The sequence below is a fragment of the Pelobates fuscus genome, chromosome 1 (genome assembly GCF_036172605.1).
Source record: "Pelobates fuscus isolate aPelFus1 chromosome 1, aPelFus1.pri, whole genome shotgun sequence".
Taxonomy (NCBI): Eukaryota; Metazoa; Chordata; class Amphibia; order Anura; family Pelobatidae; genus Pelobates; species Pelobates fuscus.
In genome coordinates, this window is record NC_086317.1 from 410,546,932 (window position 1) to 410,835,289 (window position 288,358).

General features: G+C 39.5%; 1 protein-coding gene and 1 non-coding gene across 5 annotated transcripts; one reads left to right on the plus strand and one right to left on the minus strand.

Annotated features, from left to right (window-relative positions):
- Positions 1-4,240: 4,240 nt before the first annotated feature.
- On the minus strand, positions 4,241-240,934 carry PDE1B (phosphodiesterase 1B). Of its 4 annotated transcripts, none has more exons than XM_063428329.1 (17): positions 240,650-240,934; positions 228,248-228,356; positions 47,015-47,128; positions 45,701-45,883; positions 43,388-43,454; positions 36,572-36,688; positions 34,845-34,985; positions 32,121-32,221; positions 29,724-29,849; positions 21,231-21,332; positions 20,579-20,699; positions 14,407-14,488; positions 13,744-13,867; positions 12,451-12,587; positions 11,667-11,772; positions 6,220-8,173; positions 4,241-6,187 (listed from the first exon to the last, which is right to left on the minus strand). In XM_063428329.1, the coding sequence occupies exons 1-15, from the start codon at positions 240,705-240,707 to the stop codon at positions 11,690-11,692; spliced, it is 1,665 nt and encodes a 554-aa protein (XP_063284399.1). In that variant the 5' UTR covers positions 240,708-240,934; the 3' UTR covers positions 4,241-6,187; positions 6,220-8,173; positions 11,667-11,689. The 4 variants fall into 4 exon arrangements, with proteins under 4 accessions (XP_063284399.1, XP_063284425.1, XP_063284416.1 ...); XM_063428355.1 differs by lacking the exon at positions 240,650-240,934 and adding an exon at positions 228,807-228,934; XM_063428346.1 differs by lacking the exon at positions 240,650-240,934 and adding an exon at positions 228,720-228,934.
- Positions 128,772-128,916, plus strand: LOC134577028 (small Cajal body-specific RNA 11). Its single transcript, XR_010085912.1, has one exon. It is a non-coding gene; the product is annotated as a small Cajal body-specific RNA 11 (non-coding RNA).
- Positions 240,935-288,358: the final 47,424 nt, after the last annotated feature.

Below are 288,358 nucleotides of genomic sequence, written 5' to 3' on the forward strand. Positions count from 1 at the left end.
TCTGCTTACAATCTGTGTATTTTGTCTCCTGTCATAAGCTGTTGGGGCGTGACAAGTTGTATGTAATTATCTGCACTTCAAAAATAAAGAATTAAAAAAAAAAAAAAATAATATCAGGAAGTATTACTTTACTGAGAGGGTAGTGGATGCATGGAATAGCCTTCCAGTTGAAGTGGTAGAGGTTAATACAGTAAAGGAGTTTAAGCATGCGTGGGATAGGCATAAGGCTATCCTAACTATAAGATAAGGCCAGGGACTTATGAAAGTATTTAAAAAAATTGGGCAGAGTAGATGGGCCGAATGGTTCTTATCTGCCTTCACATTCACATTCAATGTGTATTGTTCTTATTTACTTTCCTCAATTTCTGAGCTCATTCTAAGCTTAATATAGTTAATATAGTTAAATAGCTCATTCAAAAAAATAAAATAAAAAATAAATATATATATATTGATCAGCCAGAACAATAAAACAATCTGTCTAATATTGTGTGGGCCCCCCTTGTGCTGTCAAAACAGTCCTGCAAATTGGATCAGATTTGTTGTTCCAGCACGTCACAGGTGCTCAACTGGATTGATATCTGGGGAATATGGAGCCGAGGAAACACCTTGAACTCTTTATCATGTTCCTCAAAACATTCCTGAACATTTTTTGCAGTGTGGCAAGGTGCATAATCCTGCTGAAAGATGCCACTGTCATCAAGGAACACCATTGACATTAAAGGGTGTACATGGTCTCTAGGTAGGTGGTATGTGTCGAAGTAACATGTTAATGCCAGGACCCAATGTTTCCCAGCAGAACATTGCCTAGAACATCTTCCTATAGTGCATCCTGCTTCCATCTCTTCCTCAGGTAAACAACTCCCATGCACCCACCCATCCACATGATCTAAAAGAAAACATGATTCATCAGACCAGGCAACCTTCTTCAATTATTCCATGGTCCGGTTCTGAAGCTCATGTCTCAAGTCTCAAAATTTTCGGCTACTGCTACACAGCCCATACACAGCAAACTTTGATGTGTACTGACGCCTTTCTATCATGGCCAGCGTTAATTTTTTTTGAGCTGAAATAGGTCTTCTGTGTGGTTGGACCTCCAGACGGACTAGCCTTCGCTCCCCACGTGCATCAATGAGTCTTGGGCATCCGTGACCCTGACAGCAGTTCACCGGTTGTCCTTCCTTGCACCACTTTTGGTAGGTACTAACTACTGCATACAGGGAACACCCCACAAGACTTTACATTTTGGAAATGCTCTGACCCAGTCGTCTAGCCATCACTATTTGGCCCTTGTCAAAGTCACTCAGATCTTTTTGCTTGCCCATTTTTCCTGGTGTCAACATTTGAAATTCAAGTGTCTCCCCCCATCCTTCCCCTTCTCTAACATCAGTTGTTTTAAGTGTTAAACTCTATCATATTGATCAGCATTGCTTCAGACCTGAGAAAGAGAGGAAACTCTTAAAAGGTTGTCTGAAATATTATGTTAGTCCAATAAAAAAGGTATCATTGCATACTGCAATACTCTGGTATTTTGGCATCTTGTCTACTGGACTAATATGACTAATACGATCTACACTATATATATATATAAACACACATATATCAGTCCTGCACTCCAACCTTACTGTATGGTAGATTAAGTATGCTCAGCAAGACTTGTATATACTAATCTTGTCTTTAGCCGTGTTTCCTTCTTTGCCCTTAATACATTATATGCATGAGCAACATTTGCAAAACATTGCAAAATAAATCTACCCTATAAAGCCATACTTACCTCTACGTTTCCTCCTGTGCTGGTCTTTGACAGAGAAATAGTCTCTGCAGGATTCCTCTCTCCTCCAATGCATTTCTGCAGATGGATTGTAAATGGCTATAGCCATCTCTCTCCTATACTGTACAGAATGCAGGGCTTTATTTCTTTATTCCTTTAGCCAGTGATTGCTGTGAGCTCACTGAGCACATTGCATGGCTTTCATTCAGATTGCAATAATGGCCTGCAATGCCCTGTAATAGTAGAAATACTGGATGTAAGTGTGTTTATTGTATATAGGAATTAGGCACACATACAGACATTTTAACATTCTGGTGCAAATTCTTTGAACCAATATTTATGAATTATTTGTTAAAGAACAACAAATGTTGGTGTTAAACACTTTGGGGTGTATTTTAATAAATAGAAAATAACTGCAACTTGAAAACTCAATTTCATCTGAAATTAAGATTATCGTCAACATAATTATTTAGCCAAAATTTAGCAATCTGGCAAATCACTGTAACATGCCATATTATGTAGTGAATCAAAACTTATATAAATAAAGGTATTAACTACTAAAAAAAAAATGGTGGCGTCTTGCAATGAAGCCAATATGGTAGGCAGTACAGATGCCATCGTTATAAAACCACATGCTTTTATTAATCCTATGTTATTCCCCAGATCAAGACAAGTAAACACAAGTCAGTAGGTTCCGAGCCCTATTTCAAAGTTAAAACAACAGTACTTTACACAATGCATGCATTAATTCTGGCGAAGAACATAGGATTTTTAGAGGGTTCTCCAGTTGAACTGAACCCAACCCTTCTACCATCTGTCACTTTCGTATTTGTTTATCTTTTTTTTGGACCGTTCAGGGGTTATGTCAGATTATTGAACTTCTTTCTTGATGAAAATGTTTGCACCGCCAATAAGCATAGCATATGGAGCATTACAAAATAAGATCAGAAATAAAAACAGGTACGTACCACTCACTGGTACACCAGAAGCAACATATTGACAAACCTCTTCGGGGATTTTAACCCTTTCATCACCTGGCAGCTTGAGAAGCCTTGTTGTTCCCAAGGAAGCCAAGTTATTAAATCACCCACTCCAAGAGGAGCAGATATTGAAATATGTTACTTGACCATTTGCAGTTAAAGTGTTAAAACATCACGGACATAAAAAGAAAGAACAATAAAATAGTGTTGTAAATTATTTTGCATTTAGATCGAGCATTTAAAATCTATATAGCTTAAAAATACAAGATACATACATAAGATTCCATAAAATGTTATTACTTAAAGTACATCCTGGTTTCTTTTCTTTATATTTTTATGAAATAAATAGTTTAGATTTGATCTGGGCAGCGAGTGTTCATATGATTCTTGTTTTATCTGTACAGTAGAATGTTTCATTTGTGTCCTATTCATTCTTACACTCTCATGCCCAAATTTTTGGACTTCATTTTGCTATCAGTACAAACCAAATCGGAGGGAAGACTTCATAAATAAATGCCCATTTTATGAACAATAACAATACATTTACATTTTTTTTCTTGTCAATAAATAAATGTACAATTTTCCCACGTTTGTTTTCTTACAGTAAAGTAACGTATGTCTCTATTTCCACCCTTCCATTGATATAAGTCGAACCTTTGGTGTCTATTCACTAAACAGCAGTGACGCGTGAACTGTCTTGCAAAATTTATGGCAAAATCATTTCAGTGAAATCTATTTTGTTTTCCGATCTTTGCTATTGTGGTCTAAAATTTACAACTGGTCCTGCCACCACAACCCACTGTTTAGTGAGTAGACTACATATAGGTCTGTGAAGGCTAACTGAAGGTTATGAGGACTACAATTCGTGAGTGCCTAGGAAAACACAGACATTACTAACATGAATCTCTCAGTCAGTTTGTTCCATATCTGTCAGCCATAGCAAAAACTCTTTAATCAAATCATGAACATATTTTAGGCCAACACTGAGTCATCAGGAGAATCATATGAATACAAAGTTAAACGTGGACTTTGACCGGTCCGCTTTCATGTACGTTAGAATAATTTGAATGGACAGAAAGACAGGAATATAAGTGGCGAAATACAGGACGTTTTGAAGACAATAAAACAATATCAAGTGGCAAAAGGAAAAACAAGAAAATGATACAAAAGATGACACATTTTTAAAACTGTACGAAAAATAAGGAAGACTTTACAATATAAAAAAAACGGTTCTGTTCCTTTCTAACTCTTAGTTATGGTATGTGTTTCTCCTGAAAATTACATGGAATTGTTGTATTCTTCACCAATGAGGAGAGCTGAGAAATTAAGTTTTATGAAATACATCCTTTTATGAAAGCCTTATTTAATGCGTAATGAACCCGTTAGTTTGTCTACTACTCATGGGATAACTGGACAATTCAAAGGTCTGGCATGCAAATCAGAAAGGAAAAGTCTATATACTCATATATTTGCATGGGATTATCATTTAAAAAAATGAGACTGGGAGACTGATAAATAGACTAAAGGTGAAACAGGAATAAATTATCTTATTTATTGACTTTAAATCTCTGAAATAGTTCTCTGTTTAACCAAATGCATATACTTACTGTTAACTTACAAACATCAAACCAAAAATAACAGGGAGACTGTCTACACACGTAATATACATTTAGTGCTTTTCTCGGGTGGATACAAAGTTGATGTCAGGAAGAAGGGAGCTTTGGACTTTTTGTTGCCATAGAAATATCAGCTAATGGTAACTCAAGTCATATTGCATCAAATATTCAGTGTTTCTACAGAAGTGGCAATGTTAAGCCCTTTCACAAGAAATAATGAAGCATATAATGTAAAGAAGGTTACCGTTAAAGGGAAACTGTCATTTCTCAGGATTTTTATTATTTTTTTATAATGTACTTATATTTTTTGAAAAATGTGTTTATAAAGTATAAAAAAATTTTTTTAATGGAGAATCCTCTTTATCACACCTCTTTATCCTGCAACTGGATGCCTCCATCTTAGCCCCCTGTCAATCATTATGAACTCTGTCCTTTGCACCTGGCAGTCAGCATAATGAGAAGAGGAGAAATTAAAGCATGTTTCTATGTTCTCTCTATGTTCAATCACAATGTAAACCTTAGCTGTGCCTGGAACAAACTGGGCTGAGATGTCCTTTGCTAAATCTGTACTATAATTTAAAAAGAAATTGGAACATTTAAAAAAAAGTTAGCTTAAGTGATAACTGATTTTCAATACTTTATTCAATGGTGTAATTTCGAGAGAAGTGACGGTTCCCCTTTAACACTCAGACCATGACTACAACTTCCACTCCACTGTAAGAAAATGCAATGTTAAAGTGTTGATGTGGTAGAATGAGCTTTTGTTCTATTTAAATAGGGTGTTAAAACATTTGTATCTTTCCTCCAACTGTGGAAGGGCTCAATATGCTCCTTGCTCCTGCAGAATGATCACACCATAGAGGTTGAAGGAATACCTTGTGGTCATAATAAATGTGCCATATTGTCTGGGATTATCAGGAAATTTAAAGGGGGGGGGGGGGATTAATGCTTCAGACCATTAAATTATGTCATCACTGTTGTTTCATCTTGATATTAATTTACTTACATTATTCTCACCATTCAATATCTTATCCTATCCACTTCACCTTGACTGATCTACATCAACCTTTTTCGCACTCCACCCACATTGTTCTACAAAGAACTGAATGCTCACATATCACTTTGCATACTGCCAATGCTTACAGCAAAGATATAGAAAAAGTTTGACATATTTTTGCACAATGGTCCAATGTAAAGTCCACTTCACTGTAAGGACCACTTCACTGAGTGTCCACTTTGTTATTGTTGGATAGATGCTTCAATGCATAGAATATCTTCCACTGGTTCAGTTAGTTTTCATGAAGCACTTGATTAGAATGTATATTATGTTTTTAGAACTAATGATTATGGGGCTAGAATTGGGGATAAATCTTGTTTGTGTAAGTGCCGTATTTATATAGTTTGGTTTTATTTTTGTATAGTATCCCTCATAGTTTACTTCCATCATCAATTTGTATCTGAGATCTTTGCCACTGCTCCCAACGCATCAGCTAACAGGAGCCTACTGGCAGCTTTTAAAATTGGGGACACGGCCGACCAAATATTCTAAAAATGTTGCAGCTTAAAAATAATTGATACACTCACTCAACATACGGTGGAAGCCTATTTGCATACACTCCAGTCCTAACTCACTAGCACTTATGGAAATGATAGCTGCATAGTAAACCCATACAAGGAGCAAATAAATACTCAATATACAGGGAAAATAATGCCTTATTCCTGATCCTTTCTGCTGTCATAGTTGGAATTTTAATTTACAAACATAATAAAATAATAACTATCCATTCATGTCTTTAAAATGGAACCTGTCAAGAGAGAAATTGCTCCCATACTATGCTTTTCTTTACCAATTAACTGGTGAGAAAATGCATAATTATTCATGACGTTTATTTGATATTGACATCTGCAGTTATTGGATTATTTATTTCCGTTGATGCAGATAGAGCATCGAGAGGGGAAACGCTGTATTTGTCTATTAATTGTTCATTCCATTATTTAGAGTAGAAAGGTTGAATGAACCTGCTTCCATAATTCATTATTAAACATTCATTGGATTATTCCTCCTGTTTACATTTAAAGTGACTGCATAATTACACAAGAAACCCTCCAAAGTTAATGTGGTTGGGATTCCATCAAATGACTTATTACATCCAGCCAGCAGTGTTACTGTTCTATCGTTGTATGCATTGTGACACATGGTCCAGAGCTCCCTGAAAGTCATTAACCAGAACTGGCATAAACTAGCACTAACTTAAAATGTTAACACTTTTTTTTTTTTCTCAGAAATTCGGACAGTGAAAGTTATGGGACATCAAAAATGGGACAACCTGTGTATAATGCAGAATCCACTTCTCGATGTTTGAAAGAAGAGAACAGGTTGCTAGTTTAAAAAACAAACAAACAAACAAACAAACAAACAATGAATCACAACCGTCTCTGCAACTGAAAACATAACTTAAATATTTCTATGTCTGAATTGTATATCAAAAAAATGTAATGAGTGAGTGTAGACAACAGGTATACAACACACTTCAAAACAAGGCACCAAACACAACATCAAACCCCATGTCACAGACAAGACAGAAAGACAAGAAGATTTTCCTTTCTTTAATCCACCGCAGGGAATTGATCATGCAATGCTCTGAAGGTCTGTGCAATGGACAATATTCTGTCTACATTTTTTTCTTGTTGATGTCTGCAGTAAGGAATGTATTGTGCAATGGGAATGAATGGAATGCTACTCTGTACACTGTGTGACAGAAACATGTGCAGAGCTGTGTATGCTTTCACTTAAGAAAAGGTTTCGTTTGTCACGCTCGAGAAGTCTCTGTAGAAAGAAACAATGTCCTACACATCGTATATCATAGAGATGAATGCTTGTCTAGCGGGGAAAAATGCTACCATAATAACGTCCTGGCAGGAAGCAATGCATAAAAAAACAACAGTCAAATTAATCTTTAAATGCAATGCAGCTAGCATTCGAATTCTGGTATTTAAGTGTGAATGTAGCCTTGTTCCATTGTCTCTGTAACAAATAGTACAGCAAAGAGGCTGATTAAAGTGTCCATTTATCTGTACCACGCTGTTGTTTTCATATATATATATAGACATGCCTAATCATTATATGAACTTTTAAATCGAGTACCTACCTCCCAGGTTTTTTGCGTTTGTATGTGTTGTGTTTATTCTTAAGTTAAGGTATGTCTGATTTTTCTGTTCTTAGTTGTAAATTTTATCATCTAAATATAAGATTATGTTTCATAACCCCAAGGTGTGTTTATAAAAAAACAAATTAATAAATAAATATATATATGTTGTTTTTTTTGCATTGCAGTTTAATCTATTGATACCCTTTCACTATTTAAAACGCATGCATAGTGGCAGAACGATTGTGCAAAAAATAATCTAAAATGTAATGATTGCAGAGTGTCAAATGTGTGCACAGTAAAAAATAGAATAAAATAACTGCATCCTACTCTAAGAGACTCGCACAAAAAAAACAAGACAGATGGCATTACAGCAATTAAGTGATCCACAAAAAGGAAACAGACCCACAGAGCAGAGACAGTCACTGGAGATGGACAGAGGGAGAGTTATACAATGTTCGATGAGTTAGCCCATACAGTGTCACAGACGGAGGAATTTTGAGGATAGGCATGTTCCCTGAATGTCCCACTTTCTGTGCGTGCTAAATGACCTGCGGCTTTACTCAGATCCTTTCTTTTCACTCCCTGTGTTCTGGTCCTTCTGTACTGCAGGGAAGGGATCTGATGTGGTATCAAAGACCTCATTCTGAACCAGAAGAGTGCCTGTTACATAGAAAAAGGAAAAATATTATCAGAGACAGAAAGGTTTCAATAGCAGAGAAGGATCTTCTCCACGTCTACAGATGTGTACATATCAACCACAAAATCAATTAAATAAAGAATATAGTACATTGTATAAAATATATATAAGATCACTACTGTAGCGGAGAGGTAGTATAATCCACAGTATCTCCGCTGGGTAACAGGAACAGCATAAAATAATCCAGGCAAATAAATACAGCCTACAATAATCCCGGTAGAATCCTTCCTTCCCAAGAACTAGACGACACATAGGCTGGGAGTCAACTGAGCTTTTAATCACAGGTCACAGTATTTATGGGATTCCCCATGCAAGGGGTTTCCCTACTGACATTACAGGGGTTAACTTAACAACCTGGACATTTCTCCCATTATGCACTGCTGTACGAGAGGGATACTCCCACTAGAATATACAGTTAAGAGGATTATTCCTCCGTACAGCAGAACCAATATTTCACATGAAAATGCATAACTTTTACATTATTCATTATATTTAAACGAATGGACGTTCGGTAGATAGCTGGGGTCTGAGCGCACATTTCGTGAAAGTACCACTCAGATCCCAGCATAAATAACCGAACGCCGCACGAAACAAACATTACATTCAAGTTACATGCAAACTACCGATTGACCTTAGGGAAACACATTACCGAAGGACCGGGGCTCCCGAATGGCTTGGAAGTCCAGCGGTATTCGTGCTGCCGAGTAGCCGATTTTAGTTCCAGGCGCTCGACGACCAAATAACGCTGGGCTAACAAAGGATCCAAGATGGCCGACCGCCGCGTGGTCGGTAGCCGAATGGCGGCCACCCTGAATCCCTCTAATTACCGATTGCAACAATGTTGCAATCCTTAATGGGAGCCACACGGCCTCCTGTGTGTGGTCTCCCTTCGGTAGTTTGTTCGTTTCACGAACAGTATTGAAATTCACTGTTCGTGAAACTATTGTATGAATGCTGGTGGCTTTCATGCCGTCAGCATACGAACGCTATTGTTCACATGTAATACACTATGCAGAAATACACTTGGTTCTAAAGCTATAGGCACACATTTAAGAAAATACAGTTTTAAGTGGCTAGTTTTGCCACAACTACAAAACTGGACCTTAAATTGTGAGCAACCCAGGAAATAGGAAGGTTCCAAACATGAGATCATCTCTCATATAGTTGGAGATAGGACGTTACTTGGGATATTCCTTAGTACTGGTTTCATCCAGGCTGCTGTATCATCCAAAGTGCATTCAGAATGATGAAATTATCATTTATGATCTTTGTGTTGTTACTCATATTACTGATAATGTACCAATAACAAAGATCTTTTCTATTATGTCACTGTCCATATACCATAATGTTTAAACATTACTGACTGTTAAAAATGTACACTTATTATTTTTATTATTATTGTTTAAAACAATAAAAAAATAAAATTTGAAAAGAATGATGAAATGAAACTGACCATATGCATAATGGAACAGGTAATTATACTTAGATAGATAAGTTAGCCATATGTGTGTTACATCCTCTAGTAATATTCTCATTCCACCTTGTATACCTTGAATCCCAACTTTTTCCACTGAAATGATCCCTGGTGAGTTTGATCTCTTTCTAGTGGCTTAGAGTCAAGTAGTGATGTTAGTGCGTTAGTGCGGTTATGGCCAAGGTTACTTCAACCAGCTAGTCCAGCATAATCTGTTATGGAACCTTGAGTTTAGGCATTAAACATATGATTGTCAAGATTCCTCGGGGTGGGTTAGGTGTTGCATTTGTATTTCAGACTTAGGATCCTCTATACTTTGGAAACTTCCTGAGTTACGGGACTGTTTAAATCAAAAGTTTTTATGAATCTGTTGAAGTGAAAATGGACATGTTTGCAGGTAGACCCTATTAACTGATAATGTAATATCATAAATTCCAGAGACATGTAAGGTAGTCTTGGAGTCTTAGAAATGACATAATGAGTCACATCAAACACAATGACCTGCACCAAAGAGCCATTTTTCTTAATTTGTATTTTTGACTGTTTCTCATTTCCTGTTTACGTAATCTATACAAATTGGATTGTTTATATCTCTTTTGTCAGATTAGAGACTAAGGAACCACACTGTTCTCTGAAAGAGAAATAATCTTCTACTGACAGTTTTTGTATTGGTTTCCCATTTCTCCTGATGGCAAGCACTTAAAAGTTTTCTAAAAAGAAACTCACATTTTTGTGTCTACTCGTCCTTCACTATTTCTATTCATATACATATTTATTTCACTGTATAAAAATTGTAAGGCAGTGTAAACAGAGGACACAGTATAACCATGAGAATGAATACATCATGTGGTCGGATATGCCAAGATAATCTAGGAAGAAAATTGGAAATCAATAAATGGGCAGCTTCACAAAGCTCTGTGTGTGTAGAGTAATTGATGAAGGTAGACAGTGTAGAATTCTTAGAATTGAATTGATAAGACTACTGGTAATTCTAATGTGGTCATTTAACTCTTTTCTTATAGATTGCATAATTCTAATAAATTGCATAAATTTCTCCAGATCTTTTATTAATTTTAGATTTTCATTCTCATCTGCTCATAATTAGTATTTCTTAAATGTTAATTACACTATTTTTATGCTTTTTAATGTATTATGTATCAACTGTTTGGTATTATTGAGGGAGTAATAACATATACGTTGAATAATTCACTCCTAGTTTCTGTAAGAATGGAGGGAAGGATGAAGAGTGTTTAAGAAGAGGCAGCAATCAGAGCATTATGTCTCAAATTGTCAACTGTATAAAAACAGTCCACAATAAACATGAAGACATGACTAACTTTGTTGTTATGGCATCCATGTCCTGGGTTGGGCTAGGTTTTTTTTTTTTTTTTTTAGGGAAAGGTTTTTGAAGTTCTCTTAGGAGATATCAAAGAGTGAAAATGTTACGGTTTTAAAATTTGTGAAATGTGTGAAATTAAAGGGTTGTCATATATAATTTTCACAAATCAAGTAATTCCTTGGTTAATTTTTCTTAGAAGTGCCTACAAAACCAGCGAGGAAGTTTGTTTTTGAAAAGGATTAGCATTCAGGGATGGAGAGCCATAGGTAAATTCTTCTTCTTTGGCACTGCTTATAAAATGATAATGAGGTTGTGAGATATTGGTGTATTAAGAAAAAGTCCAAAAGTAGTTAGTTCAGGAATTGCTTAAATTGAATCAATGCAAAATTATTTTATTTGGGACAGAAAGGCTTGAATTACTTCACGCCCAAAGACAATTATGCAAATACTTAATAAAAGTCCGTGCTGGTGACTATATTGAAGACTATTAGATTACAGGTTAAAGGATTCAGGACTTTTATAAACATAAGTGTTAAACAGAAAATATCTTTACAGAATGTATGACTTTACACATGCCCCTTTCTTAGTAAGTGATATGGTATCTTGATTGGACAGAAGTCTTTCCATACAGCCATAGACATACCTGGTGTCGAATGAAAATGTGCACTAGTCCAGATTGCCATTTTCCTCTGTGCTATGTTCCTCCTCACAGGGGGAAAGTTCATCAACAGATGTTTGGTTAGTGATTCCTAGAAAAGGAGCCATGGATATGACATAATATAAGAAGAAATTAATCTAATGTACACAAATACACTTTTATCTTCAAGAAAACCCTATATTGCAAATACCCTGCCAAAGATAAATTATTTTTAAAATCATCGATAGATTGTTCGGCACTTTTTGAAAAACATAGCTCCATAAAAGCTAAAATATAGTGAGCAGCATCACGCAGAATATAGTTAACTACAAATCAAGTCTTTTATTTCTTGCCACAAATATTTAATTGTGATGCTGCACATTGGAAAGGATAGGAATAGGTTACACTACACGTTTTTCTTTTGTATTATATGTTGGGCTTACCAACTTTTTAAGAACTTGTTCTAAGATTATTTAATTCTTCATTCCATGTGGAAAGATTGAGCAGTCACCTAAAAGCTGATGCAGTACTTAAACATAAAGTACTTCATATGAACTTTATGTTCACATATCTATGTCTCCAATCCTCAATTCTCATATACACTAGAAAATCTGCTGCTTACTTCAATGTTGTTACATTTACATATTTAAATATTTACATTTGAATATTTGCTAGTAGCATTTCTTTTAAATAGCTGTCGTCTTGAGGGAAATAAAATTCATAAAACTTTCCATGAGATCAACAAAAAAAGAACAATGTTTAAAGTGTGTCTCGTTATGGAATTCCTTACCGCTTGCTGCCCTCTCCTTCCATTTCTGCTTGTTTTCCTGGATATACTTGGTCCATGTTGTTCGGAAGCTGTTCAGGTCAGCATTGATGTCTCCTAGTTCAGCTTGCTCGTCGAGGGACGGTTGCCTCCACTGTGAGCTATGAGGCAAGAAATGAGGCCCCGTTAACAAATGTGAGAAATGTATGACATCACACTCTGGGGGTAAGCTTTTAATCGAAGCTCCCCACATGTTGGAAAATGTCAGCATGAAGAACATCTAACGGAAGATTAATCTTTACTGCCACATCTATGAACACTGAAAATGTTGGGTAAACTATAAACTCTATGAACCCTGTAAATTCAATATTTTGGTTGCATAAGCATTTAGGTTATATATTATCTGCTATGAATTATTGAAATGCATATGTTGCTACGTATCACTAGTATCACTGTAACATTTCTTTAAAAGACCGGGAAGGGTAGGTTTATTTTGGTGATGTAAATGCATTTCTGGAAACTCATTTATCTGATGTACAACACCATATTTACATGAACATGTTATGTTAATTTCTCTGGGCTGAAAGTGAGGATTCTGGAGTTTTGTTTAAAAGTATATGATAATGTAAGTATGAATATAATTTGCTTTGCAGATAAGGTTGTTAACTACTCTCTAACTTGAATAGTGTTTATGTGATGACTATACAGGTATGACGTAAATCATTAAAATTTATTTCTTTCTAGATTTATTGTCCACACCAAAGCATGTATCATATTTTTTTATCTTTCTTTTGCAATTGAATATACTTTTGCTATCTAGTGACTGATTATGTTTTTGTTTATTGAAAAATAGAAAAATTCTATCTATACCCAATAAATACGTTATTAAAGGGCCAATTTAAGCACCATGACCATTACAGTCCAGTGTAGTGGTTAATGTGCTAGCAGGTCATTCCAGTGTTCCGTCATCATCTGACTCTCAGCCAATCAATTCTGCTCAATTTAGATGAACATGTGGTGATTGAAAGGCTTGCTTTGGGTATTTGGGTGACCCACAATTTGTGTCAAACCACTCACAGCAATCTGACCTATGAAACAGTTACACAGAAAAGTAATAGGGGAAAATAAAGGTTCTGGTAGCTGATCCATCATTTTTTTCCAATATTTGTTTACATCAATGTCTGCTATTTTTCTGATGTCAACCGAAACAAGGAAGGAGCAACGTTTAATCCTGATCCCACAATATCTATATCAATATAAATTATAAATGATAAAAAGTACTGCAAATAGCTATTGTAAAAGTAAAGCATGTCAGACCTTGACTGATTTACAGGAGCACTTGGCTTGGCCTTACTGCCCTCTTCAACTAATGGAAGAACAATCTTTTCTGCAACATCTGTCAGCACCGAAAATGTTGGGTCCACTATAAACTCTATGAATCCTGTGAAGGAGAAGGGGTCAATTCAATAACATGGTTGGTATAGTCCTTGTCATATGCATACAGGTTATCTGCTATCAGTATAGTCTCTTGTCTAAAAAATGTACAATAGCATTATTCTGTTCAATAAACCCCATCACTGAGCCATCACTCAACTGTAATTATGGTTCAACAATGTCATGAGATTGGTCAAATTCTGCATTTCCGTTTGCTAATTTTCCTAACAAAACATATTTTACACATTTTAGTCTGTCCTGCTGCTTGCATACATTCTCCTAAACTGTAAGATTCATGACATACACAATAGAGACATGATACATGGTCAGCTGTCTACTACATACTACATCTAGTTCACCAATACGCTGTGCCATGTTCCATCCATTTTGTGATCAGAAAATGGGCAGATTATGAGATGGAGCATACGGTCATCAAAACAGCAGACATTTATAAAAGAACATGGACATAAATGCCCAAAAAATTATTTGATATTGAATATTCCTCTGCAAGGGTTCTCCAAAAATATTTGCCACCGAGTAACTTACCTATCTGAGACTGAGCCACCAAAGTGGCTTTGCGGTCACATAGTGGTGAGAAAGGCAGTCCCATTTCAGCTTCTTTGTCTCCCTGGCAGATAAAATCAACAGTATATAGAGTTATATTTGGTGATCAAAGGTATGGGCAGGGGGTAAAGGGTTAGTAAATAAATAAATATGAAGTAAATATTTGGTGGCTTATTGTATCTCTTTATAGTGTGTTTTACAAGTTAACATGAGCATACAATGAATTGCTCCTTTGCTAAAAATGTCTCATTACACAGAAGGCATTACGGCTAAACCTCTGGTAATTTTTTTCCACAGACATATAGAATGTGATGCTCCCATCAACAACAATTCTGTCAGCAAAAGTGTTTTCACCAAATTGCACTGTGTTTGCCTAATGATTTGCTTATTTTCTTTATTTCCTTTCTGTAACTGTGACATTTTGAAAAGAAACTTAAATATAGAAAATTAAATATATACATGTTTTTTTATTTATTTAAAATTGTATTTTCACCATTAGTAAGGTAAAATGGTGCATATAGGAGTCAGTATTTATAAATCAATTGATACAACAATTAAATGAAAATGTGTCTATCATGGTTGATAAAGTAATATATTAGATACAAGCTAATAAATGATTCCTAATGGACTTTCCCGTGAGATATCTGCTACTCATATGCATTCAGTGAATAAGTGCAATTACATTGCTGGTGTAGTGGTTCTATAAGAGCCTCTTAGTTCCCTAATTTTAGTAAAGTTATCCTTGTCAAGTTTGGATGTAAATTAACATAAAGTACCACACAACAAATTATTATATGCTTAGTTTAATAAAGTGACAATTTAACGTTAATGAGTACACATAAATCATTTGTAGTCTCCCATGATATTTATCAGGCAGTGAAAAGCAAATTAACTTCTAATGTCTGACAATAAATACATATTCATGCCTTTGACTATGTTTAAAATATGTTCCCCCCGACCATCCAAAGTACTCAATGGTTTAATTGTGAGGTAAGGCATCACAATTAGCATGTATGTTGCTTGCTGTTGGAATATTGGAATAGAGTGATTTATGTTGCTGAGTTCTCATGCCAATGTGCTTGCAGTTAAACCAGCCAATCACATCAGAAAGTGGTGGTGATATTACAATAACACAGTACATATATCTATAATAATGAAAATTATGTCACAACTACAAACCCTGAGCAAAGGCTGTGTTGGTACGCTATAAAGAAGGTAAGTAAAGTCACAATTCCTATCTTTATGATATATATTTACTGCATGACATGACAGGTTCACATTAAACTTATTTTCTGAGTAGAAACTCAGATCATGTACCTTGTATTAGCTTGGAGACATTTTATTTATCTTTAATATAGTGAATACAAACATAGGTCTCTCTCTCTTGCCCTTCCTCTCACTAAAATTTTCAATCTCTCCCTTTCCTCCGGCACATTTCCCTCACCCTTCAAGCATGTAACCATAACGCCGATTCTGAAAAAGCCCAATCTTGACCCCAACTCCCCATCCAACTACTGCCCTATATCACTACTGCCATTTGTGGCAGTATATTCGAGTTGTGTACGCGAGATTGACAGACTTCCTCGAATCCAACTCTCTGCTTGACCTGCTCTGGATTCCGCGCTCGTCACTCTGTTGAAACAGCTGTGACCAAAGTATCCAACGATTTAACCGCTGCTAAATCTCGCGGCCATTACTCTATCTTAATTTTCCTTGATCTTTCTGCTGCCTTTGACACTGTTGATCATCAACAGCTTCTTCTCATTCTCTGTAATCTCGGTCTACGGATACTGCTCTCTCCCGGTGCTCCTCCTACCTCTCCCAATGCTTTTTTAGTGTTTCTTTCTCTGGCTCTGCCTCTTCTCCCCAACCCCTCTATGTTGGCATTCCCCAAGGTTCTGTGCTTGGTCCCCTACTGTTCTCAATCTATACTGCCTCCCTTGGTAATCTCATCAGCTCCTTTGGCTTCCATTATCATTTTATATGCAGATGATACACAAATCTACCTGTCCTCTCCCAATCTCTCTCCACCCATCTTAACCTGTGTCTCTGACTGCCTCTCCCCGATTTCCAACTGGATGGTTGCTCACTTCCTTAAACTCAACCTGTCCAAAGCAAAACGTCTGGTCTTTCCTCCCTCAAGTGTTGTCACTCCCGTGTCTCCCTCCCTCCAAGTCAACGGCACCACCATCACCTCTACCTCACAGGCTCGCTGCCTAGGTGTTCTTTTTGACTCTAACCTCTCCTTCACCCTCATGTCCAGTTGATCGCCAAATCCGGCTGCTTCCATCTCAAAAACATAGCTCACATCCGCCCTTATTTAACACCAGACGCAGCTAAGGTGCTGGTCCATGCCGTTCTTTCACGCCTTGACTACTGCAATCCCCTACTCAGTGGTCTTACGTGTTCCCAGATTGCACCACTGTAATCTATTATGAATGCGGTGGCGAGGTTCATTTTCCTGTCGGCCCGCACCTCCCACGCCTCCCCCTTCTGTCAGTCCCTACATTGGCTTCCAGTTAGATATAGGACTCAATTCTGGTGCTTGCTTACAAGTCCCTACATAATGCTGCTTCAACCTACCTATCCTACCTAATACACAAATATGTCCCGTCGAGGCCCCTGCGCTCTGACGAAGACCTACATCTATTCTCTGTTCGTACTTCCAAATCTGATGCTCGCCTCCAAGACTTCTCCAGGGCTGCACCTTTTCTGTGGAACTCCCTTCCCTTCTCCGTGACTTTCACCCAGTCTCCACTCCTTCAAAAAATCTTTGAAAACACACTTCTTCAGGAAAGCATATCATCTAAACTATTAGCGGGTTTTCATCATCCCCATGACTTCTCTCCTACAACTGTCAAAAATAACCTACTAAGTTCTCAGTGATTACTTTTCTAGCAACCTATTTCATTACCCCTACTTATTCCCTTTGTATTACTATACCCGACACCCTCTAGCATGTAAGCTCATTGAGCAGGGCCCTCAACCCCTCTGTTCCTGTGCGTCCATTTGTCTGGTTACAATTACGTGTCTGTTAGTCCACCCATTGTACAGTGCTACGAAATTTGCTGGTGCTAAATAAATAATAAAATAATAATAATAATAATAATAATAAGATGACACCTTTACTAGACTCTTCCACTTGTGAAAACAGTCTTCTTTGCACTGGGAAAAGCTTTGTTGTTTCAATAAAAAAAATTACTTATTGTGAGTCTCTGCCTGGGGCCTGAATGAATGTGAAATATATCTCTCAACCCCTGGGGCCTACTAAAATAGCCTCTAGACATAAATTTGCCTAGTGACCTAAGGGTTAAAGGCTCTACACGGCACACTGACTTGGCCATCAGAGGTGGAAAAATCTACAACATTCTGGGGGATATACAGCTGTGCAGATCTCTCACTCCATAAAACAATGTCTGGCCTACTTTGTGCACTGTATAGAACTAAGCTTTTTCACAAGAATCTTGCCATTTTATTGAGATGTCCAGAGCTAAATCCCCAATTACGTCAACGGGATTACGATCATGAGCTGAACAAGATTTTAAGACCTTTGTAAATAGCGAGAGAGGTCTTTAGTGTCCATATTGCTTAGGCTCATAGTTTTCTTGTGGGATTTACTTACTGAATGTCCAATACATATACACTATTTTTACTGAATCTCCTATTAATATTAATGCATAAACATAACATTTCACGTCTTGGATTTTAATAAATGCCAGTTCGACATACTCCTAAGTAACCCAGCTTTCGTATTAATCAGATAGATAACATGTCTGTTTGGAAGTATTATTTAAACTAAAATAAAACCCTCATCTAGACATTAAATGAGAAAAGAGAATTGTCTTCAAAGCATGACACATCAATTGGGTAGCGTAGCTGGGTTGATAATGTGTCATATAATTCATATTTGGAATCTGAAGGCTGTCACATGTTTTTTCTATGTTCTGTTTTTTTTTTAATTCTATTTATGTAGAGAGATAAACTGTTCAGAAACTTTTTACGTTTTTGTTTTGTCTGTGTTTTTGCTTTTTTACAGAAGCAGGTTTGATTTAACAATCTCTATTTTTACATTAACGACATTTCATTGTGTTGCTTTTCGTAATTTATTGTTTTAATTCAAAAGCCAAATGGCTGAGTAATCATTTAATAAACAATAATAATCACAGTAAGCCTGCCAGCAGGGCCTTTTATTAAATTGAAACATAATTGATATATTGTAATTATTTCGATTGCTATTATAATATAATACAAAAATCATGTGAACAGACTATTGCCGTAAACAATGATTTACATGCAATATTACATAAACACATGATTACAGACAGTTTCAGACAAAACAAGAAAACTACAACACATAAAATGGAAACATATTGTTTTGCTGATATTTAAATAAGCATTTGTCATACCTTAAAGGAACACTATAGTGTTAGGAATACAAATGTGTATTCCTAACGCTATAGTTCTCTGTTAACGGTTTAGGTTACTTGCCCTCACTTGTAAGCTGTAAAACAGATGTTCTACTTATCTTTTCTCCCTCACTGGAGTCCCACCTCCTTGGCTGAGATCATCAATATTGATGATCTTAGCCAAATCAACGCATTCCCATGGGAGAGCAATGGGAGGCTAGTGCGCACCTACGGCAAAACATCACGCTGTGCCAATCAGATGGTCTCATGGAAATAGCTGAATTTTACTTGGCTATTTCTGTGGAAGCACCTCTAGTGGCTGTCAGTGTGAAAGCCACTAGAAGCATATAAAGCCTGCAATGTAAACATAACCGTACCTGCATAATGGCAATGACTGCGGCTGCAGGCTTAAAACTACAGGGACATGGCATCCAGACCACGTCATTGAGATGAAGTGGTCTGGGTGGCTATAGTGTTCAGGTAACTGCAGTAATTGGGGGAGTCACATTTGTATATTGCTTGGGACTCAAGCTTTTATGAGAGACTGCTCATTTTAGTCCTCAAAATTTAGTCTCATTAATGGTTATGGATGAAAACTGACCCAACTGAATAATGGTCTCAAGAACAGTTACCCTGTCAGAACTAGATACTATCACAGAGTGTTTGCATTTTCTGTTTACTGTGTCTTTACAATGGATGTCATTATACTTCATCTTCCAAACTGCAGTAGCTTTTGTAGCTGCAGAGGCCGTGCTAAGTATCAATACTTTGGCGTGTGAGAAAAAAACGAATGTGAAATTGAGAGACTGAGATAATGTGATAAAATAATGAAAGATGCAGAGCAAGATATAGACAGAATGGAAATAGACTAAAAGATAAATTAGACAGGGAAAAAGACCACAATATATAGAGAGACAGAGGTAATATGGTGAAATCCCAAGACAGATACGCTAAAAAAGAGAGAGACAAAGAAAGAGAGAGACATTGATAATGTCTGAAGAAAGTCTGAGAGACAGCCTCAGAGAGTGACAGAGATTGTTTATATTATAGTAATGTAGACAGTGGTCATGTGAAAGAAAGAATGGATTCATGCAAGGTGGTTTTATGAAATAAAGATGCACTTTGCATGATGACAATAATTTTTTTTATATATATATCGTTAACTATGGTAATGCATATGATGTGTACAGAGTAATCTCAAAATTATAATGTAAATTATATAATATAAAATGTTTGGTATTATCAAAATATAAAAAGACAAAGTGTATTTCTCAACAGATATTGAACATCCACAAGTGATTTTGATTATTTTAACTTTCTTGATCCTACTATATATTTAGTTCTGCTACAAGGTTTCCATGAAGGGACATTGTGTATACCTATTTCTTATAATTCCTTGCCAAAATCATCTCATAAACCACCCAAACCATTCTTGCAAAACTAACTCTCTGCAGCCTAACCAAAAAGTTTTCTTTCATTCTACTGATGTCTGATATGTCATTTCAAGGATGCTCACAGCTCGTCAATTACTTGAAACGTATTAAATAGGTTTATTATCTGTTTTGATATTATTATTGCTAAAGAAACAACACATTTAATTTTACTTAGTACACCAACGTTTATGATACACTTGGTTTCTCACTGAGATATGCTCAACCTTTTATATAGAATCTAGTTATTTAAAAAACGCCACACTATATATAAAAATAAATCAATCTAAATTTCAGTTTGTGAGTTTGCATTCTTACTTGTCTGAAGAACTCTTCCATCAAAGCTTTGGTCCAACGTCCATGTACTTTCCACTGTTTTGTTGGGTGACTGATGTCTGCAGCATGAAGCAGTAGAGAAAGGGCCTTTGATTTGTCAATTCTAAAATATAAAAGAGCAAGAAATACATCATATGTTACATTAACCCCTTAAGGACATAGTACATGTGTGACATGTCATGATTCCCTTTTTATTCCAGAAGTTTGGTCCTTAAGGGGTTAAACACATTATATATTAAAATTATATATTACTCCTAAAATGCTTAGGTCAACATTGTGGTCTTCCATAGAAGAAAAAAGGTCTTAAAGAATTTCGAAACTTTGACCAGTGCTGTGGTCAGATGTTTATGCTTTTCCGCTGTCTGTTTGTCTGTATGTCTCTATCTATTTTTCCATCTTTTCTCCATCTCACAAGACAGATCATTCAGGCAGACACTGTCTTTCTACAACTTTATGTCTCTGATTCTTCTCTGTTATGTTATTTTTCTATCCAGTTCCTGATAATCTCATCTTATCTGAATTTATTTCTGTAGTTTGTTGTTCTATTCTATTGTTTTGATTCACTGGTTCTAAGGTATAACAGATGCTTCTAGTTGGAATGCAAATATGTTGAAGAACATCATCCTTTACTCACATTTCCAGCTGCTGCAGAGATGTTTTCATGGTTTTGACTTGCTGAAAGTGACAAGACATGTCAGTGGCCAGGACCATTTCTATGACAAGAGACCTTAGTTCCCTGAAGAAATAAAATTTACAGCAGTATGTATCAGCAAGCCTATGCACACACATACACAATGCAAACCAATATGGTGGCTAACAGCAAAAATCTTATAACGGTGTATATGTTGGTATTAGTAGTTGCTTCCAATGGGCTCACTGAACGTGTACATGCGCACTCTTCTCCTTTCCAGCTAGTGTCATGCAGTACTAGATATTCAGAAACTTCTCTAATATGTACAATGTAGTTGTATAAAAACACATGCATTGACATATATGCTAAATGTATTTCTCTGTTTGCTAAAATTGGATACAGAGTAGGCTTTAGCCCCGTGACATCTGGCATATGTTTCCTCAGTGGGTAGCTGTCATGTGATAGCCACCTAGCTGTTCTACAGAACGGTAGTTCTCTATGACAGTACTGGTTCCCTGTAGAGAATATCTTGTTGAGTTGAGACTGCTAAATATCGGCAGGAGTTTACAGTCACGGAGAGAACGGGATCTCTTACTGCTGCAGCTCAGATATTATATGACAACCACCCACTGAGAGCTGAATACGGAGGAGGACGATCACAGGGATGCACGAGATAGATCACAATATTTAGAAATGTTTTTATACGGAGTTTAATCACACTGGGCAATAGAAAGGTCCAGGGAGATGGTGAAGGCGGTAACTCAGGGTGGGATTGATTGGAAGGGACAGGACAATACGGTAAGAGTTAACATAATAACAGAATAGCGATTTTTTTACAATGTAATGAGATTAGGAAGAATGATGAGAATGGGTCAGAACACAATGTATTTGTCATGGTGGTGGTGGTGGTAGGGGGGGGTTAAATAATAATTACATGGGCTAAAAGGAAATGTTTTGAAATGGTGGAAGGGATAAATACATGAAAGTGATGGCTAAAATTACACCATTGTTGATGATTGTTTCAATCAGTTTACGCTGGTGGATGGGGGAATGATGATGATATCAGGCTAGAGTACCATTAAACTGGGTGATAGTAACATCCCCTGGATGTTGGGCAAAAGTAACATCCCCAGGACGTACTTCAAAACCACAGTAATCTGAACGTACCTTTCCTGGTTAAATACTTTGTTATTGTTGTTATTATTAAAGTGCAGGACAAGGAATTCAAGAAAACCCACATTGTTTATTAGATAACCAAATAACATTAAAGCACCAAGACCACTTCAGTGATTTGGAGTCTGTATGCACAGTATTTTGCTTTGAAACACTGCAAATGCAGATATTAACCCCTTAGCTGACCAAGGCTGACAAATCTCAGGTATGAAGCCAAACTGTTCAATTATGGTTTGTCTCCTTGGGATAGGGGGTGCCAGGGCACTCCTGGAGCCATAACCACTACAGTGAGCTGTAGTGATTATGGTGTCTGGAGTTTTTCTTCAAATTTAATGTAGGTTCCTATTTGGGACACATTGTAACACACAACTGGTGCTGTCTTGTTAGTCACAAATATTGGGGTTTTTGGAACAAGCTTACCCATTAAGTAGTTTCAATTGAATAGTGTGTCTACTCAAGAAGAGAAACAGACCTACAACCATTGGCAGGTACAGGGCAGCAGAAGAGAATATGCTCCTTGAGAAGTCAATAGCATTTATGTCTGGTCAGCAGCAGGGGCTGAATACATGACTGCCTGGAGCCATGTTACATATATTAATTTGAAATGTCTATCTATGTATGGTTGTCTGTATTTGGGCGTAGATATTTTTATTTGGGTGCCTGTTTATGAATCTGTGGTGTGGATGTAGGTATTTATCACTGAGTCTATTAAACTTGACCAGGGCAAAGTATTTTGGTTCCTCCGAGCCTTCCTACGCTGTGCAAATCAGTCAGAGCTTTCTGACAAGCCAACCAATCAGTGTGCTCTGACTGGAGTGTGAAAAAACGATTAACTATATGAATATTATTATTTAATAGGTGGACCTCCGTAGAGACATTATATCTCTGCAACTTCATACTTTTATTTAAAGCCTCACTGTGGTGGTACAGGGGATGGATAGTGACCTGTTCACCCCTCCCCCGTTCTTTAAATTGAAGAATGCCCCAAATGGTATTTTGCAGTGTTTCATTATATTCAGCAGTCAACAGCTGCTCGCTGTTTAGCAGAAATGCCCCAACTCACAGCATGGTGAATAGGGGCATGGAAAAGGTATAATACATCCTTTGTACTAATTTGGGGGTCATTGTGACCTCCACATGCTGTTTTAACTATGTGCCTGCTGGCTTCTAGTGCCTCCATTGGGCAAATAATTAACACCTAATACCGAAGCAACCGGCCATTGGGAGTTTCTATTGCTTTGAGATTAGTTCACAGTTCTGATCTAAGTCTAAGAGCCCTAGTTGGCCAAATTTGTCAAAATCGTGATTCCTCCATTACCAAAGTCTAGTATCTCTATTTACAAGTATGTGACCATAACCATTTGAAACTTGCCTGTGGGGACTCTGGTACTGAAAACAGCTTTAATAATAATCGTCTATAAAATGTGCAGGTTTATTCTCTTACTCTCTTCCTTCTTAACCATTTTTTTTTTCTGCTGAAAGCTTCTTGATCTTCACGGATGAATGGCATGTAAACCCCATCTTGAGAGTCTTAGCATAATTAGAGAAATTATCTACAAATTACATCAGTTGAATTACCTATAAACTGAAATGATTTATCTAATTTAGCACTGAAGTAACAAAAGTTAATTGCACAAGCAAGATCCGTTTGTTTTTCTCATTAAATCGTATTCATTTTTTTCATGACACAAACAGAACATTGCATATGGGTGGTCCTTACGCAGGTTCCTGGAAAAGCTGACGTATGCATGTTGTATAAGATATGTCCTATCTATGCACACGGCTTAAACAAGGTTATCAAATAAAAGTGTAGTCTTTTTAATATTTCAGCGTTAAATCCCATTTAGGCGTTAAATCCCTTTTGTATCTGTTTATGCAGCCCGAGCCACACCGCCCCTGGCTGTGATTCACACAGACTGCATGAAATAAAATGGTTTCCTTTTAAATCAGATGTTAACTTGCTTTAGAAGTTTGTATCTCTTGCTATGTAAATTGAACTTTAACCCCTTAAGACCGCAGCCAAATGTACAAGTTGTGATCCAAAAAAAACGTAAACAAAACCTGGCATTTGCGCTACATGTCTGTCCAACCGTAATTCACCTCTTTCATATTAAATGCACCCACACTTATTATATATAATTTTATTCAGGGGAAACAGGGCTTTCGTTTAACATCAAATATTTAGGTATGGAACATAATTTAATATGAAAAAAATATTACAAAAATGAGAGAAAATAAGATTTTTTTAAATTTTTTTAGTTCTACGTGACATTCTAACTGTGAATGTCATAATACTGTTTGCTTTTACTGCAATACAATACACATATTTGTATTCAGCGATGTCTCACGTGTAAAACAGTACCCCCTATGTACAGGTTTTATGGTGTTTTGGGAAGTTACAGGGTCAAATATAGCATGTTACATATTTCAGTTTTTTCACATTGAAATTCGCCAGATTGGTTACGTTGCCTTTGAGACCATATGGTAGCCCAGAAATAAGAATTACCCCCATGATGGCATACCATTTGCAAAAGTAGACAACCTAAGGTATTGCAAATGGAGTATGTCCAGTCTTTTTTAGTAGCCACTTGGTCACAAACACTGGCCAAAGTTAGTGTTAATATTTGAAAATGCAAAAAACTAATTTGAACGCAAATTTTGGCCAGTGTTTGTGACTAAGTGGCTACTAAAAAAAAAAACCATACCCTATTTGCAATACCCTGGGTTGTCTACTATTGCAAATGGTATGCCATCATGGAGATAATTTTCATTCCTGGGCTACCATACGGTCTCAATGGCAACCTGGCGAATTTTAATGTGAAAAAACTGAAACGCAAACCTTATATTTGACTCTGTAACTTTTGAAAACACCATAAAACCTGTACATGAGGGGTACTGTTATACTCAGGAGACTTCGCTGAACACAAATATTAGTGTTTCAAAACAGTAAAACGTATCACAACAATTATATCGTCAGTGTAAGTGCCATTTGTGTGTGAAAAATGCAAAAAATGTCACTGTCACTGACGATATCGTCGTTGTAATATATTTTACTGTTTTGAAACACTAATTTTTGTGGTCAGCGAAGTCTTCCGAGTAAAACAGTACCCCCCATGTACAGGTTTTATGGTGTCTTGGAAAGTTACAGGGTTAAATATAGTGCTAGCAAATTAAATTCCCTATAGTTTCAGCATGGGTTGTCAGGCAGGTCCCGCTAATTGTAATTAATAAAATGACCTAATTATGTAAAATTATTACATAAATATATGCGTAGAATTATTATATATATATAGGTGTGTATATATATATATATGTGTGCATATATATGTATATAATTTTTTTTATTATTTTTATTTATATATAGGTATATATTTAGTGATATATATGTATATACTTATGTATATAGATATATATATTATTTCGTTCTACATGTATTTTGATATCAATATATATATATTAATTTTAAAATACAGTTAGAACGAAATTTCGCATGTTTATATATTTTTTATCTATTTATTTTGTATTATTTTTTTATTTTATTTTTTAACGTATTTATATATTTATTTATTTTTTATTATATATAAATATATATATAAAAAAAATTATATATATATATTTAATCAATATCATTGTACGTGTATTTTGATATTAATATATATATATAATTATGTATATATTAATATTAAAATACATGTAGACAGTGTATGTATATTTATGTGTATATGTGTATATGTGTATAAATATACTTAGATCATATATATAATAAATATATATATGATCTAAGTATATATAATCTTATTTTTACACTGTTTTAACGGATTTTATTTGAATTTCAGACAGCAGGGGGAGTACCTGTCATTACAGGCACTCCCCCTGCTGGCACTGCCTTGGACGGCTATGCCGTCCATGTGATCGCGGGGTCCTCGCAAGGACATACATTCCTTTCACCTAATGTATTAGTAGTAGTAATTTGCATAAATTCATGCTTTATGTATGCATATTACTCATGAGATTGGGTGTTAATTCTGCCAACTACTTAGGTCACTCCTTCCGAATCGGAGCAGCCACTAAGGCCTCCAGTAAAAATATACTAAAAATTTAAATGTTAGGAAGATGGAAGTCCTCTGCTTACTCCAGATACATATCCTAACCTGTTCTGAAAATTCGCCAAGCTTTCCATACTATGAATGTGTGATCTATTGTAATATGCTTATCCTTTGTAGATTGCAATAAATCTTGCATGGTATAATTACTTTTTGCCCTCTTTATTACAGGCCTACCGCATCGTCGGTTCCAGCACACCACAACCGACCTTTCCATGTTACTATATTTTACATGTTGTTCTGCCTAAAACACTGCACATCCAGAGTGCCGTCTCTCTCTCTCCAGCCTCCTCCCTTTCACATACATTACATTTCTGGGACAGAAGTTCTCTCCCTCTGTGCAGCTTCCCTCCCCTACACTAGTGTCAGACCTCTCTTCATGCATCCTCCCTCTCCTACACTTAAATTGCTCTCCAGAGCCCTGTCCTCATGCAGCCCTCCCTGCATGTGATTGGAGCAGGGACCATGAAGAATGACCTCTGGTGAAGACAGAGTAGAAGTGGAACTTGTCCCGGTGCTGGATTCAAGGTAAGTTTTCAGCTATTTCTACAGGTTTTAATTTGATAAAATTCAGGAAGACCAAGTGACAAATGCCCAATAGAGCATTATATAGCCAAAAATCTAATAATGAACAAGGGTTGTAGTAATATTTTCTATTAAGACTAACAGTAAATTTTTAAAGGAACACTATAGGGTCAGAAATACAAACTCCCCCAATCCGCCTCCTTGGCTGACATCATCAGAATTCATAACTCAGCCAATCCAATGCTTTCCTATGGGCTGAGATTGTCAACTCTGATTATCCCAGCCAAGGAGGTGGGCTAGGGCTAAGCCAAACGCCTCTCTGGCCAATCAGCATCTACTTATAGAAAGGCATTGAATTAATGCATATCTATGAGGAATGTTCAGTGTCTCCATGCAGAGCGTTGTGCAGCACTGCCCCAGGAAGCACCTATATTAGTCGTTTGAGTGACTGCCACTGGAGGTAGCCCTAGGGAGCAATGTAAACACTTCTTTTTCTAAGAAAAGGCAGTGTTTACAGCAAAAAGCCTGCAGGAGCTGTTCTGGCGACTATAGTGTCCCTTTAAAGTAGTTCTGTCACTTTTTCAGTTAGTATCCAGTGGTCAATGGGTGCAGTGAAAGGTAGGTGTACTTACCTGGAGCTGAAAGGATCCTGCAAGAGTTCCATTAATCACATTTTGTGATGAGCGAGACAATGCCTGAATCCCACAGTCATCACGTGATGGCTGCCGGGATTTGACAAAAGTTGATAGCCGAGCTCTGCTTTTTGTCAACTTTTGTCAACCACAGGTAGTAGCCCTTACTTTTACTTATGGTATCTTTGAATACATAAATAATACATACTTATGAAATACTTAGAAGTGACAGAGCTACTTTAATATCTGTAAAGATCTTGATACACTTGAAATATACAAAACAGTGGTTCACAAATCTTTCTGGAAATACCAATAACAGCCATATTTTAGGATATCATTGCTTGAGCCACTTCCATATGTCTGTCATTCACTTGCATGCGCTCAAGAAAGATATCCACTTGACTGGTTAGTACGACTTCAAGATATGTTTATTAATACTGAAATATAGGGGGAAGAAAATTACTTGGAACTCATCATCAAGAAGAGATGGTGACACCACTTGAAAGGTCACGTATTGCAGATGAATAACTAAGCTATATTTTCTGTAAATCTTTATTTTATTGAAGCAATAGATTTTCGTTACAGAAGATAAGGCAAGAATGAATAATATATCAGCAAGTATGCATACATTTGCGATAGCTTTCAACATCGATATTCACATGAATGTCTGCTTAATTTTATAGTATAATTGCTATGTCTTGTTTTAGCTCGGCTTGTGTGATGTTGGCAAGTTGGTACAAATACTGTGTGTTTACTCTAATGTATTGCCTGTCTGGGTAAGTGTTCTAAAAGATAATGCAAGACTATAGAGGGTCGCAGGCCCGCGTCAGGCACATGGTTGGTAAGTCAGGCAGCGGTCAGCGCTTCAGCAATATTGAATTGAATCCCATCACCAGGATCGTGGGCCCAGGGTTCCGCCGGATCTTGAACTTCTCCCTGGGGGTATGGCAGGCTGTGGAGGAGTTCCTCCTTGTGAGCGTCCAGCTCAGATGAAGAATGAGCCTCTCGGTATGAGCCTCTCGGTAGTGGTATCCACATGCATGGTGATTGATGAGAGCCATGCGCCCGGGGAGTCTCCGGGTTTGTGGACCGTTGCCTGGTAATGGTCCGTTGTCGCATAGTGCCCCGTGTGCCAGGCCAGGCGGTGGCTGCGATCCGCCTTGTGCTCTGTGTTGCAGGTCCTGCGCATGTGGTCTCCACCATCTTAAACGCGGGTCTTGGGTCTGCACGATGGCGCGTCAGTGCATCCAAGTGTAGCTTCATGGCTTGGACCGGGATCACCCCCCCCGGTCCAGAGGGGGGGGAAAGAGGGCCAGGTCCGCGTGTAGTCCGCTTGTGTCGGGCTCCGTCGGGCAGGATAGTGTCGCGGCGGCCGTCCGCTCCACTCACCGCTAGCATAGGTCCCGCCTGATGCAGCGGGCCCCATCCTCCGAGGGACTAGAACTCCGGGAGCAAGCCTCTCCTCAGCTCAGGTAGCCTGGTTACTTCGAGGGTCGCAGCTGTTGGCAGGTAATTTCTCTCAGAATCTCGATTTACAGGCTATATGTGCCTCTGTTTGCAGGAGCTGAGCTGTCCTGCGACCGCTCAGCTCGGCGGCCCGGCCCCGCCCCCTCAACTAAGCTATATTTTCAATCGATCACTAAACAACTCCCAATAGTAACACAGATCGCCATATTTAAGGGGCAACCTGTAGCATAAACTGAAGTGTGATAGATATGATTATTATTATTTTTGACAATTCTATAGCGCAAATTTATTCAGTAGCGCTTTACAATATTATAAAAGGGGGAAAATTCAACAATAGATGAGACAATTACAAAATGTTACAGGAACAATAGATTGATGAGGACCCTCTCACACAAACTTACAATAAGATCTCTCAGAGTAATATGTAATCACATTGACATCATATATTAAATACTATTATTATTATCTCCTTTTAGAACATATGCTTGGTAAAATAAAACAGAAATTGCCATGTTTCTCTTACGCCCATCCACCTCTTGTCACTAGTTGGAACAAAGTCAAGGATTAACCAGAAGTTGTAATTACACTGAACTCACGTGAACTCATCCTTGGTGAGGTTGACAAAGATGTTCATTTCATCATCTTGCATGATTCGATAAACCGCACTCACATGGTGGTTCTCCAGCACTGACCGGTCATTATATAGAATGGCGCAGTCTGATCTACAAAGGCAATGTAACAAATGTATTGTTTTAGACCTTTTTTGTCCTGCACAATGCTATACATTGCACAGCATATAAACAAAAGTACATAGTAGGTTGAAATTCTTCATCATTCTGTTGGAGCAGTTTCCAAGGGCAGCCTGATCATATGCATTGCCATCAATGTACTACATTCCTATATAGCCATGTAGAATGTGATGGAAAAATGAGATATTGTCTGCACTCACAATACAAAAAAAATAAACTCATCTGAGAATTTCTGGTCTATTGTCACTGACATGAAATAAAATATCTCAGTAAATGTTGGCGTTGGCGAGATTAATGAAACTTGTAATTTATTTTCTAATACTGATTATAACCAGCTTGCTAAAAAAGGGGATTTTTATTTTGTAACTATAAATAAACGTGGTGATAACCATCTGAAATATGCTCTTGCCTCGTCTTATCAGAGTAGATCTGTAAACATAAAAGCAAAATAAATTACATTTGATTTAGGGCCACAAAAAAAGTTTTATTTTTAAAAGGATACGTTCTTTAAAGGCATATATTAAAAAGAAACCTAAATCAAAAAGAAAAGAGTAATAACATCTACAAATTAATGTTTGAAAAAAAAGTGTTCAAATGAATACAGTTGTCTAGATCAGTGTTTTGCATCTGGTATTTACTCATGTCTTGTTCTCTGACCATAAAAAAATGACAAATCACATAAGTCTTGTTGTACTAATTTAATAGGGTTCTCTACTTAAAAGATCAGACAGGACAAGAATCCAGCTTTTGCAATTTTTGCCGGCTGTTAAAACTATTGGATCATGAAAGGTCAACCCCAGGACTGCTTAAGGAGGTGGGAACATGACTGCTGGCCGCAGAGGTTGGCATGGTAACAAAATTGTTACAATGTTTTTGACAAGAGCTAGGTGCCGGGTATTCTGGGAGAACTCACCAGTCCACTGGAGAGTAGCCGAGGAATCCTGGTGGTGCTTTTTCCCCACCCACCCTCCCCTTTAGGTGAGATGGTAGGATATAACTATTGGATTGTTTTGTTTGTATGTTTGTTTGTTTATTTATTTTCTTCTTTTGTCACAGCTGCCGGGTTTCTTGCGCCAACAAGTTATCAAAGGACACTGCCCAGACAGGCTTGGGGAGTCGCAGCCTGATTTGGTGGATCACGAATGACAGGCTGAAGAGGCTCTGGTTATAAAGTTTATATTATCTGTCATCTGTCTGCTCAGTCAAACCAGCAGCTGACAGTGGTTGCTTGCTGGTTGTCGGAAAATAAAGCTGTGGCCGTTGCCATTACCCACTAATATGGTGTTGTGTTATTTATTGGTGGGAGGGGACAACGGGGATGTTACGGAGGAATCAGCAGTCATTTGCATTAAGATCTACAAAGGAAGTATTTACTCCCTTCCACAAATATGAGTATGACTATGTTTTATATGTGATTATTATAACATATAGAATAGCACATAGATAATTGAAAGGTGCTGATTAATAATGCAAAGTTGTTTCAATTAATGTTTCCAACTCTAAAATGGGAATAATATATGTTTTTCAAAAAACATTTTATTTAAATCAAATAAAAAGACATGATGGTGTCAAGTTTACAGTGCCAAACTCCCTAATAAATATATGCGGCTCCATTAACTTCTAAGAAATAAAGAGATTACAATTAAATAACTACCGAATGAGACAAGAATATGGCACGGTCAGTTCCATATAACCATCGTCCCTTTAAATACCGAGCAAATACTAATTATTTCACATCCCCCGAATGACATTTGTAACAAGGAGTTCGAAATATAACTTCTATTATTCAAAATATAATTTTCTATTGTGAGAGATGTGGAAATAACCTTTTTTCAATCTACTACTATCAAAGGTTGCATATGTTCTCAGCCCCCACATATTTACTATTACCACAATGCAAGACACCACATTTCTCTGATAAGAATCTCAGGGCATTTCGCATCAGGGCATTGGGCACACTATAAAATATTGGTCCTTTCAGAAATTCCAGATGCAGATCATAACAAGGAAGGTTTTTGGATCTGGATACAACATTGAAGAAGCCTTAGAAGAGACATGAATACATTTAACCCCTTAAGGACACATGACATGTGTGACATGTCATGATTCCCTTTTATTCCAGAAGTTTGGTCCTGAAGGGGTTAAAGCAATTGTCTACAGCTCTCAAAGAGTCTTCAAGGTCACAATCATTTCACACCGGAAACATTGAAATGTGCCAGTAGAGCTGCGTATCTCTTAACTCACTTGGTCTGGATGTGGAAGCTGTTTGTTGTTCCTGTATGTTCAAAGTCGTGAATGGCAGCGGCAAAAAGAATAGCCAGTATCTCAATCTCATTTAAGCAGTGCTGTGCGGAAAAGAAAAAGACAAGAGAAACACGCAGTGAGGGAGAGGAGGCAGCAGAGGGAGGTAGACTCAAGCATACCACAATAGTACTATTTCTTCCTAACCATCTTAAAATGTATTCTAAGCTCTGACTATAAGCATTGTTAAAATGTTGAAATATAATGAGACTACAGTGCCTATAAAGTATATATATATATTATTTCATTATCTCTTCAAAGCCAGTCTTCAGTAATTCAATGCAATGCATGAAGCACGTGAGGGAGCTCTAGAGAGTTAGTGAACACTTTAAATATTTACAGTTTCAATATCAAGTCTTCCTTCTTTATTGGTGCTATGAAAGGTATTTAATTAGAGTACCATTTCAGAGTTATTTTCACGCTAAGCAGCTTCTGCATGACAAAGGGAGAATTTGTCTTCAGCGATAGCGGCGTGTTTGCTTCCTGATTCTATGTATCAGGCATGTGTCATCTTATGATCAGGCAAGAGATATTTTCATGTGATACTCCAGTCTCTGTAGGGTATTGTTTGAGAAGAATAATCTGAATGACATGCTACGAAAGCTGCAATATTTATCGCATATTATATTGTAACCCAAAGTGCTGGGGAATTAAAAGATAACGTTGCTTGTTGATAAGAGAGAAAGAAATATTTGCCACAAATCCTATCAGAACTCTTCCCTAAAAGACACGTTCGCGGTCATTTAAATTATTTATAAGTAGAAACTTCATTACATGGAGTGCTATTTATTACGGAAAATAAAGTAACACAGCTGCTAGCGTAACACGAATTAAGCCATTTTACCCAGCTTCTAATTAAGCAATAAACTAAAAGTCAGATTAAGTGTTGCAATTTCCCGATCTCTTAGAAAAGTTTCAGTTTTTTTAGAATAGCTTTTAATGACTTTACCCAGCAGCTGAAATTTGTAGCACTTTTTATTTATTAATATATGGATGTATAGATAGAGAAAGAAAAAGAGAACATTAGACTTGTGCATTTAGGTTTCACACAGATTTTGAGGCGATTGGCGATTCCTCCAAAATCCCGAATCCCCATATGGATGAATCATGAATCACGCGAAAAAGACATTGAACAATCTGTTTTATTTATTTTGTGATTCGGAATTCTGTCCGTAAAAAAAAAAAAAAGACGATTGCTGGTTAGAAGACAGCCACTAAATGTTGATTTTATACACAGATTTAGTGAGAAGGGACCAACAAAGGGAAAAAAGGGGGAGGCGTAACAAAAACCTATATTTTTATATAATATATTCAATAAAATATAATACAGAAATATAGTTCTTTTACTTCTTTTGGTTACTTATTCTCACCTGATCTGTGAATTAAATGGTGAGAAAATGCACCAGTGTAATGCAAAATATATACATATTATTCATACTTTGCTGTACAGTAAACAGCCAATATCAACTCCATCTTGGTTAATCCGAATACGTTTTAAAGAAACTATCGCATGGACAAATTTGTTCCAACTGAAATGCCACATACATAAAACTCAATAGCTCTAAACAATGTTATTTTTTCCAGAAGAATCGATTCTGACAATTCAAATGTTTCTGGAGCCCAAAGTCTAAAGATGATGAGAGAGAGAGAGAGAGAGAGAGAGAGAGAGAGAGAGAGAGAGAGAGAGAGAGAGAGAGAGAGAGAGAGAGAGAGAGAGAGAGAGAGAGAGAGAGAGAGAGAGAGATAGGGACCATATTGTATGGGCTTAGTATGATTCCTGCCACATGAACTTGCATTCATAGCAAGCGGCCAAAATGAAACAGGGCTGCTTTTATTTAATAGAATTTGAATGGGTTACTCCGAGTACCACTTCAGTGATTTGAAATGGCTATAATGCATGGAGTTTGTGTGTGCAGCGTTTCAGTTTAAAACACTGCTCACACAGAGTTAGCAACATTTGCTGCCAGAGGTGTAACTTTACCTCTGGCAGCGACATTAGCCAGCCTGAAATGAGAGCGTGTGTGAGCCACATCAGAGAAGGAGGATTGGGATGTAGAAAGAAATTGGCCTCTGTGCTCGATCAAACAAGACTTATTCTGTAACCTTTTTTTTTTTTTTGTAACCTTATCCCCAGTAAGACTTACTTTGACCAAAAACAGTGTTTTATTGATTGCAGTAACCCTTTAATGATTTCCATGAATGAGAGTGATGCCAATGACATAACGTTAAGAAAAGTACATAATATAGTAAGTGTAAGATGTTCTTAAAACTGCCCACATGATGGTCTTTGATGAGCTTACTTATAAGGAATAAGTGACACTTCACTGTTGAGAAGGTTCCGTGCCATCTGGACACAGGCAGTTCTCCTGGGGAGTTCTTAGAGACTCTGTGTTGATATCTTCATGCCCGATTTATTATTTGCCTACATAACATCAATGCACCACCTTCACATATGCTCTGTTCTAGGTCTCAATAGAGATGTGAAGATTTTAATATTAACAAAATAGTTTGAGCTTTATTCAGATTTGTTTGAGTTTTAATATAAACACATTATGAGCTTTGGTGTGAGTGTCACTTTAAATATACATTTCACATGAAAATGTAGCAAAGCTTTGAAAGCAGGAATGTTAACACAAGTAAACAATATATTAATATAACAACAATTACCACCATTCCCGTCCGCAACAGGAAGCAATGGACTGTCTGCGTCACATCAGCAGCATGAATCTGGTTATGATAGGGATTTTTGTACTTTCCATAACCAGTTTCCAGAGAGTCCAGAAAGTTCATCAGAAATGCCACTGGGATCTAGAAAAACACATACACAAAGCATGAGAACATACAGTACATCTGGGAGAAGAAACCACACAGTGCTGGTATTGTTAATGGTCTTAAATATACACTTGGAACATTGCCAGCTACATCGATGCCCAGTGAGTAAATAATGGCAGTACTTGGGATATACCTACTGGGGAAATTATACAGAGCAATTTTAGGGCAAAGTTCTAAAAGTAGAGCAATCAGCATGGAAATAAACTAAAAGCCAGATTTATTAGGTAGAAAATAGGTTGTATTTTGAGGAATAGCACTAAATAAGGAGCATTCACCATAGACCCCGATAGAACATTTCAACCAAGTCTTGACTAACCATTAGAAAAACCAAGCAAATGCTGGTGGACTGCAGTGACCACGGGCCATGGGCCTAGGGCCAACTAAAGCGATCAGGGGATCTACCAAACCGGCAGGTGAATCAAATAAACAATTTTAGGTAACTTACATATTGCAATTCATGCAACTAAAATTTATTTAAAAACAAGAACAATGTATCTGATTTCAAAACACATTTATTGTAGTTTAAATACACATTGATGTGAGCTGTGAATCTCTGTCGAACACTCAGGTACATTAGCAATATATATGGAGCTCATAAAAAAGGGACTTTTAAGGATAGAAAAGAGGAACTGAGGGATATGAGCCCAAAAGAAGTACTGCCCCTTCTAAATAGAGACACATGGGAGAGATGGCTTCTTCTTGCACTCACCTTTGATAATTCATTACAGGCCAATGGAATAGGCCAGGTTGGACAGGTTTGCTCTGATGACTTTCTGCTGCACCCTGGTTTTAACACTTAGTTATATGCCAGGGGCAAATGGGCCTATTCCATGGACATGCGTTTCAGTTTAAAACACCCCTTTATTAATCAGGTCCTGGCTAAGAACAGCTCCTGTTATGCCTTGATTTACATGTTCATGATGATAGCTCTACTTCTAGAACATAACCCAGAGTGGAACTTTATATATATAAAACTCTAATTTAGTCCTAATTCTGTTTCTATGTCTTAGCAAGATCTCCATTGTTGTGGTGGTGGTGGCATGCTGAACACAAGATGATCAATTTGCACCAGCTACTGTGGTCATACTGTGCAAGTGTCATTATTGCTTACGACATATTATATATAGAGTAATACTTTGTATCTTTTTACTTCTTCAAATAAGTGTTTTATGAATAAATGAAGAATTTTGGTCCATATGTCTTCCTCACTTATCATTCTGCCAGAATTTAACTCCAATAAATTATTAAAGAACCCTTAGTTGACAATTTGCTAATGAGAGTACAGTAGGTAGTGAACAAATTTTTTAGGTCAAAGATCATTCATTGCTTCAGTAGGTATTTGTTTACCCACGAGTCATTGCAATACAGGCAGGAGCTCACAGCGTAAGTTAAAGAAGGTGACAACGATGTAAAATTAATTTAAAAAATTTTGAGCGTTTTTTTTTTTTTTTTGCTGGCAAATTGGAAAACTACAATAAAAGTATTTCTTTTTTTTTTAAATCTTATGGGTTTGAATTTCTGAAAACAATTATGCAGTGTCTCGGGTTTGCTTACATACAAACCTTGAAACGGCTGTTCAGATTGTGTCTGGTCAGGAGTTCAAAAACAATTGTTTTCAAAGCGTGATCCTCACTCACTCTGTTCAAAACAAACACATCAAAGTCCCACAGGTCCAAATGCTGTTGAAAACAAGGAAGAAAATGAGAAGTCAGTCTTGCAGGGGATTGTTCATTTAAAACCAAGTTTGTTGAACCATATAATGAAACCTACGATGTGTTTTGTGCATATGTGTGCATGTGCGTGTACTGAAAAAATATTGAAATTATTATAGAACAAAGGGACCTCTTGTTATCCCATTAATTTAGGACACATATCTTTATGTAAACACATTTTTGTTGTTTTTTTTCATCTATTTTCTCAGCACACTGCAGTCTATTGAAAGACGTTAGAAATGGATTAATGTAACGTTAACACAGTCACATCTTCATTTTGTGGGTATTTTTGTGCCCTGTGAACATATTCATTGTAATCAGGGGTATTAAAATACATAGCTCTACAGAAATGTCTTTAAAATGTTATAGAATTATCATTATTAAAAGAGAACATAGCTGTTTATTTAAATCAGAGTATAGCAAGATGGAGGAAACTAATGTAGACAACTTTTTTGAGTTTGTCTAATTGCTAATTAATCAAGCAAGTAACACTGACAGAGTTATTCACTAAAGCAATGGAGCCCAAACAGTAGATCCCAAGATGTTTTAAAACTACAGTTCCCGTGATGCTTTGTCAACATTTTGGGATCTACCTTTTGGGCACCCCTGCACTAAAGGAAGAATTGCAGGGAATTCAAAGTGAATTTCAAAATTTAGTCCAAAATAATTGAATTCAGAAAAAAATCTCCAAATCAATTATAATTTCATTTCGGCCTCAAATTTAAGGTACTTTTTAATAATGAACAGATAAATCTAATGTAGAAGTTCCCATGAAATCTAATTGTAAATCCTGTGGAATAGAATTCTTTGATCCGTGTCAGAGAGATATATGCAGCACCGTAACTAAAAATGATAGAGCAGGCTACATTCATAGTTCATTTATATTAATATTGTGATTACTGAAGGTAGACGTAACTCTATTAAAACATGAATCTGCAGTGCTCTTATTTCTTTACTATTTTTACTGATTAAATCAAGCAGTCTCTTGGTGCAGGACCCAGGCTGTGTTACTTCTACCTTCTACCAGTTTGATTAAATTATGTTGCGGGGAGTTTGTTCAATTAAGAAAACAACTCTATGGTGTTTATTCCATAAAAAGTAAATTGTGGTGAATTGAAAATCAGATTGCAAAACACAGACCACAATTAGACAAGTTGTAAAAACGGAGTTGGGATCATGTTTGCCACTTAGATATTTTGGTCTTCATTTTGCAATTTATTTAACACACTGCATCCTTACATTGGTTTAATCACTCATTGATATTTGTGTGTTTGTATATATGATCTACATATCTATATAATACACATTTTTTTCTAATGTTCTCCCTTCTATTTTTCACTTTAACACTAACTTCTCTCATCACTAAAATATCCCTATCCTTTCACTCACCTGTCCCTAGCAACACCATAATTATTACTTCCACCTTACTCCCCTCCCCTCTCTATTCATCCCATGCACTCTACACATACCTTTCCAGCCTATCTCCACCAACTCCTCCCAAATCCTCTACATACATACCCTCCTAAAAAACTTTCAAATCCTACTCCCTTCACTTCCTTTCTATCCTTCTGCTCCTAGCTGCTGGTGATGTCTCTCCTAACCCCGGCCCCCTCGTAACAAACTCAGCACATACTAACCCAAGGATCCACACTAATCTCATACCCATCTCATGTTCCTCTAAATCCTCCTTCAATACTGCCCTCTGGAACGCACGCTCTGTTTGCAATATAACTAAATCCACTGCTGTCCATGACTTCTTCATCTCTCATTCTATAGATTTACTAGCCATAACAGAAACCTGGCTCTCCCCCTCTGACACTGCCACCACTGCATCTTTGTCCTTCGGTGGTTTCCAACTTACCCACAACCCAAGAAACTCTGAATGTAAAGGTGGTGGTGTTGGGTTTCTCCTCTCCCCTCACTGCTCTTTTAAACCTCTTCCCACCCCCCCTTCTCTCTCTTTCCCATCATTTGAAATACACTCAATTCGCCTTTTCAAACCCTTCTCTGCTAACATTGCTGTTATTTACCGTCCCCCTGGTTCCCCTCTTCTCTTCCTTGACCACTTTGCTGCCTGGCTACCCTATTTCCTCTCTTCTAACATTCCATCCCTAATTCTCGGGGACTTCAATATTCCTATAAACCCACCTTTGACCTCTGCAGCCACTAAACTACTTTCAATTACTTCCTCCCTCGGGCTATCGCAGTGGGCAAATTCTCCCACCCATGTAGCTGGCAATACCCTTGACCTAATCTTCACTTATGCATGCACAGTAACTAATATCTGCAACACTCCATATCCACTCTCTGATCACCACCTCTTATCATTTGCTCTCACATACCCCCTCACCCAAAAACCTCAGCCTAACCTCCCTCAACTCAGGAGGGACCTTAATTCTCTTGATCTCCAACAGTTGTCAGCTGACATTGATTCACAACTGCTGTCCATCCCTTCCCTCTCCTGTCCTTCACAGGCCATCTCCATATATAACTCTACTCTTACATCTGCCTTGAACACTGCAGCGCCACTCCAAACAAGCACCTCGAGGAGGACCCGCCCCCAACCATGGCATACTAAATCAACGCGCTACCTGCAAAGATGCTCCCGTTGTGCTGAACGCTCCTGGAGGAAGTCTCGCACCCAATCAGACTTTCTCCATTATAGATTCATATTGTGTTCATACAGTGCAGCCCTTGCCCTTGCCAAACAGTCCTATTTTTCCACTCTCATTAGTTCATGTTCCCGCAACCCCAGGCGTCTCTTTCACACCTTTAATTCTCTTCTTCGCCCTGCTGTGGCCACCCCCAAAACTAACCTTACTGCTGATAACTTTGCATGTTACTTCACTGACAAGATTGAACAGCTAAGGAAAGAATTCTCCCCTCCTTGCCTTTCTGTTAATCAATCACACATAGATCATGCCTTTCCTACCCTTCAGACATTCTCCCCAGCTACTGACCAAGAGGTGGCTGCTCTTCTTTGCTCCTCTCGCCCCACCACTTGCCCGCTCGATCCTGTCCCATCTCACCTTATTAGATCTCTCTCCACTTGTCTTGTGCCTTCTCTAACACACATCTTCAACTGCTCGCTCTCTTCTGGCATCGTCCCTGCTGACCTTAAACATGCCACTGTAGTACCTATACTAAAAAAAACCATCCCTCGACCCATCCACCCCCTCTAACTACCGTCCCATATCCCTGCTCCCTTTTTCCTCAAAGCTTCTGGAAAGACTTGTCTTTACCCGTGTGTCTCATTTCCTCAATTCCAACTCTCTCCTTGACCCCCTTCAATCTGGCTTCCGCCCTCTCCACTCTACAGAGACTGCCCTTATCAAAGTTACTAACGACCTAATCGCAGCTAAATCCAAAGGCCACTACTCCATACTAATTCTTCTTGACCTCTCAGCGGCCTTTGACACCGTTGATCATGCTCTCCTTCTTCAAACTCTTCAATCACTTGGTCTCTGTGACTCTGTCCTCTCATGGTTTTCCTCTTATCTCTCCCAACGCTCATTCAGTGTCTCCTTTTCTAATGATACCTCCTCCCCTTGCCCTGTCTCAGTTGGCGTTCCCCAAGGCTCCGTCCTTGGTCCCCTTCTATTTTCTCTTTATACTGCCTCTCTTGGCAAACTTATTACCTCTTTTGGATTTCACTACCACCTGTACGCTGATGACACCCAGCTATATCTCTCCTCCCCGGACCTCTCCCCTGCCGTCCTGCAACGTGTCACTGCTTGCCTTTCTTCCATCTCTGACTGGATGTCCTCCCGCTTTCTGAAACTCAATCTCTCAAAAACTGAGCTCCTTGTCTTTCCTCCTCCTAATACTGATCCTCATCTTTCGCTCTCCCTCCAAGTTTGTGGTACCAACATTAGTCCATCCTTGCAAGCGCGCTGTCTTGGCGTCATACTTGACTCTGGTCTCACCTTTGAGCCTCACATCCAGCATGTTGCCAAATCCTGTAGATTCCATCTTAAAAACATAGCCCGCATCCGCCCCTTTCTTGCACCAGATACTACCAAGGAGCTTGTCCATGCTCTAGTAATTTCCCGCATGGATTATTGTAACCCTCTCCTGATTGGTCTTCCCAATAGCCGTACTGCACCCTTACAGTCCGTAATGAATGCTGCTGCTAGATTGATTTTCCTCTCTAGTCGTTTCTCTCACACCTCACCCCTCTGCCAGTCCTTACATTGGCTTCCTGTATGCTATAGGAGTCAATTCAAGGTGCTAACTCACACCTATAAAGCACTGAACAACTCTAGCCCCTCTTATATCTCCTCACAGATCCATAGGTATGTCCCTTCTCGGTCTCTCCGTTCTGCCCGTGACCACCTCCTGTCCGTTGTCCGCACTCGTACGGCCAACTCGCGCTTGCAGGACTTCTCACGGGCGGCTCCCTTCCTATGGAATAGCCTGCCTACCGCCATCAGACTCTTCCCTAGTCTTGCATCTTTTAAGAAGTGCCTTAAAACCCATCTCTTTAGGAAAGCTTATGGCCTCCAAGACTAACCCTTACCTCACATACCTGTCTCTTGCCCTCTCCTAAAGGGCAGCCCACCTTATTTGATTGTAAATTCCTGTCCTAATGTGTTTTACACCCCACCTCCTATAGAATGTAAGCTCGTTTGAGCAGGGTCCTCTTCAACCTATTGTTCCTGTAAGTTTATTTGTAATTGTCCTATTTATAGTTAAATCCCCCTCTCATAATATTGTAAAGCGCTACGGAATCTGTTGGCGCTATATAAATGGCAATAATAAATAAAAAATAAATAAATTTAGATTTCAATTCACTTTTTCCTGAATAAATTCCTTTGTGGTACTACCTAAGACTATCTTAAAGGAACACTCAAAGCACCACAACCACTGCAACTCGCTGTAGTAGTTATGGTGCGAGGAGTGGACTGGCATCCCCCATTGTAAGCAGTCAAGCTGGTTTTTATTACCTTGTGTCGACTGGGTGCCGCTCTCTGTCTCTACTATTAATCCCAAAGAGCTGAAAGATACTAAGCAGGAAATTCGATTTGCTCTCCTGAGCTCAAACTTGCAGTGCAGGGCTAGCTCCTTGGCTAACTTTGATAAGCTGACACCTGGGATTTTAAGTAACAAACTTTAGGTTTCAATAGCCAACTTCAACAATATGGCATATATTTTGCATCTTTGTTGATACCTAACCAATGTGTTCTCTGACAAATGGAAGGATTGTCACTTGGTTCAGCACATTTAGTTTCCTTTATGTCCGTTTATTTGTTTGTACCCACCTGGTTTGGTTCCCGAACGAGGACCACCCTAGCACCTCATTAGAACATGTAATACTAAGTATCCAGTACGAAAACCACAACAGAAACAATTAATAGAATGCTCCCCTGTGTGGCCGCCATTTTGTGAAACCGAATGCACATGGTCGACAGAATGGATGGCGGCCATTTTGTCTCCCGAACGCTGGCAGCGGTACTTGGTTGTCGAGTGCCTGGAACTGATTTCGGCTAGGCACTTTCACAAACACTGGTGAAGGTGGAACTGCTGCCCGTTTAAGATCCCGACCACCTATACAAACTGCGTTCGGGATATAAGAACTACCGACTGGGGGAGCATTCGACACTTGAAAGCTTTCATATGTTGTGTGTGGTTTTCGTATAAAATCCCACAAGCTGAGACCGCCCCTTGCCACGATTCCTCTGGAACTATTTTGGGCTTACACCTCGTGGCCGGCCTGTCAAAACTTTCCCTCGATGGAAATTCCAAACTCCCAAACCAATCTGAGTGATTTTTGGATATTATAGTCACTCAGATCAGGATTATCCGAGGATGTGACTCTATTTCCATGGATTTTGGGGGCACTTTTGGGGTGTTGTAAAATTGTAGTATTTTTCTGTACCTGGAGATAATTGAGTTTGTACAGTTCCTGACTCAATTATCTCTAAGGGGAGGAGTTTACTGTATGTATAAATTCTGAAGCTTTGCCTGCATTAAACAGATCTACTCCTAGCATTCAGTCTCGACTAATGTGTGGGGGGAAAGGCGATACCAGCGATATTTATTTTCAGGAGTATTGGAGCTACAAAACTGGGAGAAAAGGAATCCGTGATGGTGATATGTTGGCGGTCTGACACAATATGCACCAAAAACACTTTATGTTAATTGGGACACTTTAAGAGATTTTCACAAATCTCTTTCTGACAGGTATTAAGAAATGAATATATGCTTAACCTTGAGCCCATACCCACGATCTTGGCTTAATGTTGAATATGGACTAGATACAGGGCTAGACAACCATCTACAATTCAGATGTTGTGGACTACATCTACCATAATGCTCTAACAGACATAATGCTGGCAAAGCATCAAGGGAGATATAGTCCTTAACACCTGGAGTGCCGAAGGTTGCCAACCTCTGTTGGAAGTTGCTCTAATTTGTGTAGATGGAAAAAAACACGTAAACATAGCTCTGAACAAACAATATAGATAGTACATAGTAAAACTGCAGGCAACAAAGAGTCAATGCATATTCTTAGGGTTACATGGGAAACATTGATGTAGTATTCTATTTAAAGCAATTATCCAAATAATCCAAATGCATGTTGTTTGTAAGCTGTTAATAGACCTCCGACCTCCGTTTGGCTCCGTTTAGATATATCTGTAACATGGCAAACATCGGATACTGCACCTTTAAACTATTCACAACAGCTGCCGAGTAGTTTGGTCCCACTGCTGTATATGTTCTTCGAAACATTCTGTAAAGGGATACATAAAACATTCTTAAAGTGATTTGATCTGTTTCTTTGTAATAAAACAAATCAACTATACAAAATGAAACTGAAGCGCATCTAAGAGCACACAAGGTTTGAACAGAGCAGGAGCCTTGGGCAGATTAAAGAGCGCTACATACCCATGCAGCTGTGTGCAGAAAATTGAAAGAGAATGGTGTGCTTAAAGGTTTTATTTTATATTCTATTATATAAAACAATATCTCCTGCGCAGTGCTAGAGAAAGCAATAATGAAAATGTGAGAAAAGAGGAGGCAGGGCTGTTCCCAGATCAGGGTACAGTTAGGGCCTTTTCTGGATTTGCTAATTGTTTCTGTTAAACAGGGGTATTCATGAAAATAATTATTGGGGAATTCAAGTGAATTTCAAATTTTTAATCAAACTGAAAACAGAATTGATTTGGAGAATGTTTCTAATTTGGCTACTTTGGCCTACATTTTCAAACACCCTCTGAGTTCAGTTTTTTCCCCGGCAATTCTCACTTCAGTGAATAACCCTGTAATTAATACCTGGCAGTCACTAATATTCTGACAACATTTAGATCATATTTTATTTGATTGTATGATATCATGATTTTGTGATAAGGTACTTGTGTGAACATTTTGGTTAGGCTTCAGAGCAGGGGTACCTAAAAGGTAGATTCCCAGATGTTTTCAAACTACAGCTTCCATGATGCTTTGGCATGCCAAAGGCATTCTTAAGGCATGCAAATAATCTGGGCAGTTGTAGTTTAAAAACATCAGTTGATCTACCTTCTGGGCACCCATGCTAAACAGTGTTCAGTTTGACTGCAAACATTTTACTTAGAGCCAATCTTTTTCAATTTTACAGTAATCTTTCCTGCGAACTTCATCAAATTTGGTTGCTCAATTGTTGCTCACTTCTTAAGAAAGGTTATTTTGATATGATCTGTCTGTCATAAAAGCATGTTTGCCTCTAATAATGATGGTGTTATAAACGTATTCTTGAATATTATCCATAAACAGCCTCTAGAAAGCATTCTTCAAAACAGTTGTCAAGATCACAGGTACGTTAATGATGAGCTGAGATCTGGCTCCAGTTTTAAATAGAGTACTATAGCTGCTTTATTGATTGAAAACTGATTCGACATATGTTGCGACTGTCTGACCGTGGGAATTTATCCACCTGCAATGTTTTTACTGTCTTTTGCACTGTGTTCAGCATTCACATATTTTCTGTTAAGTTTTTCTAAAATGAATTTGCAGATCTTTAGGGATTTAATCCTATCTGGAATACTCAAACATCTTCCTTCAATGGATTCTCACTAACCAATTTACTGAGGTGTCTTCTTTAAATGGTGACCATTAATGGACATGAAAAAGGGAGTTGTCTTGATCTTTACAGTTGTTGATTTTGAAAGAAACAAATTATATGATTGGAAAAAACCAACATCATGTAATATACTAAGTCATGGACTGAAAAATCCAGAACATTTTGTGATTCTCCTTCTCATTCACACTGCTGCACATTGCTTTTATATATGAGAAGGTGATTGATGTTAATGAAGAAACCGGCTCTCAATGCATTAGCATCAACAGCTTTTAGATTTCCCCTTGTACCTCTGCATGGCATTCCTACCGATAGCACTGAGAGCATGTGATAGGACAGCTTTCCTGTGAATTGCCGAAATTCATTGTTTGAGAGTGTCAGGGGAATGGAGAAAGTTGTCTCTGCTATTGCATCACGCAGAGGTAGCACACCTCACCAGTAGCAGGGGCAAAGCTGCTGATTTGTGTGTGTGTGTGTGTGTGTATCTCGCCGTGTATGAATCTATTTATGTTTGTATGAATGGATGTACAGGCAAGTAACTAGTGAGCTGTGTATTTGTATATCATTTTGAACAATACTAGTCATTACTAATAGGAATGCCAAAAGGTTTAATAATAAAATAATACATTAATTTAATGCGGGGTTTTGTGTTCTTTTGCATCATAAGCATAAATAGTGCTGTGTGAATAGGTGACCTTGATTTATTTTAGCAGCCTAATTAGTTATGTATATAGGTAAACATATGCATTCTATATGTACGCTGAAATTAGCAAATCATTCATGTAAACACTGCAGGGTCTTTCATTTGTTGGTATCTACCATAGATTTCCTTACTAGTTAGCGTGACTATCTCAGGTATCATCCAACTGCTTTGTAAATAACCTCCTCTGTTATTCAGTACAGTTTTAGTTATATCTACTCACCTTTCCACAAAGATCCCAGCCTGCACAGCATGCACAATGCTGCGGAACCTTGGCTTCTCCTCTGATCGCCGGCCACTTGACCTGGTTTGTTGTGTAAACGTGGACGCCAACCAATCTCGGACCTCTGATGGAACAGCATCAGAACGGATTTCTGGCAGTTCATCTTCTGTGTCCAGAATCTGTCTGTGAATCGAGATAAAATGGAAAGGTTGTGATCACAAAGAAAATGATACAGACAGGATATGAGTAACAGAATATAAACTGGAGGGGGTGGGGGGGAGGGAGAACATTATGTAAAATATAAGAGTTTAACATGTATACGTGAATAAACAAGTACTTCTAATAAAATAAATAGAACAAAAAATGGAAAGAGATAGAAAGAAGTGAACAGATAGCCAGACAGAGAGATGATTTAGGTAAACTAGAAAAATGGTCACAGCTGTGGCAACTGACATTTAATCTTGGACGTAAAAACCCAAGGGCAGAGTATAGATTATTTGATACACTACTAATCTCAACATCTGAGGAAAGGGATTTAGGGGTGATTATTTCAGATATCCTAAAGGTAGGCAGACAATGTAATAGAGCAGCAGGAAATGCTAGCAGAATGCTTGGTTGTATAGGGAGAGGTATTAGCAGTAGAAAGAGGGAAGTGCTCATGCCATTGTACAGAACACTGGTGAGACCTCACTTGGAGTATTGTACGCAGTACTGGAGACCGTATCTTCAGAAGGATATTGATACTTTAGAGAGACTTCAGAGAAGGGCTACTAAGCTGGTTCATGGATTGCAAGATAAAACGTACAAGGAAAGGTTAAAGGAACTTAACATGCATAGCTTGGAGGAAAGAAACATTTAAGTACACAAAGGGAATCAACACAGTAAAGGAGGAGACTATATTTAAAAGAAGAAAAACTACCACAACAAGAGGACATAGGCTTAAATTACAGGGGCAAATGTTAAAATATTTAAATAATAGTGTATAAAGCAGTAAAGATCCACTAATAGAACGTTTAGAAATATGTTTTATTATCATGTCATGCCTTCCTATTCTAAGGGTATGGGATGAAAACTGCAAATAACTGTAGTTCATATACATTTCCCTTTACACTTGCTCCGATCCACAGGAAGTTGGAAGTTGTTAAAGAAATCATGCAAGTTGATCCTGAAGTCACTAGACCTTGCTGTTTAGTGAATTAACACAAGTGACAATTGATTAAAATACTCTTCGATCTCCAGGTTTTATGAGGTTCTCATTAACATTAAACTTTGATTGTTTGTACATAGTATATCAGATAGGTTAAAAAGTCTCACCTTGTCTCATCGATATACACTGCTTCCAGCAGCGAGGCCGTGTACTCTAAGTTTTTTTTGAGTTCTACAATATTGACCTCCCCATTTTCGAGCTGTTTCACCATGTACTTCAGGCTATAAACAAAAAAGGAGACATGAAAGGTAATTACACTGGCTGAAAACCTTCAGTAATTGGCATGCACGATCATAGTAGCTTTTGTAATATGCATTTGACATACAAATCATTTGTCCATAGAGGACAAATACATTAATTGTTTCACCTTCTACAAATCTGTTTTTGCATTCAATACACATAAAACATTTGTTATGTATCACATAATATACAATCCATAGATACTTACACCACCCCATTTATTAAAAAAAAAATTAAATACAAAAAAATGTAGCTTAGTATAATTGGTGTTTCTAAAAGATTTGGAAGCCAAACAGTAAATATCATACTCTTCTCTGCATATATTTGCTGTTCATGTTATCCTCTAAATATGAATTATACCTTGTCCACTACTCGCCAATTACTGAGGGTGTAAATATGAAAACAGTTTATGATATATGAAATCCAGTGGAAGGGTTTACAAGTGGATATTAGGAAATCCAGGCAGTGGTAGTGAGAATGGTGGAAGCATCTTGAATAGGATAGCGGAGACCCATCAAGAGAAAACTGTTAAAGAAACCAACTTACAGCAGGCAAAATGGGATAAATTGAGAGTATTTTAGGTCTACCATAAGTGTTTTTTAGGTCTACCATAAGTGGATTTAAGCAGTGGTCTTTGGGTATAAATCAGTTAATGTACAATATATTATTCAATTGTATATTAAGACCAAATGTTCTTTTGGTGCAGGATACATGCATTTGAGTAATGTTCCTTAGGTTATAATAAGTTGATTTTACTAATTGCCTTTAGATGTTGGATATGTCAATTTCTAAACAGCTAGGTTGCTGGAGCTTCAAGAAATGGCATCCGCTCTCCTTCATAAGCAAGCTCCGTCCCCCTACATCTCTTTTTTTATGCACTGGAAGCGACAGTATTGAATATTTTGGTACAAATAAATGAATAGTTAGGGGCTAATAAGCACAAAATATGCATAAAAAGTGAACACAATAGTTTTCATATCCAATCCCCATAAAATATTTATACATTAATTTATAAGAGGAATACAGCAGTAAACCAAAATATATATATTTATATTTATCATGAAAACATATATAGCATGGGAGGAACATCGTTTATTGAAATAACTCTTGATTAAAAATAAAATTGTATTTATCCAAATATAGCCTTTCCCATGGGAAATAAAAGGTTTGTGTTTCTTATGTCTAGCAAATCATGTTTGTGTTTTGTTCTTGACTTTGTTCTCGACCAGGCTTCCCCAAACGCCGGCCCTCCAGATGTTGCTGAACTACAACTCCCATGATTCTCAGCCTGTCTATTTCATTCATAGAATCATGGGAGTTGTAGTTAAGCAACATCTGGAGGGACGGAGTTTGGGGAAGCCTGTTCTAGACTAATAACGGCGCTTTCGTAGTTATGTGTAAACATTCCACAAAATATCAGGACTGATGTCACTTCCAACTGAGCTGCCTAACTCTCTATTGTCCCTTTGATTGTCGGTGCTGTGAGCCTTGCATTGCAAACCCTACTAGTGTTACTGTATAATGCAATTACGCTGCTATTTTACTATCTGGAGCACTGTGATCTGCACTGTTTAATCTTCAATTACACGTCAAGTTCCTATTAATCAATGTCAATCACCAATCGTCAATTACACCATTCAACACTTCAATACATCACATTCTGCACTATGGTTTAAAGCACAGTTGAATTACCAGTGCCCCACCAGCATTTGTCGGACTACAACTCACAGCATCCACCCACTGGTCGTAGATGTTGTGAGTTATAATTTCACAACATCTGGAGCCAACTAAGTTGTAAAATCTATGAGTCATTATCTAAAATATCTGTGCGCTTAGAGAAGCTTAATGAAAGCTGTGTTTTAAGCTAAAATATTGCCACTTACTGACCTATGATCCCTTACTTATCACTCTGCTGGAGAGGCACTGTTTGTCCACACATTTTTTATTTTCGGAAATTGTTGTCCAATTTGTAAAACTGCAGAGAGCCCAAAAGTATTACTTACTGCCAAAATGAAAAGAATAGGAAAGAATGATCAAAGAGAGCTTTTTGTGGTTTAGCTAAATCTTATATAACTCTCGGGAGGATGTGGTATAAATGGAATCAATTAAGTTATATCTTTGTGGTATAACCACGAAATTGCAGCCAAGCATGTTTTTAATACAGCACTGTATATGGAATTCTACTTTCACTTAACTTAAGCAGAGTAAAAATTATATTGGTTATTGAAGGTTTCGATTAGAAAAGGCTCTGGAAATACGATCCTAAAAGAGGCAATTATAAATACATGCACTCAGCGGCCACTTTATTAGATATATTTATTTTGCACTGTCTAGAATCCCTTGATATTTCAACAAGACATTTTTATGTATATTTACAGAAGATGTGGGGTTACATCTGTATCCAAAAAAATAAATTAAAATAAATAAATATAAATATATAAGCAATAGTGTAATTCAGTTATAACTTGTTACACTCACAAGATCTCTAGATAAGAGCGATTTAATGTTGCCTCCCCTCAGCGTCCTGGGGGGCTTTTGCCTTACAACGTTTCTTAGTAAGATTCCGGGCACGCGGTAGACTGGATCAATTAGAAAAAGATTTATTTCCTAAACTCATACATGCTAGGCTTTGTTGGCTCAGTCATCACACAGCCCGACATGACTGCTTCTTAGGCATTGATAAGTGGAGCCACTACCCAAGACTCTTCACTTTCTGGAGCAATGTAGGTCTGGGTTTGTCTTGCATTTATTACCTTTAAAAAAGCAATATTAACATGCTGCTATGGTTAGATCATTCTTATAGTTTCCATGGAGGACTGCAGTTGCAGTGGAAGGTTTGCACGGTGCTCTCCTATTAAACTTTTAGAACGCAAGAAGAATATTGGGATGGGCGGTTATCACTCTGTTTACATTACCCAGCCCTGTTCTACCGTGTAACTGTTAGATTGAGATGAAGGGGTTTTTACTGTCATAGAAGGATTAATATACCACAAGGCCATTGACAGGCTACCAGCTTGGGTATCTCCCCTTCATTCTTCACATAGGGATAGTGAATGATGACCAGCAAATGAATGGTCTGAGACCTCTGTCTAACTTGTGGGCTCTGTGCATCACCTAAGGTCAGTTTATTGTTAATCCTGCCCTGCACTGGGGATTTGTACAACTGTCACAAGAAGATGCAACATATTGAAAATAAATTGATTGCTGCCACAAATTAATGCACATGGCCAGAAGCAATGCTTAAAGTGATACTCTGAAGTCATGACAACTTCACCTTATTGCAGTAGTTGCAGTGCAAGGTATGGTCTGTAGACCACCTTACTTCAGTACTTCAATAAGCTAAGGTTATTTTGATTCTTAGATTATACCCTTAACATTGAAAGAGGCTCCCTGGTCATCCACAACCCAGCCCCCACTGGAGGCATGGCTAAGGCAGAGACTATATACTTCCTTGTAGCCATATACAAATTCATTCCAGCAGTTGTGGCTGTGATAGGCTGAAAGAGGTCAGCTGACACTCTCATCCAAGTCCCAGGCAGCACAGAGGAGAGGGGACGCAGGAGATTCTTTTTAGGCTTTAAAACATTTTAGACAGTTTAACACAGAATGGAAGGACTATGTCAGGGGGCTCCAAACACTATAACCACTTCAATGAGATGAAGCAGTTACAGTGCCTACACTCATACATAGCCCCTTCCTTACTGTTATTTTAGATTTAATCACTAAAAAGGACTACCGGAGGCTGGATATCAATTCATTACATTGGTGTCTGTTTATTTATGAAAGATTGACCTACATTTGGCATTGACTCTATGTAATGCATCTTGTAAAAAGTCAACCAGGAAATTGATTTATTTCCTCTGTGTTATTGTTTTGTACATTTTGGGCCCACTCCTTCCAGCTGAGGGCTTAGTGTTTGAAAAGGGGAATTAAATTCACCACACAGAATAATTACAGTTTCGGTAACCTGCCCTGGCTCCCTGGATTGAGAGAGTTAACATCCCCTTCTACTCCCTGAGGAGTTCTTCTGTCAAAAGAAAAGATGTCCCACTTTACCTGCACTTATTTTCCAACCTGAAACAACCTGGGGCATAGAAAAACCCAGTGAAGGAGAAAATGAAATGCGAAAATGAACTCTCAAGAGGAGATGAGAGCTAGAATTTAATTTATTTTGCGAGGGAAGGAGGGAGTGAAAGGAATTTCCATAGAAACTTTTTTTTTTTTTTTTCAAAAAGCATGCTTAAAACTAAGGAAAAATATACGAAGAACCCTTTTAGATAAAGGCTAAATAATAACAAATAATGAATGTCCTTATTTTAGAAGAAAAAAAAAGCGTATTGGCCAATTATATCAGCTGCCTATTTAACCTGTTGTGTCAAAGTTCTATGATTCCTGAGGCAGTCCACAAGGAAAGAATTCACATACGGTACTTTATTTCTCGAGAAGGACAGAGGGGCTACTCTGACTGTATGGAGTAATGTGCATCATGAGTGTGTCTATATGATTCTATAACAGTTTTTCTTTTTTAATACAAAATATTGTAATTATGGATAGTTAGTATTTCTTGGACCGATATTTAAATAGTTATTTCTTAGTTGCTAGGTTATGAAAACTGCTTTTTTAACTACTCAGAGATAAAAAGAAAAGTCTTTTGTAGCAGAGGGTTTGTCCCACTTTGGAACTCCAGATACGATAGGACCTTGATCCAATTATAAACAAACAAATAAACAAACAAACAAACAAACAAACAAGATGCAGCCACAGATCTCTCTCCTCTCTGTTAATCTGGGGAAAAACCTGCAACTTTTTAGAACTGAGCAGGAACATGGACAATTGGTAGTCTGGTGAATCTCATCTTGTTTGCATGAATAAAGTTTATTGACCTGCCTTGGTTATTACTGAATATAGTTATTCCTGAAGGTTTTTGATCCTGGACACGTGTCAACATACACAGAATACCAGGATTTACTATTGTATGGTTATTCCAATTAGAACATAAGGAGCTTTCAACCTGAAAGCCTTAAAAGGAATACAAATGTGTATTCCAACGCTGTAGTGTTCCAACGCTAGTAACTATTTCGATTATTGGTCCACTGCTGTATGCAATAAAAAAAGAGATTTACTTAACATTTGTCGCATTTTTCCCCCAGCTGAGATCATCCATCCTGATAATCTCAGTCAATCCAATGCTTCCCCACGAGAGAGCATTGAGAGGCCAGCGCACAGGCATGGCAATCAGTTGTGCCAATCAACATTTCCTCACTGCATCTCAATGGGAAGTGTTTAGCATCTCCATGCAGAGCGTGGGGATGTAGAATTTCAGTCTTACTATCTTTGCAGGACTGATTTCAGGAATTAACTCTAGTGACTGTTTGAGTGACAGCCATTAGTAGTGGCATTAGGTAGCATTGTAAACACTGCTTTGTTTCAGAAAAGGCATAATTTACACTGCTGAGCCTGCAGGGAGTTGCACTGTCCACAGAACCATTACATTAAAGGGGCACTTCACTCCCCACATAATGGAAAAATATACATTTAAAAGCTTTGTATTCCTAGCACTATAGTATCCCTTTAAGCCATAGTATATGCTTACAATAACATACTTCCCACCTGACTTCCCAAATAGCTTTTGTTTCCTTTTATTTCAAACGTATTTAGTGTTCCTAAATATCTTGTGAACAGAAACTCTTGTCTTACATATTAACCAATGACTCAAAAACTCACATCGCACAAGTACAACAAAGGCTAAATTTTGTGAAGTATTTTACTGTAGACAAAATTTTGTTACGCAAGAAACTCATCAAAAATGATGCACTTACATAAATGAAGTTTTTCCCCTTGATAAATAAGCCTCTTTGTCCTTGTGTGTAAATGATTATAATAGCTTAAGAAATAACTCCCTTCTCTGTTTGTGACACTCATTTGCAGAGAAGATGTAATATATTTATGACATGAAGCTAACATGACAGCAAACAAAAGCTCTTTGCCATGCACAAAAAGCATCACAGACGCAGCCTGAAAATGCACACATTTTCGTTCGCACCCCCCGCCTCACCAAGGTTGCCGTGTTTGTGCACATGCTGCGCTGCTTCATATGTTTTCTCTGCACGTTGTCTCCTTCAGTGTGTCCTTGCCCTGAGCCACCAGCCGTTCAGAAATTGATTTTCCCTTTTACGCTTCCAGCTTGCAACTAATTGAATAGATGGTACCTGTGATTATGACATGGTTGCTATATCAGCCAAAGGACAGGCTTGCTGTGTCGAGAGAAGAAATATCCAGAAACAATAAATAAAGTTATAAAATGTTCTCTTTGTATGTTTATTTGTCTGAAGGTGCTGCTTAGATGGTGAAGACCAAAGCTGGTGGTTAATTTGTATCAGGACTTATGACGTTTAGGATCCTTTCAGAGGTAGAAAAATATTATTGGCATCAATGTCAAAGGGTTGGCAACTTGAAGAAACTCAATTACTGTGATCTGATGCCCAATACATGGCACACTGCACACAGTATGGCAGAGTAAAGCCCTTTGTGTGTGCAGACAATTAGAAAGAGTGCTACTGCATATTTCTCCTCCACTTTTAGGACTGTAAGAGAAAAATTGATATAAGGGTATAAAAAATGATAATCCTGACGTGGACCCCGTGCTCACAGTGCCTAGAGGGGTATCAGCCACAACTCGCTGACGAGGCCCAAAGAGGGCCAACATGATCGTCTGGGCTGTTCTATCTCATTTAGAGAGTATTTGCTGGCATTTCAGTTCGGCACTGCCCTTTTGAGTGCGATCAGTCTGATATGTACATGGTATAGGTTCTTTTTGAAATGGCACAAGTGAGCAAAAACATTATTGAGACCTGAGCAGATACTAACCAAAGGGCAAGCTATTGAGTTTCTCTAAGCTTTTGCCCCTTCTCAGAGCTCTCATATTCCCTGTTTTTGTTGAAAAATAGATAATAGACTTATGTCACATGAAGAGAGAAAAAAAGATCTTATATTCAACAATGTCGTTAGATGTTTTTAATATTGTGTTTTATTATCTTGGTGTCTTTTGGGGTGTTAGCCATCCGTTCTTCATTTACATCTTTCCAAAGCTCACATACAATGCGCAGCAAGGGCAGCTGTGACTGGCTGAGTGTGTCAGCTGACCGTTTGCAGCCTATTAATATATTCATTGCTGATATGAATTGGTATAGCTAGGAAGAGGTGTGTGATGTCTAGTAGGAGCCAGGCTGTGGGTGGCCATGGTTCCTTATTTAGTGTTAAATTAATTGAAATGCACTCTCCCCTTCAGGGGTTAAACAATACTTGAACGGTTCAACCCCAAAGTTGCCTCCAGCACCGATTTCCACTGCCCCCAGGCGAGCATCTGGTTTCTGAAATTTCTGTTTTAGGAAGCGTGGTGTGCTGTGCTTCCTGAAACTGAAATTTCAGGAGCCGGATACCGCCTGGGAGGCAGTGGAGATAAGGGCTGGCTGCAACTTTGGGGTTGAACCGTTCAAGTATTGTTTAACCCCTGAAGGTGAAACTGTTCCATTAAGTATGAACGATGTGGGAGTCGCGGGTGGAGGAGGAGTTGAGAGTTGCCCATTTCCAAAGCAAATGAAAATACTGGATTCAGGTATAGTGAAAAGTAAATAGGAATAAAATGGTAACCATGAATTTCTCATAATTTGGCAAACACAATGTACAGACAAAATATTAACATTTTTCTATGTCATTACTACATCACTTTCAGTTTCACTTAAAGGGACACTATAGTCACCAGAACACCTACAGCTTATTATTGTTCTGGTGAGCATAATCATTCCCTTCAGGCTTTTGTAAACACTGTCTTTTCAGACTCATCAGATGGCCACTGGAGGTGCTTCCTGGAGCACCTCCAGTGTCACACTGAACTTTCCTCATAGAGATGCACTGATTCAATGCATCTCTATGAGGAGATGCTGATTGGCCAGGGTGGCATTTGGCTCTGCCCCCAGCCAACTTCCTTGGCTGAGATAATCAGAATTGACAATCTCAGCCAATCCAATGCTTTCCTATTGGAAAGCATGGTGATTGGCAGAGATCATCACTTCTGATGATGCTAGCCAAGGAGGCAGATCAGGGGCAGATCCAGCATCAGCAAACTGCAATAAAGGTAAGGTTTTACTATACTTAGGTGGGGAAGGGAGGGACAGGAGGTTTAGATAGTGTTTTGCACATCATAGGGTCAGGAATATGTGTTTGTGTTCCTGACCCTATAGTGTTCCTTTAAAGGATTAAGGAAGGTTGATATGTGTCTTGAAAAACAATTTATAACATAATTTAACCCACAAAGCTCAACTTATGTTCCCCTTAGCTACAGAACTGGATTTAATACCAGAGGAGAAACATATTTTCTGCTAGGTTTCCATTCTATCAATATGCATTCCTGAAAATGGACTGTAGATGATGGTTTTGCCTGTACCAACACCTCGACAACTTTTTGAGGTCAATGAGAAGTAAGTACACTACATAGATTATTTACAGGCTGAAAAAGCAGTCTGCATTGCTCTGTGTGGTATGGATGATTGTAACTGTGAATTATTTATGTGGGCATTACATTCAGAGCCTAATACTACCTTATTTGATGCCAACATACAATTGGGTTCCATACAGCTAATAATAAGCAGAAAATTTAGTTTTTACAAATCTGTTAGTGACAAAAATTTATTTCTGATTCTATGAAAATATTTTCATCTCTGTCAGCAATATTGGAAATTTAAGGACACCATTCAACACCTAAAACTTTATCTCCTCAATATTTCTATAAATATGAAATAAATAAATAAAAATACATATTGCACATCTACATATTTTTTTTTTTCTGTAGATGTTCACATATAACTGCTGTTTTATAATGCATTTATGTCCTATCTTTGTATTCCTTGCTCCATGTTATGGTATTATTATTTAAATAAAGATGAATTGGTAGTGAAAGAGTGAAAACTAAACTAAAGAATGAACATAGAACACCTTGATCAATAACAGCTTTTAAACGAAATTCCCAATTTGACTCGAAGAGCCAAAAATACAAATCTATCTTATTTAAGAGTTTGTTTCAAAATAACAACTATTTAAACGACCAAGAAAACAAGAAACATGATTTTTATGTGCTCTGTAAAAACGATGACTTTTTGTCAGAATTCACTGTACTGTAATTTGGCAAAATGTCTTGTTTCTGAGTCATTTAACAATGGATTATAGGTAGGGAGATGGGAGACTTGCTGTAAATGAGAGAACAGCTTTTTGACAAACAATAACACCATCGAAGGCTGGATATTTAATTACTGCATTAACGCTTTCAAAAATCGCTGCATAACAAATGTTACAAACACCTGAATCCCATAGCTTATTTGAAGCAATTCTGCTCTGAATTTTTTTTCATTGTTCTTTTTCGCAGCAGACAATTAACATGACAATACGAAAACACAGCAAAAACCCAAAAGCAGAATATCAGCAGGCATTTTAACATCTGCAAAACAGTATTGTTCCGGTAAGCTACAGCAGAGTGTTAAAAAAAAAAAAAAAAAGTTTATGCAGAATGATCAGTCTGCTCTTAAGGGACAGAGCAGAAAACACCTTTTAAAATAACATTGCAGGTTCTTAAATAAAACAGCAGCGTTAATTTTTAAAGCAATTGTTTTACATTCAGTCCATTTCTTAAAAGGCCAGGAATATTGTGTGACATTGTTTAGGAAATGCTACACATTAAAGTGTGGTAGACTGTGAAGACCTATAGCAGTTTAATGTATATAATGACATTTTAAGTTTTATTAATTTTGTAGCATGAAGGAATAAGGGGTACAGAAGGGAAGAAGGGAAAGAAACAAGTTACATCCAGGGAGATAGCTTACATCGAGATAGTCATACCAGCCTGGTTGCCTGGTTGTGCGTTCTATGGGCTGCCTAAAGTATTTCCTGTTGTGCTCTTCCAGGGAATGCCTCATATTTGTGGGATTGCGCAGGGGTTATAGTAGCCGGCATGGGGGTGTAGGGGTACAGAACAAAAGAGGGTGAGGGAGGGGGCACGCATTTACAACAGATAAAGCATAAACCACACCCACCCCAACGATCTGAACCAAGCTCTAAAAAGGTCCATTCACGTTGTCTACCCAGGGTTGCCAACAAGTGTCAAAGGTAGCTCGCTGTCGGAAGAGAATGTATAGTATAAGTTAATTTTATCTCATAGGCAAGTTTAGTGGGGCATATCGTCTGTTTCCAATGGGTTGCGATAAGGTTCCTGACTACCAAAATTAATATCGTTGCCATGTGTCTATGTGTCTTAGGTGTGTGTGCAGGAAAGAGGAGAAATAGACAGAGGTTTGCCTGAATAGGCAGGTCACCTATGTGAGTGGCTGACAGGATTTCCCGTAGATAACCCCATAAGGGTTGAATGTCCCCACAACTCCACCAAATGTGTGTCATGTTGCCCTCCTCCACTCCGCATCTCCAGCATAGTTGGGTCACCTTCGGGTAGATTTTGTTTAGCCTGTGTGGCGTGAGATACTACATGTATACGAGCTTTCTGTGGGCTTCTACGTGGGAATAGCAGCTCATTATAGCTTTGGTGGCATTGATAGAGGCTAACCATTGTTGCTCCGTGAGTCTCTCATTACCCTCTGTTACCCATTGAACTTGAAAGGTAGGGGGTTTGTCCGATACCAATTGGAGTACCGTCTGATAACATATGGATAATGTTTTGGGTTTACTGGGTGTGAAAACATTTCTCGGCTGTATCTACACCCGGTTTGAGCCAGTTGTGGAGGGACAGTTCCGGCGAGATCGCTCTTAAGGCCGTGATGGGCGGTTTAGATAGGAATTTGAGGTGGACTCCATATGTTTGTTGGAACCAATCCCAGTACAATAGTGTCAGTTTTGTGGTTGGAAGCAAGAGCGGGGATTTGGGTCATAATGATTTAGGGGTCCACATGAGGTCCACCAGAGAGCCTAGAGGGGCCTGCTGTCTCTCCATGTCTACCTATTGGAGAGTGTTGTGTGGTGCATGTAACTTCATTGCTGTCTCCAGTTGGGAAGCCTTGTAGTAGCCAGAGAGATCAGGCAACCCCACCCTCCCATCCTCTCCTCTGCATCCAAAAGGCAGCAATCCTGGGTCTCAGTTTTGCCCACGCAAAGCTTTAGATAATTCTCTGTAGTTGTCTACAGAAAGTGGGGGAAATAGTCACAGACAGCATCCTATATAGATATAGGATCTTAGGGAGTACTACAATTTTGACAGTATTTATCCTGCCCAGCCATGAAAGTTTGTCTGCCTTTCGTGAGTGGCAGTCTTTTGTACATTGTGCGAGTACTGGCTTGAAATTATGTGTAAAGAGCTCTCCAATGGTAGGTGTAAGTTGTACCCCTAAGTAAGTGATAGTCTTGTGTCTCCAGTCAAAGTCATAAGTCCTCTTGAGGGCTTCTACCTATTGGAGTCCCACTGGCAGGGCCTGGGTCTTTGCCTGACTCAGTCTGTAGTAAGAGACGTTGCAGTATTGCGTCAGTAAGTCCAGTATGTTTGGCAGGGATGTGGATGGGCAGTTGATAGCCAGTAGGATGTCATCTGCAAACATGGATGTGCAGTATTCCTGCCTGGCTATTGAGATGCCGTCAATGTCCTTGTGTTCCCTGATTTTGTAGGCCAGCGGCTCTAGTGAAAGGATGAACAGGAAAAGCGAAAGGGGACAACCCTGCCTGGTGCCGTTCGTCATCTGGAACGGGGTAGAAAGGAACCTTGCATTTGAAACTCGTGCAGTGGGGTTATTGTATAGATCCATGATGCCTTTAATTAGTGAGTTGGAGAAGCCAAATCGTGAGAGCACCTGCTCCATATATGGCCAGTGTAATCGGTCAAAGGTCTTCTCCGCATCAAGTGCTAGGAGAAGACCTCTTTGTTTTGCTGAACCCATGTTTGATATGATGTTGATTATTTTTCTCATGTTATCCGGATCCTGTCATCCTTGAACAAACCCTGACTGATCATTATGTATAAGCCGGGGAAGAATGTCTGGCAATCTATTTGCAGATCTTGGCGTAGAGTTTGATGTCACTATTTAGGAGCGAGATGGGATAAACATTTTGGCATTGTGTAAGTGGTTTGCCTGGCTTGGGCAGAGTGGAGATGTGTGCTCCAAGCATATCACTAGGTAGGGCACCCTTAGAGAAGCAGGAATTAAAAAGCTTTGTCATATGCCAGGATAAAATGTCAGCATAAGTTTGATAGCAAAGATTTGTGTAGCCATCAGGCCCTGGCGCTTTATGTTTGGGGAAGTGTTTGATGGTCTCCAATATTTCCAAACTGTCAAAGGGAGCCGTCAGTTTGTCTAGTTCCATTAGGAACAGTTTAGGGAGGTGTAGTGTTTCTAAAAAATTGGTAATGTCACTCGGTGAGGGAACATTCGTTGATGGGTCATCTTTGAGGTTATATACTTTGCCATAATAGGAGGCAAACATGTCTACTATGGCTTGTGGGTTAATGATTTTCTCTTTGGCCTGAGAGTATACATTTTTGGAGCATGCCTTAAGTTGGGAAGCCAGTAATGCTCCTGCTTTATTTCCCGTTGTGTAAAATTTGTGTTTATATCGTTTTAGTAGGAATATCGTTTTTTCCAGTTCCATTTCACACAATTTGGTATGTAATTTCACCAGATTGTCCTTCAATGTGGGGGACAGGGTTGTCTTATTTTTGTGCGTAAGATCTGTCAGTTCTTTTATCAAGAAGGTGTACTCTTGAATTTTCTGTTTTTTTTAACATAGCTAGCCGTCTTAATAAGTACCCCCTGATCACGGCTTTATGGGCCTGCCAAATATGTTTGATGCTTACGTCCGGAGTCGTGTTGTCGGAGAAGTACAGCTGTAGTTTGTTGAAAGCAGAGACTTAAAATTACATATTTAAAGAAAATTTACATATTATATTTGATTCCTACCAACATTTCAAATGGACAAAGATGGACACTTTAATTTTAGGGGTGTGAGTGGGTTGTGGTCAGGGGCAGAGCTGTTCTGAGAAGTTTTCTGTGAGTTAATAATAATTTATACAAGTAAAATGTAATTTAGTGCAAGAACACTGTATCTTATTTACATAGACCGATTTCTAAACACATGTATTGCAGTTTAAAACCACATTACTGGGAGTTTTATTGTCGTGGAGCTCTTTTATAAACTCAAACACACCAACAATGTGAAGCTCCTAGCCAGTGGCGTACTAAGGAGGGGGTGAGGGGGGGTCCGCCCCGGGTGCCATCAGGTAGGGGGTGCCTCAATTGCTGGCCAGGCTTGTGACTCTGTGAGCTGTGTGGCGGCACAGGGCGCCGGGAGCCACACAGCTCACACACACGGGGGCGGAGCTACAGCCAGCCTCCATTTGCTGCCTTTCACTGCAGCACACTGAGGGGAAGCAGGAAGGAGTCCCTGCTTCCCCAACTCCAACACACCAGGGACTCACTGACTCCACTCCTCCACCAGTAAGTGAGAGAGAGAGAGAGAGTGTGTGAGACTGCTTGTGACTGCCGTCCTGCCTGCCTGTGTGTGTGTGTGTGTGTGTGTGAGTGAATGTCTGCCTGTGACTATCTGTGACTGTGTGTGTGAATGTCTGCCTGTGACTTTCTGTGACTGTGTGTGTGAATGTCTGCCTGTGACCAAGGCTGCCATCAGATAATTTTAGGATATTGAGTCTAAGCTGGACAGACTCTTTAATCAATTTTGGAAGCAAATAACAAGCAGGAAGCCCCAACAAGCTCCACCACAGCCCCAACAAGCTCCACCACGGCTAAGCGAAGCAGTCCCCATTAAAATCCACCAACGCAAAAGGCGTCAAAGACGGAACCGGAGGCACAAACAGAAATGCAGAGCCTGCCCCACGTCAAGTACTCACCTCCACCTTAAGCCACCACAATCCCGCACCGGACGTGAAGCACCACTGGGACAGATCCGACCACCCGACAAAACAAGCTTCCACCACCTCAAGCCGCGAAACCGGCACTCAGCCAGAGACTTGCCTTTGTTGTTCCAGGTATCAGGGACTCCCAGGGTCTGCACCTGGCGCCCAGAAGGGATCGGATGAGCACAAGCAGTAAACAGCAGCCTGCCAAGCATGTCCCACTATAGTCGATCCTCCACACCATGCCTTTGATCACATGAACTTCTCTCTGCACATTAACTAATCGTAAAGTAGCAAGCGTTTAAACATGTCATTATTTCACCTCCTAAAGAGTTTATTGTCGTAGTTCCTTACATGCCTTTACCTTAACCGTTCATGTATTATGTTATTCACTAGTCTCATCTCATGGGGCGACTCACACTTGATTTATAACTAGTGGTGGAGCTGCTGATATAAATACACAGTTGATAACGTGCAAGCTACACCCTAAACATGACAGCCATCTTTCACAACAATGTACTGCTATATACTCATACCCTCAGTGCAACTAGCAATGATATACGCACGTTCAGCCTAGCATGCTCAAATATAACACACTTCTGTCTAAAAAAAAAAAAAAAATACAAAAAAAAAAGAATGCCGCTTCCGAATGAATCTAAAATGGATGCTGTCCAGGAGGTGGGAGGGTCTGGGAGGGAGGGTCTGCTGCTGATTGGCTGGAATGTGTCTGCTGACTGTGAGGTACAGGGTCAAAGTTTACTCAATGATGATGAATAGGGGGCGGACCAAACATCGCATATGTTCGCCATCCGTGGCGAACGCGAACAAGCTATGTTCGCCAGGAACTATTCGCCAGCGAACCGTTCGGGAAATCTCTAGTCACCTCTAATACTTGTTATTATTTCAAACATACACATGACAACTCGTATAATGGCTTCTAGTAGACTTTTGTTTGATCCCAATATTACTGACTCTAACAGAGACATTGCATTAATGTTTGAAAAATTGCCAAAAAAAATGTCACTCTACAAGGAAGACAAAGTAAGCTACACCAAGTGCCCCACTACAGCGTGTTTAGGAAAAGCAGGTATTATATAATTAAATTGAAAAGTGAATATCACTTGCTCCCTATCATTCCACAAAATAAGCAAAAAGAATGAAACTTAGGAATGGAGCCAAAAAACGTAAAATTAAATAAAGAATGAAATGAGAAACATGACACTGTAGCATAGAGTGTTATGGACTGACGATTCCCTAAGTGACATTTTTGGTTCACAAAGATGAAATAAGTCAGAAAAAGAGTTGGTGAGAAGTACTTTGATGCCCGTCTGCAGCCGTCTGTAAAACACAGCGTCGGCTCTGTCATGTCTGGGAGTGCCTTTCAGCCAACAGTGTACGGGATGAATAATGAATTCCAAAACCTAAGAACAGATCTCGATTCAGTGTGCTGGAAAAACTAATAATTCAGCATGATAGCATCCCCAATCTCGATAGCATTATAACATCCCCATAGACACACTGAGAGCAGATATGTCCAGTTAGAACAATGGCCAGACATTGAAAATTTGTTGAATTACTTGAAAAATAAAAACAAATAAAAAAAATAACAAAAAGCAACCGAGGTCAAAAGAAGAGCAATTGCAAATCTTGTGAGATGGTAGTAAGCGTTTACCATACAATGCTCCAATTCCCCCTGTCCCTTTCTGGTTTTATCTGTTCTGCCTTTCTTTAGTTATTTTGATTTTCTCACTGGAGTGCTGACTGTATAGCTTTTTTATGATGCAATTGCCACTGAGCAGATCGCTTAGTCATATCGACTTATTGTGCCCTATTAATGGGGTTTTCGATTTGATGTAATAATCTTCCACTCTATATTGACCTTCCTTTGTATTTGTTGTATTCTAGGTACTGTTTTGTTTACTGGTGTATCTTTGTTAAAACTCAAATAACTTCAAGGTGCAAAAAAACAAACACAGATTACTAGTTTACCACTCGACACTAACGACAAGAGAGTTAAAATGTCGTTTTGGCCAAACTCATTACTGGTGAACGCGTCATAGACCCTCCAGGTTTGCAGTGAAGAGTAACCTTCTAGGCCTGGCTAAAAGCGTAGGACTTGAATGTTTTTAAGCCCTCTTTGTTATTATTTTTATTATTTGCATTTATAAAACACCAACAATTTCTACAGTGTTTTACAATGATATAAACTAGTTATATAACGAGTTATTGACAGACAAAAGATAATGTTGACAAAGGCAGATAAGATCCTCATCAAACAAGCAAACAAGTTTAGCAGTAAGTGGGGTAAAGAAACATAATCAGATAAGCAATGTGTCAGAGTTTAGGAGATATAGCGGCATGTGAAGGAACCGTAGGGTGTGAAATGGACCATAGAAACACGTGAAGGGTGGAGGGTCAGGAAGGATATTGTAATGAGAGAAGCATTGTCCAGGAAGAGTGGAATGAGTAATAAGGAACACCTGCGCAATAATCATGCTGTCTAATTAGCATCTTGGTATGCCACACCTGTGAGGTGGATGGATTATCTCGGCAAAGGAGAAGTGCTCACTAACGCAGATTTAGACAGATTTGTGAACAATTTTGAGAGAAATAGGCCTTTTGTGTACATAGAAAAAGTCTTAGATCTTTGAGTTCAGCGCATGAAAAATGGGGGCAAATACAAAATTGTTGCGTTTATAATTTTGTTCAGTGTATATATATATATATATATATATATATATATAATAAACAATACACAAGATCCAGCGCACTCTCCTATCTACTAAACAGCAACTTCAATGTTGACAGATTTTATTAGTATTTCAGTATTTCTTATTTCTTTGCATTTTTATGTTTATACATCTGTATAGCTTGGGCACTTAAATTACATAAGCTGTTCCACATGGAATCATTGCAGAAAACATCTAACCTAATTATCTCAGTATAGCATTATCTAATTGCAATTTTTAATTAGCTTAGGTGCAACAGTGACACACAACTAATAAAACTAGTATAGGTTTATTATCTAAGTGTTTCAACTTTACATTATTAGACTTTAGATGTCCTGGATTTCCCTTTAATGAACCCAATACACATATGTGCACAACTTAATGGGAATCCCAAATATATGCTATGCAGGTCTTTATCACAGAAAGTAATTTTAAATGGATTAACTTGATTTCATCTGTACTATTTGATAACACTTTAACACTTTAATTATTTTAAATCTTTCCCTGGTTTGTTTATTGCGTTGCAGAAGGTATTTTATGGTTATGTGCACTAGACTTGTGAATGGCAGAAAAAATCGCTTTAACTCAAAAAAAAAAAAATGACATTTAGTTTGGGACCCGCGACCCGCGATCATTTGATGGTTCAACCAAGTATTGGGATACTGCACTCAAGTGTATTGGTACACTGGAGCTCTGTAGAGGAGGTCCGCTAGCCCCAATGTGTATCCAGAAATACAGAGCCACAGGCTTCACAGTGCAGGGTGAAAACTCAAATATGCTTCTATTATAATCCAAAGGACAAAACAAAAACACAAACTTTCAGCCATGAGGTCTTAATCATGTATGTATTTGATGGTTCAGCTCATCCAAAATAGTGCCCATAAAAATTACTCAGGTAAACTATTCAGATGAACAAAAAATGGTTGATCAATGTATTGCAAATATATACATACTATAAATATCATGTATATATTTGGCAATTTTGTTGATAACTGATTGTGCACTTTCCTGACTTTTAATTCACAGATTCATTTGATCTATGAATAAAAACAGCATTTAGTAGGTGTCCTCTGTTCATCTATTATCAATTTTTTGATGCCATGAAACTCCAAATCCCAAAGCAAACATGCTTGTCCATCATAATAGGAGTTTGCTCAGTTATACGTCAATATAGCAGGCCCCCAATATTTTTGTTGAAACAGGCAGGGATCCTGTCGTCCCAATTTTGTTCCCTGGTAAAGAGCATCTGGAGACACTAGGGAACTGCCATCCTAAGGCACACTTGTCCTGTGAATAGTCTCTAGGACCATGCATAGAGCACTTCAGAAGCACTTTCCCTCAAGGTCCGTAGGTTGAGGGCTGGCCAGATAGGCCCGTTCTATGGGCAAGCCCGTGTGTGAGAACACTGGCGATGCCCCCTCAAGGCCAGCTTTCATACCTCCCACTGTTAGGAGTTATGTGTCAGAAAAAAGCAAATTTCAGCAAATTTTAAATAGCTTTGATGGTCTACGTTTGCGAAACGTCTGTCATGGTGAGGCCTGCTATTCCACCCCAAAGAAAACATGGGCTACATAAAATCAGTCCATCAAAACTAAATGTATTTATATTTTAACTTACCACTTCAACCATGGGCGTAGGAACCCAAAATAATCTGGGGGGGTAGCATTTTTACTCGCCGGGTATATTCTTATTCCGTAAACTAGGAGTTGTTTATCCCATTGTACAGGAATTTGCAGTCGCTATATAAATGATTAAATAATAACATTAAAGGGTCACTACAGGGAAGGGGTTTTACTTACCCAGATACAGCGCCGGGATTCTCCTGATTAGAACCACCCCTACCCTTCCCATGCATATTAGAACCACCCCTACCCCTTCCATGCACAAAAGAACCCCACCTACCCCTTCCACGCATATTAACCCCCTACCCCTTCCATGCATATTAGTACCCCCTAACCCCTTCCATGCATATTAGAACCCACCCTACCTCTTCCATTCATATTAGTACTCCCCTAACCCCTTCCAATAATTTTTCTACCTACCCCTCTCCCCCTATCCTTATTAGTAGCCCCCCTAACCCTTTCCAATTATTTTTCTGCCATGTTAACTAACGCCAGTGCTGGAGTGCCGCCATGTTTACATTAAAAGGCCTGCAGGGACAGGCTATAGACACCAGAACCACTACATTAAGCTGCAGTGGTTCTGGGGACTATAGTGTTTCTTTAATGTGAGATTAGTGCCACGAATAATATACTAGATTGCCTACTTACAACCAGATGAGGATGATGATGGGCTCTAGCTGCAGTCTGGCTCCACTGGTCTGGTGTAGAACAGGCTCTCTGGAGGCTGTTTGTAACTGTGGTCACAAAAATCAATGTTCTGGGAGAACGGGAAGCAGCTCCATTTTTTGGGGGCCCTTTACACAGCTCAAGGTCTGGATCCCAGGGTCCACCTTCATGTTCCACCAATGAGTTTGTTCACAGGGGGTGGAGTGTGTAGGGGATGTCCTGGTATGTGTGTAAGGGCTGCAAGGTGTGTTTCTGTGTATGTACGGGATGCAGTGTGTGCGTCTGTAAGGGGTGCATTGAGTGTGTGTAAGGAATGCATTGTGTGTTTCTGTGTGTGTAAGGGTTGCATGATTGTGTGTGTGTGTGATGGATGTCAATCTCTCTCCCTCCCTCGTCACTCTCTTTCTCCCCCTCCCTCGTCACTCTCTTTCTCCCTCTCCCTCCCTCCCTCGTCACTCTCTTTCTCCCCCTCCCTCCCTCCCTCCCTCGTCACTCTCTTTCTCCCCCTCCCTCCCTCCCTCCCTCGTCACTCTCTTTCTCCCCCTCCCTCCCTCCCTCCCTCCCTCGTCACTCTCTTTCTCCCCTCCCTCCCTCCCTCGTCACTCTCTTTCTCCCCCTCCCTCCCTCCCTCGTCACTCTCTTTCTCCCCCTCCCTCCCTCCCTCGTCACTCTCTTTCTCCCCCTCCCTCCCTCCCTCGTCACTCTCTTTCTCCCCCTCCCTCCCTCGTCACTCTCTTTCTCCCCCTCCCTCCCTCCCTCGTCACTCTCTTTCTCCCCCTCCCTCCCTCCCTCGTCACTCTCTTTCTCCCCCTCCCTCCCTCCCTCGTCACTCTCTTTCTCCCCCTCCCTCCCTCCCTCGTCACTCTCTTTCTCCCCCTCCCTCATCACTCTCTTTCTCCCCCTCCCTCCCTCCCTCGTCACTCTTTCTCCCCCTCCCTCCCTCCCTCGTCACTCTTTCTCCCCCTCCCTCCCTCCCTCGTCACTCTTTCTCCCCCTCCCTCCCTCCCTCCCTCGTCACTCTTTCTCCCCCTCCCTCCCTCCCTCCCTCGTCACTCTTTCTCCCCCTCCCTCCCTCCCTCCCTCGTCACTCTTTCTCCCCCTCCCTCCCTCCCTCGTCACTCTTTCTCCCCCTCCCTCCCTCCCTCGTCACTCTCTCCCCCTCCCTCCCTCCCTCGTCACTCTCTCCCCCTCCCTCCCTCCCTCGTCACTCTTTCTCCCCCTCCCTCCCTCCCTCGTCACTCTTTCTCCCCCTCCCTCCCTCCCTCGTCACTCTTTCTCCCCCTCCCTCCCTCCCTCGTCACTCTTTCTCCCCCTCCCTCCCTCCCTCGTCACTCTTTCTCCCCCTCCCTCCCTCGTCACTCTTTCTCCCCCTCCCTCCCTCCCTCGTCACTCTTTCTCCCCCTCCCTCCCTCCCTCGTCACTCTTTCTCCCCCTCCCTCCCTCCCTCGTCACTCTTTCTCCCCCTCCCTCCCTCCCTCGTCACTCTTTCTCCCCCTCCCTCCCTCCCTCCCTCGTCACTCTTTCTCCCCCTCCCTCCCTCCCTCATCACTCTTTCCCCCTCCCTCCCTCCCTCGTCACTCTTTCTCCCTCCCTCCCTCCCTTGTCAATCTTTCTCCCTCCCTCCCTCCCTAGTCACTCTTTCTCCCCCTCCCTCCCTAGTCACTCTTTCTCCCCCTCCCTCCCTCCCTTGTCACTCTTTCTCCCCCTCCCTCCCTCCCTCCCTTGCCACTCTCTTTTTTCTCCCCCTCCCTCCCTTGCCACTCTCTTTTTTTCTCCCACTCCCTCCCTTGACGCTCTCTTTTTTCTCCCCCTCCCTCCCTTGTCACTCTCTTTTTTCTCCCCCTCCCTCCCTTGTCATTCTCTTCCTACCTCCCTTGTCAATCTCTTCCTCCCCCCTCCACTACCTCTGTTGTAGCGTGGCCGAGCCCTGTATGGTCCGCGGGTACAGGGAGATTTTGTTTTCTGTACCCGGCCGGACTAAAAGGAAGTGCACTTCCTGTTAGTCCGGCCGAGTACAGGAGACAGATGCTCCCTGTACCCGCGAACCATACAGAGCTCAGCCACGCTACAGTGAGGGAGTGACAGGAGGGAGCGCTGAACGCTGAGCGCTTCCCTCCTGTCAGCCCCTCTCCTCATGCTGCGCCCGGGCGGTGCGCTCTCATGGACGCACCAGCCCGGGCAAAGCTGCAGCCACCTGAGGCTCTCTGCAGAGCGCTCGGGCGGCTGCAGCATGAGTGGGGCCGGCGGAGCTGGGGGGGATTTCCCCATAACCTGTCCCCCCCGCATGATTTGCTGGGGGGGATGCGTCCCCTATCCCCCCTGGATCCTACGCCCATGACTTCAACACAAGCCTGACTAAAAAAAATTGTGGAGGTATTTTGCGATATATTTGGGGGATGTATCAAAAAACAAATCTGGGGATTATAAATTAGTAGTTTTACAATGTATGTATGAAAAATATATGAAAAAAGTATATCTACTAAGTTCAGCAAATAATAATGATGAAATGACAACATGAAAAGATTTAAAAATGTCCTGTCTGAAATAATAACGGTTATTTTCTTTTTTTACAAGCTACTATGTCATGGTGGAGGAAACTTGCATATGGGAGCTGATGTTTTGCCCGAAAGATTCCGTGGCCCCAATAAATAAGTCAAACAGTCAAAAATGTATGTAATTTAAACCTATAACTTCCTAACAGACAAACTCCACCTGTTTTCATACAGGGATGTCTATGAACCCAAAATTAACTTTTTCTGCACCAGGTCACAATATTTACAGCAAAAAATAAGTTATTGGTGAAAAAATGGTTACATGGAAAGTGTCTTAACATATCTATGTAATACTTAGAGGGTCTTCTTACTACAAATACATAGTTTTGTGCACCAGTTTTGTATTTTATAATCTTTATTACACTTATAATTCCAGTATATCAAATTGTGCAAATATTTTGCTTTGTAACAGTTATTCACAACTTACTATAATTGCCTTATAACATTCATGCATTGTGCACAACAAAAGACATTTCAGGCATTTCCACAATCAGGACAAAACAATTATATATGTTGATGCAATTTTCTTATCTGCACTATTTGTGTAGAAATTGTATGAGAAAAACTGTGATTTTTTTTCCTTCCTTTTTTAACATTTATTCATAATATCTACCTATGGAATATTAAAAGAAAGCTGCCTTATCTGTCAAATATGTAATATGTACGGGTCCATCTAATGAGAAAGTATGAAATGCTGGTCTCAAAAATGCAGAGAATCTCAAAAAAGCTAAGGTTTTATGCATAGCCTAGATAGCATATTAATAGAAATGCTGAGAAATCCCACATTCCTGTGGGATTTAAAATATATTTTATATAACACAAGAGAATTGAAAGTTAAATTTGCTGTTTCCCTACCACACAGATAAGTGTTCTCTTCTGAAACTGTAGAAACTGTAGTGACAATATTATATCTTGTCACAGTCTAAGCATTTCTCTTCTCTCATTTAAGCTATTAATTTAAATTAGAGTATTTAATGATTAACCTCAACAGAATGGCACAGTCACTGACATTTTATTATATTGTGTTGGCATTAAACAAAATAAATACTACTGTAATTCACAAGAGAGTCGTATCAAGTGAAATAAGTGAGGATAGTTAGAGTACATCGAGAGACTATAGGGCAAAGCATTACCCACCCAACCGTAGGATACAAAACTAAGATAGGGACCACCAATCTTCGGTCTGCCTGACCGACTGTCTGTCTGTCTATTCAATTTGCTTTTCTGGAGTTTACATCCTGAGGGGCTCTGCATATACATAGAGACAGAGTATATTGAAATGGATCTGCCAAGGGCAGAAGCAGTGTCATGAAACAATAAATGGAAAGTGACTTTCATTAGTTAGCTTTTATTGGCAAAATAGCAGAAGAAGACAGTGTAGGAGATACAGAATAATGGAAAACGAAGCACAGAGGAGGGTATGAGAGCCGAGAGTGGGAGGTAATGTGCGAATTCATTATAGATTTGTCCCTCTAAAGAATCGTAGCTTGTTATCGGTTAAATTGATGGCAGTAAAGTTAACAAATAAATAATGGTAATCTCAGTTGGCATGCATATCCTAGCTTTGGAAAACGATGACCTGGTTGTGACCATGAGCACCTAAGTGTGACTGTCAGGTGAGCGGGTAGTTGGATGAGACAAAGGAAAGAATTTAAATACACAAAGCGACTCTTCAAGTGGCTCAGTACATAAGGAAAAAGTGATCTGTATTCTATAACTTCTATTGTTCTTCAAAATTGAATTTTTCCACTGCCAAATATGATGAAAAGAAACACTATCTCACTGAGAATTAATCTAATGGACTGTTGATAAGTGTTGCAGTTGTTGTAAAGACACAAAGGAAGTCTTAAAACAAACAATTATCCATAATAACGAAAGGAGTACAAAGGAGGCACATTTCCATTCATTTAATTGCGGGATACGTTCAGCAGGAATCATGTTACTTATTACACACAATGCTAGTGTAGTAACAATTATTCAGTTCTATAATTTCAACCGTGTAGGGTAGATCATGCGGAATAAGCTTTCATAACATAAACTGCGTAGTATAATTAATAACAATGAAACAATAATCTACATAACCAGAAGCTCTTCCTATGTGAACGTGACTTTGATTAATTTCATGATACAATATCTCATGATGCTTAAACAACTTGGTCACTCAGGGGTCAGAAAAAAAACCTGGCTTTCACTCGAGACGATTTTGACTTATACAGAACAAATAGTTAAAATCCGCTCTATTAATTCTTTATCGCTGGGAATCATCTAAAACGCTACATTTACTTTTCCATTACTATAAATGAGAAAATGAGTTAAAGCATCACTTTTCGCTAAGTTGATTGTACATTTTATTTAATTTGACTAAATATACATGTAATAATCATGTTCAACAGCATCCTGTTATTACAAATGGCTAAAGCAGTGCATTTTCTTTAGAGCAAAAAGTTTGTAAATTCATAATTTTCCACTGCTGTTGAAACCTTTTTATTTTTTTGTTTAAAATACATTTGCTTCTAAACAGTCTTGTATTTTCAATATGCTTAAACAAATTGAGATTCATGTAAAACCAGCATAGGTAATTAAACGAGTTCTGTTCAGATGTAAAAAAAAAAAAAAGCTCCTGCAGTAGTTTGATCTGACGTCTGAGCACATCATTTTCTGGGGGTCATTATATTGGGTTAGTATGACTGCAGGAAAATATTGTGCAAGTGGTTTACTACAGCAAGATATCATCATTGTTTTGGGCGCCACATCCTTTTACAAAAAAAACAAAATAATAAAAATGCAACATGCATGAGGTCTGTGAGACCTCAGAATTAAACTTTAGGAAGTTTACACCTGGTACCCAGTGGATTGACCATTCAAAATGGTTTGTGGTTCCCCTTGAATCAAAGATAAACCAGTGGTGGTCAACAATATCTCAGCATATTCCTCTTCCTGACATGTAGGTGAAAATGGAGGGAGTATAGTATTCAAAAGTGACCAGGTGAATACCTCCTACTGCTTCCTCCACTGTATCTTTAGAATGCTGTGTGCTTATATTTAGATTAAAACCCAGTTCGATACATTCTATTTGAAGCAGCAACACTGTGTCAAGAATGTCAGTTTTCATTAGCTCATTTGATTATTAGTATTGATCATACTGAAATGGTGTAAGTTCTGCTCAGCCTTCTCTTATGTAGATTATGTTTGTGTATACCAGTAGCCTTGGTATAAATTCCAATTCTCTATTGACGCTATTTAACGGATATCGATAGCTATCAGGAAATAAATCACTGTAGTCATGTAGAGGAGGACCATGATCATACCACAGCTAGATATGGTAGACATTTAGCAACAAAATAAAAAAGGTAATTAAGGTTTTGCTTTAAAATATATATGTAAGGGGGCGGAGCAAGCAGCCGTCGCGCCAAGTCGCATCTCAGCAGAGCTCCGGGAGACGAGCCGTATTAAGCCCACATTGAGGCGCACCGAAAGCCCCTAACGGAGCCCAATCGATACCTGTCGCCTTCCGACCAGCATGGGGAAGAAGACCCTCAAATCCCGTCAAGATCGGAGCGAGGGATCCCGTGATATCGGGGATCTGCTCCGCACTAGGCCGCAGCCCAAGATGGCGGCCCCGCTGCAAAGATCGCCTTCCTGCTCCTCGGGTGAGCTGGAGTACGATGCCCCAGACCCCATTCCAGAAGCCAGGGCATATGCAGCTAAGAAAGGGAGAAGGGCAACAGAGGTGGAGGATGACAGCGCCCCAACTACCAAGGGTGACCTCAAACTCTTACTGCAAGAGCTACGTGCAATGTTCCAAGCTGACTGCGCACAGATCCGGGAGGACATACATACCCTCTCCGGCCGCATGAAGTCAGTTGAGGAGGAAGCCGCGACGGCCCGCCAAACTCACCTAGACGCGGCCTTACTTAACCAACAGCTCACACAACAATATGCCACATTAGCCCGCAGGGTAGCAGGCCTGGAAGACACCCAGCGCCGACGCAACTTGAAAATAAGGGGGGTGAGCAACGATATAAGCACTGAGGAATTACCACAGTATGTCCGACGCCTGCTGTCCACACTGCTACCACCCAAACAGGTGAAATCGATGCCCACTGAGGGGATATTCCGAGTGGGCCGCGCCCGCGGACCCACGACAGCTCCTTTACGGGATGTGATTGTGACTTTCCGAACCCTTGCTGACAAGCGAGCTGTAATGTCTGCCGTACGAGACAAACAACCGTTAGACTTTGAAAGCTCCTCACTATACTTCTATGACGACCTTGGCAGAGCCACTCTCACATGGAGAGCAACACTGCGTCCCGTTACCCAGCGACTACAGGCAGCTGGGATTCGCTACAGATGGGGCACGCCACGCATGCTGTGTGCCTACCGTGACAATAAGGAACACCGTCTGGAAGACATCACTGGTGCACCCGGCTTCCTTCAAGCCCTTGGACTAGCCGACCAACCAGCTCCAGATACAGCGCAAGCGTCCACCACACAATGGGACATAGATAACGTGGTGCCCTTCACACCCAGGAACGCACCAGGCATTGGATGAAGAGATCCTGATTTCCAGGGCTAACCTGGGACATTCACACGCCTTGGCAACGTTTATTGTTATAACCTGTTTTTAATATTTCTTTATAGTTAAACTAAGCTAACGTTTCTGCTCTCATCTACCGCATGACCTCAATTAAAGAGAACTTATGCGAAACATCTCCCTCCTAAGTAACACACGACAGCTGTGCACACCTATAATACACCCCCCCCCCCTCCCCCTAGGTAAAGGGGCCCTAAAAAGCAATACCGGTCAACTTACGAACTTGATTAACATCCCTACATGGGACCCTCCCACCGGTGTAAGCCTACACTGGACTCCAGTCCTGCCGTGACTAATGCATACTGACACTCCTATGACTACCCTAGCGAACGCCAGCCTGGTACTGTTCCCATATTTCATGTATTTAAAAATGCGTGCTGTTTTTCTCATAATGTATGCTAGATAACCGTATTTGTGAATCACTATCTTCCATGTGTAATCTATCCATGATATCTTGCTGCACGTCAAAAATAAAGAATTAAAAAAAAAAAATATATATATATGTAAAACAAACAAATGCCTTCTAAAATGGGTAAAAAAATAAATAAAAGGACACAGCTAAACATGCTTCCTATAAGCATGATTCTGCTGATTCCGCCCTAGAGACCACGATATTAGTTGTAATCCGTAGACACCCAGCGCACTCTATAGTTATACATTTAATAGCACATCATTGTAAAGGAGTGAGACGTATTCATGTCATATCATTGTATGTACAACAGCGAATGTGTTAGGCATTCCATGATAAGCTTTAAATAGCTGTCCTTTAATTGCTTTTTAAAGAAGCGAACAGCAATGACAGGGGAACATGTACAATCCGTGCTTATTTCAAGGTAAATGAGGGTACTGTAGTAGCTAAATTACATGGGCCAAACAAAAGGCTCCGTATTCGCTGAACAAAGACCGCCTTGGCACTATTAATCTCTTCTCTCCAAAGCATTTCACTTTCTCAATTGTATATTTAGTCAAACGTCTGCAGTATAACACCAGTCTATTAAATAAAGGCTGTGAAACCAAATTAATGTGTGTTTCCGAAGGGTCGCTGTGAACACACAAAGGATTGTGGTATATTCATTTCTAGATATCTTTATTTATTTATTTATTTTTAATAGAGTCTCTGTTCTATTTTTAGCTTTGGAAGAAAGATTCTGTCACGAAACATACCTGTAATTAAACTGCTCTGCTAGCCACAATTTGTAATTTATATTAAAGAGACACTATCGGCACCCAGGCCACTTCATCTCATTGAATAGGTCTGGGTACAGTGCCCATGTTTCCCTTAGCTCTGTAATGTGAAACATGTAGTTTTTTAAAAAAACTGCAATGTTTATATTGCAGGGTTAAGACTCCTTCTAGAAGCTGTTCTACCAGGCAGCCACTAGAGGTGATTCCTCAAGTTTCACAGCGCTCCCTCCTGTCAGTTACTCAATGTAGTGTGGCCGGGCGGCACAGACCATGGTAAAGGAGTTTCTGTTTCGTGTACCTGGCCACACTACAAAGATAGGTAGGAGGCACACAAGGGGAGGGAGGATAACACTAAGGGGATCGGGGAGTGGGGGAGAGGGAGGACCCCCAAAGGGGAGGGAGGGAGGACCACTAAGGGGGGAGGGGAGGACCACTGGTAGGGGTGAGAGAGAGAACCACTAAGGGGGAGAGGGAGGACCACTAAGGGGGTGGGGGAGGAAAGGGAGGACCCCTAAGAGGGGGGAGAGAGGGAGGATCACTAAGGGGTTGGGGGAAAGGGAGGACCACTAAAGGGTTGGGGGATGACCACTAAGAGGGTGGTGGAAAGGGAAGACCACTAAGAGGGGGGTGAGTGAGAGGACCACTAAGGGGTGAGAGGGGGCAGTGGAGAGGACCAATAAGAGGGGCGGAGACCACTAAGGGACAGGAAGGGGAGAGGGAAAATGAAGGACAGGGACATGGGGCAGGGGAGAGCTCTAAGGACGGAAGGGATAGCTCTAAAGGAAGGGGTGGAGAGAGCACTAAGGGACAGAAGGATAGGGGAGATCACTAAGGGACAGGAAAGATCACTAAGGGACACCAGTTGGGAGCTCTGAGGGATGGGTGGGGAGAGCACTAAACGTCTGGAGGGGATATCACTAAGGGATAGGGGGAGGGGAGAGCACTGAGGAACTGGAGGGGAGGGAAGATCACTAATTGACAGGAGGGGAGAGGAGAGCACTATAAAAAAATGAAGAGCTGCTCCCCCCTCAGCCCATATCCTACCCCACAAACCCTCTCTTTCAAACTACACACATACACAATGCATCCTTACACATACACAGAAACACACAATGCATCCCTACACACACACACAGAAACATACAATGCATCTCTACTCACACACAGACACACCGAAACACACAATGCATCCCTTATGCACACACACACTGCCTCTCTTACACACACACACACAGAAACAAAATGCATCTCTTACACACACTCAGTGCCTCAATGCACCCCTTACAGACACACACTGCATTACATTACATACACAGAAACTCACCTTGCATCCCTTACACAGACACCCATAAACACACAACGAATTCCTAACACACAAACACACAATGCATTCCCTATACACACACTAGATGCCTTACACAAATTGGTATCCCTATCCACTACATTCCATAAGAACACACACAAATAACATCCTCTACAATAACACAGTACCCACACTCCACTGCCTGTGAGCAAACTCATGGTTGGGCCATGTAGGTGAACTTATGGGTGGGCCTTGTAGGCATACTCACGGTCAGGCACTGGATGCCCAGACCTTGAGCTGTGTAAGGGGTCCCAAAAAATGGAGCTGATTCCAGTTCGTTGACCAGTGGAGCCAGACTTCAGCCTGAGCCCCTCATCATCCTCTTGTGGTAAGTAGGCAATCCAGTATATTATTACTGGCACTAATGTTTAATTTACCTCACATTAAAGGGCCACTATAGTCACCAGAACCATTACAGCTTAATGTCACATGATGGGCAGAACATATTTAAGGCGGCAATTTTTTGTTTGCCCAAGGCGGCAAAAATCCTTGCACCGGCCCTGAGTAAGAGCAAAACAAAAAAGCATTATTAGAGGTTTGTAGCAAAACCTTTGTGATCTGCAAAATATCTAAACCTGTGATGCATGATATGCAACTGCAAGAGTATAAAATGCAAAATGAACCGAATTAAAGCTGTATGAAAAAGTAATAATGTATCTATATCAAGAAAAATGAAGACATTCACAGCCTAATTTGGAATCGGCAGTAAAAAAAAATTTAATTTGCTTCTTCATGCTTTATTAAGTCTGAATGGATGTGGCTCGAATTTTATATTTGATTTAGAGTTGGTAGGTCTTATGGACTTTACATGAGATTTTAGGTTAATATTTTTGAGAAGTACATTTTTCATGCAGCGATTACAACATTTCTGTGTAAAATGTATTAAGGTTTTCTTCTTAGAAAGCATCCAGAATCGATACAGCAGACTATTACAGGACTTATATTAAAAATTCCAATTCTTTATTGACTCATATAATCGAAAATAAACACAGCACAACCTGGTCACCACATCACAAAAATTCAGACAAGAAAAATGTACTCCTTATGCCTAAATACGCACCTAGTTACCACTCAATGCCTTACACATCTCGAAAAAAATATGCACTTCTTCGTAAGGTCACATTTCTACAAAACATATAAAGCGTGGAGCGGATTGTTTTTTTTATATATATATATAGAACTCCTGGAAGAGTCTACTATTTTGAATTTTGTAACTTTTGTTTTACACCTGCCAAGTTGGTTGAAGTGGATTTCGTACACAGAATGAGCACAGATTCCAGCCATTTTGGAACAGCAATCTTTAACCTCATTATGTTTTTTTGTTTAGACACTGCCTGAATGTTGATCCTTGCCTCAAAATAGCATTGTTGCAATGCTAGGGCACACTCGCTGGACACAAAGGGTTAATGACTACTTGGCTGGGCAAAGTCGATTTTCTGACAAGCAAAGCAGTCAAGAGGAAGACCACACAGGGAAAGGCAATAATAATTATCATGTTGCTATTAATTTTATGACATGGCACATTTGTTAGGCACAGTAGGTTCTCTGGCAAACAAAGCAGTCAACTGTGTAAGACAACACATTTTCTTTCCAATATATTATTGGATTTCCTCTTCTCTAGTTTGCCTTTTGGCATCTTTACGATAACCAGTCAACTTTCGACAATCCAGATATCACTGGATTAGTACCATGAAGACAGGAATATATGGAGAAATACAAGAGGAAAAAACAATGCATCAGCACTGGATAACTAAAGAAATAAATAAAAAAGGCAGCACGCCTGAAGATAGGGGACTACCTCAGAAAAAAAAACTAAAAGTTAGGATAACAGAAAAAAGCAATATAAACAGGTTGTGCCTCGTAATGATAATATTGATAAAGCCTTTTTGGTGAAACGCATATTCTGTGTTTTTTAATCAATTAAATATTTTTGGCAACTTTATTATTTTGTTGCCATATACTTTTGCTATTTTATTATTTTAATCTTTTTATTACCTGACTGCCATCTCTTCGGACACTGTAAAAAAGAACCGTGGGTGGGGATTGTAACACCTGCATCTGATTCATAGAGCAGTCTTTCTGTGCTAAAAAAGTGTAAGGTCTTTTATTATTACCTTTTAATTTATATATATGGAGAACACTATTGGTTTCCTAGTTTTATCTTATATGTGTTTTATGGTCATCATTCTGCTGTGGAAAACTACGTCAAGGGGATCAAAACCACTGTCTGTTTACAGTAGAGCTAGTTTTAGCTCTACTATATGTGAGTTGGCAATCATCAACACTATATGTTGTGCATGTTCCAACTGACTTGATGTTTTGCACTACTGGTTCCATTTCTCTGCTCTCTTTTATAATAAGTTACAAGGTAAGTGGTGCAATTTGCATTTACATTCTATTAGTTTCCATGGTAATTGCTCACCTTCTACAAGTTTGTAGTAATATTTCTCTTATACATTATTCCTTAATAAAACAGCCAATTTGTAAATGTTCGAAAACTGTTAACTAAATCAGTTTATGATATTTCTTCTTTTTTTTTTATACCCAAATTATTGAGAAATATTTTCACAACTTATTGTTTATTAAGTAAACTCCACAATATTAGGTTTATAGTTAAACCTTTATGATATGTTCAGAGAAGGAGATAACACGACTGGTAAGGGAACAATAGATATTTACCTTATTGCATTTACAGACCTACTCAGTTTATTGTAAGGCAGCCTAAGGTTACTATATGGTTACTATAGAAACACTCCAGGAATTCTGCCAAGCTAGATATATTTATACAGCATGGATATATAGTTCATGTTTCCCACAGAACCAATATGTGCATTTATACATTTCAAACTTCAATTCAAAAGTAGTCTGGGCAAATTGCCACATGGCAAGGAAATGTGCAGAATGAAAGTAAGGAATAGGCCAATAATATTAATATTAACAAACATGTAGCACTAATTATTAAAAAAATATATTTTAAAAATATTATTAAAAGGACACTCCTGAACCCTAAAATTCAGTTTCCTGAAGTGCTTTAGATGTAAAAAGGTGTCTTTTTTTTTATTTTACAAAAAGTGCAGATTTTAATAGAAACTTTTTTTCGGGACTTTGATAAATTAACCATGTTACACCTCTTTGACTGTCAATCAGACAACCGGTCCTGTTGCTTCCTGGTTGCTTAGTTCAGTGGAGATAAACTGAAGAGGCAGGCAAGTGCCTTTCAAAGACTTTTAATTGAGCTGCATTGGGAAGTGTGTGATTGGACATCCACAGTCAATCTTGGCTAGGAAAGAAGGGGAGGATTTCAGACAAGAGATCTGCAGTTTTTGCAAACTGTTTTTAGATAGGCACCCCCCCCCCCCCCCCCAAAAAAAAAAAAATGCATAATTTAAACACATGGAATATGGAATATATATACTAAACAGTGATTGTTTGACCTTTTGTTTGGCAGGGGGGTGGAGTCTATTCCATACATAATTGGATAACCCTAGTAAGCAATAGAACATATGAAAGAAAAAATAAATAGGTGCAGCACAATGACAAGGTGCTAGATCCTTTTGAAATATACCATGATCAACCACAACATGAAAACCACCGGCCTAATATCATGCAGGTCCCCCTTGTGTTGCCAAAACAGCTCTGATCCATTGAAGCATGGACTTCACAAGAGCTCTGAATGTTTCCTGTGGTTTATGACACCAAGACATTAGCAGCAGATTTAATAAGTCCCTGGGTCAGATGTGTTGTTCCAGCACACCCCACAGATGCTCAATTGAAGGCTTTGTCAAGTTGATCAAAAGATTCCTGAACAATGTTTGCAGTATGGCATTGTGCAGTTTCCTGCTTAAAGAGGCCACTGCCATCAGGGAAGACCATGAAGGGATGTATATGGTCTGCATCAATCTTTTCATATGTGATACATGTCAAAGTGACATCCACATGAATGCCAGGACCCAAGTTTTCCCAGCAGAACATTGCATTGAGCATAACACTGAATCTGTCTGCCTTTTTCCAATAGTGCATCCTGCATCCAGACTAGGCAACCTTCTTCCATTGCTCCACGGTCCAGTTCTGACACTCATGTCCTCATTGAAGGCACTGGACAGTGGACAGAGGTCCTCATGGGCACTCTGACTGGACTAAGGTCCCATCCGCAGCAAGGTCCCATCCGCACTGTATGCTTTTCTATCATGGCAAGTATTGTGTTTATCAGTAATTTGTATTATAAGTATTATGTTTTTCAGCAAGTTGAGCTACAGTACCTCTTCTTTGTGATCAGACCAGACAGGCTAGCCTTCACTCCACATGTGCACTAATGAGCCTTGGGCACCCATGACCCTGACCCTGTTTCAACAATTGTCCTTCCTTGCAACACTTTTGGTAAGTACTAAACACTGCATAACAGGAACAACCCACAACACTTGCCATTTTGGAGATACTATCACTCAGTCATCTAAGCTTCCTTTTTCGGTACTTGTGAAAGTCACTCAGATCTTTTCGCTTGCCCATTAAGCTGAAGTTATTTTGGTGCTTGTAGTATCCCTTTAAACAGACTGTGCAATAAGGGAAGCTAAAAAAAATAGACTCTTTTGTTTTTCAGGAAGTGTGCAGGTAGGCTGTGAGAGTCACAGCCAGGGGAGGTGTGACTAGGGCTGCATAAAAAAAGTGATTTGATTCCTAATGGCAAAGAATTGAGCAGTGACACCGCAGGGGCATAATCTGTACACCAAGTACCTCATTAAGCTAACATGGTTATGGTTCTTAGAGTGCCACTTTAATAATATCAACAATGTGTAGACATATGCAAGTCATCTTGTTCCGAATGTACATTAGGACAAATTTTGTGCAATTTGGACATTCAAATGCATACGAATGTCAAAAGTGCCGAAGTTCGTTATTTTGGAATTGCCGAAGTTCCGAATTGCCGAGGTTCTGAATCACTCAAGTGCTTTGGATTCCTGAAAAATGGCAAAACAAGAGAGACGGAGGGGAAGTTACGTGAATGATAACAGAAATCTTGACCAATAAGCTAATTCCTGGCACTGGGAGCCCTATAGATGTGTAAGTGTTTGTGGTGGCAGTCCAGGCACTAAGAGCCCTATAGATGTGTAAGTGGTTGTGGTGGCAGTCCTGGCACTGGGAGCCCTATAGATGTGTAAGTGGTTGTGGTGGCAGTCCGGGCACTGGGAGCCCTACAGATGTGTAAGTGGTTGTGGTGGCAGTCCTGGCACTGGGAGCCACCTGCCATTACTCTAATGGGCAGTGGTCTGCCAGTGCCAGGACCGCCACCACAACCACTTACACATCTGTAGGGCTCCCAGTGCCAGGATTGCCACCACAACCACTTACACATCTGTAGGGCTCCCAGTGCCAGGATTGCCACCACAACCACTTACACATCTGTAGGACTCCCAGTGCCAGGAGTTAGTTTATTGGTCAAGATTCCTGTCATTAGACATGTGCAATTCGAAGTGCGGAAGTTCCTAATTACTGAAGTTCCGAATTGACGAAGTTCGGTCTTTCGGAATTGCCAAAGCAGACTAATTTTTTTACTTACCTCAATTTTCAAACCGAACCAAATTTTTTGCCCATGCACATCCTTAACAATATGTTTCTTTTTTTAAAGCAGTTATCCTTCTTTTTAGGAAGGTATTTCTTTTATAAAGTTATTTTTTACTTGTTTAATTTTTCTTCACCCAGTATCTTATCATATTCTCAAAATGCTTTAGAATTCGATAAGAAGCAAGTATTTTATTCTTGCAATACAGACTCTACTGAAGCATAATTAAATCTTTATACGTAAAATCATTATTTTCTTGAGAATTTACATCTTCATTTCTTAATTACTTTACGTGGGATAATAGCCTTTGATTGCCTCAAAAATGGTGGAAGCTTTGTATTTTACATTGATACAGCTCTCAGCGTCTACATAAGGTTACCTATAATATTACACACAAAGGAAGTAATACATATAATAATCTAGTTATGAATATAATACTGAGTTTCATAATCAAATTATGTTTATATTGAAACTGAATGTTATCCAAAGAGAAAAATGAGAGGGTATGAAAACTTTTGGTAAGGATAAGATTAAATAACTGAAGGACTCATAAACCTGATGCACAATTAAGGTATCTTCTTAGAAGTGCTATTTAATGACACACATCGACAAAAGATTTCCTGATAAACAGAAAGGATTTATTACACAATCTAATCTGAACACATCTCTTTTGAATCCATATCCCATTAACATTGTCCCATTGATAGTTTATGCGCGTGCTGCGGTACAATCTAAAACATGTTTTTTAATAATCTTAGTTGGAGTACTGATGTTTATATCATAAAAAGACAATGGGCATATTCATAAACCAGTGAATTTATTATGGTGACTAGCAATGATTTAAGAGATGATTCTAGGTCGTGATGGTTGGAATAATTCCTCTGTAAAGGTTTGCAAGTTGATTCTCAAAATATCTCAGCTCCCTGTGTAGTACTGAGAACTGTGACTTTCACAAAAAATATGTACAAAGTAGGTAAAAGACAATCATTTATTTTAATTTTTAAGATAAACAGAAAGGGCTTCTCCACGTTTTAAATATATGTTTACAATACTATACAAATATAACTGTTGCTTTAGGGAAAGCACGCAAGTTGCATGATCATGATTTTCAATTTTGTATTAACATATTTACTAAGAAGTAAAGATTCATTCACGGTTGGGTGCAGATGCTATACAAGCTCAGTTAACTGCTACAACCTGTTCCAACTTAGTGTTTGGATTAAAGGGACACTATAGTCACCTGAACAACTTTAGCTCAATGAAGCAGTTTTGGTGTATAGAACATGCCCCTGTATCCTCACTGCTCAATCCTCTGCCATTTAGGAGTTAAATCCCTATGTTTATGAACCCTAGTCACACCTCCCTGCATGTGACTTGCACAGCCTTCCATAAACACTTCCTGTAAAGAGAGCCCTATTTAGGCTTTCTTTATTGCAAGTTCTGTTTAATTAAGATTTTCTTATCCCCTGCTATGTAGCTTGCTAGACCCTGCAAGAGCCTCCTGTATGTGATTAAAGTTCAATTTAGAGATTGAGATACAATTATTTAAGGTAAATTACATCTATTTGAAAGTGAAACCAGTTTTTTTTTTCATGCAGGCTCTGTCAATCATAGCCAGGGGAGGTGTGGCTAGGGCTGCATAAACAGAAACAAAGTGATTTAACTCCTAAATGACAGTGAATTGAGCAGTGAAATTGCAAGGGAATGATCTATACACTAAAACTGCTTTATTTAGCTAAAGTAATTTAGGTGACTATAGTGTTCCTTTAACCCTTTTATTTTCCCACTATAAGTTAGTATAGAAGGCATGCACACCATATAAATTTATATTTAAAGATACACTATGGGCACCCAGACCAATTCATCTCAAGAAGTGGTCTAAGTGCCATGTCCCTGTAGCTTTAACCCTGCAACTAAAACATTGGCGTTTCACAGAAATGGTAATGTTTACATTACAGGGTTTAAATGCCTCTAGTGACTGTCGTACTGGCTGAGATCCTTGATGATTTCAGACATAGTGGCAGGACCATCCACGGAGAGAGCACTGACGCGTTGACAAAAGGGCAAGTTAACAAAATTTTAATGAACTCAGGGGTTGGGTGGGGGAGGGGGGGCAAATAAACCAATTGACTATAGTGTTAGGAACATGTATTTGTATTCCTAATGGTATAGTGTTTCTCTAAAGAGATGCTGTCTTTTTTGAATTGGTGACAGTTCTGTTATCATTCACACTGTTTACAAAACACTATTAACTTGAGTTGATGTACGGTCACATTCTACATTGCGAGACTCCAATTTCTTTATTTTGCTGAAAGAACTAACCTACCTGGCACAGGATCCATAAATCAGGAAATTGCATGTTTCAGTTGGTGGTATTCATGCTTTGGAAAAATACAGCAATCTTTGTTGAATAAACTAGAAAACTGTTTTTACAGCTTAGTGTCAAAGTGTGAATATATATATAGTTGTTTATTTATATGACAAATGATAATACATGTGAGACTGTGACCAATTGACCAAAATCAGGTGAAGGTCGCCTTTCTGCAGATAGAGGGCAGAAGAATACAGTTTTACACGAAATGTATTTTATTCAGTAACGTAGCAATGGTCAGTCAACCAACAAACTGCTGCGTCCCTCAATTCTTTAACTCATCAAACGAAAACCAACTGAGCATTACTTTGTCATCACTTGTTTCACTTGTGTGGAATCAGTGCATAAATGTTGCATTCCTAAACAGATTTCTTATCACTGAATGCACTTTAAAGGCCAGTGCAGATCAGTTAGCAATGAGAGGTATGTGACTTTTTTTAGTAAATTGAAACATTCAAAATAATAAGAAATGGACGTGGATAGGGAAGTATTAAGCGCAGATTGTACTCATCAGACACGGGAATAAGAAACTGAGGCTAAGGAGAGGCAATGCAATTGCTCATTGCTTATCATATTTCCATTAAGTTAAAAGAATAAGATGACAACATAATGGACGTAATTACTGCACAGTACAGCTGGCTACAAGGAGAAGCCAATATACTAACATACAAACGTGAATTCATATTCATTTTCAAATGTAGCTAAAATGAAAGCTTAAATGGATTATAGAATGTTTTAATTCTCACTTAAGTAAAAAAAGAAAAGATTTTAAAAATCCTGGGTTATTTCTTAAAGTAAGAACTTGAAGTGAATTTAAAATGTAAGACTGGTGTATTTAAATTGAAAGTATAGGTGACTTAGATCATTTGTTAATAGTAAGATTTATTAAACACAGATGCACATATTTAGGTAGGTTAAGGAAAAATCTTTGTAACGGGTTTTTCACTAACTTTGAATTGTAACCAATTTTAAGCTGAAGGCAAAAGTGAGGCTAAAATTGCTAGATACATTCTACAATTTAGGAATCAATTTATTTTGTTTGTGTCAGCAGAAATTATCCCAATCTGTTAGAAAAAAAAAAAAGATTTATTTACAGTCACCATTAAAGTGTATGATAATTTCTTCAGATAAATGATTTATCTGCTTGGTTTTTTTCTAACAGATCGGAGTAATTTCTGATGTTGACTCAAACAAATTGAATCAAACCTTAGCAAGCGTCACAGCTTTGGCTATTTTTCAGACATTTTACAATTCAGAATTAAATTCACTGCAATTCAGAGTTTAGTTAATAAAGAGTAAACAGTCTTAAAAAAAATAAAATAAAATAAAATATATATATATATATATATATATGTAGTTAATACATTGCTAAACACAAATACACACACGTCAAGCCAAAAGACTTGCTTTTCCCACAGAAATCTCACTTTAACATTGCTCTCACTACTGCAAGGGATTCAGGCTAGGCATATGCAAATGAGCTCAACAAAGAACCAGATTTTTACCTCATAATTCAATTTTATACATTGGTTCCTTGGAGTATGTGTTGTTGTGTCTGCTGTATGCAACAGCTTTGAAACACAACTCATGAAGAGGAGCAAAGCCAGTGCACCACTCATGGACAGCTGTTTCGCTGTTAATGCAACTCATCAGCATGAGGTTGGTTACTGGCTTGCTATGGAGGCTTGGCGTTGCTTGCAAAGTATTTTGGTGTATATATATATATTGTTGTTGTTTTTTTACTTTGAGTGACAAGATTTCCTTATCTATAATCGCATTGAAATGTAAAATCAATTAATCGGGATGCAATGTATTCATATAAATCAGCTATGATGTGTCAGTCATTATTCTCCTTTATATTTTTCCATCCATGGTAACAGCATTACAAGGCCAGGGATTTTAAGAATAGGCTATCACAACGAGAATCCAAATCATTCCTTCTTTTTAAAAGCTGCATAAATAAGAGTAAGCGGTTAATCTTCTGGAGAACCTGCTGCATTGAGCCACATATCTATTTCCACTTAACAAGAGCTGAAAACAGCACGCATTGTCTTTATCACCTGTGATGCCTTACTGGAGAGAAAACCCATTGACGCTTCCGACACCTACACTAGAAGAGAAAGTAACAGTATGTACACAACACGTCTTTTTGTAATCCATATTATAGTGATCCAAAGAAATGCCGCATGGCAGGATGAACTTATCTCACAAAGGATGTCTGAAATGGACAAACACAGGGTCCATCTCTAATGGTAATAAGTGCATACTAGAACAGTTTTATCAGCTTGTTACCTTTAAAGAATAAATAAATAATGACTTGGTTTGATGAATAGTTTTGTGTAACCATTTCTACACAGTGTTTCTTGTAGAAAATGTCGTAGTGTACTTATCTACAAGATTAACTCGATAGGTGCTCGATAAATACATTCTACAAGCAATATAACATTGCCAGGAATTACATTTGCCATGATACTCAAATACGGTAAGTACTTTTCTTGCGAAGGATGCCTAAAACGGACAATCACAGGGTCTGTCCGTGACCTTTTCCTGTCCGTTGCCCACACCCGTACAGCCAACTCACACTTGCAGGACTTCCCGCAAGCGGCTCCCTTCCAATGGAATAGCCTGCCTACTGACATCAGACTCTCCCCTAGTCTTGCATCTTTTAAGAAGTGCCTTAAAACCCATCTTTTTAGGAAAGCCTATGGCCTCCCAAACTAACCTCTACCTTACATACCTGCCTCTTGCTCTCTCCTAAAGGGTAGCACTCTACTCTCTCCTCCAGCTATGCTTCACTCCCACCTTATTTGATTGATATTTCCTGTCCTAATGTGTTTTATACCCCACCTCCTATAGATTGTAAGCTGGTTTGAGCATGGTGCTGATGCACTGTAAAAGAAACTGGCGTATCAGTACCATCGAGGAGAATTGCCCAATTTGTAGAAATATCCCCATACACAGCAAATCTACAGACAAGTGAATGATGGTGAATGTTACAGTAATGTAACACCTGCTGACAGTGGCGGCTCTAGACTTTGTGAGTCCTTAGGCGTAACTCAAACATGAGGCCCCCACTAACAACCAAAGTGAAAATAAATAGGGGTTGCATTGTGTGTATAAGGTGGGTAGTCAAACGTACTTTTTATCCCGGATTCATTCCCCTGGTGGTCCTGTGGATTCCTATCTGGTCTGCAGCTCCGTCAGGTGCAGAGCTGCAGACCACGTGGTACGTATCTTGCAAACTCCAGAATTATCGGAGCATTTGGTGGTAACCTGCAGCAACACTCTGATTTGCTGCAGGTCGCGAGACACCTCCGTCTGCAGCTCTGCACCTGAAGGAGCTGCAGACTGGAGGCTGCTTTCCTCCCAGAGCAGACTGAATGGAGGGGCCTTCCACCTGGTGAGATAATGGGAAAGCCGCCAGGCCCCCTCCTGTGTCAGGTCCTCGGTCACAGGCTGAGGACCCGACATGTTAGTCTGCCCTAAGGCGATTTAGGTGGCCATGAGGCCCCAGTTTGCACGGGGCCTTAGGCGGCCGCCTAAATCGCCTAATTAGAGAGCCGCCTCTGCCTGCTGAGCTGTGAATATGGTAAATAGGGTTAATAGTTGAAAACTTTACAATGAGTATAGAATTCATCTCAATAATAAATTACATGTTTGTTGCTTATGGAGGTGTTTTAGGTAAATTTAGTTCTCTTTAATTACATTACTGACTTTATCCATCACATTTTCTATGCTCTGTTCCAAAATGACTGTCAGTACAATTTCTTCTATTGATTTTAGTCACAGGAGTGTTTTAACACAAAAAAATATATACATGTTAGATTGGATCATAATTTAGGTCCATGATGAGTTTTAGTAATGCCCATAGGCATGACTTCTACATCTGGCATTATATATTTAATCAGTTGGCTAATAATTAATAAAGTGTTATTCTTTTCAAAAAATATGGCAGGAGGCCTACATTCAGTGTGGGAGGGAGGCCAGAAAGACATATGATTCCCCTTGCAGGATCTCCCTACAAGTGAAGAATTAGAGCATGCTGACAACAGACATAAAACTGGCACAGAGTTGATATTTGACAGTCCTGTGGGTGTCATGAGCCCCTGGCACACAAGTGCAAATAACTTTGGATTTGCTGTGTTTTATGATTTTACATTGTCCCCTTTATAATATAAACGCATTTGACCAAGCACCTCATTAAAACGTCTCCCAACTTAATTTCTTGCAATCGTTTGTTTGCCATCCAAGCACATTACATTACAGCACAGAGGAATACGTTACATTATTATTCATATGTTATTATTATCAATTAGGTCTTGATTTCATAAGCATTCCAAATGACTCAATAGTGTGAGAAAAACTGTTTCAAATGATGTCCAATTGCAGTTGACTGCAACTGACATCTGGTAGTTCTCTGATGCCGTCTGGTAGTCCACAGCATGTAGTCCTTACCCTAAGCTGACATTCTAAATGTGAAGTGGACTGTCAGGAAATACTATTTCAAATGGATACCACATTCAATTTAATGGTAAAGTGCTTCTACAGCACCTGACCATTTCATGAATCCATCACTCAACTGGATTTGTTCATTTACGAGAGAGAAATTTATATTATTTTACCAGTTTCTCACTATAAAGCCGCACCTTGTGTCTTGACTGCTGAGTGCTCACTGCTGCTATTACATATAAATATTACCACTATTTGTTCTGAGCGTTGTGGGAGTTATTCCCTCACCCAGAGCCAGGGTTGATAGGGCTCTCGTAAATGTGAGTGCAACACAAATATGTGTTTATTAATCATTGTATGTGTGCCATAAGGATAATCTGCACTCGATTGTATTTGTTAATTTTTTTACCAAATTCCTTTTGACCTTTGAATGAGGATGATCTTACTGGTAGCTGCCAAAAGCATTTGAATAATAGAGCTACCCTCTATATATTTACGTACGCCATTAATCTCTACATGATTTTACTATATAGAACTGCATTTCAAAGGAGTTGGAATTACAGATTACCTGCAATATAAGAGTCCACTGGCACAACTACACAGTACATACAAATGGTAAAGAATGAGTTAAGGACTCTGCTATTCCAAACTTATACTCTTGGCCAATTTAACTTTGAGTGCCATTGCATTGCTTTGCTGAGTATTGATCATTTCTACAGCAATCAAAGGGCCAAGGGATATAATTTAACTCTATCACTGCCTCAAAAGAGTGTAATACAATGCTGATATAATTCACAGGCAGTAAATGGGTTGCAAATGCTATATTAATTCAGTGCTGTGCAAATGAATTTGGCTTAATAAATGTAGAAAGGAGAAGTAATTTTAAGCTCCTACTGGATAGATAAGGGCAATCACCGCAGGTGAATGTATCATCACAAAGGAGAAGGAAAAAGTATCTTTAGGAGCAGCTAAGCAATTGCAGGGAGCAGACTTTGCATGTTGCCTGGATACAGTCATAGCTTTCACTGCAGTGGCACGTGTCACTGATAGGGAACTGAGAAGTGACATTCGAGGCTTTACATTTACCTCGGAGAAGACCAGGAAGGCTTCATAAACACTTTGTGTTTATCCTCATAAATCACATTCACAGAGACAATTTCACAACACGTGTTATGCAAAGAGCCAATCTATCGATCCATCTAGAGTTTAATACGGCATGCTTCGATGAATTTCACTGATAGAATGTGGCTCCTCGTGTATGCTTCTCATAATGAATCTGCATTTCTCAGTGGGAAACAAATAGACTCGGTGAAAAAAATCAGTTAGTCTGAATTAATTGGTCCAGAAAACTATTTGTTTCAGGTGATTCGTGTTTCATCCCTGTGATGTTTCAGTTCAGAGGAATTTTGTCCATGTAACTGTTTAGGATAAAATGATTTGGACAAACCAGAAGGCTACGAAAATGGCCGAGTGTATTGCAAAATATAAATATTCTGTATATATTTTGTAGCAGTTGTGTATTGGTACTACTAGCTAGTAATTATAGTATTCTATAATTATTAAATATACAATATATAAATATAGATTTTTTTATTTTTTTTTACTGCTCCTTAATTTTTCACCTCTATTGGTCGCCTCTCACTTGATCTGTGATTAAAATCAACATTTGGAGGCTGTCCCATAACGATCGGCCATCTTTTTTTCCATCATTCATGGTTTTTTGTTGGTTCAACTGACAGAACTCAAATCACGAAACAAAAAAATGGGATTTGTCCGTTGTCTGTTTCAAATGTGTTTTTTGGGGTTCAAGGTTTTGGATGAAATGCCGATAGCCCAAAATTTTGACAAATCACAATTCTTTTAAAACCGAATGTACCAGTCTAGAAATAAATACAGAGTTAAAAAGGACACATCACACTAAATGACTTTGGAATGTTACTATAACATATCTGTAAATATTCCATATACAAGTGATGATCAGTCATTATTTCTGCAGGTGTTGTAGTCTACATTGTACATGATTCTCAGCCATGTAACTATAATCCTAATGTCAAATACCACTTTATCCTGTGAGTGTTTAACCCCTTAAGGACTGAGCCAAATGTACAAGTTGTGATCAAAACAAAACGTAAACAAAACCTGGAATTTGCACTATATGTCTGTTCAACCGTAATTCACCTCTTTTATATTAAGTGCACCCACCCTTATAATATATCATTTTATTTAGGGGAAACAGGGCTTTCATTTAACATCAAATATTTAGCTATGAAACATAATTTAATATGAATAAAATATAACATAACGGGAGAAAATAAGACATTTTGTTATTTTTTTAGTTCTACATGACATTTTAACTGCGAATGTCATAATACTGTTTGCTTTTACTGCAATGAAATACACATATTTGTATTCAGTGATGTCTCACGTGTAAAACAGCACCCCCTATGTACAGGGTTTATGGAGTTTTGGGAAGTTACAGGGTCAAATATAGCATGTTACATTTTACAGATTATACACATTGAAATATCCCAGATTGGTTATGTTGCCTGTGAGACCAAATGGTAGCCCAGGAATGAAAATTACCCCCATGATGGCATACCATTTGCAAAAGTAGACAACCCAAGGTATTATAAATGGGGTATGTCCATTCTTTTCTAGTAGTTACTTAGTTACAAACACTGGCCACATTTTTGTACCTAAGTAACTAAGTAAAACAGTACCCCCCATGTACAGGTTTTATGGTGTCCTAGAAAGTTACAGGGTTAAATATAGGGCTTGCGAGCCAAATTCTCTGGACTTTCAGGCTGGGCTGTCAATCAGGTCCCTGAAATTGTAATTAATGACTTGATTATGTAAAAATATTATATAAATATATTTGTAGAATCATTTTGTATTATTATTTTTATTTATATATAGCTATATATATATATATAGAGAGAGAGAGAGATAGAGAGATAGATACATATATGTATTTATAATGTCATTCTAAATGTATTTTGAATTAAATATATATGTATATTAATATCAAAATACAGTTAGAACAAATTAAAACTGGTATATAATTTTTTACATTTATTTTTATATTTTTTTAAATAATTTTTTTCATTTTTTAAAATGTATTTGATTACATTATATATATATATATATATATATATATATATATATAAATATATTTATATATATATATATATATATATATATATATATATATAGATATATAGATATATATATAGAATATGCAGAAGGAAGGCTTGCACTAACGGTCTGTATGTTGATAACATTTCTTCTTTATTCCAAAATTCTTAAAACATGATACATCACATCCTATCATGTTTTAAGAATTTTGGAATAAAGAAGAAATTTTATCAACATACAGACCGTGAGTGCAAGCCTTCCTTCTGCATATTCTATAATTTTTTGGCTATGGCTTTGATGCACCCGGCATTATAGTAATATTTGAAAGTGAGTGTGCAGGGTACCAACGGATTTAATATATATATATATATATATATATATATAAATTATATATAATTAACATCATTCTACGTGTATTTTCATATTAATATATATATATGTATATATATTAATATGAAAATACACTTTTATTAATGGTTTATATATGTGTATATAAAAGAAAAAATAAATATATATATGATCCAAGTACTTTTATTTTCTTTATTACACTTTTTATTAACTTTCTAAACTTTTTTACAGGCATTAGGGGGACTGCCTGAGTGCTCAGGCAGGCCCCCTGCAAGCACTGCACAAGCCAGCTATTCTGGCCATGTGATCGCGACTGCCGTCGGGGGAACGGTGGGGACACGGTAAGCCCGCCATCCTTAAGGGGTTAAGGACATTAATTATACTTCAGCCATAGTACAGAACACGGTTGGATATCAATTAAATATGGTATGTCCTCCAATGAGGTCCTTCAAGAAATCTTTAAATAATTCTCGTCTTTATGAAGGCCTAACTACCAGTTAATGTCATTTGTCTACCTCAGGTCCTCTTTAGTCCTTAATATCACTTAAATTGTTAATATACCTAGCAATCAATCATTACTTTCAATAGAATAAACCTTGTATTTTTTTTGCGATTTGACATCCTCCCCTTAGAATGTAAACACATGTGACCAAGCACCTCACTAAAACTTCCCCTACCTTAATTTCTTGCAATTGTTTGTTTGCCATCCATTTTATATCACAGCTTAATACGTTAGAATTATTATTATTATTATCATTTATATAGCACCAGCTTATGCTGCAGTATTTTACAATACTGAGGGAAAGCTAATAAAAAATGAGACATCTCTTACAAATTTTGACTGTAACAATAGGTGAAGGACCTTGCTCAAACAAGCTTACAATCTAGAGGCATTTTCTAAGTAATACTAATTGTCATACTTATACAGCTCACGTTTCAATGAAATGGGCTAGGTGCTGTGGTCCTGTTATTTTAACCTATTCATGTGAAGCATTGCAACTTTGTAAAAACAAGAATGTTTACGTAGAAGGTTAAATGTACCTCCAGTGGCTGTCTTCAGTGTATTACAGTGCATGTGCACTATCCTCCCCAAATTTACTCTATGGGGAAATATGAAATTGGCTTAGATCACCATTCTTCACAAAGAAGGCGAGGGAATACAGGTAAGTAAAACTCATGTTTTAAACCCTTGCATTCAAACACACCACTGCATTCAAACACCAACATTGTACCTATAGGTTGGGGGATACTATAGCGTTAACAATGCATGTTTATATTCTTAACGCTTTAGTGTTACTTTAACTTGTAGAGAAAAGGATTTACATCACTTGCATGTACTGTACTGTAAGACATGACAGCGTTTATTTATTAGTAGCTGATTTATGCCCCTTGGAGTCCCTCCAGGGGACCGGCATTCTGGCTCCTTTCTCCATGTGGATTTCAGAAATTACCAGTAGATTAAGGAAGGAAGTGGGAAATTACTTCCACATAGTCTTAGGGACATGGAATGAAATAAAAAAAACAAAAAAACACATATACCTTTTTTTTTCTGTGCCAGCATATTATGTGGGTCCTTACGATTTTACATTGGGGAATAAACACCAAATAAATGACAAACATATTAATGTAAACAGAAATGACATGAAGAACAACAAGGGAATTCCTGTAAATGTTCAGTGTGGGTAGCAAAAAATCCAATGCGATATTAAATGGAATCCTATTTAAAAAAAAAAAAAAAAAAAATAGATTTTGCACAGTTCCAATATTAAAAAGCTGAAGTAGGTCCAGCTTCAAAATAAAAAAAATAAAAAAATGTTTTGATAGTCCAAATTTTTTTTACTGTAGCCAGTATGGAGAGGAGCATTGGGGATTTTGTGAGTTGCCCATCTAGGGTAAACATCCTGTTAGTTTAGAACAAGCAAGGGCTAGCGCTAGCCCATCAATTGTTCATTTCCGGCTTCTAAGCCAAATCCCAACCAAAGAGACGAAATAAACAAACTCCCTCGACTCAACTCCCTCCTGTGGTAACTTGGAGAAGGAGCCATGAGCCATGCAACAGAAGCTGCATCCAATCGCCATGAGGGTAGAAATAATGAACAAGGTTTCCCTGGCTGAACCGCTAACGAGGGTGAACTGGTACGTAGTCCAATCAGATATCATGCCAAGTGGGGCTGTATGACTTGGAAGTAACCAGCAAGGGGCCAGTGACCACTCATACGCCATTTTAGAAGTTGCTTTATTCATTGAGGAAATCTAAAACTGACTTTAATTGTACAAAACATTTTTAGACAAAAGTTCGGCAGCTGTAATAAACATTAAGATCTCCAAACCAAAGCCCAGACTGTATGAGCCGCAAAGGATATTCTTTGGTTGATATTAATCACATTCAGTGGTTTGCTTTGTGTGTGAATTTGTGTGAAACATGCAGAGAGAATTAGTTCGGAAAATTGATGTCAGTCTGTCAAGGCACCATCAGTACACCCCATTAAACCCATTAAAACAATAAATGATTTCATATAATAGAGTATAAGCAATATTAAACTGCAGGTAGTTCTAGTACCACTTTGACACACATTGCCCATGCTTTTCTGCAAAAAGCCTTTTATAAGTCATTAGGTTTATTTATTTTGTGCAAGCATCAGCTATTCACACTAAATGGTTATCTGAAAGCTACTAGATGAAACCTGACAGTCTGCATCTCCATACAAATGAGGAGGACTCATAATAACTTTAGTGAGAATTCATCGCTAAATGCCCATTTAATATTGTTCCTTTAGTCACATAGCTGCTGTACAAGGTTCTTTCTACACTTTGAACAACATTCCTTTACATGTTAATGTTGTGTTAAAATTCCTTTTTATTATTGTGTTTTAATTTTTAATCAGTAATTTGCTTGATAAAATAACTGTGTCTAATAACTATATTCTATAGGGATAGTCGGATAAGACTGTCTATTAACCAAAGCATTCCATCTTTTTATTTTTAAATAAAGTTAAAAAAATTAGGATTGCAAATAGTAAATCGTCTTTACCCATGGTTTTGAATACATTTTTAAAGAGATATCAGAAACAAACAGGGGTAAAATCCTAGAGAAAAAAGTGTGGGAACTCAAGATCCACCCCCCCCAAGCACACACATACACTCACAGACACACACACATACACACATACTCAGAAACTCACAGACACAAACTCACACTCAGACACTCACACACACACATACTCAGACACACACACACAGACACATACTCAGACACTCACACACACATACACTCACAGACACACACATACTCAGACACTCACACACACAGGCACTCACAAACATACTCAAACACTCACGCACACACACTCACTCACAGAAACACATACTCAGACACTCACACACACACACACACATGAACTCACTCACAGACACACACACAGACACATTCAAATGATTTATATTTGTAACATTTACAAATGTCCACCCAGCCTCCCTACCTGGAGAGCTGGCATGGACCTGTCCCTGGGGTCCAGTGGGGCTTCAGTGTGGCGGGTGGCTGTCTGCCGGTCAGACGTGGCAAGGGAGTTGTGTTTTCCCAGCTCTGCTCCCTCATGCCGCGCGGGTTGTCTACTGATGCCGGGAGCCCGAATATGACGTCAATTTTAGCCAGCAATATACCTCTAATGAGCGCATGAACAATTTATTTTCATACGATCATACAATGAAGATTTTTGTAGGACTAAATATAATGCTAATGATTGGAACCCCATCAAGTACAATCCTTTTTTAATTTTTTTGGTCAATAAATACAATTTTTAAATCCTCCCCTGGACGGGGAATGTTTAATTGAAGCTCAGCATGGTTTCAATTAAACTGACAGTTTTCAGAATCTACAGATGTTTATTTCCCATCTATAAATAGTGTTGTTGCATGCAAGAAGGGCAGATGAGCAGCATGCCCCCGTGTTTCATGCACAAGGCTGTAATAAAATGCTTGACTAACTTCATAACATATGAAGGCTAAAAGTATGTGTTACTTAAAGGACCACTAATTTCACCCAGGCTACTCCATCTCAATGATGTGATCTTGGCAGAGTGTCCCTGCCTTTTTAACCCTGCAATGTAATATATTGCAGTTTGGGGAAAAAAACTGCTATGTTTATATCACAGGGTTAAATCCACCTCTAATTGCTGTCATATTGACAGTCACTAGTGGTGCTTCCACGGACCTGAGTAAAACTCGGTCAATGAAACAGAAGCTCCCACAGGAAAGCATTGATTCAATGCCTTCCTATGGGGAATCTTGGATGCACACATGCTACAAGTTCTACTTTATGAGGAGAACTGGACTGGACAATTGCAGAGGAGGCCATGCATCCTATGGGAAGTTGCAAGTGGCCTAGAAGTGAGCAGTGCTGAAGAAGCCTTGGCATAGAAACAGGTATGTAATTTTAGGTTTTCTTACATATTTACTTGAAATGGGGGGGGGGGGGGGGTAGAGGGGGTGGGGGTGTGGCTGAATATACATAGGGACAGGTGCACTAAAGTGTTTGGAATATAGGTTTTTATCCCTAATGCCTACGTGTTCCTTTAGTATACATGCTTAAAAGTGTTTATGATTTCTAGTTTTATCCAAATTTACAGGGTCCTATCCCAGAAAAGTTAATAGAAGCCACCAGGTTTATTTTTATTTTTATTTTTTTTTAACCAGTGAAATAGTGCTTGGATATATAAACCTTCCCCTTTTTATTCTACAACTGCTGGCACAAAAGTGATTTACTGCCCCTGATAAAAAAAATAAAGAGATTTGTCACCAGAATGGCTGGAGCAAACAAGAATCATACAGATTTCAATCCTACTGCCAGTACAAAAAAAAAAAATTGTTTTCTCTATGGTAAAACTGAGCTCTATTGCCTTCTATCAAATTGATAAACAACAGTTTTTCACTTGGCTCATAAATCTCTCCCTGTGCACAATATTCTAGCCATTAGCTTGAAAATTACTATATGTAAAATATACTAGTAAAATGATTATCAAATACACAATTTGTATAAATATACATTGACATATCAATTAAAGTATTTATAAATGAATTATAATAAATAATGAACTTGGACAAGCTAGAGATTAAATTTGGAAGGCAGTGGTCTCTCGATAGTGGTCTCTAGAGATTCATTTCGGAAGGCAGTGGTCTCTCGATAGAATCAATTGATGTTTATTACCAAAAAAAAAAAAAAAAAAACTTTAAAGAGTTGTCTTCAGTATCTTACATTATGTTGTATCATTATGCAGTATCTTACAACATTATGTTATGATACTTCATTACAGGATCTTGCTGTGCCAAGTTCTAGTTTGTAGGACTACACCAAATCTGTAAACTGGAGAAAACACATTATTAAGTCAACGTTTCTTCTATATGGGTGCGTGCAAGAAGCTGACATTTCTCCTGGAAAACCAATCCTCTTCACAGGGCAACAGCCTAGGTCAACTGCACCCCATTTGTGCCAACAATGTGAAGTTATTAAAATCCCACCATCCTCCGTGATCTACAAGTTTTAAACTGGAGGAGATACATTTGTTACCAAAACTATGACCAAATGCCATGATGCCTAGCATGAGAATCAATTACATTGTCCATGATAAAGTTCAGTAGTCAACTAGCGTGCCCTACGTCACTGGCAATATTTTCCATCTTGTCCATGACTGTGTGGACAGATTGAATTTTCCTTTGGAAATTCATCCTGTGTTTTCTTATATTAGAATATTAGTAATATTGGAGAGAAGCAGTACAAATCTAATGTCTTCTAGATAGCATTCGGTAGGATGTTCATAACACCAAAGGCTTTATCATGCCTAATGCTAGTAATATTAGCTTGTTCACTTTTAACTCTGCTTAAATCTAAAGATAGCCATGAAGCTAAAATAGACAAGTCTTTCAAAATAGACTTTCTCATGAATGAATCTATTCACAGCGACACACAGAATTAATTTATTCATTGTACATATTATCTCACAGAAAGGACTTGTATGGCATTTGTTTATCATGCAAGACTTGCACGTGCATATCTTCCCCCTGTGATGACACAAGTAAAGGGGAATGCAAGCTTATAGCTTCACCCAGGACTGCCATCAAAACTATTGGGGCCCCATACAAAACCAATGGCCAGGCCCCCCAAAACAAACTTTAACAGACAAAAATGTGTGCACTCATATACCCAAACATATAGATACATACAGACACACAAAAAATATGCATTCCCAGATATACAGTCCAAGACACACACCACATCCACATATCTAGACATACTCACAGATGCACACCAGCACCTACAAACACAAAAACACACATCTACAGAAAGACAATACCACACTCATACAAAGAGATGCACGGTGCCAGATACAAATTGTAATAGACAGATATACACTGCCCCACACAAAGATAGAAACTTAGATACACTTAGACACTGCCAAATACACACACACACACATGCAGATACATGATGCTATACACAAATACACAATGCCACACACACATACATACACACTGCCACACTAGATACATATGCCACACACTCAAAGAGTGACATACACAAATACACCCTGGCATATTTATATCTCCCCATGTTCTGGCCTCCTTCCTCTCTGTAAACCTTTGTTCCACAGGGCAGCATAGAAAGGCATCTCACTGCACCTTCGAAAGAGCATAGCAGTTATGGTGTTTGTAAGATCCGTTCTATAAAGACTAAAATCCAAAGACCAACTTACAATGTATTGTACACTATTACTACTAGTTGTGAGCTGTCACTGGGAACATATGGCTTTTGTCATTTATTAGATTTACCATGCAATTGGCTTAGGTAACTATGGTGCTTGCAGTGTCCCTTTAACAAGGAATAAAATCCAAAGAGTAATATTCAATGAATATAGTACACAATTACGGTCATTTCCTGTCACTGGGGAACGTATGACTCTTGTAATTTATTAGCCAGATTATGATTTGACAGTTCTGTCAATACATATGTCAGAATAATAGACTTGTGCTTTGCTTAAAGGATCAGCATACCAAGGGCACCTCACACCTGACTGCCCCAGGGGATTACAGAGCTATCCTCTATATGTACAGTTTTAATGTGTCAATGCATTTAAGAATGTGTTTAATGCACTGCTTACTTTGGCATAATTTGATGGATCAATCTGGGATTACAGCCCCAGCATTTAATCACAGTAAGCAGGAAGCAAACCAGAATGGTTGAGTTCAGCAAGCAAATTGCTGATAAAGGTCTTTAAAAGGGAGCAATGGTTATCTGCTACCCCTGCCTTGTGCTGCTTTTATACTGACTTATATTTATATATGTTCATTTAAAAAATAGGATCCATCTTTCTCTCTGTCTGCCTATCTATCGCCGGATTGTTCTATCTATCTATCTACCTACCTACTCGGTCTTGCTGTCTGTCTGTCTGTTGACCGGTAGTTCTGCCTGTCTGTCCATCCATCATTCTGTTTGTTTGCCTAGCTATCGACCGATCGGTCTGACTGTCTGTCTGACTATCTATCTATCTTTAACATTAGTTTTATATTTTGTTGGTATTTTTAGGAAGCTGTTTTCCTGAAATACCATACAGTTCATTACAAATACTCTTAATTACACAAATTTACCATTTTCATTTATGTATTCTGTAACATCTACTATAAATCTCAAAAACCCTTTATGCTCCCAGCATTTCTTTGAATGATTAAATAAAACAAAAATGAAATGTGTAAATAATTTTGCAATACATATCCAAGAAGGGATTTTTAAAGACATCAGCTGTGAGGCTCAATTATGATAATACCAGGGTGAGGATCTGATCATTCACAAAAATCGAACACACAGTGCAAATCAAGACCATTTCCACTCATTAAAAGAATGACGACAGGGATAAATGCAACGTTCTACTGTAAAACCTCTTGCTGATTGTGAATGCACAGCAAATGCCTATGCAGCCAATTTGCGTATTATCAATTTATGTGTTCTTAGGGTTACCGCATTTTACAAATACAAAGGTAAGTAAATATGAATCGTCAGTCACTGTCATTTTGCTAATGCTTGTTATTTCCTTTACATTTCTTTATTTTTCCACTTTTATATTTCAGCTGGTTAATATTTGGCATCTACTTTACGAAAATCCACTAATCCAAACACAAAAATTCCCCTGTGAAAAATAATGGGCAATAGAATGCCAATAATATATTAGCATAACCAATGCACTTGGCACTCGTCTGACCTGTTATGTAATCAAACATAATTGCCCTAGTAGCCAAGATGGTTATAGCAGCAGTTTGACTAAAAATGGAAGGACCATCTTAACAAGAAGTTCTAGCAAAAATAGAAGATAACTATATCATGGACAAGCTCATAGCACACAATACCTACCTTTAAAAATTTATAGGGAACCATGGAAGAGATATATCTCTAATCGATCCTGAGTGGGTCTTTAAGATCTGGGAAGCGTGGTGACACAAAATATTTTTTTGTATTTATTTATTTTTTTATTATTTTTCTCATCCTTTCTCTCTCTTTTTCTCTTTCTTATATTGTTTTCTTATTTAAATTTTTAATTTAACATTCTAGGCATCACGTTTATTGATGAAGGTCTTGACATATAAACTTTCATAGATAGTTATTGAAATGATTCAAGTCATGCAGGACTCACTGATCTTTAAACTATATGTTGTGTATATACAAACACTCATTTTATGGTTTGAACATATGTATTATGATTCCTGCGAGACTCTCATTTATCTTCCTGTTATGTTTCATCTGATGTACTCTTTATGTGTAATATAAATAAAGAATTTAAAAAGTAAAACAAAATGTATGTTAAAAACAAAATCTTGGTGAAGGTGTAGCGGACCTAGGGTAACCCGACTGGTTACCTCTGCTAATTCCCTTCCTTTAGCCAGTCAAGAACCATTTACAGTATGAAGAGACCCATTTCCCACCCAGTAACTGGACGACACACAGTTCTGGAGGTACAACACAATTTTATTGGCCACACACGGCTTTTATGCATCATCCCCTGCAAGGGGTGTATCACACAAAACATACAAGGTCACCTCCCAGGATCCTCCACCTCCCTGGGTACTTAGCGCAGAAAGGAACTCTGTTCCCTTTGTCCCCAAAGTCCGCCACTAATCCAACAGGGTTTCCCACACCAACTGCCAGGGGTCTTCTTCCTAAGAGCCTCTGTGCCTGGGATCCTAGGCACTGGAATAGAGACCATCCCTTTGTCTCCCAGGCACAGAAAAGCCCACCAGCAGGAAAAGAGATGGTCTCTTTGTCCCTCAGGCTCATGAGAGCCCGCCAAACTGCCCCAAAAGTGTCCACACCAATCTCAGGGACCCTGGCCTCAGCCCCTTGATCGACTAGTCTCCGTTCGCAAGTTCCTGGTGTGAAACCCAGACAAGGGAAGTGTCTCCTTTCGGGGTACGAATGCTCCCACTGGCCACCATTCGTCTATACGAACGGCAGCCAGCCAGGGAAGCACTCATTAACTACTTCCCTTGTGGTTTCACACCTATGTTGCGAGTGCAAACGTTCTGCTTAATTGGTGTGGACGTTCTAATGGGGCACTGGGGAGGTCCTCGTTCAGTAAACAAACTAAGTGGGTAACAATCCACGAATGCTCCTCTTGGTGGCGTTCACTTATACGAACGGCGGCCACCCAGGGATGCACTCATTAATCGTTTCCCTTGTCGTTTGCGGTTTGACACTTATGTTGCGAGGTGTGAACATTCTATCCTGACATTCTAAATGAGGGATTGGGTTGGTCCCCGTTTAGGAGGTGAATGGATTCCCTTTGTGGAAGACCTCCCGAATGGGGAGTGGGCACAATAAACGAAAGAATGGGAAAAACACACACAATGTAAAGACAGGCAATTCACGGACAGGCAGTGGGTCCGCCATAGAAGGCACAATTTTGTTTTTCTTTTCATCTCATGATATTAGTTTATCTAGTTTCACATTGCAAGACTAACAATAAAATCATGAGTTATGCTCGGTTTTAAGAAAACAATGTTTTATAACATTTATGATGTTTTATGGCAGGTGAATGACTTATGAAATGTAGGATGTTATTGCTTTCATAACTGTTGCATGATACTGTTTGAAGGTCAGAAAACGTTATTGATTGTACCCCAGAGTTAGACAAAATTTCCAAATGTCTCATCTAGTAGATCCCAATAAATGTTTTTAGGCTGTTAGGAAAAAATATGTTGTTAATTTGGTGCTACTGTTAAAGGAACACTATAGTGTTCGGAATACAAATGTATGCTATAGTCTCCCTGTCGCTAGTTAGTTTTAGAACCCATGTGCACTGTGAAAAAAAGATTTTACTCACTTTCTCCAGTGCTGAGTCTCACTCAATCCAATCTACTGTTTATTATAGTGGAGCATTTAGGACCATAGATGTAATGTAATGATTCTCTATAACAAGCCACGATAGCACTGTGCATGGATGATGTCATGGCATAGTTGGGTATAAGAGCCAGGAAGTGACAATCCAAGTTCTTCTATCCAGAGGACTTAAAGGCGTTGTTTAAAGTCTCTCTTCCAAGCCTTTAAACTATTAAACTAACATTTATTACAATAGGAGGAGGTGAAGGGGTTGTAGTCAATATAACAACTTCAACTTCACAAAGTTCTTATAGTGAGTACTGTGTTCTTTTAGTTAGGAAAGGAGGCTGTGATGACACAAACTAGAGAATAAGAACATACATTAACTCCTGCCACTAGGGAGATAGTTTACAACTTATATATCTGTAAACAACATATGTAATATTTAGAGCTGTCAAATAAAAGGAACATGCTTTGCCTATCTCTTCATTATGAACATAGCATTGTTATGGAGAAAAGGAGATAGATGGCATTTAATTATCTAAATTAGGAGCCATGCTTAGAAAAATTACTCAGAGTTATTAAAAAGATTACCGGTCATCGGCTGTCAGCGTTTAAAGCGTAATGGAAAATGAAGATTTCTTTCTAAATGACTGGAGGCTACATGTTGAAGTATTAGCTAACCTCTTACAAGATTGTTACAAAAGATATTTTCTTCCACATTTAACTGTGATAGAAACTTAGATAGAGTCATTTGCGCTAAGAAAGTCATGAAGTAAAACAATACATACTTACTGAGATGTAGGTCTTGGTAGCCAAAGACTGAATATTATTTATTTATATAGAAAAATAAGCATAAACTATCACATAGTATAAAACAGATATAACAAATAAACCTTTTTTTGGAATTATCCATTTGAACAATTGTAAATAAAGAGCAATAAAGCCTGCAGTGACTACTTTGACTTATATAATAGTCCATATGTTGCCTAACTGCAACACCCATAAACCTCAGAAAACATTAGCTCACGCCACTGTGCATTGATTGCAGTTGTAGTCAATACGTTGTATATGAAGCCAACAATAGTTTCACAGCAACACCTTGAGAGTCTTAAGACTTATCTTACTAGATGCCCCCAAACGAGTTGCTTCCCCCCAGGATGTTAGCATAGTGTCACAACATTTATTAATTCAGATCACTGAGCCAGTTGCCTGTGATGTTGTAGCACATACATCCTTAAGAAAGTTGGACCGGACTAGTTTACAACATCTGTGGAAACGCCATGCTACACAGAGTTTATAGTGGATTTTGAGAAGAAAGCTGAAAAGTGCAGTTATAAAAGTGTCTATATAGAGGGTTAATAGACAGAGCACATGCTGCTGGTTAAGGACACTGGGAAAAGCTGAGAGATTTTTAGAATTATAAACCCCCACTGATTCTGGCTTCCAGCCAGACCTAAAGAGATGGAAATTCACATCAGAATGTTTTAGCTTTTTTTCCCACTTGTTTTTGCAATGACCACTTAAAAGGTTCTTTCAATAATCCAAACACAGAATTTGCTTAATTGCCTAATATGCGCTCAAGACACCTAACAACCTAATTTTATTCTTCAAATATTTGGGGGTTTATTTACATGCTCATATTCTTGTGAAGAACTAGTCAACAGAAGGGATAATTCTCAGGCCAAGGAACACCGTGACTTTATCTGCAATGTGGGTTCCATATACCATGTTATAATGTTTTCCTATGCAGTGGCCTGGGTCAATTTAGACATTTAGTGTTGTGATAGACGTAACAAAACAATATAATGCCTTATTAACAAGTTTTAAACATACTTTCACATGGTTAAAAGGCTGTACCCTACTCTACCGTATCATACTCTACGCTACTAGAATACTCTGAAGTATGGCATACTACATACAAACCACACTCCTGTAACCTTAAGAGCGACTAGCTCTACCATATGCAAAGCTCGCCCAACAAGCTAGGCCATACAAATAACGCCCACTTGACTGATAGCGACGGTCCGGCCACACTTATATAAAAAACGTGCATTGCTTCTCATGTTACTTAAATGCTATAACCCACCTGATGAATCGTTTGTGTTTAACTACTTTACTTTTAACTACTTTACTGTTAGTACGCTAAACTTGTTGGTAATATTCTAGAACGTTACAATAATATAAAAGGAGGCAGACACTCATAGGAGAGGTTGCATTATGTTAGCATGATCCCTAACTGTATGAAGAATGTGCATTCCCTTCATTCTATTCTGTATCCCATTTAACATGTGCCTCAATAAAAGAAAGAATGACAAAAAAAAAAAAACTATATTAAAAAAATGAAAACAGTCAAGTACTTTAAAACAAAATTATCATTCTATTTTTATTTTCCAGATTAATTTTATTAGTTTCTATTGGTCTTGCCAAAGTCTCTTATTCTTATAAAAAGGTCTTGAATAAGGCCAATATGTCAATCTGTAATACAAATAAAAGAATGCATTGTTTTTGTTTTAAAATCTTTTATGTGTTTAATTTATTCCTGGTTATTATATACTCTGCTACAAGTAGATTCAAGAAAATACTGTTTCGCATCCTATATATATCTCAAGTAGGATCTTGGGAAATGTCTGCTTTGGGCACAATAAATTCTGAAAAATCATGTGATTCAAAGAGTACAATGACCAAAACCAATCATGTTGACTTGGACTATTTGGGGCATGCAAGCATGATTTCTTGTACTTAAAGTAGACTTTCTCAAGATTTTTCTGTAGATAAACAGATAATTAGATAATGCACAGCATCATTTTTGAACATGTTTTACTGTGTTTGGTCTCCCCACAACTTACACAATTTACATATAGAGTCAATTCTGGAGCTAGCATGGCCCATGGTGAGTGAAACCATGACAAGGTCCCAGAACTGAGTCACTAAGGAACTTTGATGGTATTTGGCTTTGGCCACATTTACCCATATTGAATTCTGTTCAGCGATGGAGTATTACCTTTAGGCAAGCATGGAGGAAGCTGTTATTTACTCAAGAGGTCACATTCAATGGCTTCAGGTCTGCATGTTGCCTAAGTTTCTCTGGGTTGTAAGTAAACAAACACCTCTGTTTAAAAAAAAAAAAAAAAAGATCCATTGAGACTATGCATCAGTTCTAAATAAAGTACACTAGAACCACTACTTCATACTAATTTTTCTTGATCTCTCTGCTGCTTTTGACACTGTTGATCATACTCTCCTTCTCCAAACTCTTCAATCTCTGTCCTCTCGTGGATTTCCTCTTATTTCTCCCAATGCTCATTCAGTGTCTCCTTTTCCAAGGATACCTCCTGTCCTCGTCCTGTCTCGGTTGGAGTCTCCCAAGGCTCTGTCCTTGGTCTCCTTCTATTTTCTGTTTATGCTCTTGGAAAACGTATTGCCTCTTTTGGATTCCACTTCCACCTAAACGCTGATGATACCCAGATATGTCTCTCCTCCCCGGACCTCTCCCAAGCCGTCCTGAAACGTGTCACTGCTTGCCTTTCTTCTATCTCTGACTGGATGTCCTCCCGCTTTCTGAAACTCAATCTCTCTAAAACTGAGCTCCTTGTCTTCCCTCCACCTAAAACTGATCCTCCTTTTTCGCTCTTCCTTCAAGTTAGTGGTATCCACATAGGTCCATCCTTGCAAGCGCGCTGTCTTGGCATCATACTTGACTTTTGCCAAAACTCTGAGCCTCACATCCAGGATGTTGTCAAATCCTGTAGATACCATCCTAAAAACATAGCCCGTATCCGCCCCTTTCTTACCAAAGATGCTACCAAGGAGCTTGTCCATGCTTTAGTAAATTCCCACATGGATTATTGTAACCTTATCCTGTTTGGTCTTCCCAAAAGCCGTATTGCCCCTCTACAGTCTGTAATGAATGCCGCCGCCAGACTGATTCTGTATCCTATATGAGTCAATTCAAAGTGCTAACCCATACCTATAAAGCACTGAACAATTCTAGCCCCTCCTACATCTCTTCACTGATGCATAGGTATGCCCCTTCTCGGTCTCTCCACTCTGCCCGTGACCACCTCCTGTCCGTTGCTCGCACCCGTACGGCCAACTCACGCTTGCAGGACTTCTCGCGGGCAGCTCCTTTTCTTTGGAATAGCCTCCTACCGCCATCAGACTTTCCCCTAGTCTTCAATCGTTTAAGAATTGGCTTAAAGCCCATCTCTTTAGGAAGGCTTATGGCCTCCCAGAGTAACCTCTACCTTACATCCCTGTCTCTTGCTCTCTCCTAAAGGGCAGCACTTTACTATCTCATCCAGCTCTGCTTCACTCCCACCTTATTTGATTGCTCTTTCCTGTCCTAATGTGTTTTATACCCCACCTCCTATAGACTGTCAGCTCGTTTGAGCAGGGTCCTCTTCAACTTACTTCTGTAAGTTTTCTTGTAAATGTCCTATTTATAGTTACATCCCCCCTCTCATAATAGTGTAAAGTGCTACGATATCTGTTGGCGCTATATAAATGGCGATAATAATAATAATAATAACCAGCTCTGCAATGGTAAATACCTCTCTCTAAACTACAATATTTCCATATTTTCACAGAACTTTCACATGTTCTCTCCCAGGAAAAGGAAACGAGTCCTATTTATCACAATATGTCTTTTTTTTTTGTGTGTGTGTTGAGCTATACATCAGAAGAGCAGGAAAAGCTTTTTGCAGCGTGGTAGCTTCTTACAACTATTTAATTCAATTATGTTCTGTTTTCAGAGCAGTTAAAAGGTTGGCTGTCAGTGGTTAGTATAAAATATAACATCTGATCAGCACTTCATTTCTGCATTAAAGTAGCTTCTGCTATTTCATTTATGGTATAATTTTTTTTCTGTATTATGCTTTAAATGTGAGCTGTAAAAAATATTAATTTAATCTACCAACAAAGAAGTAGGATAATTGGAACTTTATTTCCTACATTTAGTTTTGGCAATGTACATTTTATGTGGAGCCAATACCATATCCACTGCAGCTTTTTGTGAGGCTATTGTGTAAGTAGTCTTTGGATGCATTATATAACGCTGGATTAATAAAAAACAGAGCTCTTCTGGCACCTAAAGCACAACCTCTTACTCGCCACATGCATTACGCAGAATTTTTGCTAACACATTATCCATTTAAGCTGTTCAACGTTGAATGATAATGACAGGCACTGGGTCCCATTACTTTTTTTTAAGTAACATTTTCCAGTGCAGTGAAGAACCTTTGGACAAGGTAACAGTCTTATCAAGTTGTTTCAGCAGCATTAATAGTCGTATTTATAAGATAACAAATGGTGGGTCGTAGAGCTAGTAAGTATTAAAAATACTTGGCATTTAATTTAATACGATGTGTGTGATCCAAAAACATAAGAAAGAAGCAAGGAGAAGAACAGTGTAATACAGTTCCCCCCTGGACAAACGGGGAAGGGGGAGCGTGACCGCTGCCGATGGATTGCGGGCTGGAGTAAAATTTGCAACAATGTTGCAGAAAATGGAGGAGTTCTAAGAGGAGCAGAGGGGAGGGGACTTACCAGTCAGCAGGATCAGTTGAAATACCCTGACTGAATTTCCCACCCTCACTCCCGGGAATTTTGGTGTGTTTGTGTGGTCTCTCTTTGTTTTCTCCATTGTCGAAGGAAGAAGTATGACGCAGTGTCACCTTGGGGAGACTTCAGTCGGCACAGGGCTGATGGCTTGTGACGGCTGTGTTGGGCTCTTGGAGAGTAAGATGGAGAACTGTCTGTTGGGCTCTCACCCAACAGCTGACAGAGTATAAGAACATTATGTTATGGTTTAATAAAGCTGTGGCCGGTGCCCTTATCCACTTAAAAAGGTATCCAGCGTGTTATTGGGGGGCAACTGTGGTTTTATATGGGTCAGCAGTCATGACCAATACTTTGTAAACATTGGCATACGCAGATCTTTGTAACAAACAATGGTGTAGAAAGATTATTTAATGTAATTGTTAACTTGCAGTTGGGAAATAGCACATTCTGGTGAAGTTGGTCTAGGAGTATTCAATAGAAATATCAGACAAAAGGAATACATGTGTATGAAAATATGTATAGCATCATATCACTTGCAGTAATCATCCCTCCACAATGAATAAATGCTGGACTTTCTATGGTGAGAAAAGGTTGGTAGAGAATGGGAGGAGAAAATGGGATAATTAGCAAAAGAGAAAAATATATTTAAAAAAATGATTAGAGGAACATAAAGCAGAGAAAATAAAACAAAGTTTAAAAAAACAAAAAAACAAATTAAAACAAAATAATACAATTAGGAAATATGAAGTACTCGAAAATAAATGAAGTTAAAAACAAACACAATTAGAAACAAGATTGGAAGAATTGAAAACAAAGAATGAGACTGGAAATAGAGTATAAATACTGAGGAAAAGAGGAAAAGTGTAAAGAGTCTGAAGGAGAAGGTATGAAAATGGGATTGGAAAAGATGAGGAATAAGACTAAAGGAAAAAGAGGTATAGAATCACTGGGTGAAGATCAGAGAAGGCCTAAATAGAAGCGAGTTAGGAAAACCCTCTATGCCCTTCCTTGCTTGTGCGCTCCCTCCCCACCTTCCATTCTGTATTATTTATTGTTTTTCTGAATCCCCACCCTCTTTGTCCACCCCCCTTGTCCACTCCACACGCTCTCTCTCCTGGATTACAACAACAAAAAGAAGCAAAAACACAAGAAGAAAAATTATAATAATACATGCATACGATGCACACTCATTTACTTTAATTTATTGATTACATATGAATATATGTACAATGAAATGATTTTATATATGCCTGTAATATTATAATTGCGCAGGATAATGGTTTTATATATGCCTGCGTGCATTTATATATTAACACGAGAGGGCTTTTAAAACTTCTTGCAGTTGTCCCTTTTCTTACTCATGAAGATAGTTTTGTTTCATCTTCTCCACACGTTGCACATACCAAAGGAGATGTCTCTATATCTATCAGTCCCTAATGATTAGACATGGGGAGATAAGCAAGCAAGGGTAGCATCCCAAAATATATGTGTACAGAACCCCAGCTACCTAGTTAAAACCCTCATTTTCAACATTAAATGAAAAAAAAAACCACCAATAAAGGAGAGAGTGAAAGTGAGAGCAAGAGAGAGAGGGTATGAGGGAGGGAGAGAGAGAAGTGTAGTACCAAGTAATCTTATCACACAGATGGCAAATACAAAATCCTTTAACCAAATATAGCTATTCGTCAGATAGTCATTGTATTGAGAACAAAAGGCAAGGTAGAGAATAGATGAGCACAACAGATGACGGGTTAAGGCCACAAGATAAGAATATTTAGAAGAGGTAGAATTGCCAACAACCATAGAGTAGATTAAAAGCATTAAACACATTGGACGGCAAAAGAAAATCTACAGTTCAGAACTGGCAACAGTCACCACTGTTCCAAATCCACAAAGCACCCAAGACATTGTATTTCTTTGTGATAGAACAAGTATCATAAAAAGACTTTGGATACAATAAGTACAGGGTCTTGTTAACATTCCATGTGCAATCAACAATTCCATAAACACAACGATCGCGCCAAGTACGTTTATCAAAAACAACCAACAATGCAGAGTTTCAGAAGAACAGAAAAAATGCCAATAATTCTTGTAAATATATACAGAACCAGACAAACGTTTGAATACTCCTTCTTGAAATAGCTTTTTAAAAAAAATAAAAAAAAAATTATGTATAACTTTAAGGCTGTAGAAGTGATAAGAAGCATTCAATGGTGAGTTGCTATCAACATTTTGCTTTTGTTCAAAAAAACTTAAAAAAATAAAGAAAAAGTGCAAATATATCAAGAAAACATGATAATGTCAAAATGCTGCATACGAGTATACAGTAAAAGAAAATCACAAATTACACATGGTCAATGTTACTTACTATATACTTATTATATATTGTTATTATTATTGTTATTACAATTACTAGTTTATACTTACTGGAATTGGGATAGGTAAGTGCATAGAGTAATTGATCATAATATGTCAATGATATGTTAAGTAAGTATGTTACCAAGGTGGGTAGAGTACTAGTCAAGTTAAAAGGTTTAGGTTAGAAGGGACTCGGTTATCAATGGCAGGGGTGTAAGGGATTCCAGAAATGCTCCTATTTATTTGTGGCAAGGTAAAGCAGAAGTTAGTATGTATTTAATCAGCTATGTGCTAGAGCATTAGCACAAAAGTTGCAATGCAAGAAGTGGTCCCCTTTGTTTATAACTTTGGGTAGAAGGATCAGTGGTATGGATGTGTGGTTCTTCGACATGTTAAAACCCTTGACAGGTTTCTCAAGTGCAGATAGAGTTCAAGCCAGTCCATGTGAAATGATTCATGTGTCTTTCAACATTTTTAAAAAGATGGTAGGAGAGGCCTGGTTGAAGTATGAAGAGATGTTTCCTGCCACAACTGAAATATACAACACTCAACCAACACTCAGAAAAACTACCCACTATTTGGTTGAGTGAGATAGATTGATAAATATAGTGGGCAGTTTTTCTGAGTGTTGATTGGATAAGATAGATTGATAAATAAAGTGGGCAGTTTTTTCTGAGTGTTGGTTGGGTAAGATAGATTGATAAATATAGTGGGCAGTTTGTATGAGTGTTGGTTGAGTGAAAAAGATTGATAATTATAATGGGCAGTTTTTGTGAGTGTTGGTTGGGTAAGATAGATTGCTAAATATAGTGGACAGTTTTTGTGAGTGTTGATTGGTAAGGTAGAATTAAACATTATGTATTCAGATGTAATGAAGTGATGTAGATTGAGAAGTTATGCGGCAATTTTTGGAAGGTAGAACAATCGATAAAAGCTGAGGAGCAAATCAACTGAAGCAGTTCCCTCTACAGCATTTACTAATACAGATATTTTATAAAACAATATCTAGCTAGTCAATTAACCCTTCTATGCAAAATTTATTCAACAATGTCATAGGCAACATTTGAGGCCCACTACAATGTAATTGGCAACTTTTCAGGCCCACTATGGTTTATAGAGGGCCATGAAGACCCACATAGGGTCTCACATGAGGCTTTCCATGGTTTTTCTGATCCCTATGACAATATACAGTTCCAGAAGACACCCATTAAGTTGTATTTTATTGTCAGAGGGAGAGTTCAGCTACTGATTCCTCTTCTATAATGTTAGTCTACTGATCATTGGTATTAAACAGTGTACCACTATTGTATTAAAAATCACATGGCAGCAGCTACCATATATTTGTTGGCACAGAATCTGCTAATGTACGTAGCTTTGGGGGCATTAAGTCAATGGAAAAAGAGTTGTATTATTATTGAAGACGAGTATAAAAAAAAATAGCTAATGTCTTAGTGAGACACATTCAATTTCCTTCAAAGGAGTGTTGAACATTCCCCAATATTCATCTACTTTAGAATACTGCCATGCTACACATTTATAAATATAAACATAATAATATTTTAATTAAAAGTAAAATTCAACAAAGAAATATACCCTGAAGACTTTATAAAGATTCCATTAGGAATGCAAGTTATAAATAGCTTTAGGAATGTTGGTTACTGCAAAAAAAAAAAGGAATGAGTCTGAATGCCTTAACCCATTATTTACTGCTTGCGAGTTCTACAATCCAATACAGACAGATGAAGAAACATAGTGGATTAATCAAGATATGAACTTGATCCCGTAAAAATAAACAGGAGACTTATTCTAAAATGTTTACTTAATAAAATGTATTTATTAGATCATTCATTGTCAAGTTTGCTAAAAAAAATGTTTAAAAATAAAAAAAAATGCTTAAAAAGAACAACAAAAGTACACATTTGCTTTTTTTTTATAAGAAGCCAATGATAGTAAGAGAAAAAAAAATCTTAAATATTATTTAAACTTTTCTCGTCAGATGAAAGCTACTATACAGTTACTGCTCCCCCTGTGAAAGATGAAGTATGGTGCTTGTTTAAAACAGGTTATCTGGGTTTAAAATAGAGGTATCATCAGACAAGCACTCACACTGTTTTAGATTAGTATAAGTCAAATCCTATTATGCTTTACCAGACAAATGTTTCCTTTAGATTGTAACTAGCATCACCGAAAGATATAGGTAATAAACAGTCAACCAATACTTTTCTCCAAAGATGTTTGTTCGCATTGTAAACTCAGACCAGTCATTCCATTCATCTACTGCCTACCTGAAGACAGGGATCTGAAGGTACTTCCTTTGGACCTGGATATACTTTTCTTCCGTTTCTGCATTATCCTCCTTTTCTTGTAGAAAAGTTTGTAAATCGGTTTCTGGCCTTTTATTCTTTTTCAGTAGGACCTTACGGGGCAGCATATCTCAAGGGATCTCTCTATCCCCATATGTCGGGCGGCTGCATGAGTGGGGCTAGAACTGAGGCAGCAATTACAAAAGCTAAAGAACCACACGGATGTTTTTCTAACTTGAAAAATGGGCGGGGAATGGGATAAACGAAAGGCATGTGTATTAAGCAATAACTTCTGCGAAAGTTGTTTTTTTTTTCTCTAAAGTCAACAAACATAATAGAAAATGGCAGTTGGAAACCAAGTTATTTGACTGTAGCAAACTGTAGCAAAAAAACAAAATGTGTAACTTATTACAGCGTCCCAAAGGCAGATGGAATTCATTACTGCTAAATTTACTAATGTGTTAAATCTGTATTATTTATTATAAAGTGTCTGCAGCACTTCAAAACAGAGCAGGGTTAAAAGAAAGTTGACTTACAATGAAACTTTACATGAAAAATAACATAAGTCGTGCCAAAGAATTTAGTCCATTCATATCTGTTTTGTTAAAAGCGATATGTTTCCCATGCTTACACTGATATTGTACCATTGTTTATATATGATTTTGTAGGATAAATGTTGTAAATTTTAAACAAATTTTTCTCGAAATAGAGAAAATCAGAACAGAAGAAAGAACAGAAAAATTAATTTGGTGCCCAGAAGTAGCTGCCCATGAGCATTTTCATTCTATGGCAGTTGATCAACATATTGCACAAAACCCTACTGGAAATTCACATTGCGCACAGTGAAAACAAAGTCAACACCAGGATTGGCTAACACAAATTGAACCTGGCACTCACTAGGTGAATACCTGTCCCGCAGCAAAAAAGGAACAGTTCAAACAGTACAACATCTAGAATATTATTGCAAACCATTAGTATTATAAGACTTTTGTGAACAAAACATAATGACCCTAAATTGAAATGTCTCTGCGGTTATTGTTTTATACTTAACTGCCGATTCTCCAATAAGTACGTCTCAGTGTACCGTGAACCCAGTCCTTACTAGGATTGCCTAATCACAGTCTTAGCTGTGTGACAAATGTCATTCTTCCTATTAAAATTTTGAAAAGTTCAAAAACCAACAGGTGGTAAATGTCCAAGCCTTGACTTTGCAATTGTAAAATTATGAATTCCCATCAGAACACAAATGATGATATTTAAAGGAAAGCAATCACCTGGCACTGGTGGCCAATTTTTCCTTGAAGTTTTCGTTTTGCTAGACTAAGTACTATTGTGTCCACTGGTAAGCAAATCTGAACAGTTACCTGTATGAGCTATAAAGTACTCTATGTAGAACAAAAATTATTTCATACATAAAAGTTTGTTTTATTAAATCAAGACTAAGTGGATATAAGACAGTGTCATAAAAATAAATGCAGAGGTCCCCATGACTGTAGGTAACTAATATATAAAGAATGCTATCATCTGTCCAAAAATTACAATGTGGAAGATTTACAGTCTGCACAACTTCGAGATATTACTGCTTATGAGATTAACATTCTAAGCAATTTTGACTAAGACATTACTGTTCATGAGAGAAGTGCCATTTCAGTATCTCTGGAATATCTGTCCTCTTGAAATTTGAAGATGTTACAGTATTTTTAAATTTACATAAAATTGTGAGAAAATAAAAGTAAAATATCCCCTGAGTGATACTTCTCAGGCAAAACTATCTTGTTAAGGGAAGATATGTAGGGAGCATGCCTAATTTTGCTGGGGTTTTGTTAACCACAACAAACATAGTGAGTACTGTCCTCCGTGCCCCAGTCAAACACATTTTTCTCGTTTTCCTGGTTCTAGCTTTGGCAGGCTTCTTAGAATTTGCTAACATTTCCTGGGTGAGATCTGATTGCAAAAGGATGTCACATTTCCACTTTGTTTTGATGAGCTTCTGAAGATTCTTAGCCAAGGCAGACACGTGTAGTTAATTCAAGTATAGCAGTACAATTGGCTTTCACTTTAGCTTTGCACAGTGCCATGATCTTGCTGTGTTATACTAGCCCTGGCAGTCTGAGGCCTACATGTTCGACCTATATGTTTTGTCTCTCATTGTCCTCACTTACGAGTTGCATTACCAACTCTAGAATTATGTGATCTATGGTTGTGATAAGAACAACTTTGTTTCGAATCTAACCTAAACACATTTTTTATTCAATCTCTAATACAATTAATGAAAACCCCCTTAAAGCAAAGTTGTCATTCTGTAAAATATATGCAATTGCAATACTTTTTATGTCCTTGGTGCTAAGCATAATCTGATGATCTCTGCTTCAGTAAACTTGTTGACGAGGCCTTTATTAATCTGCTAGCAAATACTGTTGTAACTCAAATCTGAATCAGAAATCTGACCACACTAATTCTTAAATAGTCTACAAATAAACCATGATGCAACATCTCATACTTTTACCAGTCCATGTCTACACTCATCTTGGTCCCTGCAGTTTGTAAATGAGGTAACGGAAGAAAAGCAAGTAGGCCACCTCTTTGGTCCTCCTCTTCAGATGTTCACTCCACAGGAATTCACCATTAAGTCATAGAGCTGCTCATTAGTAACATGCGGACATCCTTACCCATCTCCTCATGGCAAGTTACCACACATTTGTATAGTATGTCGTTGTTTTGCAGCAGTGGCCATCTGGAAAAGCCGTTTTTGGGTGTTGCATCATATGTCCCATAATATGGCCATTAAGGATGTCCGAACAGTTTTGGAATGATTCAATTTTTTTTCAAAATTCTGGCAATTTGGAAGCATTCAGTTCAGACAAACCGAAATTCAGAAATGACCGAATTGTAGCAAAACAAATCAGATTTTTCCTCCCTGCACATCTCTAATGACCATGGCTGGAGAAATGATACCAATCCCTTTTAGTTGACGAACTAGAAATGTGAAATTAGGTTCCAGCTAATTCTTATTAATAATCTGAAAGCACTTGGTGGCGCTAATTGTTAATGAACCCTAAACTTGCTACCTCAATCTCAAGCCATGGAAGCTGGAGCTTGACTAAAGTATAAAATTACAAAAAGTAATTGTGAGCCTATTCTGTCGTTCCTTTGTTTTTTTTTTCTTGCAGAATCATAGACTCTTTATAACATATCTGCAGTGCCACCTACTGTCTAGGCTGTCACATAACGTTTTCAAACCTTACAAGTAACAAAGAAATAAAATTGGTGTCTTTCTTTAAAAATCTAGCCCTCTACGCTAACTTATCTGCAGTCACAATCTGCTCTTCTTTTACTTGTTTATTTTTTCAATCAATCTGTTTTTCTCTGTTAGTGAATGATTTTGATTAAGGCTGAAATTTTTTAAACAGCGGGTTCTTGAAGACGAGAACACACACAGACATGCACTCAAATGCAGTGCATATCCTTCAGGAGGCAAATTACTTAGAGAGTGAAACTGCTCAGGGTACAGATTGTCTGTCTTTGTACACATTTAACTCCGTGAGTGCCAGGAGAGTGCACTATACATCTTAAAGACAAATTGCATTATGTTTTCTATGTAAATCAGTTTTTTTACAGCCTGCAGCTGGAATAACAGAGGAGACTGCTGTTTTCTTCAGAGAGGCAAGCAGAGATTAGCAAACCGGGGAGAAGACAATTTGAAGTCACTTAATGCAGATTTCACAACATGACTGCTAATGAAGTTTAGTTATCAGGAGAAGCAGCAGACTGGGGAGAAACTGCTGCCATTTCAAGTAGACTGACACAAATTCCACCTTACAAAGGCACATTTTATAAATCACTTAACCAAGTCTATCCAGTTTTAATATGTTTTTTAGATAACCTCTGTTAGCAGCGTGCATGACTCCATTGGGGAAAAAAAAATCATTTCTAGAGATATTGGGTGGTCTGCCACTAAACAAAGATTATTTTTATAGTCTTGATTGTTCGAGTTGATTGTCAGCTCATGGCGGCTTACTGATTAGTGGATAGAATCTTCCGCTAATGGTAAATCATACTGTAGAATAGAAACACTGCACTGCCAACCCAAAGTTCATTCATAAATAGTTATACATGCTTCCACAGGTTAGAATAATAAATCAAAATGACGTAGTTAACAATCCACCTAGGGTTATGAGAGATGTAGTATTAAGGATGGGAGGTGAAGTATTATAGGGACATTAATTGAATTTGCCCCTGTAAAGCTATATCATGGCTTACACTGCTGTACCCTCTGCACCTTTTTTAATGCTGAATAGTTTTAACAGTTTAAATAATGCTGGAGTTCTATCATTTCAGGTATCCCAACTGTCCCATGTCCAGTGGGTAAGACCCTATTTTAGAGTCCTTTCCAACGATCATAGGTTTGTTCCCTGAAGGCCTGCTTTTTGGAACACCAGGGAGTTTTCCCAGAGCGCATAGGTAGACGTGCTCATATTATGCTATGGGACTGTAGAAACTAAGTACTATAGAAAATTATAAACTCAAAGCACACCTTTAATATTGCATAGAAAAAAATATATATATTTTATTAATGACAGCGTAAGATAAAATATACCTGCAGATATAAAGTGCATATATGTAGAAAAAGGAACTATGCAAACAGCCACATAGACCCAGGTACTAAAGTGAGCACTTTGTGGCTGTTTGCATGGTTCTACTTGGTTATTTTAGCCTACATGTTAACATTTCCAGTAAACTGCAATTCAGTGTTTATTAAATCAAATCCCCACAGTTCAGTCAACATTTCCCTCTTTACACACAAGTGACACACTATACACTAAGTTCAGATCAGTAAGTATTCACACCTGAATGACTTGTTTAACCCCTTAAGGACACATGACATGTGTGACATGTCATGATTCCCTTTTATTCCAGAAGTTTGGTCCTTAAGGGGTTAAAACACCTAACTCAAACCCCAAAATCACCCCAAAATAAACCACCCCACTGTATTTGCATGGATTAAGATTGGTCACAGCATGTTTTCAGCAACAACAAATAACCATGAGTATAGTGCAGAACACAGTTAACAAATACATATAAAGATACTTAAATACAAAGTATATTTTTTAAAAAAATAATAATAATATATGTTTGCAATTTAGAAGTAGATCTGCAATAGACCCCATGCAAAGTTAAATTCTCTAAGTATTCTGCAAGGATGCAGAGAGAGGGAGCTGGTGTTCACATGTTCTACAACACAAGTCTCTATGTCCCCTGCTTCTCTCCAAACTCCATGTCAATTGTCACTCTCTTTCTATCCTACCCTTCCCATGACACTTGCTACTGTCCTTATCTTGTCATGATTGTAGCTAAGATAGCTCTACCATTGGATGATGTCTCCCATAGTAGCATGTTGTTGCAAATAACTTGGGAGATAAAACAGATCTTGTTCTCAGGAAACTGATGGTGTTAAAGTAGAGGAATATATCCATCATGACACATGTAAGGTTATTTAGTAAAATGAGAATTCCAAGTGGATTTCTAATTTCGAGTAAAATTAGCTAAACTGAAAGCATGACTGACTGAATTTCCCAGTTCATCTAATTTGGCTTTAAATTTTAAATTATCTTTTAATTCTCACTTTAGTAAATAATTCCCTGTGTGTTTGGCTGTCTACAGACTGTGACACCAAATTTGCCCAGGTTTTGTTAGGGCACTGGTAAAATCTCACAGCCCTTGGCGTCAAGTGCACTGGAAGAATTAAAACAGACAATACAAAGAGAACGTTTTGTGGTTCTTTTTCATTTCTTTCAAACCTTCAGTATCAATGCTTGTCCACTAGGTGGGAGGATAAGGCATCCCACTCATGTATCTTTATAAATCCATCAGCTATCCTTTTGTTATAGAGACACAGATACAAGGATACCTTATCAGCGAAAACTACAAAATCTTCACATTTAAACTGCAGGAGGAATGTACAAACATGAATTATTGTGTGGAGCCTTTCTAAAGAGCAAAATAGCTGGTACTGGTCTATTGTGTACAAGCAAAATTTCTCAAGTCGCAGATTTAATCTGAGTTATCGCAGATACTTATCACCACTTACCTGTTCCCACAAAATGATTTAATCTCCAGGAAATAAAGGAAATAAGTCTGTTTAACCACCAATATCAAATTAGTTTTTTTTAGTTTGTATCTCTCATGTTAAAGTCACATGATTATATTAATAAATGACATTTACAAACTTGCTAGAAATGCAGATAAGTACATTTGGGTATATTTACTAAACATTGAACTAGGATGATTGGAAAATCTAATTATAAAGACCAGGTTTAATAGCCAAGTAGGAAAGAGAGCTGAATTGTATATGTTTACTAGTTTGGCATATAATTCTTGTGACCTACAATAAACAATATGCATTAGTCACTGGTCAAATGTATCCACAGTGCTTTCCCCACTACTGTAATTCATTTACATAGGAGTGAGCTGTACTAAGCTGACAAATGACTTGTACAGATTATGTCAAAGTAGCGAAATTGGAGATTTTCCCAACTCTGCTTAGTCTGGGTCTTTCTTTTGGCGGCCATCTTGTTTTGGGCAATAAACTGAATAAACCCCCTAATGCAGGGGTGACTAAAATGGTTTTCATCAGCTCTTATAGTCCATCAAGGCTGGAAGAGCATTGCAGGAGTCAGTGTTCAACAACAGCTGGCACTGGGACTCTACTTATTCACAACTGCTGTCTTAATTGATGACTATAGCTCTAGTGCTCTCCTCTGCATTTAGTTTCAGGCCCCCTGCCCTTTAGTTTCTACATAAAAATCAAATAAATGGTATTACTCACCTTTTTATCCAGGGCTGAGATCCAGTGTGTGTATTTGACACTCCATATGCCTCCCACAATGTCACACAGCAATAACTGCCGCCTTAAATCTTAAAGCAATGACCAACTAAAATTGACTTTAGTAAATATGAGAATTGCCAATCAGGTCATAATTCTGTCATTTCCACTGAACAACATTTGGTGTTTAGTAAATGGATCTGTAAATGTTCTGTGATTCTGGAATTTACTGAAGAACAGACAAAATGTGAAAAAAACAAAACAGTTATACTAACATTTGGGCAAAATAACAATGTGGCAGATGGGATTTCAGCATGTACTTGGCAAAGAAAAGATCCTTAATATATGTATGTTTATATCACGTTTTTTTTCATGTTACTTCACTTATAGAAAGGGGTTTAACGTTGATCCACCAGCTGTTGCTGTACTAGATTTCCCAGAATTCTCTGCCAGCTTTCAATAATATTTTTATGTTTCAATTTTCCTCAAACCTTCACAATTTTATTTCTTATTTTAATACAAACCACTAATTAAAAGAACACTATATGCACCCAGACTACTTCATCTCAATGATATCGTCTGGGTGCCACGTGCATCCTGTTTTAACCTTGCAATTTAAAACATTGCTGTTCTGCAGTAAAATCAATGTGTTGTTTTCTTTGCATGGTTAACTTGCCTTTAGTGGAAGTAAATATAACAGCCACTAGAGAAGCTTCAGTAAAATAGCAGAGTTAAACTCTGCTGTATCAGTCCTAGGGTCTAGAAAGACTATTGGATTGACACAGACGTGACTAGTCTCCCAATGCTTACCTATGGGAAAGCATTGGATTGGCTAAGATCATCAACATTGATGGTATCAGTCAAAGAGGTGGAGCTTCCATTGAGGAGGCCAGTGTGGCAAAGGAGAAAAGCTAAGTAAGAGACCTTTTTTAACCCTGGCAGCACTGGCCACATCACCTAAACGGTGACTAGGGCACTATAGTGTTACGAATACGAATATTTGTTTTAATTAAAGCTATGGCTTGTGTTTTTATATTTTAAATGTACGGTACACATCATTTTGCATAACGTGGGAGCTGATTACATTGATATATTGTGCTATTATTGATATACAACAAGGGTGTTTAAATATTTTCTTAGGAATTGTTCTCCAACAGCCGGCGAGCTATCTTTTTGTCACCCATTGATACATACTATCAGAGTTTACATCTAAGTCAGGCGTTAAAGTAATTTCGTTTGAGATATTATGATGGGTGGTTAGGAGGCTCCAGAACTGCCTGCATCTTTAATTACTCGAGAAGAACAGTTAACACTAGGCAGTTTCTGTGCTTTGCAACACAGCATTGGGATTAGGAGTTTTTCCAGAAACTAACAGGTTAAAGCTATTTAACTTTCAATTCTGTGCCAATTATGGCCTTGAGAGAAGGGATTAACCGTTAATTTAGAGGTTGGTGAAAGTGATTGTCTGCCACTGAGAAGGATTTGCTGGTTTAAAACTGCCTTTAGCCTGCTGTTAGGCTTAAATAAAACAGATATTTTTTTCCTTTATTTCACTTTCTATTTTCTTGAGCCTAGGGGTAAACATTTTGTTTCCTGAGTGAGCTGCCTCGATGAAAGATAATAATAATTTTGCTGGATTGCCTCTGTCTTTCTAACAGTATTTTACAAAGGCTAAATTTGTCATTTGTATTGCACAAAAAATAAACAAAGGCTGATCAAATAATGCATCATTGCTCCTATTTTGTTTAAATCGTAGTTATTGCAATTTCCCCCAAAATCTAATCTAGTGCCAGTTGCTCAAAATATGGTCCAGAATGAGTTTGTACCATATCTATTCATATTACAATACAAATTCTATCTCATCTGAAACTGTATTTTACTACCTCGCTCAAAAATAATCTACTAGCTTTGTATTATACTTGTCGATTGCCTATAAATGTACCCATTATGCATGGGAAGCAGGCAAAATCGGACAGGCATCTACACATTGAGATCCACCGACATTTGGACTGTCTGGTCCCACTGATGTTTCAGTTTCTGGTTCCTTTTGATGGTTGGACTTTTAAAACATAATTGGGACAGTTCACAAAATTTGTTGTAAATTTCTTTTTATTGAAATTTTTGTTTTTATTTGTAATTTTCATTTTTTGATTGTCATCAAAAGTGCTTCAACATTAGCAAAAGAAGTTGGTACACGTAGGTACCTGTAAAATTTAAACAGAACACTAATCTGGCTAGACTTGCAGGTCGCAATAAATGCAGGAAGAGAGTTCACAAAATGTATACAATAAATAATATAATAAATAATTGAATTGGTGAAGTGGTATAAAGTGGTATCAGTATTCAATCAGGCAGTTGGAATACAGTGAAAGAAACAGCACATTGGGGATCTTTCAATCCTATTTTACCAATTTTCCATGTATAAAACAGTCCTGAAAAAACCTATAATAGTGGCATGCACTAATAAATGTGACATATGTTCAGTACTTTTTTATTGACTACTGTGTTCAATTCAACTTTTAATAACAATGTCAGATATGTATGGTTGCTTGTTTTAGTTCCTTGGATTTAATCAGAATTTCAGCAACTGAAGAGTTAACCTTGATATATCTCCTGCTCTAGTCAAAATATGGGTTTAGGTGGCCAGACATATAATCCACTAGTTGAAGTAATTATAGACTTGGCTGCAACATTAGGTTAGTCTTTAGAATACATTTTCTACTGAGCTACCTAAACCTTTGTTCTGGAAAGAGAAGAACACAATTTAAGAAGAAGTAGACAAGTTATTTATTTTCTTCTTATAATTTATAATGTTAGTGCTTCTTGATATTAGTATATTTTGGAACAAAGGGGCAATAACAAAAATTGTTATATCAAATTTACATTTCTGCTTTATCAATGTTAATTTCATCCAGCCATCTAGGTGGAACAGTCCCTGGATGCCATGAAGACCCCTGGATAACCAGAGGACACAGCCACGGCATTCGAGATAACAATCACTTCAGCAAGCGTTTACAAGACTGTCTCTTTAGAGAACTCTAAAACAAATCAGTCGTTTTGGGGAACTTGGCTTAAATGGCTTTTACTGCTGTGTACTTTTTCCAGTTATGCTCCAAAACTAGTATTGCTCTGCTTCCTTGAAGAGTGGTACCCCTCACTGATGGATCGGTTCTTCCCTATTGGTACCTGGACCATCAAATTACTATCATGAAAGTGATTTTATGAACTCCAAAACAAATGGCATAACAAGCTACAATATATTCCTTTTGCCAACCTAGGATGTCTGTGTATTTCTTTAGATCTGCAAAATAAGATGAATCCCTATATTCCCTCCAATAACACCTTTGCGTTTTATGTATCAGATTAGTGCATTGCTTACTTGTTAAAAGTTAAAATCATTGACAACTGAAAAATAATGTATTGGGAGGAAGCAATAAAAATTAACACTTAAAAGTTGAAGTAGAAGAAAAGGATTGCAGGAAGGGAGCAAAGAACATCGTGGAACGGTTGGTTAAAAAAATCTTTATAAGTCTGAATACTTTGTAGCATTAATTATTTTCTTTATTAAGCAATGTACGGCTTTTATTTATGATATACAGGGGAATGAACGTAGCTCTCTTCGAAGAAAGAACAGGGGGAAAAAATCCAAGCACAGCTGATTAGAAAGAAACAAAATCATTAAACAAGCAAGATTCTTTGAGATGGGATGAGCAAGAAGATCAGATGGGATCATCGATTTGGAAGCGGATTAGCACAATTGAAATTGATGATTTTTCTTTTTTTTTAAGGGTAGAATTGATTCAAGCCTTATTTGCTGTGCAGACAAAGGAAAGAGTTGAACCACCTCCCACCCTTGGTTTACATTTTCATTTGTTCAGGGGAATAGAAAATACTGCATTAACCTCTGCCCAGTCATAGTAAAGAATATTGGAAGAGGGGGCGGGCTGTTTATAATCGCTACTAGCAGAGAGAAAAATATGAATGAAGAGATTTACGCTACTCTCTGAATCAGAGCGTACTTGCATAATCCAAAAAGTTATTCCAATCACAATCTACTGCTTTATCAAAGAGAAGGGGCCGGTAGATTGTGAATCTGTGTTTGTAATAGACTGGCGGCCATGATATATGCTGGATGTCATCATGCCATCCTGACACTGAAACATCCGGCATTTATGCAACTGCGGCCTTTCTGATCCTTCCGACATTCTGATATAACCCAACACCAGAACATCCTAGTTATAAGAAATGGGCTGACAAAAAAGACTGCTCTCTGTCATGACCCCATTCAGCCACACTACAAGGAAAAGCCCATATCGGAGAATGTGGTTATGGCTTGCATTCGACATGTGGATGTGGATGGGAAGTCTGCACATACAGACTTCAGGCACTTTACTTCAAATCATTGAAGTATCTGCAGAAAATCTTTAAGATACTGCTAAAGATATGTGGGGTAGAAGTGTATGTGCTGTAGAACATGTTGGCACTATTTGAATGCTAATAATCAGGTTCACCATCATGGGGTTGTAACCTATATATGTGTATTAGGCATGTTTAGTTCTAACTAGTAAGTAAGAGCTTTTTGGTCTTCTCTCTTCTTGCTTTCTATGTGACAGAACTCCAAGCAGGAACTTTTTTTTTTTTTTTTAATTGGGGTGGATCATCACACAGAGCTTCATGGATGCCAACAGGCAGACCGCAGCCTCTGGACCAGCGCAGTAGTGCATACTGCTAAGTACCTGGGTGGAGTTTTCAAAACGTCCTTTTTTGTCCATTGCCCATTGACCTCCAGTCCTTCAGTCCTCCAGACCCAGCACCCACTCTTCAGCTCTGAGCACTAAGCGGTCTCTGCTGAGGCACTTTGCACATGTACTGGCCAGCGGTGGCTGCTCTTGTCCTTCAATCTCTCTCTCTATTTATATATAGTTTGCATTTTTACATATTGCAGTCCGTTCCATAGGCTCAGTGGTGGACCTTGAGGGCAGACTCAGGGTAGGCTTTAGGGGCCCAGGCCTTGTATAAGGGTCCCCAAAACTTCTTATGACAGCCCTGCTAATACTATGTCTGCACCTTTTCAAGCAAACATGGCATGCTAGCAAATTATAGAGCATAACATTTATTTATAAATGTGATAACCCGATCTAAAGATAACATTTAATTAAGATGTATCTGTGTGTTTCTATAATGCTAAGCGTGACATTTTCATAATTTCTGTAAATTATGCATCCGGGTCTAGGATTGATGCTTCATGTCCAGCACCCTTTGTGTCCAGCAATTCTGGCATGGGATGTTATCCTCGCGTGATTCTATGATGCACATGACCAGTGACATACTATATCCTCACATAATAGTGCATTAGACGGGGGTAAAATAAATGGTGTGGTGTGCTACAATTATATGTGTGTGTGAGTATACCAATAAGAACAAAGGAGTGAGTTCTGGATATTCATTTTATTATTAATGGCAAGTATATTTTTTACATATCATGTCTTTTATATGCAGTGTCTTGATATTTACATGGGGGTATTAATCATCATTATTTTTCTTTTTCTTTCCCATTTTTTTCTTTTTCTTTTCAGATTTTCTTTATAACATGAATATTTTTTTCATTTATTATTGCTGGGGTACAAATATATTTTTCACAATAATTTCAATTTATAACACATTAATCGATAATGCCATAATGAGCACATAATGAGTGGATCTGATTTTTACCTTTTGATTTGTTCATCTACATTGTAAACATTCATGGACACCAATCCTTTAAAGTAATGTACTATTTAGCAATTCATTTTTTGTGGGCTGTCAGTCCGTTATAACCTTCTGCCCGTTTGGATTCAATATGATTGAGCGATCATAGCACGATCATTTGTTTTGCGCATGCATGACTATGTAGTCGTTGCTGTACATGCGAGCAGCCATTAATTTTGCGCATGTGCGACTCCTTAGATGCAGCTGTACATACAAGCAGCTATTTTTTTTCACGCATGCGCAACTACGTAGATGCCGCTGTATATGCGAGCAGCCATCTTTCTGGAATCCTTGAATGGCGCCGGTGAAGATACCGGCGAACGAAATTTATGTTAATTAAAATGTTAATTGTTAATTTTTATGCGCATTTTTTAATTGTGTTCTTCCCCCACATGATGGCCAGTCTGGGAAAGGATTACAATGGTTAGTCACTGTATTATATATCCAGAAGAAATAACCCAATGGCTACAAAATTGATCGCCATATACGATCTCGGCGGCCATGTTTTTGATGGGAATTTGTTTTTACACACACCTGACATAGTTCAACCAACTTGGTGAACCCAGGTGCACACAACTTGGTGGGGTTTATAAGTCTTTATGGTGTGGACTACAGCTAAGCTCTTCCTTGAAAAAGTCCTTGAGGACGAAACCGGTCGGACGCATATGGAGCCTCTATAACTCTCTCTTCACTCTATTTGGTACAGCCTTATCCAAAACTCACTCCTTTATTACCCCTTGGGATCCGGAACCTTGATGCATTCAGGAGCTGACTCAGAACATCTAGGAGTCCCTTTGTGGCAGGTCTTTTTACCTATTGATGTGCCTTTCTGGCCACTGTTAGTGGTGGACCACTTGTGAGTGCAATAATCACCTTATCTTTTATCATTATATCCAACAGTTTTACACTATGTTTTGTTTTATGTTTATGTTTTTAAATGATTAAAAGCTGGAATATCATTTCCTAACTGGAGTACTACCAGTATATTTCGGGAGACCGATAACCAGTGTATGTATATTATCTCATTGGTGATCCTCACACATGTAATTGTGCACACCACACCATTTCTTTTGCCTTTTGTGTTTATCACGTTTTTTTGGAGTTAACTGTGGTGTTGGTGACAACTAGGAGACTCACTATACTTCTTGTGCTTTTGTATATTAGACAGGGGTCAATGTTCTGATACACCTAGAGTCACCTACTTGAAATTGATGATGTCATCAGTTTTAACTTCAACTATTATTGCTGCTTGCCCTTAGGATAGTTGATTTCCACTGCGCAACAGACTATCTATCTAGCTATCTATCTATCTATCTATTAAAACTTCAACCCGGCACAAATTACAAAAAATGAAGTGGATAGCACTCTGGGACTTTACAAAAATGTTTTACTTTTATTGAGGTTTCAACATTACAGATTAAAAATATAATCTTATTTTATACACACACACACACACACACGTTAATACACACATTTTTTTCCACACTTCAGTTTAATTTTTTTTTAAAATATAGCAATTTTTTCAGTCCTGAATCTCCCAAGGAGTACGAGCATATATTTGTGTAACATTCAGCATATGCTGGTGGTAAACATGAGACCTAGTATTCATCCGTTAACCACTTGGATTCAGGCAAATACCTAGAGCGACCCATATATTCCACTGCTGTAAAAGGCCCTGCTATGGAGTAACCTTGCAAGAGAAGAGGCACTGGAGGGTGAGAGGGTTATATAGTAATTGAGCAGACGTCGGCGCCCCTTCCCGATACAGCTCCAATGGGCAATGTTTTTCTGACCTTTATGCCAGATCTGATTAAATAACTGCATGCCAAATCATTACACATTATCCTCCAGGCTTGTTAGGTTTTGCATTAGAGCATGATTCACAGCCTTAAAACCACAGCAGGCAATGGTGATCAGTCACAAGGATACTGGAAGTAAAGTATATGCTATAGATAAGTTTTCTGCTTTGTTCTATCAAAAAGGCAGGTTTAAACATCTCAGTAGTGATGTCCCGAACTATTCGCTGGCGAATAGTTCCTGGCGAACATAGCATGTTCGTGTTCGCCACGGTGGGCGAACACATGCGATGTTCAGTCCGCCCCCTATTCGTCATCATTGAGTAAACTTTGACCCTGTACCTCACAGTCAGCAGACACATTACAGCCAATCAGCAGCAGACCCTCCCTAGCAGACCCTAGCAGACCCTCCCGCCTACTGGACAGCATACAATTTAGATTCATTCGGAAGCTGCAATCATTTTATTTTTTATTTTTTTATTTTATTATTATTATTATTATTTTCTTTATTTTTTTTTTACTCTAAATGCAAAACATTGGTATATAGGGGAATATTCACTAAATGCCAAACATTGGTATATAGGGGAATATTCACTAAATGCCAAACATTGTTATATAGCGGAATATTCACTAAATGCCAAACATTGTTACATTGGGGAATATTCACTAAATGCCAAACATTGTTATATAGGGAAATATTCACTAAATGCCAAACATTGTTATACAGGGGAATATAACAATGTTTGGCATTTAGTGAATATTCCCCTACATAACAATGTTTTGTATTTAGTGAATATTCCCCTGTATAACAATGTTTGGCATTTAGTGAATATTCCCCTATATAACAATGTTTTGCATTTAGTGAATATTCCCCTATATAACAATGCTTTGCATTTAGTGAATATTCCCCTATATAACAATGTTTGGCATTTAGTGAATATTCCCCTATATTCACTAAATGCCAAACATTGTTATATAGGGGAATATTCACTAAATGCAAAACATTGTTATATTGGGGAATATTCACTAAATGCAAAACATTGTTAGATAGGGGAATATTCACTAAATGCAAAACATTGTTATATAGGGGAATATTCACTAAATGCCAAACATTGTTATACAGGGGAATATTCACTAAATGCAAAACATTGTTATATAGGGGAATATTCACTAAATGCAAAACATTGCTCTGTGTCATTTTACACAGCGTGGGAAAATTCCAAATTACTTTCCCACGCTCTGTAAAAAGACACAGAGCACTGTGATTGGATGGCTTTCAAGCCATCCAATCACAGTGCTCTGTGTCATTTTACACAGCGTGGAAAAGTTCTTTGGAATTTTCCCACGCTGTGTAAAATGACAAAGAGCACTCTGATTGGCTTAAACCAGCCAATCAGAGTGTTCTTAGCCTAATTGCAGGGCGTGGCAAGGCTTTATAAGCCTTCCCCCGCCCTGCAGAGCTCAGTCTGCGCGGAGCCCTCCATGGGTGAAGATGGATTATTTTTTTTTTTTTTCCCTTATTGTTTTTTTTAGGGCCCCCACCCACCGCTCAGGGGTGGGGGAGGACAGTAGGTCCCCCCCTCATTATCTTTATGGACCCCACCCGCAGCCCAGGTGTGAGGGCTGGGGGGGGGAGGGCAGTAGGTCCCCCCCCTCATTATCATTATGGCCCCCACCCGCCGCCCAGGGGTGGGGGCCGGAGAGGGGGAGGACAGTAGGTCCCCCCTCATTATCTTTATGGCCCCCACCCGCCACCCAGGGGTGGGGGCCGGAGAGAGGGAGGACAGTAGGTCCCCCCTCATTATCTTTATGGCCCCCACTCGCCACCCAGGGGTGGGGGCCGGGGAGGACAGTAGGTCCCCCCCTCATTATCATTATGGCCCCCACAGGCCGCACAGGGGTGGGGGCCTGGGAGGGAGGACAGTAGGTCCCCCCTACTCATTATCTTTATGGCCCCCACCCGCCGCACAGGGGTGGGGGCCTGGGGGGAGGACAGTAGGTGTCCCCCCCTCATTATCTTTATGGCCCCCACCCGCCACCCAGGGGTGGGGGCCGGAGAGAGGGAGGACAATAGGTCCCCCCTCATTATCTTTATGGCCCCCACTCGCCACCCAGGGGTGGGGGCCGGGGAGGACAGTAGGTCCCCCCCTCATTATCATTATGGCCCCCACAGGCCGCACAGGGGTGGGGGCCTGGGAGGGAGGACAGTAGGTCCCCCCTACTCATTATCTTTATGGCCCCCACCCGCCGCACAGGGGTGGGGGCCTGGGGGGGAGGACAGTAGGTGTCCCCCCCTCATTATCTTTATGGCCCCCACCCGCCACCCAGGGGTGGGGGCCGGAGAGAGGGAGGACAGTAGGTCCCCCCTCATTATCTTTATGGCCCCCACTCGCCACCCAGGGGTGGGAGCCCGGGCGGGGGAAGGAGAGTAGGTCTCCCCCCCCCCCTTCAATCACTATTGTGGCCAGAAAGAGTCCTTGTGGGTTTTAAAATTCGCCTGCCTATTGAAGTCTATGGCGGTTCGCCCGGTTTGCGAACATTTGCGGAAATTCGCGTTCGCGGTTCGCGAACCGAAAATTTGTTGTTCTCGACATCACTACATCTCAGTGTCTAGTTCATTATAACCCAGCAACAAAAGGATTTAGGTCAGAAGAAAAGAACCATGGCTTTAAGTTGTTACAGTACTACAACGGCTACAAGGCTCAACAAACCAATGGCTGACACAGAATTATAGGAGTTGTATTGCGGCAATATCTGGGAGCTACAGTGCAACACCCCTGGTTTAAATAGCCATGGCTGAAAAAAATTAAAAAGTAAATAAAGAGAGATTTGAATACTTTAATTGTTTATGAGATGACCATTTTTATTGTGAATTAAAGACTAACAGGGTTATTTGCTAAAGGGAGAATCCAAAATAAATCTCAAGGATCACTGGAGGGTCAGGAACACAAACATGTATTCCTGACCCTATAGTGTTAAAACCACCATCTAGCCCCTCTGGTCCCCTCATGCCTCTATAAATATAGCAAAATCTTACTGTATTCAAGCCTGAAGCTGTAACTCTGCATGCTGTTTGCCCCCCCCAAAAAACATCATCAGAAGTGGTAGCCTGATCCAATCACAGTGCTTCCCCATAGGATTGGCTGAGACTGACAAAGAGGCAGATCAGGGGCAGAGCCAGCATGATTCAAACACAGCCCTGGCCAATCAGCATCTCCTCATAGAGATGAATTGAATCAATGTATTCATATTAAAAAAGGAAACAAATTCATTCATGGGCATAGAAATACAAAGTTTACTTGTTTGACTTTAATTCACTTTGTATATTTCACACCTGCTCCCGTTTCACCCACAAAGCAGGAAATAATTCCTGTTATCTATGTTACATTATCATCCCAAACCTAGAGGAATTATGTCACTGTTCCTCTCAGATCCCTAAATCTGTCTAGACATACGGTAGTTCCAGAGAACAATGGACCTATTAAGGTTTTAGGATAGAGGGATAATTGCAAAATAAATCCAAGTCAACCTAAATTTCTACCTACCGCCCAAATGTCCTGGAAGTGATGGAACAGTCCCAATTCGGGACACCTGTTCCACCATACTGCCCATATCAGTAAGACATCAAGGGCACTCTGGCATGCCCCCTGATGAAGCCATGTATCATATCACCTTAATTAAGATGCACTAAATTTGGAAGGTATTGTTCTATAAATAGGTAGATACACTTGAGACATATCAACAGACTACTCTGCTATTGTCACAAAGGACCTCAGAAGAAGAGTAGGTAGCTTATTTTATAGAAGCAAAATCAAGTTAAATTGAGTATCAACTGGAATTTTCAGATATTGATAGGGTTATCAAAACCATCCAGCTCCAAACATGCACCTCCTGGAGGACATGCCCCCAAACGTGGTATACACACTGCCTGCAAAGATGCTACCGTTGTGCTGAACACTCCTTGAGGAAGTTTGGCACCCAAGCAGAGTATCTCCATTATAGATTCATATTGTGTTCATACATCACAGCCCTTGCCCTCGCCAAACAGCCATACTTTTCCTCTTTCATTAGTTCATGGTCTCGCAATCCTAGGCGTCTCTTTGACACCTGTAACTCTCTTCTTCACCCTGCTATGGCTACCCTCCAAACTAACCTTACAGCCAGTAGCTTTGCATGCTACTTTACCAACAAGATTGAACAGCTAAGGAAAGAATTCTCCCCATCTTGCCGTTCTCTTTCTCAACCACATGTAGATCATGCCTTTCCTACCCTTCAGACTTTCTCCCCGGCTACTGAACAAGAGGTGGCTGTGCTTCTCCTTTCCTCTCGCCCCATCACTTGCCCGCTCAATCCTGTCCCATCTCACCTTATCAGATCTCTCTCCCCCTGTCTTGTGCCTGCCTTACAACACATCTTCAACTGCTCTCTCTCTTCTGGCATTGTCCCTGCTGAGCTTAAACATGCCACTGTAGTATCCTGAAAAAAAAAATCTCTTGACCCGTCCTCCACCTCTAACTATCGTCCCATATCCCAGCTCCCTTTTTCCTCAAATCTTCTGGAAAGACTTGTCTTTACCCATATGTCTAACTTCCTCAATTCCAACTCTCTCCTTGACCCTCTTCAATCTGGCTTCTGCCCTCTCCACTCTACAGAGACTGCCCTTATCAAAGTTACTAACAACCTAATCGCAGCTAAATCCAAAGCCCACTACTCCATACTAATTCTTTTAAACCTCTGCCTTTGACACCGCTGATCATGCTCTTCTTCTTCAACGTCTTCAATCACTTGGTCTCTGTGACTCTGTCCTCTCGTTGTTTTCCTCTTATCTCTCCCAACGCTCATTCAGTGTCTCCTTTTCTAATGATACCTCCTCCCCGTATCCTGTCCTTGGTCCCCTTCTATTTTCTCTTTATACTGCCTCTCTTGGCAAACTTATTACCTCATTTGGATTCCACTACCACCTGTACGCTGATGACACCCAGATATATCTCTTGATGTTTATGAATCCTAGAAAGTATTTGGATTTGGCATCCCTAGATTTAGGTTATTTTCTTTTGCTGCCTAAACTGAAATGTACTACCACTGCGGCAATGCAAGCATACCTACTTCTGCCTCAGTCACTTGAAAACCTTTACTGACTATCACTTATCTCTAATTTCAATCAGAATAGGAGATATAAGTGAAATCGCTCAGATTGTCGAGTCACATAACTTTTCTGTCATGGAGGAAAGTTTAAGGCAAGTTGGGTTGATTTCAGAACTGACTTTTAAGAAATTTAAGCCAAAAAATAGCAATGTGGGGGGAATAGACACATGCTTTGGAACTCGGCTATTTTAGTCTAAGTTTCCCAAGTGTTTTTTAAACCTGCAATAACATCCCATTTAGTAAAAAGACCCCTCAAAGACTAACACAAGCCAAATTCTAATGCATGACCTGTTAGGCAGCATCCTATTTCCTAAATATACTAAGGGTTTCTTAAAAACAACACTTGGTTTTATAAAGAGACATTATGACTCCATAAAAGCTTCAGGTCATTACAATATTAAAAAATCAGACAGTTAACATGCTGGAAAGTTAGTAAAAAGACAGATTTCATGACATACATTTTCTGGTCATTTTTCATTAGTATTTTTACTTTTCAACTAGAATTGAATATTACAACATATTGTAAAAGAGGCTTTTTATTTACACAATAAGGCGTTAAAGTCCATGTAAAAGAAAATGAAACTGACGTGAATGATAAAATAGCGGAATCAAAGCAGTGAGCAATAAGCTTTAGGGCAGCATTTGGTCTCTGCTCTGCGGCTCCTTCTGTCCCACTAAGCAGCACCATATTTATCCCTTGTGTTCATTAGTAAACTCCACATAGCTGTAATAAATGCTGTGTCCTTATGTGAAGAGTCAGATATTGGATGTGTCCATTAAGCTCCAGGAGCAGAGTACAGCTCACTCACCAAATTAAACAACAGAACATTGTGATTGGCATAGACAGACAGTAAAAGGGGTCTATTCACTAAACAGTGAGTTGTGGGGCAGTGGTGGCTCAAGACTGTGTAAGGCCTCAGGCAAAACTCGAAGATGAAGCCCCCAGTAACACTCATAGTGAAAACAAAATAGGGCTTGCATTGTGTGTGTATATGGAGTTTTTTTTATATTAAAGTGTGGGCTTGCAGTGCTGTATTTATTGTTCAGTGGCTTGCAGTGTCACGACTCTCTGTGCCGCTGCGTGGTGAGCTCTCTGACTGAAGTTACGGCATAATTTGCAAACTGAATTAACTTGCAATAAACAAATGTAACCCCTTAACACAGTTAGGCCGTACTATGCTGCCCCGAATTTAGTGAGCCTAAACGCCGTTAGGGAGGCATAGTACACCCTAACGATCTTGCGCTCTCCAGCCGCAATTTTCTTACCTGGACTAGCGATCCGCGGTGATCCCGGTCCGAGGGGACTGCCTTTGGAGACAGGCAGTCTCTCTGCTTCCTTTCCGGCCCTCCATGGACATGTGATCGCGGCGGACGTTGCAAATCACATGGCAGCAAAGCAGTCTATGAGACTGCCTGCTGGGGGACTGCCTGAGTGTTTAGGCAGCCCCCCTAGTGTCTGAAATAAAAAATAAAAAAAGTACACACATTCAAACAATATATTATACATGTATTATATGTATAACATATTATAAGTTAATTAAAACACCTGATTAGTATATTATACATATATAAAACATATATACCGTATATACTCGAGTATAAGCCGAGTTTTTCAGCACATTTTTTGTGCTGAAAAACCCCAACTCGGCTTATACTCGAGTAAATAGTCTGTATTATGGCAATTTGCATTGCCATAATACAGACAGGGGCTGTCAGAGATGTTACTTACCTCTCCTGCAGCTCCTGTCAGCTCTCTCCTCCTCTGCGCCGTCCGTTCAGCACCTCGGTCAGCTCCCAGTGTAAATCTCGTGAGAGCCGCGGCTCTCGCGAGACTTACAGTGTGAGCTGATAGAGGGAGCTGCACAGACCGCGCGGAGGAGGAGAGAGCTGACAGGAGCTGCAGGAAAGGTAAGTACAGCTCTGCCAGCACCCCTCTCCCCCCCCACTGAACTACCAATCCCACTGGACCACCAGGGAAGGAGCCCCCCTCCCTGGCACGCTAGCAAGCAGGGAGGGGGGACAAAAAAATGTCTAATTGTAATAAAAATAAATACATTAATAATATACCAAAAAAATTAAAATAATAATAATACAACAATAATAAAAATAGTAATAAAAAAAAATAATATAACAAAAAAAATTAAAATAATAATAATAAAAAATATATTAAAATGCCCACCCCCCACCAAGGCTCTGCATCTCACACACACACACACTGCATTCACACACACACACACTGCACTCATATACACACTGCACTCATATACACACTGCACTCATATACACACTGCACTCACACTGCATTGATATACACACTGCATTTATACACACACACTGCACACACTGCACTCATACACACACACTGCATTCACACACACACACTGCACTCATATACACACTGCATTCACACACACACTGCACTCACACTGTATTCATATACACACTGCATTCATACACGCACTCATATACACACTGCATTCACACACACACTGCACTCACACTGCATTGATATACACACTGCATTTATACACACACACTGCACTCATACATACACTGCACACACTGCACTCATACACACACACTGCACTCATATACACACTGCATTCACACACACACTGCACTCACACTGCATTAATATACACACTGCATTCATACACGCACTCATATACACACTGCATTCACACACACACACTGCACTCATATACACACTGCATTCACACACACGCACTGCACTCACACTGCATTCATATACACACTGCATTCATATACACACACTGCACACACACACACTGCACTCATACACACACACTGCAAATAAAAATTCAATTAATATAATTTTTTTAGGATCTAATTTTATTTAGAAATTTACCAGTAGCTGCTGCATTTCCCACCCTAGTCTTATACTCGAGTCAATAAGTTTTCCCAGTTTTTGGGGGTAAAATTAGGGGCCTCGGCTTATATTCGGGTCGGCTTATACTCGAGTATATACGGTAATTACATTTTTACAGTATTTTGGTATCAATATATATATATATTAATACCAAAATACACTTAAAATTAAATTATATGTAATATATGTGTATAATATGCTAATCAGATGTTTTAATTAATGTATAATATATTATACATATATTTCAAAATATACATAAAAAAAGAAAAAAATTAATGTCATAAGCCTATCTTGATATATATTATATATATATATATATATATATATATTTATATATATATAGTATTAGAAATATATATATATATATATATATATATATATATATATATAAAATAATAAAATATATAACGTGTGTATGTATGTACGTATATACGTAATATATATATATATATATATATATATATATTCAACGTGTATATTTATCTACTATATTTACATAATTAATATATTTGATTAATTATAATTCAAGGGACCAGCCTGACAACCCAGGCAGAAAGTCCATTGAATTTAATTTACAATTCCTATATTTAACCCTGTAACTTTCCATAACACCATAAAACCTGTACATGTTTAGTACTGTTGTACTCGTGAGACTTCGCTGAACACAAATATGAGTGTTTTAAAACACTAAAACATGTAATGATGATTTATATCATCAGTGAAAGTGCAGTTTTTGGGTGAAAAATGCAAAAAAAAAAAAACTAACTTTGGCTAGCGTTTGTGACTAAGTGGCTACTACAAAATACTGGATTTACCCAATTCTGAATACCCTGGGTTGTTTACGTTTGTGAATGGTATGCCATGATGGGGGTAATTCTCATTCCTTGGCTGCCATATGGTCTCGAAGGCAACATAGGCTCAGCAAACCAATCTGGTATACTGAAATGGGAAAGCCCTATATTTGTCCCTGTAACTTTCCAAAACCCAATAAAACATGTACATGGGGGGTACTTTTTTACCCGTGAGGAATCCCTGAATATAAATATGAGTGTTAGAGCAGTAAAACGTAAAATGACAATGATATCATCAGTGAAAGTTAATTTTTGTTTGTGAAAAATGCAAAAAACAAATATGAACGCTAATTTTGGCCAGTGTTTGTGACTAAGTGGCTACTAAAAAAGACTGGACATACCCCATTCTGAATACCCTTGTCTACCTTTGTCAAATTATGTGTCATAATGGGGGTAAATCTCATTACTGGGATGCCATACAGTCTCAAAGTCACCATAACCAATCTGGCAAATTTGAATGTGTAAAACATTAAATGGGCAAGCCCTATATTTGACCCTGTAACTTTCCAAAACTCCATAAAACCTGCTTATGCAGGGTACTGTTTAACTCATGAGACATCACTAAACACAAATATGAGTGTTTTATAGCAGTAAAATGTATAATGACAATGATATAATCAATGAAAGTACAGTCTTTGTGTGAAAAATGCAAAAACTAATATGGAAAAAATGGAAAAGCCCTATATTTGACCCTGTAACTCCCCAAAACACCATAAAACCTGTACATAGTAGGTACTTTTGTACTTGTGAGACATCGCTGAATACAAATATGTTTAATTTATTGCATTAAAAACTAACAGTATTATGATATTAACAACTAAAATGGCATGCAGAACTTGAAAATAGCAAAATTACTTAATCTCTCAAAGTTTTTTTTATTTTATTCATATTAAGTTATGTTTCATATATAAATATTTGATATGAAATGAATGCCCTGTTTCTCCTGAACAAAATGATATATAATATGAGTGGTTGCACTTAATATGGAAGGGTTGATTTATGGTTGAACAGACATATAGCGCAAATTCCAGGTTTTTCTTACGTTTTGTTTTGATCACAACTTGTACAACTGACTCTGTCCATAAGGGGTTAATTTGTAATTATGCGAATCGTTTATACACAATTTCTGTGTATGGTTGCATAGCCCGGAAGCCATGTATACTAATTGCTGGTGTGAAGGAGTTATCGAAAACAAAAATTACAATTTTGGATAGGCTAAAACACTTTAAAAAAAACACTTATTTACAAAATAATTATATTTTATAATTCTTTCACATATGTATTATCATATATGTTCTTTATATCTGTTGCCCAATGTTTTGTATATGTATGTATGTATGTATGTATGTTATATTATATAACTTTACCTTAACATTGCCCATACCATACCACTCTCACATTGCAGCCATAGATACACATACTAATACATGCACACATATAGACACTGTTACACGCACACATATACATACTAATACATTCTCTGATAAACGCACATGCATAATAACATAAACACGCTGATGCACAGAGACACACACATTAACAAATACAAACATGCAATCACAATGTGTATCTGGCTGTGTGTGGCATTTTCTCCCTGTGTATGTGCCTGAGATGTGTGTCTGACAGTGAGTATCCATGTGTGTAAATGTATGTCTCTGTAAGCATGTGTATATTTGTGTCTGGTCTTTGTGCATTGTGTTTAAGGCAAAGTGTATTTTCTAACTGTGTATGTATGATGACTGTCTTCAGGGCTTAAATGTGACAAGGTGAGCAAAAGGGTACCTGGGGTAGGGTGAGAGTGACATGGCAAGAGGGGTGAGTGTGACTGAGTTAGGGAGGGTAAGTTGCAGGGTTGCAGGATGAGTGTGACAAAGTTAAGGATAGTGTGGGAATAGGGAGTGTGACAAAGCTAGGGGAGGTAAGTGTGACAGAGTTAGGGGTGTTAATGGGACAGGGTGAGTGTGGCATGGTTGGAGATGAGTGTCACAAGTTTAGGGTGAATGTGGAATTGTGGTGGGTAATTGTGATAGGGTGGGAGGAGGTGTGTTCACAATTGTGAACAAAGAGGGGATTGGTGGAATACATGTTTTACCTTTTGATATAACCATGTTTAGGCTTTGTTTTATGCTTTACTAGGTCAAGGTCGTTGTTCGTACTTTCTGTTTTTCCCAGCAAACACATTTTTTGACTACGCGGCAAATAACTGAGAAATCACAAGCTTCTAATAGAGATAAAATAATGCCAGTTAGAGAATGATAGGCTGGATTTATGGCCCCAAAATGTAGAGCTTTGAAAATGTGTTAACTTTTGATTGGCACAACTAATTCATGTGATTGACGTTCATTTGGGGCTCCCCCAGCAATCCAATCAATAAGGGTTCAGATTAAAGCAGAGATCTCTAAATTGAAGTCCATGGCATTCTGGTTTATTGTATACCTTAAAAGGTGAGTGTGACAGGATTAAGGGGGGTCAATGTGACAGAGCAAGAGGGTGAAGGATGGGTGTGGTAGGATTAGGGGCGTTATTGTGATAGAACAAGTGTAGTGATAGGTTAAGGGGAGGAGCGTGTGACACGGTTGAGGGGTTTACAGTGACAGGATGAATGTGGCAGGGTTGGGCGGGAAAGTGTGACAGTTTTGGGAGTGAGTATGGCATTGTTGGAGGAGGGAGTGTGACAGGGCAAAGGGAAATGAGTGTGACAGGATTGGGGGGATTATGTGACATAATTAGAGGAGTAAATGTGATAGGGTGAGTGTGGCAGGGTAAAGGAGGTGAGTGTGACAGTACAAGAAAAGGTGAGTGTGAAAGGAATTGGTGTTAATGTGACAGGGTAGCATGGCAGAGTTAAAGGGGTGTTTGTGACAGATTGATGGAAGATGAGTGTTAGAGGGTTGGAGGGTGAGTGTGACAGTGTGAGAGAAGGTGAGTGTGACAGGATTGGTGGGGTTAATGTTATAGGGTGAGTGTGTCAGAGCGAGTGGAGGTGAGTGTGGTATGGTTGCAGTAGGTGAATGTAAAAGGATTAGGAGGGGTTAATGTGTGTTGCAGGGTGAAGGTTAATGTGTGTGTTTTGCAGGAGGGGGCAAATCAGTTCCTTTGTGGTCCAGTGATATTCTGGGTGGTCCAGTGAGCTAACTATACAGTCTGCAGCCCCACCGGATGCAACGTTGCAGTCCATGCTGTAGTTGTCTTGGGAGCTTCGGCTCTTGAAGTGTTAGAGCGTTCCAGTGCCAGGCCCTTGGTAACGGATCAAGGGTTCGACGGATCAATCTGCTCTGAGGCGAGTTAGGCAGTCACAAGGCCCACTGATTGTGAGGCCTTCGGTGGCCACCTAACTCGCCTAATTAAGAGCCACATCTGTTGTGGAGAGCGTAGAACCCTTTTATAAAATTTCGCCTAAAATAGCAGATTTTGTCATGCTGGTAAATATATTTTTGACCAATAAAATAAAGATCAATAGAAACTGAATTGGAATACACAATAAATCTGTGCATGAAAGAAAAATAAAAATAAAAGGGCTGCGTCACATACAGATGAGCGACTAAACTACTAAATATAATATTACAATTTTTTCATTATTGTATCCATACTTAATTGATTTCATTTGTTTATATATGTTTAATAAATACATTGTGTATATATATATACATTTATCTACTCAACAGCTGCTGCTTTGGAGTTCAGTTTTTTAGTGGTCATATTTATTATTTGGAGCGCTCACATACCCTTGCTGGTAAATATATTTTTGAGTATATACAGCTATTCTAACAGATGACCTAGATTAGACATCTTGGAATCAGCCATTTGATGGTGCATATAAAATCACAATTATCTGTTATCAGAATAGTTTTCTAATGAATCCCCTTTTTTTAATTTATATTTGTTGTATTTTAATTTCCAGTCTAGTGTTTCTAATCCATGATGTTTCTTTGTTTTATGCTGCAACAGCAGGTGTTTTAACACTTGACACCTCATTAGATGCATAAGAAACACACGGATATTTTCACAACAAGCTTTCTCTAACATCAGGAAAGTTCCACAATAACAAATTAGATTGCCCTAATACAGCCAGCAGGGATATAATAATGCACCCTGTGGATATGATAATGTCCTCTGCTCATTACCTGCTGCTGTCTGGGGCAGAGAACAGCCTCGCTACATATTGGATCTTGAAGACCTAACAAATAAAGTTCACATTTCCATTTCCAGCTAAAGGCTTTATGTTGACATTTTTCATACAACATCTTTAATAATAATAAATACATTCATTGCAGTATCCTTCATTCATACACAGGACAGTTTAATCTTTCACCTGTCATGCAGACAGGTCCCCAAAAGCGGTCAAAGGGTTAACATCATACAATGATTTTTATAAATAGCTACAAACATTACATTCATTTATATCAATATTTTTCCACCCGCCTGGACAAAACACCTGTTTCAAAGTATTGTAATTTAGGTTATTTTTTATTTCATGAGGATTCACAGAAAAAATGTAAATCAAATTTGAACACAATAGCTAACATACATGCAACGTATGTGTAAAATAGAAAAATGTTTAACATATATCAATAACTCCTTCACTACTGAGGACTTTTTGATTGCATAAATATTATCATGACATTTATTTGAAGCACAGGACGCATAGCTAGTATATAAACATATCATCAACACAGCAATTTTGTGCATATATTGTTTCGCAGACAAACGTAAAAATTACAAATATGTAAATGTGCACGATTTTTATTTTTCTGTCACTTATTCGTTCATTTATGCAAATATTTGAGAAATGAATAGCTTTAAACAACATAAAGTGTCCTTTCTCAAACTGTCTGAAATAAAAAATTAGTATAAAACCAAAAATGCTAATTGTCTCCCATACAGTCGATTGAACAAAAACATATAAATACAAATGATTAAATACAATGCCTATAGCTATCTGTAAGGCTTCTGAAATATTTACTAGTAATGCAACTTTCTAAAAATTGCAGAATATAAAAATAATGTATTCTAAATGCATTCTGAATCCCGAGTTCAGTGAATTAAATGGTTCTGCCCAAATCTGAGAGCCTGGTGGGTTGCCGCACCTATTTTAAAGCCAAGCACGTAGTAGGAGACATCATGAATTGTATAACCCACATGCACCCACACCAGCCCATCCACCCCCTCCTACCTGCTTCATTAACTACGAATTTTGGAAAATATGTACTGCATGCACAGGAAGTGCTCTTTTTACTTAGTGCAATTAGAATTACATCCCAATACATGCTCACGATGCTTTCCTCTTCGATACAAGCACTTTTTTTAATTTCACACTTTTATATTTTGCGTTGTTAGATGTATTAGGAATGTACTGCAAACTAGCATCGTCGTAGGAACTTGGGGGAATTTTTATTTTTTTTTGCCATAGAGGTAACATTTAATTTCTCGCTTCCCAAGAATTTCTCCAAGAATCTTTTTTTTGGCGTGGGATGTCCGGCGGTGCGTATGTGCCCATGAAAGCAATGGCATCATCAGGCCCCCTGACACACCGGTGCCCTGGTGTGGTCGCACCAGTTACACTGCCCATAATTCTGTGCCTGTAGTAAGCCTACTGTACAATGATGTTCTAGAACAAAACAGAGCAAATACATGGTGCCTAATATTCATTCTCAATATATTATAGTCACAAGATTTCTAAGTAGAATACAAATAGTACTTTGGCAACTTGTTTGATATTTTTTGCTCCACTATCATACAGACTAAACAGTAGAACAATGTTTTAGTAGAACGTTTCCACAGGTGCCTCCGGCTCCTTGTTTAAGAGATCTTCCTATTACAGTACAAAGAACAAACGGCCCGAACTTGAGTAAGAATATAAGATTAACAATGTTCTACTTTTTAATTTATTTTGCTAGTGGGATACAAAAATCTTAAGCTGGGTGCCAGAGTCTCATTTGCATTGTTTAGTCATGCTGAAGGCTACCTGCAGGGTTCCTCTTGGTGGACCTGTCTGAGTTCTGAGAGTTTAGAGGGGGTGTTTGTATAAAACACCAGTCAAATACCCTTTGAGGAAGCATCCTGAAAAAAACATCAGATGGTGTCATCAGCATCTAAAGTATCTAGTATCTAAAGTGCTTGATATAATGGGAAATCGAGACAAAGAAATATCAGTTATATAATGTGTTAGCAGACATATTATCCTTGAGTTATGATGTGCACCAGGGATATAGACAGCCTATATTTTTACTAGTTATGGAACGGTTAGATAAATGAGTAACATTATTACCTTCTGTATTTGTCAAACTAGAAATGCCCTGGCAAACAGTCGATTTAGAAGATAAGTAATTTTCCAATGCTTTTTTATTGCATAAGAAATACCTAAACATCTGACAGCTTATGACCAATTTCAGAGTAATAGGACACCGGTTTCTTGATTGCCCATACACAGTGTTAGCTATCATATTCCACCTAACCGGTAAGACAAAATTGTGCTAACAATTGGTTTTAGGGGTGGCTGTCATCAAAGGGGCGTCAGGGAGAATTTTCCTGCTGAATGACTTGAATACAAAGAGAAGCCATCACATCTCAGTTTAAATACCGTTTGGATACCAGTAGCTGTATTATATTATCAAGAAAATATTCATTGCAGATGCTGGAATATTCCTTCACAGTATGCAGTATCTAGAATAGTAATAGACTATATATATATTCATTCATTTTTTTTTTCATAGAAAAATAGATTACCCACAGATATGTTTTTCCTCCACTGTATTTGAAGCAGGCAAATGTCAATTACATCATGATCAGCGTTTCAGTACCCATTCAATACTTTTGTCAAGATTTTCGTGCAATTTTCTTTGTTTTTGTTTTTTTACTACTTATGTGTCGGGATTTAAAGCGCCCAGGCAGGTGCTGATATTACTGCGGAGAGTGCTGAACCCTGCTGGAGTATATATAGCTCCATACTCCGGTCTCCACAGTTATATATGCTTTGGTGCTAGCTTTGGGAGTCTTGACAAAAGTGCAGACAGAGGACTAAAATGTTGACTTTTGGTTTTGTTTCTCGGCTGCTTTAATAAAAAGCAGAGATCTTTGAAGTCAAGTCCCTCAAGTGTGCTTCTTCATAATAATTATAAATGTTAATGAAGTTCCCTGAATCCCTTGAATTCTTTGTGTATGAGTGTGAAATATATTGTCACTGATACTGTCCAAACTGTAACTTGTTAAGTATTGATACAGGAATTGGATCTATTAGGACAAAATACCGGGAGCTATTTTTCCATCTCGTATCTTGAATGCTCAGTTCCCAACCAGATGACAGATAACCCTTCAGAGTAGCCATCCTGGGAAAATCTTGAAAAACAATAACATAAAGAAGCATATACACAACACACTTAATGCTGAATTTCTCTAGCGTTCCGAGAAAAAAGACAGAAATAATAACATTGACAGCAGGACAGGGATCCAAGAAAATGACTGTCCTAACAAATTTGAGAATATTGGCAGGTGTAGCTTGCTCCCTTCCCCCCTCCAAAACATATATTTTTCACTTACACTATTTATCAGCATTAGTTTAATAAGCCACTTAATGTAAATGGCCTGACACTGTTTTCATTTCAACGTTTCATTCAAAAGACTGATACTAAAGAAAGATCAAAAACTGTAATTACTACACCAGCCAAACTCTCTTTATACTGTTTGTTGTGATCTGGAAATGATTCCACTGGGAATGGAACACAAAAGGAACCAAAACGTCTGTTGCCTTTTGGAAATATGAAGACTGCCACCAAATGGAACTGGATGGCAACCAAAATTGTTCAGCTCTCTGCCCAGATCACTGCAATTACAACAGTTACATTGTAATTAATCACTATTTTCATTACCGTCTATAATGCATTACAAAGGCTAAGAACAGACTAATATCCAACAGTTTAAGCCTGCGATATCTATTATCAACCATAAATCTCTGGACAATGTTCCAGAATTATTTATTAACTAAAATACACTTGCACAGAAGTAAGTTATCACAAACGTAAAGTAAGAAATAAGAAATATTTATGAGGATTTCAATACCAAATTGCATTATTAACATCTATTAATCAGCTACCGATTCACTTAAAACTAGTGATGTCGCAAACATAAAATTTTCGGTTCGCGAACGGCGAACGCGAACTTCCGCAAATGTTCGTGAACGGGCGAACCGGGCGAACCGCCATAGACTTCAATGGGCAGGCGAATTTTAAAACCCACAGGGACTCTTTCTGGCCACAATAGTGATGGAAAAGTTGTTTCAAGGGGACTAACACCTGGACTAGGGCATGCCGGAGGGGGATCCATGGCAAAACTCCCATGGAAAATTACATAGATGCAGAGTCTGGTTTTAATCCATAAAGGGCATAAATCACCTAACATTCCTAAATTGTTTGAGATAACGTGCTTTAAAACATCAGGTATGATGTTGTATCGATCAGGTAGTGTAAGGGTTACGCCTGCTTCACAGTGACAGACCAAACTCCCCGTTTAACGCACCGCAAACAACCGTAAACAGTCCATTTGCACAACCACAAACTCCCCATTTGCACAAGGTTGGATACCAAGCTAGCCATGTCCCGTTCCTTGTCCTCACTGATGTCATTGAAGGTCTCTCTTCCTCCCCCCAGGAAGCGGGAGATGGAAAAAGATGCTTGGTCGGTCCTCCTACTTTAAATTTGGGGCACTGCGCGTGCAATCTAATGTGCCACCAGATAGAAGTAGTGTGTTAAGTAGTAATATTCTTATCAGTTTAATCCCTGTTACGTCCCTTATCAGGGGACGTTTATATAAGGCATCGATTTTAGGAAGCGGGAGATTGAAAAAGATGCTTGGTCAGTCCTCCTACTTCAAATTTGGGGCACTGCGCGTGCAATCTAATGTGCCACCAGATAGGAGTGGTGTGTTAAGTAGTACTATTCCTATCAGTTTCATCCCTGTTACGTCCTCTATCAGGGGACGTGTAAATAAGGCATCGATTTTAGGAAGCGGGAGATGGAAAAAGATGCTTGGTCGGTCCTCCTACTTCAAATTTGGGGCACTGCGCGTGCAATCTAATGTGCCACCAGATAGGAGTGTGTGTGTTAAGTAGTCCCCCTCATCAGGCCTTTTTTAGTCGAATGTATTGCCCACTGTCAGTCCCTTCGGGATCCATCCCTCATTCATCTTAATAAAGGTGAGGTAATCTAGACTTTTTTGACCTAGGCAACTTCTCTTCTCAGTGACAATACCTCCTGCTGCATTGAAGGTCCTTTCTGACAGGACACTTGAAGCGGGGCAGGCCAGAAGTTCTATCGCAAATTGGGATAGCTCAGGCCACAGGTCAAGTCTGCACACTCAGTAGTCAAGGGGTTCATCGCTCCTCAGAGTGTCGATATCTGCAGTTAAGGTGAGGTAGTCTGCTACCTGTCGGTCGAGTCGTTCTCTGAGGGTGGACTCCGAAGGGCTGTGGCGATGCGTAGGACTTAAAAAGCTCTGCATGTCCTCCATCAACAACACGTCTGTAAAGCGTCCTGTCCTTGCCGGCGTGGTCGTGGGAGGAGGAGGATTACTTTCACCTCTTCCCCGGTTAGATTCCCGTTGTGCTGTGACATCACCCTTATACGCTGTGTAAAGCATACTTTTTAATCGATTTTGGAACTGCTGCATCCTTTCCGACTTGCCGTAATTCGGTAACATTTCAGGCTCTTTCTGCTTATACTGGGGGTCTAGTAGCGTGGACACCCAGTACAGGGCGTTCTCCTTCAGCCTTTTTATACGAGGGTCCCTCAACAGGCAGGACAGCATGAAAGACCCCATTTGCACAAGGTTGGATGCCGAGCTACTCATGTCCTGTTCCTCATCCTCAGTGATCTCTCTGAAGGTATGTTCTTCCCCCCAGCCACGTACAACACCACGGGTACCAGATAGGTGACAACGAGCACCCTGGAATGCCTGTTGTGGTTGGTCTTCCTCCTCCTCCTCAAAGCCACATTCCTCCTCTGACTCCTCTGACTCCTCTTCCTCACAATCCTCTTCCAGCGTTGCCACAGGTCCAGCAAGCGATGCTGATAAGGCTGTTTCTGGTGGTGATGGTGACCACAACTCTTCCTCTTCACACTCATCTACGGCCTGATCCAGCACTCTTTGCAGGGCACGCTCCAGAAAGAAAACAAATGGTATGATGTCGCTGATGGTGCCTTCGGTGCGACTGACTAGGTTTGTCACCTCCTCAAAAGGACGCATGAGCCTACAGGCATTGCGCATGAGTGTCCAGTAACGTGGCAAAAAAATTCCCAGCTCCGCAGAGGCTGTCCTAGCACCCCGGTCATACAAATACTCGTTAAAAGCTTTTTCTTGTTGGAGCAGGCGGTCGAACATTAGGAGTGTTGAATTCCAATGTGTCGGGCTGTCGCAAATCAAGAACCTCACTGGCATGTTGTTTCGCCGCTGGATATCGGAAAAGTGCGCCATGGCCGTGTAGGAATGCCTGAAATGGCCACACACCTTCCTGGCCTGCTTAAGGACGTCCTGTAAGCCTGGGTACTTATGCACAAAGCGTTGTACAATCAGATTACACACATGTGCCATGCACGGCACATGTGTCAACTTGCCCAAATGCAATGCCGCCAACACATTTCTTCCGTTTTCACAAACCACTTTGCCGATCTCCAGTTAGTGCGGAGTCAGCAACTGATCCACCTGTGCGTTCAGGGCGGACAGGAGTGCTGGTCCGGTGTGACTCTCTGCTTTCAGGCAAGTCAACCCCAAGACGGCGTGACACTGTCGTATCCGGGATGTGGAACAGTACCTGGGGAGCTGGGGGGGTTGCCGTTGATGTGGAGCAAGACGCAGCAGCAGAAGAGGACTCAGCCGAGGAGGTTATGGAAGAGGATGGAGTAGGAGGAGTAGAGGAGGTTGCAGCAGGTCTGCCTGCAAGTCGTGGCGGTGTCACCAACTCCTCTGCAGAGCCACGAATTCCATGCTTGGCAGCCATCAGCAGGTTTACCCAATGCGCAGTGTAGGTGATATACCTTGCCCCAACACTGTGTGCCAGACATGCCATTACTTCCTTTTGCACAATCGAGTACAGGTTGGGGATTGCCTTTTGTGCAAAGAAATTTCGGCCGGGTACCTTCCACTGCGGTGTCCCAATAGCTACAAATTTGTTGAACGCTTCAGACTCCACCAGCATGTATGGTAAAAGCTGGCGGGCTAAGAGTTCATTCAAGCCAGCTGTCAGACGCTGGGCAAGGGGGTGACTTTGTGACATTGTCTTCTTACGCTCAAACATGTCCTTGACAGACACCTGACTGTGGGCAGATGAGCAGGAACTGCTCAAGGCGAGAGACGGAGGGGCGGATGGTTGAGAGGGGGCAAGGAGGGCAGCAGTGGTTAACGTGGATGAAGATGTTGGACCAGGAGGAGGATGGCAGCTTTGAGTTTGTGTGCTGCTTGTACTCATGTGTTGATCCCATAGGCGTTTGTGATGTGCGATCATGTGCCTTCGCAAAGCAGTTGTACCTAGGTGGGTGTTGGACTTCCCACGTTTCTTTTGGCACAGGTTGCAAATGGCATCGCTGTTGTCAGAGGCAGACACACAAAGAAAATGCCACACTGCTGAGCTCTGCAATGATGGCATTCTGGTGGTGGCAACAGCATGCATTGATTGGCGTGCTGTCTGGCTGACCCCGGGTGCCGATGCATGCTGTCTGACTGTGCCACTAGCTCCTTGCGACGACCTCCCCCTGCTTCCAACTCGCTCCTCCTCATCCTCTCTGTCTCCCCATCTGTCTCCTTTTTTCCACCCACGTGACATCCACGGACGCATCGTCATCATGAACCGCTTCACTTGTATCTGACAACTCAGCAAAGGAAGCAGCAGTGGGTACAACATCATCATCATCACACCGTACGTGTGTAATGCTGCCTGGCTGAGACATATCCCTGTTATCTACATCCTCTGGCAATAATGGTTGCGCATCACTCATTTCTTCCAACTGATGTGTAAATAACTACTCTGACATACCAAGTGAAGCGGCTGTGGTGCTAGTGTTGGTGGTGGCGGCAGGCAGGCGAGTGGTAACTTGAGAGGTGCCCGAAGCTAAGCTGGAGGAGGATGGTGCGTCGAGGTTCCGAGCGGAAGCTGTAGAAGATTGGGTGTCCTGTGTTAGCCAGTCAACTATGTCCTCAGAACTTTTCAAGTTCAGGGTACGTGGCCTCTGAACACTGGGCATTATTCTAGGGCCAAAGAGAATCACAGCACCACGACCACGACGGCCCCTGCAGGGTGGCCTGCCTCTGCCTGTCATTTTTTTTCGATTAGTGGTACTATGCGTGCAAGCTACTGTGACAACAGATATGAGTGGCACTGGTGTGACACTGTGCCCTGGCAGGCCCTGAAACGCACACTCGTGAAGGAAACTGACTGCTATTATATTACAGTCCAAAAAGTTTAGTTTTTTTTTAAATGCAAGCTATTGGGACACCAGATATGAGTGAGTGGTGGCACTGGGCAGGCCCTGAAATGCACACTCGTGAAGGAAATTGACTGCTATTATATTACAGTCCAAAAAGTTTAGTTTTTTTTAAATGCAAGCCATTGGGACACCAGATATGAGTGAGTGGTGGCACTGGGCAGGACCTGAAATGCACACTCGTGAAGGAAACTGACTGCTATTATATTACAGTCCAAAAAGTTTTGTTTTTTTTAAATGCAAGCTATTGTGACACCAGTGAGTGAGTGGTGGCACTGGGCAAGTGGGCACAGTATACGCTGTGAGCCTGACACACATGCTGGCAGACAACTAACTGCTATTCAATCTATTACAGTCAAAATTGTATTTTCTTTTAAAAATGGACACTACTGTTACACCAGATATGAGTTGCACTGGTGTGACACTGTGCCCTGGCAGGCCCTGAAACGCACACTCGTGAAGGAAACTGACTGCTATTATATTACAGTCCAAAAAGTTTTTATTTTTTTTTAAATGCAAGCGATTGTGACACCAGTGAGTGAGTGGTGGCACTGGGCAAGTGGGCACAGTATATGTGTGAGCCCGACACACAGGCTGGCAGGCAGGCAACTGCAATTACATTACACACAAAAAATGTTCTAGCCCTAAAAAGGGCTTTTTGGGGTGCTGTCCTTACAGCAGAGATCAGATGAGTCCTTCAGGACTGTAGTGGACACTGAATACACTAGCCTAGCTATCAATTTTCCTATCAAATCAGCTGCAGCTACACTGTCCCTACTCTCACTAAGAATGCAGCTTCACAATGAATGTAAAATGGATGCTGTCCAGGAGGTGGGAGGGTCTGGGAGGGAGGGTCTGCTGCTGATTGGCTGGAATGTGTCTGCTGATTGTGAGGTACAGGGTCAAATTTTACTCAATGATGACGAATAGGGGGCGGACCGAACCGTGGTGAACGCGAACAAGCGATGTTCGCCAGGAACTATTCGCCAGCGAACAGTTCGGGACATCACTACTTAAAACCTGTAAGCGTAAGCCAACTTGCTTTACGTTCCTTCTGGAGGAAATACATGGCATCTAAAAATTCATTATTATTACTTCTGCCATTGGGCAATAGCATTAGGATAGGCTTATCCACAGCTAGCATAGTTTTATAAGTAATGACATATATTACATGTAAGCTTACTCAGACGTGTTTTTCATGATACAATTCATTATTTCAGGAATTGTGGAGAAAGCAAAATGGAATTTTAAGCCAAATTATCCAAGCCAGCTTTAGGTCAATCAGTGTCCTGGGGTGATTTTGGCAAGGAAATTAAGCCTCCTTGAGTAACCACGACATTGACTATTTCTGCTAGTCTCTTAGTAAATGAGTGCCAAGCGACATTTCTTTGTTATGTGTAAAGATTGGTAATGGTAGAACCAAAATAGACCTATTGTCCATCAAAGATATTGAGGTTGAGGTCAACTTCAGGTAGGTATATACTTAATTGCCAAGAAATGTCTAGAGTAATATATATATATATATATATATATATATATATATATTTACATGAATCTTTCCTTTTCAAGATGACCACCGTGATGGAAATGTAAGTTGCCTTCCCTCTCAAAATGATGGCAATGATGACAACATTCCAAAATTAAAGAGACAGCTTAAATGTTCTCAAACCTGGACTACAAATAAAAGTAAAGCAGCCCAGTCATATTCGTACAGGGTAATAAGGACTAATGATATGGGCACTGTCTATAGTCCTCCTAATAGATATCTGTTGAATTGGAAAAGGGCATCTCCTCTGAGAATATGATTACTTAGTTATATAGCTGAAAAGAGACATGTGTCCATCAAGTTCAGTCTTTCTTATATCTGTTTGTGCTGTTGATCCAAAAGGAGGAAAAAAAAACTGTCTGAAGGACTTTCAATTTTGCAACAAACTAGGAAAACAAATCCTTCCTGACCACAGAATGGTGGTCAGATCTCTTCTTGGATCAAGACGCTATTACATTAAATTATATAAAAGCTATTATGAAAAATTATATGCCTGAAAATGATGCTCTTGAAAGTATTTACCCAATTGCTATATAAACATCTGTATAGCCTCTGATAAAACAACCTCTTCAAGCAGATAATTCTACATCCTTATTTGAATGAAGGAGTTTGTATGCTCTGAAGAGGGGGGAAGGAGCATCTTTGCTGGGAAGGAAGGGATAGAGCTCTCAAATGGTGAGGAAAAGAAGAGGATGACGATCTCCTCTGGAGGGAAAAATAGGTAAAGGGGACTGGGGGGGGGTCACTATTGTTTAGATAAAGGAAGAGGGAGGTTCTCTACGGGAGAGAAAAGTAATTCCATGGTCTCTGTTAAAGAGTAGAGGCCAAGAACACAAACCTTTAAATATCAAGTCTTTAATTTAAGACTTTCACTCACCATATAAATATGTCACCAGCTGGCACTGAGCTTGCTAGTCCAAACCATTATTGCATTATAGTTTCAGGTTTATTCTAAAACTCAGCACCATACACCGCCTTGATTAATGAATTTCATTCTGTGTTTGCTTTGAAGTTAAGTAAAAAATAAATCCTTCAAACTTATATGAACCGTTGCTTAGCTTGCAATTAATCACGAAGCTCAGATTTACATTGGACCCAAGAGGTTTCATCACATGCCAGTTAAAGAAAATGTTTGTGAGCTGATATAACATTGAGGTTACAGGGGCTTGCATTCTGTTTTTGGGTAACAAAGAGACATTATTCTTTATTTATATTAAGTTTTCATGAAAATAATGTGCTACCCTCAAAATTATTAATAGTACCATTACAAAAAGAAAATAAAAATCATATACATGTAACTAGATTCTGATTAAGACACTTAATCATTGGTAACGTCTATAAACAAAAATACTCCTTCTAGAAAGTCATTGCCTATGATGTTACTTAAATAAATGTCTAGAATTGGGCTGTGATTGCGATTAATGTTTTGTGTGTACCAGGCTTGGAACTGTCTGTATTATAGAAAAGTTTTTAATAATGTGGTATTACCCATTTTCGGACTACCTGCAAGCCCGTAAAACAAAATCTATGTGTATCAATTACAAACATGAAATAAGATGATAAATATAGATTAGATGTTCAAAAAAGCAAACCCCTTGGCAAGAAACAATGTGTAATCTCGAGCTCTATTCGTCCATCATTTTGCTATACCCTTGAGGTCAGGTATGATTCTTTGTTATGAATGCCTGCAGCCAAACTACAGGCAACACTTGACAACTGAAATGAATTACTTTCTTGCAAATATTACTGCATGTCTTCCACCCAAACTCTTAGTGATTGATGCTGTTTCAATCTTCCTACTAAAATACAAAACAAAATAGTGATGTTCTCTCCTTGAGATCCGGGAATTCTCTTCTCCTGCTCGTAAATTGGCAGTTGTGACAGTTAAAATCTTTGTAGAAGGTCTGTTCCTTTGTAATTGAGCCGAGTTCCATAACAGAAGGCTATAAACCTATCAAATGGATAGCTCATGTTGGTCGGAAATATATTCTAACACTCGGCAATCTAAAATTCAACAGGAAATGGATCCGAAATATACAAACTGCGCAGCAGGAATAAATGCACTGAACAAGTAATATAATAAGCCTTGTGATAACCGTCTTTTATCTCTATCTATCCTCATCGTGTACTTGTGACAATACTGCTGCAATGAACTTCGTCCCGCAGAATACTGTCTCCAAGCTCCGGAATTCTCGGATGGAAGCAAGTGGAATAGGAATTTAATAACAATGCATCAGTTTCATTGCACTTGAACTGTGTCTCACCAAACGTGGCACTTGATTAGCATGGGCAATTGTTCTCAAATGAAAGATGGAAAACCTTTATACTTGCTAATAGGAACATCAAGCTAATTTAAGAGAGCACACAGCTCAAAATCCAATGTAATGTGAAAGCATTAGCTGTGTGAATGCGTAGGAATTAGGAGACCATATGTTATAAAAAGCTGATAAATTAACAAGTTACAATCATGTGGCATTGTCAGCACACCCAGCATTCAAAAGAAGGAAAGCACTGAAACTCACAGGGTTATTTACTAACGTGAAAAGAGAATTTAAAGTGAATTTTACATTTAAGACCAGAGTAGTTGGCTTAGAGAATGTTTCCAGTTTGGCTATTTTGCCTTTAAATGTGCAATTCACCTTCAATTGTCACTTTCATGAATAGCACTTATGGATTACAACAGCATATGAGAGCACCAAATGGACCATCAACACGTTTAATTATGAAATGTCTAGATCAGCGTTACCCAATTAGTGTTCTGCAGAATTTAGGGCATTTAGGGCCACCCGATGGGTATCGCTAAACAGGGGTCCGGTCAGCTGCCCCAGGTGTCTAAGACTGTGACTGGACCCCTGTTGTATGGGATGCTGAGAGGAAGTGACAGCACTTCCTCCCAGACAGAGCGCACCGGCTGGAAGGAGAGGGAGCGCAGGGGGGAGTGAGTAGCTGCTGACCTGGCACACCATTCTCAGCCAGCAGCACTGAAGGAAGAAAAAAGGTAAATTAAACATATAAACATATGTGTATGTACCTGTGTCAGTGTGTTTATCTGCCAATGTGTGTGAATCTGTGTGTGTATGTGCCAGTTTGTGTATCTGTGTGTCAAGGTGTGTGTATGTATCACTGTGTGTGTGTATATATGTCTGTCAGTGTCTGTGTGTGTATATGCCAGTGTGCGTTTATTAGTGTGTGTATCTGTGTGTCAATGTGTGTATCTGTGTGTAAGATACATACACAGATACACATGCTGACACATACAAACACAGATACACACACCTTGACACACACCTGCACATACAAACACATATATACACACTTTGACACACAGATGCACACACACACACACACACACACACAGATACACACTGTGTGTCAAGGTGTGTGAATATGTGTGCCAGTGTGTGTGTATCTGTGTTTTAGATACATACACACTAACACACAGATACACACACTGGCACATACAAACACAGATACACACACCTTGACACACACCTGCACATACAAACACATATACACACACTTTGACACACAGATGCACATGCACACACACACACACACACACACAGATACACACTGTGTGTCAAGGTGTGTGAATATGTGTGCCAGTGTGTGTGTATCTGTGTTTTAGATACATACACACTAACACACAGATACACACACTGGCACATACAAACACAGATACACACACCTTGACACACACCTGCACATACAAACACATATACACACACTTTGACACACAGATGCACATGCACACACACACACACACACACACACACACAGATACACACTGTGTGTCAAGGTGTGTGAATATGTGTGCCAGTGTGTGTGTATCTGTGTTTTAGATACATACACACTAACACACAGATACACACACTGGCACATACAAACACAGATACACACACCTTGACACACAGATACATACACACACACAGATACACACTGTGCATCAAGATGTGTGTATCTGTGTGTCAGTGTGTGTATTTGTGTGCCACTATGTGCCAGTGTGTGTATCTGTGTGTCAGATACACACACACACACACAGATACACACTGACACACAGATACACACACTGGCACATACAAAAAAAAGGTTTTTGTAACGGTGCAAAATTGTTATTTGTTTTTTATTATTGTGTGGGGGTTCCACTATGTTGATACATTATGTCAAAGGGTTCCACAGGAAAAATTAATTGGGAACCCCTAGTTATATGCTGGTCTCCAGATAAAGCGTGAAATTCCTTTACTGTGCAGGTTTTAAAACATATCATTGGAACGCTAGTCCAGGTAACTATTAACCCTTTGTGTGAATCAGTATAGTATTCAGTAAAGTAAAGCAAAACTTGAAATTTTAATCTAAACATGGAGTCACATAGAGTGGAATAAAGAAAAGTAATATGGCTGCTAATGATAGGAGTTGCACAAACATCATTTCAGTTACTATTAGCCACTGCGCTCACTGTGGGCCAATCAAATAAACAACTGTGATTGGTTTACTGCATTGTAGGTGAAGGAAGACTGGCACAAAAAGAAACCATCCCCATATTTTAATTGTAGCTGTAAAATGTATTTCAGGACGTTACAGACCAGAACAGATACAGACAAACTCTGACAAACTTGAATGTGCTTTAAGAGAATTCTATAATTACAAGTGTCCCAATGATTATGGAATTGTTCATTCTTCCATTGTGCAATTTGGTGATTTAGTATTTGGATAAATGGCTGAACAAGACAGTTTTCGTCCGAATTGCAAATAGTCCGAAAACAAATGCACAAGTCTAAAATGCACAGAATTCCACAATTTCTCAGTATATATACACAGAAAATGAAAATCCTTATAGATGTCCTTGTACTACAGCACGGGAAAGACGCCACTTCACAACTGAAGCTCCATTCATCCTGCGGCTTATGTAGTTTGATCTACTTGTAGAATCCCGTTTTCCTTTCTTCTACCTAACAGTGTTTATACCTTGTCAAATGATTATCACGCCTACTCTTTCTAGGCTTCATCATACAGCTTACATTGGACTCCAGCCAGACCCAGATCCATTTCTGTTCCTCTTGTCCATTTTATATAGTTTGCCAGGGCTGTAATCCAATTTCCCATCTCCTTGGTCTGTATTCAAATTAAATGTCTTATACTATGCACAAGCTGGTATACTGGCGTTTCCCGCCTACACTGTCAGGTTGGAAATCTGCTAAAGAAGGAGGCACATTTTCTTCATTTTGCCTTTAGATCAATTAACGAGTGAGCAAATATAATTGAGGGGTTAACGTTTCCATCATTATGCTATAATATCATGTAATCAGTAGATTTATAAAAGCAATTGCCTAATCCTTATTATAGTGCATTCAAAGCACCTGCAATGCATTGTGGGTAACATTGCCATTGCTATTTTACTTTTGAGTTATGCTCGCTTATTACGATAAACATGCACCTTTTTATCACAAGCTGACAGGAAAAAAAACAGTGTTAGCATTCTGACATCATTTCAGAGAGAGCATTCCAAATACGCCCATATAAGGCAAAAGGTTCCTACATACATAAAACCACAAACAGCCTGTATAATGTGACCATTGAGAGGAGCTGTTTATTTAACATTATACCACTTCCTCTTGCATGCTAATAAAAATGCTTTTCACATTTTCCATCTCGTTTGCTGCCTCTGGCCTTCTGACCATTTTATTTGTTTAAATATTACTTCTTTATTCCACCTTGAGGCGATTTTATGTAGGCTTTACATATCGCCTATCAAATATATTTGAGTGCTGGTGATTATTAATGTTATTCTTATGTGTGTATAAAGTGCGTATTATTTTAGAGTTCCTGATCTACTACTTAAAATGAACCTGTATGTATGTATGCATAAAATGTCTGAAAGAAAAGTTCACCGTCAGGTGTGGTATACATTTAAATCTAGATTCAAAATATATTCTGCCTTTTAAACAAATGGCCAATTCTTGTAACATAAATATATACACATTCACACACACAGACACACACACACACACACACACACACACACACACCATGTATACTAATTTAAATGCATCTAGCTTGAATAATGAATTCAATGTGACTAGTAATTAAAAAAAGAGAAAATAAAAGGCATTTTAAACGGAGTAAATCATAAGTGTCAACGGAATAATATAAAACTAGCAACCGAGCGTGGCATAATCAGTAACGCCAGAATCAGATTAGCTAAATTAGAAAATGGGAAAACTGCTTGCCAATGCAATCGTCTAAAATGTCTAAATGTCAAGAACATAAAGAATATAACACTGTTCAAAACTCCATTTCAAAAGTTTGTTTAGTAAGTGCAAGAAAAAGGCCAATGTTTTAAACTGTTTATGTTTGCTATATGCCAAGTGTTTCCACATTAACATAATCAAAACCTCTGAGCAAGTTGTTGAGATAGTAGGAAGTATAACAGCAGCAAGATACGTTGACGATTGTTAATAAAAGTACAGGTATTTCATTGTTTAACATGCAAGACCTGTGTGTTATCATCCAGACTCATTTTGACTCATAAAATATGTGTCCTTCCCCTATTTGAAGAATATCCAAAAGGGGAACACTAAAAAGATTAATGGGCAGCAGCTTTAGTAGAAACATATAAGTATCAATTGGACTGCAAAATGTGATAATTCTGTGCATCATCCTTCATTTGTGTGCCTTGGTAGACCCATGTTTGTGCCAATAAAATTGACTATCAAACAGATAAGATCCCCAGTCAATGCTATACACATAGTGGTCAGGTCAAAATTAATAAAATAAATGAAACATGATAAAGCTCTTAAACTGTTTAATGTACATTTTAAAATGTACTATACACCACCTACGTACGGCAAGCCAGACCTTGAGAAAAGTCTGTTTTGAGCACTTCTTTTCCAAGAAATGAGTGTTTCCACAATTCTCCCAGAATGCTCTGCTGGATATGCAGAAGAAACCGTTGGCAATAGAGTACTGGTTTAAACAAATGTTTTAAACCAAATCATGGGGTTCTCTGGGTTCTGGAGACATGTATAACCCATTCAACCTTTAGTCTTGTGGTTTGTTATGATTGTCATTCCATAATTCACGGTTTACTGATATGAATCACCCCATAGTATAGTAATAGCTGTACTCTTTAAACTCTTTAGAAATATAACATTATGTGTTATTGTAAAAATATGAGAGGAATGCTGTTCTTTAAAGTGTAAAATTGGAAAAGTACACCATCAATTCATAATGCAGGTGTTCTAAAGGGAGCTCAGGGAAGACTGGACCCTCTGGTGTAGAAGATGGGCAAGGCTATCTGTTCCTATTACAATCTATGAAACCATATTTAGTAAAAAGGTTTAAAAAAAACAACAACAAAGATATATAAAAAAAAAAGAGTGACTACTGGCTTTATTTTCTTAGCATTAAAATGTTAAAGCCAATTATTTGTACAATTATTTTTAATTATTTACCATTAGTTAACCAATTAAAATGAATGTATCACCTTCCCACATAACACTGTGCAGAAATCAATATTAGAAATGTTCATAATGTTGTCTATTGTCTACAATCTTGGAAAAGGGGCTTCTAGGAGTTCCTAATGTTCAATTATTATGAGTTTGACTTGTTTGCTTTTGTTATGTGTATATGTATTGTATTCTCGCTCAACCAGTTTGCTTACAGTGCCTTTACCTAAAAAGAAAGCACACAAGAAATACAAGAGTATGGTTGGTGACCATTTGGACAAATGGGGTTAATTTCATAATATTCTTTAATATTTTATGTATATAACTTGTGCCATATCCTCTGAGAATTCTGCTTATTTCCAGATACCTCCTGCTAACACTAAGCTGGATCCCAACCTCCAAGTGGCATCAATAATACATAGATGTAGATTAAATATGCATTGAGAGGTTAATTAGAGGCAATATATTATGAATTTGAGTCAGAGCTCACAATTAGGATAGGTGTTTTTTTTTTTTTAAATCCCTACTAAGAAGAGTTTCCTTTATATAATTAGATGACCTTACTACGGTGCATTCTCTCATTTCCTGGAAACGTATATTTTTTATTATTGGCTTTTAAAATATGCATAAATAACTGATTTGAAAATAAGTAAATAAATAATATATAACTATTACCTTTTTAGGCAATTTTGTGTAATTTTAGTAAAAATGTATCTTCTCACTAGTAAATTCATGAAATATGAATAACAGACAGACATTTCAAATATCTAATTATTCTACCAGGTAGGTTTCATTTAGTTGTGGCAAGTTTTTTTTTTTTTTTTTTTTACATCCTGGGTTATACATGTAAATTCACATAATATAATACAGTATACAGCAGTGAAACATTTTGTTGGTAACTTTTAAACATCTTCAAATCAGATTTTCTCTGTGCGTTTTCATTCACTTTTTATCACAGTAATTTTTCATGGTGGTTAAAGCTCAAATTAAAAAAAACAATCGGACCATACAATATGTATTGTGAATTTTTAGTTTTACAATTCATTGTTATTTATGCTTTAATTTACGAAAACAAGGGCTAATATTTTTTTGTTGTTTATACCAGATTGGACATATAAAGTCGAAAATCCTGTTCTAGGAACTATAAATTTAGCAATGGAATAAATGGCGTGGTAAGTAAAATGGTTCTTTTCAGCATTTCGTTTGTGGCACAATAGAATCAATAGAGAAGAAGCCCTAAGGCATTTGTGTTTGGACAAAGAAAATCCTGTTATACTGAAAACATCATTTGCTTGAAGGATTTGTGTAAAAAGTGGACATGGCATGCATTAGATGTTCTGAGATTAATCTTCTTAAATGATAATTAATTAACAAAACACAACTAACATTACAGAGTTGATCTTCGCGTTTTGGAACAAAGAGAAATATTCTATGAAGTAAAGTTTATAAATATTTTCAAGTATTTCAGTATATTGCTCACTTTTGTTCGCTAAACCAGAAAAGGGGGGGAATTCATGTGGAGGCTTATTCACTAAACAGTGAATTGTAGTGAATTAAAATACAATTGCTACATTTATGCCAAAATAGTGAATTTGGATAACACAGCAACACAGCTACAGTCACAATATGGCTATTGTGACCTCAAAAGAGAACTGTCACTTCTCTATAAACATTGGACATTTTTTATAACATGTTAATCTTTTTATTTTTCACGAAATACTCCATTTTCCTTTACATTTACACTAAAGATTTAGCAAATTGCATCATAATCCAGTTCAGACAAAGCAAGGCCAGGGCAAAAATGCAAATAAAGGGGTGAAATAGAAACATTTTTTTTATTTCTCTTCTTCTCTTTCTCTAAACTGACTGCCAGGTGCAAAGGACAGAGATTATAAAAATGGCAAACTAAAATGGCGGTGCCAAGTTGGAGGATAAAGAGGTGTAGAATTCTATATTTTATTTTATTTTATTTTTCACACCAAACAATGCATTTTTTGTTGAATATATGGATAATGAAATATAATGTAAAAAAATCTGGAAAATTAAGTTGTCCCTTAAATTTGTTATACGTTATCAACTCACGTTACTCACGGTTTAGTAAAGAACCCCCAGTAGTTAAAATAAAATATTTTGAGCTAGTTTTAAGTTTTAAGCAAAGTGGCTCTGTTTTCTTTTCTTTCTTCAATCTATGCCATTTAAAGCCAGTGAGTGGTGAGTGGTAACATGAAGCTCTGTATCAACAAGTGTTTTAGTTCTTAGCAAAAATAAAACACTTGCAACATCTGAACACTTGCCCATTGATTTTGTGGCCACAAGAATCAATGAACAGAAAAAATTAATAAAAAAATAGGTTTATAAAGCCATTCAATGTTAGAGACCGGCTTCACCGTGGGTGGCGATTTTAACTAGCAGAACAGAGCCATGTTCTGAAACATTAATATTGAGAGCTCTTCTTAGATTTCATTTCTTATGGAAATGGAAATGCAGTCAGTCCTCACAGTCACATTGGACTAGTTTTCAGGAAGCAGTGGAGTAGCAAGAAACAAATCATATAAATGGTATTACAGTGTTTGATTCAGAAATGATCATACATGCAAAATCCAATCAACCATATTAACAGTATGAAGGTCATAAAAAGTGCAGTATAAAGTGGTCTTCTGAGTATTGGTATATGCAGTAGATTGATAGCTAAAGTGACCACCCCAGCCACTAGAGGCACTTTAGGGTCCTTAGCGGACTTTAGTGGTCCACTGAATGATGCTGGACATCCTCACGCTTTGCATGAGGACATCCAGTGTTAGCTAAACCCCCACAGGAAAGCATTGATTCAATGCTTCCTACGGGGTAGTCCTAATTTTTTCACAGTTCTAATAATTAGTCCTTATAGTGCTTGAAACCTAGTCTTGAATATTGCATTTTTCAATCAGCTCTGTTTATAAGATTTGTGGTGGCGAATTTCCACTCCTTTGTCCTTAAAGGAGTTATGTACTGAGCTAGGCAGATATAACTGTGCTGTGTGAGTGCTCACTGGCAGCTCATCTACTGCGACTGGGATGAAAGGCATAAGCCTGCTTAAGCGGTCCGTGTGCTTGAAAGGCTCAGTGCGGAAGCCAGATTGCTCTATTTGTCCTCTGAGTTAACGTGGTTGGAATCCAAGCACCAGAAAGAAAAGAAAAATATAAAAGGTGAGTGATAATGGACAGGTTTCTACACCCAAAAAAACTACACTACACATTAGTAGTTATGGTGCTTCAAGTGTCCCTATAAGGAAATATCTGCCACTAGTTGAAATATTGCTTTGAAGAATCTGAGCCATTCATTTGCCTATTGCAAAGAAAAAATTATTGAAGTGTAGTAAAACAATCATTTATATCACATTTTTGCACTCAGAAGAACCAAGCCTTAGAGTTCTACAGAGAGTTATTTATATAGTACGATTTCACTTTAAACTGTGACTGTGATGGAGAGACAATTATGCACTCATACTTTACAATTTTATAAGAAGTAACTCAGGAGGGTACTTGTGTATTGAGCTAATTGAGCAGTTTGTCCCTTGCATTTCAAAAATGGAAAAACATGATTAACGATTTCATATTGAACTGTAGCAAGGGGCTTGTTACTGGGGATTAGATGGAATTGATGAATGACGAACAATTTAACACTTTGGACGCATTGGCATGTCATTCAAGAGTCAAACTAAAGAGTCAAACTAAACATGCATTTTTACATGATTTTTGTAAAATTTTACTAAGGTGAGTTCTGTTTAATTGTGGGTGCATTTGAAACACAATAGATAGTGTCTATATAAGAACTCAACAACTATATAACAGCGTAAGTATTGTGTAGGACACAGGCCCGGACTGGCCATTGGGCATACTGGGCAAATGCCCGGTGGGTCTTGATGGCCGTGGGCTGAGGCCGGCAGGGGAGATCACAGGATCTCCTCTGCCAGCCCCTGCAGGGCCAGCGCTACCCGAGCGCCGGCCCCGCTGTGTGCCTCCATGGGCCGGTGGGGAGATCAAAGATCTCCCTCACCGGCCCACAGGCACTGTTACAGACGGCCGCCGGCTGAGGAATGTGGGAGGAGAGGACCGTCAGAGCTCAAGCCAGGCTAGAGTTCACTCTCACCACTGGACCACCAGGGAAGGAAGCATGGCTCCCCCTCCCAGGCAGAACGGCTCCCCCCCCTCCCAGGCAGAACGGCTCCCCCCACCCAGGCTAAAGGTAAGAAGGGAGGGGGGGAATATAACTTTTAAAAAAAATATATTAATAAAAAATATATTTAAATAAAAAATAAATTCACACTCACACACAGCACCCTCAGACACACACAGCACCCAGACACACACAGCACCCAGATACACACGCAGCACCCCCAGACACACAGCACCCAGACACACACAGCACCCTCAGACACACACAGCACCCTCAGACACACACAGCACCCAGACACACACAGCACCCAGATACACACGCAGCACCCCCAGACACACACAACACCCAGACACACACAGCACCCAGATACACACGCAGCACCCAGATACACACGCAGCACCCCTAGACACACACAGCACCCAGACACACACAGCACCCCCAGACACACACAACACCCTCACTCACACAGCACCCCCAGACACACACAGCACCCCCAGACACACACAGCACCCTCACTCACACAGCACCCCCAGACACACACAGCACCCTCACTCACACAGCACCCCCAGACACACACAGCACCCCCAGACACACACAGCACCCAGACACACACAGCATCCTCAGGTGCACACAGCATACCCAGATACACACCGCACCCTCAGAAACACACAGCACCCTCAGACACACACAGCACCCAGACACACACAGCATCCTCAGATGCACACAGCATACCCAGATACACACCACACCCTCAGACACACAGCACCCACAGACGCACACAGCACCCTCAGACACACACAGCACCCAGACACACACAGCATCCTCAGATGCACACAGCATACCCAGATACACACCGCTCCCTCAGACACACAGCACCCTCAGACACACACAGCACCCTCAGACGCACACTGCTCCCTCAGACAGACAGCACCCTCACTCACACAGCACCCACACACAAAACACTCCCACACATATACAGCACACACACATATATATATAATAAATAAAATAACCCTCAGTGAGTTAACAGACAAAAAAAATTAGAAACCTAGAATGTGACGGCAGATAAAAACACCCTCACACACAGCACCCCTCTTACACACACACACACACTGCACCCCTCACACACACACACACTACGCCCCTCACACATACAATACGTCCAAATATATATATACACACTACAGCACCCCTCACACTGCACCACTACACACATTACGCTCCAGATACACGCTAGATCCCTTACCCTATATGCACTCTTAATCCTCTACACACACACAATCTCCTATACACACTCTTAGTCCTTTACACACTAGATCTCCTACACACACACACTGCCCCATGCCACACATATTACACCACAAACACAAATGAAATTGACCTATTTACACAATACCTCACCACACTCTAAACACACGCAATCCCACAAGCAGGCTCCAAACACATGCACCATACACTTTCCTGGCTCTTTTGTCCTCTGGTATCCCACTTGTGGAGACACCGGAGACAATTTTAAAGCAAACACAGCGCAAGCATGTTATTAAATTTGCTTGCGCTGCGCAGAACAAATACAGGGCCTTTTTCTAATGCTAGAGCTCTTCAGCTGGGCTCTGCGCATTGAACCAACATGCTCACTTTGAAAGGGGGCGTGCTTGTCATGAGTGATGACAAAACACACCCTCTCTGGCCCTGCCAAAACACACCCTCTCTGGCCGCTCTGATTAAAAAATTACCGGGCCTATTTTTTTTCCCAGTCCGGCCCTGGTAGGACATGTGCATGTGTGTAACGTATGCATAATCGCTTATCATTGCCCATTCCTTCTTTACTGTTTTCATCTGTCATTACTAGCACTATAAAATGTGTTCCTTTTTTATCTAACAATAATATGCTATTAACATACCACTTTACCAATCTGGACCCATATTCAGATAACCAAGGACCCATCTGGCCTAGCATAGGCATAGAGAGCAATTACCTGGGTCAACCACTGATTGGTCAACGTATGACCATGTGAAAGTATCTAACGCACACAGTCACATTGGTATGTTGTCTAAGGCTTTGACATTAAATGGGCATGATCATTTTTTTTCTTTCTGTATCAGAGAGGAAATGTCCTGATGACTCTGGAAAGAGACTATTACTGTCAAAACATTTCCCAATAAAAAATATTTAGAAATGTAAAACAACCCTGAGTATTTAAAGTACTTAATATTGAGTTATGTTTTGTGTGTTCTAGTTGGTCAATCAAGCAAGAAAAAATATATTTCTCTCTCTTTTCTGTGTTTTTCTATTGATTTGATTAAGCAAGCCTACAAACCGTAAAATCTCACATGTTGCATTATTATTCCACAGACCAGTGTGATCAAGCAGTTATAATCACTTTGGTTGCTATAAATGATCTCAGTGGCCCAAGTAATCATGTTCTATATTCTCTCTCAAGACTAAACTTTTGTACAGCATTTAACATCACTCAGCAATATTCTTCAATGGGTTCAACTCTTTGAGGATTGACATAATTATCTGCTAATCTATGGATCAGATTATTCAACAAGAGAAAGTATTTCTTGCTACGTTATTCAATGGACATGAACTATCAAGAAATGTTATCACATAGGCCAGAGAGCATTGATTTTTTTTTCTTACATTATTTACCATGTTATTTTGTGAGTCTGAATTATCAAGCAATTGAACTGTACTTGCATGGCGAGCAAGTGTGTTGAGCAAAATATGAATAGTAACCTCTACACAGAATGTATGTACTAAAGGAGAAAAACAAGTAAAGAGCTAAGGTCAGTGATATAGGATGACTCAAAATACGAGGAACATCAGGACAAATCAACCCAACTTAGTCTCAAATCAAGGGTTCATATCAACTCAAATCAGTCTAAAAACCCAAGTGAAGTCTTGAACATGAAGTAAGACTAGAAAAGCTATGTTTGTTTACTTAAAAAAAACTATATAAAAAATAAATGAAAATAATTGTATTATCAGATTACAGCCTTGATTTAATAAGCTTTCCAAATGATTCCATACTGTTAGAAAAAAAAAAATTCCAAATGATTTATATACATGATTTAGTATTAATGTCTTTTGGGATTTCTTTTTTAGATAAATAATTTGGGAAGCATTTCTAACAGTATTGAATTAACTTTAAAACATTTTAAACTGTGGAATATATATATGATCTTCATAAAAGTTCTGAATACTTTAATAGGATAGCCAGTGCTCTAACGGTTAACACATTCGCTATCATGAGCTCGTTGGTACGGGGAAAAAAAAGATTTTCCTTTTCTGTGGTTTGTTTGTCTCATCTTTTGGATCAACAGTAAAAATAGAGATACGTGTAATGCTAAACACGATGGACCTTTTTATGCCATATTGTACGTTATCAACAGCTATATAACAGCTGGTTTAAGCACAATGTTCCCTATCTTACTCAAAGGACTACAATTGCTTCAAAACAGCAAATTATATATTTCTTCACATACAGAGCACTCAGGATGTGGGACTTTGTCAAAAAAACTTCACATCTTTATTTTTTTTTTTTTAAAAAGACACATGAACAATGCGGTCAACGTTTCATGACAGGCATATAGTCGTACCCTTGGGTATTAAGAAGAACATACATACCCAATAATGCGTGGACACCAATATGTTGGGTAAAATTCTGACCTTAGTTTTTAATATAATATAATATCAATTTTAATATAAAAAAAAATTGTAACACTAGCCACAATGGACTTTTTTAAAGCCATATTGTACGTTATCAACAGCTATGTAACAGTTGGTTTAAGCACGATGTTCCCTATCTTACTCAAAGGGCTACAATTGCTTGAAAATAGAAAATGATATATTTCTTCACATATAGAGCACTTAGGACTTGCGACTTTGTCAAAAAAACTTCACATCTTGATATTTCAAAGAAGACACATGAGCAATTGAGCAACGTTTCAGTCTGACCACCATATATCGCATACACGTACAGCAATGTTACCAAAAGCCAAATGACATAATGAAGTAGATATTTGTAATCTAGCAGGATGTGCCCTGCATTAGCTGCTAATGTATAATTTGATTATGTTGCCAGCTGTTCTGCTATGTTTGCAGGATATGTGGATATGAAATGGTGCTTCTGGGTGCCCTGGATAAAGTTAATGATACTAGTTTGATCCAATTAGATCTGACACAAATAATTCACAACAAAAAAAATAACAGTGAATTTATTAACCCCTACCCTCACAAGTTATTTCTATAAAAAACAAAAAGAATAAGGATAACATGGGATGCATACAAATCACCTGTATTTGACTTCTTACCCGGGATCTGCCAGGTAGGGGTGTCTGGCACCATGAGACAACTGGATTCCAGAAATCAAACTGTTAGAAAATGGGGGCACCTGGGCAATTCTTGCCCTATAACCAATACAGTGTGCTGCAGTGGTTATGGTGCTGGGGAGTGTTCTTTTACCAAAGGTCTTTGCAGCCCATGCAACAAGAGGGAGCAAGGCTTTAAGGGGTCTCTATGTATTTACCACACAATTGTGAAGTAAGCAAGATCGGTTCTTACACTAGTTCTAAATCTACCTCAGCCCTCAGTATTCATGCACTGTGAGAAGTTACTGAGTGTAGTGCTGGATACAGGGCCAGGGCTATCTTAAGGCAGCATAGGTGGCTGACTTATGATGCCCCAGTGGTAGAAGGGAGGCATAACCAGCACTAAGAAGCTCTAAGGGGTGGACTGTTCACTTAAACAAATGGGTCATGGACTAAATGCTTGAGACTCTTGGAGGCCTGTCAATATTTAATAACTCATGAACCAGCTGGGGAGTTCATAAAACTCACGAATTGGCCCCTGAGCATTCAAGACTAATACTGCACATTATAGTATAGTGTGGCTACGCTTGTAATAGATATAAAAGCCCTTTTTTCTGAGGTTAGGCTAACCTTGGCTTCAATCCCAGGTCTGTCTCTCACACAGCTCACCCATGCAGTACTGCTTTAATTTTGAGGCTGGGTAGGAGGCCTATTATATATGAAGACCTCGACCATGCTGCATACGAAGGAGGCAATATGTATTTCTATGTAAGAAAATTACCGCCTACTTAAAAACACTACACCCACACTACATGCATACAGACTGAAACACGGCATAAACACACCCCTATATTTGCACACACCATTGTGCAACCCAAATACACTTCCATATTCACACCTAATGCAACACTTCACAAAAAAAACACCCACTTTCCCCATTACACTTGCAACACAAAAAATAAAACCACGTGTTTCCAAACTACTGTTCAGATACTCTCTGCATACACAAAACCTGACATTACACACACAGCCCTGGCTGCATATCAGGTTAGCCTGGCATTCGGTGCTTAACAATGCACTCAGAGCTGGACCACAAAGTAGAAGATATGTACCATTGGATTTATAAACCTCACTTCTCTTGCCACCAGATGAATTGGCATTAAAATCCCATATGGGTACCACTTGATGATATTTCTAAATATGTCTTCAAAAGTGTTTGCAGAGGAAGCCCCAACGTTGGTTACTCTAACTCTGTAAAAAGATGAAGATTTTTTTTTCACACTGACAATTCCAATTGAATAGCATCTATTTATTGGTTTGCAAATGACAATATGGACACTTTGATAGTAATTTAAAGAAAGATTTTCTCCAAAATGCTACCATTTGGTATATCTTATATCAACATTTTTTAATCTAATATAAATTAAGGTACAGATCTTATGTTGATAAAAATAAAAATCTGTTTTATTCTTCAATAAACCTTCCCAATTATTACAAATGAATTAATAGTTTAATAAATTAATAGTTTTATATAAAAAAAAAATATTAATGTTTTTAAGTTTAAGCTCTATAGGTTCCTTTCCATAAATATTTGCCTTTCCTCTGGAGAGTCATATCTCCTTCACAGCAATATTGACATAGAAATACATTTCAATTAACAAGAATGCCTCATGAATGACAGAAAATAATAATTAATTTTTCATAATTGAGCATTCATATGTAAATGAGCTTAGTGTGGCAGCCATGAAAGAACCATCAAAGCTTAGATGTTGACTTTGGATCAAGGTCATTCCTGCTCTAGAGAAGAAAAGGGAGACCACAGTAGTTTTTGAAAGGGAGGAGGCTGATTGCCCAAGATCAAAAATGATCAACAAACAGTAAAATTCAGCTTCAGAATTGAATCTTTTGAGTTCCAGATCAGTTAGGAATGCACTGTTCAAACTTTAAGTCCCACTGGTAATAGGTTAGATATGCGCCTCACGACTCTGGACACTGCTGATAGAATCCCCATCAGGATTAGTAGACCTATTTAAATAATATAAATTCATACAGTAAATAGATTGTATATTATTAGATTACTGCTTATAACAATCATTTTTACAGGTATGTCATTGGTATGGCAGTCACTTAGACGAGGCAAATGCACCGAAATAAATGCTACTAGCTAGCTCCATCTTTACCCACATGTTGCTCCCACCCATGTACCCATCATAGCTTCTATAATCTATTTTTTCTAATAAATCAGTGTGCTATTGTGTATTATTTTTATTCTTGTTGCTGTACTGGCAGTATTGACAACGGCCATAAACTGGTGCAAAAGAGAATCACGGGAAGGTTATAAAGTATAAAAAAAATAATTGTGCAGCCAGAGTTATTTTATTATTTTTATTTTATTTTAATTTCATTTATGGTATAATTATATTTTTTTAATTAATCTTTTGGGCAATACATCGAACAAATTTACTGATAAGTCCTAATTTGCAGCCTTTCAGAATGGTAGTAATACCGTGCTTTGTATCTTGTACAGGTATGTCATTGGTATGGCAGTCACTTAGACGAGGCAAATGCACCGAAATAAATGCTACTAGCTAGCTCCATCTTTACCCACATGTTGCTCCCACCCATGTACCCATCATAGCTTCTATAATCTATTTTTTCTAATAAATCAGTGTGCTATTGTGTATTATTTTTATTCTTGTTGCTGTACTGGCAGTATTGACAACGGCCATAAACTGGTGCAAAAGAGAATCACGGGAAGGTTATAAAGTATAAAAAAAATAATTGTGCAGCCAGAGTTATTTTATTATTTTTATTTTATTTTAATTTCATTTATGGTATAATTATATTTTTTTAATTAATCTTTTGGGCAATACATCGAACAAATTTACTGATAAGTCCTAATTTGCAGCCTTTCAGAATGGTAGTAATACCGTGCTTTGTATCTTGTACTGGCTAATGGCTATCATGAGATGCAGAGTTTTAATATGATACAGTTCTACGAATCCTGCATTGCAGCAATCCTCTAAGATTCTAGGAGAATGACGTATTCTATGTCTATAACGACTATGAAAATGACATTAATTCAATGAGAATGGTTTGCAGATTGCATGGCAAATACACACACACACACACACACACACTGAATGTAAATGTAAAAATCATTCCACCAGCTTGCATAAGGCATTCATATCAAGCTTATCCAGTGCAAAGTGCAAGTCTCATGTTCTGAACATGGGTTTATATTTATGATTAATGTGTTATCCATGTCTAATGTGATTAATTTATTATTGCTGCCAGTGACCTGAAGAATATCATTGCTTTTGTTATACCAGCTTGACATCTTGCATCTTGCTCTCTGCTAGACCTTTTATTGTTCCATGTCAAAATATTGACTCCAGGTAAAAAGGTTGACTCCTCTCTAGAGGTCAAAGGCTTGACTAGACTAAATTATGATACATACCTGAAGGCGTGTAAGTACTTTGGGTTGGGGCGTAAACCAATTATTTTTCTCTAATTAAAAAATATGTATGTTTAACTGTTTGGGGGGGGAAAAAAACTATAGACTAACTAAAATGCATATACATGTATACACGTGATTTATTACAAGTAAAGTGAAGTAATTACTTGAAATTTATATATGTACATATATAAAAGGCTGGTTTTGTCTTCTCTACCCGCTTCATCTTCCAGACAGGTATTGTCCCCTCTGTCCACTCCTTTCTCCAAACAGGTATTGTCCCATCTGACCACTCCTTCATCCAGACAGGTATTATCCCCTCTACTCACTCCCTCTTCCAAACAGGTATTGTCCCCTCTGCTCACTCCCTCTTCCAAACAGGTATTTTCCCCTCTGCTCACTCCCTCTTCCAAACAGGTATTATCCCCTCTGCCCACTCCTTTTTCCAGACAGGTATTATCCCCTCTACTCACTCCCTCTTCCAAACAGGTATTGTCCCCTCTGCTCACTCCCTCTTCCAAACAGGTATTTTCCCCTCTGCTCACTCCCTCTTCCAAACAGGTATTATCCCCTCTGCCCACTCCTTTTTCCAGACAGGTATTATTCCCTCTGCCCACTCCTTCTTCCAGACAGGTATTGTCCCCTCTGCTCACTCCCTCTTCCAAACAGGTATTATCCCCTCTGCTCACTCCCTCTTCCAAACAGGTATTATCCCCTCTGCTCACTCCCTCTTCCAAACAGGTATTATCCCCTCTGCTCACTCCCTCTTCCAGGTATTGTCCCCTCTGCTCACTCCCTCTTCCAAACAGGTATTATCCCCTCTGCCTGCTCTCAGCATCATCCCTAAAATTATGCTTTTGGCTACACGAGAAAGTTTTAACACGTCGACAGAAGTAAGCAGGTCTTTAACTTTGACTGGAATAATTTATAGAGCTTGGACTAGACCATTATTTTAAATCCAAATTTAACAAATGTATTATTTGAAACTGGTATTGGAATTTTAATTAATGATGAGACATTTAAAATAACACATATAACATAATGTATGGGGAAACGTAGTAAAAAAAAACCCACACCAAAATATTGCTCTCACACAAAGAGTGGAATCAGTGGATCATAGACAATAAAAACCTAGAGCATTCTATCTACATTGACTATGGTATGCAAATATATGCAAATTGATTAGCTTGAGTATTTTGAACATCTAACCTCAAATGTGTTGCACATAACTGCAACCTTCAACCAACAGATGGCGCTGTACCAAATAAAGTCCATATAGCAGTGAGCAAACAGTATTCAGGATTCCCTGGTCTGGGCTGGCAAGCCTTCTAATTTATACTGACATTGCAGGTTGATGAGGGACTAGATGCAGGGATAGGCAACCTTCGGCACTTCACATCGTGTGAACTACATTTTCCATAATCCTCTTAAAGCCATAATACTAGCTGTAGCGGACCACGGGTAACCCGGACGGTTACCTCCGCTAATTCCTTCCCTTAGCCACTCCGGAACCCTTAAAACAAGCAGGCATCCCTTTCCCCCAGTCACCAGACGACACACAGTTCTAGGACCACAACTCAACTGAACTTTATTTGTACACACACAGATTTTCTGCCCAGTCCCCTACGTGGGGTATGCAATACAAGACAAAAAGGGTTTCAATCCCAGGATCCTCTACAGAAAAATATACAATATTCTGAGACACTCCAAAAATACATTTTCAAAAGGGGCCAATTTGAATGTGGAAGGGGGCAGATGGTTTACAACATCAATTGATTCTTTGATTAATTAAAGGCTCTGCAAGGTATGAAATCCAACACTTGAGATGCCTGGTTGTCTAGGTTCAATGTAAATTAACTGGCTTCAACCATATGGCCTGCACCTCTCAATTGAAGAGTTAATTTTTTTGAAATGTTAATGATCATTAGCCTTCTAAAATTACATTGTATGATAGCATTCCATATCATGGTGCCCTCCATTATATAGTATCACACTGTTCTTAATTACATAGAAACATAGAATGTGACGGCAGATAAGAACCATTCAGCCCATCTAGTCTGCCCAATTTTCTAAATACTTTCATTAGTCCCTGGCCTTATCTTATATCTAGGATAGCCTTATGCTTATTTCACACATGCTTAAACTCCTTCACTGTGTTAAACTCTACCACTTTAGCTGGAAGGCTATTCCATGCATTCACTACCCTCTCAGTAAAGTAATGCTTCCTGATATTATTTTTAAACCTTTGCCCCTCTAATTTAAGGCTATGTCCTCTTGTTGTGGTAGTTTTTCTTCTTTTAAATATAGTCTCCTCCTTTATTGTGTTGATTCCCTTTATGTATTTAAATGTTTGTATCATATCCCCTGTCTCATCTTTTCTCCAAGCTATAATTTTAAGATCCTTTAACTTTTCCTTGTAAGTTTTATCCTGCAATCCATGAACCAGTTTAGTAGCCTTCTCTGAACTCTCTCTAAAGTATCAGTATCCTTCTGGAGATAGGGTCTCCAGTACTGCGTACAATACTCTAAGTGAAGTCTCACCAGTGTTCTATACAATGGCATGAGCACTTCCCTCTTTCTACTGCTAATACCTCTCCTTATACAACCAAACATTCTGCTAGCATTTCCTGCTGCTCTATTACATTGTCTGTCTACCTTTAAGTGATCAGAAATAATCACCCTAAATCCCTTTCCTCAGATGTTCAGGTTAGGACTCTCTCGAATATTCTATGCTCTGCCCTTGGGTTTTTATGTCCAAGATGCATTATCTTGCACTTATCCACATTAAATGTAAGTTGCCACAACTCTGACCATTTTTCTAGTTGACTAAATCATTTGCCAATTGGCTTATCCCTCCTGGAACATCAACCCTGGTACATATCTTAGTATCATCAGCAAAAAGACATACCTTACCATCAAGACCTTCTGCAATTTCACTAATAAAAATATTAAAGAGAATGGGTCCAAGTACAGATCCCTGAGGTACCCCACTAGTGACAAGACCATGCTTCGAATATAATCCATTGACTACAACCCTCTGTTGCCTGTCACTCAGCCACTGCCTTACCCATTCAACAATATTGGAATCAAGTGGGTCCCTGTGGGCATGGTACTCCGTGACGGTGTTCCGTCACGATAGCAAAGCATTATGGGAATTGTCCAAAACATTTGGAGTGTTGAAAGTTGCCTACCCAGGACTATGGAAACTGTCCATGGGAGCAAAGGGGACATTCAGCAGAAGTGGAGGCGAGATTGTGTTACAACAAAATCTATCTCTTCCTAGAGCATGCATTGTTACCATTTTATTTATGCATGCGTCATTCACTAGTTTTGAACGCCCACCTAGTTCTAGAAATCCGTACTGACCTGTGACTGACATATTACTGTCTTGTTCTTTCAACAGGTGCTTTGTTCTACTCTCAAATTCATCTTCTAGTTAAAGAGGTCGGTTATCCTTTGGGCTTTAGATCTGTGCAGGTCGCATGATGTTCACAAACAAGATCTTTAGATAAACTCTTTTTATTGTGAAAAAAATATATTTGATCATCAATATGCCTTATAGAAATGAAAGTATTTTGAGAATACAAAACTGAGTTATTTTGGTGCCACACTCCAGAAGTGAATTTGGATACACAAAGTCATACTGTAAAATAAACACAAAACACTTGACCTTACTATGGAGGTTAATGTACGTTCAGAATTTAAAAGCAATGTTTTTTACTTGATTAAAATACTTCTAAGCGTATTTATGCAAGTGTCGACAATTGTGTTCATGTACAAGTTTTTACAAGGATATAGAAAAGTCACACATTACTTATTCTTAAAATTGTGTTGATTTATATATATATATATATATATATATATATATATATATATATATATATATGCTTATGTATGTGTATATATATATATATATATATGTATAGAACCTTCACCATCACTACCTATTTTGATTGCTATTCCCTGTCCTATTGTGTTTTACACCCCACCTCCTATAGACTGTAAGCTCGTTTGAGCAGGGTCCTCTTCAACCTATCGTTCCTGTAAATTTTCTTGTAATTGTCCTATTTATAGCTAAATCCCGCCTCTTATAATATTGTAAAGCGCTACGGAATCTGTCGGCGCTATATAAATAGCAATAATAATAATAATCACAGAGACCAACAGGCATTAGTGGTCCTCCAGCTACTTCACTACAAGATAAGGCTTAAAGAGAAGTAATGCCCACCATGGAGACAACGACTGGAAGCCAAGATACAGAAAACATGGAAGGAAGGAAGCTGGATCAACTTAACAGAGATGGAAAGATCAAAGATAGATCCTGGCTGCTGCAGAAGTACAAGAATATGCCCATACCAGAGGCACTGGAAACAGCTAAGCAAAGACTGACAGCACTGTAACCAGACAGAGCAGATACACCAGAGAAGCAGAGGCTAAGAGAATCAACCCTCTTTACCAAAGAACCATCCAAGGTGTATGCAAAGCTACAGGGTAACCACCACATCTCCTCGCAAGACCCACCCAGAGCTGAGACTGAACAGTACCGGAAGAATATCTGGGAGAAAGAAGCAAGGCCCAGTGGCTACTTGACCTAAAATCAGACCACTGCATGCTGCCAGAGAAGGAACCAGTCTCCATCACAGTGGAAAGATATCAAACAGAGAGTAGCACGCATGAAGAGTTGGTCATCCCCAGGACCTGACATGATTTACAACTACTGGATAAAGAAGTTAACAGTGCTGCATGGACGTCTAGCAGCACAAATGAACCAGCTACTAGCAACAGGCTCCCACATTGACTGGCTACTGGTAGACCAAGCAGTCACAAAAGATTCTAAGACCAGACAGACCAATCTGTGCACGGCCTAGATTGACTACAAGAAAGCCTATGACACAATGCCACACACATGGATATTGGAATGCTTGGCTCTCTACAAGGTCAGCAAGACAATAACAGACTTCATCAAAAACTTGATGGGCAAGTGGAAAACAACTCTAGAAGCCAATTCCAGCACAATAACTCAAGTGAACATCAAATGTGGCATATACCAGGGTGATGCGCTATCCCCAATGTTGTTCTGCATAGGCCTCAACCCCCTTTGCCAGATAATCAAGAAGAGTGGATACGGATACAGGTTCAAGAGTGGAGCTACCATCAGCCACCTACTCTACATAGACAACATCAAGCTGTATGCCAAGAATGAGCGGGACATAGACTCACTGATCCACCTAACTAGGATATACAGCAAGGACATCAGAATGTCGTTCGGACTAGAAAAGTGCAGGTGGATGATAGCAAAAAGAGGAAATATGATCAGGACAGTAGGAGTTGAAGTTCCAGCAGGCCAAATAGAAGATGTAAAGAGCAGCTACAAGTATATGGGAGTACCACAAACGCATGGCAACCACGAGGAAGAGGCAAGGAGGATAGCAACATTCAAGTATCTCCAAAGAGTCAAACAGGTCCTGAAGTCCCAGCTCAATGGCAAGAACAAGATCCAAGCCATCAACACATATGCCCTACCGGCCCTCAGGTACCCAGCTGGAATAATCACCTTGTCAAGAGAAGAACTGGTCACCATGGATGTCAAGACCAGGAAACTGCTCACTATGAATGGAGGATTCCACCCAAAATCCAGCACCCAGACACTGTACACCAGCCGGAAGGAAGGAGGTCGGGGCCTGATGAGTGTCAAGGCCACAGTCCTGGATGAAACATAGAGCATCTACAAGTACATCAAAAAGAAAAGATGGCTCCCAAAGATGTACTGCAAAGGGAATGCCTGAGACTTCAACAGATAGAGGATGCGGAAAAAGAGGAGGTTTCTTGAGACAAACCTCTCCATGGGGTGTACCACCGGCAAATAGTGGATGTGGCTCACATGACAAAATCCTACCAGTGGTTGGAAAAGGCAGGACTGAAAGACAGCACTGATGCACTAATCCTAACAGCACAGGAACAAGCACTCAGCACCAGATCAATAGAAGCTGGAGTCTACAACACCAGGCAAGGCCCAAGGTGCAGACTGTGCAAAGAGGTCTCTGAGACAGTCCAGCACCTAGTAGCTGGATGCAAGATTTTAGCAGGAACAGCATACACAGAGAGCCACAAACAAGTTGTGGGGATTGTGTACTGATACATCTGCACAGAATATGGATTGGACCTGCCTAAGTCCAGATGGGAAATACCACAAAGGGTAGTTGAGATAAGGGCTAAGATCCTGTGGGACTTCAAGATCCAGACAAACAAGCAAGTGCTGGCCAACCAACTCGACATCGTGGTGGTAGACAAGGAACGGAAGACTGCAGTCGTGGTGGATGTGGTAATACCCAGTGACTATTACATCAGGAAGAAGGAACATGAGAAGGTGGATGTTACCCCTAGGCTAGCTGAAGGCTGGACCGCTTGGATGTCCTGGTTCCCGAGTGTGGAGAGAGAGAAGCGCTATTCCGTTCAACAGACCACCAGAGTCCTGTGAATACAAAGCAATCCCACTAGCTCTAGTATAGCTAGGATACCCTGGTTCCCTGGCTCGGGTCTGAGCGCATCAGATAGACGAATAGTGCTCAGACCTCAAGAACGGTATGGCTAGTCTCTGAGATATAAGTTTTTTCGTGTCTCGTTGTCCCGAACACGAGATGGTGGCCATCTTTTCTGCTTGTGAATAGGCGAGCAGGTATCCGTTCCAAAGCTCCTGAAACCAAACACGGATAGCCAGCTGCATGAATACCGCTCTCTGGCTGGTTGTCCCAACCCTTCAGGAACCGAACGTCGACCGCCCTGAAGGAACCAATTAGCCTGCGGTTAACCGCAGACTCAGCGTTCTAATTAGGGACACACGCCGGGGTGTAGGTGGTCCTCGTTCGGGAGTTTGGATATGGGGAAAATAGTAGACAAACGAGGCCACCCTGAGGTAGTCAATTAAGGTTTGTGGTTAACCGCAAACCGCAACCTCCCGGTGGTCGTCCGTTCGGTTGTTTCCGAGGTCAACAGGGTTAAGTGGCGGCACACGCCAGGGGCCGGGTGGTCCGAGTTCGTATGTACCAATTTGTAATCCAAGGGGTTCGTGTAAATGGATAAAAGTAATAGAAATACCGAAGGAACCGTCTTTGGTACTTTAACATAGGGTAATCCAATATAAGTCTGTGGAGTGTCCGTAACAGTGGAGGAATACCAATGACTATAAGAAGAACTAGAAAGGATGTGGAAAGTGAAGGCAGTAGTAGTCCCAGTTGTGATAGGAGCACTCGAGGCTGTGACTCACAAGTTAGGGGAGTGGCCTCAACAGATTCCATGTGGGACATCTGAGATCGCTGTCCAGAAGAGTGCAGTTCTAGGAACAGCTTAGATACTGAGCAGAACCCTCAAACTTCCAGGCCTCTGGTAGAGGACCTGAGAATGAGGAATAAGCATACCACGCAGGAGGGGTGAAAAAATCCATTTTATTTTTATATATATGAAAAAACAGTGATAAACAGATATAACTGCTTAGTGGACTGCACTAGCAATTCCCAATTTCCAAATCAATGCATTTCTGGTAAGCCAATTGAGGGTTCTTCAGAGTCGTCACATGACTTTTAACCTAAATGTTACTCGTTAATCTCTACACAGAGGAAGTACTAGATTATCAAAAACAGTTTTTTTTTCCAGACATAACAAACGCTTACTAACATAGATCAGTTATTCTGAATGAATTGTGTTTAATGCTTACATTTTTAAGGCTATCCTACCAAACATAAGAAGAGGGAGAGAAATATATTAGGAAATGGTTAGTTACAATGATTTTAATGAATATTCGCCGTTAAAGTAAGAATAAGGAAACTACAAGTGTACCATATATTTAGTGTTAGAAAAGGCATTTTAGATGCACTAGATGCCCCAGAGTTCAATATGTGGGATACCTTTATTTTTGTGCAAAGTGTGTAACAATCTAATTTATGTTATCCATGTATCTATGGAATATGATGGTATTTTTCTAGGGCACATGTTTTCTTAATGTGTAAAATCACCTCTGACTGCTAGAATTTAGATGTATGCTACCTTGAGGCAGTGTACATATTCATATTGTTACTCAAATAAGAGTGACTGGAACTTTTTTATATTTTGAATATCAAGGAAATGCCAAGTTTAGTATGGAATTAAATTCTGTAACTTTGGCCAATAATATGGAAAAATATGACCAGTAGGTGCTTAATTTTTCTCAAATTCTGCACAGGCCAGTGCCTTCTGGTAAGGCCAGCCATGTATAGAAGAAGTCAGTGGGTGTTACAGTAAAACCTAAGCCCATTTAGAAAGCCTCCTAGAAAAAAAATGACATGGCCTCCTGTAGGATCAGTGTCCAGTGAGAAGCTAGGTCTAAATTGTGGCACCATGACCAGTTGGGTTCCTGGGCTCAGACCAAATCAGAAGGTCTACCAGGTCCCGGACATTGTCTCTTGAGCATATGAGAGGTTGTAGCCCAGAGGGCTTTCTGAGTGTGCAGGGAGTCCAATGATGTGTCTATGAGTGTGTAGATAGTTCTGATTATGTAATTTTGACTGGGTATGTGAGATTAGGGAAAAGAGTGTGGGCAGATTAAGTCAATAGTGTTTCTTGTAGGTGTGTGAGATAGGAATATGTAACTGTATGGAATTGGTGGTGTGTGATTCTAATATAGAGAGAAGTAGAACAGGTAGTAGAGATGTAGAACAATCAGCAGCATACAAAAACTGCTAAAAAATGAAATTAGCTCTGATCTATAGTGCCCATTATTAACTGCAACTGGTTATTGGTGACACACGGGACTTCTAGTTTTATGTAATAAAATAGTGCAACAGGTTTTTAACACATAGAGGGGTTGATGGATAAATGGATGGACGGCTGGATGAATTGATGGATGAATAGATGGATAAATGGATGGGCGGCTGGATGAATTGATGGATGAATGGATGGATAAATAGATGGACGGCTGGATAGATAGTTGAGGTCAGAATGCACACAATAAGAATTTAGTATAATGTAGCATTGTATACATACATGACTTAAAAATCCATAGTACTGTGTAAATGCACACATTCCAAGCTATCTCGTCACACAGGACTATTAAGAAATGTCTCTGGATGTTACCTATTGTACCCATGCTAATTTGCTAATTTCCCTTAAGTGTTGTTAGCACCACATTGAAATTTACAATATTTAGATACCACAGAACTCCTGTTTTAAGCAGCTTCTATACAAATCTTCCACTTGATTTTTTAAGTGTCAAGCCCAGGGGACTCGTTCATTCCTTGAAGTGATGGCATCCGTAAAACCTTTTGCCTTCTTACAAGCGTGGGTTGCATTGCAATGAAACATCTGTCAGAAGTGGCATTCGTTCTTTTTTTATCTTGACTTCACTTCCAAGAGTCGTCAAAGGTCGCTTTTGTTTCAGTGATTCCTTTGGCACTTTTTTTTATTGCACTTCCATCTGTGCATGCATTTTTATGTGTTAAGCAATTTTTCTAGAGCATCTTGCGGGTAAAACGGTTATTATCAGCAATGTCATTAGCTAGTTGTAATATTCATGTCTGGGGTACTTTACCCTTTATGTCGGTGGGCCTATAGACCCTGAACCCCTTGTTTTTTCTATTCTTTTTTTTAACACTTGTAGAAGTTTTCTGTCGTTCAGTGAAAGGTTGCGTTACCTGACATGTAATCTCTTTCTCAGAATGCCTTACAGATATATTTTAACCTACCTCATATCAATTAGTGTCCATTCTATTGCTGAGTGCATTATATTGGGCTCATTCTATATACTGTCTAATTGCGGCACTCATGTACTCAAACATTTTTGGATGACGTCTTTCTCTATTTCATCTAAACATACATTGTAATGACCATCAGTGTCCTTGGTAATTGACCATATTAAATCTCACAATTAAACTTGTTTAACTTGTGCAGTTTTTAGGAAAAGGATTGTGTTAATCAGCTAAAATGTCCAAGTAAATGTCTAAGTAAGTTGAATTTTAGGTTTAGGTATTATTTTATGATTCTTAGACTCTGTTCTGACCCACCTTCCAAGCCCACACCCTTCTTCATTTTAGGACCTGTGTACTTTAGTGCATTTTAAGTGCAGGTTGTGCGAAAGACTGTAAGTTGTGGGCACTTGTAACAGTACAGATTAGGGTCTTCAGCACCAAAGTAGAAATATGATGTAGATTGTGTTCATATTATTCACAAAGATTAAGTATAGAATGCATCACGGTTATGATGTTCTAATTGCAATACATTTGTTAACCCTCTAGGCTCATCTAGAGGCTATGAGTCCAACAGCTCATTACTCCTCTTCCAGATAAAAACTCCTGTCTAAGAAAGTAGCACAAAGCCAAGAAAAACATATGCATGCATTTTCTGAGAAACCCCTAAAGCTTTCAGTCTTGTGCTATCTTTCCTTTTGCCTGAGATATGTCCTATCTAACTTCTACGGGAAATGTCCTTGCCTGAGAAATTATGAACATTTCCAGATATGCAAACCAGGAAATGCTTACAGCATTCAACCAGGTGAGTGGATCTCCAGTTGTAGAAAGTGTCTATCAATGCTTCCACTTCTAAACAATTTAGAATTCCCCTGGTAACAATATAAAGACAAGCAGGCAGGCTGCAATCCCTGAGGCAGAATGGTAAAAGAAGAAAAGTCCCTAAGTTCCAGAAACCTTCAAAGAACAACTCGAACCAGTCATCCCCACAACCACCATTCCCAACATTCTCCTCATCAAAGAAATAAAACGTGACAAGGCTGGAAGGAAAAGGTCATGTTTATTTAACATCAACACGGCATCCAGGCCATAAACACAATAAGAACGGCCATAATGAGAAGAAGTAACTACACTCCTCAGCCCACAAGAGGATGTTGCTCAGGTCTGTTCCTTAATCGAAGAACCCGTTGCAACCGTCCAAGCAGAGGCATATGGACAGCACACTGACATTTCCAGTCCTTCTGCAGAAATGCAGAGGAACAGATTGGAGACATGACAGAGAACGTTATTTTTCTAATGGATGAATCACTATTTTGGACAATAGAACAAAGTAGTTGAGGTTTATGGGGTAAATTTAATCTTGCATTGTAAAACAAAAGTTGACTCACATATACATGTTATGGTGAGGAGGGGATTTTTTTAATTGTGGTGTTTAATTTAAAACAAACAGACATAATATATCAATTATGTAATGTTTTATAGGATGTATATATGTACATTAAAGATACATTTGATATAAACCATAATGTTTTGAGACCTGAAGGCATAGTACATAGACTCAAAAATTTGGGAACATCCCACTAAAAAAAGAATATCCAAGCAATTCCGAATGAAGATATGTTGTTACAACAATTTACAGAAAATAAGTGTTGTAAATAAATTACACATGAGAATAGGCACTCTTTTCTCAAATAACACAAAACAAGGAACATTTTAAAGAAGCAGGTTCTGACTGAGGACATTTGTGAATTACTGTATTTTCCTACAATGTGCAAAATGTCAGAGGAATAGCATCCAAGTTGTGGTTAACACGGAAAAACCCTACATACAAATCAGTAAGGCCCTACAATTGTGACAACGACAGAACAGCTATTTACAAATAAATAAGACATACTGACAAAGTGCTGTGTGTTGTACATTTGCTTTACTGGTGAGGGGAAAAGGTTTGCATCAAACTCTAGTAGCAGCATTTAATACATGCATATTACTATATCTTATATTAATGCTAATAGGGATCTGCTAAATTGATTACGTCACACGTAGGTCACACTCCCAAAGTGTCTGTCCTATTTTAGGCTTAAACCCATCTGTTCCTCTTTTCAATGCTAAGTATTTTGAGTTACAAATGTTTGATGATAACAGAGCTTCCCAGAAATAAAACTCAAAGTAACATGTCTGTAAACTACAATAAAGATACTAATTAATGTTTATTCAAATAACCACTTCACTACCAAGCACGTTGGTTTGCAAAAAGTATTATCATAACATTTAATGGAAACGTGGTGAGCGGATCACACGGATCACACGTGATAAAGCAGCAAATTTGAATGTAGATTGCAATTCAGAAAAAAACAATATTTTAATATTTGCAGATTTACACTATTTTTTAATTTTCATTGATGCCTTAGGCAATACACAGTATTAGTAATCTTAGAATATTTCACACATCGTCTTAACCCCTTAAGGACACATGACATGTGTGACATGTCATGATTCCCTTTTATTCCAGAAGTTTGGTCCTTAAGGGGTTAAATATTAATATAAAAAATACAAATTTACAAAAATACAAATTTTCTCACATACAGTAGGTGTGAGAAAATATATAAATATTGATGAAAATTCCCTGCTTATAGTTTCAGGAAAACAACTTTGTTTTTTTAAGATATATTACATTTAGTAGTAGCTATGGTATTGTGCTATAGCAGTTCTGGGTCATGGCAATGAAAATAGCGGTGGATGTGCATACTCAATGGTGAAAACCCCTTAGTCTATTGACCACTATGGTTCTTTCTAACATTTTATTATGGCTGGTCAGCTTCAGAATATATAAATATAATCAACTACAGTGTTACTATTTTTGTTTTGAGATTTGAGTAATGCATGCTTCTAAAATTATACTGACAAAACAATGACCTAGTATGAAGGCTGACTTTGAACATTATGTTTATCTTGTTCTATAACTGTCAGGTCAGATAGTGTAGATTCTTATCTCATAGAGATTTAATACGTTTATCCAGAAGATGTAGTAAATTTTTAAAGGTATCATATAAGTGACTAGAATAAGTTTTAATCACTAGATAATGAATTGTAGAGAATTAACAAGGAATTGGAAATTTTAGGCCATAACACTAAGCAAATAGTTAAATTGAGGATTTTTTTTTTTTTTTTTAAAGGTCTAATATTGCGTATGATTTGCACAACCACTTGGCTCATTTTGTCTCCACAGTTCGTTATTTATTGAATCAGCACTTTTTTGTTTGGTTTCTATAAGTTTTTTAGACTTCTCTCACTATGTATTTACCAAATGGTGTATTCGGTAAATATGACAAACTAAAAACGGAATTTCGTATTTTAGGCAAAACTATCTTCACTGAAAATCTCAAATTCAACAGTTTTTTCAACTGGGCTATTTTGACCAAAATGATTGATTTTGTTTTTCAGTTCACCCCAACTCACTCTTTCGTGAATAAATCCCCGAATAAATAAATGCAAATGCTCTAACCATTATTGTTTCTCTTGAATCAGTGTTTATAATTCACTCCAACTAGATTGTGCACTCTTCAATGCAATCATTCTCTCAGTAACTGATTTCAATTTATTTACAAGACACTGTGATTTTATGAAGACAATAGTTGTAACTTCATCGAGAACAAATATCGTTTTTAGGACTTTTTTTTTTATTGGATGCTTTTAACCCCTTAAGGACACATGACATGTGTGACATATCATGATTCCCTTTTATTCCAGAAGTTTGGTCCTTAACGGGTTAAAAGCCATACTATTTTTCTATTATCCTTCAAAGTAATATATATCAATATTGAGAGAATACAATGCCCCAACTAAGCAATTACCGATAATCGGACTTTGTCATGCTTTTGGTTTTATCATAATTTTTTGCTTTTATTAGAAGTGAAATATCCGATAGTCCATCCATTCATCCATCCACCTACCACTCTTCCTGTCTATTCCATGTTGGCATTAGGCCTTTCAGGACAATATTTTTGAAGATGGCATAGATTGTTATTGGTCCTTATCGGATGAAAAGCCTTTAGTTTTTTACAAAACACTGTAACATAGCGATCTAAAGGTTCATCAGTCAAAGAAAGAGGTCAGTCTAAATCTTCTTGCTTTTCAACCAAGAGCCTTAAAGCACAAGGTAATGTGTAATTTTAAATTTCCATCCATGCCATCAAGATGATATTCCTAGAACTGCTGGAAGACGATTATCCAAAGAAAAAATGTCAACATGTTTTGTCGGACTGATATTTCAGGCATCATGCTTCAAGGGTAAACGCCAGCCTCGGACGTCTCATCAACCCTGATAAACATTACATTTACACATGGACAAGCTGAGCGCAGACATGCAGAATCAATAGTACACATCAAACTGCAAATTAGGCTTTTAAAAACCCTTTCCTATGTTTTACTTATCACCTTTGGTCATGTTAATAAATATACATCTATGGTACATAAATCAATACCAAGTGTTATTTTTCACACACTGTCAGAATCAGCAGAACAAAGAGGATGACTGTGAAATTATTTAAATGGATGGTACAATAACATGTTTGTGTTATTTTTATTTAATTTTTTGCTTTCTCGGAATTAGCTTAAATAGCTCGTTCTCAACAATACTTGTGCTTTGCATAATTCAGCATCCTTGTTTTATTTTTATCACAGAAGCATCATTGCAAGGGTTAGCATATGCTTAGTATACAGTGGAACATTTTTTTTTATATTTAATATTTTTATTGTAACATATCTGGGTTTGACATATAGGTATCAGCTTGGTACATTACATTTTTAAGTGCATATATATATGGTAGGAAAGGTGTTGTACAATTATACAGAAAGACAAGATGCATGATATGACATTATTCCTGCTTAGCTTTTTATAATCTGGGAACAATTGCACATTATGGTGCGGACTGTGGAGTGTCATCAGGTAAACTTGTATTTAGTGGGAGGGAATGAGAGTCCCGAGAGAGAGTGGGATCTACCCTGCAAAAATGATCACCAAGGAGCGATGTGGTGGGATTAGAACTTAAAGAACAAAAATTAAAATTAAAAATTAAAGATATAGCAGTTCTAAGCAAGCAATAAAATAGAATAAGGGTGGTCCTAAGGCCATCTTTAGCATTAGCATTAAAGTGGATATGAGTACTTTCCCGCTACGGTTGCAAGCGTCTAATGTCCTTAAGTGATCCTGGTGTCGTGGCTCGCTTCTGCCTGGGATAGAACGGCTGGATATTGTCAACGTCCCAAGGTGATGGGGTATGTTCCATGGAGGTAGGTGGGATATGTCCCTGTACATTCTCCAATGCTGGCAGGTTCAGAGCTTTGAGAAAACGTCCCGCTTCTGGAGCTTGTGCGAGGTAAATTCTCTTTGCGCCGTGTTGTACCGACAGCTTTCGTTCAGGTCCCCAGCGGTATCTGACTCCATTTTCTCGCAATAATTTTGTGACAGCTTGCACAGATTGCCTCCATATCATGGTGGGTCTGGAGATATCATTGAAAAAGGAGAGGCTTGCGCCTTCGAAGTGGAAGGTAGGTGACTCTCGGCTGCTCGACTGTAGGAGCTGTTTGCTCTGAAGTAGCTGGAAGCTCAGGAGCAGGTCTCGAGGCGCTTCGGCTGGGGCCTTAGGCGACTTAGGAATCCTGTAGTAGTGGTCGAGCTGTATAGTTTTTGCCCTGTATGGTGAGAGCATTGCGCTTAAGAGCCTTCTGAGGTAATGTGGGACCTCAGTATCTGTTATGTCCGCAGGAACTCCGCGGAGCCTTAGGTTGCGCTGCCGCTTAGAGTCCTCCAGCACGGCTAGTTTTTCTTCCATGGTGTGGGTGACCTGTTTGAGTCTGTCTATATCGGCAGACATATTGCTTTGTAGGTCTCTGGTGATGCACCCCTTGTCCTCCAGTGACTGCAGTCTGGTGGTTATAGCCCCCATATCTTGGCGGACAAGAGCGATGTCGGCCGAGAAGTAGGCCTTCATTTCAGCCAGCATGTTCTTAATGTCAGCTTTGCTGGCTGGCATGGTCTCCATGTGCTGTGTAAGGCTGGTACCTCTGTGTACTGGGGTCAGCTCTGTGTTGGCTGTTCTCTGGCCGGGTATGCCACTTTCAGAGTGTGCTGATAGACTCTCCTCTGAGACAGTTTCTGAGTCTCCCCTCGCGGGCGCCATTTTGGCGGCCCGCGGCATCGGCGTGCAACGGAGCAGAGCTCCGATATCTTTGGCGGAGGACGCAGTTTCTCCTGTACGGAGTTTAGTTTTCTTCCCCATCGCTTCTGGTTCGATTTGGGAAATGTTGGAGGCGCTTTGGGTGTAGTTTGCCTGGGTTTTTGTAGATCTCCCTCGGGAGCTCTCTGCATGTGCGTCCGATCAGGTCAGTGGCTAGCTCTGCCCCCCTACAGTGGAACATTTTTAACACAGGGTTGCTGCCGTCAAGGGGTCTATAATGGTCAAAGAAGGACATTTTAATTTTAGGAATGTGAGTTGGGGGTGAGACCAGTGCGGGGGCTTTTCAGCGAATTTTTAGATGACTTGCTAATAACAATTTATGCAATTAAAATGGAATTTAAAACAAGAACAGTGTATCTTATTTACACTGTATATTTTATTTACTTATTAAAGGAACACTATAGTCACCTAAATTACTTTAGCTAAATAAAGCAGTTTTAGTGTATAGATCATTCCCCTGCAATTTCACTGCTCAATTCACTGTCATTTATGAGTTAAATCACTTTGTTTCTGTTTATGCGGCCCTAGCCACACCTCCCCTGGCTATGATTGACAGAGCCTGCATGAAAAAAAAATCTGGTTTCACTTTCAAACAGATGTAATTTACCTTAAATAATTGTATCTCAATCTCTAAATTGAACTTTAATCACATACAGGGGGCTCTTACAGGGTCTAGCAAGCTATTAACATAGCAGGGGATAAGAAAATCTTAATTAAACAGAACTTGCAATAAAGAAAGCCTAAATAGGGCTCTCTTTACAGGAAGTGTTTATGGAAGGCTGTGCAAGTCACATGCAGGAAGGTGTGACTAGGGTTCATAAACAAAGGGATTTAACTCCTAAATGGCAGAGGATTGAGCAGTGAGGCTGCAGGGGCATTTTCTATACACCAAAACTGCTTCATTAAGCTAAAGTTGTTCAGATGACTATAGTGTCCCTGTAAGGCTGATTTCTAAATATATTTATTGTATTTTAAAAACACATTACTGGGAGTATTGTTACAGTAAAGCTCCAACAATACGGAGCTCCTAAGAAAATGGACATTAAATTAGAATAGAGGAACACAGGGATTTGGGTTCCAAATAGGGACTGTTCCACCTAAATAAGGACACTGGAGAGGTATGCTTATTTCCTAATCCATACAAAAGTGTACTAGTGAGCGTGAACATATCCCATAAAGTTATTTGTCACTCACTGAGCCACTGAAATCCCCTCCAGTCTAGAACCCAGTGTACAAAAAGAGGAAACGATAGAGGCTCCATCTGTGGGTGAATCGTAGACTTTCCCCTGCACAGATTAGTCATGCTACTGCACTTATAAAAGTCTATTCTTACAGTATCTCAGATCCCTGTGCTATAAACCTAAATTAACCTGCTTGTTCCCAATAAAATGTGCATGTGCTAACATTCATTTGGTATTGTAAATCGATTTGAATTAAGATTTGGTCCATAAGGGGATCTTATCAGTTTAATTTCTCCTCCCTACATTCTATTCTATGAGAAACATTTGATTGAACTGGAACCAGGATGAAGATGACGTGGCATGACGAAGAAGGAGTGGAAACGATTTGGGTGGACTTGGCCTGGCACTGCGTTCCAGATAACTTCTATACTATTTTTACAGGTTATTCGAGCAAAAAAATGGGGTAAGATCCTGAAGATATATATTGAATATGACTATAAGAAGAAAGATAAGGGGACTTAAGAAACTAGTTGGAGTAAACCTTTAAGTTTATTCCACTGTTTAGTGAATTAATCCCATAAGTATCTTCTCAGCTTTTTGCCACCATAAAAAGAAACATATCAGTTATGCCTTTGTAACATTGATCATGGCAGCCGATTATATTAGAAATCCCAGTATAAACAGGCAATCAAATCTGCCTGCCAACCCTAACGTTAGAACTCTGCAGAGAGAGTTAAAATCGATGCCAGTTCCCGTTGTTTATTTCTATGTATGGCGCCCTCAATTGTAAAATGATTCCACCTTTGTTAAACTGTTTATGTTGCCATTACACTAACAAAGTGAAATAACTTTTCCATATAAGCTTGCTTTTGCTTTTTTTTGTTGTGTTTTAAAGCTTAAGAGGAATAAAATATCTAAATACTGTTCCACAAAAAGCTCCAGTTGTGTATCATCAATGGCAACTAGATATATTACTATTTCCTTTAACATTCCAAGTTCAATGTGATGCTAAGCATGAGAACGGAGAATTTAAAGGAAAGCCTCATGGAACCAACAGATGTAAAGTAAACACAGAAGGATGTTTCTTGCAAAGTGGGAAGAGGCAATGGCCAATCTCCATAATATTAAAACACAGTTTATTTCACATATAAGCAAACATATACAGGACATAAGGCTAACGAGCAAATAAGGGATAAAACGAGAAGATTACTGAAAATGTTAGGTGAGAGTGATAGCAGATGGTGATGGAACTCTGGTTGTACAAACAGTGTTCGTTGAGGTCATCGAGGTCAGCAAAGGTCAGCTATTATACGATAATGATATTAAAATCAGCCATTAAACTATAAAATAAACAGCTCACTCCATCCAAAAGATCTGTGAGTTATTTGCCTTTAACTAAAGGGTAATAAATCATTAACACATTAGTAACCAGTACTAATAATCAAAATCCAAAATATAAAAAAATAAATATATGGTATTTTATTCAAGGAAATGGACAACAAGGGAAGGAATAATGGGAAATAAAAGATTTTTAAAAAAAACAACATATATTACAATGATAGTAATATTCCCTACAAAGAGCAGGGATTAATGTTAGGATCAATAGATATAAATATACATATATTACATTAATTTAAATTTAAATTAATTTACTTGTTTAATTGCAAAAATGCAATTAAACGAGTATGGACTGATTGAGAAAATATGAAAAAAAGAACAGAGAATGTTCTATACATATATAATTGTAAAATAACATAATAATTGAAATAATATGTATAAACATTTAGAAAATATAAATAAACGATACAAATGTATATGCATATAACTGTGAGCATTCATATTCACATTTGTTTATCTTGCGGTCTTTTGCTAGAACTTTTCACAACAGTCCTCACTCAGTACTCTATAGTGGCAAGGCAAAAAAAAAAAAAACTTATTTTTGACACCATTTCAAAATATTAAACAGAAAAATTTAAGTATCATAATGTCATAATGACATAAATTCAGTACTCAATTGAAGCACCTTTGGCATTGATTACAGACTCAACTGTTTGTGGGTATGATAAGCTTTGAAAATCTGGATTTGGGTAGTGTCTTCTTCCATTTATCTCTGCAGATCCTCTCAAGCTCTGTAAGGTTGCATGGGAACCATCGGTGGACAGCCAATTTCAGGTTTCTCCAGAGATATTCAATTGGGTTTGTCAGGACTCTGTCTGTGTCACTCTAATCTACACACATAATCTCTGGAGATCACCCAGAGTGATCATAATGTTCTTGGTCACCTTCCTTTCCAAGACTTGTCACCTCTGAGTGCTCAGTTTGGCCAGTTTCTGGCTCTAGGAAGAATCCCGGTTGTTCCAAACTTGCATTTAAGAACTATGGAGGCCACTGTGCTCTTGGTAATCTTCAATTTAGTTAAACATGTTTTCCCCAGATCTCTGCCTCTTTTAACTTGTGGTTTGGTTTTTGTTTTGATATGCATTTACAGCAGTATGACTATATATAGACAGGTGTGTGTCTTTCCAAATCCATGTTCAACCAATTGAATTTGCCATAGGTGGACTCCAAAATGATCGAAAGAAACTAGAAGCATTCACCCAAATGGAATTCAGAAACTAAAATAATGGCTGAATTTAGTCAGAAAATGAATAAACAAATTGATGAAATTTGGTTCAGATGAAACAAAACTTTTCTTTGTCCAAATATATTCGGATGGAACAAAACTTCCGGAGGGGCCCAAGTCTACTACAAAGATGTTTTATTAATGCAAGGGTGCATTCTGTATTGTACCTCTTCTCTCTTTTTGTTAATAGACATATATGAGGAAAGAAGTTTAAATGATAATGGATTTTCTTTTTCTTTCTCTCTTTTTAATGGTTAAAATACAAAATATAAGTCATAACAATCCAAGATACTAAAATGCAAATGCTGCTTTGTTAACATCTCTACCTTGTACAAATACATTGTAATATGGGCTTTTACATTTTCTAAGCAGTTATATGGCATGACTTGCTTCTGTAATTTGCTTTAATAAAAAAAAAAAAAAAAACATAGGGAAAATTGCAGATTGTTAAAAAAACATGGGCATAAGATGATAAATCATTTACAACACTTTTGCTAATACTGTCCAGTGTTTTTCCTGTTAGCTTCTTTGTAAAATCTATGTATATGAAATAGTATAAATAATATATAAACATTCCTTTAGGTTCATAGCGTTTTTTTCTTCTTTTTTTTAGATTATATAAAGGTTTTGTTAGAACACGACGGTTGGGAGACTAAACAATATTTTTTCGGTTGCCATACTGTCTCCTCAATGCTATAAGTGCATTGTTTGATGAATACAGATGTATTTGGACAAATTGTTGGCACGGGTGGATAGACAACAGATTCAGCGATTCCAAATAGAAACTATCTCTCCATAGGGATGTGCATGGGCAAAAAATTGTTTTCAGTTCCGAAATTTGGGTAAGTAAAAAAATGTGTCTGCTTCGGCAATTCGGACCAATGGCACTTCGGAACTGCCGAACGTCGTCACTTTGAAACTTCAGCGTTTCGCCACTTTGGACATTCGGACGCATCCGAATGTCCAAATGGCATGAAATGTGTACGAATGACCATTCAGAACGAAAAGAATTGCTACGTGGTCACGTGAATGCAAGCCAACACCCCGATAGCCTAATTTATATACTATCCCACATAAATGACTCTGTATGCCTTCATTGGCCAAGTGTCAGTGACAAAATCACCATTAATTGACTGTCCTCTAACATCAATCACAAAAATTTGCTCATTTCATTTGACAGGGAATAGTGAAACCGGATTGGGCAAGCAAACATTACATTGCACAAAAGGAATTAGCTTATTGGTCAAGATTCCTGTCATCGTTCACATAATTTCCCCTCCCTCTCTCGTGTTTTGCCACTTTTCAGAAATCTGAATCACTTCGGAGCTTCAGCGCTTCGGCACTTCCAAACTACTGAACTTCGTCACTTTGGAACTTCGAAGCTTCGGGACTTTGGCAATTCGGACATTTGTAAGCACTCGAATGTCCGAATGGCATGAGATTCGTAGGAATATACATTCGGAACTAAATTAATTGCACATGTCTAGCTCTCCAATAATTATACATTATGGACCCCAGAAACAGTGAGAAGGGAGGCTGCATTGGCAAGGTTCCTAGGATTTTGAATCTAGCAGGGCATTGCTAGGTCTCAAACATGTCATTGGCTTTGAGCCCAAAAGAGAACATGACAAATTTGTTTATACCACAAATTTTATACCACATATGCCATAAACCACTTCACTTGCCACAGTTCACACTATATTTCATTTTTATATTAAAATTCTTTATTTTTTTATGTGCAGCGCAATAACAAGAGTAACATATCAGACAGTATTAAGGATCATAATTAGCAAAAAATTTTGAAATAGCACTTTTTTTTTTTTAAACAGGACAAAATAAACACATTGCTAGACTTAAGAACAAAAGATAAGAGCATATGCACTGAGAGGAAATACTAAATATAAAAAAGTGACTGTAAAATATTTTCGGTAGCTTTGCCAAAGAGTGAAAACCCCAGGAGGCTCCCCATTTAGGCAAAGGAGGATGCTCTGCATGCAACGAAACAGAACCAAAGCAGCAGCTCAGTGGGTAAAAGCATCAGATGCAGTTAAATCTTTTTTTTTCTGGCTATTAGAAATCAGGCTGTGTAACCGATGGGGGCAGCTCTTATGTAATTATTATTTGCATTCTAAATTACCTCACATGTGGTATAGGTGACAGATTTGTTTTAAGTCCGCCGCTAAAAAAACAAAAGCTAAAGGAACAGAGCACAAGTTTACAGTGCCTTCTACATGTATTTAACCGAGACAGTTTTCCACATTTTATCATGTTCTGCCCTGGAATTGAAGTGAATTTAATATGAATTCTTTATCACTGATCTACATGAGAATTTCCACCATGTTTACTTGGGAAGATTTTGCAAAATAACTAGCAAAATAAAAAAAAAAACTGCAGAATTATTCACATGTTTATTTTTTTTGTGTTTCTGTAATTTTCTCTTCTCAGATAATAATGTTGCTTTAGCCAGCTGTCTGTGGAAGTGACATGGACAAATAAATCTGCCTGTGTACAATTAAAGTGCCACGTGACCCCAAATTAAATACATCTGTTTTTTGAGAACAGACCATCGTGCACAGATCCAGAAAACTAGAATTTGTTATTTTGAATTCTGTATCACTAAGATAACCTTACCAAAGGATGTGCTTTTTTTTTATTTTATTTTTTTTTATATATATATTTCTGGTCCATAGCTCTTTTATCAAAGTACATTTTTACAAGTAAAAATTCCTCTCCCTATGTAGAGATCAAAGTTTAGCACATTAGATATGTTCTTCTAACTCTTCTTCATCTAATAGAGCTGCGGTAAAAGAAAATACAGAAAATAGTTCTGCTATTATCCTCTTAGAAAACAGGAGCTTCGTTTAGGTTGCATTGCAATATAAATTGGTCAAAAAAATGGCATTTGTGTGACTCAGTATGTCGACTGGTGAGATTCTGAGTTCTGGAAAGCGATGCGCTGCAGGGCACTTTGACAATGAATTCAGTAGAAACATTTTTCATCCTGCCTTGCTTTCTGCCGCAGCTTATGACATGGTGCACAGGAGGCATGTCTTAGAATCCTGCCGAGAGATTCTGCTATGAAGCTTACTGTTTGATTTGAGCACACTGACTATAAGTACTGCATGCTGATATCAGACATTTTAGCTTGGAGTAAGAATTTGACAGGGTCATTCCAAAGAGATGCATGAATTAAATCAGTTTAAATCAAATGGTTTATGAAGCCCTATTGGGTCCCAGTATGACGGCATGTCTCATGTATATAGTTTTATGATGTGTACATATATATATATATATATATATATATATATATATATATATATAAAACACAGAACAATCCAAACTTTTGCTTACCTACCTCCAGCCCAATGATACAGGGTGGCAAGCCACACTTGTATACAGGAAATAGAAAATTGACGGCACTCCTGGATTTGTAAGCAGTTATTTTATTCTCACAGATCAACGTTTCAGTTCCTAGCTTGGAACTTTCCTCAGGACACAAAGAAATAAACATAGGAATGAATGGCTAGTCGGCAAAGCATCGGCGGTTGCCCTGACAACCCTGACAGGATCAGGATCCTGAGGAAAGTTCCTGAGAGGGACTGAAACGTTAATCTTTTTATTTTTAACAATGTTGGAATAAACTTTGGACTTTTAACAAGAACCGTGAGTGCAGCTACCTATATAAATATTTACAATCTTTTTGTTTTATTTTTTTCTGCAGATAAGGAATATTCAATTGTGTTGGAAAATCAAGCATGCAAATGCCATCACAATTAATTCTCCAAGACTTGTATTAGCATGAACGTGTGCAGCAAGTGAACAGAGACAGGAAGGCAATATTTTTTTTTTATCTTGATAGCCTTTTTTCAGGCCTTGCAGTCTTGATCAGTGATGACATATTTACATAATATCAGTTAATCTGCAGTACTTTCTACCAGCTTTAAATTGGAACTCTTTTTACTTTTTGAGTCTAACCATCAGTATAATATTTTGTCTTAGAGTAATGGTAAAACATAACAGGCAAATATTCTATTAGTTGGAATATTTGGTTATACAGAAAGGTATACACAAATAGAGGGGACAATTACCAATATGGGATCCCCTGTCTGGTAATGTCTATAACAAAATCCCCTCCTAGTCATTAATAAATGGTATGCATGAAATCCCTATTTAATCCGAAGAGGGATGGAGTCCTAGGGCAGTAAATCCAGAAAGACTCCTTCTAAATTTTCGCCCAGATTACCCTTCTGTTAGTTCAATTTAACCAGCTTAATTCTGGAGAATCCTTAACCCTTGAGGTTGCCATTATGGTCACATGTCTTAAATTGGGGTCTCAAATCAGTCTAGTAGCCCTCGCCGAGTTCACATGTTCTAACATCCGACAATTAAAAGGATGAAACGTTTTGCCGAGATATTTCAGTCCACGTTCAATTGTGAGCAGATAGGCCACCTAACGTGGAATAGTTCTATTTTGTTACTGTTAGAAATGCATTTAGAGTATTTTTGCGCATAACAACATGCCTTGCATCTCTCACAGCAATGAGTACCCATCAGTTTTGTTGATAGCCAGTTGTTTTGACATTTTCTCACCAAGTGGCTCTGTGGATCTGATTCAACAATATAGTACATCTTTAAGCTGGTTATCCTGAGTCAATGAGGCCAGAATCTACTCAGAATATTCTTCACATGGTCTAACCCTGCATCAAATGTAGCAATGTATATAAGTTGTTTCTGGTGTTGGGCTATTTCCAAGATAGAACTGGTACTATCCTCACTGACTAACATCCACAGTCTTTGCTTAGACTGATTAGTGGTGAATTCTATTAACTTTTCTATACAGAACGTTAATCTACAAGGAACCATTTGTGATTACATGTTCTTTGAAGACCTACAGGGATGAAAGTGTCCGTAATAAAGCACCCAAATCCCTCAAGTACTACTGTGTGCATTCTCTGTAAAAGCCATCAGAATTTGAAGGCACTGAACACACTGAAGAAGGATTTCACATATAAAGAAATGCCCAAGCTGGACTACTACATACAATCTAAATTGACTGCCAAGCAGCAAATCTCATAATGATGGATCAAAACAGCCTTACGCGTTCTTCAAAGAATTCCTAATTTACCTGACAAATGACCCCACGACACACTAAAAATGCCTATTATCTAGTGTAAAACTACAAGAAAATCTAATGTCTCTAATTACCACGCTTTAACACTAATTGATTCTGACACAACTTTACACGTGAGTTATTTTAAAGGTTGTTCCAGTCATATCTGCAGGGTACAAGATAAGAGGTAAAGCAGGGAAGAGTATATTCGTCAGAGCAGGTATTGAATGTCTAGAGATTGTTCATTGTTTAACTGCTTGGATGGCAATATTCCAGATACAACAGATAGAAGAGTAAGACGGTAGACATATCAATATATCATTACCTTGTAGAGCGAGCAGCCATCGCTACACATCTACCACTTGTGCAAAGTTTTACCATCAGAAGTCTAAAGAACACACCATCACTGTTTGCACCATTATGCTTCAAGTTAGGAGAGAAGTTCTCAAAATCTCCCATTTCATGTTTGGAAGTATCAAAAGATTAGGTGGAGTGTATCCAGGGGAGGGCTGCTAACGGGGCAGGAGTGCAGTTATCCCACAGGCCACTAGGATACTAAATGTATTATGTAGCTATATTATTTTCTTATTATCGTATTCCAGTTATTGCAGTATTAGTATAAAATATCCAATATAAAATTTAGAGAGGGAGTGGAGCGTGATCTCATAATGTGCTGTTTTGTCTTTAAATTGGGCAATTTGTTTGAATTTGCCGCCCTAGGCCAAATGTAGCCAACACTCCCCTACCTATATTAAACATTTTTGGATTGGGGAACATTTTCACATTGTTACATCTTTAGCAAAGTTACAATTTGAATTGTAACCTTTGTTTGCAAATAAAAAACAGTAATGTATATAGACCAGTGGCGGATCCAGAGCCTGATCTCGGGAGGGGCACTTGTAGATTATTTAAATAAATAATCCAGACACAATAATCACTACAGCTCAGTGTAGTGGTTATAGTGCCAATAATGCCAAGACCCCCTCCCAGAGTAAGTAGTCAAACTGTTTAAGAACTGTTTGACAACTTACCTGAGGTCCTCTGGGAAATGGGGCTGTTGTAGGGCAGAGGAGCAGTGGTATGTGTGAGTGGTGCAATGTGTGAGGGGTGCAGTGTGTGTGTGTGTGAGGGGGACAGTGTATTAGCAGTGTGTGTGTGAAGGTTGCAGTGTGTACATGAGGGCGGCAGTATATGTCAGGGGTGCAGTGTGTGTGGATCAGTATGTGTATGTGACAGTTACAGTGTGTGTGTGTATTGCAGTGTATTTGTGGGGCAATGTGTTTATGGGGGCAGTGTGTGTTTGTAGGGGCAATGTGTGTTTATGGGGGGCAGTGTATGTGTATATGGGGGCAATGGGTTTATGGGGGGCAGGGGCAATGTGTGTTTATGGGGGGCAGGGGCAATGTGTGTATATGGGGGGCAGGGGCAATGTGTGTGGATATGGGGGGCAGGGGCAATGTGTGTGTGTGTGTGTATGGGGGGCAGGGGCAATGTGTGTGTGTGTATGGGGGGCAGGGACAATGTGTGTGCGTATGGGGGCAGGGACAATGTGTGTGCGTATGGGGGGCAGGGGCAATGTGTGTGCGTATGGGGGGCAGGGGCAATGTGTGTGCGTATGGGGGGCAGGGGCAATGTGTGTGCGTATGGGGGGCAGGGGCAATGTGTGTGCGTATGGGGGGCAGGGGCAATGTGTGTGTGTATGGGGGGCAGGGGCAGTGTGTGTGTGTATGGGGGGCAGGGGCAATGTGTGTATGGGGGGCAGGGGCAATGTGTGTATGGGGGGCAGGGGCAATGTGTGTGTGTATGGGGGGCAGGGGCAATGTGTGTGTGTGTATGGGGGGCAGGGGCAATGTGTGTGTGTATGGGGGGCAGGGGCAATGTGTGTGTGTATGGGGGCAGGGGCAATGTGTGTTTATATGGGGGGCAGGGGCAATGTGTGAGTGTATGGGGGGCAGGGGCAATGTGTGTGTGTATGGGGGGCAATGTGTGTGTATGGGGGGCAGGGGCAATGTGTGTGTGTGTGATAAGAAGGATTTTTTTTTTCATGTGTGTGTGTTTTTTTTTTTTTATTTAATTAAATAAATGTTATGTCCCCCCTCCCTTCTTACCTTTACTGGGAGGAGGGGGGACATCTTTCGTTCCCTGGTGGTCCCAGTGGGGTTCATTGGTGGTCCCAGTGGTAGAACTGAACTCTAGCCCGCGCTCCAGGGCTAGAGTTCACTCTCGCGAGATTTGGAGCGTTGCCGTGGTAACCGCGGCAACGCTCCAAATCTCGTGAGAGGAGGACCCGGAGGAGCTGCTGGTAACAGCTCCCGGGTCCTCTCTCCCTCCCCTTCCGGTCGGCTGTCAGTAATGTGCCTGCGGACCGGGGAGGGAGATCACTGATCTCCCTCCCCGGTCTGCAGGCACAATGTAGGGCTGGCACTTGGGCAATGTCAGCCCTGCATTAGCCGGCAGGGGAGAATCTCGGGGGGGGGCAATTGCCCCGTTGCCCTCCCCCCTGGATCCGCCACTGATATAGACCAAAAATGTGTTTTGGATGCTCATTTACTTGGAAAATATAGAAACCTAGCATTCCAAGCTTAGTCTGTTTCTCTTGCGTAGCTGAAGGCCTTAAAGTATCTGTCCACAACAGAGTGATTGATAACTAAGTAAGATACGCTCCTCATTGAACGCTGTCAAGCTGACAGAGCCATGCCTTGGGATTTTTTGACGTTCCAGTTGGAGAGATCTCTGATCTCTCCAGCTGGAGCATGGCTGTGCGAGTGCGAGCGCGCCCCCCCCAGATGTTGCGCCCGGTGCGGCCGGCCCCCCCTGCACCCCCCACGCTACGCCTCTGGTTGCATTCGTTCCTGAATCTTAGTCACTGAGGGTCAATTTTTTACATTGATTTGGTAGCAGTAAGCTCTTTGTGTCCAAATAATGTACCTGCCATTTTGAAAATAGAATTCCACTATTTTTACTTGTTCCTTTGTGAGATTACCATGATGAATCTCGTAAGGTATAATATGTACCTTCAACAAAAAAAAAAACTCAACTACTAACAAATAAGTCCTATCAAATCCCACTCTGAATTATGGCACGACCAATATACATACATAGTCTTCCTTCTCTTTATAGCTTAGCAGCTATATAAAAATTTAAGCTTTCCCAGAAAGTGAATACTGACCTGAATTGAAAAGAGGGGAAGCCGAGAATAGCCCAAAGGACCAGCAATTACAGTCTGAACTGTCGTCAAGAGAACTTCTATTGTAAATTCTGACAGCAGTATAGATTTAAATGTATGCAAGAAAGCATTAAAAGTAAAACATATTCATTCTATTTTATAATAGAAGAGTTAAGGGGTCAAGTGAACTTGACAATGTAATTGTAGATTATGCTAGCTTTAGTGTACCTACAATCTTAATTTTATTAATGACAAGAGGCGAATATTTGCTTAAGTCTCTCTTTACTAGAACTCCACAGCAGCACATTAACATAGAGATAAAACAACCAATCAGAAAAAAGTAAGGTATAATAAAACTCCCTTTCCCACAAATTACTTCCTCTTTCAAGCTGCGAATAAACATGATAACAGGCAGAACACAATTAAATACAACAGCAGTTCTTGGAAACAATGAAGCCAACCGACATCATTCAGCCAAAAGGGAATTTTGAGCATGGAACCATAAACAAAACTTTAAACTGAAACGAAATAAACAGAATCGAAAGAAATGATTAGTTAATGAAATGTACGCAGAAAAACATGCAGCCACCCAGTGCAAATTTAGGCAATACCGTAACACACAGCGACCCCAACCCTAACATGTCGGTAACAGTGCGATAAACAAGCGTCAGGAAGCAAGAACAACCTGAAGAGTTGCATACCTACCTGGAATACCCAAATGTCTTCTGACAAAAATTCAAAACAAGGGTAGGCATGAAGAAATTTTGGGGGAAGTATTCGCCTCCTGTCATTAATAAAATTAAGATAATAGCTACACTAAAGCTAGCATAATCTACAATTTTATAACATGATAAGAGGCTTCATATTTGCTGTTTTAACGCTCAGCCAATAAAGCAAACAATGCATGTTCCGCTGGTCTGAAATAAAACTGTCGGAAGGTGTCCTCTTGAGACCAGTCTGTTGAACGTAGAATGTCAGGAAGGGAAGCGCCAGCTACCAGGGTGCCAGATGTCACCGAGTAAGGTCAGAAGGAAGAGTTCACGCCTGCTAATGACAACAGCCATCATATCCATTGTGCTAAGGTAGTGGAAGAGACCGTCTTATGGGGTTGTACATATGAGATTTTAGAGTAAAAGAGTAAAAGAGTAAACAGAACAGCCATGAGAGGTGCTTAATTTTACCCTTTCTTACTTTCTCACCTTCTAGGCAGTGATTATGCAACTGAATTCTATACAGAAGGGATAAGGGAAGGGTTCTAACAAGATATACTCTTTAAAAAAGAAAATTGCCATACGTTGTTTTCAGGCTTTTCTCTGGTTCTATATCAAAACTCCATGAAAGGAGACGTACCATTCACACGTGATACCTCAAAAGTGATTTATTTATGAATTTACATGGACTGTCTTATCTTGAGAAAAACGGTTTTAACAGCTGAAACACTTAAATGTATTAGGTCTGCTTGTCCATCTCCTAACATATTGTTCTACTTAGTATGGCCTCTCCTGGCCAATGATCACTTTTTTTACCTAACATTTGGCGTTTGCAATCTCTGCCAAAATCCAAACTCTACCTATATCCTAACACAGCCTACATGTAGTAATTAGATGATCGTTTCGACTTTCCGGGAAACTGATGTACATTCAGACTGTCAGCACAGACAGCTCTATAAATTAATAAGTTATTAACTTATTAATGCAAGACTCCCAGCAGGCATCTCCTGATCTCACTGCTGATGTGCGGCACTGCATGGACATCTCGCCCATATCAGTATCTATGATCAAAGGACGGGGATGTTTCTAACCAGGGAGAAAGATAACTTTCTGTCCTTGATGCAGAGCGGCGACAGTATGCAGTGCTATTGGCGTTCAGGATGTAGAGATAACTAGGTGCTGTAGAAAAACAGAGATCCCCTTCTAATAAGAGAATCCAGATTAAATAGTTTGCATTGCCCTCTCTCAAGAGAGAACAGCATAATGAGTAATCGAAAAAAAAAATCTGCATGTAAATAATGAGAAAATAAATAAAGTCATGACAAAATAAATTAGGCCATGTGCATCACCGAGTGCTGCTCTGAAAATTAGATAAAATGTATAACTAGCGATTCCAGCTCTATAACTGTTATATACACACCCTACTCTGATTTTCTTGATAGTATGACACAAAAATACAAATATATATTGTTTTTTTTTAAAATATATATTTTCCACAGTTTTGTTTATTGTATTATTTTCTAAATTATGAGTCATACATTAGTTTAAGGTATCATAAGAAAGTAATCATTTCTGTCCGCTAAAAAACAACAATTAATACACTGATTAGCCACAACATTAAAGCCACCATGTCTAATATCGTATGGGTCCCCCTCATGCTGCCAAAATAGCTTTGAATGTGTCCTGTGACATTTGGCACCAAGTCCTGCAAGTTGAGATGAGGCCTCTATGTATCAGATTTCTTGTTCCAGCACATCCCACAGATGCTCAATAAGATTAGCATCTGTGGAAGTTAAAGGCAAAGGCAACTTGAACCTTTTGTCATGTTCCTCAAACCATTCCAGAACAAGTTTTGCAATGTGGCAGGGTGCAGTACCCTGCTGAAAGAGGCCACTGCAATCAAGGAACACAACTGACATGAAGGAATTTACGTGATCTGCAACAATATTTAGATAGGTGGTAAGTGTCAAAGTAACTTCCACCAGGACCCCAGAATGACAGGACCAAAGGTTTCCCTGAAGAACATTGCCCAGAGCATTACACTGCCTCTGTTGGCCTGCCTTCTTCCCATAGTGCATCTTGCTGCCATCTCTTGCCCAGTTAAATAATGCACCCAAACGTGCCATCCACCTGTTCTAAAAGAAAAAGTAATTAAACAGATCAAGCAACCTTCTTCCATGACTTCATGATCCACTTCTGACACACATGTCAAGGCACTTTCATCAGATGACAGGGGTCATCTGCGGATACCCAACTCCATACACAGCAAATTGCAATGCACTGTGTTTTCTGAAGCCTTTCTATCATGGTCATCAATTAATTTTGTATAGCAATTTGAGCTAGAGTAGCTCTTCTGTGTGATTTGACCAGACGGCTAGCCTTCGCTCCTTACGTCCATCAATGAGTCTTGGGTGCCCATGACCCTGATGTCGGTTCACCGGTTGTCCTTCTTTGCACCACTTTTGGTAGGTACTGACCACTGCATATCCGGAACACCCCACAAGACTTGCCTTTTTGGAGATGCTTTGACCCAGTCATCTAGCCATCACTATTCGGCCCTTGTCAAAGTTTCTCAGATCTTTTCGCTTGCCCATTTTTCCTGCTTCCAACACATGAAACTCAAGAAGTGACTGTTCACTTGCTGCCTAATATAACCCACCTTGACAGGTGCAATTGTAATGATATAATCAATGTTATTCACTTCACCTGCCAGTGGTTTTAATGTTGTGGCTGATCAGTATATCTGTTGGTGCAATAAATAAAAAATCCATAAGTCTTGAACACAAAATGTAGAATGACTGAATATGAGGAGTGAAATAGAGAGCAGAGAAAATAATGACAACAAGGCAGTAGTCCTGTGGATTATTATTTTTCAGCTGGCACAAATTAATCAAACTCTTTTCCATCTATAACCGAACAAAACAATCCATCTTGGATTTACTAGAGGAGCCTTAGTTATCAAATAAGATTTCACAGGTAAATACTGGATGATCAATTTGTTTGGGCTCCGTTGAAAAGGAAAAAGATGTGTCCAGCTAAAAAGCATTGGTGCACACATCTTCAAGGCAGTAGGCTGTGAAGAAGGGCTGATGGTCGCACTATTGACCTGAGACTAACAAACAGAAGGGTTACTAGTTATAAGAAAAAAGGGAATTTGCAATCTCAGTGATCATGCTAATATATTCAGAGCACATATTAATTCAAATCTTACTTCTTTCCATTCCACAGTTGTTCATGCTTGACCCATGAAGCTTCCTGTGCCTCTAGACATTACAAATACTAATTACATCAGGAGAGGACATAGAATGACTTTGTAAATCCATTGAAATGTATGCAGTGTATTAAAAAATGGTTCAATTAAAGTGACCACTGCGATCTTCTGATGCCTGGGTAATTTGTGAAAACATCTTCTCCTTGTTCCCTTTATTGGCATACGTCAGATGAGATTGTAACGTCTAGATTCCAGACTTTAATTGGTGCTATTACTGAGATTATGAATAGTTTTCTGTATCCAAAACCCCCACTGTTTTGTATACATGATTTGGCATACAGTTCAATTAAAGAATCTGTCATTTCCCAGTCATTTTAATATTATACTTTTTTAATACCTTATATTTAACAAATATGTGTTTCATTATGATTTCATCATTTGTCCGGGTCACCCGTGTTATTATTCATTGTATTAGCCATTGTGACGCAGCAGTCAAATTGCTTTCAAAAGAACATCAGAAAAGGTCTTTGGACAGAGCAGGACACCAGCGGAAAGGAAAAGGAGGTACATGACAAGAAATGGAGTGCTATATTTAATATTAATATATAAATAGGAAAACAGCATGGGAGCAGAGGGGTCAGACATTTGGTGGAACTTCTCCACTAACTTTTCAGTCCCATTATTTATTCTCAAAATCACTCTCATAATTTCCAAGATTTAGTTAAATCTTATATTATATGCTTTATTATTATAATGTAATATATATAATCTTATATTATATGCTTATATGCTTTGCCATTATAAAGATTATATTTAATTATATTTTTAGGTTAGGGTTAGCATAAGCATCGCGTTAGTATAGGGGCAAAAGGCTAGTGTCATTGCCAGACTGAATATTTAGTGTAGCAGCTAATGCTTAGTAATAGAGTTAGTGTAGGGTTTAGTAACAAATGTACTGCAGTGTGTCTGTTAATTTGTAGAATAGTGTAGTGCAGCGTTGCCCAATTGGTGTGGAGAACAAAATAGGGGTTCCATCGTGATTTGCCCATCGGGTGGCCCATGCACTTAGGATCACCCGATAGGCATTGCAACATAGGGACCCGGTCAGCACCGTGGCCAATTAATAGTGCCACTGGGTCCCCGTAGTATGGGGTGCTGGGAGGAAGTGACTAACGGTCCCTCCCTCCCAGCTTCATATAGAAAATGCTGCGTTGGAGGGAGAGAGGCAGCAGTCAGGAGTGAGCAGCTTCCCCCACACACACCAGCCTCAGGCCACAAGTCACCCTCCTGCACAGTGGTGTATCCTGGTTTTGTGCTGCCCTAGGCAGGACAAAACTCAGGCGCCCCTCTCCCCCCCCCCCCCCCGCGCCACCCCCACCCAACCCTCCCCCCCCCCGTCCCGCCTTCTAAATACACACACACACACAAATTCACTGACAGATACGCATACACTAGCTAACAGACACACACACACACACTCACTAGCAGACACACCCACACTCACTAGCAGACACACACACACTCACTAGCAGACACACACACTCACTAACAGACACACACACTCACTAACAGACACACACTCACTGTCAGACACACACACTCTCTGTCAGACACACACACTCTCTGTCAGACACAGACACTCTCATATATATAATATAATATATAATATAATATATATAATATAATATATAATATAATAATATATAATAAATGATATATAATATAATGATATATAATATAATAATATATAATAAATGATATATAATATATAATATAATAATATATAATAAATGATATATAATATATAATATAATAATATATAATATAATATATAATATAATAATATATAATATAATAATATATAATATAATATATAATATAATAATATATAATATATAATAAATGATATATAATATATAATAATATATAATAAATGATATATAATATATAATATATAATAAATGATATATAATATAATAATATATAATATAGAATATATATAGAATATAGAATATATATAATATAATATATATAATAATAGAATATATAATATAATTAATTTAACCTACCCCCCAGCATCCTTACCTTTGGGAATGCTGGGGGGAGGTCTCTTTCTCCCTGATGGTCCAGTGGCTGCCGGTCGGGCGGGTAGGCGGCTGGCGAGGGAGCACTTCCTCTGAGCTGTCTGCTCAGCTCCCTCGCGCGCCGCAGAGTGAGGCTGGGAGCCGGAAGATGACGTAATATTCCGGCTCCCAGCCTCACTCTGCGGCGCGCGAGCGCTCAGCGCTCAGAGGAAGTGTTCCCTCGCCAGCCGCCCGCCCAGCCCATCAGCCCGATCCGCAAGGCTAACAAGGCATTTGCCCTGGGCATTTGGGGGCGGCGTTTTTTGCCGCCCCCTGGAAAATGCCGCCCAAGGCAAATGCCTTGTTTGCCTTGCGGATAAAACGCCCCTGCTCCTGCAGACAACCGGTATGCCAACAGGATGGTGACTGCATATATATAAAATTACATGTGTGTGTGTGTCAGTGTGTGTAAGTGTCACTGTGTATCTGTGTGTAAATGTCACTGTGTGTATCTGTGTGTAAATGTCACTGTGTGTATCTGAATGTCATTGTGTGTATTATTATTATTATATTTATATAGCGCCAACAAATTCCGTAGCGCTTTACATTCATTATAGACTGCAATGGTGAAAGTTGGGAGCACGTAAGACCACTGAGAAGCAGATTGCAGTAGTCAAGGCAAGAGAGGACAGTGGCATGGACCAGCACCTTAGCCACATCTGGTGTTAAGTAGGGGTGGATGTGTTTGATATGGAAGCATCAGGAATTGGCAATCGACTGGACATGTATCTTTCAGTGTGTGTGTGTGTGTGTGTGTGTGTGTGTATCTGTGTGTTAAGGTGTGTGCCAATGTATGTGCCTGTGTTTGTGTCAGTGTGTGTATCTGAGTGTGTGTATCAGTACCAGGATATGTGTATTTGCTACTGTGCCTATCTGTGGGTCAGTGTGTTTCTGAGTGTCAGTGTGTGCATCTTTCAGTGTATCTGTGTCGGTGTGCATGTATCTGTGTGTTAAGGTGTGTGTATCTGAGTGTGTGTACGTACCAGTGTGTGTGTACGTGTCAGTGTGTGTCTGCCATTGTGTGTATCTGTGTTTCAATGTGTGTATCTGAGTATGTCTGTATGTCAGTGTGCATGTATCTGTGTGTTAAGGTGTGCATGTGTCACTGTGTGTATCTGAGTGTGTGTATGCGCCAGTGTGTGTATATGTGTGAATCTGCGCCAGTGTGTGCACATGTATGTCAAGATGTGTTCATGTGTCAGTGTGTATCTTTGTGTCTGTGTGTTTATGAATGTGTGTATATGAAGTACGTTTGTATGTATCTGTGTTGATGTGTATGTATATCTGTGTAAGTATGCATGTGGCATACATCCCAGCAATTAAACACCAATACAATATGCAAACCCACCCCTGCAAACACAAACCTTACATACAAAAACACCCCTGAATTCAAACCCTAAAATTATATACAAACACTCAAAAACACCCTTCATTCAAACACCAATACTACACACATGTATTTAAAAGCCAGCACTACATCAAAACAAACCCCTAAATGCAAATGCAAACTTTACATACAAAACACAGCCTATATTAAAATGCTAAACTTATATACAAACACCAATACTACACACAAAAGCACACTTGCTCCTAAGTACTACAATCTGTAGAAATTAGTGTGCATCTATAGTAAAAAAAAAAAAAATATATATATATATATATATAGAAGGCGTATGCCTGAAATTGTGGGAGGGATTTGATGGCTATTTAAACCCAGCAAATCCCCTTACTCACCTGTCTGCGACGATTTCGGAAATTCGCTTTCATTTCCGTTTTCACAGACCTCTGACGTCATTCTGCCGCGACGCTCGTACACGGCCCGCCGGTTTTTTCGTGAGTATCTTTTCACACGTGCGGAAGCCATTCGTCGATCTCGTACAAGCTGTAAGTCTATTCGAATAATCTTCCTTTCACGCATACGTTCCGTTAAAACCGCTAACTGTTTTCTATTTAAACTCGGCAGCATTGTGCAACTATCATTACACTCAGCCAGCGTTGTGCAACTATCATTACACTCAGCCAGCGTTGTGCAACTATCATTACACTCAGCCAGCGTTGTGCAACTATCATTACACTCACATGTACATATAGTTATGTATATATTTTGCTACATGTATTCTATCAGCAGAGATTATATCCCTGAATCCCTAATGCGTTAAGAGTGTTGCATTTTCCGGCCACTTTCTCATGAGTAAAAAAAAAAAAAAAAAAAAAGAAAAGAATTTTTTTTTTATTCCAAGTCTAGTGCTATCACTACAATATGAATTTAAGATAATGGATCATATTCCCTATAAAAAAAAAAAAAAAAAGTATATAGACATTGTGTGTAATGTATATATGTGTGTGCGTGTGTGTGTGTGTGTATGTATGCGTGTGTATATATAGAAGGCCAATTGATTACAGTTAAAGGGCAGTTAATTTCGTCTAATACGCTGTACCCCTAGCAATGGGTTAGCGATGCATAGGGTTATTTCAGTAATTCATTGGCTGCACCACAAGGATTAGTTCTAATTGTATTAATCATTTAACCCTCCACCACCCAGCCCCCATTATTTAACTCATCCCTGCACACACAGATAGACAAGCTTTTTAAAGGACCAGGGGTGCTCATTATAATATATACAGCCCTCTAGCTGTGTCTTCAATTGCATATGGGCACGTTTTATGAATGTGTTCTGCGCATTGTTTGTGCACTGCATAGATTTTCTCCTTTTATACTAACTAATTCCTTATACCAGAGATTTTACACCGGATGCTGTGCTCCTTCAACTCCTATAATCCTCAGCACGCCCACCGCTGGCAGGGAATTCTGGTTAAATTCAATAGCATCTGGTGCGTGCAGCTTGACACCCCCATGTCTTATTAATCTCTCCATTACTGACATGATTCCAGGTAGACACTGAAGCCATTATCGTTGCACTACAGCTCACTTCTGCCTCTACCCAAGTTTACCATTTCGTCCACAGTTTTGATTTTATTTCCCTCTGTCCAGGGCTGCATTACACAAATTGCATAATTAAAGCTCTCTACACTCACAAAAAAAAAAAAAAAAAAAAAAAAAAAATTATAATAATATAATGATTCCGTGTTTATATTAATACATTATCCCTGACGTTCACGTACGCATTCATACGCAGATATGTACACTGACATACAGATATACAGGGACACGCATTGGCGGTTTCGGACATTTGCCTGCTCGTTTGCTTATGGCTGAATTTTTGGTTAATTGGCTATTCTGACTTTCTTTCACCTGCTCATCGTTGTGAGGGTTTTCTAAGCGATGTGGGTACACAGCACGCGGTGCGTTGTCTCTACCAGCCCTAATTCATCCTCAGTCAGCGCGGCATTCTGCGTTACGTGTAAAACCCGGCGTACTCCTACGCAGACAAGCACTTGCGTTATTGGACAAACGCGTCTACTTTCATATTGCAGTTCTGGGGAGCGAGCCTCGGCTAAGGCACGTACGCATTTAACAATACTACGAACATATATGTATTACGACAACTGATATACACGTTTATTCGTATTGCATTTCGACTCAAGGCCACGGTCTGGCACCACGAGCCCCGAGGGCCATACATACGATCATACACGCATTCTAGTTCATACGTCCTGACCATCCGGACCCCACATCCTCGCTGGGCACTCCAGTTTCGCTCAGAAGTACGATCCTACCTCATCGCTACCCACGTTTCGCTCTGTAGCATGTCCTCTCTCACTACCCGACCTTCCATCTTAGTTAGCAACTGCTGGCTGTTAGGTTCCTAGGTGTCCACTAGTTGTTATTCCCCCTGGCTTCTTCGCCATAGGTTAGTGGTCCCGCGAGGCCAACACCCATCCTCATACTCGGAGGTACTATGCCCCTCGGGCCAAATCATAGTTAGTCGCCTCGCATTGTGGCATAGAGAGGGCCTCATCTGTCACTCCCAGTCTATCTTATGTTAACTGTCACCGAGAGGCCGACACCCCGCCACCTCATTCAGTGGCCACGCTGCCCCCTCGCGCCAACGCATAGGTAGAGCCTCTCAAGCCGCTTGGCAACTAGCAGGGCCTCACCTGTCACCAACCTAGTGTAATCGTTTCGCCGCATCGCGGCACTAGCTAGTCGGCCAGCACTCACGCTCGCGCTCCTAGCAAGCTGGGGGGGGGGGGGGCGCACACCCCAGACCCGTCATGCAAAATCGCTCTGTTTTAGATCCCATAACCGCTTCAGGTATCCTAGCGCTTTATTTCCCGCCTTTGTTTCGTTCGTGCGTTACATGCTCCTACATTGGTGCAAAACGGTATTTCAGAACTATCGTACTCGGCTACTCCGGTGCTTTCAATACGTTATCTCTTACGGGCAATGGGTCTGCTAGACGCTTAGTGCTAGCTGTTCGAGGTTACCTGTGTATATATGGTTGTATATATTTATACATACATATATATGTTACCCCAACCTGTCGCTCACTGGCGATCCTTAGGTACCACGTACACTACGTGCCCAGTCCAAGCTTGGAAACTCCAAGACCAGCGGTTCCTCCAACAACATGTTTCGGGCATTTCTTGCTTATATTCAGTCGAATTGGTATGTTGGGTCTCACGTTGCCCTCCGCATCGCACGTCGTACAGATTTGGCCTCGTATCGGACCATCGTCGGGTCCTCCAGGCGCGGACATGACGTACAGTGACTGCTTCCGGACTCATGTATCACGGATATACCGTTTATTTCTTCACAACGTTTTGGGGGCGCTTCGGTTCGCCGAGTTCTCAATTACCGTTTATCGACTCATACTATCACTCAGTTTTCACGTCGGCGTAGCTTATACGACCTATGCAGGACAAGCTTTAGCGATCTGATCGGACCGGGTGAACGGAATTCCCACCTGTTTCGTATCGAACACCGAGGCATCACTCCGCCTTCTTTTTGGCCAAACAAATACCATTCGGATCCTTAATCTACTAATTAGGGACTTGTCTGCACGCCTGACGTTCACAGGGTCCTCCATGCGCAGTCAATTCATTCATCACGCATTTGTCGTCGTTCACGCTTCTCTTTATGTAAGCTTAAGTAGTCCATAGGGAGTTACTTTCGGTCATGCTGGATGTTTTAATTTAAGGCGTGACACCTTACGCATCCTGTTGTACGATCTTTCACGATCTCATGCCTACCAAGTAGCTGCTATAGGGTACTTGCTATACGAACACATATCGTCTTCAAATTTTGTCAAAGCTCCTCTTCAGGTTCCTCTCTCGTGCAAACATTTCCCTACGGTGGGTCACGGTTTTGCATTCTATTCTTCGATTCACGTCACGGCAGTTTCTTCAGGCGCCTGTTACAGTCCTTTTTCGCTATGGTTTAATGCAGGTAATCGCACGTGTTCGGTCAGGTTAACGCTTTTCCACAAGAGGTTAATACCCTGCCGCGCTTAGATGGTACAAGTCCACATGGCCTAAATCGTAGGTAGGGCTTCTCTCAAACACAGGGCTACTGGCACGGCCTCAACTCTTACGGGATAGTCCTTATCTTCACCTATTGGTTCCCATTAGCTAGCAGCTCTACTACACGAGAAAGCTCAATGAGCTGAGTTTCGCATAATTTAAACCTATTACGTTTCCTTCCTCCTCACAGCATGCTACAAGAACTAGCTCCAGGTATCGTATTATCTTTAATAAATGCTAACCCTGACGTCTCAAGTTCCCCTGCAGTTTCCTCCGCTTTAGCCACTTCCGAAGTCCTGAAGTCGGACATTGCTTAAACGTAACGGTTGAGATAAAAGAACACGCAGTCCAGATTTCCTCTGCAGGTCAAAAAAGGTATCAATCATGCCTGTAGTTAGAGTCTATGCAGGTAAGATTTGTCCACTAATACTAAGCAAACGTACTCTACGGCTTACGATATGTGTATGTATTGTATGTGGTTCTAGATGCTAAATGCGTTCCGATTATAATGGTTGCTCGTACAATTTTTGCCACATCTCTCAAACAGTTCATGCCATACATTCGCTCCTTGTTTGTTAGTCTTGGCCTCCATCCGTAGTTCCTTCTCGGTACATTCATTCTGTGTTAGGGCCGCCACAGCAGCCTCAAGTCATCCAGTTCCAACTCATCTTGTAGAGAAGATGGGTCGCTGGAAGTCCTCGGCTTACAACCGGTTCATTCCAAATCCAGAAAGAAATCAGGCTCGCTTTCTATAACATGTCTAAATGTTTTGTTATGTTTAATTAATGTCACACACTTTTTGGCCCTCTTTTGCAGGCCTAACCTCACGTCGGTTTCGGCACACCTCAACCGACTTTCATATATTAAATTACACACAGTTTAATGTGCGCCCCTTCCATAATCCCGTACACAAATAGAAGGCGTATGCCTGAAATTGTGGGAGGGATTTGATGGCTATTTAAACCCAGCAAATCCCCTTACTCACCTGTCTGCGACGATTTCGGAAATTCCCTCCCACCACACCCTCTTCATATATCATTATACCTGGGTGGGCCCTCTTTTGCAGGCCTAACCTCACGTCGGTTTCGGCACACCTCAACCGACTTTCATATATTAAATTACACACAGTTTAATGTGCGCCCCTTCCATAATCCCGTACACAAATATATATATATATATATATATAATAATTTGCTAATTGAAAGGTTTGTTTTATTTTTTTTGGGGGGGGGGGGGGGGGGGAGGTTCCACGATGTTGATACACTATGTCAAAGGGTTCCACGGGAAAAAATGAATGGGGAACCCCTGGTGTAGTGTGTTAGGATACTATATGGAATTATGGAATTAGAGTAGATCTTTATTATAGGGCAACATTAAACACTAAACCTTTGCAGACCAGGTCAAGTATGTCCCAGCTATGTCTGAGATTCAGGCCTCCTGAGACTGCTCGGAGGTAATCTATGCATTATTCCCATTTCAATCCAGAGAAAAGTTGCACAGATGACATCATCATCATCTGTGCAGTAGAGGATTAAAAAAATAGTATCTGCTCTTCTTATATTATATTGCAATATTGTAGATATAATAATATTGCAATATGTAATATGACATGATCTTTTGATTCCAAAAGAAAAAAATAATCACATGCTTTGTTTTCAAAAATTCCATCTGGTCCCAATGTTCTATATTTATTTGTAGCGTCTTAAAGAAAGGAAGCATTAAAACCTGCAGTGCAATTTTTCTTGGACAATTAGGCGCATGAGTTCCACTGAAAACTCAATTATGTAAAATTCTTTTTAAACATCATTACTATGACAAAGCTGTTCTTATCTCAAGGACAATGAGAACGGTGATGATTTAAAAGTTAAGATTTTTTTTTCACGTCTCTGATTTAACAGACTCTCTGCTTGGCATTGCAGCATTGGCAGAGTGGTAGCTAGATGCTCAAAGCTTTTCATAAAAAAACAATGATTTCTGTAAAAATACAGATATACTGCAGACATATTTAGCAAAAGGTACAAAGCAAACAGGCACAGTGTAGTCCTTCCATGGACTGTTACCATGACAACCTTTTGTTGCATGAATAAATATAACTGAAATTAGTCATTTAAGATGGAAATATAATAAATAACCTTTTCCATAGGATATTACTATCTCTGGAAACAACCGGCAACTATAGAATTTTACTATGTTTGGTTAGGGATTTACTGCATACCATGAGTTGAATTCTAAGATGTATTCATGGTCTTCCAGTCATATATAGCGAAAGTTATACATCAATGTATATAATAATAACAACAAAGTATTTAACCGGGAAAGGTACATTCAGATTACTCTGGTTTCCAAGTATGTCCTGGGGATGTTACCTTAGCCCAACATCCAGGGGTTGTTACTATACGTTAGTATCCCGGTATTATTTGGGATCGTGATTTATTTGATACATTTGCAAGCCACTGTGAAAAATCCACCAAATGATTAATTCCATATTTATGGTAAGTTATGTCATTCAATCAAGATATGATTGCCAGTGCTACAATGCCTACAACTAGCATATATAAATCTCTCTCTCTCTCTCTCTCTCTCTCTCTCTCTCTCTCTCTCTCTCTCTCTCTCTCTCTATATATATATATATATATATATATATATATATGTGTGTGTGTGTGTGTAAAGGCGGAACCTAGCATTATGGGAGGGGCTAATGCTGATAAAAGAGCTCCCCCATCATCTCCATACTCCACATCTGTATTGCACAGTTAGTGTTCGTGTCGTCACTTCCGGGTAACTAGGGTGAGAGCCTGATCGCTGCACAGAGATCCTGCTGCTGCCGGATGCCTAGCTGCTCCATGAGGCGGTTGTCCCTCGGAAACAGTGAGTGTACAGACGGGTACAGCAGTACACTGTCTGTATCGTTAACTAGGGAACCCACCGACTCTCTGGGGTCCCCGGCACCGAGGTAGCAATGTAAACCCCACACGTACACGAGACCCCCCACGGACACACAGGGTTCACAGAGGGTAGTGAGATCCTCTTAGGGAATTGCTGCATACTGGCTTTCGCTCAGCAGAACGTTCGTTTGATTATCCCTCACCAGAATTTCATCCAGTCATAGCAGGCTTCCTCTTAAATGAAAGCTTGGACATTAGGTTCTATTCCCCTCATTTAGACGGGTTCAGACTTTTTCATTGCACTGGGTAATCAGGTTACTGAGCCGCATATCACCACCTGGTGGCCTTGTTACAATATTGACGGATAGCAATTACTGTGCCTTTTTATGTTATATATATATTTCTGTATGTTAAATTGTTCCATGAAGGAGGTTAGTTCCTTCATTCCCATCTTCATACTCTGAGGTATTTGGCCCTCGGTCCAACGCATAGATAGCCGACTCAAATTACATAGAGAGGGCCTCACTTGTCACTCCCAACTCTATTTTCTCTTAATTGTCACTGAGAAGCCATCATCCCATCAAAATGCTCAGTGGTAATAGTCCTGCGATCCAACTCATAGATAGAGCCTCTCAAGCCACTTGGCATTAGCAGGGCCTCACCTATAACCACGTAGTGAATATTTTTGCCACTTAACACTAATTAGCAGCCAGTACCCCAGGTGATAAGGTCTTAATCTCCAATTCACATTATTTTTAGTATGTCACAAGTTCCAGAGGGGGGAGATGATCTTTCACTACCTAGCACCCCAGCTAGGTCTGGTTCGCCATCGGGGAGACGTGACTCAGCCAGTCCATCAACTATTAGATCTTGGAGAATACCAAGTATTCAAGCTGAACTCAGAAGAAGAAACATCAACCCGCCGGACTAACAAACCATGATGAATTATCTCTTATCATCGATAGATAATTACTGATAGGATCGATAGATTATAGTCAGGCCACTTGGCAATGAACCCAACTTTGTCAGATGCCAAATCTCTAGCGGCGGCTACAGCTATTTTACAGGATAATATAGCAGTCCCCATAACCCCAATTGATACATTCATTATAACACCAGACCATATGGTGCCACCTCAGATCCGCAAAGATATCCTGGAAGGTAAGGACGTGAACTTGGTTCTGCTTCTTATTGCTTCCCAGGATATTGTGGAGAATAAGACGTATGCTTATGGGGACTTATCTGTGGTCCTCAAGGGTAGAGATCCCAGACTCAGTAAAAGACTTACCATTCCCGAATTCGTACTGGCGTTTGAGATCTATAGGGATGTGGTGTGTTCTAAATTGCCACATAGGAGAGAAGAATTCAACACTTATATGCATAGGCTGATGGACCTGGGGCAAAAATACGTCAGATACGCCTTTTATGATTATCATAGGTCATTCTTGGCCAAAGCAGCAGCAACTCTTGCCCAGTTTAATACGGTTATTAACTGGAGTAAACTGGATACAGAGTTGTTCTGTAGGTATTTTGCTGGCCTAAGGACACCAGCCTGTGCTTTGTGTTCTTCAACCTCCCATGCGACTAATCTTTGTCCCATTGACGCCTTAGTTTCGGGCCAACAACCCCCTGGTTTACTAGCCAGGTTTGAGAAAGTCATTAAAGATAAGCTTGGCAGACCAATTGTGTTCCTTGGGAAATCCCAAATATGTAACAATTTTAATGCAGGTGCTTGTGGGTTCAGTGCCTGTAGGTTATTACATATCTGTACGCAATGTTTCTGAGCACATTCTAAGACAATGTGCCCCAATAAACTACATCCCAAACAGTATTTCACATCTGTTAATATTATTAAGTTGTCTCAACTGTTAACATCACACCCATCTCCACAATTAGTGGACTTCTTGATTTCAGGGTTTTCATACGGTTTCCACACTGGCATTTTGGCCTTACCTACTGGTATTACGGAATGTAAAAACTTGCAGTCGGCCATCAATGACCCAGGTTCAGTAGACCCACTTTTACTACACAAATTGAATCAAGGGTTTATCCTAATCCTCTTTCCCACACCTCCCTTTGCTATTTGGCAGACAAATCCAATAGGTGTTGTCATGGGGAAACATTCTATAAAAAAGAGGCTGATTATCAATCTTTCCGCACTTCACTCCTCCACCATCCCCAGTTTAAATTCTTTAATTCCATCCTATGAATTCTCTCTACAATATGCCACGGTAGACAATGCGGTCCAAGCTATCATTTCAGCCAGTGTTGGGGCATGGTTATGTAAGACCGACATTGTAAATGCCTTTAAATTACTCCCAATTCATCCTTCTCTATAGCATCTTCATGATGTTAAGTGGAGAAACCAGTATTATTTTTTCAATAGGCTGACATTTGGTTCAAAGAGTAGCCCAAAAATGTTTGATACTTTTGCCAAAGCCTTATGCTGCTTACTTCTTAATTCATGTAGATGTCCATCAGTACTTCACTATTTAGACAATTTTCTCATCATAGAATGTAATGATAATCCACCACATAGTCTACAGGATACCATACAGCAGTTTGAGAGTTTGGGTGTCCTGGTTTCACCTTCCAAAACACCAGATCCCGACACCAGTCAGTTTTCTTGGCATTCAACTCAACTCAGTTGCTATGGAATCCAGCTTACCAAGGGATAAAATTGAACATATACTAGCGGATATTTATGATTACTTATGACTGTAGCCGTAATGAATTACAATCATTGCTCGGATTGTTAAATTTTGCGATGAGAATCATCCCTCAGGGCAGGTCACTCATTTCATGGCTTCTTTGTTTATTACCGTGTCTTCCCTCCGAAGACAGTAGAGTTTCCTTAGATTACCAGGCCACAGCAGATTTACGGATGTGGCAGAAATTCCTATGTCAGTGGAATTGGAAATCTATGTTCATCCCTCTCTTTTCTGACAATTCCCCAATGCTCTTGTCAGATGCAGCGACTTCCACTGGCTTTGCAGCTATTTGTGGTGACCAATGTCTATGGGGCTGTCGGCCTCTTGAAACCAAAGCTTTGGAAGCCTTTAATCTGACTTCAGCATTGTTTGAAATGTATCCTATTGTGGCCACAGCAGGAGCCTGGGGACACTCTTGGTCTGGACAAATGGTGCAGTGCTTTTGTGACAATCAAGCGGCATGCCATATCATTAATAAGGGTCATTCCCCTTCTCTCGTTATCATAAGGGTTCGTTAGATGCTTAACTTGGTTAGCTGCAGCTCATCAACTCTTTATCTGGTATATACATGTTCCCGGTATTCACAACACGGCAGCTGACCATTTGTCTTGCTTCCGTTTTCAGGAATTCCTCCAACTCTACCCCAGTGCCTCTCCAATGGCAACTCTGGCCCCTCAATTTCAAGACCTCATCATGGATAAGGTCAACTCTTGGCGCATGTCAGAGTACTGTCACAATGCGCCCTGTCCGACAACACTAGAAGTTCATACAAAAGGGCTGTCAACATTTTTTATTAGGTTTACTAAAGAATTTCATCTGGTAGACACTTTCTCTATGGACTCTTTAGTAGCTTTTACTTCCTTTTGCCACCTGAAATTAAAACTATCTTATAACACAATTAAACTGTATCTCACGGGGTTACAACATCACATGCTTTTACTATATCCAAACAAAAACATTCTTATCCTCATATCAAATGAAAACATTATTAAAGGGGATTCAGTGATGCAGCACAACACAAACACCTCAGAGACTACCAATCAATGGGAACTTATTCAGGTCTCTATCAGATATCTTTGACACTTCACCATTCAAACCAGAGATTAATCCAACTTTAAAAGACACCATATACTTGGCTTTTTACGGGTTCCTTAGACCCAGGGAATTCACAGCCATCAACACTTCTGTACACTTCTGTCATGCCTGAAAATGTCACAACTCATTAAACACAAAAAACACTATGTGCTCTGTCTGCAACACACCAAGACCAGTCAAACTGTAGAAGTCCCTTATTACCCCACGTTTAATAAATGGTGTCCAGTGAAATCACTAGAATATATCTTGGCCACATTCAATTACCTCCTAGTCAACCTTTGCTTATCTTACATGGGACCATTCTCACTACAAGCCAGTTCATGCTTTATATCAGAATCCTACTAATGAGACTAGGTTTTAATCCCATACATTATTCCGGACACTCCTTCCGGATAGGTGTGGCTTCGGCAGCCTCCAATAGGAACATTCCGGCCCATATTATCAAATCATTGGGGCGCTGGAAGTCAACAGCCTACTGCCGATACATCCGTCAACCAGAGAAAGAGATAAGACAAGCATTCCAACACCTAGCATTGTAAGGTTATTGTGTTGTGAGAATGTTGGTGATTGTTGAATGAATAAATAATTTTTGGCACACTTTCAGTTTGCCCACTTTATTTACAGGCCTACCGATACGTCAGTTTCAGCACACCACAACCGAATATATATATCTCTACTATATACCATAGTATACGGCTGATCCAATATACACTAATATATATATAGCCATTGACGAGTGATGATTTAGCCCTGGCAAGTAGGAATTCGCCCTTTGGAATGCAGTGCAGAGTGAATTTTAAGGGCTGGCTAGTAGCATAGGGCTGTAAATTTGAATAGCCCTCTTTGCTGAGAACTGATTGACAGGTGATGGAGGGGGGGGAGGGATTACTTTTATTTACTGCTAGCACAATGTACAAAGTTATTATTTTTAATTACATTTTTTTGTTTACATTCTACTATTTCTATTTCTGTATCATTACAGAAGAAGCTGTGGAATTGCACATGAAACTATCATGGCTATTCACTAAGGTGAGATTCAATGTAAGGCCAAATTTCAAATTTAAGGTCAAATTAGCCGAACTGGAGACATTCTCTAGCCCAGCCACACTGGATAACGAATGCTAATTTTGGCAGATAGCCTTTTCAGTCTTTGATTTTAATAATACAACTTAGTGAGAGGACCTGTTTTAAACTCATATGTAATATCATTGGAATAAGACAGTTGTGGGAGTACAATATTACTTTATGAGTTTCATTCTTTATATATATTTAAATTAGTTCTCCATCACTTTCGAGAGAGACTATTAAAAAAGAAAATGTATTAATATGTTTCAAAAATATATATAAGATGTTTTTTTTTCCAGTTTTCTTGATTTATCCAATTTCACTTTGAAATTGCCTGAAATGCTATTTGACTTTCACAATACACTATAGCTGACTGCTTTGTGCAACATTTAAGACAGATGAAAGAGCAACTCCCCACCGTGCCCTATAGGCACAGTGGGACCCCCTTCTCCTAGAAGCAATTTGATTCTGTAGACTTTCATTTGATAACCATCTCCCAAACAGCCAGTTTGGGCTAACATTGTGTGTGCAGAAAGAAGAAGATAGCTGGGGAATATCAGTACTCATAAAACAAAATACAGCAGAGAGAGACAAAAAAAATACACTTCTTTCCTAACCTGTTCAAGCATGCGAACCAAAGACAATTATGCAGATCTGCTGGTGTCCTCTGTCCTAGATCACTTTTAATTCAAAAGAAAAAAACAAAATGCAGAAATGATTATGAGGCTTTGTTTGCCTCCTGCTATGACAGCAAAGACATTCAGCCCTTCACCGCCCAATCTTAAATTACATGGGCTACAAATCTGAATTAATCAGGCCTAACAAAAATATCAAGGGGCAGATTTGACATGATTTAAAGGGTTACTCCAACCAAAAAAAACAGCATTTTGATAAAATATTGGTTTTGGTTAGAGTAGCTTTTCTGAGGAGTCCTGCTCTTTCCACCCCAATTTATTTATTTAAAAAAACAAAATAAACAATATTACCGTAATCATCTTCGTTCCATCGCCAAGTTCAGCTGGCAGCCCAATCCTCCATGTCTGACCTCACTCCCCGTCGCCAGATGGGGAAAGGAGGGCAGGGAGCTCGGACTGAGCAGAGGAAAGGGGGGCACGGAGAGGAGGCAGTGCTGCCATTATCAATCTGACGCCATCATGCTTTTGCACAAAACTTGACATTAGCCAGCTCGGAACTTTCTGAGCCGGCAAAATAATGCTGATGGAGGTGGAGTTCTGTATGTGCAGGGATGAACTCCTTAGTCTCGAGGAATGTAACTTTAGCAAAATGCTGTAAGTACAGACTCTAAGCACCTTGACCACTTCAAATCAACGAAAATATTATGATTGGGCTTTTATGATTGGAGCAATCCTTTAATATGTATTTTTATTTGCAGGCTTCTGGTTTATAAAAAGTCATAGATATAGTATTGTCAATTGCATAGCTGGTTATAGTAAAGTCATTAATAAACTATAAACTCACCAGTAAACTGTGTATGATCTCTGCTGTGTGCTTTACATGCTTTGAGTATTCCATAATGTTTATTAATGTGATATATAGTTTTTTGGTCTTGGGGAGCACAGATGTGTACAAACCCATGTCAATCACCATATTTATAGTACATGATACCATCCATTATAGTCTAAAGTAATATCAGCAGATTTAACCAGTACAAATTGCTTTTTTAAATCTATTTTTTTCCAATCAAGTCCTAAGACCGTAATATTACCCAAATTAAAAGAACACTGAACGCATCATAGAGTGTCAAAAGTGTCCATGACCCATCGCACTGTAAGTAGTCAAACCATGTTGGGCACCATTTACTACATCTCCTAATAGACTACTTCTTTAGAAGAAGCTATAAGATTTTCTTGAGATAGCATAGTTTTCACCTTGTATTAATGTGATATCCACTGAAACAAATTTATAATTTACTAAAAAATATATTTTAGATAGCATTTATTTATAAATAACTGAAGACAAAATATATTTCTATGTGACAAGCAAGACATTTTAAATGTTAATATATCAGTGTGACTCATGACAACTTATACTCTGAAACTGTATAATGACTGCAATGCTACGATTGGCTCAGCTGTTACAACATATGATACATACATGGAAATTGTGATGGTCAAAGTTATTAAAGAGCCCATCTGGTGGTTAGATATCAGCATTCTCAAAAGGAAAGACATTTTCTTTACAGTTATAAGATAATACATATATTTAGAATGTTTTAACATGGAGACCTAGCAAAGAATTGTCTAATAACAGTACCAACTAGTGACATTATTTTCAAGTAGTTCAAACCACCAAAAAAACTAAATTTATAGTTCTGCTTCCTATAATATTTTACATATAATGACAAAACAGCTGCCAGATTACCCTCTTCTCTCTAATTAGAGATTTTGCTTTTAAACTGAAGCATCAAAGAGAAAGGACTCACAAAAATCAAAAGGTTTTCACTGAGGTTGACAGCTGAGCTTACAGTTTAAAGGGGCACTATAGTCACCAGAACTCCTACATTCTACATTATTTGTTCTGGTGAGTATAATCAGTATCTGCAGGCATTTTTTTTCGGTAAATACAGGCAGTGTTTACATTACAGCCTAGGGACACCTCCTGTGGCCACTCCTTAGATGGCTGCTAGCGGTACTTCCTGAGGTAGTGCTGCACAGTGTGCAGCACTGCCATTCAGTGTCTCCACCCTCTGCATGGAGACACAGAACTTTCCTCACAGAGATGCATTGATTCAATGCATCTCTATCAGAAGATACTGATTGGCCAGGGCAGCGTTTGGCTCTGCTGCCTCTCCCCCAATCTGCCTCCTTGGCTGAGAACATCAGAAATTACAATCTCGGCCAATTCAATGCTTTCTGTCTGATGATGTCAGCCAAGGAGGCACAGGAGGGGGAGGGCTAGCAGACTGGATTTTTTAAAAAATATTTTACTATATTTTGGGGGCAAGGGAGGGGCAGGGGGGGGCTAGATTGTGTTTTTAAAACTATAGGCTCGGGAATACATGTTTATGTTCCTGACCCTCTAGTGTTACTTTAATGACCATTACAGAGGTATGTATATTGGGATTTGGGATAGTGTGCAGTTATCGATTTTTGGTTTGGGTGATCGTTTGAGATTTCAAAGTAAATTTAAAGAAGATTTTGAATTTAGGGTAAAATACCCCAATGAGAAATAGTATGCACATTAGCTGTATTTCCAATTCTAATGTTTAAACTTAAAATTTTAAATTCACTTTAAATTACTGATCATTCACCCTTTGGTGAATTGTCCTTCCAGAAACCACTATCTCTCCATTTAAATCAGTTACAGTGCACAGATCAGTGTGTGAGTGCTAACATTTAAACAGAGCTAGAAAGTCATAGCGTTTGAGCCAACTACAGAGCTCTCTATATGATCAAGCCAAAATCCCCAAGTGCTCTAAACTTGTCTCTCTAGGTCTGAATTGCATTTCAGTCAGACTTAATTCACTATTTAAAAAATAAACCCCTGTAATGTTTATTTACAAGCATTTGTTTTCAAACAATAAAATATGTCTTATGATCCAGTTTATAATTATTGTTATTGCTAGCAAATGATGTAACACAAATGCATTTATTTGGGAATTTCAATATAATTAAGTGGAAAAGAATAAATTATCTAGTGGAGCTTGTTAGTGCCTACATAATACTAGACTGGTAGTTTTATTCACCAAACTTGGATTTGTGGAGAAATGTAAAGAGAAAGCAAAGTTTACCCCATAATAACTTAGCTGGAAAATAGCTGGAGTTGGAGAATTGTTTAAATTTTGCTATTTTGACCCAAAAATTGCTATTTGGTTTTCAAATCACTACAATTCACAATTTAAGTGTATATGTCAGTTTACAGAACAGAATATTCTGGCAAGGCAGCTCGAAACCAGAGTATCGTAGTACAACTAGCTAAAAATGTTCAAATATAAGTAGGTGTGTATCGTGCCAGCCAATGCGATGAAAAGGTGCTGCTTTTGAAATGTATCATAATATATTAAGGTGGGTTATGGGTAACAGGATGGGGGCAGGCACACATCTGATACGAGTTACATGCTTTAATGAAAGGGGCGTCTGTTCGTGTCATCCTGTGTATGTACCTCAGGTTGACATTTAGCTGCATTGGCCAATGCTCTCATATGAGCTCAGAGCTTATGCTGACATCACTGTGCACAACACGAGCAGATACCAAGGAACAAACTCAGGACAGCGGCACCAAAGCCATACAATTGGACCTGTTAGGAGGCATATTACACTAACTCAAAAGTATGCAAAAGCTAAAAACAGGAAAACGGTAAATAATGACGTGGACGAGAGATTATATGAACTACATGGTTTGTTATGACTGAAAATGTTCTAATATTTAAAGTCTGGACTCCAAGTTAATCGTTCTGGAAAGGAGTGTGTAGTAAGCACAATGAATATGTTTTACATTATGTTATTGTTACACAATTCCAATGTGGCAAGAATCAAAATGGCAGTCAGCTTTGAAATCATATCATGTTACATCAGCAAGAAGTCCTTTTAGTGCTACTTATATTAATACATTATATAGGTTTGTCATATCACCATATTTTTTTAGAATCCCATAATAGCATTGCTTGGAGTCTGCATGCATATACATGCAATCAGGGATGGTCGGACAGGTCAATATAGCTGTTTAATTCAATGGAACCCATTTGGAAATGAAATGTCTGTGCAGTCAAACCAGCTGAGAAAAGCCTCATTGAACATATCATGGCAGCCGAAGGTCACCCACCAAAGGAGAACCCCAGCTTGCTTTTAGATAATACAGAATTATATCTTTATCAAAGCAAATATGTTTAACGAGAGGAATAAAAACTGTATTCTGAAATGAGGTTGAGGATACATCTAGTGAATTAAATCTAAAACAGTGAAATCAACTCAAATAAAGTGAAATAATAGTGCAAAAGCCCAATCAATATGCTGATCTATGTTATGCTTTATTATGGCTAAAGGATAATTAACTAAAGGATAATGCAGCACATTACAAGTCATTGTTACAGTTCTGCAAAACTAGCAAATGTCTGGCTATCAACAAGTTTCTATTGCACTTACAGCCTGTTTTGGGGTCCCTGGTCCATCATGGAGGATTTTGTTTTCTAGGTTAACACTTCAGGGGATGCGGTTATGGGGCCCCCATAAAAGTGCATTGTGACTGCATCACTAAAAGCACTGGTATATGGGAACATTTCAGGACATGTAGCCCATGGAGCAGCGTAGCTAAAGGGGGTGGGCCTTGACATTGCCAGAAGACAGGCATCTAAGGTTCAGTGGTTAGGGATTGGTTTAAGGAAATGGAGTGGGGTGGAGTTATAAGGGGAGTATAAGTAGTGGCCATTTTAGATCTAGGGATCACTTTAATCTAAGTTGCACTTACCTGTTGTTGTCCCACCCTCCCTTTGCTTTTAGGTGTTTCCCGTTTGGTCACGGCGGTGGGGGATGGAGAGTAAAGTTGGGGGGAGAAAAGAGTGAGATGGGGTAAAATTTGGAGTTCAGGGCTAATAGGTAGGCTTTTGGACTGGTTTGGTAGGTTCGAGCTCATAGGTAGCTCTGAACCGGGGTGTGTAAGGGTGTCTCGGTATGCCCCTACACTTGTGGTGCCCTTTGGTGGCAATGGATGGTGCCCTTTGGTGGCAATGGTCATGTTTCGATGTTAAGTTAAATGTTACAATGTTTTGGGTATTATGTTATGTGGGAGTGGGTCATTGTCAGGGGGTTTAAATTGTAAAATGCAGGATGGAAATTGTACAGGCCAACATTGGCCTGCCTTTGACAATGACCTTTTATATTTTCTGTTAAGAATCAATAAAGCTGTGATATAATTTTTGCCAAACAAGGCGACTATGCACATGTCATGTGTAAGCACTTCTGATGCGCTCTGCACATGGCTAGCCTTTGTTTTCTGCGCACTGTGCTGACACATATATAAAACGCATAAAATGTAGGAATTTTAATCATACAAAAAAGTGACACCTTCAAAGTGGTAAAATCAAAACTAAAATAAAAATGTATTCAACAGAAGAAATAAAAAACGAGGATACCTAGAAAAATAAACTAAAAATGGTGTAATATGCTAGACCAAGGGGAAGCGCAAGGTTTGTGGGAAAAAACTCACAAGAGCAAGATGTAATATCCACTCATCACACCTAGAAAGGACATATGTAGATCTAGGTTCTTCAATCTTAAATCTTAAATATGGGTAAGATAGTCAGAAATACAGGAATATCTCCACTCCCAGTGGATTAAGACGAGGATCATGTACTGTGTATAATCCCAAATGTTAGGGAGAGTATCCCATAAAACCGTTGCCAAACAATGAAATAAAAACACAACAAAGAACAATAAAATCAAATAAAGTGTCCCAAGGGATGGGTAGTCTTATCCAACGTGTTACGGGTGTCTGCCCACTCTCCTGTGTCCTCTGTATATAGATGTTCTGTTGATTAGATAACTCAGTTTTTTTTTTTTTCATGTTTAGGGTACACGATTTAGTAGTTTTCTATTTTGACTGCATATAGTGGTTATATTCTATAGTGGTCTCTTTTGTGCTGACGCATACTCACAAGCAGTGCACAACCATTGCTTCACTATACCTACTCTAGCTCCTGGCCTTCTTGCCTCTCTTCTGTGCAGATAACACATACCTCACAAAATTAGCAGATATAGAAATGTATCTTTATATATACATATACAAATTCCAATCTCAATATGATTTTATAAATAGTAGCGCTCATCAACTAAAGTAGTTACATTTTTAGTTTTGTAGCAAAATCGAAGTTTATAAAAAGGTTTGTAAAAACCAAAAGTAAAGGAACAAAATAGTATTTCAAATTATTTAGGTGTTTTGGCAATTGTTGTGTGTAACGCAATGAGAAGTCACACACTGTATGTTGAAGATCATTATTGTCGACGACAAAAAAACAAAACATGAGCATTTAAAAGCACAATTTGTGCCATTCAACCGTGTAAACTTCCTGCTGATATTTCTAAACCCATTTTTACATCCAACTTTCGAATAAATGATGGGTTTATAGACTCGTCGTATGTCTGTTTGCAGAGAGATAGAACTGTGATGTGGAATCAACAGGAACAAGAAGGTAGAAGTGCTATATGTAATTGCTTCTATTCTCTAACGTTAAACGCGAGGGGTCGCAAGGAATTTCTCTGCAGCAGGAGCGGAAGTTGCCATTTATCTATTCTGCAGATAAAGTAGGAGAGCAGTGCAATAGACAGTTTTGCTGACTCCCTCGTATGGATATGATCCTAATAGAGTATTTATTGTAGACATGATTGCTAGGCACAGGCGCAGGGCTAGCTTCCATGCTTAACTCTTTAAATGCCTTACAAAACATAAGTCTATGTGTTTACTGCCCGTTACATAGCAGCACATAAAAAAATAAATAAATAAAAGAATATAACAGCTGATACCTTACAGATGTGTGTGAAGGGAGGAGGGGGCAATAAAGTTACAGGAGCAATCTAAAGTTATTTGTTATTATTCCCCATCTTAATCAGAGTGTGGGGAGTCTGATGTCCATTCTAGTTCCGTACTCCCTAGTCTCTATTCACCTCCATACCAGGCTTTACATTACACCAGGGGTGGCCAAAAGGTAGATCCCCTGATGTTGTAGAGCAACTCTCATGATGCTTTGCAATGCCTTCAGAAGGCTCTAGAATGACAAAGCATCATGGAAGCTGTAGTTTTAAAACATTTTGGTCATCTCTGCATTAAAGCATTTTATCACATCCGATGCCTGCATTCCTTGCTACAGTGTATCTGTTAAAAAAAAGCTGGTGGTGAGAAATTCATGAGCCCTAATACTACATAACCAGGATAAAGTGGTTACACGGAATGAGAGTCTCTAAGCCCCTTGGACCTGGAAGCACTGTTGCTGCTGCATCATTTATTGTTACACTGCGGTGTTTGTATCTCTCCTGTACTGTATCGCGATTAGGAACTTCAGTTCTTCATTTGTAACTGCAATTCACCTTCTTTAACTCTCAATTGTCCATGTAGTGAACATAGGCCTTGTTATATTATTTTAAGTAGCAGAGGGAATCAGAAACACATTATTCAACATTTTTACTCATAGGGTTAATGTAAATCACAGTTTTTTTGTCTCTGGCTCCATTTTCTGAGAATGAGCAAGTACCGATTTTCATTACTTGCATATACTTGTCAAAGTCTTTTAATAAACAATCAAATTATAATTTCTTTCTTTCGTGGCTGCATCTTTACCTAATTACATAACACACAGTGCCGGAACCCATGACTGGTTTGCATACCATGGTCTATCTATCATGTTATATAAAGCTTAATGCCGGAACCAAAGACAAACTATACTGAATTTAACTCTTGCCACTAGACAACATCTATGTCTGGTCAGTAAAGATAATGGACTCTTCGCACATGCCTTGTAAGCCACGTACATAAAGAAACAGGTGATCAAACTAATTGTTTGTCATATTCTCTAACGAATAAATAAAAAGTGGACGCAAAATTGCACACCTGTTTAACCCCTTAAGGACCAAACTTCTGGAATAAAAGGGAATCATGACATGTCACACATGTCATGTGTCCTTAAGGGGTTAAACACTTGTGCATTTCAACTCCATCTTTGGACACACAGTGGTTAGTGGTGCCCTTCCCAAATCATCGTAAAAAATGTAATACTCTTTAAGACAGCCAGCATTACGACAATTATGATTTTGGGGTCCCATGTTAGCTTTATTTAAAATGCACCTTGTGTCATTTATATTATCTCAATCTCAGAATAGGTCCAAAACACAGCTATTCATAAGATGACTGCAGTGCATAATGTGTTTATGAAGTCCAAGTCCTATGACCCTTCAGTACAAGGACAATAGTGTTTGTAGTTATTTGTCTACTTGACATCAGAAGTTTTATAACCTTCTCCCCAATATGTCACTGTTCTATGTTATTTTAAATAGAAATAAATTTTTTACATCAATCTAGCAACTGTCAAACCTTTATTGCTATCCTTGAGTGCATAGATTAAGAACAATCACCTACTGACATGTTAATGAAGTGCATTTACTGCTATTATAAGTTTATCTGAATATACAGAGTGCCTCTGTACCTGAAGAATTATATATATATATATAATATATATATATATATATATATATATATATATAATTGGTGCCTCTGTACCTGAAGAATTTGCTAAACATATGCCAACACACTAGAGCTTACCCAGATGTGCGCAATACATTTGTATATATGGAAGACAAAGGGGGGAAGAGTGCTCTACAGAAAAACAATGCCATCAAGGGGATATGGGAATATCATAGAAAATCCACAAAACCAAGAGAATATGTAACAGTGAAAAGGGTATTATTGTCTCAGTCAATCAATTTATGAATGTATACAGAACTCCAAAATGCCATTTTTGTTCTCTAATATATGCGTCAGTATCATCTATTTGTGTTGTCTTAACGTGTTTGATCTCTTTTGAATAGTTCTTTTTCAGTGTACACAAAATGAAGTATCCGCTAGAATTGACATATCTCATAAGCTCCTCCCACTTTTCCCTGTTGTTATTTTTTTTTACATCTGTGTATACCAGCGCATTTCACTTGCAAATAAGCTTCCTCAGAGTGGGGGAAGCTTCAAAGGTACAAACCTAGATGGTATGTTGCACTAACCAACAGAGATATAAACCTTTTTAACTATTCAAAACTAAAGTGCACTATAAAATAGTATAGTGTAGTACAGTATAGTATAGCATAAACAATGTCAAAGATTTCATGCTGTATCTCCTGCTTTCTACATTTCTATTTATTATTGAACACACCTATTGAATATGTTTATTATTCTCAACAGATAATGAGTGAAAGTGTGGCCATCAAGCAAGGTATTTGCTCATATGAATGTGAGTGAGAATTTTGCAAATTAGATCGTAAAAGTGTACTACGTCATCTGCATAGCAAGAGGACTAAAGTTTTTCTCTCTTTTAGGTGCTCAGATTAATCAGGACAAAAGTACTGCTTAAAGGGAAACTATAGTGCCAGCAAAAGAAGTTGTTATAAACCCCTTCTATGACTTACCTGATTCCAGCGCCGATGCCCCTGGGCGCTGGTTCAGGCTTTGCTTCAGCTCCTACCCCGCTGATGTCAACCAGTGGGGGGGACCAAGTGCAAAGTTAAGGGACATGGGACACTACACCCAGATCACTTAATTGAGCTGAGTGTCTATAGTGTCCTTTTAAATTAACAGGGTTAGTCACACATTTCCAAATGGCCCCGTACCAAACAAAGCAATTCCATAGCCATATTGTCATATTTTTGTACAATTCCATGATATAATTACTTGGAGGCTATCAGGATGTATATGCATACAATCAGGGATGGTAAGATAGCTTTTTTAATTTAATGGTACCCGTTTGAAAATAAAATATCAGTATATTCAATTGTGTCTATATATTACTAAAAGGGAGGTTTTAAACTTCCCCATGTCCCCATCTGTCATGCTGCATGTAGGGTCCTATCTACTAATTGTTTAAAACTGCTGATTAAAGGATAGGGACACCCTGCCCCACAAGTTACCAGCAGGTGGAGGTTGTTAAAAAAATAATGGGGGAGTGGGAAGGGGAGGGACACATTTGTATGTCTCCTCCTGCTCCCTCCCATGGTAAATAGGTAGGGGCTACTAACTGAAAGTGGGGTAGAAATATTTTGTCCCCACTCCAGCCCCCACCGATTAGCAGCGGGTCAAAGCTTTTATAATATTGAGGAGGGGCCTAATGTCTCCATCCCAGCACCCACCAGTTAGTGGAAGATGGGGGCTTTTCTAATATTAAGAGGGGGGGGCCTAATATACCAAACCCAGTCCCCTCCTGCCACTAGTGCAACCTTGGGGCAAATAGTACTTGAGCTCAATTAACTTGGAAAAAGCAAGTGAAAGATCATTTGTGATTGTACCTCCTGCCAGATAAATTTGGTCCAGAATTTTTGTAAAACCAGTTCTTGGAAAATATCTTGAATCATATACGTTGTTTTGGATTCATATGCAAAAGCACTGTTATTAATCCGGACACATAATGCATTCAGAAAATTGCTGGAAATTCGCTCGGCCTGATTAAATTCCAAACATATTTGACTTTAGTGAAAATTACCATTGTGGTCATAATTCGGCCATTTGTCTGTCTGTGTATCTATCTAACCTACATAATCTTACAATTATTAGTATGGTGATGCTATGTGTGGCATTTCAAGGTTCAATGTTCACTATGTATTATGGGAGCCCATAATCTCAGGCCGTGCCACATACTGATCCCAGTCTGCCTCGAATTTGTGGGAGTTACACTCTCTGCTGCTGCAATCTTAATACAGCCCTCTATTGAGCAGCTTCCAAGGAGTGCAACTCCCACTAATCCCCGGCAGACATATGTGTAGTGCTCAAAGAATAAGGGAGCCCTAACTGTCAACACTTTCACCTACCATAACAACAACTCTAACACTAGCACCAACCTAACACTAACCCTAATAAACAACTAATGCTAATCCAACCCTTGCACTCTTACCACTGTTCCCTGCATAGCTCAAACATCTGACAAAGCTGATGCTTAACACATTTTTAACCATAATGAACCACAGACAATTTTCCAATAAAAGACAAACAACAACTGGCCCGGCAGCTGCAATGGACTATAAATCTCAGCATGCTCAGTCAACCAAAACTGCAGCCTATTGAAGTTGCTCTCTTCACAGCCTTGGGTGCCACATATATTTCTTATAACAGCTGGCAACAAAAAGGTTAATTGAGATCCTACACTGGAGGTTGCCATGGTGACGTTAGCATTAGAGCATCAGGATTAATGCTTCCATTTAGCTTTCAACAGTACAAAAAAAATAATAATTTGATAATCACACTGCATGATTGCAACACCATGACTTAATGCTTCCCGTGCAAATATGTCTGGCTTTATTTTATGGTATATGTGTGAGTTGTGCTTTAAATGGTTCTAGTCAAAATGAATTTTGTTTAGATGGGGAGGCGAATATTACTGTTGCTTAGCAGAGATAGGATTCCTCTGGGTGGTCTGCGCATGTGGGGAGGGGAAGCCCCTTAACCCTTCAAATACTTGTTACTTACAGAGCTCTCAGCTTGACCCACATCTTCTTGCTGGGAGCTGATTTCAGCTCGAATGGAGAAGTACATGCCTCTAACAGGTCCTTGTCAACGCTGGGTGACTCCATCATTCCTGCACAAAAAACAAAACAAAAAAAAAACAGAATCCACATCAGTGACAAGGCTCTCAGTAAGATCAAGCAGGACTAGATAGACAGCGGTGGGAAGAAGCATTTTGGGAACTGCAGGGTTAATCATTCCTGACTGCAAGATCTCTGCAGTTGTTGTGACATCTGGATTGACTTGCCTCCCTGCATGATCCAGGCCAGACCACCAGTTATGGGGTTAAAGGATTTTAAACAGACCTGGGCATTGCTGTAGTCAAGAGGCTATGGAATGGCACGGTGTTGATGCCTGGCACTTAATGCCCGTGAATTGCTTGGTAATAAATGCTAGTGCACTGGGAACCGATCTGCACACACACACTCAAACATACCATAACAATGATACCAGAATCAATGGCTCTTTGTACTCAGAGCAATCTGACAGCAATGGGGCTCGTGCAATTGATTTTTCTTCTCACATTTTCTGTGGTTGTCCCTGCGTCCTTCAGGGAAATCAGTCCATTCTCCTTGCGCGGTGATGGATAAATGTGGGCAGAGGGGAGGGGGGGCTAATAGCAGCGACAATGGCATAAAGCAGGATGCCTGCCCCTTCTGCAGAGGGATCTCTACGTGTGTAAGTGAAAGAGAGAGAGTATGTTATACCACTAATCCATGGCAGAACCTCCCCCGGTGAGTCTAACAGGTTATCGAAGTCTGCACGCATTGCTCCCACCTCCATGCAGCAGACTTTGCATATGACCCATAGTGACAGTCCTGGACTCAAGAGATGTCACACATGGCTGTCATAGCAATATGAACATTACAACAATACAAACTCAGCGGATATACTGTTATTAAACTCCTGCACTGCACCAAAGATAGAAAACTCTGTAATAGACTGTAAGCTCGTTTGAGCAGGGTCCTCTTCAACCTATCGTTCCTGTAAGTTTTCTTGTAATTTTCCTATTTATAGTTAAATCCCCCCTCTCATAATATTGTAAAGCGCTACGGAATCTGTTGGCGCTATATAAATGGCAATAATAATAATAATAATGATAATAATAGGTGGATCTGCAACACAACGCACTTCTCCTAGTTGCTTTAATTCGTAAAACACACAAGAAACACACACACAGTCCATTGTATTCTGGACATTTTATTTCTTGACTTTCTGGACAGTAGAGTATGAGAACTTCTTTGTAAAATATCAGATATAAGATTGACCCGTATCCCCCTAAAATTAGTGATGGCTAACCTTGTACTCCAGATGTCTCTGAACTTTATTTCACACTGGAAAAAACGGTTCAGAGAGCATCTAGTGAGCCAGTTATCACCTAAAAATCACTTGCATTGCAATTAGTATTTTCTTCTGCTCTATGTTATGGTGATACACACATAAAACACATTTATCAAGCTATAATAAATTGGACATGTGTTTCCTCTATGGAGTGTAAGATTGTAAGATCTCAGAACCTACTGCACATATATGTTTCAGACTGTTTTTTTAGCCCCTGTACCTAATTTTTAAAGGTATACAAATCAATTATAAAATGAATGTTCCATCAGTTTCCGTAGCGCTGTACAATTCATATGTGTTGAGGATTTTGTTTACAAGCAAATATTATATAAAATATTTTTTTAAATGTTGAATTAAACCACATCAGTGATGTTACTGTTCGATTTATGTTTTAGTATTTTTACTATAGAATTACATGTTTTTATAAACCTGAAAAAATAAAAAAAATAAAAATAAAATGAATGTTAAACCCTTTGCTACCTGACACATAAAAATATCTGCAGACTATAAAACACAGTGCAAGGCAGCACAGTCACAAAGAAAGACTGATTGCTGGATTTCAGGGAACTACATGTACAGTATGCAGTGCACATGCTAAATAGGAATAGATGGAGAGCAGTATATACATGTCCCTAAATCATGGTAAACAATGTGACACCAGACAGGTTGCTAGGCTACACCATCAAAACACTCATACCTATTCCATATAGGATGAAGGCATTTAATAAAGCCCACATTGGTATTCTGCTCTGAGAGCACTGCAATTTCTAATAAAAAGATCTAACTGAAATAACTGAAATGGTTTCCTGCAAGGTAACTAGTCTCGTGCTCTGAAATTGCACTTTTGTATTTAATATCTAGTATTTTGTGATTTAACGGACATTTAAAGCACCGAAACCGTTACATCTCAATGTAGTGGTTTTGGTGCATAAGTGGTATCCCATTTCTCAGACAAACATTGAAATAGAATGTTTACAAGAAATGGAAATGTTTACAGCTGGCCTAAAATACACCTGTCTATCAGTCACTAGAGTTTACTCCTTCTCCGAACCTTCAATTTTGGAAGGTCCACATGGCTGAAGTCATCCTGCACATAGTGACGGTGCCAAATGTGGCTAATGCTTCCCATACAGAGTTGGATTGGTAGATCACTGTGATTGCTTCTCATGTGCTTTGTGGCTCCATAATCCTTTTTTTTAATAAAGGGGGCCCTAAATACAAACATAAAAAAGAACTATTCTAACTTAAAAAAAAATAGATATATTTATTATTAATGTTTGTTTATGGCTTGAACATTTAGATCACTTGACAAAGGCCATATAGTGCGGTCAAACCACTCTCACTGTAACTTGGACTTTGTATTAAACTCTGCACTTTGATGTTATCATGTGCCCAGATTTATTTGTACATCTAGAGTATTTTTTTTAGAAATGTCAAATTCAGGCAACTATTGTATATAGATACATAATGGAATTATTTCCCCCCCAAAATCATTCAATAATATGTAATGTAACAATAATAAAATAAAATAATATTAAGTAAATAAATATATATAAATTCTTCTGATGAAAGTCTTTTATAGACCAAAATGTTGATGTAATGTGACTATATTCACAATAAATATTTAAATTTGGTTGAAAACTCCAGTGAGAGCTATCCGTGATCATTATATATATATATATATATATATATGATCATCTCATTGGGTCTGCTGTTGTTCAAGCAGGTCTAGGTTCTCGCTCAGTGTCCAGAATAATATATAATTTATTTCTGAATTAGGTTTAGGGCTAACTAGGGTTTCGTTAATCTTAAAGCTGCACTGGGACATATATGTCCTAGCCTTCCCCAGATTACTAGGCAGATGCTGTTATTTGCACCTGGTTCCTCAATTCAACTCCGTTTCTAATACTGACATATTGCAAGAAGAGTTGTGGAGACAGTACGAATCTTTCTCCTCAGCTCTTCTCCCAATATACCACTAATGCCTTGGGCGGCACTTTCAGAGGGGCGGCAAAAAAAGCCACCAATCCAAATGCCCTGGCAAATGCCTTGCCAGCCTCGTGGTAACTACACAGCTGATACTGAGACATATATATCTGTCCCTGACACAGATGAATGAGTGTTAAACTCATGGACACCAGCAGTCCATGGGGCTGGCATGGGCTGATGTGGGAGGTGGGTGGCGAGGGAGCACTCTGAGCTCTTTCCTGCTCAGCTCCCTCAGGCGCGGAGCAGTGATGCCGGAGCCAGAATATGACATCATTCCGGCTTCGGCATCACTAAGAGGTGCGCGAGGTAGGTGAACAGGAGGATCACTGATCCCTTGTCACCTCCACTATGAGCCTGCCTGCCCATGTGTCTGCCAGCCCAGCAAACAGCAGCCCCACTGGACCCAAGGGAAGAAGCCATCAAAATGTAAGCAAATAATAAAAAAAAAAGTTGTGAGTGTGTCAGTGTATGTGTTTGTTAGTGTGCCTCTTAGTGAGAGTGTTAGTGTGTGTCTGATAGTGAGAGTGTGTGTGTGTGTGTGACAGTGAGAGTGTGTGTGTGTGTGTGTGTGTTTGTTAGTGAGAGTGAGTGTGTCAGTGAGAGTGTGTGTGTTAGTGTGTGTCCGTTGGTGAGTGTTAGTATGTCTGTTAGTGAGCGTGTGTGTGTCTGTTAGTGAGAGTGTGTGTGTCTGTTAGTGAATGTGTATGTCTGTTAGCGAATGTGTGTCTCTCACACTGAGTGTATATGTGTCTCTCAGTGAGTGTGTATGTGTGTTTGTCAGTGTGCGTCTGTCAGTGAGTGTGTATGTGCATCTGTCAGTGAATGTGTGTGTCAGTGTGTCTGTCGGTGAATGTGAGTGTGTGTGTCTCTCTGTCAGTGAGTGTGTATGTTTCAGTGAAAGTGTGTGTTGGTTAAACAGTGTGTGTGACAATGACTGTGTATCTGTCAGTGAGTGTATGTCAGTGTATGCATCAGTGAAGGTGTGTGTCTGTTAGGCACAGAGCGTGTTGGCTTTTAACAGGAAGTGAAATTTAGAAGGGGGGTGTCTGAGCTTTGTCATTTACTAAGTTACAGCTTGAGTGCAGGGACATAATTTGTTTATATATATATATATATATATATATATATATATATATATATATATATATACTGAACAAAATCATATAGGGAAGAGACAAACAAAAAGGCTATGGTGGGGAAAACATTGTGATTGAAAACCCCTTCCACCTGAAGTCTGTGGATAGTTAATACAATGTTTAACAAAAATCTGCACACCAGTCAAGCCATAAGACTTGCTTTTCCCACAGAAATCACAAATCTGCAGTGATGTTACTACCGCAAAGGATTCTGGGTGGGCATATACAAATTAGTTCAACAAAGAATCACATTTTTGCCTCATTCCATTTTACTGTAAGAACAATCAGGATGTGGAATTCTCTGCCTGAAGAAGTGGTTTTATCAGAGTCCATACAGATGTTCAAACAGCTACTAGATGCATACTTGCAAAAACAGAATATTCAAGGATATAATCTTTCAATGTAGGGTAATAACTGCTTGATCCAAGGATAAATCTGACTGCCATTCTGGGTTTTTTTCCTAGCTTGTTGCAAAATTGGAAGTGGTTCAAACTGGGTTCTTTTGGATCAACAGCAAAAAACATTTGTGAGGAAGGCTGAACTTGATGGACGCAAGTCTCTTTTCAGCTATGTAACTATGTAACTATGTAACTATGTAACATGGATTCCTCTGAGTTTTTGTTTGCTGTATACAACAGCTTTGAAACCACTTATGAACAGCTGTTTCACTGTTAATGCAAATTATCAGCATGGGGTTAGTTACTGGTTTGCTATTGAGGCTTGGTAGTGCTTGTGGTAGTAACATCACTGCAAATTTGTGATTTCTGTGGGAAAAGCAAGTCTTACGGCTTGACTGGTGTGCAGATTTTTGTTTAACAACCCCTAACACTCAGGCATCACTCTCCTTACTTCTGCTGACTTTGTTCTCCTCAAAGTGCCTACTCATAGGAGCAATGCTCTATCATCTCCTCTTCTCCTTTTCTCTCATCTCCCTCAGCATAAAAATATCTCCTTACACCCACTTCCCTCAAGAACACAATTACATTAACATTACTACCTCTCTGCTTAACTCCACCCTTCTCTCATCTCAAGCCCTGCACTCATTTCTCTATTCTCTCTCTCCTGATCTAACTCAATCTCATCCTAGACCCCGCTCATATAAAACCCATTCACACCTACTGTCACTATCTCTCATCCTACTTCTAGCAGCTGGTGATGTCTCACCCAACCCAGGGCCCTTCACCTTGTCTGCTCACCCTATGACAACCAGAAACCACACAAACCTCATCCACATACGCTGCAGTTTATCCTCCTTTACCAACATTCAGTGTGCACTCTGGAACGCCCGTTCAATCTGTAGTATTATTAAATCAACAACTATACACGACCTTGCCATCTCTAACTCATTCACATTATTGGCACTCACTGAAACCTGGCTGCCCCCCCTCTGATACCGCTACTACCGCTTCTTTATGTTTCGGTGGACTACAATTCTCCCACACTCCCAGACTCGACGGTAAAGGAGGCAGTGTAGGCATCCTTCTCTCCCCTCAATGTACATTTCAACCTATTCTCCCTGCCCCTGCCCTTTCCTTTACTTCCTTTGAAGTTCACGCTGTCCGCCTTTTTAGGCCCACTCCTTTAAAAATTGCCATCATCTATCACCCCCCCGGTCATCCTAGGCCATGGGTCCTCAAACTCCGGCCCCCCAGATGTTGCTAAACTTCAACTCCCATGATTCTTTGAATTACATAGATAGCCAGAGAATCATGGGAGTTGTAGTTCAGCAACATCTGGGGGGCCCAAGTTTGAGGACCCATGTCCTAGGCTATTCATTGAACACTTTTCTTCCTGGCTACCCCACTTTCTATCCTCTAGCACTCCCTCCCTCATACTTGGGGACTTTAACATCCCAATCAACAACCTCAACTGCCCTGATGCCTCCCGTCTGCTCTCTGTAACCTCCTAGTTTGGCCTCACACAGTTGTCGACTTCAGCAACTCATACAGCAAGAAACACTCTTGACCTCATCTTCACCAATCTCTGTACCACCTCTAATCTCTCCACTGTTCCATTTCCTTTGTCTGACCAACATCTACTAACATTTGACATCAGCATACCCCATACCAAAATGTCACGACCCTCAACTCTCCAATCTCGCAGAAACCTTAACTCCACCAAACTCAATACTCTCCTTTTACCCATCTCAAATCTAACTTGCCCTAACTCGGCTACCTCACTCTACAACTCAACTATCTCCTCTCAACTCAACATCATGGCACCTCCTACAATTAAATGCAGCAAGCACCCCTAATTACAACCCTGGCACACCAAGCTGACCCGTTACCTCCAAAAATGTTCTAGAACTGCTGAACACTGCTGGAGAAAGTCTCACTTTGCATCTGACTTCCTCCACTATAAATTTATGCTGTGCTCCTACAGCCTGTCTCTCTCCGCTGCAAAAGTAAATTACTTTAATACCCTCATAAATACACTGTCCCATCAACCCAAACACCTATTTCACACTTTTGATGCTCTTCTTCACCCTTTTAATCCCCCTCCTTCTACCACCTTGCCTGCCACAAACATTGCATCTCACTTCACTGAGAAGATCTCTACAATCAGAGAAGAGATCGCTAATTTCTCTCCTTCCCCTACCATTACATCACCTAACCCCACTCCCTCCACCACTCTATACTCATTCGCACCTGCTACAGCAGAAGAGGTTTCTGCTCTGCTCCGGTCCTCCCGCCCCACCACCTGTTCCCTCGATCCTATTCCTTCACATCTCATCCTCACTATGTCTCCCTCTCTTGCTCTTCCCCTCACTAAAATTTTCAATCTCTCCCTTTCCTCTGGCACATTTCCCTCACCCTTCAAACATGCAACTGTAACCCCAATTCTGAAAAAGCCCAGCCTTGACCCCAACTACCGCCCTATCTCGCTACTGCCATTTGTCTCCAAGATCCTTGAGAGAGTTGTGTACACCAGACTGACTGACTTTCTCGAAACCAACTCTCTGCTTGACCCCCTTCAGTCTGGATTCCGCGCTGGTCATTCTGTCAAAATGTCTGTGACCAAAGCATCCAACAATTTAATTGCTGCTAAATCTCGCAGCCATTACTCTATCCTAATTCTCCTTGATCTTTCTGCTGCCTTTGACACTGTTGATCATCAACATCTTCTTCGCATTCTCCATAATTTTGGTCTACGGGATACTGCTCTCTCCTGGTGCTCCTCCTACCTCTCCCAGCGCTCTTTCAGTGTTTCTTTCTCTGACTCTTCTCCCCAACCCCTCTCTGTTGGCGTCCCACAAGGTTCTGTCGGCGTCCCCTACTGTTCTCTATCTACACTGCCTCCCTTGGTAAACTCATCAGCTCGTTTGGCTTCCGTTATCATTTCTATGTGGACGACATGCAAATCTACCTGTGCTCTCCTGATCTCTCTCCGCCCATCTTGACTCATGGCTCTAACTGCCTCTCTTCGATTTCCAAATGGATGGCTGCTCACTTCCTTAAACTCAACCTTTCCAAAACAGAACTTCTTTCCTCCCTCAAGTGTTACTACTCCCATGTCTGTCTCCCTCCAAGTCAACGGTGCTACCATCACCTCTACCTCGCAGGCTCACTGCATGGGTGTTCTTTTGACTCCAACCTCTCCTTCACCCCTCATGTCCAATCAATCGTCAAATCCTGTCACATCCATCTCAAAAACATAGCGCGCATCCGCCCCTATTTAACCCCGGATGCGGCTAAGGTGCTGGTCCATCCTCTTGTTCTCTCTCGTCTGGACTACTGCAATACTCTTCTCAGTGGTCTTACGTGTTCCCATATTGCACCGCTGCAATCGATAATGAATGCGGCGGCGAGGCTCATTTTCCTGTCCACCCGCACCTCTCACGCCTCCCCGCCTTGTCAGTCCCTGCATTGGCTTCCAGTTAGATATAGAGCTCAATTTAAAATTCTGGTGCTTGCTTACAAGTCCCTATATAATGCTGCTCCAACCTACCTATCTTCCCTAATGCACAAGAATGTCCCGTCGAGGCCCCTGCGCTCTGCCAAAGACCTACGTATATCCTCTGTCTGTACTCCCACCTCTAACGCTTGCCTCCAAGACTTTTCCAGGGCTGCACCTCTTCTGTGGAACTCCCTTCCCTTCTCCGCAAGAATTTCACCCAGTCTCCACTCATTCAAAAAATCATTGAAAACTCACTTCTTCAAGAAAGCATATCAATTAAAAGGTTAACAGGTTTTCATCCCTCACCCTCCATGACTCCTCTCCTGCAACTGTCAAAAATTACCCACTAAGCCCTCAATTAATACTTTTCTAACAACCTACTTCGTACCCTTAATTGTACCCTTTGTGTCACTATACCCCTCTCCCTCTAGAATGTAAGCTCATGGAGCAGGGCCCTCCACCCCTCTGTTTCTGTATGTCCAGTTGTCTGGTTACAATTACATGCCTGTTAGTCCATTCATTGCACAGCGCTACGGAATCTGATGGCGCTATATAAATAATAAAATAATAATAATAATAATATATATATTTAGCCATCATATAGTATTCCAGGATGTCATGATATAATGCCATATGCTTAATTTGTTTTAAAGAAGTTGTTAAAGGTAATTTGAGGACCGAATAAGCCCCCTTTGTGACATATCACTCCATATGAAATTAAATAAAAAATAATTCTATAATGGGTTAATCAGTTACATTAAACTGAGCCCTTATAATAAATTCATGTAACCAATGGAGCATCACTCCAATCAGCATAACCACTAAAAATCATTGAAGTGATTATGGTGTTATGAGGCTTTGAGTGCTCTTCCTCCTGTTCAGTTACGCATTTGAGAATGGTTTGATGAATAACAGAATATTGCCTGGCTGCCAAAGCCCACTCCCCAGCTTGCAATTTCATGATGAGGACATTCTACTTCCTCATAATCCATCCAAGTATTTGCACAGTGTTAAGCACTGAGGTTTAGAATGAGTGACTGTACGAAATCGCCTCTAATCCTTTTGAAGCAACTGAATTGACACAAGTTCCATTTCACTCTAAATGTTAATATCTACGTCAGCATTAGTGTTTTCAAGGTGCGCAATTGCCACGCATTATTAAATAGCAGGGAGTTAACAAATATTGTATTCAATGCTTGTGGGTGGTTTTAAAAAAAAATATTAAATCCCTAACCTTCCCAGTTTAAACTAATGAATAGATCTGCAGGTGTATTCAACAAAATAAAAGTTGTGGAGAACTGCCAAGGGAATTATAAATTTTAAGCAAAAATAGACAAAGTGGGAAAATATCCAAATCCCTTTAGTACCAGCACAGTTATTTCGGCCTAAAATCTGAAATTAAATTGGCAATTCTCCACAGTTCTCCATTTTGTGAATTACACTGATAGTCGTAAGCTACAAAGTTTAAACCTTAAATTTTCCTATTAAAATATCCATTGCTTGTCTACCATTACTTCCAAACAAACTGCGTCCTGCTCGTATATGATTATAGAAGTTCTCAAAATAGTACATTGTAGGAAGAATGGTGCTAACCTGATTTTCTCCTATAGAAATGCCTATTGTATTCCATTATACACCGAAAGGGTTAACCGTAACCACCAAAACCTCCAAGAGGTGTCCTGTTGGTCACACTGCATAACTTCTCCGAAAAATATTTCATTGTAAAAACATGGATCTTTTTGTCAATAAATAAAATAAGTGTGACCAATTTGTGAAAGTCAAGGCTTTGAAATACATTCAAACCAGCAAAGTATATTCAGATTATTATATTTCCTTTTGAGTCTAGTTCCAACACAATTCAAGAGAAGCTTTAGTTTAACAATTAATGAGCCACGACATGGCTACAAACACGAGTCTACGGAGGATACATACAGATCTTTACAAATCAATACAACATATCAAACACAGCATCAGTTTGTTCAATTGGAGTTAAGGGGGTTCCGTAATTCATGGCACACAAGAGCATAACAAACAATTCTTTATGTAAATAAAACGTGTGTGAGTGTGTACATTATATGATTTGACGTACAACCAGAACAGCAAAAAGTTAAATTCTTGACTAGAATGCTACTACAGTTATGCCTTGCTGCCTTAAGGATGGAGAAGAATTATGGGATTTGTAGTTGCACAAAAGCTCGGGATCTACCCTTTGGCTACGACTGGCTGTTTGGGGCCATTGGCTTTCATCATATCATTACCAATGGCATTATATATATGCCGGTACTCTGCATTTGGTCGGTGATATTTCAGTTCACTTGTAATTTCTCGGATCATTTATTTAAAATAAATGCCAACACAATCCTCGATGCTGTATAATGAACTAAATACAATATACTGGAAAAATGGAGTACCCTACTTCTAGCAATTATTGCATTTTACCCTATCTGTTAAGATTCAAGTAGCCCATAGGTTTAAGCTTTGTATTGATACATTAGGTGCAAAACAAGTGTCCGTGTGCTATTTGCTAGCCACACTAGACAATCAAGTTGCCATTGAACGTGGCTGTTTTGGGATTTATTAGTATATATTGATCAATTAGAAGCCCTGAATTTTTAGTTTTAGACAGTTGTGACGGATATGACATGTGATGATATGATATTAGGTTATTAGGAGTCAAATTATAAAATATTATTATATTCTGTATGTTTCTGCGGACGATCAGCGCTGGTTTCTACAAGCTATTTGAGTGGGAGCCTCATCTCATCTTCCTTTTCTTTGATCCTACTTTGTCCTCACTTGTATGTTTAGTCTACTTATTATACACCGCTACAGAATATGGTGGTGCCTTCTAACTAAAGACAGTAATAATAATAATGCATGTTCTCCAGTATCTTTGCAGCGGGAGAACACAAGTCAAGATGTTTAAATGGGGATGTCAGTTCTTTTGGTTAGTGAGACAACAGAGCCATACATTATCGCTATCTGCAGTGCTGCATCTGCTGTACGTATTCACACAGCAAATAAGGGATTAGTGTTGCAGGGGTTCTATGCAGAATAGCAAACAACCAAGGCATAGCAGGTTACAATTTACACAGTTGTGCTTGCAAAAAGCATATTAACTAGCATATTAACCAGTCAACGCTCAATATGCTCACAAACACATTATAGGTACATATATTTGTTGTTTTATATTCAACCTTAATGGATCACCTGGTATAAAAATAAAAAATTAATGGTCATGATATAAATATGATTTATATATATATATATATATATATATATATATATATATATATATATATATATAATATAAATGTAATTATATGTGTAATTTGAATAATCATAAAAAAGTTGTATTTATATTGACATTAATAACATGTGTAAGATATAAAGGTAGTACTGATGTTCCACTAATGCGTGGGAAGTTTGTAAACAGCCCAGCGTTTGACACTAATGTTTAAATCATGATCAGTGCACCAGGAGCTGATCCTGCTGTTATATTCATGAGCTTAAACCTTGATATAAATTAGCATTCCAATGGAGAACTCTTGATTCCAAATCCCAGTATAGATATATATGTATACACACAGGCACATGTGCAAGTGGCTCTGTATTTGCAATCCTATAGAAAATTCAGAGATGATAAATTGAAATCAACAGCCATGTATCCTCTATCCTCTGTTTCCATCCATCCAAACAGCGAGGCATTTGATGTGTACAGGAATGTCTGTGTGTGTCGGTGTATTTTATATTCACACACACTATGTGAAGATATTAGTGCATTTTGTATGTCTGCAGTTTATCTGTGACATTGCAGTTCATTCATAAATCATCAATAGGGTTCCCTAATAAACAGACACACACGCATTGTTCCAAGTTCCCCATATCATTATCTGCATTGATACACACTCACAGCAGCCCATGGTATATATATTAGTACAAAGTATATATTATATAGATTAGAATATAGCACAGCCAGCCCAGTGAGTAACAGGTCCAGTACCTGGTGGGAGCTGGATGGGAGTCCCACGTTGCAGTCTCCGTGTAGCAGAATGTGACATGGTCCCAGCGGGGCTTCTGTGCTCTTTACTTGTTGAATATCCCGGGTGATGCTCCCGGCTGGGGTATCTGCCTCTCTGTGTCCACCTTGGTCCCTGGAGGCTGGGAGATTTCACTCCCCAGCCCGAGTCTCGTGCTATTTGTGGCTGTGCTTTATTTATCAGTAGCCCTGCTCCCCAACCAGTCACTGTATCCGTCTGCTGCAGAGAGTACCAGGGAATCACATCACTGAGAGTAGGGGAGGGGAGAAGGGGAGTCAGAGGAGAGAGACAGGGGGTGAGACAGAAGGGAAACAATGAGAGAACGAGTGGGAGTCATGCGGGGAGGGGGTGGGGGATAGTAGTCTAATAAAATGATGGAAGGAATAAAATTGGAAGAAAAAGAAAATAGCAACAGGGAGAAAACGATCACCAGTGATGAATGGTAGAAGAGGAATACATACATACATATAGTGTGAAAAGGAGATTGGAACTAAGAGTAATATATACTAGCAGATAATATATAATAATATACTAAAGAATAGATTGTAAGGTATGTGGGTAAGATGCTCAGTCCCTCCTACCATGTCTATTTAAGCCAAAATAGTTATTGCAAAAATAAAATGTCTTTGGCCAAAATAGTAATAATATATGTGTAATTGGACACCTGCTCGTAGACACATCTTTTGGCAGCACTTTTTTCACCGGTGCACTTTATCACGTTTGCATTTTTGCGGTTGTTGATATAGCTATTGTACTTTAATTTCTTGGATTTCTGATACACCTGGAGGTTTTGAGTTTCAGGAGAGTTACAGCTTTGTAACCAGTGGCAGAACTACCGCAGTTGCAGGGGTCGCAGCTGCGACCTAGCCCGTCACTCCAGGGGGCCCGGTTGCCCTATCGACAGTGTGTACGTGTGTGTGTGTCTCTATTTATGTATGTGTCGCTGTGTGTATATGTGTGTGTGTCTGTCTATGTGTATGTGTGTGTGTCTGTATGTGTCTCTATGTGTGTGTGTGTGTGTCTGTATGTATGTGTCTCTGTATGTATGTGTGTGTGTGTTTGTATGTCTTCCTGTATGTATGTGTGTGTGTTTGTATGTCTGTATGTATTTATGTGTATGTGTGTATGTATGCATGTGTGTGTCTGTGACTGTGTGTGTATGTGTGTGTCTATATGTATGTGTGCCTGTATGTGTGTATCTGTGTGTGTCTATGTGTGTGTCTTCATCCCCGCCCCCGCTTGTCTGCATGTGTGTGTGTGTGGGGGGGGGGGGGGGGGGGCTTTTCAAATTATACCTTTTATCATGCATATTATTATTATACATATTGTTATTATTAATAATAAATAATTGATTAAGAATAATAATAATAAAAATATGAATTACTTAATCACTATAATTATTATTAGTATTATTATTAGGATTGTACTATTTCAGTTAGATAAGAATAAAACAAATAAATACATCTGGCATTCCATACAGAGATCAACATAATATATTGGGTTTTATGTGAATGTATTTTAGGAGAATTCATATTTCTAAGTCCCATAGCAGCCTAATTGCTTGTTCTGAATTCCAGTGTAACTAGTAAGGGAACTGAAGGCCCATTTTTAAAATAGTCTGTATGTTAATATATTTTAAAAGTTATATAAATAATTTACATCAGTTTAGTCATTTGCTATGTTTACAGAAGATGTTCATTTATAATCATGTAACAAAGGCAGCAAACTCTTCTCTCTCTTACCATATAGTCAGCAGTAGGTTACTTACTATTATTATTATTATTATATATATAGCGCCAACATATTCTGCAGTGCTTTATAATTATAAAATGGGGATGTTTGTCAAGTAATTTACATATGGTTTATAATACAGACAAGAAAACAGCTGCTCTACCACTTTGCCTACCTGCAAGCCCAATTGAAGTGATTCAACCTAGAAGCCACAAAAACTGCACTATCAAAGCTCTTGGTGTGATCCCCATTAGAAGACACACTGTTTCCAAAGTACAGAGCAAAAACTCAGTAACCCAAGACTGTCCTATCAGATCCGTCCTTTGCATTGTCAGGTCAATAAAGAGCAAAACGCTATTATCGCCGACCATGTTGAAACATGCGAATTAGCGTGTATTACAGAATCATGGCTAGATGAAAATGCAGGGCCTATTCTAGAGGCAGCTATTCCAGGCAATTATATGGTGTTCCACTGCCCGAGACAGGATGGCAAGGGAGGTGGAGTTATGATCTGTGCCAAATCATCCTTAAATCCCAGACCAATATCAGTCCACATTCCCCAATCTTTTAAATGCGTAGCTGCCAGCTTCTCAATAGATAGAGGATTCTGGATACTGTTAACATACAGACCCCCAGGAGATGGGAAGAGATTTCTTCAGGAACTTTCACACATTTTGACTGGTTTAATCTCTGGTTGACTGGTTTAATCTCATATTGGGAGACTTCAACACTTGGATTTATGACACCATATCCCTGCTTGGGCAGGATCTCCTCAGCTTGATGAGTGTACTCGGCTTCACACAAATCGTCACCACTTCCCCCCACAGAAAAGGTCATACACTTGATCTAGTGTTCCAGTCTGGGCTAGAAGTGTCACCAGTAACTGTAAATCCAGTTGTTTGGTCAGACAACCACTCTATTCACTTCTCTATTGTATCACAATCAGCCAGACCCCAGCCTTAGAACCTGGTCAGACACCACTCATTAAAAAGGGTGATGGCATTGGATGTAACATCACATTTGGATCTCAGTATCCCATTATCACCCAACTGGCCTGGAGCTTGGAGGCGCTGAACTAATTAGTTCATCAGAGGTACGAAACCTCTGAGTGCTGATTGACTCCCAGTGCTGATGGACTATCATTTAAACTGCAGATTTCCTCTGTAATAAAATCGGCCTACTTTCATCTGAAAAACATAGCCAGGATACAACACTTAATTCCACCGGATGATATGCCAACAGTAATTCATGCATTTGTATCCTCTCGGCTAGATTACTGCAATGTACTTTACTCTGGGCCTCCCAAGAAAATAACTCCATTGTCTTCAGACAGTACAAAATGCAGCAGCCAGACTACTGACCAATCAAACTTGCTCCTGCCACATAACACCTGTTCTCCACTCCCTGCATTGGCTTCCATTTAAATGGCGAACATATTTTAAAATTGGCCTGCTTACCTTCACAGCCTTAAACAATCAATGCCCTCAGTACCTGAAAGAGCTCCTCACACCCTTTATTCCATCTCGTTCACTTTGGTCAGCCAGCAAATCCCTCTTGTCAGTGCCCAGAATAAAGACAAACTCAGGTTCCAAGGCATTCAGCCACACTGCCCCTACCTTCTGGGATTCTTTACCGTGCTCAATCAGAGAGACACCGTCCTTACAGACTTTAAAAAAAAAAAAAAAAAGCTAGAGACTCCACTCATCTGACCGTCAGAAACTCCTAACTTTTATGTCTTTATGTTTGTATTTTTGTAAAGTGCTTTGAGTCTAACCGGTAGAAAAGCACTATAAATATCGCAAGTTATTATACAAGAAGTTAAAGGGACACCATAGACATCAAAACAACTTTAGCTAAATGAAGCAGTTTTGGTGTATAGATCATGCCCCTGCAGTCTCACTGCTCAATTCTCTGCAATTTAGGAGTTAATTCGCTTTGTTTAACTACAGCTCTAGCCACACATCCATGCAAGTGATTTTCACAGCGTTCCTAAACACTTCCTGTAAAGAGTCATCTAATGTTTACACTTCCTTTGTTGCAAATTCTATATCAATTTGAATGTCTTATCTCCTGCTCTGCTAATAGCTTCCTAGATCCTGCAGGAGCCTCCTGTATGTAATTAACGTTCAATTTACAGAGAAGGAGATAAAAATGTTTAAGGAAAGTTACATCTGATTGAAAATGAAACCATCTTGTTTTCATGCAGGCTGTGTCAGTCGCAGCCAGGGGAGGTGTGGCTCCTGGCTGCATAAACAGAAACAAAAGTAAATGGCAGTACATTGAGCAGTGAAACTTCAGAGGCATGATCTAAACACAAAAATTATTTCACTTCTTAAGTTGTTTTAGTGACTATAGTTTCCCTTTAAGAATCCCCTTAAACATACTCTTTACTGCCCAAATAATTAAACAAATAAAAAATCCCTATATATTATATATACTTCCAATGGAAACATGTTTGGATTTTATTATGTATTCTCTCATTTGGAGTTTCTCTAAAGATCTCTCGTCTGCTGCCTTTGAAAGCCCTCCCCTTCTAACCCCGCCCAGACTTTCTGTGTATGTCCAAACACAGACAAATATAGACAATGCAGCTCAATGAGAAGTCTTTGCAAGGCAGGTGATCTGGGCCTTTTCCTGCCTTTTGCATTTAGCTCCATTGAGCTAAACAAACCAGGAAGTAATAGGACTGGTTGTTTGATTGACAGCCAGGGGGTTGTACAAAGGTTAATTTATAAATGTGCCAATTTCTACTGAAATCAGTACTTTTTGTAAAATGCAAAAAGAAAAGGGTACACTCTTCATACATGAAGCACTTCAGCAAGCTAAAGTGTATTAGGTGTGTGGAGTGTTCTTTTAAACAGACTTCATAACTTATCTACAATCCCCATATTGTCAGCAGGAGGCCACTTACTATTTTGTAACAGTGGCAGTGCATTCTATATTCACTCCCACAGGTACTTTACTGTCAAATTTCCAGCTGGCCTCACTATTAGATGACAGAAGCAACATAATCTACATTGACTTGTAATATTCACAATAGTAGGTCATTTACTGTCACATTAAAGAGACAGCAGGCTCTGTGTTAAGTTGCTACATTCATGGCAGGTAATTTACCGTCATGGCACTGGGTCAGTGGAATCTTCATTCAAATGTCATATTCACTGCTGCAGGTCACCTACCATCATGTGATAGCACAGAATTAACATTCAACTGACATATTCCCTATGGTGGATTACTTACTGTCATGTACTGTATGACGCATACCTACCAAAAGAAGAAACAGGTGAAAAATTATAGAAAATTTTCTCCATACTTACCGTAATTTTATTTTCCTGGCTATTATTCATGGCAGGATCACTTGTGGGTTAGCTCCGACCCCAACAGGAACAGGACAGGAAACAATTAACTAATTAGAACCAGACTATAGGCATATAAGGTCCCTCCTCCCTCTATCCCACAGTCTAGTTTAAAGCTGCAAAAAACATGGGAGGGTTGCCGATGCTGCCATGAATAATAGCCAGGAAAAGAAAATTACGGTAAGTATGGAGAAAATTTTCTATATTCCTGGCTAGTGATGTACCGAACTGTCCGCCGGCGAACAGTTCCCGGCGAACTTAGCGTGTTCGCGTTCGCCGCGGCGGGCGGACACATGCGCAGTTCGATCCGCCCCCTATTCGTCATCATTGGGCAAACTTTGACCCTGTGCCTCTCGGTCAGCAGACACATTCCAGCCAATCAGCAGCACTCCCTCCCTTCCACACCCTCCAACCTCCCTCCCAGCATCCATTTTCGATTCATTCTGAAGCTGCATGCTTAGTGAGAGGAGGGAAAGTTTAGCTGCTGCTGATTAGATAGGGAAATTGATAGCTAGGCTAGGGTATTCAGTGTCCACTACAATCCTGAAGGACTCATCTGATCTCTGTTGTAAGGACAGCACCCCAAAAAGCCCTTTTTAGGGCTATAACATCAGGCTGCTTTTTTTTTTTTTTTTTTTCTGTGTAATGTAATTGCAGGTGCCTGCCTGCCAGCTTCTGTGTGAGGTTCACATTGGATACTGTGCCTACTTGCCCAGTGCCACCACTCATATCTGTTTTTACAATAGGTTAAGCTTTACATTTAAAAGAAATAATTTTTTTCACTGTAATAGAAGAGCAGTTGCCTGCCTGCCAGCTTCTGTGTCAGGTTGGATGCCTTGCCCATTTGCACAGTCAGTGCCACCACTCATATCTGTTTTAACAATAGGTTAAGCTTTACATTTAAAAGAAATATTTTTTTTTCACTGTAATAGAAGAGCAGTTGCCTGCCTGCCAGCTTCTGTGTCAGGTTGGATGCCTTGCCCATTTGCACAGTCAGTGCCACCACTCATATCTGTTTTAACTATAGGTTAAGCTTTACATTTAAAAGAAATAATTTTTTTTCACTGTAATAGAAGAGCAGTTGCCTGCCTGCCAGCTTCTGTGTCAGGTTGGATGCCTTGCCCATTTGCACAGTCAGTGCCACCACTCATATCTGTTTTAACAATAGGTTAAGCTTTACATTTAAAATAAATGTTTTTTTTTCACTGTAATAGAAGAGCAGTTGCCTGCCTGCCAGCTTCTGTGTCAGGTTGGATGCCTTGCCCATTTGCACAGTCAGTGCCACCACTCATATCTGTTTTAACAATTGGTTAAGCTTTAGATTTAAAAGAAATATATTTTTTTCACTGTAATAGAAGAGCAGTTAGTTGTCTGCAAGCGTCTGGGTGTCAGGCCTACTTCAGCGTGTGCTCTGCAGACCTGTGCCAGCGTGCTTTGACAGTTGCCAATCATATCTGGTGTCTCTTTAGCGTGCTTTTACAAAGAAAAAAGGTTTCCAGTGTAAGCTAATAGCAGCCAGTCAGTGTCCTTCAAGCGGCTCTGTCAGGCCTTCCTTCAGCGTGTGCCCTGCACAACCCTGCCAGCGTACTTTGACAGTTGCCACTCATATCTGGTGTCTCTATAGCGTGCTTTTACAAAGAAAAAAGGTTTCTAGTGTAAGCTAATAGCAGCCAGCCAGTGTCCTTCAAGCGGCTCTGTCAGTCCTTCCTTCAGCGTGTGCTCTCCAGAACTGTTCCAGTGCACATTGCCAATCATATCTGGTGTCTCTATAGCGTGCTTTTACAAAGAAAAAAGGTTTCTAGTGTAAGCTAATAGCAGCCAGTCAGTGTCCTTCAAGCGGCTCTGTCAGGCCTTCCTTCAGCGTGTGCCCTGCACAACCTTGCCAGCGTACTTTGACAGTTGCCACTCATATCTGGTGTCTCTATAGCGTGCTTTTACAACCAAAATTTTGTTTCCACTGTAATAGAAGAGCAGTTGCCTGCCTACCAGCTTCTGTGTGAGGTTCACAGTGGATACTGTGCCCTCTTGCCCAGTGCCACCACTCATATCTGTTTTTACAATAGCTTAAGCTTTAGATTTAAAATAAATAATTTTTTTTCACTGTAATAGAAGAGCAGTTAGTTGTCTGCAAGCGTCTGGGTGTCAGGCCTACTTCAGCGTGTGCTCTGCAGCAGACCTGTGCCAGCGTGCTTTGACAGTTGCCAATCATATTTGGTGTCTCTTTAGCGTGCTTTTACAAAGAAAAAAGGTTTCTAGTGTAAGCTAATAGCAGCCAGTCAGTGTCCTTCAAGCGGCTCTGTCAGTCCTTCCTTCAGCGTGTGCTCTGCAGACCTGTGCCAGCGTGCTTTGACAGTTGCCAATCATATCTGGTGTCTCTATAGCGTGCTTTTACAAAGAAAAAAGGTTTCTAGTGTAAGCTAATAGCAGCCAGTCAGTGTCCTTCAAGCGGCTCTGTCAGTCCTTCCTTCAGCGTGTGCTCTCCAGAACTGTTCCAGTGCACATTGCCAATCATATCTGGTGTCTCTATAGCGTGCTTTTAAAACCAAAATTTTTTTTTCACTGTTATAGATTGAATAGCAGTTACTTGTCTTCAAGCGGGTGTGTCAGGCCTACAGTGTGTGCTCTGCAGAACTGTTCAAGTGCACATTGCCAATCATATCTGGTTTCTCTATAGCATGCTTTTACAAAGAATAAGGTTTCTAGTGTAAGCTAATAGCAGCCAGTCAGTGTCCTTCAAGCGGCTCTGTCAGTCCTTCCTTCAGCGTGTGCTCTGCAGACCTGTGCCAGCGTGCTTTGACAGTTGCCAATCATATCTGGTGTCTCCATAGCGTGCATTTACAAAGAAAAAAGGTTTCTAGTGTAAGCTAATAGCAGCCAGTCAGTGTCCTTCAAGCGGCTCTGTCAGTCCTTCCTTCAGCGTGTGCTCTCCAGAACTGTTCCAGTGCACATTGCCAATCATATCTGGTGTCTCTATAGCGTGCTTTTAAAACCAAATTTTTTTTTTCTCTGTTATAGATTGAATAGCAGTTACTTGTCTTCAAGTGGGTGTGTCAGGCCTACAGTGTGTGCTCTGCAGAACTGTTCAAGTGCACATTGCCAATCATATCTGGTGTCTCTATAGCGTGCTTTTACAAAGAAAATTTGTTTTTCACTGTTATAGATTGAATAGCAGTTACTTGTCTTCAAGCGGGTGTGTCAGGCCTACAGTGTGTGCTCTGCAGAACTGTTACAGTTCACATTGCCAATCATATCTGGTCTCACAGTAGCTTGCACGCATAGTACCACTAATCCCCCCAAAAATGACAGGCAGAGGCAGGCCACCCCACAGGGGCCGTCGTGGTGCTGTGATTCCCTTTTGCCCTAGATTAATGCCCAGTTTTCAGAAGCCACGTACCCTGAACTTGAAAAGTTCTTAGGACATAGTTGACTGGCTAACACAGGACACCAAATCTTGTACAGCCTCCGCTCGGAACCTTGACGCACCATCCTCCTCCAGCTTAGCTTCAGGCACCTCTCAAGATACCACTCACCCGCCTGCCGCCACCACCAAAACTAGCACCACAGCCGCTTTACTTGGTATGTCAGAGGAGTTATTCACACACCCGTTTGAAGAAATGAGTGATGCGCAACCATTATTGCTAGAGGATGTAGATAACAGGGATATGTCTCAGGCAGGCAGCATTAAACACATGGAGGTACGGTGTGATGATGATGATGTTGTACCCGCTGCTGCTTCCTTTTCTGAGTTGTCAGATACAAGCGAAGCGGTTGTCGATGACGATGCGTCCATGGATGTCACGTGGGTGCCCGCTCGGCAAGAAGAAGAACAGGGCGAAAGTTCAGATGGGGAGACAGAGAGGAGGAGGAGACGAGTTGGAAGCAGGGGGGGGTCGTCGCAAGGAGCTAGTGGCACAGTCAGACAGCATGCATTGGCACCCGGGGTCAGCCCGACAGCACGCCAATCAACGCATGCTGTGTCCACCACCAGAATGCCGTCATTGCAGAGCTCAGCAGTGTGGCATTTTATTTGTGTGTCTGCCTCGGACAACAGCGATGCCATTTGCAACCTGTGCCAAAGGAAACTGAGTCGTGGGAGGTCCAACACCCACCTAGGTACAACTGCTTTGCGTAGGCACATGATCTCACATCACAAACGCCTATGGGATCAACACATGAGTACAAGCAGCACGCCTACTCTAAGTCGCCATCCTCCTCCTGGTCTAGCATCTTCAGCCACGTCAACCACTGCTGTCCTTCTTGCCCCCTCTCAACCATTTGCCACTCCGTCTCCCGCCTTGAGCAGTTCCCGCTCATCTGCCCACAGTCATGTGTCTGTCAAGGACATGTTTGAGCGTAAGAAGCCAATGTCACCAAGTCACCCCCTTGCCCAGCGTCTGACAGCTGGCTTGTCCGAACTATTAGCCCGCCAGCTTTTACCATACAATCTGGTTGAGTCTGAGGCGTTCAAAAAATGTGTAGCTATTGGGACACCGCAGTGGAAGGTACCCGGCCGGAATTTCTTTTCACAAAAGGCAATCCCCAACTTGTACTCGATTGTGCAAAAGGAAGTCATGGCATGTCTGGCACACAGTGTTGGGGCAAGGGTCCATCTGACCACTGATACCTGGTCTGCAAAGCATGGTCAGGGCAGGTATATCACCTACACTGCGCATTGGGTAAACCTGCTGACGGCTGACAAGCAAGGAATGCGTGGCATTGCAGAGGAGTTGGTGACACCGCCACGAATTGCAGGCAGTCCTGCTGCCACTTCCTCTACTCCTCCTACTCCATCCTCTTCCATAAACCTCCTCGGCTGAGTCCTCTTGTGCTGCTGCGTCTTGCTCCACATCAACGGCACCCCCCCAGCTCCCCAGGTACTATTCCACATCCCGGATACGGCAGTGTCACGCCGTCTTGGGTTTGACTTGCTTGAAAGCAGAGAGTCACACCGGACAAGCACTCCTGTCCGCCCTGAACGCACAGGTGGAAAAGTGGCTGACTCTGCAGCAACTGGATATCGGCAAAGTGGTGTGTGACAACGGAAAAAATTTGATAGCGGCATTGAAGTTGGGCAAGTTGACACATGTGCCGTGCATGGCACATGTGTGTAATCTGATCGTACAACGCTTTGTGCATAAGTACACAGGCTTACAGGACGTCCTGAAGCAGGCCAGGAAGGTGTGTGGCCATTTCAGGCGTTCCTACACGGCCATGGCTCACTTTGCCGATATCCAGCGGCGAAACAACATGCCAGTGAGGCGCTTGATTTGCGACAGCCCTACACGTTGGAATTCAACACTCCTAATGTTCGACCGCCTGCTCCAACAAGAAAAAGCTGTTAATGAATATTTTTATGACCGGGGTTCTAGGACAGCCTCTAGGGAGCTGGGAATTTTTTTGCCACGTTACTGGACGCTCATGCGCAATGCCTGTAGGCTCATGCGTCCTTTTGAGGAAGTGACAAACTTAGTCAGTCGCAACGAAGGCACCATCAGCGACATCATACCATTTGTTTTCTTCCTGGAGCGTGCCCTGCGAAGAGTGCTGGATCAGGCTGTAGATGAGCGTGAAGAGGAAGAGGAAGAGTTGTGGTCACCATCACCACCAGAAACAGCCTTATCAGCATCGCTTGCTGGACCTGCGGCAACGCTGGAAGAGGATTGTGAGGAAGAGGAGTCAGAGGAGGATTGTAGCTTTGAGGAGGAGGAGGAGGAGCAAGACCAAACACAACAGGCATCCCAGGGTGCTCGTTGTCACCTATCTGGTACCCGTGGTGTTTTACGTGGCTGGGGGGAAGAACATACCTTCAATGACATCAGTGAGGAAGAGGAACGGGAAATGAGTAGCTCGGCATCCAACCTTGTGCAAATGGGGTCTTTCATGCTGTCCTGCCTGTTGAGGGACCCTCGTATAAAAAGGCTGAAGGAGAACGACCTGTACTGGGTGTCCACGCTACTAGACCCCCGGTATAAGCAGAAAGTGGCGGAAATGTTACCGAATTACAACAAGTCGGAAAGGATGCAGCATTTGCAAAATAAATTAAAAAGTATGCTTTACACAGCGTATAAGGGTGATGTCACAGCACAACGGGAATCTAACAGGGGGAGAGGTGGAAGTCATCCTCCTCCTCCTCCTCCCACGACCACGCCGGCAAGGACAGGACGCTTTAAAGACGTGTTGTTGATGGAGGACATGCGGACCTTTTTAAGTCCTATGCATCGCCACAGCCCTTCGGGATCCACCCTCAGAGAGCGACTCGACCGACAGGTAGCAGACTACCTCGCCTTAACTGCAGATATCGACACTCTGAGGAGCGATGAACCCCTTGACTACTGGGTGTGCAGGCTTGACCTGTGGCCTGAGCTATCCCAATTTGCGATAGAACTTCTGGCCTGCCCCGCTTCAAGTGTCCTGTCAGAAAGGACCTTCAGTGCAGCAGGAGGTATTGTCACTGAGAAGAGAAGTCGCCTAGGTCAAAAAAGTCTAGATTACCTCACCTTTATTAAGATGAATGAGGGATGGATCCCGAAGGGACTGACACTGGGCGATACATTCGATTAAAAAAGGATTGATGAGATGAGCTGCCTTGGGCTAAAATGGTCCACACGCTGCTGTATTTTAGCTCTGAATGACGTTTGACTTGCGTGACTTATCCGCCACCAACTAGGGTTCAAGCCGCCATGTTTTAGGGCACTTTCTGCCTGTGAAACAAACATCAATTTTTCTGGCCGCTGCTACAGCAGCGGCTGCAACAATACCAAATTTTTCAGGCATGTGTACATGCCTAATTTTTAGGCCCACTGGTGCAGCACTGTGGCTTCAAAAACCAAACCAAAAATCCTCCAAGATGGCACCAATATGCCAGTGGTCTAAGCATCTTCCCACCTTGGCCTAAAAAGGGGAGGTGATTCAACAATTAAAAATCTCTGCCATTTACACGTCCACTGATAGGAGACGCGGAAGGTATTAAACTGATATGAACAATACTCCACTCCTATCAGTAGGTCCGTCCCATTGTGATTTATGCCCCCCACCCACCGCACAGGGATGGGGGCCGGGGGGGAGGAAAGTAGGCCCCCCATTGTGATTTATGGCCCCCACCCACCGCGCAGGGGTGGGGGCCGAGTGGGGGAGGACAGTAGGTCCCCCCATTGTGATTTATGGCCCCCACCCTCCGCGCAGGGGTTGGGGAGGACAGTAGCTCCCCCCAGTGTGTATCATGGGCTTTGAGGACAGGTGTCAATCCATACCTGCCAAGTGACCCTATGTAGGGGTAACAGTCCCTATTCTGCTCTGTGTCAGTGTGTATCATGGTCTCTGTGGACGGGGAACAGTCTCTATTCTGCTCTGTGTCAGTGTGTATCATGGTCTCTGTGGACGGGGAACAGTCTCTATTCTGCTCTGTGTCAGTGTGTATCATGGACTCTGTGGACAGGGAACAGTCTCTATTCTGCTCTGTGTCAGTGTGTATCATGGTCTCTGTGGACGGGGAACAGTCTCTATTCTGCTCTGTGTCAGTGTGTATCATGGACTCTGTGGACAGGGAACAGTCTCTATTCTGCTCTGTGTCAGTGTGTATCATGGACTCTGTGGACAGGGAACAGTCTCTATTCTGCTCTGTGTCAGTGTGTATCATGGTCTCTGTGGACGGGGAACAGTCTCTATTCTGCTCGGTGTCAGTGTGTATCATGGACTCTGTGGACAGGGAACAGTCTCTATTCTGCTCTGTGTCAGTGTGTATCAGGGGCTTTGAGGACAGGTGTCAATCCATACCTGCCAAGTGACCCTATGTAGGGGGAACAGTCCCTATTCTGCTCTGTGTCAGTGTGTATCATGGTCTCTGTGGACGGGGAACAGTCTCTATTCTGCTCTGTGTCAGTGTGTATCATGGTCTCTGTGGACGGGGAACAGTCTCTATTCTGCTCTGTGTCAGTGTGTATCATGGACTCTGTGGACAGGGAACAGTCTCTATTCTGCTCTGTGTCAGTGTGTATCAGGGGCTTTGAGGACAGGTGTCAATCCATACCTGCCAAGTGACCCTATGTAGGGGGAACAGTCCCTATTCTGCTCTGTGTCAGTGTGTATCATGGTCTCTGTGGACAGGGAACAGTCTCTATTCTGCTCTGTGTCAGTGTGTATCAGGGGCTTTGAGGACAGGTGTCAATCCATACCTGCCAAGTGACCCTATGTAGGGGGGACAGTCTCTATTCTGCTCTGTGTCAGTGTGTATCATGGTCTCTGTGGACAGGGAACAGTCTCTATTCTGCTCTGTGTCAGTGTGTATCAGGGGTTTTGAGGACAGGTGTCAATCCATATCTGCCAAGTGACCCTATGTAGGGGGAACAGTCCCTATTCTGCTCTGTGTCAGTGTGTATCAGGGGTTTTCAGGACAGGTGTCAATCCATATCTGCCAAGTGACCCTATGTAGGAGGAACAGTCCCTATTCTGCTCTGTGTCAGTGTGTATCAGGGGTTTTGAGGACAGGTGTCAATCCATACCTGCCAAGTGACCCTATGTAGGGGTAACAGTCCCTATTCTGCTCTGTGTCAGTGTGTATCATGGTCTCTGTGGACGGGGAACAGTCTCTATTCTGCTCTGTGTCAGTGTGTATCATGGTCTCTGTGGACAGGGAACAGTCTCTATTCTGCTCTGTGTCAGTGTGTATCAGGGGTTTTGAGGACAGGTGTCAATCCATATCTGCCAAGTGACCCTATGTAGGGGGAACAGTCCCTATTCTGCTCTGTGTCAGTGTGTATCAGGGGTTTTCAGGACAGGTGTCAATCCATATCTGCCAAGTGACCCTATGTAGGAGGAACAGTCCCTATTCTGCTCTGTGTCAGTGTGTATCAGGGGTTTTGAGGACAGGCGTCAATCCATATCTGCCAAGTGACCCTATGTAGGGGGAACAGTCCCTATTCTGCTCTGTGTCAGTGTGTATCAGGGATTTGACTATCTTTATTCAGATTCAAAAATTACAATTCCAGGAAAAATTTAACAAACATTTACAAGAACATGTTATGCACATCATAGAAACAACGTAAACCTCTTTAAAGCCACAAACTTAAGACAAAAAATACGTACACACAATGTGTAAGGGTTTGAAAGAATATTCTGAATCCTTACACGTTTACTTTATCGTTTGTTTGATTTTTGTGAACCATATATAAACTACAAGCAGCGTGAAAACTATAAAAACTCAAGTGGCCATGCTGATCAAATTAAATAGTATGCTTTACACAGCGTATAAGGGTGATGTCACAGCACAACGGGAATGTAACAGGGGAAGAGGTGAAAGTCATCCTCCCCCTCCCACGACCCCGCCATATCTGCCAAGTGACCCTATGTAGGGGTAACAGTCTCTATTCTGCTCTGTGTCAGTGTGTATCATGGTCTCTGAGGACGGGGAACAGTCTCTATTCTGCTCTGTGTCAGTGTGTATCAGGGCAGGGCTTTGAGGACAGGTGTCAATGTTAGGTGATTTCTGCCCTTTATGGATTAAAAGCAGACTCTGCATCAACTGTGCAATTTTCCATGGGAGTTTTGCCATGGATCCCCCTCCGGCATGCCACAGTCCAGGTGTTAGTCCCCTTGAAACAACTTTTCCATCACTTTTGACCAGATGGCTGCCCTGCATATGTCATCAGATGAAACCTCTGCCCAAGTAGCCCATGAGGTATCCAGTGCTCTAGTTGAATCTGAGTCTTTATTTTCTCTGGAGGAGATAGGTTCTTAACATGATAAGCCTTCTTTATGGTGTTTGAGATCCAACGCCTCAAAGTAGCGGTAGAAGCAGCTTCACCTTTTCTGTAGCCAGTTGGAAGAATGAATAAATGTTGTGACTTCTAAAATTGATTAGTGACCTCCAGATATTTTATCAGACATTCCTTAACATCCAATTGATGGAGGAAGGGTTTGGATAAAAAGAAGGCAGGACAACTTCCTGTGCAATGTCAAATCATGAAACCACCTTAGGTAGGAATCCCACTCTAGGTCTTAAGATAATTCTATCGTGGAAGATCTGTACATGATTCACATCACTGGAGAAGGCTTGAATCTCATACATTCTTTTAGCCGTGGTGATTGCCACTAAAAACAATGTCTTATAAGTCAGAATATTAATACCCAACTCATCCAAAGGAGCAAAGGGGGTGTCTGACAGAACATCCAGTACCATAGGAAGATCCCAAGGAGGAGCATAATTTCTAGATGAAGGTCTTATATGTACAGCTGCCTTGAAGAACCTCGCTATCAGAAGATCTGATGCCCATGAGGTGTTACACAGTGCAGATAAAGCTGATGACTGTACTTTTAATGTGCTTAAGCTTAAACCCTTCTCCAGACCTGCATGTAGAAATTTTAGAACATCGATATTAGTAGGATGCAGGAAATTTATGGAGTTTTGTTCTTACTATAACAGAAAAACATCCCATATTCTATGATAGCACGCTGAAGTGGAACCTTTTCTGGATTTCAAAAGCGTTTCAGCCACAAAGTCAGGTAATACTTGCTCTAAGAATCAATGCTTCTCAAGAGCCAAGCCCCCAAATTCAACTGGTTTGGTTTGTGATGAACTGCTGGACCTTGGATCAACAAATCTGGTCTCTGAGGAAGTGGCCATGGAGGCCCCAAGCTCATTCTGTTCAGGATCGGGAACCAATGTCTCCTTGATCAAATTGGAATTATTGCAATAACCATCTTCCATTCTTTCCAAACTTTTCTCAATAATTGATGAATCATAGGTAGGGGAGTGAATGCATACCCCTGATCAAAGTCCTAGGGATGGGACTGCTGATCGATAGTCCACTTGTTGGGACTTGAGCATTCCGGTTCGAAGCCATCAAGTCGACCTGAGGCGTGCCCCACCTTAACGATATCATTTGAAATACTTCTGGATGCAATTTCCATTCTCCCGCTACTTTCGTAGTTCTGCTCAGATAGTCTGACAAAACATTTTCTGGTCCTGGGAGGTAGACTGCTTTCAGACCCTGTATCTTGTCTTCAGCAAATTCCATAAGGGGAACTATTTATATTAAGAGAGCTTTGCTTCGGGTTCCACCTTGTCGATTTATACATGACGCCACAGTTCTGTTGTCCATTTGAATTCTTACCCAAGAGTTCTTTAGGCACTGCTGAAATCCCAAAAGGGCATAGTATATGGCCCTTAGTTCTCTTAGATTTGAATGCATCATCCTCTCTTCTGATGTCCATGTACCCTGCACCCACTTCTCTTCTAAATGTGCACCCCATTCTTGGAGACTTGCATCTGTGGTCACTGTCTTCCATGGTGGTTCTTCCAATGGAAAGCCCAGAGATAGGTTTTTCATTTTCGTCCGCCAAGATAGGTTGTCTAATATACAATAGAAGCAGGTTATACCCTTAACCTTTAACTGCAGTCTCTATTACTACAGTAATGTGGATGAACCTATCTTTCCTTGATAGTCAAACACTAATCTGTCACAAATAGCAAAAAATAGAATCAATTATAGATCTTCTGTATTAGATGCAACAGACTCAGTAATAAAGTCCAATTTTGGTCTGTGCAAATTTCTTTATCCCAGGTATTCTCTTCAGTAGCAACACTCCACAATAGAGTTTAATATATGAAAAAAATATATGCAGAGAAAAAAAATATATATATACATATATAATTAATGAAACTCTGTATTATTGAAATGCTTAAGAAATAGTCAAAAATGAATTAAAAAATAAAACTTGCTTTATTTAGCTCTTTGCTGAAATCAATTTCTAAAAGTTCAAGTAAAAGGTTTTCATAAATTAATGACAGAAAAAACTTCATTGGCATATGTCTATCGGCTGATTTGCAAAGTGCATGTTAAGGCAGACCTTGTATTGCTCACGGCGTCCCGGATCAGCAGCTTGATGTTGCCTTGCTGGATACAATAGGTAAGTGTGCCCTAGATGCTGGCTTGCAGTGATCAGCCCTCAGTCCTCCTTGGAAGGACTGAGGGCTGATCACTGCAAGCCAGCATCTAGGGCACACTTACCTATTGTATCCAGCAAGGCAACATCAAGCTGCTGATCCGGGACGCCGTGAGCAATACAAGGTCTGCCTTAACATGCACTTTGCAAATCAGCCGATAGACATATGCCAATGAAGTTTTTTCTGTCATTAATTTATGAAAACCTTTTACTTGAACTTTTAGAAATTGATTTCAGCAAAGAGCTAAATAAAGCAAGTTTTATTTTTTAATTCATTTTTGACTATTTCTTAAGCATTTCAATAATACAGAGTTTCATTAATTATATATGTATATATATATTTTTTTTCTCTACATATATTTTTTTCATATATTAAACTCTATTGTGGAGTGTTGCTACTGAAGAGAATACCTGGGATAAAGAAATTTGCACAGACCAAAATTGGACTTTATTACTGAGTCTGTTGCATCTAATACAGAAGATCTATAATTGATTCTATTTTTTGCTATTTGTGACAGATTAGTGTTTGACTATCAAGGAAAGATAGGTTCATCCACATTACTGTAGTAATAGAGACTGCAGTTAAAGGTTAAGGGTATAACCTGCTTCTATTGTATATTATATATTTTTCTAATAGGTTGTTAGGTTCCCTATTTGTATACCCTTCCATTCCAATCAATAATTCAGCGCTCCACTTCTTCAACATTTTGTACAAGATAGGTTGTCTAATGTTTTCTGAGTGAGAAGAATTCTCTGATCCAAGTTGCACTCTTGTTTCTTGAAGTTTTTTAAGAATTTAATTTGAATTGGACACATGTCCCAATAGACTCATAAATTCCCTTTCCGTTATGTGTACTTTGTAGTGAAGATTCCCGGATCTTTACCTGATTCCTCTCTATTCTTTCTGGTGATAAATTTACTGTCCCAATGATAGTGTCTATAGCTGCACCTAGGAAAATTATCTTCTGAGCAGGTATCATCATACTCTTTTCCATATTCAACTTCCACCCATGTTCTATTAGATGTTCTACTGTCACCTGAGTGTTGAGGGCTACTAGCTGGCGGGATGGACCTATAATCATGAAGTTGTCCAGATAATGATAGATTTCTATCCCTTTCTTTCGGATAACTGCAACCAAAGCGATGAGGATCTTTGAGAACGTCCTTGGTGCCAGGCTGAACCCAAACGGAAGCCCTTTGAACTGGTAGTGCCTTCCAAACACCTAGAACCGAGGGAACTTGCGGTGGTATTTGTTGATTGGGATCTGATGATATGCATCCTTCAAGTCAATTGAAGTTATCCAATCCCCCATTTTTATGTTTGGTATGATAGTGGAAATGGATTCCATCTTGAACGTCTGTCTTTTTATTCTGGAATTTAAATTTTTTAGATCTAGAATAAGTCTCCACTTCTTCTGTGGTTTTGGGGCCAGGAAAACCATACAATAGTGGCCCTTTGATTGTTCTTCTTTGGGACTTCTTCTATAATATGGTTTTCCAGAAGTTTTGATATGCAGCTCCTCCTAGCCTTTTCTTTTTCTCCTTTTGCTACACGAGATTGGATGAAGAAATCTTTTGTTGGAAAAGTTTTGAATTCTATCCTGTATCCTTCTGCCAAAATCGATAGGACCCAGGAGTCACACTTCTGACCCAGACAGGATAGAAGAGATGAAGTCTTCCTCCTGTGATTCCAGGTGGGGCCAGCAAAGGTTCAGAGGTTTTTACTTGGAATACGTGATCCTCTTCCTCTAGATGATTTGGAAGGTGTCTGATAGTTCCTCCAGTTAGGTCTGGAATATTCCTTTCCTTGCTTATATGTTCTGCTTTCTCGAAAGGAACGGTCCCTGTACCTCTTATCTTTCCATATGGTAGAAACCTATTTTCTTCCTTGTGGAAGAAAAGCTTTTTTTCCTCATCAGCTTCCTTGTGAATAGCTTCATCCAGGACTTTACCGAATAGAAGATCTCCTTGGAATGGGAGAGCACACAGGGAGGCTTCAGAGGCATAGTCTGCTCCCCAGAAGTGTAACCATTCTTTTAGCCACCATTCTAGTGACATGCAATGAGGCTTCAGAACAAAATTCAGTAGCCAACTTCAATTCTTTTAGTCCATCCACAAGATGTTTTCTCCAGACTCCTTTAGCAATGTCTTCTTCTTTTTTCTAACAAAACTTTAAATGCTCTTGACAAAGTGGTTAAAGCTACTGCTGGATGTATTGCAGATCATAATGCTAGGTATGACTTGATAAGATTTGCATCCAGCCTTTTTTCCATAGGCTCCCTCAGATAAGCCATGGAGTCTATAGGTAGAGTAGTCTTTTTAGCCATATGGATAACTGCTGCTTCAATCTTAAGGACGGAGTTCCATGATTTGCAATCATCTTTCGAATAAGGATATAATCTGAATGTTTTATTTTTTAGCGTTACTTTTCTCTGTGGCTTCTTTCACCAAACGGTTTATCTTTTAATGTGCATAAAAAGGTAATGCTTGAAAATCATGCCATCTATTTGCTCTCAGCACCCACCCAGTTAACCTGCATGCATCACAGCACATGCACCCCCCATTTCACTAACTCATTTTTGTCAAGTAGCATTACCGATTTCTTTTGGTGAACTGTTGCTTATTTGACTGTCTTTTTGATACCAATCTATGGTTTTATTTTTGTAGGTTTGCTATTTCCAAACCTCTCTTTGATGGACTACTGTCACCCTACACAGTTGCATTTTACTATAGATTTTCAGTCAACCAATTAATACCTCATTAAGTTAAAATCAGGTGTGCTTTCGGGAATATTGTTATTTATTTAAAATAATTAAAAGTATACAGTGATGGGGGAAGCATGGATGCACTACAACATGGACGCATGAGGCTAGTACTCCAAAGTCCTTAGGTACAGCTACAGCGATCATTAGCGCAGATGTCAAAGAAGAGCTTGCCGACCTAACCACAAGGACAAACCAGGTCAAAAACAAAATGTATGACCTCATGGCCTCAGTTAATACCCACAAGCAGCAACTCACTTCCATTCATGTGAGGGTCACATCTTTGGAGGAAGGGGTGGAAGAGCTTAACAAACACTCAAGGTGGAACAATATCCACGTATGCAGATTGCCTGATCAAAAACAAAGCTGACATAGACATGGATGAAATGGAAATATGTTGGGTAATGTTTATGCTCCACGTTCAACTAAAGTATGTTTATTCATAATGCTAGTCTTAACAATTCTATTACTTATCATAGGTTCTAAGCTTCAAGGCGACCTATTCCAGCCAATGTGTTTTCTGAAATATTCCCTGCCCCAACCTAATAATTTACCGACCTACACTAGTAACCAAAGCACCAGCAGTCCTTGCACCCTATCAGAGTTAAATTAGCTGTAGACATGAGTAGCAGATAAACAGACCACCGGCAGCAGCATATAGCACCAATAAGATCACACCCTAACATAGGCTGAACTTCACGATTCCCTTACTGAGAATAATTACTCCATTAAAATGTGGGAGGAAACCTCCATGCAGTGTAAAAGAGAATTTAGGGGATAGCTTGCTTCAGAGCACATAGAAACAACACAGTTCACTCCTTAAATCAAATACCCCTGAAGAACCATAAAATTGGTTGGTATGGTTGCTTTATAGACTTTTTAAAATCACTCTATAAAGAACGTACAATAGATTAATTTTTATATTTCTGTCAGGCAGCTCTTTTATGGAAACAATAATATATCCTTGCATGGTGGATATGCCATGCAGCTTACCTCTTTGCTTTGATTAGAAAAATATAAGACTGTGTCTGACACAACAAGCCTGGGGGGTGGTCTGACTCCCAGCATCCCTGGTTCACAACAATCTAGATTTTCACAGGTGAGGCAGCGCCCATGCCATCTATGGATAACCATAGAATTTAATATGCCTCTAAAGATAGTTTTACACCTCTAGCTAGCCCCTACTCTAAGAGTTTATACATTATATGTACCTCTTGTCTAAAATAACATATGTCATTGTCCCCACTGAATTGAGTTCATCCTTGCAGGGCTGCCATCAGAAATTTTGGGGCCCCGGACACAGCTCAAGGTCTGGGCCCCCCGGCGCCTGCACCCGAGTTCCCCCCCCCGAGTCCGCCCACAGGGATGCAGTGTCTGCAGGGCCGGTGCAAGGATTTTTGCCACCCTAGGCAAAAGTAAAGTTTGACGCCCCCCATGTGACATCACAGTGCCCCACCCATATAATCTGCCATCTTAACTAACACAGTGCTGCAGTGCCGCCGTGTTTACAATAAAAGGCCTGCAGGGACAGGCTATAGACACCAGAACCACTACATTAAGCTGCAGTGGTTCTGGGGACTATAGTGTCCCTTTAATGTGAGGTAAATTAGAGATTAGTGCCACGAATAATATACTAGATTGCCTACTTACAACCAGATGAGGATGATGATGGGCTTCAGCTGCCGTCTGGCTCCACTGGTCTGGTGTAGAACAGGCTCTTGGAGGCGGTTTGTAACTGTGGTCACAAAAGTCAATGTTCTGGGAGAACGAGAAGCAGCTCCATTTTTTGAGGGCCCTTTACACAGCTCAATGTCTGGGTCCCAGGGTCCACTTTCATGTTCCACCAATGAGTTTGTTCACAGGGGTGTGTGTGTGTGGGGGGGATGTCCTGATGTGTGTAAGAAATGCATTGTGTGAATCTGTGTTTGTATGTGTAAGGGCTGAAAGGTGAGTTTGTGTATGTATGGGATGCAGTGTGTGTGTCTGTAAGGGATGCACTGAGTGTGTGGAAGGGGTGCATTGTGTGTTGCTGTGTGTAAGGGATGCATTGCTTGTGTATGTGTGTAATGCATTGTGTGTTTTTCTGTGTGCAAGGGGTGCATTGTGTGTGTGTGTGATGGATGTCAATCTCTCCCCCTACCCCCGTCAATTTCCTTCTTCTCCCCCCTCTCCAATTTCCTTCTTCTCCCCCTCCCTCTCATTTCCTTCCTTCTCCACCTCCAATTTCCTTCCTCCCCCCTCCAATTTCCTTCCTCTCCCCCCTCCAATTTCCCTCCTCCCTCCCCCCTCAAATTTCCTTCCTCCCTTGTTATTATTTTAGCCTCACATTTGCAGTCAGTTGTTAACAATATCTACAATACTGCCTCTCTGTCATTTCTAATGGATGGCTGCGAACTTCCTTAAGCTCAACTTGACCAAAACTGAAATTCTGGTCTTTCCTCCCTCAAGTGTTGTTACTCCTGCGTCTCACTGCCTAGGTGTTCTCTTTGACTCCAACCTCTCCTTCAAGTCTCATGTTCAGTCTATCGCCAAATCCTGTTGTTTTCATCTCAAAGACATTGCGTGCATCCGACCCTACTTAACGCCAGATGCGACTAAGGTGCTGGTCCATTCCACTGTCCTTTCTCGCCTTGACTACTGTAATCCGCTTCTCAGTGGTCGTACGTGCTCTAAACATGCGCCGTTACAGTCCATAATGAATGCGGCAGTGAGGCTCATCTTCCTGTCCGCCCGCACCTCCCACGCCTCACCCTTCTGTCAATCCCTTATTGGCTTCCTGTAAGATATAGGGCTCAATTTAACCCCTTAAGGACCAAACTTCTGGAATAAAAGGGAATCATGACATGTCACACATGTCACGTGTCCTTAAGGGGTTAAAATTCTGGTTCTTGCTTTCAAATCTCTACATAATGCTGATCCCACCTATCTATCCTCCCTAATACACAAGTATGTCTCGTCTAGTCCCTTACGATCTGCTGAAGACTTACGTCTATCTTCTGTCCGTACTCCCACCTCTAATGCTCGCCTTCAAGACTTCTCGAGGGCTGCACCGTTCCTGTGGAACTCGCTTCCCTCCTCTGTTAGATGCTCACTCAGTCTCCACTCCTTCAAAAAATCATTAAAAACCCACTTCTTCATAAAAGAGTATCAATTAAACTGTTAATAGCTCCCAACTGATTCCTCTCTTGCAACTGTCACTAGTCTAATACTATCCTTACCTTTTGTGTCACTTTACCCCACTCCCTCTAGCATGTAAGCTCATTGAGCAGGGCCCTCAATCCCTCTATTCCTGTGTGTCCAACTTGTCTGGTTGCAACTACGTGTCCGTTCGTCCACCCATTGTAAAGCGCTGCGGAATTTGATGGCGCTATATAAATAATAACATAATAATAATCTAGCTTTGTCAATACCATCCAAAATTGTATTATTATTATTTATATAGCACCAACAAGTTCTGTATCGCTTTACAATGGGTGGACTAACAAACATGTGATTGTAACCAGACAAGTTGGACACACAGGAACAGAGGGGTTGAGGGCCCTGCTCAATGAGCTTACATGCTAGAGGGATTGGGGTAGAGTGACACAAAAGGTAAATATAGTATTAGAGAAGTAGATTGGTAGAATAGTATTCAATGAAGACTTGTGCTTTTTTTTTTTTTTTTTTTAAATGGCAGTTGCAGGAGAGGAATCAATTGGGAATAATTGATATGCTTTTGTGAAGAAGTGAGTTTTTAATAATTTTTTGGGGGAGTGGAGACTAGGTGAGCATCTAACGGAGAAGGGAAGGGAGTTCCACAAGAACAGTGCAGCCCTTGAGAAGTCTTGAAGGCAAGCATCATAGGTGGGAATACAAACAGAGTATAGACGTAGGTCTTCGGCAAAGCGTAGGTGCCTAGAAAGCACATACTTTTGTATTGGGGAAGATAGATAGGTTGGAGCAGAATTCATTATGAAAAGATTTGAAAGCAAGAACCAGAATTTTAAACTGAGCCCTATATCTTATGGTAAGCCAATGCAGGGACTGACAGAGCGGTGAGGCATAGGACAGGAAGATGAGCCTCGCCGCCACATTCATTATAGACTGTAATGGGGCAAGTTGGGAGCCCATAAGACCACTGAGAAGCAGACTACAGTAGTCAAGGAGAGAGAGGACAGTGACATGGACCAGAACTGTAGCCGTGTCTGGCATTAAGTAGGGGCGATTTCACTCAATGGTTTTGAGTCAGAGAGGCAGTCAGAAACCCTAGTCAAGAGGGGCGGAAAGAGATCAGGAGAGGACAGATAGATTCTCATGTCATCCACATAGAAATTCGTTTGGAAGCCAAATAAACTGATGAGTTTACCAAGGGAGTGTCACGGGTGGCGGTACGGAAACCGGGACCCCTCAGTGCCTGATGAAAAGTTAGGAGTCTCCAGCATGGAAGTGGATTATCAGGAGCTGGTGCAGGGTAACCGCACGCCCCCTGGTGTTGAGCACCAGCGTTTGTGCGGCCACATACCAGGTCCCTGATACAGCTACTGCGGAGGCTAGATGATATGAAGACCTCCCAGGAACTAGATAGGGAGGCTCTGCAGCAGGAATGTATCCAGTACAGAAACAAGGCAAGGCTAGGATAGTCACCAAACATGAAAACAAGACAGAACTAGTAGAACCCAGAACCAGAGAAGGATAGGAAGCTTAACCCAGAACATGTACACAAGACATGAGGGAAACATGAACATAACATGGCAGGACAGGACTGTACATGGACTGGGAATACAAACTAAAACAAGACAAGATATGGTAGGCAAAACAAGAGGAGAAATAACTAAGTACTATATATGAAAATCATGGGGATTTAGTCACATTATATGATCATACATTGCATAAGCCTGCCAACAACGCCAATGTACCCCATATCTGGCAGGTCCTACTCTGCCTAATATAAGCTAAACCAAGCAAATAAAATACGCATAGCACTTACCTGCAAGAAAGGGCAGAAGACTTGAGCAGCTGCCTGCACGGACACTGAAACAAAAGGAATAATGGAAAACAAACGGGTGTGGCAACATAAAACAAACATTTAAAGGAAACCTGGACACTGGGAATTCTAGGGACGAATTACAGGAATGAACCCAGAAAAACCCAGCATAAAGAAAAACAGACATAGAATAGAAAACCAAAAAAACAAGAAAAACTAAACAAGAATTGTAAAAAGAGTACTGGATACCAGAAGCCATCACCAGACTTCTCTGCAGAACATGGCATGATGTGACAGGGAGGCAGTAAAGATCAAGAACACTATGTGACCAAGGACTGAACCTTGGGGAACACCAACAGAGAAGGGTTGCAAAGAAGAAGCAGAGCCATAAAAAGAAACAAAAGAGTGCTGGGAGAGGTGGGAGAGGTGGGAGGAGCACCAAGAGAGAGCAATATTTCGTAGACCGAGATTATGGAGGATGAGAAGAAGCTGTTAGAAGGCAGTCGTTATTTAAAACAAAGAATTGAAGACAAGGTTTCGGCTCCTCTCTGAGCCTTTATCAAGGGTGGAAGGGTAGTATTGTAGAAGGACGTGGCAGAGCTAGGGAAGGTGAGGTTTTAGATAGGTAAAAGGAGAGTTTGAAGGTTAGTGGAGAATTGCTCTAGGTCAAGACATTGGAGGTTTCTGTGAGATTGATGTGCCGAAGGTGTTCAAGTGTTCAAGATTTATTTTAAAGAAATTTTGATTATTTTTTACCCAAAAAACAATTTATTGTATTATATGAGACTTTGAAATACTTGTCATTTTTGCAGTTGAAATTACAATTATATACAAATAAATTTGTAAGATTGCAGATTCCATTTACATGCATTCATCATATCTGCCAATAGACACGGTAGAATTCACCCATTTAAGATTATAATTGCATTTTATTTTTATTTATTTTTTTATTCACCAGATGTTTGGATTTATAAAAATCTCTTTTGGGAGAGAGAAAAACATGCCTATTTTTACTCTGCCTGTCAGAGAGCCAATCACTACTGGGTGACAGTAGAATGCCCTAGTGCTTATAACACACATTGTTTATATGCTAGTTGCTTTACCAAGAAGGATATTGATGAAGACCGTTTTTCAGCCACATATGAAAAATGCATATCTACAAATCCATGGGGGTTCTCAGACAGTAATGATTCAAGCAGTCACAGTTCTGGAACTTCTTTGTTCAGGTAATCCATAAAGAAGCACTGGGGATTTAACATTTAAGAAATGATTTGCCAATTCACAGGCCACACTTAAAAGGCTCGATCCATCAACATGGGACCATCAAGCAGTCATTCTATCTCCTTGTGCCTAAGGCATAAAAATATAAATCTAAAGCGGCGAGTTAAAGAATATTTTCTAACTACAGCACATTTTTTTTGAATTGTGGAATATTTAACCAATTCAGATGGATGGTGTCTAGAACTATCAATCTAAGTTGTATTTTCTCTCTTCTTGTGGTCAGGAAAAGCATTTTAAATCTTAAGATCTATGAGATGATACAGAACAGTGCTTACCAAAAATGCACTATTTGTTTTATTTTTCCATAATATAATACAGTACTTGATTTTGTTTTTAACATATTTGATATGGCACTTTCCAATGATCCTCACTTGCTATTCTTCTTGTGAAGTTCTACATAATTCTAAAAATATACCATATTAGTGTGTTTGTAGTAATGATCTAATATTGGATAACAGTAGCTCTTGCTATGGAGGTATCAGTAGATGTGTGATCTAATATTGGATAACAGTAGAATGTTAAAAATTCCATCTGCATGACTGTGATGTAAGAATGGAAGAGCAGAACCCAGGTTTCTATTCTTGTATGACAAACAGGTGTGACCACCATCTCAAACTATTTTTCTAAAGCCGCAAAAAAGAGGAAAATGCAAAACAATACATGTGCATAATTCATGTTGACACATGCAGCTATAGATAGGTTATTTACAGGTTGTCTTGGTGGTAGTTACAAAACCTTCTTTAGAGTTTTTATGACTTGTGGATTTATTTACAGATGAGCACCTTTAGGCACTTCACTCCATCATCCAAATTAAATTCTTGTATTTAATTATGTATACACATTTATTCCAAGGCTATGTGCAGTCTACAGTAAAGGTATATATGTCAATGTTTTAACTACACATTACTGGAGAGGTTTGCCTTGACTTTGTCAAGAAGGCTTACGTTACGTAATTATTTGTCCTGTGGGAGGAATAACCACCTAAAGCTAGTGGGTATGTGGTAGCCTCTCAGAGGTTAACTGCCCGAGCTGAAAAAATGATTGTGCAGTGCAGCTTGTGCACAGCAGCAGCGGTTCAGTCAATCAGGTAATCAGAGCAGCCATGCAGAGCACAAGAGTCCTGGTTTTCTCAGATTTTCATAGTTGATCTCATAGTTGATGGAGGACTCTATTTCTGTGTCTGCCACAGATATGGTGAATACCTCCTCTAGAGACAGCCTCACCAAAGTTAAAAAGCTCCTATCCTCCTCTTCCGAGGAGTAAGATATTGTTCCAATTCCTAATAAAATGCAAAATAAGCAAAGAAATTTCTTCTGCAAGTTCTTGATCTGAGGAATATTTCTCTGCTCCTCCTTCCCCTCATACTCGTTTGAGTATGCAAGAAATTAATGGGTAAATTCCCATAAGAAGAAGAGTGCGTTTCCCTTGTTTGAGCACCAGACGCACCTTTCAGAGAAAATGGACAAATATCATTGGAGGTTTGATAGTCCTTCCCCTTCCAGGGCATTTGCTCATTCATCCTCTTAAAGCCAATCTAGTTCTAGACACGATTCTCTAGAAATAGATTGTGAGTCTGAGGAGTTGGTCCATTCAGCAGCTTCTACTGAGCAAGGGAAGTTCTACAGATTGCTAGAGTGAGTCTCCTGGAAAATACTCTCCTGTCTAAATTATTTCACCCCAGATCGGCCATTGAATATGATTCTGAGGTCAGAGATTTTGCCAAACTAGCTTTTAGATGCCCTTTAGTTAAGGAAGATTATCTACTTCTCAGGAATCACATTGGTATCCCAGACACCCAGACTTTATTGGCTCCTGGGGTAGATCCTGCTTTGTTATTTATCACAGGGAGCAGTGTATCTATAGATCCCACAGACCAGACTTTTTGGAATATTCAGTTTAAAATGGCTGATGTTGTGGGCCACCTATTATTGATGCTGGATGAAACAGAAAGAGAAGGCACTGCCCAGGATCCTTCTGCTTCATCTTTTCTGGCATCTAAGTTATTATTAAAATCTTCCAGCAGGGCTGTGCGGATCATTAGACAATCCTTTAATTATATCACAAACATACCCAGAACCTGCTGGCTTCATTCAGCGGGGATGTTGTTTCCTCAGATTTCCATGGAAAAGAAAGATTTGGCATTGGCCTGTTATGGTGGTTGGCTTATCCAATGCATTATACACATTCTCCAGAATTATGAAATCTGTTATAGACCATGTCAGACTACATATGTCTGTACTACCTAGACAACATTCTTCTAATGAATCCAGATGGGGAAGTTCTTGCTTCTCAAAGGGACTATCTCTCTTCCCTTTTACAAAACCTATAATTTGCAGTCAATTTACAGAAATCAGTTCTCACTTAGAGTATTCTCTTTCTGGGTTTAGTACTGAACACCAAGACCATTTCACTAGGAATCCCTCAGCACAAATGGGACAAGTTATTGGTACATCTGACCTCATCTCCCAGGCGCCAGAGTTGGTCCTTGAGAGATCTGGAAAAGGTCATTGGGGAGTTAATAGCCTTAACACAGAGCTATGATGATTCCCCTTTGCTTTGCAGATGAAGTCAGCTGTTTTTAGGAAACCATTTAAGAAAAGGGAGCCAATGGGAATCAACATTTGTTCTCGCCAAGAAGGTCAGAGAAGAGTTGAAGACTTTTCTAAGGTTAGAAATTCCTCTTTCCCTGTTAGAGGAGCCGATTGTGGTTACCATAATGCTAGATTCCTCCAAATCACAGCTGGGGTGCATTTACAGCCCAGAACGTAAAAAGAGGAATTAAGTTAGTGCTCCAGGGCCTAGTTCCTCTAAATCAGTTACCTGTGTCTGTAAAAGTCCAATTGGACAACAGGACAGCTGTGACTTATATAAACAATAGAGGGGTTTGGTCTTGGGCTTTGGCAGGTTTTTGCAGAACTCGTTCTGGACGAGGCTAACGAGCTGGCAGATTCTCGCCAGACAGTTAAATTAAAGATCGCTTTATTCTAATGGTTAGAAAGCAATTTTGGCCAGAGATAAGTACATCTGTTTGCATTTCAGACTTCTGCACAAACTCCAAGGTTTGTCTCCAGAATTTGGACAAAGGGGGCTTGGAAAATGGACGCAATGTATTTTCAGTGGACAGATGCTCCAGCCCTTTTTGCTTTTCCTCCTCCATCTTTACTGATGAAAGTGCTGGAAAAGATCCGCAAGGACAGGGTACCAAGTTTAGTTCTCATTTACCCAGTCTGGATCTCAAGACCTTGGTATCCCCTGATCCATCAGTCAGTCAAGGGAGCCAAGATCCTATTGGGTTTGATGTCAGAGTGTTTTCAGGGAACCAGCAACCTTTTACTCAAACTCCTGCAGCTGATGTAGATTGTAGCCCTGGTGGGCTGTTAATGCATCCCCTTTTATCGGATCAGGTGTTGAACATTATTAATTCATCATTAAGATGCAGGACTAGGGTAAGACATCATTTTCTTAGCTTTAGAATTCCTTTCCTTTAAATTCCATTCTGGGTTTGTGGTCAGTACCATCAAGGTTTATGGGTCTGCTTTAAATTTTCTAATTCCTAACCTTACAAAGGATGTTCTGTATTTGAGATGATCAAAAAGGTTATCAGTCTGCCTCCCATTTACTCCATGTACCATATCTACTTGGGATATAGACCTCTTATTGCATTTCTTTAATTTCTTGGACAATGCTAAGATTGATTTACGATGGACTGCTATTAAGTTGGCTTCTCTTTTGTCTTTAGCCTTGGCAGCTAGAGAAGCTGAGTTAATCCAAATCCATATATTAGAACCATAGCTGTCCAGACCCCATGAAGGCTCCATAGTATACTTAAAGGAAGACAAAAAAATTCTCATATTTCCCCACGTCCGGTGGAATTGGATTTGGTTCAGGATCTGTCTGAACAAGGCTTATGTTTAGTCAGTGTGTTACAATCTTACCTTGACCTATCTGCTGCTATCAGAAATGACATTAGTCATGTATTTATTACATCACGGAAACCCTTTAGTCCAGCCAAAGTTAATACAATCAGAGGTTGTATTCTTTCCGCTATGTCTTTGGCTGATATTGACGGATCTGCTTTTAAAAGTAATTCTATCAGGGATGCCTCAGCTACTAAAGCAGGAGCAAAGGGCCTTCCCCTTCCTATTATACTGACAGCTGCAACGTGGTCATTCAGTAAATCCTTTGTTAGATTTTACTGAAGACCATCAGACGTTGAACGCCTTCAGTTTCTCATGAGCACCACCAGGTGTGAGCTCTTCTGCCCACTAGATTTACTAGGTGGTTATGCCTTCTGGAGGACTAAATAGAGTTTGCAGAAATCTATGATCTGCAAACTTTCTTTGTTTAGGGATGAACATAACCACGTAGCAATAGAGCCTATCCCAGCCTCCCTGATTCCTCCCCGGTTTGAATGGTTTTGCCTGCTTGTGGTAGTTTTGCTTTCTGGATGTTAAGTATATCTAGTGTTTTTTAAATCATTTTAAATCATTTTTTTTTTTTTTTTACAGATTACAACCGTAATCCCAGCCAAGAAAACAATCCAAGAACCCACCTAAGTAGGGAAGAATGTATGTTAGTCGTATCTGCATGTTGGAATTTATATGTAACAGTTTCAGTGAGATTGTAGCATTGTTTCTTTGTTATCAGTTTAGCTGTGCGTAGTATTCATAAGTCTTCATGTTCCTGGTATATATTTTCCTCTTAAATTATTAAATATATTCTCGTTTTTCATTTCCTGTGTGTAGTATTGGTTTCTTGAATTATTTTACTTTTCTTTAGGTTTACTTCGGTTTCTCTAACCTTGTATGCTGTCACTGGTTGTTTACTTTTTGGTATATTGTTAACCTTGTTAATGGGTTATTCATGCTCGGTGCTTTGGTGGGATGAGCTAGCCATCCGCAGTTTCCCAATTTAAAAAATTTGAGCTAATGAGGACTCCCCCGCTCTGCACGACTGTTCTGCTTACCTGATTGGCTGAAATAAGTGTTTTTTTCAGCCCTGGCAATTCATTTTTGGAAGGCTGCCGCACACCTACTAGCTTAATTAGGTGGTTATGCTCATCCTTAAAGGACCACTCTAGGCACCGAGACCACTTCAACTTTTGCCGCGCATGCGCATTCAGCACTGACGTTGGAAGAGGGAGGAGATTTCCCCAGGGCCGGGCACCGGGAGCTAGAGAAAGGTAAGTTATTAACCCCTTCCTCCCCCGTCAGCCCGTCGGGAGTGGGACCCTGAGGGTGGGGGGGACCTAAAGACCCTGTAGTGCCAGGAAAACGAGTTTGTTTTCCTGGCACTATAGTGGTCCTTTAAGGCAAAGAAAGTTTGCAGATCATAGAATCCTGCAAACTCTGTTATAATGGTATTAAAAGCCGCAAACACAAATGTATACTATGGTTTCAGGACAGCCAGCAGGTAACTTTTTGTTTGTTCTGCTTTTAGTACTAGACCGCAACAAAATATTATATTTATGCAAATGGGGGCAAAGCCTCTTAAATAACCTTTTTTTGTTTCTTTGCTTTTTCTATGATGGCAGAACATGAGCTCCCCAGCAGAGCTTTCAGAAGATCATAGGAAACTGTGTTAATCCACTGTAACTATATTGCCTGGTATGACATTCCTTTTGGAGAGTGAGGAAAATCTATGTATGAAGATACGTGAGAGATGGACATTGCTATACATCAAGAATGATTGATCTGCCAGCTAGGTTTACAGGGTCAGACCTTAACCAAGCCTTTAATGAGATGTGTGCTAGTACATAGATGACATTTAATTGAATTTAAATCAATTATAATAATATGTTATTGGTGTATATCACTTTGAGAACTATCTAATATAAGTGGAGCCAGATCTATGTAGGTGCTATGCATGGACCAAGACAAAATAATGGTATTCTACCATGCATAGTGCTCATGTTAAATGTATTCCATGTGATTAAACATAATACAATATATAACTAGACATGATGTGTCACCTGAAAATCTATCTTCCCTTTGGGCTAAATAGCCTGAAAAATCAAATGACCGTTCCCTAACGATTGAGATGAACATTGATATGAACAGCAGCCTAGCGGAAATATGGATTCTAATCTACCCGTGGTATATAGATCACTCATTCGTGTTACTTACTTAATAGATTCATACCAAATAACACGTTTAGATATCTGATTATATCCAGCGCTGATGCATGAGGACCCTTGAGATGCAAGGGCAGACATCATAACAGTGCTGAAGCATACGGGCACTAAGCATTTCTATTTAGCATACACATAAATGGCTGTAAAATGTGAGTGTATTTAGCATTGGAAGACCATTAAGTACAATGCTGTTGCTAGGCTCTGATAATAGAGATGTGGCTAGGAAGGTTGAACATGGTTGTTGTTGAGACATATTGGGATTGATCACTCAGGCACAGAATGATGTATTTGTTCTGAATGCACGCCAACATGTTAATCTGAATGATAAAGAGAAACAAGAGAGTTATTTCGATTAGAAAGGGATTCAAATGCAATGTCAGATTATAATATCCATTCAAAAGAAGGCAATTTGTCTGTGAAATGTACTGAACATTTAAATCTCTGTAACATTTGTGTTACAAGTCCATGTGATGTGATTACTACAGTAAGATGAATGCAAATCACACGCAGTGTTTTCATCCTATGTGCTAGTAAAGATTCGAACATTCAGAACAGTTTCTTAACATTTTATTGGGAGTTTTGCAATGTGAGATCCAGAGTTACAAATTTGTTTTAAATTAAAACTTAGTCTACATAACTACATCATTACTTTTGGAATTGTAATTGAAACTTCTGACACAGTGCTTGATTAGGGGTTAAAAAAAATCTGTGGGTCTATGTACGAATTACAGTGGGACCTCGGTTTACAAACGCCTCGGTTAACATAATTTTCGGTTTACAAATGAAAATCCATTGAAAATTATGCCTCGGTTTACAAATTTTTCTCTCAAAACAAAGCGAGTTTCCCCAGGATGCATTGCACCTTGGAGGTTTAAAGCACTGCACCCTGCATGCTGGAGCCTGTGGGTAGCACGTGGCGTCGAGTGTAGAGGTGTTGGAGCGGCTTTTGCATTGAGTTTTGGAGCCATTCTGGAAATTGTTTGCAGTTGTTTTGGGACTTTTTGGTGCATTTCTCAAGCTGTGGAAAGGTAGGGAGCTGAGCTTCGTCGTTTGCATGCCTTTTACTGTGTGTTCTGCATTGTGGGTTGGTTTCCATGCCAGCTCATTTTGACTTTTTTTCTGACCTCTAGAACGGATAAATTGGTTTTTAATGCATTCCTATGGGAAGCCGCATTTCGGTTTACAAATGTTTCGCAATAAGAAACATCCCGCAGAACGCATTAAATTCGTAAACCGAGGTCCCACTGTAGTTGTTTAATATATCTCCTTATCCACTTCACTGCCAGAGTTGAACAGAAATAATTTTATTTAATGCATTTTGCAGAACTAACTTCAGTCCTCACTCAGTCTAATTTATGCTGTAGGAATAGTTACCAGCTTGTAGAGGAAAACATTTAACTGCCAGAAGCCACTAGTTACACATTTAAAGGAACACTATAGAGTCAGAAACACAAACGGGTCAATCAGCGCTGGCTCCAACCCCCGATCTTCCTCATCCTCCCAAAGGAAAGCATTGGATGGCTGAGATTGTCAATTCTGATGATATCAGCCAAGAAGACGGGGTTTGGGGGCAGAGCTAAATGCTGCTCTGGCCAATTAGCATCTCCACATAGAGAAGCAAAAAGCATGCAGGAACAGACTATACTCAACTGAACAATTACATTAAGCTATAGTGTCCATTTAAGCCTGCAAATGTCTTCTTTACCCCTAGTTCTAAACAGTAAAGAAACGTTCAATAGGTCATATCATTCCTATAGTAATGGTAGAGATTGATAAAATGTGCTATAGCTTTTTTAAACTATTATTTTAAAAAAATATGATTTTACTGTATGTGTGCATTATGTTCAAATGCAGACATTTTGTTTACAACCTTTAGCTATTATAGTAAGCTGTACTGCTAGTAATACTTACTCTGTTTCCTTCAAATACAGATAAGCAAGGTATTTCACCTTTATAATTGATCTATTTTTGTCACACCTTCTTTATGTGAGAATAAATAAAATTTTTGCTTTTATAATAACATTTCACACTCTGTGATAAATATAAGCACAATAAAGGACATTGTATATTGTCTAAAGCTTTTAATTTACCAGATAATTTTAATATGAAGGCTGAATGAATACATGGACATTAAAAATGGTGTAAACTTACATCATTTTAATTTTTTAATCTTGTATACAAAGCAATCCATACACAAAATTGCTGGGTTATGATATTTATATATGCTCCTTTGAATCCCTTGCCTCAAATAAATGTCATGCTGATATTTATTTAATCAAAATTTGGAGTAGTGAAGGGATTATTTCTACAGAGAAATGTTCAACTTTTTTCACTTGCAATGTGTTTGGCACACCTCTGACACTCAGAAGCTTAATGCCATATGAATATAAAAAAAAAAAAAAAGAAATAAACAGCAATATCATACAACAAAAAATATCTTTATCCCAGCTGTGGTGAGAACGAAGGTCTTGCCTGAAATGTAAGAAGTAAAAGTAAAAATCACCTAATATTTATCAGTTATTCCAGCTGTGAGTGATACGTTTTGCTACAGGAATGTCCTTTTGCAGCGCTATCTAAATGGTTAACATGACAAGAAGAATATGTTCGTTTTTCCCTTCCGAAACCAAGTGTTTACTAAAGTTCCGGTTTCCTACATTCTAGGGTTTGCTCACACATGGCCATTTTTATTCCAAGCAGCACTACCGTAGAGATATGTTAATAGCTGAGCGGCCATCTGTTTTCCACTGTGATCAAAGCTTACTGGTCCTAAAACAATAGATTAATTTCAATAGGAGGGATGGATGAGATTCATCGCTTTCTCATGGCAGATGAAAAACATTATGTGACGGTGTATCCAGAATGAAAGCTTTTAGTTTAGTGACATTGTATCGTTTCTGTGGGCACATAGTGATGGATTATCATTGTTATGCATCATGTGATTTTATTCTGAATGACTAAGGGTTATATTCAGCGATTTACTCATCCAGATTTCCTGTGGCGTGTATGAGAAGCATCTACTGACATCTTAAAAACTACAATGAAGGATGTCAATTTCATGCCCTCGGTTTATGCAAGAAGAAGTACTGCAGCTACTTGTTCACCCTTTTTCAACAAGATCAAAAAATAATTAATGAAGCGGAAAAGGGGTAAATTCCCCACAAACAGCCAATATTCGTTTTGAGTGCAATAATGGATTTCTTATTCTGTGGGCAAGCAGAGAGTGTTAAAGGAAATAGGTCCATGACTAACTTAAAAAAACATGTTTGTATCTTTGAAAATGAATTGGTTACCAGTTAGACTCTAGCTGACTATTGATTTCTGAATTGTTGAAGAGCTTGTGGTTATTTGTGAAATTATTAGCTTTTACATTTATTTGTAAATTGTATACAAATACACTTTGAGATATTTGTGCTGCTTGCATTGCAGCATCTCAAATTGTTAAATTGAGATCAGATTTTATAGAAAGGTCACGCTTATTTTGAGCTTGAGATGTCATTTTATAGGGTATTTGATGAGCAGTTCCCTATATTTATCTATATATGTGTTTTATACTGTGCCTATGATATATTATACACAAGGGAAGCTGATTAAAATAATCTTAAAATACAAAGACTGTGTATCTCTCTTCCTAGCATAAGGAAAGGAACTTTTCACATCAATAAATCAAAAGATTGCTGCAGATTCTCCAAACAAGTTATGTAACTGAATGATCTCTGCAGTGTGAGGTACAAACACCAATATGCTTATATCCACGTCATATTCTCTAGTCTCATGTCAATGCCAATACTCCTCCAAAACCAGAGGAACAACTCATCCAGGAAATCACAAAAACACAGGAGAACATCTAAGAAACTGCAGGTCTTTGTGCCTCAGCTATGGTGATCATTTATGACTCTGCAATAAGAGAGAGACTGGGCAATACATGATAATCATAGGAGTATAGCAAAGAGCAAACCACTGCTAAGACAAACGTTCTGAGCTTAAATCTGCCAAAAAGCACACTAATGACCACCAAGCCATCTGGGATATTGTTATGTCTACAGATGACATACCAGATGAGATGATTGTAACTGTTTCGAAGACACAGGTCCCATTATGTAAAGATAACAGTATTTCACGATAAGAACATCACAACAATTGTCAAATATGGTGGTGGTATTTTGATCGTGTCATGATGTCAAAGAGTCTTACAGACTTGCCATTATTAAAGGAACCATGAACTATGTTATCTATAGATATTTTTGATGGGGAATATTTCGTCATCACTTCATGAACTGACGCTGTTGGGTAATTGAGAAATTCAGTAAGACAATTATTCTCAAGACTTAGAATCAGGATGGATAAAACAAACAATATTAAGGTTTTCGAGTTATCTAAATAAAGTTCTGATAGAACTCCACTGGGGTGCAGTCATAAGACCTTAACCCCTTAAGGACCAAACTTCTGGAATAAAAGGGAATCATGACATGTCACACATGTCATGTGTCCTTAAGGGGTTAAACAAGCAGTCAATGGTCAATAACTGAAAAGTTGCTGCATTACATTTAAAGAAAAGGGACAAAAGATTTTCACAGCAATGTGAAAGAATGTTCTTCAATTATAGTATGTTACAGTTTGTGCTGCTGAATCAAGCAGTTATTAGCTTCAGATGACAAATACTTTATCACACAGGCTCAGTTGATGTTGACTTTTTGACGTGAAGACCTAAAGATTTTGGTGTGAAAAAGATACAAAACTAGAGGAAATCAGGATGGGGTCAATACCTTTTCTGTGGCATTGAATAAAAATAATTTTACACTTAATACAATATATATGTCTTCAATGTTCACATCTTTAACACTCACCTCATCCAGTCAGCTGATCACAGCCACGATTTCCTTTTGAAGTCATATCACCACTTTCAACATTTGCCAAGCAAGCATCTGTGCAGACAGATACATTTTAGAACGCTAAGAAAGTGTCGCATTCTTGATGCTGTCAGATATGAGTATTTCTCATTTGGCCAAACATTTTGTCTAAACATGAGATTCATGGTAAAAATACCATATTTCTCAGGCTTACTGTTAAATGTTATATTGCATTTTTTTATTTTCTCGTACTCACAAGATTGTTGTAATGCTGGTATATTTAAGAAATAAATTTTGTAAATTGTTGAAACATTTGAACAAATAATACTTTTAACATCCTTGTTTTTGCTATGTTCTTTGTTTAGATCAGATATATGAAAATATATATGGTGAAGACATATGAAAATAATAATCAAAGCTACTTAGCACATTAAAAAGAAGTGAGTAGATGTTGATTTGAATGTATCATTTCCAAAGTTTTTTCTTTCTGCAAACTTTATTTAAAGATAGACTTGTAGATTCAATTCATCAAAAACAGCAATTCGTCCAAATTTGAGCTGATTGTGTCATTGTGCATCTCTGAATCACCATATGTAGAATCATGAGATATATACGACTTGCGCAATGGCCAGGCATGTTAACTTTGATTCGTGATATCAAATTATGTTCTTAGCGAAAAAATCTGGGTATGATGAGCCAGAGGAATTAGAAGATGGGCAGCAGCTCAATATTTTCTTCAGCTGCCATTGTGCTCCAGCCTCCTGCATCGTCTCCGCTACCTCCAAGTTCAAGTTCATCTTTATCTGCTTTGGAATCACCTCATCCAATGGAGACAGTTGTAACATCAGCTTGCCTGGTACCAGTAGCACAAGTAGCTCACCCACTACCATTGTTAACATCACCACCACCAATATCACCAACATCAACATGACCAGTACCATCAACACTTACATTTGCATTAATCTACCAAGTGCTAGTCTACAGGCTAGTATTACATCACCTTCCACTTTTACCAAATTCATCCACATCTTCAGCAGACGCAAATCAAAGGGTTGAGGGTAATGTATGTCAATTAAGCAAAAGTTTGTTATCACTTTTAGTGCCTCCAAGAAGGCTGACTTGCAAAGGGCAAGTTTTGCAGCAATGAAATGAGTAGAACCCTCACTAGTGCCAGTATAAAGCAACATGTGAAATTACACCACAAGTCTGTACTACTGAGGCAAGAAGCAGAACATAAAAGTAGTATACACGTAGCAGGCAACTGGTGCAGTATCAGATTTCCACATTTGTCAACACCTACCATGAGTGGTACATCCTCCACTTCTACTACCATCACCATTAGGCAGAGCAGGAGGGATGGTGAGAATAGTGTCAGTAGTCAACAGAGACAGGTGGGACAGGACAATAGGACCCCAGATCATCCTCATTATCTGGTGTATTAAAAAAGAAGAAAACAAACATATTTTGCCTTTCTGCTAAAGCCAGTGCCATTAACACCCACTTTGATTCACTGATTTTAAAATACTTTTAGCGATTTCTGATTTTTTAATTATTTTTATTTCTAGTAAGAGATGGCATATTTGATTTGCAGTGTTCTTCTGTGCCACTGCTTGTTTTTGAAAATTGCAAGCTTCCTCTTTCAGTAATATACACTGTGTGGAAGTTTACGGCATAAGTGAACCTGCCTGCACTGAGTGTGCCACAATTTTTGCTACTTTAAGTATTTTCAGAAAAAGAAAAAGTATTCTAAAATGTAGGGGTGGTCCTCGAAGTAGTTGCAGTTGTAGTGATTTCTTTCTTTCACTGTGGGTCTACCTGCTATCTATGCAGATGCAGCTGGTAGGGCACTCTTTTTTTTCCCCACACTGTGATTTAATTTTCTATTTGTTATCAGAGTCAGATTATATGCACGGTACAGAGCCACTGCTTGTGCTTTGCAATTTGCAATCAAGTGTGTGGCTGCACAGGTGAACTTGCCTGCACTTTGTGGCAGTACAGGGAGTGCAGAATTATTAGGCAAGTTGTATTTTTGAGGATTAATTTTATTATTGAACAACAACCATGTTCTCAATGAACCCAACAAACTCATTAATATCAAAGCTGAATATTTTTGGAAGTAGTTTTTAGTTTGTTTTTAGTTATAGCTATTTTAGGGGGATATCTGTGTGTGCAGGTGACTATTACTGTGCATAATTATTAGGCAACTTAACAAAAAACAAATATATACCCATTTCAATTATTTATTTTTACCAGTGAAACCAATATAACATCTCAACATTCACAAATATACATTTCTGACATTCAAAAACATAACAAAAACAAATCAGTGACCAATATAGCCACCTTTCTTTGCAAGGACACTCAAAAGCCTGCCATCCATGGATTCTGTCAGTGTTTTGATCTGTTCACCATCAACATTGCGTGCAGCAGCAACCACAGCCTCCCAGACACTGTTCAGAGAGGTGTACTGTTTTCTCTCCTTGTAAATCTCACATTTGATGATGGACCACAGGTTCTCAATGGGGTTCAGATCAGGTGAACAAGGAGGCCATGTCATTAGATTTTCTTCTTTTATACCCTTTCTTGCCAGCCACGCTGTGGAGTACTTGGACGCGTGTGATGGAGCATTGTCCTGCATGCAAATCATGTTTTTCTTGAAGGAATACTTCTTCCTGTACCACTGCTTGAAGAAGGTGTCTTCCAGAAACTGGCAGTAGGACTGGGAGTTGAGCTTGACTCCATCCTCAACTCGAAAAGGCCCCACAAGCTCATATTTGATGATACCAGCCCAAACCAGTACTCCACCTCCACCTTGCTGGCGTCTGAGTCGGACTGGAGCTCTCTGCCCTTTACCAATCCATCCATCTGGCCCATCAAGACTCACTCTCATTTCATCAGTCCATAAAACCTTAGAAAAATCAGTCTTGAGATATTTCTTGGCCCAGTCTTGACGTTTCAGCTTGTGTGTCTTGTTCAGTGGTGGTCGTCTTTCAGCCTTTCTTACCTTGGCCATGTCTCTGAGTATTGCACACCTTGTGCTTTTGGGCACTCCAGTGATGTTGCAGCTCTGAAATATGGCCAAACTGGTGGCAAGTGGCATCTTGGCAGCTGCACGCTTGACTTTTCTCAGTTCATGGGCAGTTATTTTGCGCCTTGGTTTCTCCACACGCTTCTTGCGACCCTGTTGACTATTTTGAATGAAACGCTTGATTGTTCGATGATCACGCTTCAGAAGCTTTGCAATTTTAAGAGTGCTGCATCCCTCTGCAAGATATCTCACTATTTTTGACTTTTCTGAGCCTGTCAAGTCCTTCTTTTGACCCATTTTGCCAAAGGAAAGGAAGTTGCCTCTTAATTATGCACACCTACCTGATATAGGGTGTTGATGTCATTAGACCACACCCCTTCTCATTACAGAGATGCACATCACCTAATATGCTTAATTGGTAGTAGGCTTTCGAGCCTATACAGCTTGGAGTAAGACAACATGCATAAAGAGGATGATGTGGTCAAAATACTCATTTGCCTAATAATTCTGCACTCCCTGTAGTAGTGTTGCAGGCAGGGTACGGCATCATTGAAGATGAAGAATCAAGTTGCAAAGCCTTTTTTTCTTGAACTGTGTGCAGTGCAAGTACTGTGCTATGTTCAGTGTAGTCACACGCAATAATATTACAGTCATAGAAAATCCACCAAACAGAGCTCCTACTGGCATTGTAAAAGTGACCAATATTGTGTAGCCATTAGACCAGGCAATATTGTAGACCTTTGTACATTGCAGCAGAACAAAAGTCAAAATTTTCCTGCTTTTCTTGGTTTGTCCAAATATGTTACCAAATTTTGGGGGGGGAATTAAATTCGGAGCTGAACTGCATCATAGATGAAATACTGCCTTCCCCAAATAATTTTTATATCTGAATGAATTGATTCAGCGGATATGAATTATTTCGTTGTGCACAAGTCTAGAGAATATATTAGATATATATATTATAGGTTAGATTAGAGGTTCCCAAACCTGTTAGGTTCAAGGCGCCCTTAATATTTCAGTATTTTTCCAAGGCACCCTAAGTCAATATTTCTAGGTTGTATATCCGTACAGCGCTGCGGCATTTACTGGCGCTTTAGTGTAATATACAGTGTTGGTGTTTGAGGAGGTACTTATATATAGTTTTAGTGGTTTAAGATAGGGGTGTGTTTGAATGTAATATTTGCGTTTGATTGCAGAGGTGTGTTTGAATTTAATGTTCACTTTTAAATGTGTGTGAAGTATTTGTGTTTGAGGGAAAGGGTGTATATCCTTTTGGAGTTTGAATGCAGGGGCTGTGTTTGTATGTAATATTTGTGTTTTATTGCAGGAGTGTGTTTGTATGTTGTGCTGGTGTATGACTGCTTGGATGTATGCACATACACTACCACATACATACATGCATACATACATACTTACACAGATATACATACACACAAATTCATATAGACACTGACACATACATACATACTTACACAGATATACATACACACAAATTCATATAGACACTGACAGATACACACACTGATAGATGTGTGTGCACACACACACACAAACACCGACACATACACACACCTTAACACACACAAACACCAACACATACACACACCTTAACACACACTGATGGATGTGTGTGCACACAAACACACAAACACACACTCACACATACACACACACACTCACACTCATACATACACACACACTCATACATACACAGTATCACACAATATCTCCAGCTACCCTCCTGTTAGCTTACCTTGTGTGTCCAGGAGGGTGGCTTGGAGTCCCGCTGGTGGGAGTGAGGGGTCCGGAGCACTTCGTGCTCCTCTCCCCTCCTGCTCTGGCTGCCTCCTCTCCCTCCCGCGCTGTCTCACTGCATGACGCTGGGAGGAAGTGACAGGCTGTCACTTCCTCCCAGCTGGCTGACATTACAGGTGCCCGGTCGCGGTCTTAAAGGACCGTGACACCCGACCGGGCCCCTGTTCAGTAGTAATGTTTCCCTAGTGCTATAATCATAGCACCAGGAAAACATTTTGCGCCACCCCTGTGTGCCTGTCGCGACGCCCCAGAGTGCCGCGGCACACACTTTGGGAACCGCTGGATTAGACAGACAGGCAGGCAGACAGATAGATAGGGTATATATAAGATAAAATAAGTCTTTGGGGATCAGCTGTCTTTTCTGCAAGATAAAATAAGGATAGATAAAAAAAAAAAAGACAAGAAAACATTAATTCCGGTTGTCTTTAATGCCCACTGTAAATATATCAAGTATAATGATAGATGTTGCTATATTGTCTAAACTAACATATGTCTAAAACATTTAATTTTAATAAAAAAATACAGTTTTCTTGCAAATCACTGGCACTATACATCTGTTCACATTGTAATCTTTGAACCAAATTCGGTACACCATCTAGTTCACTTAAAATAAGACGCGTTTGCTGCTTAAGGTTGCAAAAATCCCTTAAGCCTAGAGGCTCAATGACAGAAGAAACCATCGGACCACATCCAGATCCTTCGTTACTTAATGACATTACAATACAAAGACAGAGGTAGACTATGCATCATTAGACATCCCTTTCTAATGCAGCGAGATCATTAGCTCACATACCAGTGTTTATAACAGTGGAAAATGATGCAGTTAATATGTTGTAACCTTTCTACAACAAATATCTCAAGGGAGATATTCATTCTTTCATAAAATTGATGAATTCAGTTCAAAACCTACTTTTACCAATATTCCTGCTACCAGATCCCGTGAGAACTGCATATGTTAACCTTAGCGCTTACTCTAATCTGCTTGGCAAGTATTCCAGCAATATAATTAAAAAGAAAAAAATGCTTAACTGTTCAGATTTGAGAAAGCGAACTATTCAGTGTGGAATAAAATTAGATTTAAATGTTCTGCATTTTCCATTTTTACTTAGAATATAACAAGCCAAAACGATGTTGTTAATCCAAGGAGAAATCTGGTTACCATTATAGAATCAAGAAGGATTTTGTTTTCCATTTATGTGGCATTATTGGAGATTCCTTCAAATTGAGGAAGGGGGACTTCTTTTGGATCAACTTCATAAACATATTAAAGGTTGAACTCAAAGGGCTTGTGTCTTTATTCTAACTTAGATTACTATTTAAATATGTAATATGCATTGACCTAAATGCTGGAAATGTGCAACAAACCTATACCACTGCTATTGGCTTGGCTCCTGAATTCCAATCTTTTGGAGAGGTGTAAATGTTTATACATCTTTTATATGCTTGAGATATTTTAGGTTCACCTCCAAATCTGTATCGCACAAAAGAATAGTGTCTCAAAAGCCATACCATGATACATTTCTGTTTTTCAACTACGGTAATTCATGCAAATGTATTGTGTATAAATGGAGGCACTCAAAACTTCCCTTAAAAATGCTCTAGCAGGCAATGATATTTAATTTTATTTAGCATGGTCTAGCTAGAGACTTTATTACCTATAGAGAAATGAAATAATCGGTTATTCCTTGAATCGGGGTATTCTCCATCATACAGCAGACGGACATAATCAATATCTTGAAAAATCAGAAAGCATGGCCAATTAGTACTTAGCTCAGATTATCACGGATGTCCCATTGGATCTTTAATAAAGTCTTGTTGGGGATGTGAAATTTTGCCTGACTGTGGCTTTCACCAAAGAAGACAGAGCAGATATATTTTAACGGTTGTGACTTATGCTTCTAGAATTGTTTTTTGCATTATTTTTTATTTTCCACTTAAGTTGACAAATATGACAGGAAGCTCATAGGGTACAGGCTATACATTTATTTGCTTTACCATGGTTTTTCAAAGTTAGAACTCAAGGACACAATCAAGTTTTGCTATGTGTGTGTTCAACCACAATTTCTCATCTTTCTTTATTGCACAGACACATATATATTAACAAATCAAAACAAAAAAAACACTCAAAAAATGAAATATTTTTTATTCAGAGTTTTGGCAATAATAATTATTAATAATTAATGTAGCTTAAAAATAAATTACAAAATAAGTTCATGTATTGCTCCTGCTTTACAAAGTACATCCTATGTATTTGAGTTTAGCTTATTTTTGGTAGTTTCAGGTCACAAAATACAAGGAGTAAAATACAATTTCAATGAGTAACGATTTCGGAATCTTGTATGTTTGTCTTGTAATCTTAAAGCGCCATTGTCACGCCGAACTTAGCTTTCTCCTATTTTTTCCTCTTCCTGCCTGACAGTAATAGTCACAATAAACATAATTAACATGATTTAAAGGGAACCTCTCATGACTTATCTTATCCTCTGTTACTTCGCCACATTATCCTTACAGATGTGGGTGTTACAGTTCTGTAACACCCACCTCTGGCCTGCCCTCACTCCTCTTGCTCTTTTCAATGATTTGGCCTGCCTAGGGACATTAAGCCAAACAGGGCAAGCAACCTCCATGATGCTGCATGCTCTGTTCAGTCACTTTGTTCCTACACTCTCTAATCAAGCGCTAGTAATGCCAACTATGTTGTTTCAATAGCAACCACATCGCATGCGCTGTAGGTGCTATTCATGGAGAGCAGAAGGACCACTTGTGGAAAGTCTCTTTTGCTCTTCCTGTCAATCATTAATTGATTGATGGCTGGGAGAAACACCTATTAATATATAGGTTTTCTTCCCGAAATATATACATTTGCTTGCAAAACTCCCAGCACATGTATAGATGACGTTTGATGCTCGTTTTGAAAAGGGGTACATTTCCAATGTAATATACCCAGTTGCGCACAATGGTGAAGGTCCACCCTCTTGGTTCGTAGTAAAACCTGCAAAAAAAAAGGTTTGACTTAAAACAAGTTCTGAGTTAAGCTCCCGACGCTGCTCTTCCACACCCCTCCTGATGTCACTGGGATGCACACGGTCCATTGGTAGGCTTCTCAAAGAGAAAGAGAAGCCTGTGATTGGACCACTTTGCTGACTCAGTGCTAATGCACATGTTTCAGGCTGGCAGTGGGAGGGAGGCCATGGGCAGGAGGGGGCATTAAAAAAAACAACAACAATGTTGCATGGAGGATGGTAGGAGGGAGCACCCAAAGGGAGGGAGCGTGGGAGAGAAGAACTAGTAGACGTTTGTAGACGTTATGCCTGCAAAGGGAAGACTTCTACGTCTGTTGTCAGCATGTAGTGCCCACTGACAATGCACATATTTTATGCACAGAATTGACATTGCCAGCCCGGAACAGAGTTCTGGGCTACGAATCTCACATGTGCTGCGGTGCAACTAGCCCCAGCAGACAAGTACAAATAACTCGTTATTCAAGCGAAAACACTGCACATAGTGTCTCCTAACACCATGATCACTTCATATCATGGTGATTAGAGAAGCCCTTTAAAAAGAGCAAAAGCAATTTTGGGCATGACAGGTGCCCATTATGTGACAATTATGAGATCTGAAAGATACAGATTTCTTTGCTCTCCACTTTTTGTATTACACATCTATCTGGCACAACATGTTTAAAGGATCTTATTCTATCTCAACCTGCTATTGGAAGGATTAGAAGCAAGACATTCACACTCTCTTGTGATGCCTAGGGTTAACGCATGATAAAAAATTATGGAAAAAGTGACAAACAAGCATTACAAGCTTTACATGTTTCAAGGTGTCTGTGTGTTTATCAGAGTGAAACAAAGCATCTTGTGACCTGTGGTTAATATGCAGCTGCTGTTTGAACTTGCAATTTCAGCAACTTAGAAACAGTGAACCTTATTAATCATAAAAAAATATTGTGAATAAACCCTTTTGCTTTCTGCTTTTCACTGAAAATGGACATGCCAGGAATGAGAAAAATGTCTAGCTATGTAGGCTAAAGGGGAGTTAACACTTCCCAAGAATGTTTTACATTGTGTTACTTATCCCTGTATTTAACAAATATGTAATGCATGAGCTGTAAAAATTAAAATGTAATGTAGATCCACATATTTTTATTCTGGATGCCTTATCTGGATAACTGGATGCCTCCAATTTAGTTCCCTGTCCAGGTCCTGAATGGTCATCGGAAAACTGGGCAAATGCCATGGGCGATGACCATGAGCCGAGGCCAATAGGGGTAATCAGAGGACCTACACAGCAACGAAGGCCAATGTAGGGCTGGCAGTATCCCAGCACTGACCCCACTGTGTGCCATGAGGGCCATTGGAGAGGTCAAAGATCTCACTTACCTGCCCAGAGACAGTGAAACCCAAAGAGGCGAAAGGAGGAGCTGGGGACTCTAGCCTGCAGACCTGCCAGATCCTGAACATTCCTCTCGCAACACCCAACAATATAATATATTTATGCCAGTAATATCACAGAATAAAATAAAAATGTGTGGGGGGCGTGGCCTGACCGCGGAGCTGAATGGCTGTGCACTGATACAGCTCCCTGCAATCCGTCGGGCAATCCGCTTCAATCCACGGCACTAAACGAAAATGGGAAACCACAAAAAGAACCAAGGTACACAGCGCACTCCAGGGAGGTCTGGTGGGCACAAATTGGGCACATTGACTGGTTATTTTACCGAGTCGGCGGACCGGGAGATGGAGGCCGCAAGCCACAAAATGGCGCCGGCGCCAGACGAAACTCATAGCCACAATACTTTAGACTCAATACCGCAAAGCCCAGCGACATCGGATACCTCCGATAGATCCGCTGAACACTCCAGGGACCTGGAACTAAGAGAACTCATTAAAAGCTTACCATCTAAAGCTGACATAGCCTCCATGATAAACAAAATGGAGTCTTCCTTCCAAGTTAAACTGGACGCGATTAACTCCAACCTGCAACAGATAAATCACAGAGTTACTGACCTGGAAGAAGAGAAAGATGCACAACAAGCCCAAATGGTTCACTTTTCCTCCATAATTGACTCTCAAATGCATTTTATGACTGATATGCAAAGACAAATCGATGACCTCGATAATAGAGGACGGCGCAACAATTTGAGGGTAAGAGGGCTCCCTGAATCCCAAGGGGAAGACCTTATAGCCACGCTCACTGACTTATTCAATTTAATACTTGGAAAAGAGTCTGATAACATTTATATCATTGATAGAGCGCATAGATCTTTAAAGCCAAGAGGTCCTGCAACAGAGCTGCCACGTGATGTTATATGTAGATTACATTACTATACAGAGAAAGAAAGTTTATTGAAGGCATTGAGAGATACCAATCCTCCCTTGCTATACAGAGGACACGCAGTACAAATATTCCCTGATCTGTCCTGGCTCACACTACAGGCGAGGCGGGCTCTGAATCCAGTGACAGAACACCTACGCAACCGTGACATACGATACAGGTGGGGATTCCCCTTTGCCTTAATAGTAACTCACAAAGGCACTACGCACTCAATCACGTCACACCTGGACGTCCCACCGTTCCTAAGAGCACTGGAGATTCCCGAAACGCCAGTGATGGATTGGTACATCCCTTACCCACATCAGGACCCATTGCACCGCTCAAAGGGGGTTACACCACTGAAGAAGAGGAGAACAGACCCGAGACTCACTTCCCCAATGAGGACGCCGATGCGAGAGAAGAAATAGCTGGTCTGATGCAAAAGTGACCCAGTCGCTGTGCCCAACCACCCACATATCCTTTCCATCCCCCCCCCC

Bases quoted from the DNA above. Each gene is read 5' to 3' on its own strand.
- PDE1B (XM_063428329.1), bottom strand. From the start codon at position 240,707: ATGTCACATTCTGCTACACGGAGACTGCAACGTGGGACTCCCATCCAG. The intron at 43,455-45,700 runs GTGAGTAGATAT...ATCCCTTTACAG, and splicing joins GCTGGGATCTTTGTGGAAAG to AATGTTTCGAAGAACATATA. The intron at 13,868-14,406 runs GTAAGTTACTCG...TCTCCTTCACAG, and splicing joins GGTGGCTCAGTCTCAGATAG to GATTCATAGAGTTTATAGTG.